This window comes from Macrotis lagotis, chromosome 4 (assembly GCF_037893015.1).
Source record: "Macrotis lagotis isolate mMagLag1 chromosome 4, bilby.v1.9.chrom.fasta, whole genome shotgun sequence".
NCBI lineage: Eukaryota > Metazoa > Chordata > Mammalia > Peramelemorphia > Peramelidae > Macrotis > Macrotis lagotis.
In genome coordinates, this window is record NC_133661.1 from 63,770,563 (window position 1) to 64,014,355 (window position 243,793).

Below are 243,793 nucleotides of genomic sequence, written 5' to 3' on the forward strand. Positions count from 1 at the left end.
AGATGTCAACTTAATAGACAAGATAACCACTGAGATGCCTTTGAAGAATCAAAATCTGTGATCCTCTGTAAGTGTACAAAGCACCTTACAGGTTTAATCTCATTTGAACTTCACAATCTGAGGTAAGTGACTCTATGTATAAATATCTCTAGGACTTACAGAGATCAAAAAGTTAGCCAGAGACTATTTGGAATCTGAACCTCCAGACTCTAAGGCTTCCTCTTATTTATTCCCCTATAATACTTCTCCCTTTTGTTTTGGAAAAAAAAATGTTTAATTAATGCTCTTTTTTGAAAATAATTGTCAAAAACAAAAAAAGGAAAGCAGTTATCAGTTTCCAGTCAGACTTTCCCCATTTTCATGCAAACCAATGGAACTTTCCTTTCAGGGCAAAAGAGTACAATTATGCAAAGCATATCGAAAGGTTGACCATTCGGTACTTATGGTTCAAATGAGATGATATTCATAAAGTGCTTAGCACAGTGTCTAGAATGTAGTGGACAATTTATAAATGTTTGTTTTCTTTCCCTTCCCCACTAAGGTCTACCATCACTCTACCAAGAGTCGGGATTCATTGTTAGTCTTCTAAAGTCAAGATTTAGCCACTGATCTTACCATAATTCTATTCTCCTTACCTTTAGAGAAGGGACCTTGCCTGGTTCATTGTTGTATTTTTCAATAGTCCCTGGTCCAGTGTCCTTGTATATAGTAGGAATTCAAGATGTGTTCTATCAGTGAAGGAAACATTTCCTTCCCAAGTCACTTAGCCAGGGACTTTTCTGTTGCTTGTGGTTTTAATTTCTGGGTAAAGAACTTTGTCCCGCACCCTACAAGATAATGGAGAAGCATAAAATAAAGAATAGAACTTTCCATAGGAAAACTGTCTTCAGGGGCATCTATCAAAAGGAAGGAAGAAGTGTGGGGGCAAAAAAGGAAATAGATGGAAGATATAGATTCCTCAGTAAAGTGAAAGATTTTTGAGAAGTCATTCATAAGGAATATCAATGGCATCAACAATTTACTATTCTTACTATTATACTAAAAGAAATGATGATTAGGCAGATTTCAGAAAAAACCTGGAAAGACTTAGCATGACCTCATGCTGAGTAAAATAAGCAGAACCAAAAGAACAGTGTAGACAGTAAGAGTAATCCTGTGCACTGATCAACAATGATTGGCTTAATGCTTCTCAATTATAAAATGATCCAAGAAAATTACAAAGGACTCACGATGGAAAATACTAACCATATCCAGAGAAGAAACTGATAGAGTCTGAATGCAGATCAAATCATACAATTTTCACCATTTTCCCCATAGTATTTTCCCCCTTTTGTTCTGTTTCTTCTTTCACAATGAGACTAATATGTAAATATCTTTTGCATAATAACACATGTATAGCCTTTATCAGATCACTTGCTATCTTGGGTATGGGGGAGAGGAGGAGGAAAGAAGAAAAATTTTAAACTAAAAATCTTACAATAATGAATATTGAAAATTGTTTTTACATGTAATCAGAAAAATATATAATTCTATTAAAAACTAAAAAAAAGAATTTAATATTATTTGGATACAGGAAGTCTTCTTAAGTATTCCAAGAATAGATTTTAACAGCTGCCTCCCCCAAAGAGAAAAAGTAAATGATAAAGTAAAATAATGGAAGCTCCAAAATGAATTGAAAGGGTGAGGTAGTAGAAAATCACCCTCTCCCTTTTTTCTTTATTCCCATTGTTACCACCCTAGTATAAGACTTCATTACCTCTCACTAGGATTATTTTTATAACCTCCAAATTGGTTGTCCCACTTACATTTTTCCATCTGCTTTTCTATGTCCAAACATCCTTAATGCCACTGCCAAAATAACCTTCCTCATGCCTGGATCTAGTTATGTCACTCCTTTCCTCAAAAATCATCAGTGACTCCCTATTGCCCACTGAAAAAATTTTAACATTCCAAGACTACCCTTTCCAGCCTTATCTCATGTTATTCACCTCAATGTGCCTATTCTCCAGTCAAATTGGACTACTCTGTATGGTATGTCCATATAAATGTGTCCATTTATATTCATTCTAGAATCTTCTACCCTATACTGTAACTCAAGTTCTTTCCAGAGCCTGAAATATTCTCCTTCCAGTTTATCTGCTGTTGAATTTCTGCCTACCCTTAAAAATCAACATAAATTCCCTCTTCTCCAAAAAGATTTTGCTGATTTCTCCTCTCCCCCTTTACACTCTCTTTTAATTTTGTTATATAGTATAGCTACTTTTGTTGGTATCTTAAGATCATTGAAGCTAAGAGCAACTACACATCCTCCAAAATAGTGTTCTAAAAAAGATAATTAATATTTCTTGGTTAAATGAAAGGTTATATCTTGCATATGATAACCTAAAATGGGGTAGCTAGGGGGCATAGTGGATAAAGTGCTCAGTCTGGTCTAGAGTTCAAATCTAGCCTCAGACATGCTTCCTAATTATGTGACCCTAAGTAAGTGACTGAGTCACTTAGTCCTGTTTGTCTCAGTTTTCTTATCTATAAAATGAATTGAAGAAGAAAATGCCAAACCACTTTGTATCTTTCCCAAGAAAACTGCACATAGAGTTAAGAAGAGTCTGAAAGAACTGAATGACAACTAACATGCAAATGGAACCCAACTTGCCTGATCTAAAGCTTATCCATTTTAGCCATGTTTTAGATATTCTTCAACTTGTCTGTAAAGCCCATTTTGGTCTTTTTTGATAACAAAGGACAAGAACCAACCAGATAATCTTCAATTTATCAGTAAAGGGCTAACTTAATTGGAGAGAATTAAAGATCCTCAGAGGGCAGCCTGAAACATAAATCAAATCAAATAAGGGATCAATAAAATTCTATTGTAGGTGGTACAGTGGATAGAGCACTGGCCCTGTAGTCAGGAGGACCTGAGTTCAAATGTGACCTCAGACACTTAATAATTACCTAGTTGTGTGGCCTTGGGCAAGCCACTTAACCCCATTTGCCTTGCAAAAACAAATAAAATTCTATTGTTTTGGGTCGGGCTTCCATGGAGTAATGTGAAGGTGGGAGGAGTCTGTTTTTTGCCCTCAGTTCTTCCCATTGTTCCTTTGTCAAGACTCCCTGGATCATCTAGATTACCTTTAACCTAGAAGCTAGTAAACTTGTTACAGCAGATGCTTTACTCACAATCCCCAAGGCAGAAAGAATCATAACCCAATCCCAGAAGGTAGGAGGTATATTAGCACCACCACCACCCCCCCTGCAAGTCCTAGCTCTTTGAAACTAGGAAATTTTAGTCCTGAAACAATTTGCCATTGAGATCTTACCAAGATTTCAGGCTCTCATTTGGTCTCTTAGTCATTATGACTCCCAAGCAAACTGTTTAACTGCTTTGAGTCTAATATTCTCAGCCTATGATGGGAGAATAATGCTAATGATGCCCACCTTGCCTGGGTGTAGTGATTTGAATGAGGACAGAACTGGGAGGATGTTAAGCATCTGAGAGAGGGAGTGGGATTGTTGTTCTAAAGTTCAATTTTCCCTAAGACTGGACCCACAGTAGTCAGTCAGGAAGGGTTAAGCTTCAGAGCATACCAACTGCTTCTTGAGGCCTGAAATTATTTTAACCATTTTGAAGTCACACTGGGAGAGAAAGTTTAAAATGAAAAGCATCTTGAGAGTCAGTGGGAATACAATGACATATTCACTTAGTATTGTTGTTCAGTCTTTTTAACCATTTCCGACTCTTTCCCACCCTATTTAGGGTTTTCTTGGCAAAGATACTAGAGTGGTTTGCCATTTCCTTTTCCAGTTCATTTTTGCAGATGAAGAAACTGAGGCAAAAGGGTTAAGTGACTAGCTAAGGGTCACACAACCTGTAAGTTCTCAAACTAGATTTTGTGCTAATAATTATGGAACTTTAGACCCAACACTCATCTGTTATCCACCTAGCTGCTATATTACTTCAGCAAGAATAGATAATAACATGCACAGCCTTGTCTGAGGGTTAGATAGGAATTAGAGGAAAAGAGAACAAGGATTCTGGGAACCTGAATTGAGACAGAAGCTTTTCCCCCAGCCCCAACCAGAGTCTAGGGAAAAACACCAAAAGGGAAAGTTAGGGGACTCAGAGGACTACCACCATCTTTAATCCCCATGCCTTTGTCCTAGGAAAAAATATAAACTTGTCAGTTTGACATCTAAAACTTTATCCCGTCTGGCTCCAACATGTCTTTGGGGATTGATTTTATTTTAGTCTTATACATGCTTTGTGCTCCAGACAAATTGACCTTTGCTGTTCACCAAAGGACACATTGCAACTCCTGCCTTTGCACTCTGTGTCTACTGTCTCTACTAGCTGGAATTTCACTCTCTTGCCCCTGCCTCTTGGAATATGTAGGTCCCCTGAGAGTTCAAATCAGGCAACACTTTCTAATGACATATATTCACCTGATCTGAATTCTGGGGTGCTACATTATGTCCCAAACTATTTTTGCTTGAGTTACACATAAGTTACATGTATCTGTTGTTAACAATAACCTTCCTACCTCTAGGACACATATTCTTTGCTATTAGGGACTGTTTCATTTTTGCCCTTGAATCTGCAGGGACTAGCCCATAGGAGTCACTTAGATGTTCATTGAACTTCCACCATTTTGCACAGTTTTCTGCTTAGTCATCAAAAGGTTGTTGTCTTTCTTTTTGCATATTGTCTCCCCCAATAGAATGTAAACTCCTTAAAGGTAGAGGCTTATATTTATCTTTGTATCCCAGGATCTACCTAGCAGTTTCTGGCACACAGTAGGCTCTTCAGAAATGCTTGTTAATTCATGAATGGCTTGACTGATCCTCTCCCAAATGGCTCACCTTGGTATTCTTCCCTTTTCGAGGACAGATGTGTACCTGACCACGGAAGAAGCATAGCATTAGAAGGCTATAGACAGGGGAGGAAAAACTCTAGCCATATCCACTAGGGTGGATGAGAGGAAGGGATGCAGAGCTTTTGAGTTTATTTGAAATGAATTATTGATGTACAAAGGCTGTCATCCAAATCTCAGAAATAAGGCATCAACTGGAAGTGAATTCTGCATTTACAAAGAACAGTCCACAAAATCAGTTAAGAAGGCAGGAATTCAGGGCAGCTAGGTGGCGCAGTGGATAAAGCACCAGCCCTAGAGTCAGGAGTACCTGGGTTCAAATCCAACCTCAGACACTTAGTAATTACCTAGCTGTGTGGCCTTGGGCAAATCGATTAACTCCATTTGCCTTGCAAAAACCTAAAAACAAAAAAATCAAGAAGGCAGGAATTCTGGGAATTCAGTCTGAACCTAGAGTCATGAAGACAGGTAAATGAATGATAATTATTGGAGAAATACAAAAGAGGTTTGAAATCAACACCAGCTGTATCCAGAAAACAATGATGAAGGGAGAGGTTTTCTTACCCCTCATCACCACTTCCACCCCCAGTTAGCCAGAGTTAACTTAATGTAGCAGGGCAAACAATGTCTCTTCAAAATAGTTACAACAGTTTGCCATCAAGTTGGGAATGTTAGCAGAAAGGAACATTGTTTACACTACAGCTAAGACATCAGGTTCAGAGAAAGTAAACTGTCCTCAGTCCTGTAAAAATGATCTGACCACTGAAAACTGTGACTTCATGAATTGGCATTTGTTAGGGTGCTTGCACCCCTGCCAAAGGAAACTTCTAATTCATGGGAAGGACTGCATTATTTTCCTTCTCCAAACCTTGCATTGCCTAACCACTGCCTGCTGACCAGGTCAGAGGCAAATCCCTTAGTTTGAAGCTTAAAGCCCTTAGCATTCTAGTTCCCATCTAACTATGCAGCCTTTTTCCACTGAGCTAGAAAGGACCTTGGAAATTATTCAGCTCAATCCTCTCATTTTACTAATGGGAAAACTAAGTTCCAGAAAGTTAAATTGATGTTCCCAAGATCATGCAGGTTATTAAGTATAGAATCAAAATTTTAATCCAGATCTACTGACTCCAGTGTCCCCCCTGGCTTCATCTCATCAAAATCATTCTGCCCTTCCCTGCTTCCATACTGTTTGGTATGCTATTCCCTTTATGCGGAGAGGATTTTCTCTTTGTCTTTGCTCTTCGATGCCATTTTTTCCTCCTTATAGTCCCCCTATACAGGTGTTTCCTCTACATCCAAGTGACCTTGCTTATGGTTTTGATTAATTTTTCACTTGGATCCCATATCTTTTAGCTTCTACATTATAAATTTCTTGAAGGAACTGTTGTTTTTCCATTTATATCCCTAGAACCTACATAGAATTGTGCTCTGCACAAAGGAATGGCTTAATCATTGTGACTTGATTGTAATTGTGTTTGAAGGACTGAACTCTTAAATTTAGTTGTAACTTGGAGCCAGGATATTTGTTGTTCCTCTTTGGTTCTTGAAGAGGACCATTGAGGTGAGCCAGACATTAGGCATTGTATCCAATATTGGTGAATGGAAAGACTTACACTTGGGTTCAAAAAATCAATTTCACAAGCTCAAGATGGAGGGAATGAGAGTGGGAAGAGAGCATGATTAAACATGAAAAACATCGGGGACTTACAATGTCTACAAGTTTAGTATTAGTCAACAGTTTGATGTGACTGTCAATCCTCCCCCTCCCCTCAAAAAAAATAACAATGAATTCTTGAATTCTTCTTGGGTTATATGAATAGAGGCATAGTCCTGAATAATGAAGAAATAATGATCCCCCCACTTTACCTCAAAAGACCCTAGAATACTATAAATATTATTTTCCCACAACTATCAACACTATTAATTTTAGCTTTTTTCTTTACCCTCCAGTTTTTCTCCTTCCTTACCTTGCCTTGATTTGCTACCCACTTTCTCCTTTTCCATCTTGAGTCTCTCTTTATTTTCAGGTTCTATTTCTTAATCCTCCATGACAAACTTTAATTTTATTTAATTCTTTTATATCTTTCTTAATTATCTTTGACCTTATTCACTTTAAACCTGGAAGTAGAATTTGGAACAACCTGGAGATTGTTGTCCATCAAGTTTTCCTCAGTGTCTCCTGAATTTCTCCCAAATCATTAGACTAATTCCTCCAAATCACCCACACTTTTCCCTTCTTTTTTTAGCTCATCTTTACTTCTCCCACTCTTCCTATGGAAGCACTATACATCTGCTATTATTATGAACATGTACAAAACTAGAATCTTACAGTTCAAAGAAAGTTAGAAATCAACAACACCAATCCCTCTCAGAAAAGTGAACTCTTAGAGCAGTCAAGTATATAATGAGAACCATAAGGGTGGTACAAAATACTATGATATTTTGGGTCCCAGAGAAAAATGTCCTTGCACTTGAGGTGATCCAGAAAGACTTTACAAAGGAGATAGCATTTGAACCAGTTCTTCAGAGATGGGCCAATTTTGGCAAGCTGGAAGAGTGCCAGGAAGGCAATGTAGGCAGAGCTAACAGCAAAAGCAAGTTTGAGAATTTGATTAAATCTAATCAAAATTTATTAAATATCATGTGCAGGTCATAATTTAAGTAATTGGATATATGAAGTCATATGCATTCATACACATATATGCACATCCCATTTTGCAACTATATATATGCCACATGAGTTTTTATATTAGGTTGCAACATGATAATAAATGTATAGAAAAATATGTATATGGGTATGCACATACAAATATGTATGCATACATATATATATATACATACAAACATACACATATAAACATACACACATACTCTCATAGATGCTTACAATTTCTTACAGAGTTAATAAAATCTACTTTAGTTATGTGAACTATTACTATTACTGTGTTCTATTTGGGGGAAAGACATAAACATAAATGTCAAAGATACAAAGACAAATGAAATATTTTTTTTTAATGTCCAGGAAAACACCTATGAGAAATCAAAAGAAGGAAATATCTCTTTTACTCTGTGATATGCAGGAGAGTGGAATGCACAAACCATCTTCTGAGTCCAATAATTAGTCTAATTCAGAATTGGTGGTCAATATGGAAAGCCTTAAATACCAGACTATATGGAATTTGACTTTTATAAAGTAGACAACTGAGAGTTACGGAAGGAGTCTGAGAAAGTAAATAGCACAAATGGGACAATATTTCAGGAATGCCAATACAATATGTCAGTTGTATTTAGAATTAAATGACTATCAAAGTCTGGAGTCAAGAAAATCATTTAGGAGACTACAACAATAGTTCAGATCAACTTCAGTGAATTTCTGTCACCTCTATGGCCAAATATAAAATCCTCTGAGTATTTCAGATCCCTTCATAATCTCCCCACTCCCCAACCTTTCCAGTTTTCTTATTCCTTATCCTGCCAAATACCCTTCAAGCCATTGACACAATAGTTATTTGACTGTTCTTCAAACAAAAGACTCCAACTCCAGACTCTAAGTATTTTCATTAACTGCCCCTATGCCTGGTATGATTCCCTACCCCGCCTCATTTCCACCTCTAAACTTCCCCAGCTTCCTTTAAAGCCCAGCTAAAATCCCATATGCTATGAGAAGCCTTTCCCAATCTTCCTAATTTCTAGTACCCTCCTTCTGCTGAATATTTTCAATTTTTCTGATCATACCTTGTTGGTACATTGTTTGCATTGTTGTCTTTCCCATTAGACCTTGATCCCCTTAAGAATAAGGACTGTCTTTTGTCATTTTTTTGTATCTTCAATATCAACCACAGTGACTGAAATATGTAGGCACTTAATAAATGTTTTTGCCTGATTAAATAATAACTTGTACAAGGCTGGTAAATGGAATAGAAAGGATGGAAGAGACATGAAAGATATAAAGATATATTTGTAGAATCAATAAGACCCTGATCCTAAAAATACTGAATGAGATTTGAGTCAAAAACCATAGAAAGACAGAATGAACTCTGAGATGTATGTGTAATCAAACTTAATTAGAAGCTTCATAGTTTATTACCAGGTTTCAATTCTGTTTCAAACATTTTGTATCTAGCATGGCAACAAAATACTGGACACATTCAAGAGACTCAATTGCTGTCAGGTGAATGGAGAAAAGATATAATAAGGTATGGTAGAATAGTGGAAAAGAATTGAAAGGAAAATGGATACCCACAGGGGACTGAATTAAGGGGACTGCTGTATAATAAAAAATTAATAGGAAACTTGGGAAAGCTTATATGAACTGATACAGAATAAAGCAAGCAGAACCAGGAGAACAATTTGTCCAAGTACCTTAATAATCAATATAAAGGAAAACAGCATCAACAGGCATCAGCATTGTTATTAGTATGGCAGCTATTGATGACTTCATGGTGCTAAGAGTGAAGCAAATGCTCCTTCATTTGGTTAAAGAAATACAAGTGCACTGTAGGTGTGGAATATATTATAAGACCAGGTCGATGAAATTACTTGTTTTGTTTAAAAACAAATACTTTGAATGTGAACAGTATCTATATGTCTCCTAGAACCAAAGTTATTGTGAGAGTGATAGGTCATACCCTAAATAATGGTAGGAAAGGGAACAATTCTCTCAGAATGTTTGGAGAAGAGATTCTGAGTTTATGAATTCAAATTTGTAACCTTAATTTTGATTTTTTAAGAGGGGAGGAGGGATTTAATCAGATCTATGATTAAATCCATGTGAAAATTCTTGGTGAAACTCCCTTTATGAGGCAGATCAGCAACTCTTTTGTAATTTGGTCTTTAGAGAATTGCCCTGTTACTTAAGAAGATGAGTAATTTGCCCCCATGTCTTAGGCAAGACTGAACATAAGTTCTTCCTACGTCACTAAGTCAAATATGCTACTAAACCATACTACCAGATGACAAATCATATTCTTTGCAAACTCAGTTTTGTACACAATCAAAACTCAGTACAACATACTAATTAACAATGTAGGTTTGGTGTTAGTTCTGTCTTATGGCAACAATATTAAAAAAATTACATTGCAGTACATTTAATTACCCTAAATTTTCTTTCAAATTTCAAGGGGAGCTCCTAATTCTGAGCTACATAGATTGTTGGATAAAGAAGGAACCATAAAACCATTTAGTGTATCCCATGTTTCAAGGCAGATGAGTAACTATTATATGTCTAGTTCAGATAAATTAACCTAGATACAGAGTCATGCTATTATTTAGTAACATGCAACCAGGGACTTCTCTATAAGAGAATGGGGATTTGGGCTGAGAGTGAAGGAGTCAATCAATGATACTCCTGAGGATGATACAATTCAGATTCAAAGGCAATTGGGAAACATTTATCAAAATAAAGATATAAAAATATATGTAATATTAATATGTGGTTTTCTAAGTTATGTGGCTCCCTTTTCTATATTAATCTGACACCACTGATTTGGTCTACCTTTCTCACCTTAGGTTTTAAATACAGATAATAATGGCTAGATTTGAACTCAGATTATGTGACATTAAGATTAATATCATGCTTTGGATTTTATATACCTTTCAGCAGATCTGTCTTACATAAAAGTGGTGAGAAAGAGAGTAATGAGAATCAGAGGAGAGTGTTGAGATATCAATTAAGGTTGGGAATGCAATGCACCTTCAGCACACAGGACATTGGGCTTTTCCCAGTCTTTCCTCCCATATCATTATTTTACTAATTGGAGTATGTCCATAGATGTCTATGTTTACCCTGTATCTTGCCCAGGGTCACACAGCTAATAAGTGTCTGATGATAGATTTGAACTTGTGTCTGATATCTGATTTTACTGCACCACCTAGCTGCCTTTTTTTTGTTATACTCTCAGTAATAACCTTTGTTATTCTCTATATTGAAAGAGATTTCACTATTGTTAACATAATGAGACCAAAAACATTCTGACTGGGTATGTGATTTTGATCACATAACTTTACCTTTCTAGTTTTAGTTTCCTTATTTCTGAAACGAAATGTTTAAATTAGATCCTTTTCTAAGGTCCCTTCCATCAGTAAAATTCTATCATTCCAAGTTGCTTTTCTTATAGTTGTAGTCAGCAATAAGAATCCTTACATCCTTAAAACAAAAAGAGTTTCTTTCACATTTTATTATCTAATTAAGATTCTATCATTTCCTCCTTGTAATATGAAATAAAATTCATATTCAGTAACTTCCATAACATTCATTGCACAGGGTTGGATATATTTATGCTCTTAAAGAGCCTCAGTAGAGAGCACCAAGTTTAGTAGAACATAACTTTTAAAATACATTTAAAGAAAAGTTTAGCTAGTTGTTCCTCCAAAAGAAAATGTGATCTCTACCTGGGGCTATACAAGAAACCTTTCCAACATAGCAGATGTTATTAGAGCTTGAGGTATTTAGAGGGCTTTGTAAAGTTTGCTTTCTATGGATTTTTGGAGTGAATCCTGGAAAAATATGTCACAAGTAGACTGACCAGCTCATTATTAAATATTTTGGCCATGGCAATTCATGCAAGGAAAAAAATAAATGGTCCCTTCTGTTTCTTCACTGATGGTAGCAGAGGCATGGAAAAGGGGACAAAAGGGGACAAAGGGGGACAAAATTTACCAACAGTCAATCTCTTAACGATGAAAAAATTTACATCATTCTAAATGCAAGAACCTTGTTGAAAGAGCACCAAGTAGACATGGTGCTGGAGGAGTGGAATCATAACAGTTCTCACAATTTTGCTGTAAAAGGTATCCAAAAGAAAGAAGAATGTTGCAAGGGGAAAAAATGGAAAAGATTTGCCCAGGCTCATTCAGATAATAAGTTACTGAAGTAGAATTCAAACCTACATCCTCTGACTCTGGAGCCAGTACTCTTCCTATTGTACTACATGATTGCAGGCCAGTGATCTCTTTACCTTCTATAAAATAAAGAGATTTTGGTAACGAATTTTCCAAATTTTATTATAATATTACTATTCTGAGAGGTAACATGGTGAATAGAGTTCTCACCTCCAGTCGGAAAGACTTTCATTCTAGTCTCAACTCTGATACATACTGTTTGAATGAATGACCCTGGGTAAACTAGCTAGAGTCTCAGAGGCCAGGTCAACTCTCTTAACAGTATAATTTAGTTTTTAAATTTCTCACTGAGAGTTCCCTGCATTATGAAAATCATCATTTCCAACAATCTGTTTATCTGGGACTAGTAGTCCAGAGAGACAATGAGTTAGGACTAGAGAACAAAAGGAAAAAAAATTACTACTCTCTCCATAACAGAGTTATAGAGTTCCAGGATCAGGAGTCTGGAAGGGACTTTGGCTATTATCCAGTCTAACCCTTTAGCTGAAACCCAGTGAGTGGAAGTGACACTACCAATGTTATAGAGGGTATTAATTAGTCACTTGTGGTTGTGGAACATTTGGGCAATTAGCACCTCTTCCTATATGCCTCCTGGTCATAGACTATTTTTGAATTATAAGAGACTTTAAAGATCATCTAGTGCAATTCTCTCATGATACAGAGGAAGAAATGCTGATCTAAGGAGGTTGAGTCAAGAGACATAGGCAGGGGTCTTCTGATTTTATTCTCTAAACTGGAAGGAATTACTCTAATGGAAAATGACTTACAAAAACAGGGATCTGGTGTATTGGGAGGGTGCTCAAGGGGTAGAGATGTCTCTTGCTGAAAGCAACACTCCATTCATAATATTTTTTAAAAGGCTAGGTAATCTAGCTCCCTTATTCTGTCTCCATCTCTGTCTGACTGTCTCTCTTTTTCTCTTCTTTGCCTTGTTGTTCCAAGGCTTTTAAGAGAGAGATACCATCACTTTTCTTGAACCAGTGTCTTCCATATGATAGGTACTTAATAAATGTTTGGTGAACAAACCTCATTTATTTAATGAAAGGAGTAGGTTAATTGACTAATTTATTTCCTGTAAATAGTGGTTCTAATTTAAATCTGAAAAAGAAATGTTTTTTTGGGGGGAGGGAAGTGTGGGAGAATTCTTTTTCAAACACATATTCAGTATCTATAATATACATTTCAGTGAAGTTTTGAGGAAGGAAAAAGCACACTCACACATGTTTATAAGTAAAAATCCAGGGAATAAGTAGTCTGGTATGGTGTCTTGCAGAGACCTCTGCTGGTTGAATTGGCTCCATGAATTCTCTTCATTTTGTGGAATTGAATCAATTTATTGAAAAGGAGTGAATATAGTATTGGAAAAACATAAAATCAGAAATGAAAGGGATTTTAGAAATCCTTTTAGTCCAAAGCCCTAATTTTACACTTGAATAAAATGAAATCAAGAAAGTGAAGTGACTTCTTGTCACCATATATTAATATTGAACTAAAAATTGCAACACAATCCCTACAAAAATCAAACAGCAACTTATCTATCTTATTCTAATAGGTGTTTCTGTTCCCAAAAGGTGGGGTGCTTCACTGTATAGAACTTTTACATATGATTTTCAGCTATCGTTCTTTTTTTTTAGGGGTTTTTTTTTTTGCAAGGCAAATGGGGTTAAGTGGCTTGCCCAAGGCCACACAGCTAGGTAATTATTAAGTGTCTGAGGTCGGATTTGAACCCAGGTACTCCTGACTCCAAGGCTGGTGCTTTATCCACTGTGCTACCTAGCCCCCTTACTTCAGACACTTACCGGATGTGTGTCCCCTTAAATTCTATCTTCCTCAGTTTCCTCTTCTGTAAAATGGTTAAAATAGTACCTATTTCAAAGAGTTGTTATAAAGTAAAATGAAATTATATTTGTAAAGCACCTTGCAAAGCTTAATGTGCCATATAATTGCTAGTGATTATTATTATTATTTAAATATGGAGGTTTACTAAATCATCCTGAAGACCTAATTTTGAATAGTAATGAGTGGAATATTCCCTCTTAAGAGTTAATATTCCTGCTGTGGCTAGGTGGCACAGTGGATAGAGTACCGGCCCTGGAGTCAGGAGTGGGTGAGTTCAAATCCGACCTCAGACACTCAATAATTACCTAGCTGTGTGGCTTTGGGCAAACCACTTAACCCCATTTGCCTTGCAAAATCCTAATAAATAAATAAATAGATAAATAAATAAATAAATAACAAGTTAATATTCCTAGTGAAGTCTTCTCAGGGTTAAAAATCATCAAAATAAAGACAGACTATTACTCTTGGACTATTCTAAGAAGAAAGAGGGAGAGAGACCTTGCATTCCAAGTCAGACACCCAGACACCCTCCCAGTTCTGTTAGGGAGGGGAAACAGTGGACTATTTCCAGAGAAGAGTCCTTGCATTCCTAGTTAGCCACTTATTTGATGATAGACCGAGAAAATAGTAGACTGCCTCCTCTTGTTTGATGATAAGAAGACCTTGCATACTCAGACATTAATTCATTTAGACAGACAACAAAAAGTCATTAGAAATCTTCTTCTGATAGCCTCACCATCTGGATCCAGATGGTGATGGTGAGGTAATATTCTATGAAAGCATTTTATTCTTCTCTTTGTTACCAGATAGATTTTTCACCTAAACTCTGTAACTCTGAAAACCTTAACCAATCAGGTTGGAAGAGAGGGGGCTAGGGTGGGGGAGGGGGAATCATGCTAGGCCATATAATCTTGCTTGACTGTCACCTTGGGGCAGCTCCTTGAACTTCACTATGTTTGTGAGACTTGGAATATGCCCTTTTCTTAAGAAAAGCCAAAAGTAAACTTTCCTTTTTGCTCATAGGAGTCTCTCTATATATTTTTTAAGTGGATTTTTATCCCACACAGTAATTTAATCACCTGCCAGAGGTAGAACTTCCCTCAAAGTGTATATCTCTTAGGGGGTGGGAGTGGGAGGAGGTTCTTGTTATACTGTTGTCAAATAGTAATCATATTCCCAGGGTGGATGATATGAGCAAATTTATGAAAGCTGTATTTCTTCTGACCATCAAGCCAGAATGACTTCAGAGGTCATCTAATTCAACTCATACTTGAAAGTCCCAAGTTCTAACTTTCTATGGTTACATGTTTCATTTTGTGTTGAATGGTAGCTTTATAGCAAAATCTTCAGAAAACAACATGTGCCATGGGTTTTGAAGTTCCTTTTAAAGCTAAGGAATTTTTCTACTTTGTGTAAATAGACAACAAATTCTTTTCCCTTCCCCTTTCCTTCCCATCCCCTCCCCCGGCACACCCAGCAACTGCCATTCTTCCCATGAGCCATTCTTGATGTTTCCTACTTTCCTACCTAATAGTCAAAATCATACTAGTTTGATTCATAAGTCTCACATATAAGACTCTACTTTTCTTAAGGAAAGAGTGCCTACCCTCTTCAAAACTGATTCCAAAACTGAAGTTGTGACTCAATCCAAACAGAAGAGAATCTAGGCAAGAATAAGACCTAGCATTACTGGGTTCCCAAGGCTTCCTGTCCATCCTCCTTCTAAGGGAGACATATCACATATTTTTTTTTTCTTTTACCATTATGTGCCATTCAACTCAGGGGAAATCCCCAGGTCTCTATAGATTTAATTTACTTTTCCTGAAAAAAAACCCCTGATGGTAATCCTAATGAATTTGGATTTTTTTTTCCCCTCATTGAAAAGCACTGCTACCAAGCATGAGTAGTATAAAAATGCTAAATTGCTTCTGGAGAGTTTGCAAGAAGAAAAGGAAAGAAAAGGGTAAATCAAAGAAGACTGTTAACATTTCAGCCATTTAGTATCATGATCAATTAATCTACAAAGATGTATTTAAACAGATCCATATGAAATATCTTTGTCCTCATGTAGCTTACAATTTCATTGAAGAGCTAAGAAAAGGGGAAGCTAGGTGTCTAGAGTGGCTAGAGCACTGGCCGTAAAGTCAGTCAGATCTGAGTTCAAATTTGACCCCAGACATTTAATACCTTCTTAGCTGTATAACCTTGGGCAAGTCACTTAACCCCTTTGCCTTGCAAAAAAAAAAAACCACAAAGAAGAGCTAAGAAATATTCGCATGAAATGATCATAAAACAACATGAGACTATATATAAATTAGTAGGAAAGTTTGGCAAACACAGTAATGATAATTGACATTTATTTAATAATCTAAGTTTTGGGGTGGCTAGGTGGCGCAGTGGATAAAGCACTGGCCCTGGAGTCAGGAGTACCTGGGTTCAAATCTGGTCTCAGACACTTAATAATTACCCAGCTGTGTGGCCTTGGGCAAGCCACTTAACCCCACTTGCCTTGCAAAAAAAAAATAATAAAAAATAAAAAAATAATCTAAGTTTTAAAAAGTCTTATATATGCATTATTTCACTGGAACTCCCAACAATTTTGTGAAAACTGATACCAAACATGTTATTATCTTGATTCTACTTAATGATAGGAAATTGAATCTCAGAAGTGAAGGGACTTGACCATTTGCATACAGTTAGTATCACAACTACAATTTGAGTTGGGATCTTCCAAATTCCTGGGCCCAATATTGTATTGTATGTGGTCCTACTATTAGCATTTTGAAAAAGGATGGAAAATGTTCAAGAAAAATTTCTTTGAAGAGTTGGGGCTTTTATAGGATAGGCTTTGGAAAGCTGAAGGAGAAAGGAGAAAGTATTCTGGTTGGAGATAACATCAAGGAAGATAATTCATTTCAATTCAATAAACATCTACTCTGAACCAGACACCATGCTTTGGGGAAACGAGGAAAAAAATCCCTGCCCTAAAAGAACTTACAATGTAATGGAAGAAGACACACACACACACACACACACACACACACACACACACACACACACACACATAAACGGGGGAAGGGTATCAGAAGGGTACCTCATTTCTATGGAATGAAACCAAACAAAGCCGCTGATGGAAAATAGAAAATTATTTGGAAAGTTAGACACAGAGTAAAGTCCAAAAAACATCTGAAAAGTAGCTGGTTTTCAGAGGTTACACTAATGTTAACATTGACTGTAAGTTCCTTGAGGGCAAGGATAATCTTGCTTCTTGTACTTGTATATTCAATGTCTAGCAGAGGGCGGGACAGTCAATGATTAATTAAATGCCACATCTATGTTGGGTCAGTGATAGAGGTTCTTGAAAGCTAAGTAAGGGAATGTAGAATTGATGCAATTTACAACAGGAGTACACTTTTGAAGAAGAGGCGAAATGATAATAAGATGAAAAATATGGAAGATGACTGTGGTTTTTCTACATGGAACAGATGGGAGGAAAGACAGAATGGAGTGAAGAAAACTGACCAGGAAGCAAAATCCAACAGAAATATACAGTATCATATGGACTTCTCATATCATTTATCTCCCTTTCTGAAGATTTGGAAAGCCTTTAGTGGTCCAAAGAAATACTCAGGCATCAGAAAGACTAATCTAGACTAATTCACCAAATTAATTTCAACAAACTGAGTCCAAGGACTCATGCTACTCCATGGAATTACAAAAATGAACGAAGGCACTTTTATAATAAACTGGAACTGGAGTAGGATATGCCGACAAAACACCTGTAGAACCAGGAAGAATGTGATAAATGCAACCAGCTATGGGACTTTTAACTAAGAAGTGGTCAGTAAGGATTTGGTATGAGAAATTATGCAGGATTTTCTTCATTTTCAGACTTGGAGTAATCATAATCTCTCAGAGGCCTAAAATAATCTTTATGGAAATGGCCTATTTTCATTTTGAGGTTCTCTGAAGAGAAAATTTCTAGGAAAATGTAATCATGTATAAGTCACAGTGACAGTCGGTAGATTAGGCTTTCTTTTCTAGAATTTTTTAAATCCAGAAATACCTCTAAACCATAACCCTACCATATTTCCTATGTGATGGCTTTTGGCACTCTTTGCCCAATGTATGCCAATCCCACAGTGCCTTGTTACTTCAGAAGTCAACTTCTAGATTTCTTTTTGGTTCTTTTCAGTTCAGTTCTGTTAAAACTGTGCCAGATTTAGAGTCAAAGGGTTAAAGCTCTGTTACTTACGAGCTGGTGGAATTCTGAAGGGGGTTGGGGTTGAAAAATTGATACTCAAAACTGAGTAGACTTTGGAAAGGTGAAGGAGAAGAAATATCTTCTATTGGAGTTCACTTTGTAGTTGCCAAAATAAATCTGCAACAATGCAGAAATTATAGAGGTAAGAAAACATCGGTATTATTATTATTGTGTTTATGTATAGATACAGGCCTTAGACAAAGGTATTAATAAATATAAATGCAAATTAGGATTCTAACAAAACCTTAATAGATAAAATTATGTTGGAGTATCAGAGAATTATTTTACATATTGTGATCTTGTATTTCTTCTTAAGCCTTAAAAGTTAAAGAAAAGACAGATACATAATCTGATTTTCCTTTATTACTATAAAAGTTGAACACAGTTAAGCAAAGTCAGAATCTCATAAATCCACTACTCTATAGGTAAACTAATTCAAAATAAAGATTAAACTCTATTTTAGAGGATTCACAAATGAACTCATTGAAAGAGGATTTTTACAAGTCCCCAAGGAGTCATGGACAGTTGAGATTCTTCCTCTGGTTCCTTTTCTAAAAAATTTTTAAGACTGGAAGTAAATTTTTTACATCTCATGAGATAAGTTTTGGTCAAGTGAGGTTAATATGAACAGAGAACAGGTTTTTGGTCGATCAAAAGTTGCAGAAGTTGGGGCAGGTAGGTGATTTATTGGATAGTGCACTGACCCTGCAGTCAGGAGAACCTGAGTTCAAATTTGACCTCGTACACTTAATCGTTACCATATTTCGCCATGTGTAAGACTTACCTTAATTGTGGGGCCTGAAATTTGAAAAATAAATGTATTACATAAAGTTTTTCTTCATGAAAGTCAAGGGCCTTCTGTTCATAGCTTTCAGGCACCTTTTGGGCAAGTATGGTGGGTGGATGCATGCTTAGTCCATTCCATTTTATGAACCTGAAGCACCAAGTGTATCCTCCTTTGAAATTAGTCACTTCTTTTTCAACAACAATTCTTCTTGCCTCATGCTGAACCATGTTTGTGGACACAGGAATTCCAATGGCCCTTTGCTGTTGAATCCATCTTCAGTTCTCTCTCTAAATCAGGTCATTTGGCTGACTTACCTCTCATGGCCTTCTTCTGCTGTGGTATATTCAGTAGGGTTTCTTCTTCCTGTAGCCAGTCTCAGATTGTTTTCTCAGTTGGAAGAGGATCAAACTGACATTCAACAACAAGATTTCCATTCATTTTTGTAAACTGGGTCACTTTGAACTTGAATTCAGCACTGTACAAAAATCTTTTCTGAGCCAACATTGTAATAAATGCGAAACAAGTGCAAAAAAGCAGGAAAGGCAAGTAAAATAGCTACAACAATGAGTGCAAAAAAGAGGTGTGAAAAATGGGAAATGCAAGTAAAAAAATCTCCAACCACTGTATAAGATCCCAGTTTTTAGACCCCAAATTTTTCAAAAGAGGTGCATCTTATACATGGGGGAATATGGTACCCAGCTGTGTGACCTTGGGCAAGTCACTTAACCCATTACCTTGCAAAAACAAACAAAAAAATTTCAGAAGTAATGAATCCCAAATAATAAAAGTTAATAAAAGGAAATAAAAATTGAAAAATTATCAGTACGGAAGAGAAGAAAGTATTGTAGGTGAATATAATGTATATTGTAATGTATATTGTAATATATTGTAGGTGAGTATAATGCACCCAAAACACAAGTGACAGCTAACTTGCACATTATAATGGAATCATAGGTTACTAGAGGAAATTTTGAAATCATCTAGTCTAACCCCTTCATTTTATAGATGAAAAAATTGAGACAGGAGTGATATGACTTGCCCAAGACCACACAGATGAATCTTATTTGTATGTGTGTGTGTATCTATATCTATCTATATGTATGTATGTAATATACATAAATACATACATACATGCATACATAAAGCATCTAGCAGATGAAAAAGTTCATTGTTTTATGACAGGATAATTTATAATGACTGATTCCATCATTTATGGAATGCAAATCCAGGTCCTTTGAGTCTAAAGCTAGTATTCTTTCCAGAGTACTACTGGTATTCAAACAAAGAAGAAAGATAAAAGCTATATATTGAGTTTACAATCTTCAAAAAGGAGCTATGGGTAAATAGTCCCAAGGCAGCCTGGCATGTTAATTTAGAGAAGCTGTGATTGGAACTATAACTCCAAAGCAACAAAATTACCCTTTTGTTGTTGAGTTCAAGGCCACACCCCTCGTTTATCCCACCAAATGCTGTTTATGAAGTCCTTAATTTACAAATCATCCAATTTACCAAAAGTCCTCCAGTTTACAAATGGCTATGCCACAGTCTCTGTGGTCACAGCCCATGTAAAGCACTTGGAACATTTAGAGAATGTATATGGACTTGAAAGCAGATGAAGAAAAGCAGTTGTTCAGTTAGGGACCTGATGATGAAAGACGTTTTTCTAGCAAAGACTGCTAACTTATTTTTATGTTGGTGTTTTTTCCCTGCTAGGCTGTTTGTAAAATTGTAAAATTATCCATTCTTTTAGGCTAATATATCATCTTAAAACAAAATAGTCCCCCAAAACAAACAAAATTCTGGAAGAGGCAAAGTATATATATATATATATATATGTATTGCATCATTGTTAGTCATTAAATATCATGAATTAACTTAACCTTATTGTTTACTTGGCACCACTGGGTGGCTCAGGGAATAGAGAGCCTGACCTGGAATCAGGAAAACTCATCTTATATAGTTCAAATCTGGCCTCCAATTTGTAAGTATGACCATGAGAAGTCATTTAATCTTGTTTGCCTCAGTTTCCTCAACTGTAAAATGAACCAGAGAAGACAAAAAAAGCAAACTGCTCTAGTATCTTTGCCACAAAACTCCAAATGGGGTCATGAAGAGTCAAACACAACTGATATCAATAAACAATGTTGTTTTCTTCTTTACTTCTGAGATTACTTGCCTTAAGGAAATAAGTTTTAATTTGAAGGAAGGATCATCAAGTCATAGATTTTGAGTCAGAAGGAGCCTCAAGAGACTTATCTCTGATCCCTCATTTTAAAGAGAAGGAAAGCATAGTCACAGGAGGTTAAATGACCTGTGGAAAATCACACAGGTTGTAAGTATCAGTCTTTGCACCCAACTGTGTGACTTCTTCTCTCTCTGTCTTCTCCCTCCCTCCCTCTGCCCCACCAGATACAGCATGTTCTCTATTGCTCAACAATGTCCCTTCTTCACTAGGGTCTTCTATTTTAAATTTCTGTCTTAGGCCAACTCTGAGGCCAAGAAATAAAAAAGAAAGGAATTTCTCTTCTTCTAGCCCCACAAACCCTAGCATTCAGAATTTTTAGTACCATCCTAACTAGAAAGTAGCAGGAAAGAATCTACTTTGACTTTTATAAGGTTTAACAGGTCATAAAGTAGGGTGGGAAGAGAACATAGATCCTTTGGTTGTAGGGGAAAGAACCCTGGATTTAGAGTAGGGAGAAATATTTATGGGTTGGACTGGGAAACTTACAACTAAGTATAACCAATTTATAAACTTGAACACACTATTTCATTTAGTAGGGGATAAAATCTGGACTAATTTATTTCTAAAAGAGAAATGGGAAATAAATATTTTTTGACCTTGTATTATAATTTTTTTTTAGAGTTTCCTTCTCCCTTCTCCCTTCCCCTTCAAAGTGAGTGCACTATTGTTGTTCATACTTCATTTTTTGAAGAGGGCCAATGATATCACAGGATGATGCCTTGACTGTTTGTGAATTGGATTTAAATGATACAGGGCCTAAAACTATACTATAAAGCAGCAGTTATCAAAACTGCCTGGTTCTCGTTAAAACATAGAGTAATGGAGCAGTGGATTAGGATGGGTTCAAAAGAAACCACACTAAATGACTATAGCAATCTGTTTCACAAAATCAGACATCAGCTTCTGGGATAAGAACTCACTATTTGATAAAAATTGATGGCAAAAGTATAAAATAGTGTGGCAGAAGCTTGACCTAGACCCATATCTTACACCCTATACCAAAATAAGGTCAAAAGGTACAGGATTTAGACATAAAGGGCAACACCATAGATAAATTAATAGATCAAGACATACTCTATCAGATCTATGGAAAGCGGACAAATTTATGACCAAGCAAGAATCAGTATACATTATAAACTGCAAAATGAATGATTTTTGACTACAATAAATTAAAAAAAGTTTTTGCACTAATAAAATCAATGCTGCCAAAATTAGAAGGAAAGCAGGAAACAAGGGAAACAATGTTCACACTAGGAGTTCTGAAATATATAGACAATTACATCAAATTTTTAAGGTTATAAGTCATTCCACAATTGATAAATGATCAAAGGATATAAATAGACTGTTTTCAAATGAAGAAATTAAAGCCATATATAATTATATGAAAAAATGCTCCAAATTATTATTGATTAGAAAAATGTAAATTGAAACAACTGTGAGGTATCACCCCAACAGATTGGCCAAGATAAGAAAAAAAGAAAATGATCAATGTTGGAGAGATTGTGGGAAGATTGATGCATTGCTAGTGGAGTTGTGATCGGATCCAACCAATCTGGAGAGTAATATGGACCTATATTCAAAGAGCAATAAAAATGTTCATTCCCTTTGACCAGCAATTCCAATTCTAGATCTATATCCAGGAAAAAAAATCACAAAAAAATGGGAAAAGTCCCACATGTTCTAAAATATTCATAGCAGCAATCCCTCTTTGTAGTGGCAAAGAATTAGAAATTGAAGGGTTGTCCATCAATTGGGGAATGGCTAAACAAGTTATGGTACATGAATACTATAGAATATTATTGTTCTATAAGAAATCATAAATGGTTGGACTCTAGAGAAGCATGGACGAAGTTACAGGATCTAATGCTGAATGAAGGGAGCATTACCAAGACAACGATGTCCACATTAACAATATCATTGTAAGATGATCAACCTAGATGGAAGCTGCTCCTCTTAGCAGTTCAGAAAGCTAGGGACAATATCATCCCCACTTGGAGGAAGAAAAACAAAACAAAATGAAAATACACAAAGAAAACACAACTCTCCAGAATATGATGAACAATTTATAAAAATTATTTCTTAAGTATCCCCTTCCATTAATCTTAATTCCTCATACCAAAAATAACTAATCTGTAAACATGTGTAGCAAAAATATTTATATACAATGTTAACCTGACTGTTCACAACTTGGGGGAAGGGAGTGTGGAAGAAAACTTTGTTACTTAAAAATATACATGTGTATATGGATGAAAAATTTAAAAAATGATACAGAGTTTCAAGAAATCATAGTCTTACTCTCTTACTGAGTTGTTAAAGTCCAGGTCACTGATTGTGACCTGAGATGCAGTGAATGATCTTGGCATCTTCATTGTCTGACCACCATAGTGAATTCTTCAGCTAGCTTCATGGCTTTTGGAATAAATTATTTTTATCCACCCATTCAGCTAGAGAAAATCTTCACATTCTTAGGGTGGATATCTTAACTCACCGATGGTTTGAGGTCTATCTATTACTGTCAATCTAGTTCAACCCATCTACCAAGACAATTTTACTGGAGTATGGTGTATGCTACAACTGCTTGGAGCCACAGGTGAGAGTTGGGTGATAGGTGGACATTAAAGGTGAATTAGCAGCCTTGAAAACAGCCTATCAATGCCTTACACCAGGGGTGCTAGTCCTCCTTGTCTAGTTTCATAGGCTCTATGAAGGCCCATGATCAGTGAATTAGAAGTACAATTTATTCAAAGCAGTTTGGAGTCAGAGGAGTTAGGTTCAAATTCTAACAGTCATATACTTCCTGTATGACCTTAGACCAGATAATTTATTTTTCTAGGCTTTGCTTCCCTCATCTATACAATGAAGCTGTTGGACTATCTCAGGGGTTCTTAGATTCTCTTGTATCATGGTCCCCTTTGGCAGTCTGATGAAGCTTGTGGATCTCTGCTTAGGGTATTTTTTTTTTGACAAATTAAACTACTAGAATTATAAGTCAAAAGAATTATACTGAAATAATATATTAGTGCGTGTGTGTGTGTGTGTGTGTGTGTGTATTTAAATCAAATTCCTAATTCTCAGGTTAAGAACCCTTGTATCAGATGATCTGTACTGTCCATTCTGCCTCTCAATGCATGATTCTATGATATGAGTGATAGGAAAGAATCTACCTTGACTTTTAAAAGGCTTAAGAGGTCCAAAGTGGGGTGGGAAGAGAACATAGATATTTTGTATAGGAAAGAACCCTGGATTTGGAGTAAGGAGAAACCTTGGTGTTAAATCTCAGCTCTGACACTTAATATCTGTGTGACTGTTTAGTTAAGTCACTTTTCTGAGTAATCCCCCTTACTCAAAATTCTTCAATGGTTCCCAGCTGCCTCTAGGGATAAGCTCCACCAGCTGGCATTAAATGAAACATTTCACAATCAGCCTCCCACCTACCTTTCCCCTCTTTCATTTCCCATTCTGTTCCAGTCAAACTGGCCTGCTAGCTCCCCCAGGAGGCAGTCCATCCCTAACTTTGGAGAATTATTGGCTTCCTTGAACTCACTCTTAGACTGTCACAGGCTTGCAGAAGACCCTTCCAGATTCCCTCAATCAGCACCCTAAACCACTTGAAATTACTTTGTATTAGCTGTGTAGATACTGGTGTATTGTTATGTTCTCCTAATAGGGCATAATCTGGGTAAAGGGACTGTTTTGTTTTTATACCCCAAGGCCTTCCTTGAACTCCAATGCGATGCTGCTTGTTGCATTAAATTGAATTGAATATCAAACTGAACTGGAAGCAGGAAAGAGGTTTTTCCTTCCTTCCTTCCTTCCTTCCTGCCTGCCTGCCTGCCTGCCTTCCTCCCTTCCCTTTTGGCCTTCTTTATTTTGGCAAAGTCTTGGTAGCTAACAGGCTGCTCTGATCAACTTTGAGCAATCATATAGTCTCATTGTACAAGTGAAGTGCAGCAGGTCTCCAGATATGCGACCAAGTCGGGGACCTTCTCGCCCCACTGCTTCAGGACAGTCACCACGAACGCCTGGCCTTCTCTCCGTTTGGATGTGCCCCCCAAATCCGGGCCCACATCTTGGTGGGCCCGTGTGCTAGCCAAAAAAGAGGTTTTATTTTTAGCATCAGGGGAGAAGTCGCCGCAAGAGGGGGTAAGTGTTGGCCTGCGTCTGGCTTCGGTATGGTTTGCATCCACACGGAAATCTGGGTTTGCGTGGACGCTTCGGTCTCCCCGGAGATAATGCTAGACCTCAGGGAACAGAGACCTCCTGCCCCCTCCCCCAGAAGGAGCAGTCCGGCCCAACTAACAGGCTGACTCTGGCTCTGCACCTTCGTTCCCCACCGCCTCCTCCGCCGGGTCCTCGGGGGTGTGGAGGGGGGCAGGAGAGCACACAGCCCATCGGGAACTGGTGAACAGCCTTAGAAGGGGTCACGGGGCAGGGTGGGTGCCAGGGATCCAGGCCCCCCTCCCCAGGGGCGCATCACACACACACACACACACACACACACACACACTTAATCATAGTCAGCCAGCATTTACTAATCCACCACGCGTGGGACACAGAGGTAAGCGCCGGGGATACAAAGAAAGGAAAAACCAAGCCCCAGTCCCGGGCCGGGGCTCCCAGGCCGCTGAAGGAGCCGGCGAACAAACTAGTGGGCACCCACAAGGCAGAGAGGGGGAAGGGAGCCGGCCGCTCCCTCCGGGGACACGCGTGGCACACAATGGAAGCCGGAGAAGAGGCGGCAAGGGGGCTGGCGGGCGCCCCCCAACGGGGCTGGGGAGGGGGCCCGAATTCGCGGGGGGGCGGGGGAGCTCGGGAGAAGCCCGGCGAGGAGGTGAGAGCAGGGCGGGGCCGGGGCTCCGGGCTGCCGGGTGGGCGCGGGTCCCCGCGCGGCGGGCCTGGGCTGGGCGCGGGGGCTGGGCGGGGCGCGGGGCGTGGCGGCCGCGGCCAGGGGCGGGCAGAGCAGCGGTGCAAGGAAGTTCCGCTCTTCTCCAATAACAACAAGGGGGTCAGACTTGGCGCTGGCAGCCTCCGGAGGTGCGAGCCAGCCGGCCGGCCGTCCGCCCGCCCGCCCATCCGTCCGTCCGTCCGCCCGCCCGCCCGCCCATCCGTCCGTCCGTCAGTCCGCCCGTCCATCCTTCCATCCACCCATCCGCCCATCCATCCATCCTTCCGAGGCCTCCCGCGCCGCCTCCCCCACGACGCTCCCCGCAGCGCCGGGCGCCGGCCGCCGATCGCCCCCCGCGCCCGGGCAGCCAGGCTGGCAGGCTCTGGGGCTCTGCTTTCTCCGCCAGCCCCGGGGCTCGGGCTCCGCTTCAGTGTCTCCGCCTCTCTCCCGCCCCCTTTTCGGCTGCTTGGGGCACCCGGATGGATTGAGTGAAGCCAGCCTTGGCCACCTCCTCCTCCCGGCTTAACTTGCTCAAACTTCCTCGGCCGGGCCCGAGCGCCGTCGCCCCCGCGGGTGAGTGGTGGGGAGCCCCCCGGGGGGCTTGTGCGGATCGGCCGCCCGGGGGAGGGGGGTTGTGCGCACCTCTCCTCCCCCCATTGTCTGCGGCCACCCCAGCGGCTCCCGGCCGCTCCAGCCTCCTCCCCTTTCGCTTTCAGTCCTGGGCCTCCAACTTGTTCTCACGCTCGGGGGGCATACGGCTGGCACACGGGGGGGGGGTTACTCCCAGGTCACCGATGCCCCGACTACTAACCCCCTCCCCCTCCCCCCCCCCGAGACTCCAGATTCATTCCCTTTCGTACCCCACGCAAGAACACGTTTTGTTGGGTGGCACTCCTAAGGTCGGAAAGTGGGGAGGACGAGGAAGAGCCATCGGACCCTGGTGAAGGCAAAGGGAAGACGAGGTCCTACAGACTTAATTCTGAAGGTCCTCCGGGATCAGAGTTGGGGGTGGGGTGGGGGAGAAAAAGCCGAGTATTTTTAAGGGAGTGGGTTTCCAAAATGCATTTAGAGAATCAGCAAGCTCTTCTCTGATCAATCAGTCAGCAAACTTTAGTGTGTGCCCCACACAGAAGTCCTAAAGGGCAGCTGCTAAGGGGAGTGAAAGAAGGCTTCCATATGGAAGTGGATTGGTGGAACAGGTTGGTTTTATCACAGGGAGAAACTCTAGGAGTGGGTTAGTCACTGTAGTGAGCTGTACGAGTTTCTTCAGTCTTACCCCACTTGGTAATGAGTGGGTAGTTGAAAACAGCAAGATCTTTCATTTTTTAAAAAGTAAACTGAAATGAGGCTGCCAGGGAAATGGGCTTCTGGGTAAAGACAACAGGTCTATTGACCCAGAGGAGATTTGAATTTAAAATCCTCACCCCACTTCCAAAGTCCTTTTCTTTCTTTGCAGATAGCCCTGTGAGGCCTGGCCATGGCCCTCTGAAACCGGTTCTCCATTATCCCAGTTTTTAAGTAGAGAAAAATGAGTTGAGAGAGGTCAAGTGATTTGGGCTGGTTAATATTTGACCTCTGGCTGATGAATGATGGTTGCTGTCAGTGGTTGCATGACTGGTTTTTTTTGTTTTGTTTTCTCTATCTCTTTGCCTCTGCTAGTGAGCTCTTGGAACCTAGGACCTCTCTCCAAGGATAAGATCCCCTTGCTTGAAATTTTTTCAAAGGGGTAAATGTGGACTCTCATTGTAACTAGGGGTCATTGAATCAATGGAACCCCATTCTGAAAATATCATGTCTCTGTTGCAATATAATTAATGTGTGTTTTGAGCAGCCATGTTTGAAGGAGACACTAACATCTTAATCAAATAGCCTTTGTAACTTCCTTCGTGAGCATTGGCTGGGACTGTGCAGTAAAATTTCAAGTTGTGTGTTTTCAGTGACTAAAGTTGCAATGATTATTTTAACTTATTTCTATGACAAACATTCATTATTTCTTTGATCCTCCCAATAACACAGTGAGGTATATGGATATTTATCTTCATTTTACAGATGAAGAAACTGAGACTCAGGAAAGTAAGTGACTTGCTCTTAGTCACAGAGCTAGAAAGTATGGGAATGAAGATTCCATGTTCCCTGTAATTCCCAAGTTCCTATAGCTTCAAGTTTTATTGTTTTCAGGTTGTGCTTTTGAGGTTTGGCCTTTCTTTAATGAAAGGTGTATGTGAATATAAATACAATTGAAGGACTTGTGCTGATTAGAAGTTCACCCACTAGTTGAGATTTTTTCAATTCCATTTTCCTAGGGCAGTTGTGTGGGTCCTCAGGGGTTATGAAGCCAACCTAGGGAGTTGGGCTATGCAGTTGATACACAGTGCATCATCACTGGGGCTAGGTGGGGCAGCTATTCCATGTGTAGAAGGAAGCAGAGAAATGTTGGGGGAAAAAATGGAGTGTGATTAACGTGAACTGGACATTGGAGACCATTGGGACCTATTGTTTCTAAAAGCCCAAGTTTATTTTTATGGGGAGAATAATAATCTTGACTTGAGAACATTTACACAAGTATCTAAAACAGATACATGTGTCGTTTCCTCGTTTTTCAAGAGAGTCATTTGTAAGTGTATTTATAGCATTTGATTCTGGCAATGGGGAAACTAGTGTTTGTGAAGATAATTGAATGTTAAGCCATCTGGGCTGTGTTTGGGGCACCAAATTGTACCTCCACTGTATTCCGCAGCTGAATACTTCCCTTCTACCTCAGCCATCTCTGGTGTGCCACACAGGCCCCAGAAAAAACTTGTATAATCCTAAAAAAGCAATTTGCCCCCCCCCCTTTGCCTTCTCCCTGTAATCTCTTTTTAAGAGGAAGTAAGAGTGATCACTAGATTCTCTCTTGTCTCCCAACCCCCTTCCTTTTGCATGATAGGGAATGCAAATCCAGCAATTTAGCTAGAGGAAAAGGAGATGCAGGTGTGTTTGTGTATTTTATACATTTTTTTTTCCTTGATGCTTGAGTCCAGAAGGGGAATAATTTTTTTTTTTTAAAGATTTCACACTGGAATATGTTAGAGATAGAGTTTTCAGTTACATTCTCAGACCCCCATCCTGGTAATAATACATTGAAGGTCCTAAAGTTCCCCTTTCTAAAGGGGAATCCAAAACTGGAGAGTCTTAAATTTTCAATTTCATGAAGTTTCTGGCATCAGGGTGACCTGCCCTTTAGGTGCTGAGTGGGTCATATGAGTAAATGTTCCATAATTTAGATTCATCTGGAGTTCTTAGAAATATTCCAAAAGATCTCACCATTTTGATTACTGTAAATGGAGGAAATGACCATCTTCAGAGGTCTCTCTGAATTCTAAAGCTTTATGATGGATTTGGTGATCCTGAGATTCTGAACTTTCAGAAAGACACAGACTTACATTTTTTACTGGGACATTGATTTAAATAGATATGAAAGCATCTTTTAAAATGCTGTATAGATACAGGAGGACAAAGAGAAATCCATTAGGATGCTTTTTTTCTTTGATCTTCCACTTCTTGAGACACACCCAGAATGATGTGGATGGGGCGATGGCCATTTCCTACTCTTCTCTCAAAATTGAACAGGCTCAAATCCAATTGGATTTCCTTGTCACTTGGAAGAATTTTCCTTAAATTATCCAAGATGTGTTCAGGTCTTTGAAGCAATTGTAGGGTAGTGAATAGAAAGGTGTCTTTTGCTGCTCCTGTGACTATATTCTGACACACTGGTATAGGACAAGTCATTTAACCTTTATGTGCTTGGGGCCAGAGATAGCAAATTTGCTTCGAATTTTGCTAGAACCAGATTGATGGGGAAAATTGGACAAAAGAAATAAAAATACAATAAAATAAAGATGATGTGAATATGTAGTTTTTTAAGTCATGCTATATCCAAGGGAATTCTTATACTTCCCTTTCTCCTGAGCAGATGGCTAAGAGAGGTTGAGACTCTTAAGTCAGTAGGTTGTGGTGGTTTGGTTTTTTTTTTTTGCCTGAGTTTCCATTATCCTAAAAGAGGGACCTTGGTTTTCTTGCCCACCTCTTCCTCTCTACAAACTACTTGAAGGCGGGTTCCTTGACTCTTAATTTCTCTTTCCTCACCACCCACTCTTTCCTCACCCCTTTATTAAGTTTGGCTTCCATCTCCATCACTGTGCTGACACTGTTTTTCTCAGAGCTCACTAGAGACCTCTTCATTAGTCTTTGTTATGTGGAAGTCAGTATCCTAGGTTGATGATAGAAAAATGAAAAAGGGCAGAAGGAGTTCATACCCCTAAAGGAACCTGCAGGGAGAGAGGAGGGAGAGAAGACACAAATAAGTATGATATTTTACTATAGAAAAAAGACTTTTAGATTTGGAGCCAGAATACTTATAATTGAATTTTAGTATCATGTGATCCTTTATTAGTCACAACTTTTTTTAGCGCTTCAGTTTCTTTATCTGTAAAATGGGAGAGTTAAACTTGATAACCTCTGACTTACCTTGCCAATCTAAATCTATGTTCTCTATGGCATTGTAGCTCTCTTATGCCAAATTTGAGGAGGGATTGACTTCTATTTGGGAGCTAGGAAGGGAGGGATAAGGAAGGGCTTCCTGAAGGGGGAGGGTGTTTTAGGCAGGAAAAAGCATAATGAAATTAAGGAACTGGTAGGGGGCCTAGTTTGATTAAAACATAGAGGGCCTGAATGTGGGAGTATGTAGTGAGAAGATAGGATTATAATTCTAGAATTCCAGGGACCTTGGATCCTTTTAAATGCCATGATGAACCCTTTCTCAGGATAATGTTTTTAAAGACATAAAGTATATAGAATTACAAAGGAAATTTCTAATGAGATGCAGTTATAAAAATTATAAAAAATAAAACCAACCAAGCTCATGGACTCCAGATTAGTTCAACCCCCCTCATTTTATAGATTAGGGAAATGAGTTCTAGGAAAGTTAAGTTGATTTATCTAAAGCACCATGTGGCAAGCTTTGAAGATAATTTTGAACCCAGAGCCTCTTGTGTGATACTATTGTGGAAAGCCTTAAATTTTAAGGTTTTTGAAGTTCTGTTTTACCCAGTAGGCAAGAGGAATCTTCTAGGTTTTTGAGTAGGGGGTGTATGTGACAAGGTCAGCCTTTTGTTAATGAAAAGATTATTTTGGTAGAGAGAAGGAGGATGACTTTGGATAAGGAAGAGATTATAAGCAGGAAAACTAGCAAGGAAGATGATTTAAGGAAGCTTTTAGATTGAGGCTTATCTTTTTTCATACCTTAGGCACAAAAATGCCTGTCTGAAGACTATAGATTCCTTAAATTATTATTTTTAAATACATTAAATAAAAATTCATAGGAAACCAAAGGTTAGTGAAAACGAGGTATATTTTTTCTCCTTAAATTCATAGATTTCCCAAGGAAATCTTTTCATAGACTCCAGGTTAGAATCCCTGCTTTTGATACTTTGAAGGTAGAATTATTAGTATTAGACAGTTAATTATGTTGTATAGGATTGGAGAGAGTGACTGAGAGGAAGAGTCAAAGATGACTAAGATTTGGAGCCTGAATGATTGAGGACATGATTGTTTCATCAATTAGGAATCTGTGGAGGGGGCAGATTTTTTTTTTTTAGGGGGCGGTGAGATGAGTAGTCTTGGATAGGAACACTGTCCCAAAGGCAGTTGGAGATTCTGGGCTTCTCAGGGTGAAGCTGGGTTAATTAATTTATCTTGGAATCCAGTGCTAGTGAGAGTATTGATTTAGAAGTAAGAAGAGACCCAGAGTCTAGGGGCATTGATGGCTTCACTTGGGAGCAAATTCACATGGTAGCTAAGGGGAAAAGGGACATAAAGGAACTGGTAGAAGGGTGGATCTGACTGCCTTCAGAGGCATGAGGGGCAGGTAGGTGGCATAGTGGACTGGCCTTGGAGTCAGGAGGACAGGAGTTTGAATCCTGCCTCCGACACTTGACCCTTATTAGCTGTGTGACCTTGGGCCAGTCACTTACCCCTGACTGCCTTGCATCCAGGGCCATCTCCAATCCTCCTGATTCATATCCACTGGACCCAGATGGCTCCAGAGGAGAAAATGAGGCCAGTGATTTAGAACAGTCCCCCCTCATTCAGTCAATTCATGGCATCACCTCCCTGATGTTATGGTCATCTTCAAGAATGAAGGACAAACATTATTATCATTATCATTATTATGTTATATTATATAGCCATTAATGTTTTATATTGACTTAGATTGGGGGTGAGGAGTTGGGGGGAAAGGGAGATATGGAAGGGTTTTTTTCCTCTTCCTTTAGAATGTGAATTCCTTAAGAAGGGTTTTCTTTGGTGGTGGTGGGGGGTTGCTTTTTGCCTTTCTTTGAATTTCCCCAGCACTTACTACACTTTGCCTGCTCAAAGTAAGCTCTAAATAAATGCTTTGTGATATTGATAAAATAGATCTCAACAATAATAATAATGATAGCTAACATTTTACTTAGTGTTTTAAGATTTACAAAGAAGTTTTATATGTTTATTTCATTTGATACTCAAGACAACCCTGTGAAGTAGGCATTTTTTTATACCAATTTTACATATGGGGCATCTCAAACTGAGAGATGGTAAATGGTAAGTGGCTTTTACCTAGTGTTGCTGTGTTGATACAGGATACAGCCCCAGGATTTTAACTCATTTAATTCTCACAACAACTGAATTAGTGTAGTACTGTTAGCACTATTTTCTCTACAAGGAAACTGGGGATTACAAGGGATTGAGTGACTTGCTCAAGGTCATCACACTTTATCTACCAAATCATTTAGTTGTTTCAGGACAAGATAGACTGTTGGATTGAAATGAGTAAGATAAAACTGAATTGGAACAATGGTCAGTCTTACCCTTGAAGAATCAATTCCACAAGAATGAGGTGGAGAAGTTATGGATAAATGATAGGATATTTTAGTGGATGGTAAGCTTATCAAAAGTCAACAGTGTTAAAAAAAAAAACAGTAAACAGTGTGACAGTGGATCCAAGAAGGCTAATTCAGGTTTAAGATGTATTAAAGAAGGCCTAGAGAGGTGAAGATTGTTCTCTTGTACTCTGATGATTCATATCAAGTCTGGAATAATGTGCTTAATTTTTGGCATCAAATTTTAGAGATAATGTTGCTAAGCTTGAGATATACAGAGGGCAACTGGATGGTTATGGGCTTGTCCTCATGCCATGTGAGGATTGATATAAACAATAATAATATTATCTCCTTTGTCCCCCCCCCCATAAGAGCCTTGTCCAATAGATGCCATTTTCTAGATATGGAAACTGAGGCACAGAGCAGTTAAATGACTTTTCTAGGGATACAACAGCTATTAAATGTTAAGAGAAACAACTTGGGTTGGTTAAACAGTTCATAGAACACTGGACCTGAGGTCTAAATATGACTTCAGATACTTAACTGATTGACCCTGGCTAAGTCACTTAAACTCTTATATGTTTCAGTTTTCTCAATTGTAAAACTGGAGTAATAATCAAATGTGAAAATATTTGTAAAATACTTAGCACAGAGTCTGTCACATAGCTGGAAATACATAAATGATACCTATTATTTTTCCTTCTTCTTCTTCTTCTTCTTCTTCTTCTGCTGCTGCTGCCTGAGGTTGGAGAAGGCTTGGGCGGGGGACATCATAGCTATCTTCTGTCATATGGGAGAAAGGTTAGATTTATTCTGCTTATCCTCAGAAGGCAGAACTAGTATCAGTGAGTAAAAGTTGCCAATTTATGAAAATCTTAAAAAACGGAACCTTCCAAAAATGGAATTGGTGGTTTGGAGAAGTAGTGGATTCCTTACTCACTAGAGGTCTTTAGGTAAAAGGTACATGGTCTCTGGTTCGGATGCTGTGGATAGAGCTTCCTGTTAAGGTAGGTTTTGGTCTGCATGACCTTTTATATCCAGTCTGACTGAGGTGTGAGATGATCTGATCTCAGAGTGCTCCTCTGGTGTTTGTTATTGGATGAACCACACAAACCAAGAGCTCATCTTGCCCATCAATCTGCTTCACTTTCTGTTCATGCTAGTGCCATTTACCCATGGGAAAGATCTTGGTAGTAATTTTGACTGTCCTATCTTCTTGACTTGAGCCTAGTATTAAATACTCTTCAGTTCTGCCTCCTCAGCATCTCTTGTCTCTGTCCACTCCCTTCTTGCTACCTATTATGCATGTGACTCCTGAGGCTCAAAAGGGGACTGGACTATAGTGTAGGATTTTAGATTTAAGAGATCATCTAGTCTGGACTACTCATGAAAGTGAAGGAAAGAAGGCCCAGAGAATGCAGTGTAGGTCACAGAGGTAGGTAATGAATGAGTGGCAGGGCTTTGAGCTCAGATCCTCTGATTGCAAAGCTGACCATTCTTTTCTATCTTACCACGCTAACTGCCCCCTTCCAGTTCAAAATTTTATGAAATCAAGTTCTGATCACTCAACTCTTTCCTTAGAATATTGCAAAAATGTCCTGAGTTTTAAAAAAAATGTTTAATGTAATTTTCTTTTTCTTACATCATAGCATCTCCCGCATCCTTCCTCAACACCCTTCCCAAGAACCATCCTATATGACAAATAGTATTTTGGGGTTTTTTGGAGAGGAAAAAGGAAGTCAGAACAACTGATGAATACATTTAGAAAGTCCAAAAACATGCACAATATGTAACATCTGTGAATCTCCCACTTGCCAAACAGGTTTTTCTAAACCCTAACTTGCTTTCCTCTTCAATCCATCTATAATGGCTGTGACAATAATTTTGTTCAGATATAGAGTTCTTCTTTTCATGCCTGTGGTCAACAATCTTCTACAGTTTCCTTTTCCATTTTGAATCTAGATTAGATGTCTTTGCTTGATTTTTCAGACCCTTGATCAGTTGAGACCCCTGTGTCTTTTGGACCTTATTTTAACCTATGTTCCACTTTTCTCTTACATAAAATAATCACTGCCTCAGCCAAGCTGGGTTATTCCAGGTAGGTAGCCCAGTAGATAAGAGATAGGTAGGGAAAGAACAAACAGGGAGTGGACAAATTCAAGAAATTCTGAGGAAGCATAATCGGCAGCATTTTATACCAGACTACAGTAAAGAAGATAGGACAATCAAAATTAGCACCAAGATTTGGAGTCTGGAAAAATGGGTAAATCTGGAATCTCGAAAACCTGAACTTGAATCCTGTCTTAGACAATTGCTAGTTTGGCATTAAGCAAGTTAATCACACTTTCTCTGAATCCATCACCCCATCCAAAAAATGGGGATAACAGTAGTGTCTATCTTAGAGTGTTATTGAGGAGTAGCAAAGGAGATAATATATGTAAAAGACCTTGCAAACTTTTTTGCATTAAATGAATACTATTTCCACCACCACCACCACCACCTCCTCCTTCTCTTTCCCCTCTACACCTTAAGAATTCAGGCTAGCCTTCTTTTGTGTCTTTGTACCATTTCTCCCCTTTCTTCTTGCTTCTTAAAATTTTTTTTTTATTTAAGGTAATGGGGTTAAGTGACTTGACCAAGGTCACACAGCTAGGCAATTATTAAGTGTCTGAGGTCGGATTTGAACTCTGGTCCTCCTCCTCCTGACTCCAGGACTAGTGCTGTATTCATTGTACCACCTAGCTGCCCCCCAAGTACTTGCTTCTTGAAGTCTTCTCTTCTTCAATCTTTAACCCCTTTCTGAGCTCATAGTAGCATTGCCCTTCTCCAATGTTTATTTATCTGTTAAAATTTATCATTTTTAATATAATATTTATTTGTAATACATAAATAGTTATAATCAAAATGCCATTATAATTTAATAAATATTATGATTAAATTTATTAAAAATTTAAATCAATATTTGTATTTCCCTACTCAGATTAAGTTATTATTAAATTTATTTAAAAATTTTTAAGCTATATATTGCCCTACTTAAACCAAGTTGTTTTTATTATTAAATTTATTTTAAAATTTTTAAACAGCACATTACCCTACTTAGATTAGGTTTTTCGGGACCAGAGTCTGAATCTTCTCTTAATTTTTTTTATCTTCTCCAGTGCCCATCATAGTACCCTGAACACGAGTTTCTTGGCTGCCTGCCCTGGCTGGGTTTTGTATATACATACAAGCCCTTGCTCTTATCTGTTGTTAGGAAAGAGGGAATGAGATTAGTGAAGAGGTGGGGTAGTTTAGGCCTGGCAAGAATGAGGTCAGTTGGAATTAGCCTGGAAGCAAAGAACTGTATTTATTCATCATAAGACTGGTTTCTTTTGGCCTCCTTCCCATGTGTGTCTTAGTTATATGCAAGTAACACGATGACCTGGTAAAATCATTTCCCCCTAGAAAGCAACCTTGCTCCGGTGGTGGTGTCCTCATTCCTGATCCCTGGCCAGATGTATGGTAGACCTTGATTCTCCTCTTCTCTGATCTCCGATTCATCTGAATAGGGCCCCTCCATGTTCAGTGGGTGGCTTGGATAAGGGGATGGTAGCCAGAGAGAGTGAAAAGAACACTGAACTAGATTTCAGGTGACCAGAGTTTTTTGACCTAGTTCTGCCAGTCCTTAGAAAGATTTGCTTAGGATTTGAAACTAGAGGACCTGGATCCTTCACCAGCAGTCCCTTCCTCTGATAGAATAGACTGTTTTCTCATGTCATCTCTGTTTTAAGGAAGTTGCCCCCCAGGTCAGCCATGGCAATTCTGTCCTTTATGCTTCTCTGTATTTTTTACTTCCCCCCCCCTGCCCCTTACAAGATCCCTCCCCTACCCCTTTCAGCTTCCTTTTATGTATTGTCTTCCCCATTAGAACAGCCAACTCCTCCAAGGCAGGGACTGTTTGCCTCCCTCCCCCTTCTGTAAGTACAATGCTTAGTATTGTATAAGTCCATTGTGACTTGTTCTATTACCAGCTAACTGTATGACCTTAGTCAAGTTACTTATCTCTCTGTGCTTCTGTTTCCTCTTCTGCAAAATGAAGGGTTGGGCATGATTGTTCTGAAGATCTTTGATCTTTGAAGTCCTTTCACATGAAAGAATCTATCTTTTGGAACTGACTCATAAAATTAAAAAAAAACACATTTCTACTTGAACTGGGGTTTGGATGTGTTCATAGCACTTTAATGTCAAGTGATCCCCCATAACAAAATGTAAATAGGATAGGGGGTGATATTTCAGAAAAGGAAAATGAGGTTTACTGTGATTGGTTTGTGCAACAACTCTCAGTGGCTGAGATAGACCTAAGCTCCCATGTCCTGGCTCCTTTATTCACTACTCTACCTTGGCTCTAATATTTATATAGAGAATAAGTGATTATGATTAAAATTCTTGGCTAGTTGAAGCCACTAGTCTCTGCCTGCCCACTCTTGTATTATCATTAGTGATAGCCATTTTTATGGGGCTCTACTCAGAGCTTGCTTTAGCACCTCTTGCATCCCATAAGTTTCTATTTCTCATCATTACTGGGTGGGGTAGGATGTGGGGTAGTGTTATTGTGGCTTCTTATCCCATGACTCAAATTAAGGTAGCACTCAAGAGAATAAGTAAAGATTGAACCAGAGAAATACCTTTCTAACTTATAACCTTATTGAACTGGGGAGAGATGTTGGATAAAAGAGGGAGTGCAGAAATCTCCTTTCCCTTCAAAGAATTGGCATTAGGCTGTAATGTGTCCCTAAATTGAATTTATCTTTTGTTGTGCTTGATTGGGTGTAGCTGTCTATGCAATCATGATTCAGAAATGAATATATTAGATACAACAGTATTTGTCTAGCCAACTTGATGACTGCTGGGTGAGTTATATGAGTAGGACAGTATAGTTTTGGTTTTTGTGGTTGCTCTTTGTTGCCAGAATTTGGGTGATGTATACTTTTCTGATAATCATTCTGAAACTGTTTTGAGTTTTATTAGTATTCAGTTCATTTTTTTTTTAATTTTAGAAGCTTTGGAGCAGAATTATTTAAAGTGTTTATTTTCAATTAGTGGAAATCTCCCTTACTCTCTTTTCCCTTCCTCCCACCCATTGAAGAATAAAGGAAAACAAAATTCTTCTTAACACATATACATGTAAGTAAACAAGTTCCCGCATTGACCTTATCCAGAAATAATTATATATTTCAATCTGCATGCTGAGTCTGTTGCCTCTCTTGTCAGGGGGTGGGTAACAGGAATTTTGGAGAATAAAAGGAATGTCTAAGATTCCAGCTCAACCTATGAGGAGTGCCTTTTGTCATCAGGTAGACAAAAATAAATATGATGTGAAAGCACTAGAGTCCATCTGTTGCTAAGGCTATAGTATAGATGTTATATATCCTAGGAATATAGAGAAAAGAGGTGTGTGGTTGGAGTCATTTGGGAAGGCTTCAGCTTGTAGGTTGTACTTGAGCTGGTTGGAGAAGACTAGTTTGAATCATAAAGCTAAAATTGGAAAGGAGGTTACGATGCTTTCTTGTCCAACCTTTTTAAGACAACTAGGTGACACAATACTGGACCCTGAGTCAGGAAAATTCATCTTCCTGAGTTCAAATATGACTTTGGACATTTACTAGCTATGTGACTCTGGTCAAGTCATTTAACCTTTTCTGTCTCAGTTTCTTCATCTGTAAGATAAGTTGGAGAAGGAAATGGCAAACCACAGCAGTATCTTTGCTGGGAAAACCCCCACAAGAATCATGAAGAGTCAGATATAACTGAAGATAATTGAACAAAATTTCAACCCTTTTATACCTGGGGAAACTGAGGCCCAAGGAGCTCAATAACTGAGAATCTTAACTGTAGATATGGCCTTAGAAGTCATCTATTCTAAATACCTGATTTTCAGATGAGGTAACTGAGACTCAGAGTAGCTCTATGATGATGTCTCCTAAGCGGTAAGGAGAAGAGATGGATTTTTGAATGTGGTGGTACTGAATCCAAACTTTTCATTTTTTGTAACTCCCCTCCCCTCAAAACAAAGGGAAAATAAATTTTTTTGGAGCTGCTGAGAAGAAAATCCTGTGTCTTCTGGTTCAATTTCCAATAAAGTGAAGACTAGATAAGATTGGATGGTGAATGGTGTGAGATCTGGGGCTTAGCCGAGTGGTGACCGAGACTTCCAAATTGACATAGACAAAGATCTTCCCCACCACCACCACCACCACCACCACCACCCACCCCCCCACCCACCCCCTCACCCCCCCACCCCCTCACCCCCTGTCAGATTTAACTGTTTCTATTTCCTTGTTCTCAGTTATTTCTCAAGACTGTTGTTTAAAGTCTGTGCTCATCATGTTCCAGGCCCTGAGGGGATGCACAGATAACATATGAAACATTCCTTTACCTGAATGAACTTGGGTTCTGTTAGGGGACAACACATGCAGGTATGAATATACATACAATGAATAAAAGGTAATTTGGGGAATAGGGAATCTGAAAAGGCTTCATGTAGAAAATGGCATTTTGAGTTCTCAAGGAAAAAGGGACCCTAAGTGGGAGGACATTCTGGATGTCTGGCCAACTAGTGAAGAGGTATGGAAACAAGAAACAAAGTACTGGGTGAGGAGGAAGGAGGATTATAGGTAGCCAGGTTGTCCCTTTGCCTCAAGGAAACCATGCTATTCTCTTTTCTGATGGATTGTTCTTCTTTGTTTCATTCACAGACTCTTCCCATCTCTCAAGGATCTTTTGTTAGTCCTCTAGTTTCCTCTCTTTATTGTTCAATATTCTCAAAATAATGTCCAAATTTTTATCTTCATCAATCCTATCTTCTTATTGCAGTTCTGGTTCCATTTGCCCAAATACCCAGGGAGCACAAATGACTGAGAATCCTAGATTTAGGGATGAAAGGGAACTTGGGAAGCTATCTTAGAAGTCACTCTTCCATTATAGCAAAAGTTCAGTAGGTAAACATTTATTCAGGGAAAGATTTATTAAATGCCTAAGAGGTAAAAGACAGTCCTGCTCTCAAAGAACTAGTAGTCTAATGGTAGCCTCTTGCCACAGCTATATTTCAGAAGCCAAGCTCATCTTACTCCTCTCCCTGCCATTATTTGTCATTGACACCACCATTGTCTACCATCCAAGTTTTGTTTTTGATTTTTTTATTTGATTTCATCCCTTAAATCATCTAATCACCATGTCAGGGAGTTATTCCTCTTTTTTGTCTCTCTCTGCCGAGACCATCCTTGATTGCCCAGGTTTTTATGACAGTAATCTCATGGGTTCAGGCAATACTTGGTCTAATATGACTAAATTTTGCTTGGTTGGTTGGTTTTTCTTACGTAACATTCTGGACTCAGCTCATCCTTCCCTGATTTTAAACTGCTCTAGCTGGTATCAACCTCTCTCATCTGAGAATTCATGTAGCATAATGGAGAATAAGCATGATAGAATGGACTGGAGCGTAGGTTTCTAGGCAGAACTTCTAAATACAAACTTGGCTATTGGTAGGTTGTTGCCTCTGCACTCTCTCCAACTCCATGAAGTTCAATATCCTCATCTGTAAAAATGAGACCTTAGAATATTAACCTTTGTCATTGGGCAAGATAGCTGATGTTCTCTATGTTTTCCTTACTGTGTAATCTAATTGGATACTTATTTTGAAATTCTGTGGATGGTATAGAACCCAAGCTCTGTATCCCTGTGGATTGCTTTCTAATTGTTTTTCTATAGTTTGGGTTTTCCTTTACAAGAACATTCAGACAATCAATGATGAACTCAATACACTATACTTTAATATTCAAAATATTCTTGATTTTATTAGATACTCCCTCCTGTAATCATGTGATGATATTTGTTCTTGGTTCTGGAAAAATACCATGACATCAGAGAGGTGATACCATGACAAGCACATGAATTGGATTTGAGTGAGGGGGGGTGCTCTGCTAAGTCACCAGCCACACTTTCTCCTCCAGAGTCATTTGGGTCCAGTGGATAGATATGAATCAGGATCACTAGAAATGACTCTGGATGTGAGGCAGTCAGGATTAAATGACTTGCCCAAGGTCACAACAGCTAGTAAGTGTCTGGAAGAACACAACCCACCTATACCTTAGGTATTGATGAAAAAATGCATCCTCTAATGGCCAAATATTTGGTGAGGAGTCTTCATTTATAGCTTTGGAGATCTAACACCTACACTTCACTGAGAAGGGAATTGGAGACAAAGAGTTGAAGGATTTTTTTCCAGGGTCCACAGAACCAGAATTTTCATTCCAAATTCAGGATTTTGACTCAAAATCTGGAACTCTGACTTTCTTCATTGTACCTTACTAGTCTACTCTGAAGCCATCCTATAGCATTCAAGGCTAGGCTGATGGAGGACACATACAGGCCATGGCAGCCCCTAATTAAACTAGAAAGTTTTTGGATACAGATTCAAGTCTTGCTCAGACACTTCCATGCTTTGTGACCCTGGGCAAATGAATTCCTCTGACTCAGTTTCTTCATTTATGAAATGGGATAACAATAGCACTTCCCTCTCAGGGTTGCTCTGATTGTTAATAGAAAGTATTTTGTAAACCTTAAATTACTATACAAATTCTTCTTTGTATGATTGATCTGGTTAAGAGTTTCACTTCTTCCTGGACAGGATTTTAAAGAGACTCAATACCAATAAATTGGCTATGAGATGATGCATTTTTTTCAGGGTAGTCTAAGGTATTGGGGAGGAGGGGAGGGTTGTGTTCTTCGTGTCTGATGGAATCAAGGATATTTTGAGGATATTGAAGTATCATTGTATTGAGTCTCATCATTGATTTCCATAATGGTTCTTGTAGAGGGAAGCAAAGCTATATTTCTTCCATATAATATTGATATCCCCAGTGTCTTAAGTCCCAGTTACTTTTTCAGGTTCCTACATCTATTGACCTGTTCCTTGTGGATATGTATACCTTCAGGAGATTCCATTATCTGTAATATCTTCAGCCACTTAGAGTTCTTTTGAACCTTAATAACCGAGATTTATAAGTTCCTTCAAAGTTAGCAAAGCACTTAGTACACATTATCTCTGAAAGTAGGGACTGGAGGCTATTATTATCCCCATTTTACAGGTGAGGAAACTGAGATCCAGAAGAGAGGAGGAACCTTGTGCATGGGTACATAAGTGGTATATAGTGGTATATTCAAAAACTGGTCTTCCTGCATTGAAATCCTCTTAGTGATAACCCACAGGGTTGTGCCCACACAGCTGTGGTGGGGTGTGGTTTGGGTAGGGGCAGAGAAAAGCTCTGCTGATTATATGCAGTATAACTCAGGAAGTAAACCAACCAGCTATATTATCTTTAGGTACAAAAGAAGACAATACAGATAACGTGAAACAGAGTTTGTATTTGGTGCTCCATTCTGTTTTGCACAGATGAATTTAAATTTCAGAGACAAAAGGAAATAAAATAACGTTGGATTTTGGATTATATCTTGTTTAAAAATTTTAAAAAAAGGTTTTGAAAGCACTCCCCATCCCCATTTGATAAATAGTCAAAGGATATGAACAGACAGTTTCCAAATGAAGAAATTAAAGCTATATATATTAAATTATTTATTTATGTATAATTATTATATGAAATATTAAATCTCTATATATTTCATATATAATCATATGAAAAAATGCTCCAAATCACTATTGATTAGAGAAATGCAAATTAAAACAACAATGAGGTATTATCTCACACCTATTAGATTAGCTAAAATGAGAAAAAAGGGAAGATGATCAATGTTGGAGAGGTTGTGGGAGGATTGGGACATTGATGATCCAATTTTTCTGGAGAGCAATATGAAGCTATGCCCAAAGAGCAATAAAACTGTTCATATCCTTTTACCCAGCAATTCCAATTCTAGGTCTATATCCAGGAGAAATTATAAATAATTGCGAAAATCCTACATGTTCCAAAATATTCATAGCAACTCTTTCGTTAGTGGCAAAGATTGGGGAATGGCTAAACGTAAACAAGTTATGGCACATAAATACTATAGGATACTATTGTTCTATAAGAAACCATAAATGATCGAACTCCAGAGAAATATGGAATGACTTATGGGATCTGATGCTGAGGGAAGGGAGTAGAACCAAGAGAACAATGTACACATCATCAACAACATTATGAGATGAACAACCTTGATGGAAGCAGCTCCTCTCAGCAATGCAGAGAGCTTGGACAACTGTATCTGACTGGTTATATTATCCCCAACCAGAGAAAGAAAAGCAAAACAAAATAAAACACACAGAAAAAAGAAATCCAACCCTTCCCGAATCTGATGAAGCTTTATAAAAAGTATGTCTTATGTATCTCTTTCCCTTAATCCTAATTCCTCTTGTCAAAAATTAATTTCTAAACATGTTTAACAAAATATATGTAAAATGTTAACCTGATTGTTCCCTGCTGAGGGGAGGGGGTGGAAGGAAATTTTGTAGCATGGAAATATGCATGTACATATATATGAAAATAAATAAATTAAAAAGAAAGAAAGAAAGCACTCCTTAGCTTTTGAGTGACCAGCGTGAAAATAAATGGCATGGTAGTTAGAAGATACAATTAGAAATAGATGATTTCACTTTAGCAAGAAATAAATATATAATCTCATTTAATAATTGCATTTTGGTGGCTATCACATTTCCTGAAAGGTATGCTGTGTGGGCTAGTGGTGGCTGGCCACAGGAGAAATGGGAGTTGGAATTTTGTAGGATCAGTCTTCTATTTGTAGCTGGAGGTGGGCCAGGCCAAGTGGGCCAAGTGCAATAGCTTCCCTTATCTCCTAAAGTGGAATGGGTGGGTAATAATACTGTAACTTTAAGCCCTAATTGATGCCTAGGAAAGGTTATATATAAACAACTTATATGATCAATCCTGGAAATTGCAACTCTCAAGTATTTTCACTGTGGTATGTTTCCATCAAAACTTGGGAATTTTAAATGAAATGGATTGAATAAGCAGCTGTTTCTTTTCTTGGAACAGTATCTTTTGAAGGGTCAATCTTTTATCCTTCTAGCTTATTTGTAAAACTTCTGTTGCCTTGAAAATGTGGGGCTTGATGTATCTTGGAGATGATGTCTAAATCTGGTTGCTTTATATAATTGTGTTAAAATATGCTCCTTTTGTTGTGTTTAGTTGTTTCAGTTGTGTCCAACTCTTTGTCACTCCTGTTTACAGTATTTTTGGTAAAGTTGTTGAAGTAGTTTTCCATTTCCTTTTCAAATCATTTTACAGATGAGTGAACTGAGACTGGTGGGGTTAAGTGACTTGTCCAGGATCATATAACTAGTATCTAAGGCCAGATTTGAATTCAAGAAGTTGAATCTTCTTTCTAACTCCGGAGCCCAGTATTGCATCTTCTGTGCTACCTACTTGTCCTTGTTCCCCTTCGCTAATCCCTTTATGGATTCCACATCTTTAAGGATGCCTTTTTAGGTGAATGACAACCTGGAAGGAGATTCATTCTCTCCAGATCTGTTTCTGAATTCAAGATGGCAACTCTCTCCATGTGGTTCATGTTGACTCTTCACTAGGAAAGAAATATGGTGGTTTAATTCAAGGAAGGGGAAAAAAAAATGAAGATGATTTGAAGCTATCCTCTCCATGGGGTTGGCTTGGGCTCTTAGCTGAAACAACGAAGCTTAGATATGGGAGTTTTGTTATTGCTATTGCTGTTGATATTTTTCTTCATTCTTGCCAAAGCCTGGTTTAAATTTACTTTAGAAGGAGCAGCTAGGTGGCATAGTGGATAAAGCACCAGCCCTGGAGTCAGGAGTACCTGGGTTCAAATGTGGTCTCAGACACTTAATAATTGCCTAGCTGTGTGGCCTTGGGCAAGCCACTTAACCCCGTTTGCCTTGCAAAAAAAAAAATAAATAAATACATTTACTTCAGCCCCCAACTATTTGTTTAACTTCTATAATACTTATGTATGGAGGATATAAAAATAAAAACCTTAAGTTTGAAAGCAATGGGGAGTTAAGACTAAGAAATGAAGAACAAAGCAAAGCAGCATAGATTGAGTCCTCAAATGAATTAAGCAATAATTCAGTTAACAAATATTTATTAAGCAATACTATGTGTCCTCCAAAAAAAAAGATAGTTCATGTTTTTATGGGAAATGTTCATTTGAGCCACAGTGAAAGATGAAGTTTTTTGGAGTAGGTAGAATTTGAGTTGGTGTCATGAAGGATGAGTGCAGTTTGGGTTTGAGGAAGGGAGAGGGAGTCCATGATGGGGTCTCAGGACAGTGGGTGGAGAATGTAGACAAATAAGGGCTCTGATGAAAATGTTCAGAATCAAGTTCTTAGAGTTCACAAAAGGAACTGGGTCTTCTGTTTTTGACCATCCTTTCCTACAAGCAGGTTTTAGTTGGATTAAGCCTGTTTGACCATTGGGAAGTCAGGGCTTCAGAAAACACATACCAGTGGAAAGAGCACTAGATTTAGAGTCACAGGACTTAATTCATAACCCAGCTCTTCTCCTGCCTATCTGTGTGACCTTGGCCAAGTCTCAACTTCCCTCAGTTTCCTTTTGTAAAAAAAAAGATATCCCAAGACCTTTTAAAATACTTGACAAGTCCTCAAATGAGATGTTCTGTTTCAGGTGTAGGAGAATTTGGGGCAAGTTTGCCTGGCACTCGATATCTTTTTGTCCGTCCACTAAAAGAGAAAAACCGTGTTTGCATTTTGATTGATTGTCCATCATGCCTACTCACCTCCACCAGGCCCCTTTAGAAGGCTCTGTTTGTTTTCTTAGGTATGAACGCTTTATTATTTGTCCATGGTTTAAAAAGCCTGTTTGAATGGCAATAACTCTAAATAATAGATGGGATTTTTAGTTCTAAATAGACGGCTTCCTTTCAAAGCAGAAGCAGGAAATAAAATGAAGGCCTTTTGGCTCTTCCTCTCAAAGCAAGTCCTGGCTGCAAAAAGGATGCAATGGGTGGGCCTGCCCCCTTTCTCTGAACATAGTACATTGGTAGAAACTTGCTGCTTCCTGCTTTTGCCTGTGAAGTTCAGAGGGGCATGACCTGGATGTGGGCTATGGGCTTTGGGGGAGGTGGTCCAGTGGAAATGGGACATTGATTGACTGCCTTCCACCAAGATCAGCAGGATGCTTTTGACTTCACGCTCTTTGTTGTAGCCTCCTCCAGGTTTGAGAAGCCATCAGACCGGATAACTGTAAACTCCATGAGGGTAAAACCTTGCTTTATTTCACTCTTTCTTGGTCTCCCACTGTCAACACTGGTGTCCCACACACATAAACTGGATATTTTGAAAGAGCCTTGATTTTACTGGTAGGGCTACCCCTCCCCATTTCATTGACTTCTGAAATTAAAAAAAAAATCATTACCTTTTAGGCAACTTTATGATTCCAAGGTTCTCTCTGCATTGAATTATAATGACCTTTTGACAGTAGATGAGAAGTTGGTTCTGTGTTACCTCTTGAAACCTTTCCAAGTTTATAGAGTATTTTAGAGTTTGCAAAATATTTTTCTCACAACTGTTCCGTAAGGTTCCATTTTATAGAAAAGGAAACAGGATCAAAGAGATCAGGCATCTTTGAACCTTTGGGCTGCAGTATTCTATATTTCTCTGTCCACTACAACATGTCTTCTGTAGACTTTCTGTACAGAAGTCAAATCACTTAAACTATCCCAGAATCAATTTGTTGACATTTGTAAATTAGGGATATTGTGGGGATCAAATGAGATGCCAAATATGAAATGTTTTGCAAACCTTCAAAATGCAATATAAATGCTAGCCCAGCCTGTGATGAGTCATACAAGTAAGAGTTTGACCCATAAATGCTCAATAAATGTTTATAGAATTCTCCTTCCTTGGAGGTAATGAAAAGGTGGCAAGGAAAGCAGGTTACCCATGTGGGTAGCAGACTATCCTTGGTCTTAAGATCTCCTCACAACCACCCTAGGAAAAGGCCAAAGTGCAGGCAATAGACCTTCATGGAAGAAATAACTGTATAGTTGATTGGGTTTAGACATTCCTCCAAACCCTATGTCCCTTGGATAGCCACTGTTCTTGGTGCTCCTGTTCTGGGGTGAGGATGGAAAGCCAAATATGAGAAATGTCTCCCTTGAGTATTCAAATGCACTGGTTAATGCAGTTGGCTAGACTTAGGCATTCTTCAGGATTAGGGAGCAGTATGTGAGTGAGTGAGTTTTCTGGCATTGACCCTTTCCTTTCAAAGCTGTTTAAGCTCTCAGAATGAGCTAGTTTGATTAGGTTTATGATCCAGGGTTTGGTGGGGGGTGGGGTGGGGTGGGGGGGGTAAAGTAAGGGTTTCATCCTTATGAAGTGAGTTGAAAACCTGTAAGGGAGTTGCAATTCTTTCACCTTTTTTCCTCAGCTCCTGGCATATCATAGATAATTAAAATGCACATATTGATCCAATTGATCCACAGGTTGTGATACTCTCTTATACATAAAGATTTTCAAAAGTGGATTTGCATAGAAGAAAAGGACTAAACTGAAAGAAAGGAATGTTCCTTCGATTTTAGGCTTCTTGGCTGACTTTTGGGCAGGATAAATTTCCTTCTGAGCTATATATAAAGGAAAACTTTGAACTAGATGGATTTTCTAAGGGCAATCTTAGCTCTAAGCTGGGGTGATGGAAAAAACAACGTTGGCATTTTTGACTGATTTGAATGGAGGCTTCCTCATGCTGTGTACTTTAGGAAAGTTGGAATCTCTGCACTTCAATGGTCTTATCAGTAAAATGGCAATGATAATGCTTGCATTACTTGGCAGGGTGGTTTTGAGGATACCATGAGATAATGCACAGTCTGAAGCATTTGTTTGATAAGTAGCCTGGCATTATTAGAATGGTGGATGGGGTAGAAGGCAGCAGATGGGGAATCACCTCTGGCTTCAATCCTAGCTCTACCAGCTTGGAAATGTTCGTGGGCCTCAGTTTCATCATCTTTAAAAGGAATCAACATGGGCTTCTTCTGAACCTGTGTCTCTGATTTCTTTGATAAGAGCAGGGTTCAGATCTAGAAGGATCTGGGATCTCATGATTCCTGGAATATATACTATGTGGGTAACCTTGAGCATAACTCACTTAAGCTCCCCAGGTCCCAGACAAATCAGTAAGACTATCAGTTACATGCAGCTGCTGGTATATCTCTGTTTCTGTGGAGGAATCTGGTTATACTTAGGATTTCTCACATGTAAGAAACCACCAGTCTAGACCCCCCCCTCCAAAAAAAAGAAAGCTTCATTTATAGAGGCTATTAGAAGTTTACACTTTAACTTGCTCCAAAGCAAACCTTCAGACTTTTACAGTATTTTGCCATTCCTGTTTGGTAGGTTATCTATTATTCTCATGGAAGAATTTCATTGGTCAGGGAAAATAGGAGAGCAGTTGTTTGATTCAGGAAATATTTAGTAACCGATTAACCTGTTTTGTGCCACTAAGAACGGTGAAAACTTGAGACTTGATACCCCTGGCCCTACTTGAGCTTATCCAGTCACCTAAGAAAGATCCTGCTTTTCCAAGAACCACCTGTTGAGACCTGCCATTCTGGTTGTCCTGGAATTTTACTGTATTCTAAGTCTATGGGGAGTCTGGGGCAGGGACTTGGGAACTTTTGTTAAGCTGAGATTTTTATTGTTGTGTTTGCCATCAAGGGATTTGACCTGTGGTTGCCTAACCAGCTGGATGGAGGAGTACCCCTGGCCTTAGTGGGTGGGTGTTATTCATCTGGTTTCTTTAGATCCTCTTTTACCTTAGTTGAGCTAATTAGTTTATCTAATTAATTACTTTGCATCATAAACTTTTTTATGCATTTATTTTTATTTTATTCCCTCATTATATATAGTTTTTCACATTCATATTTTGTATGATTTTGAGTTTCACATTTTTCTTCCTCTCTCTTCTTTCCCCCTCCCCAAGAAAAGTATAGGTTATATATGTACAATCAGTATCATAAACTTTTAAAGTGGCATTCCCCTTCCCCTTGAACAAATAATTCCTTATCATAAACACATTCATCAAAAACAGACATTTCAATTTACCAAGAACAAAGATTGCATATGAAACTGAACTTGCTAGGTAGGTACTGTTTCCTTCTTTTAAAAAAGCACATTAAATTTAAGAAGAAGCCTAATGGCCTTCTCTCCCCTCCCCCCCTCACTTTTTTACTTTCTCCTTTTTTGGCATTTAAATTTTAATTTAGAGCAAAAGGAAAAAAAGGTTAATATTGAAAATGAAATATTCTGTTTTCTCATCAAATAGGATTAAAATGATTCTTAAAATAGGAGCCTTTGTTCCTTATGACTAGCAGCAAAAGAAGTCTCAATTGATGAAATCAGGATATTTTCTGGTTTCTTACTCAGTGGGCTCCTTCCCCAGAGGGTACTAGGCTTAGTCTCAGCATCCCTCCCTTCCACTGCCCCCTCGCCACCCCCATCTCCCCACCAGGGAACCAAATTCCTCTTTATAGACAGTTGACAAAAGTTTCTCATGACCCTATTTACCAGCTGGGCAGGGGGAGGGGGAAGGCAAGAAATAACCACCACCTGCCCGCCATCTGCCTTCTTCAGCCTGGTTTTTGTTGGACTCCTTTCCCCTACAGAGTGAACACTGCCTCCCCACTTTCAACACCCCCCCCCAAAGGAAATCAGGCTTGTGAGGGCTTCCCCCTCTGCACCCCCCCATGTTCATATTTCATCTTCTGCTTCCCTTTCGGACTGAGACTGGTCTTTCCAACGGTCTGGCAAACAGCAGCTGGCATCTTGGCTATGGAGTGCCCAGCCGGGGCTCCAGGGCTCAGCTGCGGAGCTTGGGGCTGGGCCAAAAGTGTGCCCTTGCTTGGTCTCTTTTTCTTGCTTTGTGCTTAGGCGCCCAGCGAGCTGTGTCCCCCTTTTAAAAGCCACTCAAGTCCCCCTCTCTACCAGAAAAGGCTCGGCTGGCAGGCAGAACCTCGACAGCAGAGCTGTTGAGGCCAGCCTGGCCCAGCCTGTGGTCCAGGGAGAGAGCCATTTCTCTTTGTTACCAGATCTCTTGTGTTCTTGTGACCCCACCACAAAAAAGGCCTTCTCTTGGGTGTAGCTTGAATGAAGCTCTTGTGACATAAATCTTCTGGCTGATTGCAAAGGAATGCCAGCTCTGAATACGATAGAATCCTAACAAAACCACCTCCTCCTCCTCCTCTCCCCCTCCCCTTTACTCCCTCTGATTGCAGGGGGAACAGAGTTTTCTCTTTGTCTGAAAGTTTCTTTTGCTGGAGAACAAAAATTTTACTTGTTAATCTTATTTTTTCCCCTCCCGTTTTTATAATGGTATTTCATGGAGTTCTGGCCAGACAGAGGGAAAGGACCATAATAACACTCTCAGGTAGTAACTGATAAAGGTAGAAAAAAAATTGTTGCAGAAAGTAGATTTTGGTATGATTTGTTTTTGCTTTGATATTTTGGGCAGCTAGATGGTTCATCGTCATGAGTTCGAATCCCTTTCCTTTTTACTTACCAGTTGTGTGACCCTGGGCAAGTCACTTGACCCTGTTTGCCTCAGTTTTCTAATCTGAAAGATGAACTGGAGAAGAAATGGTAAACCAGTACCTCCAGTATTTTTGGTAAGAAAACATGAAGAGTAGGACACAAATGAAAAATAACTGAATAGAACTATTTCTGTTTACTTCAGGGTTAAATAAGAATATTACCTAATTCAGTCCAGTAAGTATTTTAAAAGCACCTTCTTTGTGTAAAATTGTTTGCTTTGAACACAGACTCAAAATAATTACTAATATTTAAATAATGTACCTTAAGGACTACAAAGCAAATAACTTAGGTACTTTGGTGGACATAGCAACCCTGTGAGATATTTGCTTTATTATTCCTATTTCACACATGAGGAAACTGAGGTAAGTAACTTTTAGAAGGTCACACAGTTTCTAAGAATCTGAAGTAGGCTTAGTACTCAGTTTTTCCTGAATTCCAAGTTTCACCAATACTTGTTCATATCGGAATGTAGCCATTGGTGATATTCCTTCATATTTTGGGAGAGTGGGAGTTGTTAGGGAAAGTTGTGCCTTATACTGCTATTTAATCTGCCTATTCCTTTTATAGGGTTTGCTTCTCACAATTTCCAGCATTCATTCTCTGTGTTTCCTCCTTTCTCTCCTTCCCTTTTGGCTGGATAGGTAGAATAAAGTTGTCTTATGGAAGATAGGTTCTTATTAAAATGTCATGTCATCCAGAAATGAACCTTCAGCGAAACCCTAATTTTCATTCCTATTTTCATGACTGGCAAGATGCCCCTTCCACTTTAATGGAATCATCTCCTTTGTTCTGATGGATACTCTAGAATTTGCAAGTATCTGTGTTTGAAATGTTGCTTGGAGTTGCCATCTGCCAGCATTCACAGGCAGAATTCACATCTACATTCAGGTTTCATTTTTTATTTTCATAGATTGACATATAACAATAACATAGAAATATTAGTGTCATTTGGATTAATCTGGTATCACCCAGGGGGCAATGGTTGACAGTACTTGGAGGCTATGACCAGGTTGCATCACAGAACTAATGAGGAACTGTGAAGTGGAAGTAAAAGATATCCTCAGAGAAACATGTATGATGGGAAGAGAAAATAGACTGATCATGCGGTGAGGGTGAGGGAAGAGAAGTAAATAGTTTTGTGTCCCACTGTCACTGCCTTGATGTTCCCGAGAAAAAGAGGAAGGCCTAGAGCATGTTACTTGGACCTCTTAAGGAGAACTAATGAAAAGAAGGACATGGACAAAAAAAGTTTAATGGGTGGATTTGGCATGAATGGGTAATGCTCTATCTCCATGGAAGGAATTTCCAAATAGTTAGGATTTCAGATCCACCTGAATATTTGCAATGGACTTGGCAGGAGTGATCTCTAGATTGGTGTAGTTAACCAGCCATTCCATTGTCAGGGATGATCTATACTTTTTTCCTTGAGATGTCACAAAATTTTAAAATATCCCAAGGCAGAGTTAATTTGAGTATACTTTGAGACGTCCTACATGTCACTTTTGAGGTGTTTGACCCCAGTTCCAAGACTGTAGGAAAAAAGTTGCCTACATCATAAGACAATCTTAGCAGTTCATGAGACCTTTCCCCAAGACCCTTAGGGAAGAAAGAACTGAGATAACCCAAGATACTTATCTTGCTGCCTTCCTCAGACAAGGACTCAATTTAAGACCCATATCTGAGTCTTTTGGGGTCACTGAATCATTCTATTGGGTTTTAGGTGAATGGATGAATAATATTCTGTGTCATTAGATGGAATTTCCAAATGGATAGGGTTTTAGATTCACTTGATTATTTGCACTGTTCATTTTAGAGTCCCTTTTGCAGGGATTATCTCTGGAGCCAGTTGTCTAGTCATTCCATTGCCTTTGGAAAAATCCACATTTAACTCTGGTAATGTTACAAAATTCTTTAGTCTCTAAAGACAAGAGTTAATTTGCATTTACTTTAAAAGTACAACATATTAAAAGAGTATATGAATTGGAGACCATGATTCTTTCTGGATGGGCAAGATGGATTTATTTGTTTTTTTGTTTTTTTTTGCCAGGCAATGGGGTTAAGTGGCTTGCCCAAGGTCACACAGCTAGGTAATTATTAAGTGTATGACTTGAACAAGGTTCCACAACTAGTTTTTGGCAGAGTTTTGAACTCATGTCTTCTGATATCCTTATTATGACTTTCTCTTCATGGCTGCACTAATGCCTTGGACTTCTGTTACTTTTGACCCTCTGTTAAATTGAAGTTGGTATGGGGTGGGGGGGGCAAGATCAAGGAAGAATTGACCTTTTGGTTTCTCCCAGTGCTAAACAGCAGGTTTTATTTCTCATCTGTAAACTCATGAAAATTAGAGAGAGAGATATTTATACATTCACAAGCCTTGTTCTTTTTTTCTTTTTTAAGGTTTTTGCAAAGCAAATGGGGTTAAGTGACTTGCCCAAGGCCACATAGCTAGGTAATTATTAAGTGTCTGAGTCCGGATCTGAACTTGGGTGCTGTGCCACCTAGCTGCCCTCTCTTTTTTTCCTAGGAGTTCTTGGATTAAATTGAATTGAATTGTTTACAAACAGATTAATTGGGCAAAACGAGTCTTTCCCTAGAACTCATTCCTACTCTGAATTTATCCCCTTCCTTCCTCCCACTACCAGAGGTCTTGTAATATTTTCTGTTGAAGTAACCTGTGGGTTACTACTCTAATGGAGACTTAGCATCCACTGTATCCCATTTCTACCCAGGGGGACCTGCAGAATTGATCTGCATTAATTAAAGGTCCTGGTGATTTTCAGAAGTAGGTCATGGATATAACTGCTCGAGTCAGAAGGACAAAAAACATCTCGCCTTCTAACCTAAGGGTTTCATTTGAGACTGTTCATTTGGTTCTGTTTAAACAAATAGATTCCCCGCCCCCCCCCCCCCCCCCACACACACACAAATTAAGTCACAGAGGATTAGAAATTCCAACTGGATCTTTGATTTCAAAGGTAGAAGAAACTCCTAGGTGAGGGACATCCTTTTCTCTAGCAAGGTAGATCTGAAGCTGTCCTGGGTCCTGAAGGAGATATGAGTGACTTGCCTTGAGTCATGTTTGAGAGACAGACCTTAGATAACCCCAGGGCTTGATTACTCTAAGGTCAACTCTCTTCACCATGTGATACCTCTTAAGATTATAACTTATATATTATTTTTGCAGCAGGGAAAAAAAAGGAAAGGATTAACCTGAGTCTCTCATTTCTTGCCTTATGTGCCACCTTACTTTTGCTCCTTTCTGGGGCATCTCTTTATGGCAAGGGTAAATCATTTTAACCTTTTAATCTAATTTTGGAATCTGGGCTTTTTACAACTCTGAGTTTTTGTTAACTGGGTTTGGTTTTCCTCTGGGTCTTGACTTTTTTTTCCCTTATCCCTATTATATCCTATAAGTGCTTGATTTTTTTTTATTTTTTAATTTATTTTATTTTTTCCCCTTGACAGTCTAAGCTTTTAATAGCTGGTGCTTCTTAAAGGCAACCTAAGTCCAAGAGGCATTTGTTAAGGGCCTCTTTCTGTGTTGCTTAAAAGTAGGCCAAAGAACAGTACACATTAGATAATTCTTCTTGAGAGTGTTGTGTCAGAGAGGCCCTGTCTTGAGATGGGCTGATAGACTCACCAGAGAGATGAGGCTGCAGTTTTTCTGCAGAGCTAGAGCTTCCTCTAAGGAAAAGAAGAAAAGCTGAAGCTTAAAAAAAAAAAGAAAAAGACACCATTGTTTAAAATTAATAATCCTTGTCATAATAATAGTTGCAGTAATAATAACTGACAAATAAGACTTTAAAGTTTGCAAAGAATCATGGATACATGATTTCACTGGATTAAAAAAAATTGTAGTAATTCAATGAAAACCATCCCTAAGGCTACTCCCAAAATTTATCTTGGGAGTGAAAGGTACTAAGGATGTTGGATTAACTCCAAATAGTCTGTGTTAAGTAGTTATAAAGGACATTAGGTATAAAGGTCTAATCCAGTTATAACAAAATCCTTATGGTGAAAAATCTTCACATGGTAAAAATGTTGCCAAGCCTTAGACTAGAGGTTCTGAACCCGGGGTTCATTTTTTTTTTTAACATTTTGATAACTGTATTTTCCTTATAATTGGTTTCATTTGTATAGTTCTATGTGTTTCCTCTTGTGCATTTGGAAGTGTTTTTAATAAGGGGTTCATAGTTTACTGACATTTTCAAAGGGGTCCATGGGGGGGGTAAACTGGACCAGATTAAAATGTAATTAGGAAATGTTCCACAAAATAAATGAAAATACAATGCAACATAGTTAATGTTGATTTGCTTTTCTAAATCAATATGGCACCTGAAGGAATCTTCTTTCTATTTTTATTTGGCATCATTGCTTGGAGCATTAGTTTCATGCTCTTCTTTGCTTCTTTTCTCAACATTTTACCATAAAGCCACCATCTCTAGGTTTCCTTTTTCTTTTGTATCTTGAGGTAATTGGCAGGCTATTTGGGTTATACAGGGATTCTTCTTTATTCCTAAAAATCACTTATTATTTAAATTTTCATGAGTATCTCCCTAGCTAGAATGAAAGCTCCTTGAGAGCAGGGACAATCATTGAGACTATTATTTCTTGAAACCAACACCGTGATGCCTAGTTGTGTGATTGGCATTTCATCTTCACATACTGTAGACTGCTTTTGGCAGATTGTTCAGAGCAGGATATAACGGAATTTGCAGCCTGTATAAAAAACATGCTGTGAAAATTACGTTATGTTCTTATGACAATCTGTGGCCCACTATCCTAATTAGACAAGAACTTTTAAAATCTGTTCATGGAATTTTTTCCCCTTCAACTGTATATTCTAAACCAGTCTGTTTTTTTTTCTTCTTTGATATTCTTAGACAGCAGAGACTCTCATCACTGGAAACCTTCCACTTTTTTCCTTTTCTTTTTTTTTTCTTGTTAATTTTTAATGTTATGAACATAACAGGCCCCAAATATAATGGGCATTTCCATATACATGGTAGAACAAGAAAAGAGTATTGTATATGAAACTGTAAATCTCTGTGTGTATGATAAATCTCTTTGTATGATAAATTCAACATATAACTTTAAAAGTTGACCTGCTTGTGATTCCTGTAATCCTCCATCTCTTGACCGTCTTCTTTCCTTCTTTTCATCTTGTCTTTCTCCTTCTCATCCCTCTTCTTCTCCCCCTTCCCACGATGCCTCCTCAGTTCTAGACCTTTACTACACATCCCCAATTTGAAAATAAACAAACTCTTTGTAACAAATATGTATAGTCAGGCAAAACAAATTCCCAACAGCACCCTACCTACTTTTTGAAGAATAACAAGCCTCGGTTTTCCCAAGGTTATTATTGGTCTTTCCCAAGGGCATTATGGTACCTGTGGAGAACCAGGTCTTGAATGTCCCAGTGGGACCATAAAGCCATGCACCTGATGAATAGCAATATGTAGGTTTATGCCATTTGAGTTACTTGGAATTTAGCCATATGAGATATAATTCATAGCACCTATTTCTGGTGGAATACCTTCTGTTGCAACCGGGGTTGGTAAACAGGATACACTAGTCACCCTTACTTATTCATCCCTTTACTGGTATTCTTATCAAACCAGAAGTTAGCATGCCACTGGAAACTAGGGCATTCTGATGGTAGATTGAGTTCTAGTTAAACAGGTTTCTGAAACTGTCGTTGGCAGCTTTTTTCCTAATTCAGGTTTTATTTCTACCCAAAGAAAGTAGGTATTAAAAACAAACAGTCATCCATTATTGTCAATGTTATGTGGGTAGTGAGAAACTTGTACTGGGAATCAAGACTTGACTCTTATGCTAATTAGCAGTATGATTTTAGGCAGGTCCCTTCAGTTTTTTGGGCCTCAGATGCCTCATCTGAAAAAAAAATGATAATAGACCAGATATTTTAATATTTTAAAAATCTGTTTCTGTGATTTCATATTCCAGTGAAATACTTTAAACTATTCCTTCTTGAATCTTTCCTTCCTCCTAACTGTCTAAGTTCAGTTGGCTGAAAGACAAGAAAATTGACTACTTGACCATTAAGTTGGTGGTGATGTCATTGGGTGATGGATTTGGATTTGTTGTTTGGTTGATTCCTTATCTGACTAATCAGGAGAGGTCTTGGGAGATGCTTTAGAGTTAGATGACATGATATGTTGGATCTCAGAATAACAGATTTAGTGCTTGAGGGGACCTTCCTCTGAAGCCATCTCTTTCAAATCCCTCATTTGATGATGATTTTTAACTTTAATCTCCATGCTGATGATTCTAAGAGCTGTATATCCAGTTGTAGACTCCTGAATTCTAGTCATTTGTCACCGTGATATAAAACCATGTTTTATCATTATTCTTGTGAGTTCAGTTTTTATAATTGCTTATCTGGATGGATTGCTGAAAATTCTTTATTATTTATAACTATGTTCTGAGAATTTTTAGCTAGTAGGTATTGTAGAGGTCCCAATAGTCCAATACCTATTTTTTCAGATAAGTGATGATAATGATTATGATCATGTTTGTCCTTCTTTCTGGAAGATGACCATGATATTAGGGAGGTAATGCCATGAGAAAGCAGATAATTTGGATTTGAGTGAGAGGGTGATATGTTAAGTCACTGGTCTCATTTTCTACTATGGAACTTTCTGGGTTTGGTGGCCAGATATGAATCAGGACAACTGGAGATGGCCCTGGATGTGAGGCAGTCAGGGTTAAGTGACTTGTCCAAGGTCAACACAGCTAGTAAGTGTCATGTGTCTGAATCCAAATTTGAACTCAGGTCCTCCCTAGCTGGGAAAAGGTGTGATATTATCTACACTGTTCCATTCCTATACTCTTTCTTCTCTGCAAAGAAGAGGTATCTAAGGCAATGATCATGTGAATGCATGGAGACAAAGGTCATGAAGTAGAATCACCAAGACTTGGCAAGTGAGGACTCCAAAATTGGAAATCTGGGAGAAAGGAAGGATCCAAGAAACTTTGGACAAGTGGCAGTTTGGGGAAGAAGAGTTCCCTTCATCTGGCCTGGATCCACTCTTGTCTATGTTTGTTGCCCATACCTAGAAATACCTGAAGGTCCTCATCCCTCAACCCACCATCAGGGTGGCAGAGAAATGCATTGGGTGAGCAGGTGGCTAATTTCAACTTTACCATTCACTGAAATTGCTATTGATCTCTTGGGCTTTTCTTTGTCCTCATCCTGTTTGACCTCCTTGCTGTATCTGTGATTTTGGTTACTTGGGTCCTCCTGGATAATCTTTTCATGGGATCATTGCCCACATCCTACCCCTAGCATTGTTTGAATGCCCACTCTGTGCTCAGTCCAAGATACCAATTAGTTACCTGTTCAGTCTTTCCAGTTGGATACCATAGGCGATTTGAGATTATCACATGAGTAAACTGAGACCTCAAAAGGAAAGTGTCTTCTGAGTTGAAAATATATTTTGAAAACAGTAGACTTTTTGAGGGCAAAGATTGTTTGTTGTTGCTTTGTTTGTTTTGTCTTTTCAGATTCTTTAACCTGGTTGAGTTAGATTGGATTAGAATTCATTTCTCCTGATAATCCAATTCAGGGCTTTCATCTTTACCTTTGAAGAGTAGATAGGGAAATGACTTGGGAAAGGATTCAGAATTCCTAATTCTTTGATGTACATTTTGGGGAAGTGTTGTATTTGATCTCTCTTCTTTCTTCTGGGTCTTGCTTCTAGCTTGACAAAGTCATGGGGCAGTAAATAGGTCAGTAACTGGGTTTGAAGACAGGTGCGTTCACACTGACTGTATGACCCTGAACAAGTCATTTAATCTCTTTGAAAGATTTTAGTTTCCTTATCTGTAAAATGAGAAATTTGGATTATGGCCTTTAGAGAGCTTGCTTCCAAAATGTAAATCAATGATTGTGTAAAGTAAAACAGACCCCCTAGGAGACCATTAGCTTGGGTGTGATTGGAACCTGCAAATGGTATTGCTGTCTTCTGTTGAGAAAGCCAGATCTTTTAGAGACAAGAGAAGCAGACCAGATATGTTAAACATTTTCATAATTCCTGTTATCCCTTTGGGGGAAAATAATGTTGACTCACATGACTCTGAATAGGTGAGGAAAAACTCTAGTGCCTTAGAAAGATCACCTTAGAAATCACAACAAGTATATGTGATTGGGTTACTAAATGTGTATTTCTTGGATCTTTGACATCCCAGTGAAATGACAGAAGTCTGTGTGTGAATATAGCCTGTCAGGTGCTCCAAAAGAGAAAGAGGAAAACCATAGATGTTGAGAAATCAAGTGCTAGGTAGACTGTCTACAGTGTTTTCTTAGATCTCATACTACTTCATTTAGTATTTCTGGAATGGTGGTCTTGCTCCCCTAATAAGACTCTCCACATCCCACTTTGAAGTATTTTTCCTGAATTCCCCTATGTCTGGAATTTTCTCCTTCATCTCCTGACTTCCCTGTTTTTTGTTTGTTTTTTTTAGGTTTTTGCAAGGCAAATGGGGTTAAGTGGCTTGCCCAAGGCCACACAGCTGGGTACTTATTAAGTGTCTGAGACCGGATTTGAACCCAGTTACTCCTGACTCCAAGGCTGGTGCTTTATCCACTACGCCACCTAGCCGCCCCCCCTATGCCACCTAGCCACCCCCACTTCCTGGTTTTTCTTCAAGATCCAACTAAAACCCTATCTTGTACCTTTCCCATTTCCATATATATATATATATATATATATATATATATATATATATATATATATATATATATTTCTCATCCATATGCACATGTATATTTTTAAGTTACAAAAATTTCTTTCCACCCTCCCTTCCCCCCCTCCCCCCTCCCCTCAGGGGTGAACAGTCAAGTTAGCATTATACTTACATATTTTTGATAAACAAGATCTGTAATAGGAATTAGGATTAAGGGAAGGAGATACATAAAAGATAATTTTTTTTATCAGATTCTGAAGGGTTGGTCTTTTCTCTCTCTCTCTCTCTCTCTCTCTCTCTCTCTCTCTCTCTCTGTGTGTGTGTGTGTGTGTGTGTTTTGTTTTGATTTTTTTCCTCTGGATGGGGATCACATTGTCCCATTCCCTCTTAATTATAGTGCCTTATCTCATGGTTATCTCCAATTCATTTTGTATAGATCTTGTTTGTATATCATTTTGTTATATATTCTCTCTTCCGTTAGATGTGAATTGTCTTCTGTCTTTGTTTTGATATTTCCAGTGCTTGGTACATAATAGGTGATTAATAAATATATATTGACTAGTCAGCTGTTATTATTGACAGGTGAGGATTCCCTAGTAATGGAATGATGTTACTGGCCCCTTCATAGGTTATATCTTGTCAAGAAATATTGTCAATTATAAAGAGTTGATAAGTCACAGGACTATTGATAATTACAAGAGAAAGGTGATTAGTATGCCTGTAATTAGGTATCTGTTTTGGTGTCTTTTATTGCCCTACTAAGTCATAATCTCTATGAGAACCAGGGTGAACTCTATGTTATTTAAATTTTATATCTTTCCCAATATCTATTGGGCATAGTAGGTGCCCAATAAATTTTTGTTGAATGATTGACCATGAATACTTTGAAAATAGTCATTGAATGGATAGTTAAATGGGTTGAATTTAAAAATATATGTTTTTCAAATTATATGTAATAACAATTTATTTCATCTAAGAAAAATTTTTAGTTCCACATTCTTTCCCTCCCTTCTTGGGAAGGCAAGTGATTTGATATAGATTCTTCAGTCATGAAGAACATTTCCATATTTGTCACATTGAGAAAGAAAACACCAAGAAAAATAAAGTAAAAATAAATTATGCTTTGATTTGTATTCAGGTGCCATCAGTTATTTCTCTGGAGATAGTATTTTTCAACATAAGTCTTTTGGAATTGACTTAGATCATTGTATTGCTGAGAATAGTTGTCATTTGCAGTTGATCATTGTACTATATTGCTACTACTGTGTACAATATTCTCCTGGTTCTGTTCTCTTCACTTTGTATCAGTTCATGCAAGTCTCACAGATTTTTCTGAAAGCAATCCCATAAGTTCACAACTCCATTAACAATCCTATTTTTCCACATCCCCTCCAATATTTGTCATTTTCCTTTTCTATCATATTAACCAACTGATAGATGTGAAAGGGTTCCTCAAAGTTGGATTTTTTCTGTTTTTTTTTTTTTTTCTGTTTTTGCAAGGCAATGAGGTTAAGTGGCTTGCTGAAGGCCACACAATTAGGTAATTAGAAAGTGTCTGAGGTCGGATTTGAACTCAGGTACTCCTGACTCCAGGGCTGGTGCTCCGTCCACTGTGCCACCTAGCTGCCCCCAAAGTTGTTTTAATTTGTATTTATCCAGCTAATAGTGACTATTAGAATTTTTTTATATGACTATTGATAATTTTGATTTCTTCTTCTGAAAACTTTCTGTTCATATCCTTTGACCATTTATCAGTTAGGGAATGACTTTTTATAAATTTGACTCACTTTTCTATAGACTTGAGAAATGAGAACTTTACTAAAGAAACATGCTGTAAATATTTTTTACCCAGTTTTGTGTTTTCCTTTTAATCTTGGCTGTATTGATTTTCTTTGTGGAAAACGTTTTAATTTCATGTTATCAAAATTATCCATTTTATTTTCCATAGTAATCTCTATCTCTTGTTTGGTCTAAACTCTTCCCTTTTCTATAGATCTGACACGCAAGCTATTCCATGCTTCCCTAATTTGTTAAAGGTTTCACCCTTGATGTCTAAATCATGTACCCATTTTATCTTATTGGTGTAAATGCTGGTTTTAAAAAGCGAACTGAATCATATAAAAGTTACAAAGAGAAGGGGAGAGGTAGAATGAGATAAGTTATTTCATATAAAAGAGGCAAGAAAAAACTTTTGCAGTAAAGTAGAAGGGGAGAGGAAGTGAGGGGGAGTGAGTGAACCTTACTTTTATCAGAATTGGCTCAGAGAGAAAATAACATATATACTTATAAGTAGGAGGGCAAGGGTATGTTGAGAAGGGGAAGGTGACCATAGGAGGTAGGGTAGATTGCAGGACGGAGTAGTCAGAAGCAAAATATTTTTGAGGGGGGAACAGGGTAAAAGAAGAGAGAAAAATAGAATAATTGGGGATGGGAGGGAATAGGATAGAAGAATATAGAGTTAGCAGTATAACTGTGCAGAAAAAAAGTATTGAAACAAGTTTCTCGGATTAAAGCCTAGTTTCACAAATAGAGAACTGAATCAAATTTATAAAACATAAGAGCCATTCCCCAATTGATAAATGATCAAAAGTAATAAGCAGTTTCTGGATGAGGCTATCAATGCTATTTAGGGAAATGCAAATTAGAACAATTTACTGGCTTATACCTAATAGACTGGCTAGTAGGACAGAGAGGGAAAATGACAAATGTTGGAGGAGATATAGGGAAAATGAGACAATAATACACTGTTGGAGGAGTTGTAAAATGATTCAACTATTCTGGAGAGCAATTTGAAACTATACCCAAGGGGCTATAAAACCATGTATACCCTTTAACCTAGCAATACCACTACTATGTCTGTATTTCAAAAGAGATAAAAAAAAAAAAAAATGGAAAGGATAGCAGTTCTATTCTGGTGGAACAAAAAAAAAAGTCAGGAGGATCTAGTCTGGTGCCAAGGAATTGGAAATTGATGGGATGTCCATCAATTGGGGAATGACTGAACAAATTATGGAATGTAATTATGATGGAATGCTATTCTGCCATAAGAAATGATGAACAGGATGCTCTCGGTAAAACTTGGAAAGGCTTACAAGAACAGATGTAATGTGAAATGTACTGTATACACATTAATAACAATATTTTAGGATGATCAGCTGTGAATGGCTTAGCTTTAGTCAGCTGTGCTGTGACTCAAGACAACTCTGAAGCATTCATGATAAAGAATACTATCCTTCCCCAGAGAGAGAACTGAATACATATTGAAGTATACATTTTTTTACTTAAAAAAATAGATGATCAGCTATGATGGATGGAGCTCCTCTCAACAATTCAGGGATCAAGGGTCATTCTAAAAGATTTGTGATGGAAAAGGCCAAATCAAAATTATGAAGTTTGAATGTAAATCAAATTATTATTTTCACTTTTTTAAAACTTGTTCTATTTTTTCCTTTTCTTCTTGGTTATTTTCCCTTTAGTTCTGATTCTTCTTTCACAGCCTATATTCACAAAATAGTAAACATGATTGTACATGTATAATTTATATCAGATTATTATGATTATTATTATAAAAGATGAATGTTGAAAATTATCTTTTCATGTAATTGAAAAAATAAAATAACATTGAAGTTAAAAAAAGAGTTGTCTTCAAATCCTTGAAGAGTCATCATATGGAAAAATGATTAGATTTACTTCCCATAGTATCAGCACCAAAATTAACCAATAGGTAAAAATGTTAGGAGGGAGGCTTGAGGCAGAGTACTAGTAAATAGGATCCTGGACTTGGAGTCAGGGAGACCCTATGATTTTATGGAAGAAATTAGACCTCCTAATGTCTCAGTAAACTGAAAAATGAGGAGAGCTGGATTTTGATCACTGTAAGAGCCTTTGCTAGATCTAAATATATGATGATGTAATCCTATCATGATTCTGCTTATTGGCTCAATACAAAGTAGAATTGAGTGGCTTTACTAGGGAGGAGGTAGTAAGTTCCCTGGCTAGAGATGGTCATTAATCAGAGATATTTTATAATCTACAACATCTTTCAGGTTTGTGAAGGAAGTTGAAGTTAGATGATTTCCAAAATCTGTTCTAGCACTGAAGCTCTAAATTTTTTAATCATATTGTCTAATTAAGGCCCTATGGGTGTCAATTAAAAAAACCTGCTAGTTTTTATAATCACACTTAATCTGTTTTGTCTCTGACATTCTCTCCTTTATATTCAGGATGTCCCAAAAGTCTTAATGCAGGTTTGAGTTTTGAACACTTTTATAAAGTTATTTATTGAAATAGGAATTTAAGCTTTCATATCTTAAAACTGCACTAAGACTTTTTTGGACCTCATACATACTTACGTGCCACTTTGACAAAATTGAGCACATAAAAATTAGGGCTAACATCGAAAGTGATTCTTTTTATAAAATATTGTCATGCATATTTCCAGAAGCATCTAGTTTGTTGAACAAATTTCCTGATTTCATAAGAATTTAAAGCTGGTAGGGATGAACCTTAGAGACCATTTGGCCAAAGTCACTTTATTATGTTGTACTAATAATGACCTGGAGGTGACTGGATTCCACTTTGACTTTTAATCCAATTCTCCTCTTCCTCCTGAAGTGATGCTTATCTGTGCTCTGGCTTGGCCTTGGAAACTTCTCCACAGTGATAGGAGAGAGGTCATTTATTGATTTGACATTTGGAAGGTTTGTCTGGAATTGAGGAAGATCCGAAGTAGGATGCCCTGCCCATCCTCACCCCATCTCCCCTGGGATTACTAATAAAACAAAAAAGAGGCAGAAACAGCAGCTAATTTTACTGGACCATGACTCATTGGGACTGCCTTGGGATTGTCCTGCTCCTGAATTGGAAGAGATTTCCTGGTGAATCATCTGCAGTGATTGGAGGCCAAGTGGGTGTGGGGTGGGGGAGGAAGGAAGGAATTGTGTAGAACTCAGAAACCTAAAAGCTTTGGCTTTAGCTATGAGACAACCATACTTGCCTTGCATTGGTAAAGACGATCCTCTAGCTAAGATACTGTCGTTTTAAAAGCAGATAGATTCTTTTTTGTGAGTGAATTCTGAGGACAGCTCAGCCCTGGGCAGACAGGAATAGATCATCAATTTTAATTTTTTGTTGGTTTTTTTTCCCCTTGGAAATTGCTTTTGGAAGCTGTGGGGTGAGGAGTTTCTCTTATAAATCAATTCAACAAGCATTTATTACCCATTACTGCATGCCGTAGATAGATGATGGAAACACAAGGCTAAAATAGCCCTTGCCCTCCAGAAACATACATTCTAATCTATTCCAGAAGATTTTAAAGTGTATCTACATTTTAAAGAACAGCTTGTCTGTGTTTGTTTGTTTGTTTTTTTTTAATAACTAACAAACTTTGTAAACTTCAGCCAAGCAGCCACTTTTATTTAGAAAAGGATAAAGACAAAATTCTGACTTTGGGGATCTTAATACCAGGTTGCCTACTACTTGTAACTGTTTTCTCTTTGAATTGGGCAAATGTCTGTGTGTGTGTGTGTGTGTGTGTGTGTGTGTGTGTGTGTGTGTGATATACATACATGCATATAATGCATATGTGTGTATATATATGATATATACATATATGCATATAATGCACACACACACACACACAACTTCTTTTTGGAACCATATTTACCAAAGGTCCATCACTCTCCTCCTCCTTCCCCTCTTCTGAGGTTTAGTGAACAGAATTAGAAAGACCACTATAAATTTGTAGATTTATCTAAAGGGGTGGGGAAGGGTGGGGCTCAATTAGAGAACCAACTGGTAGAGAAGGAGGAGGTGGCTGGACCAGTTAGTCCTGGAAAAAAACCTGAAATTCCAAAACATATAGTCAGAGCTAGGACTTTTAATATTCCTGCCAATGATCCTTCTTCCAGCCCACTTTTTTAAAAATTTTCTAACTATAGTCAAAAATAGTTTTCAACATTCATCATTTTGTAAACTTTTGAGTTCCACATTTTTTTTTACCACCTTCCCTTCCTTTCCCTTCTCCCTCCCGGGGACAGCAACCAATCTAAGTTGTACATGTATAATCATGTTTAACATATTTCCGTATTAGTCATGTTGTGAAAAAAAGAACTAGAGCTAAAGGGAAAAACCAGGAGAATGAAAGAAAAAAAATCATAAAAGAAGTTTTAAAAAGTGAATTTAGTAAGCTTTGCTTTATATTCAGATGTCATGGTTTTTCCTCTGGATGTTTATAGATGGCATTGTCCATAACAGTATCAGTATTGTCCTTGATTACTGAACTGTTGAGAGGAGCTTCATCCTTCATAGTTGATCATCTCATGATGCTGTTACTGTGTACAGTGTTCTCCTAGTTCTGCTTATTCACTCAGCTTCAGTTCATATGTCATTTCAGGTTTTTCTGAAGTCTGGCTGCTTATGATTTTTTTTTTTAGGTTTTTGCAAGGCAATGGGGTTAAGTGGCTTGCCCAAGGCCACACAGCTAGGTAATTATTAAGTGTCTGAGGCTGAATTTGAACTCAGGTACTCTTGACTCCAGGGCTGGTGCTCTATCCACTGTGCCACCTAGCCACCCCTGCTTATGATTTCTTACAGAACTATAGTACTTGATTACTTTCATAAATCATAACTTGTTCAGTCATTTCCCAATTGATAGGCATGCCCTCAATCACCAATTCTTTGCCACTACAAAAAAAAAGACCAGATCATTCTTAATGTAGTAAATTTCCTTTTTTTTTGTATGATTCCCCCCTTTCCCACTTGTTCATTTTAGCCTGATTAAAACCTGGATAAAAATGTGCCCCATTTCTAGAACAAGGCCTAGGGAGGGTTGCAAAGAGGAAGGTCAGGGAAAATGGGGAATATAAGTATGATTTTTTTTTTCTAGCCCATTCTTACCTTCCTGCTCATCTCATCTCTGCCTAGAAGAGATCATGGAGATCATGAGATCATTGGAGATCATGAGAAACCATTAAAGAAAAATGATAAACTGGGGCAGGTAGATAGAGTACCTGTCCTGGAGTCAGGAGGACCTGAGTTGAAATGCTTGAGATTTGATAATTATCTAACTGTGTGTCCTTGGGCAAGTCACTTAACCCCATTGTCTTGTTAAAAAAAAACCCAAAAACCCCAAAATAAATTGATAAACTGCAGTAATCATTTCTTTTTCTGTTCTTCCTCCAGTACAAATCTCTCCTTCCCCCCAGTTCTCTGTCATTCCAATTTGTCCTCCCTATTCCTTCCATCCTTCTTTCCTCCCTCCCTCCCTTATTCCTTCTCTCTTTCCTTTCCTCCCTCCCTTCCTTATTCCTTCTCTTTCCTTTCCTCCCTCCTTCCTTTCTCCTTCCAAATTGACCTTCAGTCTGAACAGGTGATATCTTGTACACCTGTGCAGCCAGTACTTCAAAGTTTCAATGATCCAGAATGTTCTTAATTGAGCAATAAGGAGATAACTATACTCTCTACTGTTTGGAATTGCCTCCTAGAATCTCCGGGGCTGGGGCATGCTTGCTTGTGTGTAACTATTTCATTTGTATGCAGTTCTGTGAAATAAAAAGTGGTGTTTCAGTAACTGGCCTCTCTTATTTTCCCTTAAGTGGGCACACCTCCTTGCAGCTAATAGGCCTCTTTCTAGGAGTAAATTGGCATTAATCTGGTAGAAAAGACCAGGAGGATTTTTGAGACTTTTTAAAAATCTGAATAGAACTCTCATATTCACCATGTTCCCTCTGAACCAATAATCTGTGTTCCACCACCAAGGCAGGGAAGCAGAATAGCTCTCTCTTCTAACTAGATGGGCTAATGGAGGGGAATGAGATGGCACATTTGACTCAGCCTTCTGGGAAAGAATGAATCCATGGGAGAATTGAACTGAGAAGAAAGGATGTCTGCCAGCATTCACCATCTCCTAGCTCAGAGAGGCTGATGTTCTCTTGTCCACTACTGGGGTGGTGGTGGTGCCTTGCTATTGAACAGCCATTTACTATGGAAGGGAATGGGAAGGCAATAAATATTATTAAGCTCTTTATATTCCATTATGTATTAGGCACTCTTGGTGATAAACTCTGGGGGTACAAAGACAAGCAAAAATAAAGCCCTGAACTTCAAGAAGTTTTCATTCTAAGATATCACTAGAGATGGAGACTAAAAGCTAGGGCCAGAAGGGGAAGAGAAGGTTCTTGAGTCAGGGCCATGGTGATGAAGTTCAAAGAGTTGGAAAGAGCAGGGAGGAGGATGAGGTCCGACTGGCTTAGGGGGCTGTCTCCCAAATGGGGGCCTCCAGAAGGAACTTGGCCAGTGAGAGAAGGGAGACAATATGGTGGGATTGTCTTGGAGATGCTTCAAGAGCTGAGGGGCTTGAGATCATTATACCTTCCTGACATCAAAGATGTATGCCCCATCATAGCCACTTGCCTCATTTCTTCCAGCCTCAGACCCTCCCAGCTCTGGTTTACTTTTTATTTCCTTTGAAGTTGTGTTGCCTATTTGCTTGAATGTCTTCCCATTGATTTTTGGTAAATCTCTGATTCAGAAGGTTGTCTGCCAATTTCCTGATGGTTTTCCCCAGGCTACTCTTGACCTTTCATTTCTATTCCTTGTGTTATTTCCTAAAGCAGATCATGACATCAGGTGAATAGGCTTCAGATTATGCTGGTGTCAAGCAATAAAATGAGACTTGATAGGAGAATAGAAAATAGTGTGTTATTAAGGATTTCACAGGAGTCATATAAATAGTAATAGCTAATATTTTATGTGTCAACTTGCAGTTTACAAAATACTTCATATATATCATCTTATTGATCTTCAATCATTCTGCAAGGGCTGCCCAATTATGATCCTCATTTAATAACTGAAGAAACTGAGGCTAACAGAGTTTAAGTGACAAGCCTAGGATCACACAGAAAGGAATTTTCTCAGACCTTCCTTGTTTCAAGTTATCTTAAAGAGTGGAAGAAGGAAAACCTGAAGTCACTATTGCAATAATCTAGGGGAAAATTGATTGCGGCCCACATAATTATGCTGGTGGGCTAGAAAAGGATTCCTTCTATGAAGGAAAAATCTACTTGAATTAGTAACTTGATAATAAAATAGATAAGGGAAAGAGAGTAAAGATGATTCAAAGAGTTCCAAGCTGAGGTTATTGAGAGCATGAAAAATTATCCTCCCCCAAACAGGAACCAGTTAAACCTGTTGGGTAGACTAGGAAGAAGACAGGGGACTTAGTGAGTCTTTAGGTGTTTGACAACAATTAGTCTTTAGGGGTTTGACTGCATTGATATTCATGTCTGGCACCCCTGGTTGACTCATAGCATAGATTTAATTGGAGCCAAGGCTAACAGGGCAGGAAATGCCAAAATTCTTGGTTAAATCTTTCTTGCTATTGAGTTAAATAAGATAATAATGTATGTAAAGTTCTTTGAAAACCTTAAAATACTTCGTCAATATATGTTGTTATTTTTAAATTATAATTTGCACCCTCTTTCGTTTTGGGCTTTAGTCTTGTGGTTTTCCTCTGAGAGAGTGAGCTTCCTCTTGCTGGAGGTTTAAGGCAATTGCTTAGATGAAGAAATTTCTCTATTGGTTAGAAAGTTGGTAGATATGATATCTTAGAGTCCTTCTATTGAAAGCTCTGGGAATTTCCATTGTATCTAATAAAATGATAAACAGAGTTATTTGGTAGTGGAGAATGACTGTTTCTCAACTATTTAGCAAGGCAGTGCAAATACTAGGTGACTCCATGAATATACTTTGGTGTTAAGGTGGGAAGTAGCACAGTGTACAGGAAAGGACCGCCCTTGAAATCTGGACTGTCCTGGGTTTGAATCTTGACCCCAACCCTTACTAGCTGTTTGACTATAATGGGCAAGACACTATACCTGTATAATGGGAATAATGAGATCAGTAGCACCTTCATTACAGGCCTATTGTGAGGATCAGAGAAAGCAATGTATAGCATGTAAATATAAATATTAACTATTATTCTTACTTGGTATGGCAGCTTACTTTAGGCAGTTAGGTACAGGGCCTGGAGTCCAAGAGACTCTTCTTTTTCAAATCTTGCTTTAGAGTCTTACTAGCCATGTGACCTTGGGCAAGTCACTTAACCCTGTTTGTTTACCTGTAAAATGAGTCAAAGAAGGATTATGGCAACCTACTCCAATCTCTTTACCAAGAAAACCACAAATGAGATCCCAGAGAATTGGACGTGACTGAAAAATGACTGAATAACATGGTCATCTTCAGAAAGCTGTATTAAAAACATTAGGGAACTGTCACTTATAGTGAAGTATGAACACAAACTAAATTGTATGTTTGGTTTTAAGCAGGATTACATTTGAGATCCCCATGATACAGTTGACTAATAATAGATTTAACTAAAGTCTTCCAAGGGTTCTCTCTAGGTTTCATTTATCCTTTTCTGATTTGAGTGTAGGTTTCAGGTTCAGCTCACTGTCTGTAAGATGACCAGACCTTTGACATCATTGATTTTGAGTTTATTTTAGGTGAGGAACTAGATAGAGTTATCACACCCAAAAGCAGAGAAATTTGTGGAATCCAGATTGGAGAGAATTAAGGAAAACAGCATGGCCAGGGTAGATAGAGGGATAGTTTGGAATCGGGAAGACCTGTCTAACACATTTTATCCTTATAACCTTGGGTAGCAAACTACTCAATGCTCTGGTCAACCAGTTCTCCAAAACTGTAAATTTTTGTTCTGCCTCAATAGCAAAGAGATAGTCTACATCAGGAGCCTTTCATTATACTCTGCACTAATGAGAGATGAGACTTATAAAGGAGAGCATGGTTATTTGATGAGGAAGGGGTAACCCATTCAACAAATCTAGCCAAGGTTGGAGGCAGAAATGCAGTGGCAAATGCCACAGAATCATAGCTCAAGGATTGGAAGGGACCTCTAAGTCTATCTAATCCAACCCCTTATTTTCCAGTTGGGGAAATGCAAGATCAGAGAAGATAAATGGGATTTACCCCTAACAGGAGCAAGGTCAGAATGGGGATTTGAACTCAGAGACCAAGACCACAAGTTTAGCATGTACCATTCTCTTTCATTGTTCCATGATCCCTCTGAGGAGGTTTGAAAATAGTTTGTGGCTTTGGTTACATTTTTCCCACACTTAACTGACCCTTGGGACTAGACAAAATGTGAGTTAGAGAGATAAGGCTCTACATTCTCTGGAATTGTGTAAAATTACAGGTTAATTTTTTTTTAATTTTTAAAAATTTCCTACCATCTGATTGCTTAGGGTATTATTGCAGCAGTGAGATAAATATCAAAATATCTTTGGGGTAGTTGCATCGTGGACTTGAGATAAAAGGGATGCTGGAAACACACTTTTACTTACTGACTGCAAAAGGAGTTCTGAGAAAGTACTTTTATCATGATTTGTATTAAATGGATGTCACAGTAGCAACCACTTAAATTCATTAACCTTCACGCATTTGCCAGCTTGCCTTCCTCAGAAATGTACTGGCTACAGAATGATTAGTTTTCAGGGCTAGATCAGTACCCTTATAAAACATTGCCAACTGAAAGGTGACCTTCCTTCTCTTCTCTTTACCACAGATATAAACTATTTTAAAAGATGAGGGGCAGTTGAGTACATGAGTAGCCAGGACAGGTCTTGCTGTCAAATAAAAATAAGTTTCATACCTTACAGTGCACTTTTTTTTATTCTTAAGGGGCATTTTCCATAGTGCTGACTTGTCCCCTCTTGGGATATGTCCTTGAATTTTAATTTGAGGGACTGATACTAAATAAATGGGCCAGAAAGGTAGCCCTCAGGGCTCATTTGAAAAATCTGTTTTCCTTTATATTTGACCTGTCATCATCCTGACAGATGTCAGTCTTTTGTATTTGACCAGCTCTTCCCACAATATTCCTTTGTTTTACAACATAACAAAACAACCACTTTAAAAAAAAATTTTTTTTTGGACTCTGTGGTTTCATTAAAGGTTCACTTTTTTGCTCTCAAAGGCTATTTTTGTATAAACCTTATTCTGAGAATAGAAGGAAGTTTGCTGACCTTTCTTTCCCTTCCTGCAAGCTATTTCAGACCTCAAGGATGCTACACAGATAATTCTGCCTATCCAGATTGTGGCTTCTTTTTGACTTAAGAGATAGTCATTGAGAATTACTGTGGTTGAAAAATTCATTAGCCAGCCTGGAAATGATCATCTTTGACCTTAGGGACCATCTCTGAGGCCTAATATAGTCCAAAACCCATCATTCAATTGGTGGGGAACTGATATCTTAGAGAGGTTAAAATATCTTACTTGCCCAAGGTTACACAAGGTCTTCAGAGTTAGAATTTAGATTCACTTCTTCTGAATTCAGGGCCACTATTCTTTTCTATTATATTTTGGATTCTTAGTTCTCAGATCAGAGATATATAATCTCTAAATAATCCAGACTCAAGAGTCTTTTTACTTTGTTAGGGCTTGTCAGAGCTTGCCTTATTGGGTCACCTCCTTGCTGAGATGAGGCATCAGAGTAGGACTTTGTGGAATGGTGCTATCTTTATTATTTTATAATAATAACTTGTGTTATATATAGCTCTTTATAGTTACAAGCAGCTCTTTACTCTGCATTGGACTTCTTTTGATGGTCATTTACAACAGTCCTGTAGAGGTGGGGAGAAGCTCCATTTAGTACAGGATCAGAAAGTAGGACCAACCTCTTGGTAAATTGCCTTTACAGATTTAGGTGTGCTTTCTGTTAATTCTGTCATCATGGAAACTATTGAAGTTTAGACTGCTTTTCTGAATGGCTGCACTGCTTTCCTTCTTTCATACTCATTTATATTATATTTCCCATATTTTTGATTTTCGGAGAGGGGGAATGATTGATTTGATCCTGAAACACAGGACTGAGGAATTACCTCTATAAATGAATGTCACTCCTTTATCCTCAAGTTCATTCAGGCCCATTGAACACCTGGGTAAGCAAAGGTCAAGTATTACCAACGGCTGATACACCTTTTCAAAAACTTGTATTGTAGACATATTTTATACTTAAAAGGTTTGTTAGGATGTTCATAGCAACCCTTGGAGAATGCCACCATGCCCATTTTGCAGCTGAATCAATAAACCTAAGAGAATTATAGTAGAATCCCAGTCTGGAATTTTTTCTCCTGTCTTTTTCTGTTGTCTATGACCTCTTGGGCATAGGGATATTCCTTAAGGTCTTTTTTTCAAAGCTTCAAATATCCCCTTCTGAGTCTTGGGGTTTAGGCACATGGTCCTCTTATAGGATGTGGCAAACACTTTGGAGGTTTTCATGGGACTTTTTGAACACTATGAGTTTTTGTTGAGACTTTCTTTTGGAGTGAGAGTACCATAAAGTATTAAAACCATTTGAGAGACCTGATAGCCCTAGTACCTACTGAGAGTGATAGTTTTGCTCAGGGTCACATGGATGATTAAATAGCTAAGGTAGGATTTGAATTTAGATCTTCCCAGCTGGGAAGCCAGGTCACTTTCTGCTTAGGCTATGCTGATTCTGCCACACATACATACATGTAGGCATTTTTTGCATCTTGTCAGGTATATTTGCTTGTGTTCTTGTTCTAGTTTCCCAGTTTCCCTGTTTTCCCTGACATCATAATAAATATATTTTTCCCTTTCTAATGCCTCCCTTTCTTTATCAAACAGTACCTTTTCTCTGTAAAAAGGTCCCTTATTCAGAGTGTTCTTGATGGTAAGTTCATTTAACTGTTCAATATATCCTAGGACCTTTACTGTTTATCTTAAATATTAGAAAGTCAGTTTTTTGCCCAGAGGATTTCTAAAGAACACTTTAGAGCTTATTGTGAGACAGAGAGGGACACTGGGGCAATTTTGGACTTGGTCCTTTCAGATCCTCTGAGCAGTCTGAGCTGACCTTGTATATTATTAAGGGCTTAATTCCTTATCTGTTTTTCTGTTTGTGTTTTTGACCCTGGGTAGAGTTTTGAATAGTTTATCTAACATCCCTCTATCATGTAGCCCCAACCAGATTAAAATGTATGACAAAAATAAATAAAAACACAGCATAAATAATGTTGATTTGTGGTTTACAAAGTCATTGTACCCTCTATTTGAATTTGACCTCACTGGTCTGGTATATTAGAATGCTCAATATTTTCCAAATGAAGAGAACTGAGACTTAAGTGAGGTCAAATAATTTATCCATCAGAGCCAAGTCTTGAATTCAAGTATCTTGGATACCAAGATTTCTGTTCTTTCTTCTGTTTTATCACATAATCTAACTTGGTCTTGGATACTCAGCCAATCCAGAAAATATTGGGAAGCTTATTTACTCTTTAAATTATTTTAATTAATGTTGCTAATTTTTATAGTTTCATTTCTGAATATATTCCTATATATATCTATATACATACATATATATATATATATATATGTTATGTGTATGTTTACACATCTATGCATATTCCATGCTACTCAGGTGAGTCTTGATAACTAAGTATAAAAAAAAGAGGGGAAGTAGATTGACAGAGCTGCCAACACATGAAGTTAAGCCTTCTGGACCCCTGCCTCTGCAAAGGAGTGGGGTGGGCTGGCGGGCTATATTTTCTCATCTTTTCTCTTGAGCCAACTTATTTGTTCATCAGCATTACACAGTATTCAAATTCTGTTGTTTTTGTTGTTTGTTTCATTGTATCTTAAGTTTTGGACAGATAGGTAATGTAGTAGACAGAAGAACACTAGGCTTGGAACCAGTTCAAAACCAGTTCAGACACTAGTAGTGTTACCCATGTAAACCTATTTGTTTTAGTTTATTCATCTGTAAAATGAGTTGGGGAAAAAATGACAAATCACTTAAGTATATTTGCCAAGAAAACCCCAAATGAGATGAAAGAGAGCAACAATATATTTTATTTTCTTGATTTTTTTTATTTTTGCATAATTTTATATAAAACTGCCTATATATCTTTGAATTTTTAATATCCATTATGTCTTATGGCACCATAATGGCCTCTTTCATTCACAAAACCATCATTTTAGTCATTCCACTGAGTTCAGGGTCATCTACTTTGTTTTTAGTTCTGCACTACCACAAAAAAGTGAGAAAATTATTTTCTCAGAGGGACTGTTTTCTTATTAATTTTTTTTCACAAGTCAGTATGTTATAGTGAAGAGAGTATATGGTTTGTCTGCAGGAAGACTTTCAGATTTTGCCTCTGACACTTTTTTTTGGTGTGTGAACAAGTAAGACATCCCAGGATATTAGCAGCTATCTAGGATTCCCATATTAGATCATAAGTATTAGTATGTTGTGATCTGCTTTGATGCTGAGTATTCCCAGATTGAACTCTCTTATGATGCAGACCATGTCCACTGAAGTACTGCTGTTGGGCCATCTTGATTTAGAAGTGATTCTGGATCAAAAAACATTGTATTGGGTGGCTAGGTGGCGCAATGAATAGAGCACCAGCCTTGAAGTCAGGAGGACCTGGGTTCAAATCTTACCTCAGACAGTTAATAATTACCTAGCCGTTTGGCCTTGGCCAAGCCACTTAACCCCATTGCCTTGAAAAAAATCTAAAAAACAAAATTGTATTTCTGAGCTTGGTATGGACTGTATATCTTCCTATGTTTGGGGAGAGTTTTGAGTTGTGGGTTGTCTGCATTCTTTGTCCATGGTGATTCAGAGCAATGAAATTTAAAGGACTGAAATAGATTTTTTGTTTTTTTGTTTTTTGCTTTTTTTGGTTCATCTTCATTGTTCTTCACTGTTGGGATGAAGAATCCACTATTTTTTATCTAGGAACACTTAAAATGCTCATCTTGAGAGATAATGTAAGGACTTGTACTAGGTATTTCTGGTTTTCTAAAGCATTACAAATATCCTGACCTGCCTTGGAATTCAGGAGGAATTTTTCTGTAGTTATCCCAAGGAATTTCTTCAGGCTGTAGGCCCAGGTTTTTGTGGTGATATGTTTTTGCTTGGTAGTGGCTATCTCCTGTTCAACCTAGATCCCACCCCCTCCCCTATTCTGTAAATGTTTACCTGAGGTGTCTTTTTGAACTTTTTTTTAATCTCTGGATGGTAGGTGGAAAATGAGTGAATGGAATTAATTATTTATAAGGAACCTGCCCTTGAAGGCTCATAAAGCTCTTTCATAGTTCTGATACAGAACTTGGCCCATATGGAAAATTGAGACACCTTCTTTGTTCTCTCCAAATTTAATCTAAGACACATTTATTAAACAATTGCATGTGAGAGATAGCTAGCATTGTCATAGTTAGAGGAAGGAATGTCCTTTAAGGATTCTGTTGAGAAAGAGGTAACATATACAATGCTCTGGAAGTGATAAAGAATAACTATGTGTCTCTGTCTATATATGTGTGTGTGTATAGTATATATATATGTATATTTATAAATATTCAATTTATACATACTTTTATTTGGTGGTTGTATCTCTGGATATAGATAGTGTCTTCCTTCAAAAAATTATCCCAAGTTTCTCCTCAGGCCACCCATTGCTGAGTAAAGAAACTGGTCCTAAACTCTGCTGAAGTTTAATGGTTGTATGACTAGTAAGTTGTATGACTACTAAGATATTTTAAAAAGAAATTGATCTTATTACAAAGCAAATAAATACTGTGCTTATTTTTTTTTTAAAAGGAAAAGACTATCTGTACAGGAGCAGCAGACAGACATCAAGTCTTATCATCATACTGAAAAAACACTGATAACTCATTGTGGTTGGATTTGTAATTGGTACCTTTGGTGGGATTACAAAAGAAATAGATAAGCTTCTAGACTCTTGAATTTCTCAATAAGACCTGTAGATAGTCCTGCTGAGGGAAGCACTATCATGGAATTCCATGAATGTTGTACTATGAGTCTGGAGACTTGGATTTTCATTTCAACTATTAAGATATCAAGATCCTGGGCAAGGCTCTTGGTCTCATTTTTCTCATCTGTAAAATGAAGTGCCTGGTCTACATTTTCTTTAAGATTCCCTTTAAGTGACCACATGTCGTGATCCTTAGTTCATGGTTAATATAATGCAGTGTGTTGAGTTATAAAGGTAATCCAGTGGATGCTCACTCTATAATCTGAGTTATTTTTTTTTCTTTTTGTATCTTTTTTAAAGAAATGAGTTCAAAGGCTGATAGATTCAGAGCTGTTTCCAGCTGATTCATTTTATAGATCAGAAAAATGAATTTATAGCAAGGAAAGTATGTGGGGAGAGGACTGGGGAGAGAAAGCATTCCAGATCATAGATCTAGATTTAAAAGGAAGCTTAGAGGCTATCTACTCTAGTCTCTCTCCCCCCCCCACTCTTATTTAACAGATGAAATTGAAGGTTAAGCCATTTTCCCCCAAGATCATACAAGTAAAATAGAGTGAGTTAGGACTTGAACCCAGGTCTACTAATTCTTCTACTAATTCTTACCACCAGTGCTCTTGACTTGGTCAGAGGCAGAGATGTAAAAATTAGCTAGTGACTTGTCTAAAGACATACAGGAAATATGTGGCTGAGTTGGGATGTGAACTCTGGTCCCCTGCAACAACTAGGAAGTTGAGTAGATAGAGTGTGTCTTCCCTAGAATCAGGAAGACTCATCTTCCTGAGCTCAAATCTGACCTCAAATACTTATTAGCTGAATGATCCTGGCAAATTATTTAACCCTCAGTTTACTCATCTGTAAAATGAGTTGAAGAAGTGAATGGCAAACAGTTCAGTATCACTGTCACAAAAACCCCAAAAGGGCTCTTGAAGAGTCAGGCAAGGCTGAAATGACTCAACAACCACTGTTCTGTTCCAGCTAATGAAGACAGTTAATTATTTCTTAATTCTTGTTCCTTTGGAAAGCCACCTTGGAATCTGTTTCCCCCCATGCTTGTGTCTGGTGTTGGGAGGGAGCCAGTGCTCATACTGGTCTATCTCCCCCCCTTCCTCAATCTGTTACCAACTGCAGTAAATTCACACAATTGAACCATTTCCTTCATTTTTATTTCATGGAATGACTCACTGGCTAGATGGTTGTGATTTTCTTTTTACTATTTTGGACTTATCTTTAGCACTATGGGAATTGGGGGAATGGGCTGGAAGTTTAGACGTTAGATGCTTTTAAATGTAATTTGTTCACTCATTTCTTTCTTTTTTATCTGTATAGGCCCTGTTTTCCAGAAGATGCACTATTACAGATATTCTAATGCTGAAGTCAGCTGTTGGTACAAGTATCTTCTGTTCAGCTACAACATTGTCTTCTGGGTGAGTAAAAGAGGAATGTAATACTTCATTTCTCTCTTCTGTGAGGTCCTCAACTTGAAGTTGAGTGACCTGGAGAAAGTGTTGATTAAATTGGGGGTTCAATTAGGAGTGTAGAGAATGCACAGTTTACTCCTGGAAAGGAAGGTTGAGAGAAGCTCTTTTTAAAGGTTCAGGAAATACCCCCAAGAGGCCCACACGTTGATATCTTTCTTTAGTATTCACTTTTCCCTTCTAGGCTAGAAAATGGGTGAAAGAAGAGAGAAACTCATTAAAGAATTGCTTCATTTTTCTGTCTCTATTTTTTGACTAATGGTTCTTGACAACCTTTGTTGATATTTCAGTGTTTTGAATAGTAAATACACAGGGAGGTGAGATAATAAAAATGGGGTGGGTTCAGAAGGAATCCGGACATTATATAGAATTGAATTTGGGCATCAAGGAGGGTATATTGTGAGCTGAAGAAGGCCTTTCACCCTGGGGTAATTGGAGTTTTAGTCTTTTCTATGCTGATCTCTGTCCCCAGAATTAGACTTAACCTTGCTATAGTTTCACCATATATGTGGATTCAATGTCAAGATGGTGGCAGTCAGAGAGCCCTTGTGGATCTAGAGAACCTGTGTTGGAATCATAGCTCTACCTTTTAACTTCCTTACATGACCTCATGAAAATGACCCAAGATCTGTTTTCCTCCAAGTTCTCATCTTTAATTGGACTAGATTAACCTGAACTGGTCTCTTCCAGTTCTATATTTTTAATCCTCTAAATTTCCTCAGCCACAAGACCCATCCTCCCTCCTGACATCAAAAATAGTATTTTTGGCCCTTAAACATGGACTACTCTTCTGGGAGTAGGAAATAATTTCACACTTGAGAACATAACTAGTCCACTGTTGAATGGGTGTAGCATGTAAAGAAAAATGTTTTCCCGGCAGTGCCTCCTGAGATGTTGAGACTGTAATCTCAAAATTACAGTGCTTTGACATCTCAGTGGTAATTAAAGAAACCACACCACCCACCACCATGTTTTAGTGTGATTTCCATGGGTGGTTGACACTTAGATCAGGCCAGGGAACCTTGGCCTTCTGATCTTTCTTATATACCAACAGCAGCATCTTCCTCCATTCATGCAGTTTTAAAAAATTCTATCTTCTTCAATTCTGGCTGCATACATATTCCTCCCCCCCCCCCTGCAGAATTCTAGTCATCTGTTTCGAGGGCTTTGAAGCTATTTTTCCTCCTTTTCCTTTCATGTAATCTCTTGTGCTGGGTTTACCAGTAACACATTTAAATCACCAAATTCAGATAGCAAAAATTCATTACTCTGAAATTAGAGCAGGTCCAGTTGGCGATTGAAGGTGGCTGCAATGTTATCAGTGTTCTGCAGAATTGGAAATGAATTTGACTGAGAGTTAATCATTTTTCAAGTTAGCATGCAATGTTAGGACTCAGAAATGAAAGAATAATGTAGTAGGGAGGTGGGCTTTGGAAATGACAGTATTAGGAGAGGTGACATTTTCTGAATAGAGACAATGAGAGTGACAGTCTTATTAGGTTCATAATGGTCTGTTGTTATAATCTGTGGGAATATAGAGTGGGAGGCTAAATGGATTTCCTGTATTGAGGTGGAATTAGTATTTAAAAGGAGTGAGACTGGCATTGCAAATACTGGGAAAACTGTATTGGATTTGGAGTCAGAGGTCTTGTCTTCAAATTCTATCTTATTTAGCTAAGTCTTATCTTTCTCCATAAAATGAGTGAGACTAGATGACTTCTGGGATCCTCCCACCTCTTGGTTCATGATCCAAAAATGTCCTCTGAGTTCTTAAATCCCATTCCTTAGGAAGAGAGCCAGAATTAGGAGTAAGAGAAAGAGTCATAGATCTGGACTCTTGAATTCAAGTCTTGAACTTGAGTTCTAAACTTGTTATGTGATCTTGGCTTACTTAGGCTTGCTCACCCTCTGTAGCCTCACATTCAAAATGGGGAAAATTTTCATTGACTTTGTTGGTAATTCCAAGGATCTGTTAACTGGAGAGCTAACTTAAATTTCCAGTATGAGCATTTATTTATCCTCTGGAAATCAGTAAAATACTACAAATCATGGTTTATTTGTTCTTTTATTGATTGCCTAGACTGAAGAAAATGATGGAAAAAATGCATGCCATGAACCTGCCTGTTGCAGAGGTGGGGTTATTAGGGACTGTTGTGTGTGGGATCACTGGTGTCTTCACCTGGTGTCCTTGAGCACCAGAGTCTTATCTTACTAAGTGCCACACAAGAGTGGGACTGGATTAGAGACTGGAAAGGTACTTAAGCATTGGTGTTTTGGTAAATAAATGGAGACCTTGGAGTACTTGGGGATCCTGGAGTACTTGTCATCCTTGTCTTCCATGTCTCCTGCCCCTCCAGTGCTCATCTGGGGAAGACTGAGGGAGTCCAGAAGTGGGACTCAACATAAAGAATCCAGGAAAGGGACTCTACATGAGGTAATTGTGAGAATAGATGAATAAAGAAGTTAATATGCTTTGGAACAAGATTTTTAAAGTAGCAAAGAGACTTTCAACTTTTACCTTAAGTAGATAGATAGGATCATAGATTCAAAGCCAGAAGAAGTGATCTAGTTCAATTCTCTCATTTTACCAAGGAAGAAACTGAGACGCAGAGAAATTAGGTGACCTCTCCATGATGAAACCAATAGTAAGTGGCATAACTGAGATTTGAACCCAGCTTTCTGATCCAAAATTCAGTACGTTTCCCCATTCTACTTACCTTGCCTTAATTTTTGTTATTTCTTACATTTCAATTCTACCTCACTTTCATCATCTGTGATTATAGGTATGGCTACTTCCTCCAGGGCAGGTAATCACAATTCCTCTCCCATTTCAGAGATAGCCCTTGAAGGGTGTAGTGACTGAAAAACAGCCTCCACACACACATTGTCTGTCTGTCTGTCTGTCTGTCTATCTCATACTCCATGTCCAGGTAGTGCTTATATTCTGCCAAGAAGTTAGAATTGACTCTCTGTTTCGATGAGGCATCAAATGAAGACTTGATTGTATGTTATTAGAAGGGATTTTCATTTGGTGTAATTGTAGACCATTGGTGCTAAGGGGTTTAGTTTCAACCAGATTGTTTTTTTTTTTTTAAAGGTGACGTCTTCCTTGGGCAGCGTATTATATCTGAAGGTTGTTAGACAATTGATAGTTTATATTCTGAATAGAGAGATGTTATGAAAAGAATCCTGGATTGGAGTTTCAGGGACCTGGGTTTTATTTCCAGGCTTGGTTACTTTGAGGTTGTGTACACTGGAGGAAGGTCAAGGGTCCTTTGGAGTAGCCATGTGATCTTGTTTTAATGTTACTAATGTTCTCTCTATACTTGAATTTCTTCAAGTTTAAAAATGAGGGTATTGAACTTGATTTCTGTTGTCCTTTCTACCTCTGAAGAATGTGATCCCATATATTTACCACCCTTTTGATACAGCAATAAGTTTTTATTTAGCCAGCAGTTAAATTTCACATGTAACCAGGGAATGAGTGAGAAAATGGATTGGAAAGAAAGAGAAGTCAGAGAGAGATGATAGGGAGAAGAAGGAGTTCTTTTAATTTTACTGTTTCTTTTAGGTGAACTGACTCTTCTTCAGTTCAGCCAGTGCCTTTGACTATATTGCTACTTCCTTCACCAGAGATTAGTTTAGCCTGAACCCTTTCTTGGACATATTTCAAAGATCTAAATAGTAGATAAAAGGAGGGAGACTTTCTTCAAGTCTACTAAATGAGAAGTAGTAAAAAAAATTAAATTGGTAGCATGACATAATTTGCTGGGTTGGTATTCAGGGTTTATAACTTGTGTTGCCATAAACATGCCAGACTAACACTATGCAAGTATCAGCTTGTTTCTCTTAGTAATGTCAGTAGATTACAAAAATATTCGTTTCGAATAAAGTATTTATTAACCTCCTATTATATGCTAGGGATTGTGCTAAAGACTAAGGGTTACAAAGAAAGGTAAAAACATTGTCCCTAGTCTAAAGGAGTTCATGAAAGTTTACTGAGGTAGACATTGTGTAAACAGTTATGGGGAAATATGAAATAGGCAGGATAAATTGGAGAAAATAATAATAGCTAAAGAAAGAGACACAGAGAGAGAGAGAGAGAAACGAAATGAGCATTTTATTGACCTGCAAGGTACCATCCATCTTACCTCATTGGGGGCTCAAAACAACTCTGTGAGACAGGTGAAATTATTATCCCCATTTTACAGATGAAGAAACTGGCTGAGGGAGGTTAAATGTCTTGTCCATGGTCATATAACTAGGAATGGTCTGAGGCAGGATTTGAACTTGGGTTTTGCTGACTCTCTTAATTAATATTCCTACCTACTGGGCAATTTGATTGCCTCAATTGATAATCTTAAAGGGAAGACACAGGCATTAGGGAAGATCAAGAAAGACATCTTGCAGAAAGTGAAATTTTAGTTGGGACCCAAAGGAATCCAGGAAAATCAGGAGGCAGATGAGGAGGAAGAGAATTCTAGGTGTGGGGGGATAGCCAGTAAAAATGATCAGTATTGAAAAGTAGTGTAGCTTTTGTGAGGAATACAAGGAAGCCAGTGCCACTCTATCACAGTGTTAGAAGATCAGAAAAGTATGAGGCTAAATGCCAAAATTTATTTATATATTTTTTAATCTGGTCATGATAGGGGTCCATTGGGGTTTATTGAATAGAGAGGCATGACGTGGTCGGAACTTCCATTTAGGAAGAGCATTTGGCAGTGGAGAGGAGGATGAACTGGATTGGGATGACACTGAGAGGAGGAAGACTGGCCAAGCAATGATTGTAATAGGTGGGAAGGGCTTGCTCCAGAGGAGTGTTGGTGAGAAAGACATAATGGGGAATTATCTGAGAAATGTTAAGAAGGTAGAAAAGACAGAATTTGATGATTACTGGATGGGGATTGGGAGAGAAAAATGAAGAGTCAAGAATGACTTTCAGGATTTGAAGCTGGGTGACTAGGAAAATGATGTTACTTCGGTGGTAATGAGAGTGAGAGGAAGAGGAGAGGATGAGTTCAATTTTGGATGTATTGAGTTTAAGATGTATATGAGATATCTAGTCAGATCTATCTCATAAACAGTTGGAGGTAAGGAATCAGGAGAGAAATTAGGACTGAACAAATAGAGCTGGGAACCATCTGAATAGAGAGAATTGAATCCAAGGGAGCTGATGAAATTATTTAATGAAATAATATAGAGAAAAGAAAATAAAAGGATCCAGAACAGAATCTTGGGGGACATCTCCTGTTAGTGGATGCACAAAGATCCAGCAAAGGAGACTAAACAATTTAAGCCACTTACATTTAAGTTCTTTGGACTAATTTCATGTTTTGGTTTTACAAGGGTTCTGGTATTATCTCTGTCACTAATTAGCTGTGTGACCTCAGTCACATCACTTTATTTCTCCTGGGTCTGCCTTTTTTTTTCATCTGTGAAATGAAATTTTGACTTAAATGGATCCTTAAAGGTCCTTTCCAGCTGTTCTGCTCTGATTCTAATCCCATTTGGAAGCTTCCTGATGCAGAGCAGAGATGAGAGTGATCAGGACACTGTTGATGTTCACATAGACCTTGGGGCATGGATGGCTGGAGATGTCATTGCTGAAGAGCTCCATAACCTCAGGGAGAAGGCCACACTGCATTTCCTAGACCTGGGTTCTTTGTGCATCTCAGCTTGCAGGTCTGCCTGCTTCCATCTGTTGGAGCTAAATGTGAGATGAAAGGAAATTAAAAAAATGCTTCAGGTTTTCCATCAGCCACTGACCAATTAAAAAAAAAAAGGATGCTGTATTTTTTTTGTCCCACATCCCAGTATTTCCACACCCAAACTGGCTCAGAGGCAGATGGTCCACATGCTTAATTGGAGGATCCATTAAAACTTGGAGAGGTAGAATTTTCTATCAGTCTCAGAGGGCTATCACCTCAGCCACTTGAATGTAAACCTCCATGAATGCAGCTCAGAGTCATCCATAGGCAATATTTTTTAAAAAGGCACGATGATTACTTTTGGGGACAGAAGAAACTAATTGCTTACTGATTAAGTATCTGAGTCCAATTGAGCTAGCTCTAATAAGGAAATATATGATAGGCAGCTCTTTGTATATTTAAGTAATTAGCATGTCCAAATCTAAAAAGGCAACCCAAAAAATGCTTGATAGGTTAAACATATTCCTAGCAGTCTTATTTGCATTCTTAATTTCCTTTTAAAATCCTTTCTTCATAAGTAGTATAAAAGTCAACTTTAGGGAATTCTTATTTCCATGAATGGGGCCCTGAATTAATGAGGTTTCACTGAGCTGTAGATTTAAAGGAGGAATTTATTTGCTTCTCATAGTTCAGACTTTTGAGTACTTGTAGTTTTTGTTTTGTTTTGTTTTGTTTTTTAGGTTTTTAGCAAGGCAAATGGGGTTAAGTGGCTTGCCCAAAGCCACACAGCTAGGTAATTATTAAGTGTCTGAGGCCTGATCTGAACTCAGGTACTCCTGATTCCAGGGCCGGTGCTCTATGCACTGTGCCACCTAGCCATCCCGTACTTGTGGTTTTGTAAAGACCACCTCTCACTTGTGTGTATTATCATATACTGGGACCTTCAAATAGTAGAGCAGTTTTTTCTTTCAGCAAATATTTAAGTGACTACTGAAAATGAGTCATCATAAGCTTGATATTTTTAGCCTGGCTAGAACTCACTAGTTTGTATTTTATGATTACTGTGAAATCTGAATAGCTGACTAGAATTTATATAGTCATACTTTTAAACTTTTACAAAAATTATCTCATTTGATCCTCACAATAACTCTGGGAGGTAAAACTGTTATTAACTTCCATTTTGCAGATGAGAAAACTGAAGCTGATGGACGTTAAGTAACTTGACCAGTGGCTCACAGCTAAGGTTAAATTTGAACTTGGCTCTTCCTGACTCTCGTCTACTACTATTAGGGCATAATAGGGCAGCTAGGAGGTAACTGGTGTTAGGAGGACCTGAGTTCAAATTTGATCTCAGACCCTTGACTCTTATAGCTGTGTGACCTTGGATAAGTCACTTAACTCTAATTTCCTCAAATCCAGGGCCATCTCCAGTCATCCTGATTCATATCTGACTTCAGGTGACTTTAGAGAAAGAATTTAGATTGGAGAACTAGTACAGCATCTCCTCACTCAAATCCAGTTCACTTGCTTGTCTTGGCATCACTTCCCTTTGAGAATGAAGGACAAATATCAGGGCATGGTGCTTCACCTAGCTGACAATGGTGAATTTGTATTCTCTCAGAAGTGGGAGAGCTCTGTTTCTTATCAGTCTTTCCTTTCCCAGGAATTAATTCAGAAATCATTCATTAAGTGTTTCTTCTAAGCAGAGTACCTCTCTACATGCTAGATAATTGTATGTCTAATCTTTCCTTGATGGCTGACTTTCAGAGATAGTAAAGTTATTCTCACCCTAGGCAACCTATTGCACTTTGGATATCTCTTTTTTCAGAAATTCTTCCTTATCAATGAGCTTAAATCTGCCTCTATAGCTTTACCCATTAATTCTAGTTCTGCCCTTTAGGGCAAAGAAATAAGAAACTTATAACCCTTCAGCTAGTTTAAGTCAGCTATCATTTCTGTGCTTTTTCTCTGCTCTGACTTCTCAGATCCTCCCAAACTCCTTGCTCTACATTAAATATCTTGTGGAATTGAAAAAAATTAAATTTTATTGCCACCTTTTGTTTTTCTATCATCTAAATTTCTTCCTGTATCCTTTCCCCTTCTTTAACCCATTCCAGAGACTTATTTTAGTAATGAAATTTTTATTAGATTGTAAGCATGTTGAGAGCAGGGATTGTGTTTTGCCTCTTTGTAGTGTCTCCAGTGCTTAATATGGTATGTTGACAGGTTTTTTAATTTAAATTTATTTAAAGCTAAGTGACTTGCCCAAGGTCACACAGCTAGTCAATCATTAAGTGTCTGAGGTCAGATTTGAACTCAGCAGGTCCTCCTGCCTCCAGGGCTAGTGCTCTATCCACTGAGCCTCCTAGCTGCCCTGGCAGTAGGTTTTTAATATTTATCAATTATTATAGAAGCAAGACAAAAAAATCATGAAATTCCAGTACTGCATTGAAAAAATATCATTAAATAGAGTATTTCATACCAGGGACCCCAAACTATTTAAGGAGTTGAGTGAGTTATCTTAGGAGCTCCTAAATTTGTGAACTGTGATCCTCCAACCACATCTCTTCTATGTGGTTTCCTATTCCATCATTCTCCTAGCTACCATTTTCTACCTTGTCATTGTCCTCTCAGTTAAATTGTGACATCCAGAATCATAGAAAACCTATTTATATTTACATAATATAGGTAGACTATAACCTCCCCGTTTTCTTCCTTTTATCTGTTAACAAGGCAGCAACACTCTAATTGAATGCTGTTGAGGAGATTTTAAACTTAAATTCCCAGTGCTGGTGAAGTTAGGGATTCACCTGTTTCCCCTTTCTCACCCCCTCCCCAACCCCCACTCATTAATAGAACGAGCAGGAGTAAGTTAAAGGGAGCTGGAATAGTGTTGCAGCTTGAAAAGTGGACTGACCCTGCTCACTGATAGCACCAAGTCACTTTTATTCTATTAGGAAAAAAAGCTTCAACAAAGCAAGATTCCTGGGCGAGGCTGACATGTGATCAGTTATCTGGTGTAACTTAGAGATTCTGCTGGCTTATCTTACTGGACCCAGCTTCTTCCCCCTTGAATCCTTTGATCTGACTTCAAAGTTCTACCAGTCCATGCCTTCCTGAGACCTCTCCCCCATTTTCTCTATAGATCTCTGTGAGTCTCCTTTGAGCTCTCTCACACACGCACACGCGTGCACACACACACACACACACACACAAACACATACACCCCTCCCCCACTGTTTCACAGTGTTTGGAGGAGAAAATCTACCCCAAATTTGATGGCATGGAAAACCTTAGATCAATGCCTTTGTTTCCCTGGATCTCAATAGCTGAGCTTCTTCATGATTTTTCCTTGCTTTAGAAGCCTGGATCAAAAGCAAGATATACCAGAAATGATCCATGATGGCATCTTCTCCCCCCTGGGTTCACTGTGGCTTTCTGCAACTCATTAAGGGAAGACAGTCTGTATCTTGTCCTTGTTTGCTACTTTTGCCCACCAGCCGTAGGAGTGGGCTCTCCAGTGTGAGCTGAATGAATGAATGGGGGGGTGTTTGACAGTTCTGAAGTTTCTTGAGGGTAGAGAACCAGAAAAACATATTTATCTTGTTACCAGAATTTTACTCTGAACCTGAGAGGTAAGGAAGGGCCTCTTAGGACTTTTAAAGAAGTGCCTGAATGCTTTTTTTATATAGACAATTAATTGGATTGTTAGATTCGATTAAGTCTGCCAAATCAAAGTGAGACAAACTCCTCTTGAGAGCAGTAGCTTAGTTATTATCCTCACTTAAACAATAACAACAACCAAAAAAACCCCAGATATTGAAACCAAGGTTTGATTGCTGCAAGGTCATCTGAGTTAGCAAGTACATTGAAAGGACCTGGGGGAAAGGGAATGAGATCAGGGAGAACTTGAATTCTGCTCATTTCTTCCATTGTCTCCTCTGGGATGAAAGTCTGGTTGCTTAGTTCCTTTGGGGAAGTTTCCTCAGCTTCCCCTTTTGTAAAATGACAGGCTCTTTAAAACCCTTGTAGCTTTCATTCTAAATCCTTAGGAGGTCAGCTCTGTAGAATCATCAACCCTATACCTGTAAGGGACCTCAGAAGCCATCTAGGGTCACCCCATTGATTTTACAGGAAATTGAGGCCCAGGGATATTGTGATTTGTTCAAGGCAGTGCAGAAGCCCTTTTCTGGCATCCCTTCCTGGCAGATATCCTTTCCTGGCAGGCTTCCAGTTTTTATCAGAACACTTCTGGTGGTCATTATGGGAGGCCAGACTGTCCTGGGGTAGAGGCTAGATCTGAAATTATTTCTTTTTTTTCCCCTAGATCCAGATAGGGAGATCTGATACCAAAATCTAGAGTGAATTTATGAACAAGTAAAAAAGTATTTGTTAAGTGATAATTATGTGCAAGACACTTTGCTAGTTGATGCAGATGTAGATATAAGATACAAAAAGTGAAATGGGCCCTGGTTCTGGGAGATTACATTTAAATGGAAGTACTGGATGGTAGAGTGGATACCATTGTACATCATAAAGACATTTTCCTGAGTTCAAATTCAGCTTCGGATACTTCTTAGCTGGGTCATCCTGGGCAAGTCACTTAATTCTGCCTCAGTTTCCTTATCTGTAATAAAGAATTAAGGCAAAGTTAACAAAACTAGCCAACGTATTGAAAATGTATATTTAGTTTTAAATGACCCTAGTCTCTCCACTCACCAAAAGAGTTCCTGCTCATATTGCTTCTTGGAGACCATGTTTTATCAGTTAAATGCAATCTGAAAAAGTCTAGTTGTACCAGATAAAGCTTTAGGGTTCCATTTAACTTCTTTGATGTGTTGAGAGGTTACTGAGGTAGGGGAGGTTGGACAGAGAAATATATTCTGCTTCAGGAACTAGCAACAAGGGGTCCCCATCCAGATCCAGTCAGGTAAAGTTTGTAAATTGGACCTCCGGTGTATTCATGAGAAGCTTTGATCCTTTACTGTTTTGTATACCATTTGACCTGTCACAAAATACACAGATTGTAGATTTAAATCAAGAAGATGTCAAAGGAAAACTCTTGATATTATATTTTGCATAGAGATACCCTCTGACAGAAACAATTTGATTTACCCCTTATTCCTTGATACAGATATTACTTAGTTATCCCCTATTTATACTGCATCTAGCTTATGTGTGTGTATATATATATATATATATTTGTTTGCTTGTCTGCCCCCATTGGATTGAAGACTCCTTGAGGGCAGGGACTGATTTTGCCTCTTTTCCCCCTCCCCACTTTGCATTTTGCCTGTCATAGTAGATGCTTTAATAAATACTAATTGATTGACAATTTAAGTCATCTAATTTTAATTCATTTCTGACTTAGAAGTGTCCAAAATGATAGTTTTCCTATGTTATCTTTATAAAATTTTTATTTACTTAAGGCAATGGGTTTAAGTGACTTGCCCAAGGTCACACAGCTAGGCAGTCATTGAATATCTGAAGTCACATTTGAATTCAGCTCTTCCTTGATTCCAGGGCTGAGGCTCTATCCACTACACCACCTAGCTGCCTCTCCTATGTTCTCTTGACATGACTCTGCTTCAAGACAATTTTATGTAACCTTTATAATAGTTATAATAATGATGATAATAAATAATAATAATAAACTATCATTTATTTAGTACCCGTTATGATTCAGACACTGGGTTGAAGGATTTACAAATATCATCTTACTTGATTCTCTCAACAACTTTGTTGACATTCTTATTCTCATTTTACAGATGAGGAAACTGAGGTTACATGACTTACCTAAGGTAACATGGCTAGTGTCTGAGTTCCTCTTTGAACTAAGGTCTTATTGATTCTGGCTCAGCACCTTATCCACTGTATCACCTCAGGGAATTATAGGAATCTAGTAATTGGCATATGCAGAGTAGTCCTATCTCCTCTTCCTTCCTGAACCCTCCCCTAATCAGTGGGGTTCCTTCTTCAGTTCTATTTGAAGAATCTGAATTGAATAAAAGAGTTACCTCTAATTGAGTGGAAAGATTTTTCTAGTAGACTCTAGTCTCTTCTGGGAATAGTGAGAAGAGACCTTTAATGGGTCAATATTCAGCTAACTCAACTGGAGGGTGGAGACCAAGATTATACAATATTATCCAGACTCATCCATTTGCTTAATGAAAGACATTTTTTCTATGTCCTAACCTATCCCAACCTTCAAACTTTTTAGGCAAGAGAAAATGTTGTTTAATTATCTTTTCATATCATTTCACAAATGATGTATTTTTTTTTAATTTCAACAAAAGGATCTTGAAGATCAATGAATCCATCTCTCATATATTGTAGAAGAGGAAAGTGAGTCACAGCAGAATAAGTGCTATTTGAACCCAAGTTGCCCACTTATATTTAAAAATTGTCTGTTACTAAAAAATATGCACATTTATTAAAAACAACCTCAAAAGGTCCTTGTTCTGGGCAGGCTGTTGCAGTTTCTCATCTTGTTTACCCTCTGGTCACTTGTACTCCCCATAGAACATTTGCCACAGAGTATCCATGGCAAAGTTGACAGGGAAATGTGGTATCAAAGTCCGGTCCCTGACCAGTCCCCATAAACCCTCATCCTGTTGTCAGTTTGATTCTGCCCTAAAAATAAAATAGAGTTTGGGAACATAGTGAATGGGTGGATTTATTTTGCTGGATGTCCTTATTTGTTTTAAAGATTCTGTTTTCCTTTTTTTTTTGTGGTGGAGAGGGAAGCCACTGATAATTTTACCAGAAAAAAAGTAAAGGAAAGAAAGGAAAGAATAACTTAACAGACAAAACAGAAGTAAACAATCAGCAGGACAGCAGGGATGTTGAATTTAATCATATTGTAAAAGAAAGCAGGATGTATGGAATAAAAATTAATTATTTTACATAATCCTTTTATCTTTGGTTCTACTTTGTTATTTTGGGATTTCTTATTTATTTATTTGAGGCAGTGGGGTTAAGTGACTTGTGCAAACTCAACTAGGCAATTATTAAGTGTCTGAGGTCGAATTTCAGCTCAACTCCTCCTGACTCCAATGCTGGTGCTCTATCCACTGTGCCACCTAGCTATCCAGGGTTTATTAAATTAAGAATAAAACAGTTACTGTTTGTTTAAAAGTTTTTCAGTTATGTCTGACTTTGTGACCTCAGTTAGGGTTTTCTTGGCAAGGAGACTGAAATTATTTGTCATTTCCTTCTCCTGCTCATTTTACAGATAGGGAAACCGAAGCAAACAGGATTAAATGACTTTCCCAGGATCACTCAGCTAGTGTCTCAGGTCAGCTTTGAGTTCAAGAAGCTATGTCTTCCTAATTCCAGACCAATGCTCTATCCCTCACCCCAATCTCTAAACAGGAAAATTTATATTAGTTTCTAGGCTCCTATCATCCAAAGAGAAATTGGGGAGGAGGTGGACTATGTAATTGGACAAAAAATGTTTTGGTATCTGGATTGGATCGCTGATGGTTTAAAAAACTGTCAACAGAGAATAAAACTAAAAAGGAAGGGGTAAAGGATATGAAATGAAATATGCTTTAAGGAGCAAGGCATTCCCTTTGGACACTCATTTACGTGAGCCAGAAGAAAGGAACAAAGGGAAAATTTCAATTAAAACAAAACAAACTGAAGAGCCTCTTTTGCACAATAGTTAAGTTTCAGTGCCTCTTACTTTTAGGTTTGTCATTTCCAGAATTACCTTTACTCCTTTCCATTTCTCTCCATTTGAAATCTTCCTTATTTCAATAACAATGATAATGATGATAACAGTAATAACTAACATTTATAAAATACATCCCGTGATGGCAGACACTGTGTTAAGCACTTTACCATTATTATCTCTTTATTTTCACAACAGCCCTGGGAGGTTGATGCCATTATCACCCTCATTTTATAGATTAGGAAACTTAGGCGAACTGAGGTTAAATGAGTTAAACTGAGGTTAAATTAGTAAATATTTGAAGCAGGATTTCAAGTCATGTCTTGCTGACTCTAGGCCTGGCCCTTTATATACCTAGTTACCTTTTATAACAAATTCCATTAAGGACAAATAGTTAAGTGATGGAAATCTGACAGTGTTGACTTCGCCTTCAGTCCCTCACCTCTGTTCTGTGTGTGGGAAGGCATATTTCATTGTCCTGTTCTCTGGACCAAGCTATTCCTGGGAATTCACTTTCTAATGAAGCTGATGCATTATTTGGTGATGGTAATACTCTCCCCATTTAAATTATTTAAAGGTTCAAATTATATATTGCATTGTTTTTGAAGTGTTCTCCACTCCCTACCTCCCAGGCTACAGCATTAATTCATGTCTTAAGTAATGGTAGAAGGAATAATATAGGAAAGGAGATACTTAGAGATAACTAACTGCTCTTCAGATACTTTCAGTTGATTTTATGGAATAGAAATAAGATAACCGTAATTGACTTAAAGTTCTTTGAGAAGTAAGACACAAGTGAATGATAAGATCAGGAAGACCTAGAATTTAAATTTTGCCCAAGATGCTTCCTGGGTGGTTACCTTGGGCAAGTCTCTTTATCTTCAAGTATCCTTAGTTCACTCTCTAAGATTTAAGAGAATGTTACTTATCTCAAAGAAAACAAAAACTGTATAGAGTTTACCTTTTTCATACATATTCTTCTGAATGGAGAGCCAAACCATAACCCCTTCCAAAGCCTCCACTTTTATAGAGGACTCTCTCTCTCTCTCTCTCTCTCTCTCTCTCTCTCTCTCTCTCTCTCTCTCTCTCCTCCTACTACCTCTTTTCCAGCTTCCTTTTGTATAGGGTCACCCGCCTCTCTTGCTTCCCCTTTAAATTGTAAAGCTCCATAAGGGCAGGGATTGGTTTCTTTGATGCCTGGCTCCTATTTCTGTTTCTTGGTGATTGACATTATTTTATTTGAACCTCTGGAAGGCCCTTTGACCTTGATATCCCTCCCCCATTGCTTATTGACACTGATTTCTTTGCTGTTCTGCACCCTAGACTTTCTATCTGACTCTTGACTTTTCCTGGTGTTCCATGCCTAAGGTACTAACCCTCCTTATCTCTACCTCCTGGCTTCCTTCCAGTCTAAACTGAAATCCTAAGGTCTGCAAGAAGCCTTTCCTGATCCCTCTTAATGGTAGTTTCTTTCCTCCATTGATTATATCCAGTTTATCCTGCTCCTATCTTGTTTGTGCAGTTGGTGTCTCCTTCACTGGATGGTGAGCTGACTTGGGGCAGGAAATGTAGATCCGTAGTATTGCAAAGCCCTGAGAGTGAGGGAGCCCATGGGAATACTATGATGGAATGGAAAAGGAGAAATTCACTCATCCTCACATTTTCTCCCACCCATGAGTTTAGTAGAAAGAACTAAGTAAGGAAGATCTAGGTTAGGTTCAAGTATATGACCTTGAGCAAATCACCTCTTCTATACAGTGGAAGGGCTGACTAGGTGACCTCTTCTCAAACATTGTGATGGAGATGATCCTTAGCGTTCTTTTCAGCTCTAAAACAATGATCCTGGATTACAAAGATTTAGATCTAGACAGAGACCATAGAGATCATTCTAGTCCATTCCCTTCATTTTACAAATGGAGAAACTGAGACCCAGAGAGGTCAGTTATCCAGCCAGTAAGCATCAGTGACACTCCTCAAAGAATGGCAAAAGACAATCCCTGTTCTCATGGAACTCATTGTCTAAAAGGGGAGATCATATGGTGTTGGGTTCCTGTTAGACTAGCTGCTCAGGAAGTGTTAGGTTCCTGCCAGCTAGTTTATCCTTACCCAGGCAAACATTGAAGGGGCAGGAGACAAGGATGGCAAGTTCTCCAAGATCTTCTAGTTCTACATTTATTAAACCAAATACAAGTACTTAAATATCCTCCCCAGCCTCTTGTCCACTCCCACTCCCACTCCCATGGCACTCTACAATCAACCAGTAAAACAAGGCTCTGATGCTAGAGGACACCAGGTGATGAAAGTTTACAGTTCTCTCACACCCAATAGTCCCTTATAATATCAGAGTGAATAAGATATAAAGGAGGTTAATTGAAGATAATCAGCAGGGAGAGGGCAGTACCAAGGTAGTATTAATGCATAGAGATACACAAATAAGTGGTAAAGAAATACAATTGTAAGGAGAAAAGAATAAGAGACCTGGCATGAAAAAGTGCCGGGAAAGTTAAGGCATTGTAGTTATTTGTGAGCAGAGGTATCTAGGGGAGACACGAGATTTGTACTTTTTTTAAAAAACAAAAACCCTGAACCTTTTTTTATAAATGCTTAGGTTAGGAATTTGTGTGGACTTTACTTTGTTTAGGATATAAAATGAGCTGGGAAGCTTTGCTGGGAGGGAGAGGGAAGCTGTTATTTTCTAGTTTAAGGTTATTGTATAGCCTCTAATCAGCTTAATGTTATATGACTATTGATAAGTTGTTTACATCTGGCTCAGTATGGAACCAGATCAGTTTTTGATGCTGTTCCAGTTCACTTGATTAGACTTTAGTTCTAATTGAGTCAGGTCAAATTAGTTTCATTACTTTCTTCAACCTGTAAGTAGTTGATCCTTTGACCTAGGTTGGTTTTCTGTGGGTTGGAGGAAAGAGATTGGGTGAATCAGTGTAAATTCATTGTCATTGTAGGAAAAATGCTTCAAAGTGTGTAACCTATTGATGGTGGGTAATATACTTTTGTATAATTCACCTCTGACTGTGTGCTTGATCTAAGTCAAGTCATTAAAGGAATTATTAAAAGGTTATATTTAATAGTAATATATAGTCATTATTATAAAGTACTAGGCACCTGCTAATCATTGGAAATACCAACACAGAAAGACTGGACCTGCCTTCCAGGAGCTTACTTTCTAGTGGAGGGGGAAGAGATTCCACACTAAAGAAAACTGAAAAGATGAGCTTGGTAGAGAATAGTCTGTGTTGTATGGAGCCTGAAGAGCAATGAAGATGTGACTTGTGGGAGGGATTTATTTATGATGGAGGTGGGAGGGGACAACTAATCTCAGGAAGGGATTCCTCCAATGTGAGAAGTCCTGCAGTAAAGTGACCTTAGAGGGTTAAGAGGCTACAGGAACATGGCAAAGAAATTCATGACAGGCAACTTCTCTGGACTTCTATTTCCTCACTTATAAAATGACATTATGTTTGCAGTAATTCATAGGATGATTGTGGGGAAAAAAAACTTGCTCCTTGGGAAGCCAAAAATTACTTAATGGTATAGTGGCACAGGATGACCCTGAAGTCAGGAAGACCTGAGTTCAAATCCAGCCTCAGACACTTATTATCTTTGTGACCTTGGGCAAGTCACTTAATCCTCATTGTCCCACTTCTAGGGTCCTCTCCAGTCCTCCTGCTTCATATCTAGTGGTCCAGCCGGACCCAGATGACTGGAGGAGAAAGTGAGGCTGGTGACTAAGCAAAGCACCCCCTCCTTCTCCCCTCTTCACTCAAATCCACTTCACATGTACATCATGGCATCACCTCCCTGATGTCATGATCTTCTTAAAGAATGAAGGACAATAAAAAAAAATTTTTAAATTAAAATAATTTTAAAAATTAATAAAAGAATGAAGGACAAACATCATCACCTTCATCACCGTCACTACTATAATTCTATCATTGATATATGTATATATATACAATAAAGTCATATATTAAAGAGAAAATACATGACTAGGATATAAAATTTTAGAGCTAGAAAAGAAATTAGCCCCTCTCTTGGAGAAATCTTTTTCAGCTCTAATGGAACCTAGGGGTTCTGAAATAGAGGTGAGAGCATACAGGCTATAGGAGTTTATTTGTGGAGGTGAAAGATGATAGAATGAGTGGAAAAGCAAGGTGGCCAGTTTGTCTAGAATGGAGAGTTTGTGGAGAATAATACAAAATAATTCTGATGAAGGGACGGTTAGGTGGTGCAGTGGATAAAGCACTGGCTCCGGCGTCAGGAGTACTTGGGTTCAAATCCGGTCTCAGACACTTAATAATTACCTGTGTGGCCTTGGGCAAGCCACTTAAGCCCATTTGCCTTGCAAAAACCTTAAAAAAAGTTCTGATGAAGTAAATGGGAGCCAAGTGGCAGAAAACCTTAAATGATAGGTTGTGGAATTTGTACTTTTTTTCCCTAGAAGCAGTAGGGAATCATGGGAGATTTCTGTGAGAGATTTAAGCAGTGAGACCTGTGAATTAGGAATGTCAGTCTGTGGGGCATCTAGGTGGTGCAGTGGATAGAGCACCAGCCCCGGAGTCAGGAGGACCTGAGTTCAAATCCAGCCTCGGACATTTAATAATTACCTAGCTGTGTGATCTTGGGCAAGTCACCTAACCCTGTTTGCTTGGCAAAAACAACAAAAAAAGGAATATCAATATAGCAGCTCTATAGAGAATGCATAGGAGAGAGAAGACACTGGAGGCAAGAAGACCAATTATTTTATTAGTCTAGAGTAGAAGTGATGAGGGTTGAGTTAAGTCAGAAACTGAAAGTCAAGAAACGAGTGGAATGGACAGGACTTGGTAACATTGCATGTGAGAGGGGAAAAGGGAGAGGAAATAGTCATAAATGACTAACTTCATATTTTCCTTTAATAGAATATAAGCTCCCTGAAGGCAGGAATTTTTGTTTTTTTCTTTGGATCTCTGTCAGCAATTCTTGAACTTTTTTTTTAGTGGGGAGGGATCTCTGATTCCATGAATTCAGACACAGATTAGCAACACTTAGTAATTTATAGCCTTAGTAATCTGTAATGCCCTTGAGATATTAATTCACTTACTCATTATTACACATAACCACTTATCCATCAGAAGCAGCAGATCTTGAACTCATGTTTTGACTGTCCTTTAGGCAAATAAGTACAAATCTCTAAGAACTAGGTCTCACATTTTGAGGAAACTTTTCTTAGTGTCTGACAGAGGTGTGACAATAACTTTAGTTGCTCGTTGATAACCAAATTAGAGGCATAATTTTATTAAATTCTTCTTCCAAAAAGTTCATCTGGAAATATTTTTTTTTAGGTTTTTTTTTTTTTGCAAGGCAAACGGGGTTAAGTGGCTTGCCCAAGGCCACACAGCTAGGTAATTATTAAGTGTCTGAGCCCGGATTTGAACCCAGGTACTCCTGACTCCAGGGCTTTATCCACTACGCCACCTAGCCGCCCCCATCTGGAAATATTTTTAGAAGGCTTGTTCCAAGTTTGTCCTAAAATGGTCCCATTCCCTCATGAAAGTCAAAGTCAACAAGACAACAGTTTCTTTGTGCTGAGGACTGAAAAATAGCTTAGTATGAAGAGTAGTTTGACAGATCTCTTTTAAAGACCCACTAATGGCACATATACTATATCCCTGGCACTTATGCCTGTGCTTAGAGTGGTTATGCTTCTTAGGTGGCTGTGTCTCTGAGTTTGATTTGGTTGCCTCTATATTACACTCAAAATGCTACTAAGATGGACTTAGTTGTTCATGACTTTGGATGAATTTTTTTCTCCTCTCTTTCTTCCTTCCAGTTAGCTGGAGTTGTTTTTCTTGCTGTTGGACTCTGGGCTTGGAGTGAGAAGGTAAGAGAACTCTTGAACTGTAGCTCTTTAAATATCTGAAGACAGAAAACATGTCATTCCCAACCCCCACGAATTCCCCCTTCCCCAAACCCTATACCTCTCAAGCCCTGAAGCAAGGCAGCCTTTGTCTCTGCTTTTGGCAGACTTCCAGAGATGCTATTGACTATAACAAATGCTAGTTCAGACTTGACTTTTCCCCTTAATTTTTTTTTTATTTGTTCTGGTGCTGAAAAATTTGAATTGATTAAAACCTAAACAAAGCAGTTATTTTTAAATAAATTTTTTGGCCTTTGAATCATGGGATCTTAGAGTTGGAAGAGTTACTAATGCTTGGATTGTCCAATCTCCTTCTCAATGCAGGAATATCTTTCATAGAATTTCTAGTAGATTGCCATCTAACTATTCTTTAAACTTTCCCAGTGATGGAGGGAGTCCACTGTCTCCCTAATCAGTCTATTCTATTTTGGGCTGATTCTACATGGAAGAAAATTCTTCCTTACATTGTGCACAAAAACTGCCTTGTATATATAACATAACTTGTTTAACATATATATATATATATTATATTACATACATACATACATATAGTTGTATATGTTATATAACATATAAAAGTGTAACATAAATTTGTATTCTTTCAAGTATTTATTTTTCTAGCATGCTACTTTCCTAAGTTTTTAGATCCTGGTTTCTGTTCCAGGAATCTCAACTGGTTATTCACCTTCCTCGCTGCTGAAGCTTCTAGATAATTCTGTTCATCATTAAAGAGTGACTGATAATGGAATTGGAACATCAGCTATCTCTATAGAATTAAAGCTTCAGCATGTGGGTCTTTTTGTCCTGAAAGCTCCTGGGAAAGTTCCTCATTAAATTGCCACATTGAGTGTTAGGATCTTGTGTGATCCAGAAGCAGAGGAAACATACTTAATAAGATCTCTACTGGGGTCCAGTTCTTGTAGAAGCATTATAGTTTTTATTAAAATTGCTTTTAAGGACTAGGTGCTGAAAGTTTAGCTCTATGGGGTATTGGTGAAAAGATCATAGAAATGTGAATTGAGATCTCTGCTCTGTTGTTATGTCCATGATCTTTTTATCCTCATGAAACTCAGTTTTCCAATTTTAAAACTGAAATTAAACTCAATAGATGGAGGATCCTTAAGGTTTTTTTTCTCTAGCTTTAATATTATTACATGATACTTGTGCATTCTTAGGATCCTTTTTACAAGGATCATGCAATGTTAAAAAGCTTGCTGTCTAAAGTGGTTGGTGGGAAATTTGGAAGTAGGCCACCCAGAAGTTTAAGGATGCCTAGGGTGTCAGAGTTCTCTTTAGTAGGTCACCTTTTGGGCTGTAGATGACAGCTTCAGGTTTAAATTCATAAACTTGACCTGCTGGGTTTGAAATGTGTGCTAACTTTGGGCTTACAGCACCATCTTGTGTTAGCTTCAGTTTATGCATGCACAAATTAGACTGAACTTGTTTAAGGAACTTAAGTGATTTCTGAATTGAACAGAAACATTGGTGTTATTTGCCAAGATACTTGGAAATGATGTTCATTCTCCCTATTCTCATTTTGTTCTTAAAGAAGAAGAGTCAATGATCGGATCTCACTTTCTCATGTGGTTTAAGCTGAGTTGGCTAAATACCAGTCAGGAAACATTTAATCCGTTGTCTCCCACCCCCCCTCCCCTTAACTCTTTCATTCCTTTCCTAAAAGGCAATGTAGCATCATTCTCTACTCTATAAATTGGGCTGAGTGTCATTGAAAGTCAGTTTGATGTAGTGGTTTGAGCATTGGTGTTGGAGTCAGACCCAGATCTGAATTCTTTTTCTATATTAGTATAGAATTTGTATGACCCTGAGCAAATCTCTCAAACCCCCAGGGCTTCATTTTCCTCATCTGTAAAATCAGGGTTTTGACTAAATGACCTCAAAGGAGTCTCTTCTAGCTCCAAATCTGTGGTTCTATAAATTATAATAATGATGGAGATGATAATAATATTTTCAATTCTATGATCCTATGAATGATTTTTAGTCTTTGTATGGTATAAAAATGTACATTCTTTATATTTCAATCCTCATCAAATTGTCTAAGTATTCAACCCTTTGAGGGTAATAGGAAAGAAGGGAAAGGTGAAATTCCTGTTTTCTTTGTAGTCTAGTGAGGCAGAAAAGCCTGCTACACAGAAAGTCAATAGAAGACAGATTAGTCTTGTATACACATTCTCTTTGGCATCATTCCCTTCCTCTTTATTTTATTTTAGGCCCCCATCTCAGCCTCCATACCCTCTTATCTCCACTCCCATGTTTCACACAATTTTGAAATGAAGTCCATAAGTTTCCCTTTCCAGTCTGTTTCCAAAAAATATTTTCAGCCTTATTTCATAATATCTCTCCTTCATGTAGTTTCCTCTCCAGCTAGTTGTTCTACTATAGGAAGGACTTATTCTAGATTCTAACTTCTTTCAAGGCCAAATTCATATGTCACTTTATATAGGAGACCTTTATATTTTTCTGGATTACTTTGTCTGGATTTCTTCATTTTTTTCCTCCCACACTTTTTTTTTCACATTTATATTCATGACCTCTTTTTGTGTCCCTTATCTCTCCCCCTTTTTCCCCTAATATCCCTCATGGGGATTACTAATTTCTTAAAAAAGGGGCGTAACTTTTTTTTTCCTTTTTAGCCCTAGCTCCTACCAAAATGGCTTGCATATGATGATATATATATATATATATATATATATATATATATATATATATATACACATATGAATCTCAAGCTTGGTGGGTTAGGGCTAGATGATAATTGTTATATGGATTGGAGTAATAGTAATAAGGCTTTATAAGGTGCTCTCTAAGGTAATGGTTTTCTTCTTGGTTAACCCAGTATGACTGTGATATTTCCTTTGAAAGGTTATGAGCCTCCTGAAGGCAGGGAATATATGCATTATTTAGCTTAATTTGTAGAACTTGCTAGTAGATCTCCTTTGCAGCTGCTTTTCACCTGCCTCTCCATTGGGGTTGATGCTCTCCTGTCTCCTTGAATCTCTTCAGGGTGTTCTCTCAGACTTGACCAAAGTGACTCGTCTCCATGGTGTGGATCCTGTTGTGCTGGTCCTGATGGTGGGGGTGGTGATGTTCACATTGGGATTTGCCGGCTGTGTGGGGGCCCTGAGGGAAAACATCTGCCTCCTGCAGTTTGTAAGTAATATTGGACTCAGGTATATGGGAACCAGATAGTGAGAGAAGGGGGGAGGGTTGGGAACAGATTTTCCTGCTCAGCTGGAAAACTAGGAAAAGGGGTTGGGTCTGAGGAGTCAGGTGCTTAGAACTGTCAGTCTCTAGTAGTTAATCACAGTCTATCAATGAATAGTTTTTGATTGATATTTCATTTTTCCAGTTACATGTTATGAATGTTTTTCAGCATTTATCCACTTGAATATTTATAAGTTAAACAATTTTCTTCCACCCTGTCCCCCCACCCTGTTTTGAATAATCTAGTGAACATTTCTTCCAATTAATATTGTTTTTGAAGACTTTACCTTGCTTAGCTAGTAATTATAGTTTCTCCTTGGCCCTCAGCACATCCACACCTGTAGCACACATGGAGGTTATCCAGTAGGAAAAGGAATATAGCCAGCAGCACCTGTCTCCTTATTCCTCAGTGTTAAGATCAATATGAAATGATTTCCTCCTATTAATTATATTCCACAAGCCATTCCTTCCTTCCTTCCCCCTTTAGCTCCATTAATTATGTAATATGAAAAAAAAAATCCAAACCATCCCTTTTAGTTAGAATTAAGTGAGAAATATTTCTGAAGTTTTGAGAATGCAGAGTTACATTTAGATAAATTCATTGAGATGCTTTCAGTTACAATTCAGGAAAATCTGGAGGGAAAACACTTGCTACATTGCTTTGCAATGTATTATTTTTATATTTCTAGAATCATTTTGTATTCCCTATTCTAATTTTAGATAGTGTACATTGAATGTTTTATGTGCTTCTGCCTTTCAACCCTAGCTGGTCTCTAAAGGTCTGCCAGTTCTAACATTTTCTAATTCTGTACAAATCTCCAATCTCCCAGTGACTCTTGCAGTGTCTGGAGGCTCAGTGAGTCAGTTAGCAAGCTTGGGGACATTTTCTAAGGGTGAAATATTGTAGTATATAAGTCACTGTAAAACTAACATGGAAAGTCTATTGAATTTGGGATCACGAGGATCTGCTTTTGAATTTGAGACTCAATGCTTTATCCACAAAAATGAGTGAGTTGGAAAAGTTATTTTCTCCCAATTAATGATAATAAATATTACCATTAAAATATCATTAATATAACAATATATTATAACACATCAATGGTATATATATATATATATATACTATCATGCATTTTATATTATATCTTGTATCATAAATATATTCATCTATTATTAATACATTTTTGTTGTTGTTCAGTTATTTCAGCCATGTTCAATTCTTGGCAAAGATACTAGATTGATTTGCTATTTCCATCTCCAGCTCATTTTACAGATGAGGAACTGAGGCAAAAAGGGTAAAGTGACTTGCCTAGGGTCACACAGCTAATAAATGTCTGAGGTGAGACTTGAACTCACTCAGTAAAATGAGTCTTCTTAATTTAAGACTCAATAATATTCACCGTGCCACCTAATTGCCCATTAATATATTATATAATAAAAATGTGCAAATAAATCTGATTGTATCCTGTATAATGGGCCTTGTCCTCAAAGAGATTTTGCCCTTATGGAGATTAAATATGAATCCTCAGATTTTAATAGACAAGTGCTTCATGAGGCCCTTAGAGAACATGGTTAGAGAGCCAGACTCAGAGCCAGGAAGACTGAGGTCCAAGTCCGTATGATCCTAGGCAAACTACTCTAGGCCATGCTCTAGGCCAGAGGTGTTAAACATTCAGGCCTGAAATGACTGTGGCTGGGTCCCAATCAGATTAAAATGTAATTTATTTAACCAAATAAATAAAAACCCAGTAGACATAGATAGTGTTAGAAAGTGGTTTTCTGAGTCAATATGAAGCCCACAAGGATTCGTTTGTGTGGTGTTCTCATTTCTGTTTAAATTGGACACCACTGCTCCAAACAGTTGTCTAAGATTCATAAACTGGACTATTACCTTCAATTTAGGGGGAAAAAACCATTATCTTATTATATAATTTTGCTATCTCTTATACTTTATTTTTCTTAAGGTTATGATTTCTCTCTCATCACATTCAACTTAGATCAATGTATACCAGGGAAACAATGTAAAGACTAACAGATTGTCTTCTGTGGCTGGTGGGTGGAGGGAAGCAAGATTAGGGGAAAAATTGTAAAACTCAAAAGAAATAAAATCTTTTCTTTAAAAAAAAGGTTCATAAATTGGAGAGAAGTTGCCTTCCTGCATGGGGGATGGCATTCCTGTTACAGGCAAGCATTATGGGAGCAGTCCTTATCCCTTCCCAGGGATAAGTGCTTAAGGAGTTCAGGGAAAAGAGTTCACTTATGACTAAGAACAGTTGGAAAATTTTCACAAAAGGGCCCACAGAATAGGATAACAATTTCCTGTTATTCTCCCTTTTTTCCCTTCCTCTTTTAGTTCTGTGGGGCTATTGTGCTGATATTTTTCCTGGAGCTGGCGGTTGCTGTGTTGGCTTTCCTGTTCCAGGACTGGGTGAGGGACAGGTTCAAGGAGTTCTTTGAGATCAATATCAGGTCTTACCGAGATGACATCGATTTGCAGAACCTCATTGACTCTCTGCAGAAAGCCGTAAGTCATTCTGTCCTTTGGTGGATGTCCCCCAACTTCTTTACTGTTTCATCTCTGCTTTTTGCTGACTCTGGATATTTCATCTTGGTGTAGCAATGGGGGCCTGGTGGTGAGAGAACCTTTAACTTAAGCTTGAAGGATTTGAAGAGTGGACCTCACAACACACTGATTGACTGACAATCAAGGACTAGACTAAGTGTGGAATGACTCTTTACCGGAAGACTGCTTTTCAGTTGATAAAAATTTTGTCCAACCACTCGTCAATAAAATAAAATTTTAAAAAGTACTTAATAAACTGGGTTAAGTGCTGGGGATACAAAAAGAGGCAAAAGACAGTTCCTGTCCTCAAGAAACAACCTAGTGAGAGCAACAGCAAGTAAACATCTATTCTAAGTAAAAAATATATGGGAGAAATAGAAAATAATTAACAAAGGGAAGGTGTTATAGTGAAGAAGGGTGGGGAAATACTTTTTGTAAGAGATAAGCTTTCAATTGAGATTAAAAGAAACCTGAGGAACCATTAGGAAGAGGTTAGAAGGAAGATCATGGCAGGAATGAAGGACAGTCAGAGAAAATGACTGGAGCCAAGAGTTGAAATGTTTTAAGGAACTGCACCTCACAGCATCCAAAAGCTTGGGGAGGAGAAAAAGGTGAAAGAAGACAAGAAAGATAAGAGGGGACTAAGTTTTAAAGGGCCTTGAATACCAGAGGATTTTTCATTTGATCCTGAAGGCAGTAGAGAGCTACTGGATTTTGCTAAATGGAATGTTTAGGAAAATCACTATAGTGTCTAAATAGAGGAAGGGTAGGAATAGGGAGAATCTAGAGGTGGGTGGAAGCTTGGATGAAGAGTGTATTCTTTTATTTATTTATTTATTTGCAAGGCAGATGGGGTTAAGTGGCTTGCCCGAGGCCACACAGCTAGGTAATTATTAAGTGTCTGAGACCGGATTTGAACCCAGGTACTCCTGACTCCAAGGCTGGTGCTTTATCCACTACGCCACCTAGCCGCCCCCGAGTGTATTCTTTTAGACAGATTTTCTAAATTCTAGTATCACTTGATTAAGTTAGCTGGTAACAGTTGGCGTAGTGGATAGAACACTGGCCTTGGATTCAGGAGGATGAGAGTGTGAATCTATTCTCAGACATTTGCCACCTACTAGCTGTGTGATCTTGGGCAAGTCACTTCACCCTGACTGCAGCCCAGCCAGGGTCATCTCCAGTCATCCTGATTCATATCTGGTCACAGGACCCAGATGGTTCAGGAGGAGAAAGTGAGGTTGGTGATATTTAGCACAGCATCACCCCACTCAAATCCAACTCACGTGCTTGTCATGCTATCATCTCCCTGATGTTGGGTTCTTCTTCAAAAACAAAGAACAAACAAATTAGGGTGGTCAGAGAAGGTTCCATAAACATTGATCAAAGTTACCCTTCAAATTTTAGAATGCTCTTTTTGAGAGCTCTTATGGCATCCATTCTCTTTGATTTTAAGAAGAAACACTCCTATTCATTGTCCCTTTGGATGATGGAAGAAACCCTATGGTCTGGTAAATACATCATTACTATTGGGGTTATGCCTTTCTGAGGGCAATGAAGACCTCTAGTATGACTCTAGCCAGATTCTGAATCTAAGGTGGCATCTTTTATTTCCTAAAGCAGTTTTGGGAAAGTGTTTAAGGGAGAAGCTGTTTTTTTTTTCAGAAAGTTTCTTCATATTATTGCCTTCCAAATAGATGAAAAACCCTGATTATCCAAGTGAGCTATTGAGTTCCTTTCTGACCTAATAGGAATGTTGATGAGATTAATGAATCCCTTCCCCTGCCTTGCTGAAATTCAACAGGATCCACAGGATATCCTCTTTTGGTTGGAGGCTATTCTTATCCTATCTCACTGAGGGACCCTTTTCCCCTTCCTGTTTAAGAAAGCTGACCTTGAAGGAAACCTGGTCAGACTAGTCTCTATAGGATATTACTTAGAACTCATGAACCCTTCTGACTAAAATTTCCAGTTCCCCATCTGCACCTGGAATGCTATAACCACCTCTAATAACTGAATACATTTTGTCATCATTGGGGGTGAGAGATGAGGATGGGGACCTAGCTCATGACCATGTTAAGGGCTTGGGCCCTGGTGGTCTCTCTACTCTTTCTCTTCAGAAATCTAACTTCCTTAGATATTTTGCTTTTTTGATTTGTTCTTATTCTTTAAAAAAAAAACAGACTGTAATCTATTTTGTATTACACAAAGGAGAATGGAAAAGAGATTACCACAAATACTGAAGCACACTAAGGAAATCTTAAACTGAACAAGATTGGCCCTCTTAGTTTTAAGTATTATTTGAACCAATAAAAGTCAATTATAATCTCCAACTTTTACTTGTTTCTGCCATGGGATTGTACTGTTTTGATGCCTAAAGTTGTAGAAACCCTTGTGTGATGCTCTTGTCAAATCATTTTGGAAACTGCCATACTGTCAGTTTTTTTTCTGTCATTTCTGTCAGTGTCTGGGTCTCTGTCTCTATTTCTTGTTCTGCCTTTCATTTGCCAGTAGTAACATGCTATGATATTTTTTCTATGTGTCTAGAGGTAAACAAAAGAAAACATTTTAGGTTGCCCATTCTTCTCATTTTTCTTAAAAGATGGAGTCTGTGTACCCTCTCTCCCATTGGTCATTTTTTTTTTGAGGGGAAGAGTTAGGATGAATTGCTAAACACAGATTTACTTATACTACTGTCTGATCTGTTTATGGGTGATACAGTATCAGTCATCCAGTAGATATTCATTCCCGATATGTGCCAAATAGCTAAGAGGAATACAAACTAAGTAAGATAAAAGTTCTTATCTTCCTGGAGCTTAATAGTCCAATTGGGAGATTACATACATGGATGTACAAAGTGAAATAACACCAATTAACATGTTGTGGAGATTCAGAAGAGAGTGATATTGAATTGATATGGTCATAGAAATAATTGCTGAACTGAGGAATCCAGAACGGTGTCAAATAGAGGTGAAATTTGATATACTTTGGGACAGTTATGGTGTGTTGGTCACTAAATGACAGTGCTGTGCTATGATGATGATGACTTCTGTTTGTTTGTTCTGCAGAACCAGTGCTGTGGAGCTTATGGTCCTGAAGACTGGGACCTCAATGTTTACTTTAATTGCAGTGGAGAAAGTTATAGCCGAGAGAAATGTGGTGTCCCGTTTTCTTGCTGTGTACCAGATCCTGCAGTAAGTTGTGGTCTTTTTCTCCTTCTCTAACCTTCTTTAGGTTAAAAAAAATTGGTGCCTGTTGTTTTTACATCATAGTCATATCTGGAAATAACAGTCTGAGAACTGAACCTTACTTTGTAAGATTAAAAAAAACAAAACAAACTCAAATGAAAACAATTAAGCACAGAGCCCCTGTAATAGAGATCACATCAGACATTATAACTAACATTTTACTTTAGTAGTACCCCACTTTCTTTTTTACCAAGGGAAGACTCTTACAAAGATGGGATCATTGCAGTTCCCATCTCTCTCCATGAAAAAGTACCAGGATCTGTGGCTCTACTTTCTCTGGTCAAACTCTGCTGTTATCTAAAACTTGGAAAAGTGCCTTTTGATGAAAAGGGGCTGTTGTGCAGAGAACGATCCATGGACAAATCACTTGGAACACTAAGGACTTTGTTGAGGTCCCCAAACCAGAAGATGGTAAGAATTTTGCATACCCAAACTAAGGAGTTTCTCTTTTTAAAACTGATATTTAGGTCATTATCTGGATGCTAATTTTTCTCAAATCAGGGCTTTGGATAAGGTTTGTTTGGATGTTAATTTGATAGATATTTTTGAATATATACACACATACACTCTATATGTAGTATTTTTTTTTTGCTTTTTTCTTGTTTTTTTTTTTGTCAAGGCAAATGGGGTTAAGTGACTTGCCCAAGGTCATACAGCTAGGTAATTATTAAGTGTCTGAGGCTGGGTTTGAACTCAAGTCCTCCTGAATCCAGGGCCAGTGCTCTATTCACTGCGCCACCTAGCTGCTCCACCTCTATAGTCTTTTTAAACGCAGTTTGAATTTATATGAACTGATGACTGACTGAAGTGAGCAGAACCAAGAGAATGTTGTACACGTAACAGTAACATTATGAGGGGCAGAGCCAAGATGGCAGCATGAAAGCTAGAAACTTGTTCCCCCCCCCCAAACTACAAAAGCCATCAAATTAGGACTCTAGCCAAAATCTAGAGGGGGAGAACCTGAGTGATACAATTTCCCAATCCAAGACAACTTAGAAGATCTCCAGGACAGGTCTGTTCCATTGGAACCAGGGGTTGGAAAAAGCCGCAGTGTAGCCACAGCGAAGCACAGCACAGCCGGGATGGATGCCTGGGTCTGTGGCAGAGGGGGTGGTTTAATTATCAGAAACAGCTGGAAGGGGTGGTAAGAGAATTCTGCTGCATCAGAGTGAGTATGGAGCAGAGTGCTGTCCTCAAGAGCAGCCCTGTGGTGAGAACCTGCAGCAGGAGTCACCCAGCAAGTCCAGATGTTCTTAGTCCATAGATTGTAAGGGAGTCAGGGGAGGCTGCAGACATCTCTCTGCTCTCCCTGGGGCAGGACTCACCTGTTTGCCCTCAGATCCAGGTTGCATTTGGGTTTCCATGCTACCATAGCCGACCAAGGACCCTCCTCACAGCTCCAGGGCAGAGGGGAGAGCCTGAATACAGGCAAGAGAACAGTCAGAGCCTCTTACAAGACCTTGGAGGAATTAAGATCCCTGTGGGTTGTCCCCAAAACCCCCCAAAGCCTTGGAAGTAGGGAAAATCAGAGGCTGAGGAAATGAGCAAGCAACAGAAAAAGAAGAATCAACCACAGAAAATTACTTTGGTCCCATGGAGGATCAAAATACACACTCGTAATATGACAAAGTCAAAGCTTCTGTATCTAAAACCTCCAAGAGAAATAGAAAATGTGTTCAGGCTATGGATGAGCTGAAAAAAGACTTTGAAAAGCAATTAAGGGAGGTAGAGGAAAAATTGGGAGGAGAAATGAGAGCAATGCAGATAAATCATGAAAACCAAATCAGCAACTTGGTAAAGAAATACAAAAAAAAAAAAATACTGAAGAAAATAATATGTTAAAAATCAGTTTAGGCCAATTGGAAAAAGTAACACAAAAGGTAAATGAGTAGAAGAATGCCTTCAAAACCAGAATTGGCCAGCTAGAAAAGGAGATAAAAAAACTCTCTGAAGAAAATAACTCCTTCAAATGCAGAATGGAACTAATGGAAGAGATGACTGTGAGAACTCAGAAAGAAATAAAACTACATCAGAAATTAGAAGAAAATATGAAATATCTCATTGGAAAAGCAACTGACATTGAAAACAGATCTAGAAGAGATAATTTAAAATTATTGGGCCACCTGAAAGTCATGACCAAGAAAAGAGCCTAAAATTCATTTTCAAGAAATAATACAGCAAAATTGTCCTGAGATTGTGGAAGCGGGGGTAAAATAGAAACTGAGGGAATCTACCAATCACCTCCTGAAAGAGATCCCAAAAGAAAAACTTCCAGGAATATTATAGCCAAACTCCAGAACTCCAAAGTTAAAGAGGAAATACTAAAAGCTGCCAGAAACAAGCAATTCAACTACTGTGGCTCTATAGTCAGTATTACATAGGATCTGGCAGCATCTACATTAAGGACTAGTAGGGTTTGGAATATGATATTCTGGGAGGCAAAAGATCTTGGTTTACAACCAAGAATCAACTACCCAGCAAAATTGGGGAAAAGATGGATTTTCAATGCAACAGAACTTTCAAATGTTCCTACTAAAACAACCAGAGCTGAACAGAAAGTTTGATCTCTCAAGAACAGGACTCAGGTGAACCATAGAGGGGGTAGACAAGAAGGATTATTTATGAGGAACTTAATGATGTTGAACTGTCTGAATTCCTGAATGGGAAGAAGATACTGATAACTCATAACTCATATGAACTTTCTCATTCATAAGAACAGTTCAAAGGAGTGTGTGTGTGTGTATATATATATATATATATATATATAGACAAGGCACAGGAAGGAACTGAATATGATGTTATAATATAGTAAAAAATGGTGTCAATGGGTGATAAAGGAAAGTACTGGGAGGAAGGGAAAGGACAGGAAGAAGGGCCTAAGACATTTCATGTAGGAGTCAAGAGGAAACTTTTACAATGTAGTGGAATGGGGGAAGGCAAGGGGAAATGAGCCTTCATTCTCATCAGAAGTGACTCAGAGAGGAAATAACATGCATACTTAATAGGATTTGGAAATCTGTCTTACCCTAGAGAAACATGAGACAAAAGGGATAGGATAAAAGGGAGCAGGGGGAGGGAAAGAAGGAATAAGTGATAGAAGAGAGGGAAGATTGTGGGAGAGGGTACTCAGATACAACACACTTATGAGCAGGAACAGGGTGAAAGGAGAGAGAGAATTGAAAAAAATGAGAGTGGAAAGGAATAGGGTAGAGGGAAATAAAGCTAGTAATAACAACTGTGGGAAAAATATTAAAGTAACTTCTTTGGTGGACTTATGATAAAGAAGGCAACTCATCCCAGAAACAGAGTCATTGGAATCTGAACACAAACTGAAGTACATTTTTTCTCTCTCACTATTCTTGAGGTTTCTCATCCTTTTGGGGGAGAGAGAGGGGGGTTTTTGATTACTCGCACAACAAGATTATTGTAATAATAGAAAATAAATTAAAAAGAATAGTTTTAAAAATATATAGTAACATTATGTGATGATGAACTATGATAGACTTAAACTCTCAGTAATACTAAGAAAATTCTATAAGACTTGTGATGGAAAAATGTCATCTATATTCAGAGTCTAAATGCAAATTAAAGCACACTATTTTTACTTTTAAGATTTATTTTTTCCTTCCTTCTTCCTTTATTCTGATTCTTTTCCCCCAGATTGACTAATATGAAATATGTGTAACATAACTGTGCATATAAAATCTATATCTAATTACTTGCTATCTTAGGATGGAAGGGAGAGAATGCTACAAAAATGAATGTTAAAAACTATCTTTACTTATAATTGGGAAAATAATAAAAGGTTTTTTTTAAGAAGGAGCAGAACAAAGGGCAATAAAAATGTGCATACCCTTTGATCCAGCAATACCACTACTGGATCTATACCCTGAAGATAACATGAAAAAGGGTATAAACATCACTTGTACAAAAATATTCATAGCAGCTCTATTTGTGGTAAGCAAAGAATTGGAAATTGAGTGAATGTCCATCAATTAGGGAATGGCTGGACAAATTGTGGTATATGTACATTTTGGAACACTATTGTTCTTTTAGAAACCAGGAGGGATGGGAATTCAGGGAAACTTGGAGGGATTTGCATGAACTGATGCTGAGTGAGATGAGCAGAACCAGAAGAACATTGGGTTGGTGATCAACCTTAATGGACTTGTTCATTTCATAAGTGCAATAATCAGGGACAATTTTGGGGTATCTGCAATTGAGAATACCATCTGTATCCAGGGAAAGAATTGTGGAATTTGAACAAAGACCAAATTTAAATTTAAAAAAAAGTTATATAATCTTGCTGTCTCTTACATATTTTTTTTCTTAAGGATATGATTTCTCTCTCGTGACATTCAATTTAGATCAATGTAAAGCATGGAAACAATGTAAAGACTAACAGACTGTCTTCTGTGGAGGGGGAGGGAAGGGATATTTGGGGAAAAATTGTAAAATTCAAAAATAAGGAAATGAATTTATTTTAAATAAAAAGGAGTGGGGGGCAGCTAGATGGTACAGTGGATAGAGCAGTGGCCCTGGAATAAGGAGGACCTGAGTTCAAATCCAACCTCAGGCATTTAATAATTGCCTAGCTGTGTGACCCTGGGCAAGTCACTTAATCCCATTGCCTAAAATGAATAAAATTTTTAAAAGAGCAGAGAGAAAAGTTTTTCTTACGGTTAAGAGACCTTAGTATAAACCTGATCTAGTGTTATTTTTGTTGCTACTCTATTGCTTGTGTTATTCTCATTAGTTTTGCTTCATTATTAATAAATAAAATCTGTTTCATTAAAAAAATTTGAGAAATCTTTCTAAAAGCATATATAGATATATTTATATTAAAATTATTATATTGTTCTAGTATCTCAGTTAACAGCTTACAAACTGCAAATGTAAGAATTACTGTGCTGTCTGCAGAACTTAAAGATCTCACATAACTTCTTTGTACAGATTCATTCATCTATAAAATAAGGTGATCATATAATGTTGATTTGAAAGCAGGTGGCTATTAAAGTCAACTACAAGTCTCTTGAATCCTAACAAGCCTGTGCTCATTCCAAGGCTTGACTTGAATATGAAGTCAAAGAAAGTAGGGGAGAACAAGAACAAACCATGCTCTTCTATCAATTAGACTACTGTTTAATTGTAATGTATTTCTCTCAGGGATATTGAACTTGGAATTCTTCTAGAGAAAGGGAAGATTAAAGTGGCAAGAAAAAGCCTAACAGTATTAGAAACATATATATTTATATTCTGCATGCATATATATATATATATCTATATACATATGAATTACTCATGTTTGTGCATATAGGAGCATCACACACACACCTATGTGCATGCAAGCATAGATTGATGCAGTCTCTCTCCTCATGGAGTTTTATAGTCTAATGGAGGAGATAGTATGTGTGTGTGTGTGTGTGTGTGTGTGTCTGTGTGTGTGTGTACACACACATATATACACACACAGATAAATAAAATGCAAATATACAAAACAGGCTGTGAAAATTCTTTGTAGTCTAAAGTGAAGAGTGGAGGGAGAGGCATATTTTAAGTTTCTCCTTAAAATTAAAACTTTAATGTTCTGGTCTGAAGCAGAGGCACCTCACTCTTACTCCTTACACTCTCCTCTACTTTATAATGTATTGTTAGTTTTGATTATTAATCCACAAAACCCTTTCCTTCCTTCTTTACTCTTGTCTTTTTCTTCTTAGCTCAATATCCCTGAGACAGGAAATTCAGGGTGTAGTATGTATTTGGTGGAAGAATCTATTTTGTTTTTCTCCAACTTTCTTTGACCCTATATTCAAGTCAAGCCTTTGAATGAATGCAGCCTTATTAAAATTCGGGAGACTAAAGTCTCCCTACCTTTAAATCAACAATACAGGATCACCTTCTTTTTCAAATAAATAAAAACAAGCTACAGCGAAGTTATGTGCTTTCTTTAGGTAATAGGGACAGTGTCATGATTCTTATTTTTTCAGTTTATAGTTTGTTCCTGAGCTATGAGAGCAATAGAATAATAATTAAATATTAATTCATTATTTAGACTTCTCAGCTTGGATTCTGTAGACTTTGAGTTCAGATTCTGCTTTTTGACATTTACAAATCGTGTGACACAAAGCTTGTTTTTCTGGGTCTTCCAGTTCCTTTATCTGTAAAATAGAGATCAGACCAGCCCCTATTTCACAGGGTTGGGAGAATAAAATGAAAGCATCGTATGCAAAGCATTTGGCCAACCTTTCAAGTACTCTCTAACTGTTGGTCTTCATTATTATGTCCCAAAGCATTTAACATGGCAGGTTAAAGGAGGGCAGTTAGGAGTAAGAAGCTTGCAAGTCCAATGACTTGCCCATAGTCCTTTGGCTAGTAAGAGGTAGAGATAGAAACTTATCCCACATGCAGGACATTTTTCTCTACTTTGACTGTGTCCCCAAATCACTCAGCATTGCATTTCCAAAATTTCACTTTTACCTCTCAATATTGGTAGCATGACTGAGTTGAGTGAATTAAAATGGGTCTTTGCTACCAAAGTGTGTGGTGATTTTTTTCCCAGAAGACCTCTTTCTTTCTCTCTTCTCTTTTTCTCCTTTCCTTTCCCTGATTCCTGCCAACCTTTTATGGTGCTAATCTGTTTGTATTTCTCTTGCAGCAAAAAGTTGTGAACACACAGTGTGGATATGATGTCAGAACTATGGTAAGAACCCAGTGCTTATGGCTATCCCCTTTGGTCCAACTTAATTTAGCATGCATGTGTAAATTAGAATGGGAAAACTCAGAACTAAGTGCAGAGGTGAGATTCCAAACTCAGTAGGGGTGAGCAGAGTGAGAACAAATAAGTAGCCTAAGAGGCCCCATCCCTTGGGCGGGTATAGAGGAAGAAGGAAATGGCGATCCATGTTAATTTCAAGCTTCATTAACTACAGGCCCCCAAACTAGCTTTTTTCCAAGTTAGTGGGAAAGAAAGAGGGGGAGAGTTTGGAAGTTGCAGAAACTCTCATTTTCACATTTTTAAGAAGACTTAATTTAGGTATTGAAAGAGTGTGTTTGGCTTTGTTTTGTTTTGTTTTGCTGTTCTTTCTAAAGGGTCCCTTTAATGTATTCATAATTTCGAAAAAGTGTCAGACTTGTTGAAAATAATTTTGGTTAGGTGTTTTTGTTAACATGCTATTGGAGTCAGTCAATTCCCCTTCATCACAAGTGTTCCCCAAATTAACTGATTTAGGGTTCAGTTATCTCAGGTATTCAGACCCCAGGAGGGAAGAGTGTCAAACTGGTTTTTATTACCTGGTATGTCATGAGGGAAAAACACCTAGGAAAAATATTTACCTTACTTCTTGCTGGTAATAATTGGTGATGGTTAATATGGTATTGATATTTCTTTCTTAATTCTTTTGACTGTGAATATAAACTGTGGAATCAATAGGCTTCTAGCTAAAGTGCATATGATCTCATGCCACCTAGGGGTGTGTGCCTCAGTTAATGGTTAATTGAAAAGAGTAAAAGTGCAGACAATTCAAATGTAATTCCATTTTCTTTGGGACATTATTGGTGTATATTACAGTTAGCGAAGTTTCCTAATAGGCAGTTGTTAGTCTGAGACAATGCAGTCTTCTGAAGGACAAAGATTATTTCATTTTTATCTTTGTATTTCTAGTGCCTAGCAGTGCCTTAAATGGTGTAGTTGGTACTTATGTTGATGAATTGATTTAGTTGTATCTTACATGCTATGAGGAAAACAGCTAATGCTGGAAAGGATCCTAGAATTATCATGATGAAACGTAGTTGGGCATTTCTGCTGGAGATACCAGTTGTAAATGATGTGGAAATAATTGAGGGAACTTTATTAAAGTGACACACCGTGGCCAAGGATGCACAAATACAAATAATAGCTTTCATAATAAAAAAAATATTTATAGGAGCCTGCTTTTAAAATGGTTGGAAAATTCATTCTTCTGTCAGAGGTAATTCTGGTTTTTACAGCTGTGTGTTACTTATGTACACTTCTGGCCTGTAATAAGGTATACCTGCATTTACTGTGTGTGTGTGTGTGTGTGTGTGTGTGTGTGTGTGTGTGTGTGTGTACACTAAGTGGCATAGTAGATAGAATGATGGACCTGGAGTCAGGAAGACTCATCTTCCTGAGTTTCAATGTAGCTTCAGATATTTTCTTGCTTGCTGTGTGACCCTGGGCAAGTCACTTAACCCTGTTTATCTTTATTTCCTCATCTGTAAAATGAACTAGAAAAGGAAATGGCGAACCATTTAAGTATCTTTTCCAAGAAAACTACTGTCACAAAGAGTCAGACACAACTAAATAACAACTCAACAATACCATATATACATTTATTTATATATATATACATATATATATAGAGAGAGAGACATTTGTATGCATGTATGTAGTTTTTCAATAGTCTTAAAATATGTCCCTTAGTTCAGTTTCCATCTTCATTCTCTGATTATCAAACTCTCAGAACTTCAGAAGACACCATAACTCTCAAAGTCACTCTACTTAGAGATCAGACAACCACTAGTGATCACTAGACTTCCATGAATCCCCTTTCTCATAATTGAGTCTTTTTGGGTCAGTTGAAAACTGTGTTGTCAATTGTCCATTGTGCTTGCAAAAGACCAGACAGGATCTCTCAGAATCATGTAAAATCATTTTAGAAGCATTTAATTGGCATCTTCTATTTATCAGGCACCAAACTATGTGTTGAGATCAAAACAATTCCTACTCAGCAAGACCTTACATGAAGAAGACAGCAGATACATATACTAGTTTATAAAGAGAATAAATATAAAAGAACAAAGTAGTTAACATCTAACATTTGGAGAGAGAGAGTGAGAGATCAGGAAATGCTTCATTTAGAAGGTTGAAGGAAGAGGGATTCCATGAGGTAGTGTTGAGGAGAGACATTTCTCGTGAGGGATGGCAGCTGTAAAAGGGGGAGAAAAGCAAAAAAAAAAGATGGAGAATTTGTGGGAGGGAAGGTAAGAAAGCCCATTTGCCTAGTTCATAGAATGTACTGAAGAGGAGTAATGTCCAGTGAGGCTAGATGGGGGTTGGCATCAGGATGTAAAAGAGTCTGAAAACCAGAGGAATTTATATTTCTTCTCTAGAAATATTAGGGAGCTTCTAGAGTTGATTTTTGGATAACTAGATTAGATCATTTCTGGAGGCCTTGTGGAGATCTAGATTTCTGTGACTTTACTTCCCCCGGACACCAGTTCTAGATAGGATCCCTTTCTTTGGTACTCAGGAAACCCTATAGGAATGTACATGTGGTGGTCCAGTAATGAAGTATGTATATGTGTGTATTATTTCCAATGTAGGCAAAGAACAAATGGGACGAATCCATCTTTACCAAAGGCTGTATCCCTGCTTTGGAAGCCTGGCTGCCTCGGAACATTTACATAGTGGCAGGTGTTTTCATTGCTGTCTCCTTACTACAGGTCAGTACAAGATGTCATTGACCATTATTTTATTTTTTTGGTTTTTGCAAGGCAATGGGGTTAAGTGGCTTGCCCAAGGCCACACAGCTAGGTCATTATTAAGTGTCTGAGGCCGGTGCTCTATCCACTGCGCCACCTAGCTGCCCCTATTCTCCTTTTTTATTAGGCATCTACTTGTACTTCAGGGTAGGACTAGTTGCCAAAGAAAATTATAGTATAATGATGATGATGATGAAGAAGAAAAAATATTCTTAGGTGTTTTATTTAATTTATAATAGTAAAAATAGATACAACATGAATATTGAGTGGAGAATGGCTGAGTAAATTATGTTGCATTAATGTAATAAAATATTATGATGCCATTAAAAATGATAACTATCCAACATCTCTACAAGAAATTTGGAAAGACCTAAGGGGATGTAGAATCATATCAATAGAAGCAAAAATGTTTGTACACTTATTGACTCTTTATATAGGGGCAGAAAGGGGAAAAATGATGGAAATAAAAAATGGCAGAAATTGAGGAAGAACTGGGTGGGAACAGAACAAAGGCATTTTCTTTGATTATTAATTTCTTTGATTCTATTTGTTAAGGGCTTGTGGATTTTTTTGTCATTTATTGTGCAAGTAATTACATTTATTAAAAATTAGGTAGAAAGGTACTTAGGGAAAAAGATGGGAAAATCCTCCAAATCTAATTGAAGTGGCTCAATCTGCTGTGGGACACTGGATATTTATAAATTTTTAGCTTGTCTTTTTTTGGGTGTCCTAGCAAAAAAAAAATAACTAAGATTGATGTGTATGCTTCTCAGTCTTTTCTTCAGACTTTCTCTGGTTAGTCTGTGATTTCTGCTTTATGAGTAGCCAAGAAGGTTGATGTGATTTATTTATTTTACCATCTGTCAGCTGGCAATTCTTTGCATAGGCCCTGAAGGCAGGAGTCTGTCTTGAGAGAGGCCTTTACCACCTCATTGCTACCCTTCCCCCCCTCCCCCTTTTCTCAATTTTTTCTTCCCTTTTCCCCAAACCGATCATGATCCTTTTGGTTTGGTTTCAGATATTTGGCATCTTCCTGGCCAGGACCTTGATTTCGGACATTGAGGCTGTGAAGGCTGGCCATCACTTCTGAAGATAAAAGTCCAAGCCCAGCTGTGAAAGTGAATCATTTCACTGTCATTAACTTTGCATTAAGATGGAAAGAAACTGAAATCTCTTAAGAAATTGAAATCTCTTGGCTGCTTCTCTACAACCACCTCCCTCCGAATCAAGCCTTCTTCAGCCATCGGGTTGGATAATAATTTTGTTTCTGCTTCATGTTGGTGCAGAAGAAGGGACACCAAGCAAAGCTCAGAAGGCCTGAATACCACCAGTGCTTCCTTCTGGTGGTGGTTGGGACCAGAGGAGGGAGGGCGCTGGGTATTGTGTCCTAGAAGCTGAGAACTGACCTGAAAGTGGCAAAGAATGATAGGAAATGTAAAGGGGAAGACCTAAGAGACTTTGACCCAAGTCAGGTCTCAGTGTCGATGTTTGCAGGATATCACTGTCTTAGAGCCTAGCTTTCTTGGCTCCCAGTTATTTGTAATCTGAATTCCTTCTTTGCTTCATTGGTGCTCATGTTGTTGGATAGAGAAATCCCAGCACTAAGAAGACAAAATTACATAGAGAAGTCTTTATTCTGTCTCAGTGACACCCATTGTGAAAAAAGTTAAATTGCTTCCTGGGTATTACCTTTTTTATATAGGAAAGTCCAGGGAATGAGAGAGACTATGTAATGTGTACTGTGTGTGTGTGTGTGTGTGTGTGTGTGTGTGTGTGTGTGTGTGTACATACACAGATGAATTTAACTGGGTGCCAAGATAATTTGAATCAAAGAGAGCATGGAACTTCAACTGTGCAGAAGTCATAGTGACCCTGAGCCAATGTAGATACTTTAGTTAAAAAGAACTTTCTCAGCCTGCTGAACCCCTGAGGGAAGCTTCTAAAAAGGCAGAGCCTCTTTGAATGTTCTCTCTAAGACTTTTCTGAGGGCAGAAGCCATCTTCTTTTGTTCCGATAGCATTATGTTCCAAAGGCATTTGTGGTAGGGGAGGGTGGGGAGAAGGCTGTGGTTTGGGGTTATCCTCTAATACGCTTCATTATTTTCTCCAAGTTTGTAAATAGTTTTATTTATCGGGGTAAATACATTCTCTCACAGAGTCCTTTCATGGTCCTTCCCATCCCTGAAAACTTGTATCCAGAAGACACATATTGACTAGGTGTCGCCCTAGTGATCCTGGCAACTCTCTAAAGACTATCAGTTGGAGAGAAGGTGCTTGCTGACTTGCGTTGCTAGAGGGACTTTCCTCACCTGGGAGTTCTCTATGTCAGTGAAACCACAGGTTTACTCTCTAGCCCTAGCCCTCATCAGTCTGACTTTAGCTAAACATGAGAACATTTTTAAGAGAGTTCAGCTGGGAATTATCTTTACTAATAACCATGATGATATTGGATAATTTGTCTTGAGAACCACATTCTCTTAATTTTCTCCATTCCCCCTAGCCCCAACCAATAGACTTGTTGCTTCAACTCCATATTTTTCATTGCTGCAGTAAAAGGCCATGGGGTCCTTGTTCTTTCTGTCCTGCAAGACCAGGTAACATTAATGACAATTGATAAATAAATTCATTAGGGGTTCATGAAGCCATACAGTATTCTCTTTTGTTGGGAAGCTATAGCTTGGGAGAGCATTCATTCCCATATTCCCTCTTTCCCTCCCCCCATTTTTTTTAAAATTTTGATTTCCACCCAGGCAGGGTCGCTTCAATGCTTGTATTGTCTTAACTTTAGTGCATTGTTTTACCTCAGCTCCATCTTGTCCCTTTTGCATTGCTTATTTTTGTTTATTGATATAGGTAATATTACATGGAATCTGTTTCCTCTACTAATTAATACCCCCCTTCCCTTTCTCATTAGTTGGGGCATAGTCAATTTTATGTTGGGCCAATTACTAATAGTCATTCCTTCTTATAATGGTGCCCTTACTTGTTCAGGGATTGCTATGTTCAGTGGACGTACCTAAGTTTTAGTGTGGTTTAGGCTGGTATTTTATTTTATTGTTTAGGCTCTGTATGTTTAAAGACTAGGGAAAGAATGATGCCTGTGATTTTGGAAGTGTGATGCTTTTCCTTGTCTGTCAAACTTGGGTTTTTTTGGTTGTTGTTTTTGAATTATATCTTTATATAAATGTTGACTTTTTCTTATTTCCCAAGTGGTGGTAAGTATCACAGTAGTAAATAAACATGACTACCATGGGAATCAGGGGCTATTCCGACCAGACAGCAATGATTGATGGCCACAGCAAATGGCCTGTGGCTCAATTTGGGATATATTTCATGGGCGGGTTTGTTTTTTTTCTGATTCTGAACACAATTTTCAATTTCTCTTTTTATGTGAAGGCTAAAACTAAAATAAGATTGTTCATGTCCCAACTTATCCTTGGCTAGCTTGTGCCAGAATTTCTGTATCCACAAGGGAGACCATGATCCTGCAATTTAGTCATTCAGGATAAAGGTTTAGTTTAACATTGTGGTTATTTTGAAGGTCCAAGAGGAGTGAGAACACCAGTACTGCCTTATGTCTGGGCCACAATCCTTCCCACATTGGACCTCATGCTAGGTTAGACCTGTATTTCTCTTCTGTAGGGGACATGGGAATATGGACATGACCCAAGTTCTTGAAGGCTATTTCTAAAGCAATTTAGGCTTACAAATAACTCTTTGAGGTAGATGGATGAATAGTAATCATGTTTTATGGATTCATTGTTGATGTACCTTTTGGTTTGGACCCAGAGATAAAACCAAAATGAACTCTACCCTCAAGGAACTTCTATGCTGATTTAAGAAACCAAGATTTCACAAAATATATATTGGAGCTGGGCCTGAAACTGAGGTCCCCTGACTCCTAAGGTCGATGTCCTTTGCGTTATTTTCATCATCACTGCCATTAAAAGGCTAACAGTCCATTCATTGATTAGGTCTACTCTGCAGCACTGGGTGCTCTGGGTGTGATACAAAAAGTAAAATAGATGATTTTCAGATGGACTTTGACCACCTGGATTATGTCCAGAAACAGGTGACTAGAAGGGTGTTTAGAATCAGGATGTATAAGGATCAGCTGAAGGAATTAGGGTTAGGAAAGAGAAGACTTATGTGTAGTCTTCTATAGTAGATGGTGGGGAGGTGGTAGACATCTCCAAGCATTTGAAGGGTTTCCAAGTCAAAGAAGTTTAGATAAATGTGTCCTACTTGACTCTAAAAGGGAAACTGGAAGTGCAAAAGGTAGATTTATTCAGGTTAATAACCTAATGGGCTTCATGGTGAAGTAATGAATTCCCTTTAACTGGAGTGCTTTGATGGGAGGCTGGATGATATATCTGACCAGAATGTACAATGTGAAAGGAAAAATACGAAACTACATTTATCCCTTCCACATTGTAGGGTTTAGTGCCTGGAAAAACTACATAAAATTTTTGACAGTAGCTAACACTTTTGTGTACTGTTTTCCAATAAAGGAAAAGGAGCAAGCATTTTTTTAAGGACCTACTCTGTTCCAAGCCCTGTGATGGTAGGTACATAGACTTTTTGAAGGGAGTCTTTGAAGGTATTTTTTTTTTCATTTAGCTACAAAGCTGGAGTAGATTTCTTTAATTGTAAAGAAAAACAAGTCTATTCCCATTTGAATTAAATAGAGCAGAGAGAATTCTACCTACATGTTTATTTCTGAATAGAAATAGAAGAAATGATCCAAGAGTCATCAATGTTACCAGTTGAGCAATGGAACCGAGCCAAGACCCTGTGTCAAACTTTGTCCCTGTGGGAAGGATCGATTGCTAAGACTCTTCTTTTGGTCCCATAGTGATATAACAGAAGGAGGCACATAGGATAGTGATTCATATTTTCAGATAGCCTAAAATGACAGACATAGCTAGGTGGCTCAGTGGATAAAGTGCAGGACCTGGAGTCAGGAAAACTCATCTTCCTAAATTTAAATCTGGTCTCAGACTCTGTAATCTTGGGCAAGTCAGCAGGTCAGTTCCCTGTTTACCTCAGTCTCCTCATCTGAAAAATGAACTGGAGAAGGAAATGGCAAACCTCTCCAGTATCTTTGACAAGAAAACCCCAAAATGGGATCACAGTCAGACACAACTGAGAATGACTCAAAAAATAGAACATTTGAGTTAGGAGGCAAAAGTTGTACATCATTCATTTAGTTTCTCTGAGCCTGAGTTATTCTATCTCTGAATGAAGATTGTCTTTACCTACTTCATAATGAGTATTTTTTGAGGATAAAATTAGATTAAAATTTCTTTGCAGAGGCTTTTATTTTTTTTAAGCAGTATACAAAAACAAGCTACTATACAGAGCCAAGGAATGGAGAGTCACTTTTTATGGAATTGAAGTTTATTCATTGAACAAATTATGAAGTTGAGATGTACAGAGTTGTCATTTCCACTTGATAACAGTGACAGAGATAGGATATAGGTTCAGTGTGATGTAACTGGACCCCCTCCCTACTTCCTTAGGGACTCCCAATTCCTATTGTCTGCCCTTGGCCTCTACCAAACAAATACTGTTTTCGGAGCCTACAGATCCCAGAAGGCAGTTTGCTGGGAGGGTTATTTCCTATAGATGAGGTTCCCATGTGGTTCAGTGGAAGGACAGAAGTGATTGCACCTGCCTGAGAAGTGTAATCTTTCCCAAAGTGTGAGCCTGTTTTATGTGACCTCCCTCAGGACCTTGTCAGAACAATGTTCTCAGTCTCCCCATACAGATCTAATTTTTCTCTTTCCTCTTGAGGAGGGGTTATTGCTACCAAGATATATTGGTTCTCCCTGCAGCTGGGAGCCTAGAGCCTGATGGGAAGATGACAGGATTATTTATTTATAGCTGGGAGAAAACTAGAGCTATCTAGTCTTAAGTAATTTACTTGTGATTTGCTAAACAGGTAATAAGGGCAGAGAGCTGGGATTTCAGCCCTCTAAGGACAAAAGTGACATTCTTTCCATTGCACCATGAGGATCGAGCAGACATAAGATTACTTAAATCCAGTGGAAGCTGGCAGTTCCTAGGCTTCTTATGTAGATCTCCACCCTTGATTGGACCTTAAGCTTTTAGGTAGGATTTTGCTTTGGAAGACCAGTCAACACTCCTGAGGAATGATTTTCTTTTTTTTTTTTAAGTGCTTTGGAGGTGAGTGGAGAAGGGATATAGTTCAACAGGTCCTAAGATGAGGAATGGTTGCTGGGGTGTCCATCAGACCAGAAATAATAAAGTGGAGATTCAACACTGGAGATCAGTTATTTTTGTATTTTCCTAGGGTTTGGCTAAAAAGATCTTAACTACTTGGTGAAAAGTGGAGTACTGGAAGCTGGCAAACATTGACTGAGGATTCCATAACTTGGGTTGCCAATGTAGCTTTGCTGCAATTCACAAATTAAGTCTGGAAGTGCCCAAACAATGTCACATTGCCACTGCTATGGGATAACAGTGCTTTGTGTTTAGGAGGCACTCAAATATTCATTGAATGATTGACCATCTAAGGCAAAGAGTTCTCCCCTAACCATTCTTTAAACACTACTTTTAAACTAGATCTTTTGTACTTTGTTCCCTGGAATCTCTAGTAATTCAAACCTATTTCAGAGAAGACACTATGGAAGGGACTTGTAAATGGTCCCTGAATGATGATGGTATATGAAACATAGTTCACACTGAATGAGGAATTCTTCTAGGGTGCCAGCTAGAGGGATTAATTGGATCACAGGGGAGGATAGGGTTGCACAAGGGTAGGTGACTAAAAACCCCCAAAGTTGGCATGAAAATCACAATGTTGTTGAGGACTACCACTTAGAATGTCAGTGTGTTGTGCTTGGGATCCAGGAATGTGGTTACTCTGAGTTCCCCCTTCAGGTGTGGGGAAGAGATGGCAAAAAAGAGTAGGTATATTATGTATTGCAAACAGCAACCTCCTAAGGAAGGCTGGTCAGGGTGAAGCAGGAATACCAGCACCTATGGGAAAAAGAGATCTGACTCATGGGTTTTGCTTTTCAGGATCTGGAGAGCAATGATGGCCTGTCTGACCACATTGGCATTGGTGTCATTGCAGAGGTTTTCCAGTGTGTCTTCGACATTGGCTTCCTCCACTTGCCTTTTCAGATCACCTAATGATATTAAAAGAATGGATGTCAATAAAATGGATTTTCAGTATTCCTTTGGGTGGCATCTGTGAACTAAGCTCTAGTTCACATTTCCTTTCTGATGTTAAATGCTGGTCAGAACTACCCTTCCTATAGGGTTAATGAGCCTTACTCTACATGTCAGAGAAATATGGCTTTCATCAAATTAACAAATACTTATCAAACACACATGATATGCAGGATGCATCCTCTACCCCCAGGTTTTATTCCTCCCATGTCCACTCTTGGGTTCTGAATTGTTTCATTATCTACTCAAGGGAATACAGCATACCAAGAGAATGTTTGGACCACTCATAAAACAAAGCTACCACAGTCTTCCTAGATAGAGTTTTTATTTTCAAACAAATTCTGCTAAATTTTTCCTCCTCACTATCCATACTGCTTTCACTCTTCACCATCCTAGTCTATTCTAAACTTTTTTTTTCCTTTCTTCCTCTTTGGACTAGTTCACTCTGAGCTTTATGTCTTCCCTGCTTCATCTCATTAGGTAAAGCCGGACAGAGCTTTCTCTCTTTCTCTTCCAGCTCCTCAGGTCATTGCTCTTACTAGCAAAATTGGATGCTAGGGGAGAGGTTGTGGAAAATAATTTTTGAAGAACAGATTTTTACAAATGTGAGATTTTTCAGTTTGGACATCTTAGTTTGGTTGGGGTGGAGACAAAGAGCAGAAAGGGAGAGAGATAAGGAAACAGATTGTAAGACTAGATTGTCTTCAGAAATGAAAAAGGGAGGATATCTGGATCTCTCTGATAAAGTTTCTAGTGAAAAGGTCTCTCTATAACTGAAAGACTAAACATGAGAGTACCAAAAACAGAAACAAGAAAATAGTGTAAAGGGATAATGAGGCACAGTTTTGGGGTTCAGTGCTGAAGGCCTTTTTCTACTAAGCACCAATGAGAAGAATGGGCAGAGGAATGACTTCAAAGTGGCCCTTTCTTTCAAGGATATTTGTCCTATACTTATTTCCCAAGACAAACTGTGGCACCCTTACTACGGTTACCAGATATTTGGGAGTCTAAAACTCTTCTTTTCCCTCTGTCTTAATCAAGGAAGGGTATGGGGATGAGTTATTTACCTGAACCCAGGAGGCTGCACAAGAGACCCAGGGACTTATACTTCACATCTGGGCTTGTCATTTCATCCTCAAGAACCTTTTGTAAATTTGAGATCAATTTGGACTCTTTAAATGCATCTTTGATGATTTCTGTAGAGAAAGAAGTGACATGCTGAAAGTTCTCTGTGAAATACTTCTCTTTGCTATGACTGGTTGAGTTGTCTTGGGCCCTGGGTACATTAGGGGAAAGCTTGGAATACAAAGGAATGCTCCCATTATCCCTTACTATCTGGCCTTGTAATGGGGTGCTTCTTCAAGGAATAGAGAGTCATTTCAAGGAGAAGGTTTCAGGGTAGAGATTAATGGAAGTCCCAGAAAACCAGAGGCCAAGAGAATTGGATGTCAGAGACTTCAGTTTTTGGACTGTGGGAGAGCTGGAAGGACATTGAGGGTCAATTGTATGTGGAACTGTATGTGATTTGGAATCAGATGATTTTTAGATTCAAGGTCTCTGACTTTGGGCAAGTCATATAACTTCTTTCCATGTTGCCTCATCTGTAAAAAAGACGACAGTGGCCTATGTGAAGTCAATTTATTCCATTATTGAAATAGCTCTAGTGGTTTGAAAACTCTCCTATACTAATTCCAAAGTTGCCCAGCATCTGCCCACCAGGCCCAGTTCAGAGAATAGAGGTAGAGTTGGAAAGAATCTTAAGAGACCATCTAGACCAATTCCTCACTTTTTTTTGGATAAATGACCTTTGTTGGTCATTTGTTGAACCAGTGACCTCAGTGATCCTTTCCAGTTCTAAAACAAGACACCTATGAGATTATCTCTTCCCAATCCCCTTATTTTACTGATAAAGTGCTGAGGCCTGGAGAGGTAAAGAGATTTGTCTAAAGTTACTGCTTAGGGAGTAATTGGCACAGGTCCTCTGAATCCAGATCCAAAATATTCTCTATCAGGTTGTCATACTGAAGAGGGGTAAAGGGAATCAATGTCAGACCAAAGCCTAGAGTGGTTTTTCAGAATCATAAATTGTTAAAAGATGGAAGAGGACTTAGGAGTTTACCAACAAAGAAATTGAGATTCATAGTTTCCATCACACACATGGTCAGATGTAGAACATTAAGTGTGTTAAGATTCACAAAGCCCTCTTTACTAGGTTATCTCATTTGAGTCTTACATCAACCCTGAAAAATTGCTGCTATTATTCTCATTTTACAGATGAGAGGACTGAAACAGAGAGTGACTTTCTCAGAGTCAGCTAATAAGTATTAGAGGTGGGATCCACCCCATATCCCCTACTTCCCTTAAAAGATGGGCTGAGCGTCAACTTACTATCCATGCACTGTCATCTTTAAGGAGAAAGATGTGCACTCTTAGGTCTGGGCTTGGGCAGAATTTTGTGGCAGGGGATGGAAGGATGACTTAATGATCCTTGAAGTCCTTGCCTTGGTGTGGCTAATATCGCCTTCTCTAAATAATATCAGTGATCCTTTACAGGTGCAAGAGGGCACAGATATTTCTAAAGTAAATCTTAAATAATGTGTTTGGAACAAAGTACGTGCCTAATAAAACTAGTTGAGTCTAAAGATACTAAATAAACTGTGTCTATGCTTCTGAGAAAAAAATCAAAGGCCTTTGAGGGTCTATAGACTTTTTGCTGTTTTTATCTGGGCAGCTGAATTAATTTCTCATCCTTTGCTACTTGTCTTTTTTTTTAATTTTAAAAACTTGCCTAATGATTGACAGAACACAGCTGGGATCTATCAACCCACATGCACATTGATGAGCTACCTAAGTTAATTGATGAAGCCATGGCCAGTGCTCTCAGAGCTTCATTCTGCATGATGGCATGCTCACTGGTTGTCATGGAAACGAGGTGCTTCAATCCCTGGGCTTCCTGAATGGCTTTAACCACATCCTGTTGGAGAAAGGACAGTGAGGGGTTTGCCTCAGAATGTGCAATAACCACAGCCTTCATGGGGAAAGTAGGGTTGGGACAAATGACAGAGGGAGAGGACCCGATAATAAAAAGAATACTTAATTTAGGTGCTCAGGAGCCAGGCACCTGTGGTGGCAGGGGAGGTAGAGCTGAGCCAGGTGTATTCATTCAACCCTTCATAATCAGAGGTGAGACTTAGCTCTGCTTCACCTACCGCCCTGCCCCTTCCCTTCCTCACCACACATCCCTGTCAGACCCATAGGAAGTTTCCAGGTTGGAAAGGGGTACTCCAAGGGCATCTGGTTTGGCACCCTTCCATATGTAGTATCTCTGACAATAGCCTATGTGGAGTCATTTTAGTCTATTACTGAACTAGCTCTAATGGTTTGAAAGGCTCTCTTATACTGATTCCAAAGCTGCCTAGTGCCTACCCACCAGTGCCAATTTAGAGGATCACAGTGGTCTTAGAGGTAAAGTTGGAAATAATCTTAAGAGACCATCTAGAACAATTCCGAACTTTAAAAAAAATAAATCAGCTTTGCCCAGGGAGGTGAACAAAGAACAAAGTCATAACTTTGTGAATGAATGGCAAGATCCAGTTCTGACTGAACCTATTTCCCTGATTTGAAATCCAGTATTCTAACTACACCAGAAGACACTTCAAATTTCAATGTAAGGTTATGGCTCCAAAGTTGAAAAGAATCTCAGAAACCTGGCCTAACTGCCTCCCTTTTAGTTGAGAAAATTGAGGTAGATTTTAAATGATATGCCCAAGGTCTCACAGTAAGTATCAGAGGCAGGATTTGAAGACTGGTCACTGATTCCAAGTCTCATAGTCTATTCACTTTGCCTCTCTGCTAAAATAGCAATGTAATTGAAAAAATATTCCCTGCTTTGAACAGGTTAAACAATGAGATGCTTAGGGTGGTAGAAATATCTTATTCAGTGGCCTTGGAACATGGTCTCATTGATCAGCTTTGAGTGGAGATGTCAGAACACCTGGTGAAGGATCCACTAAGCCTGATTCTTCTTCCATATAACATTCTTGAGGGTCTGAAGCAGCACTCATTCTTCATAGCTCACCTAATCTAACCTAGTATCCCTTTTCTAGAATAGACATGCCATGTTCCTCAGAGGAGATGGATATGTTCTAGATTGTCCATGTAAAAGGTCATACCCAGAACTGGACTCAACACTCTTGGTGTGGCTTGGCTTCCATTATCATGGCCCAGGATGTTCTTAGATCCGGGCTTCTAGATATCAGAGACTCCATGAATTAACTATTTAAATATTTCAATAAAACTTTTCATTTGGAATCTTCTATATTTTATTTAATTAGAAATACATTCCCCTGTTAGATGAACTCCTTAAGGGTAGGAAGTATCTTTTTCCTCTTTTTGGTATCTCCGATTTTTAGCTCAGTGACTGGAACGTAGTAAGGCTTTATGTTTGATGACTGGATGACTGTTATTCTGAGGAATCCTTAGGCTTCACCAGAGGTCCATGTCACAAAAATGGCTAAGAATCCTGGATTAAATGAAGATTAGAGAGCACTTTAAGGTTTGAAAAATGTTTTATAGGCATGCTATCATTTGATTCTTACAATAACTTTGTGAAGTAGTTTTGGCAAATATGATTATTCCCCTTTGACAGATGAGAAAAATGAGGCTTAGGGAGATTAAGTGACTTGCCCATGGCCACACAGTAATTATTGGATAAGGGATTTGATGCCAGATCTCTTTATCTCCAAGGCCAGAACTCAATCTATAATACTACCCTACCAAAGAAACATGGTATCAGAGATACACCTGATTAAGCCCCATCTCCAATTGAAGTAAAGGGGGCTCCCAGGGTCTGTGGTAAAAAAAAAATCACAATGAAAACCAATCTCTGAGCTCAAGTGTTTCAAAAGCAGAGTGATTTATATACCCAGGAGTCCACACATTCTGCAATGAAAGACAGTTGTGGCTTCCTGCCGATAGCTTGCTTTAATTAAACATTTCCCTAGTCTCAAGTATTTCCAGGATGCTTTGCAACAATTAATTAACTATTGACTTGAGCAGACCCAGCCTATATAACAATGATTAGCGCTTAACTTTCCTCCAACTTGGGTCATCAATCTTCAGAAATGTCCCTAAGAGAAAAGGTTGGCAAGGAAACTGACACTTTTACAGGTGGGGAAAACTGAGGCACAAAATGATGGTTTCCCCAGTAAGGAAGTGGTAGATATGAGAACCTGTGTGGTAGGGTGAATTGAAGACTGGATTTGAATCCTGCCTCTGATACTAGCCCAATGACTGAACAAGTTACTTAGGCTCTAAGGGCTTCAGTTCCTTATCTGTAAAATAGGGGTCTTAAACTGGATGATTTCTAAGGCCCCTTCCAGTTCTAAATTTATGATCCTTTGAGTCTATCTCCTCTGCCTCCTAATCCTTAACTTTATAATTGACTAGCAAACAAAAGCTATGGTGTAGAAAGGGTGATCTAGGTGAGGGATATAAGTGTATATTAAAGAGGAAGGTGAGATTTGAATAAATCTACAATTAGAAATTTTTTGACCTGAAGTAAAAATAAATTTTTGGGAGGGAGGGAGGGGAGCACAGAGAATCAATACTTTCCCTTTCAAGGGTTGGGAAAGAAAATGAACCTAGAACAGGATTCTCCAGTAGTGGGAGCTCAGGGTAGCAACTGAATCACACTAATTTACTAATTGAGGTTGGGGGGGTGGTTACCAAGGTTACTAAGGCAAAGGACCTATTTGGGGAAGTTGACCTCCCCATTCCATTATTGGCTTGGGGTGAAACCCTCTTGATGTCATGTTAATTATAGCTAGGATTATAGACTTGAGATGAGAAAGGTTTCTAGAGATCAGAAAGGTTTCTAGAGATCTAGTTCAATCTCTTCATTTGTCACATGAAGAGACTTCAAAGACAGGCTGAAGGAATGAGTGAGGAAAAAAAAATGAAAAGACTGCGGAGGAACATGACTGTTTTTAGGTATTGGAGGACTGTCATCAGAAAGAGGAATGGTTCTGGAACTTTGGAGCTAGAAGGACATCTAGTATAATACCCTAACTTTACAAATGAGGAAACTGAGGAGTCAAATGATTTGCCCAGAATCACTTAGATAATAAGTTTCAGAGGTAGACTTTGTTCTTTTTTTTTTTTTAAAGGTTTATTTGCAAAGCAATGGGGCTAAGTGGCCTTGCCCAAGGCCACACGGCTAGGTAATTATTAATCATCTGAGGCTGAATTTGAACTCAGGTACTCCTGACTCCAGGGCTAGAGTTCTATCCACTGTGCCAACTAGCTGCCCCCAGAGGTAGACTTTTTGAAGCCAGATCCTATAGTACCACAAAACCAAAACTCCTTCTGTGGTACCATATCATTCTGGATTAGATTTGTTTAGTTTGGTCTAAGAGTAAAGACCTAGGGGCTATAATGGGTGAAAATTGTAAAAGGTAAATTTAAACTTGTAAATAGGGTTGATTGGGGTAGGGAGAGGAGGGGAAGAATTTCCTAAAAATTAGAGGTATCTGAAAATGGAATGGTTAGTCTTGGAAGATAATGGGTTCCTCCTCATTCGAGGTCTTCAAGCAGAGGTTGAATGGCCACTTGTTATGGGATTGGTAGTGGAGATTGTTTTTCCATATATGATTGCTGAGGTCCTTTCCAAATTTGTAATTCTAAAGACCACTATATCACATGTCCTAAAGAAAATGATGGATCCAGCATCCAGATGGAACTTGGCAGAAAGTCTTGAAAACTCAAATGGAAGAATTGCTTTTGATTGGTCTCCTCTCCCCCCATCTCCCAGTTCCAACATTGTTCTGACTACTTCTCACCTGGGACTTGCTGTACCTCATCAGTGAGGCTAGCAGGCGGTTGGCTTCCCCTTGGACACCTACATTGTCTTTGTCTTCACACCACTGCACTAGACGATTCAGTAGAGCTGGGTCCTGCCCAAGCATTTCTGCAGTTTCTCCTGGTAAAGCAGAGTACAAATTGTAAGTGACTCAGGACACCTGAAACAGGCCAAGGATGGACTACCAAAAGCCACCCCGGGGATGTATCCCAGGTGTTTCCACATTCCAGACTACCGGTGACCTCAAACTTGGCAGGCAGGTTCTACTAATGCTGAATTTTCCCAGACCCAAAAGAAAGAGCCGAAAGTTGAAGTCAAAGCTTTATATTCCCATCCGTGTTTATGTTATTAAACAAAGGCCAAAAAAATCCCCTTGTCTTTTCCTCATTCTGCCCATCTTCCTTCACTATCTTCATTTTCACTCCCCTTACTCAACCCTACTGCTCATCTGCCAGACTAATGAATTTACACTAGATAATACAATTATCTAATTTAACAGGAACTTAAGAAGAACATGTTCAAGAAAATGTTAATGTTCCCCTGCTAAGCTAATTAAGGTCAATGGTTGCTCAGAGAAAGTAAAACATGAGGCAATTAAAGGTGGGAAGACTGTTTCTTGTTGGGGTTGGAGTAGTTGAGATAGAGTTTGGTGGCACCTGAGATTCTCTACTAAGAAGTGGGTGGTTTTGATATTTACTGGGAATCGTCCAATTTTAGGGTGATCTCGATGTAGAGTATATAATGCCTTCATTTTTCCAATTCCTCTGAGGGAGGGGTTGGCTGTCCTTAAGGACTGAAAGTACACTTAATCTCTTGCTGTAGGTCTATTAGTGCTACAAACCTCTGGCTGAATAGCAATTTTAATGCATTTAGAGACCTCTGCTTCATCAATACTTTCATATTCTCCATAAAAATTAACAAAAGAGAGCAAATGGGGACCTTATGGATGTACAAATTTCCTAGAAAGGATAACCAACCAGACTTAGATATTTTACCCATTTGTTTTGTTAGTCCTTTTGATGCCTCTTGAGTCTTATGGAATGGAGGGAGCACAAACTACACTCCCCTTCCCCTCTTTGTAGGAGAGATCAGGAGATTGTAGAGCCCAGTTGCTCCTTACCTTGGCCATCTATTAACATTCGGAGTGTTCCCAGGAGTTTAAACTGTACTGGAGGCATCTCTGACCTCAATAACATCTGTATTCGCTTGACTACACCTTCTTCCAGCATCTGTACTTTGTTGATTACTGGAAAAGAGAAGGCAAGGGAGATATTGCAACACATTTCTTTATTGCTTTTCTATTTTTTTCTCAGAGCATCTAAATTGAACTTTCTGGTTCCTATAATTATCATGGAAGCTCCCTTTGACTTGTAGGGCTTGATGCTATATAACATCTAGGTTGAGACCCTCCTGAGTGTAGTTATGGTGGGGAAGGATAGTTTTAATCTAAGAAACCCTTATTAAGCCTTTACTATATGCTAGGTGACTCTGTTGAGAGAGCTCTGGGCTGAAGTCAGGAAGACCTGTGTTCCAGTCTGACCTCAGAAACTTACCTATGGTGACCTGGGCAAGTCACTAAACCTCTGTTTGCCTAAAAACAGAAGGAAATGGAAAACTCCAGTATTCTTCACAGAAAACCCCATATAGGGTCATAAAGAGTCAAACATGCCTAAAAATGAATAAATAGCAATGTGCCAGGCACCTAAGACATATCCTGTGATTACTGTGATTCTGGGTAACTTCTCAGTGACTGACCCAGGCAACTCTGAGATTATAAGGGACTTTCTTAACTGTTAGAATCACAGATTTTTTTTCCCTTTAAAAAAAAGATGGGCTAGGCATTGGACTGGAACAAGAGCAAAATCAGTCCCTGCCCACAAGGGGCTTATATTCTACAGGAGGCAAGCAACCTATACAAATGCATAAATATGTATGTATGTGTACACATATGTACACATGCATACATATATACATGCATATATACACACACATATATGTAGTCATTGAGTCATTTCAATTGTGTATGGCTCTTTGTGATCCCATTTGGGATTTTCTTGGCAAGAATACTGGAGTGGTTGGTCATTTATTTCTCCGGCTCATTTTGCAGATCAGGAAACTGAGGAAAACGGGTTAAATGACTTGCTCAAGGTCACAAAGCTAATGCATGTCTGAGGCTATCTTTGAACTCAGGTCTTCTCGATTCCAGGCTAGTGCTTAATCCACTGCCCCCACCTAGCTGCCCCATATATACCTATAACATATATATATATATATATATATATATATATATATATATATATATATAAAATTATTTTTGGACTGGGAGAACACCAGAAGCTAGAAGGATCCAGAGCAGTCTCTTACAATAGGGTGTAGTACTTGAACTTTAAAAGGAGCTAGGTTTTCCAAGAAGCCCTAGTGAGGAGGGAAAGCATTCTGGGCACAGGAGACAGCTTGCAAATATTTTACATATATGAGCTCATTAGAACCTCATAACAACCCTTTGAGCTGAGTGCTATCATTACGAGCTTTGCCTCACAACTAGTAAGTGTTTGAAGGAGAATTTGAACTCAGGTCTTTTGACTCCAAATTTCTCACCTTATCTATTGTGTCACCTAGCTGCCACTCATAGAATGCTGAGATAGAAAGAGGGAAAAAAATCATCTCCCTCATTTTAGTAGAGGTATCAGAGAGCTGTAGAGAATTGACCAGGGTCACACAGAAAAGTCAGGGATGCGATGCTGTGAAAGTGTTCTCTCTTCCTGTTTATATTTCTGTCAACATTGTGAATTGTTGCCTATGTTCCCCCTCACCACCATAATGCTCAAGAGGGTGAAATGACCCATTCTTAGAGCCTCTGTTGTCCTGGGTCCAGGTGTTTCCTTCCCGACTGTCCCTGGTTTTGTTTTTGCCCATGTTCTTTTCCTGGGGAATCAGCATTAAATAGAATTTCTCTCCTATGGCTCCTAAGAACCCATGGCCAACTGAAGAGCAGAGACCTGCTACTAATGATCTTGTTTGCTATAGCTTTTGGTCCTTGGGGACCACAGCTGGAACTGGTTCTCTCTATGGAAGCCCAGCATTCCCTAGGTGGCTGCCCAGGAACTGCTCACAAGCCTTTTGATCAATTAAAAGCACTTCTTGTGGGCCTCTGTCAGTCTCCAAATGTATCTAATTGATTTAATTTTATTCTCAGCTCAATTCTCCCTCAGTGTTGAGCTTTTATCTCTTTCCCTTTCAAAGTGGGGTGGGCAAGTGGGAAGGCAATGGAAAGCCTAGGGCTGATTTTCAGGCTCAGCAGGGGCTCCCCTACTGACATTCTTCCTAGTTTTGATGTTTGCTATTGAGGTGAAGCTCAGGAAGGCACCCCAGTCTTCTGGGGGTGGTGGTGGTGGTGAGATAGCTTTTCTCTTCTCTTTTCCTCCTCCCTCCTTCCCTTCTCTTCTAAGGGAGTTATAACTGTTGTATTGGTCTGAAATTTCCAACTCTTATAATTTTGTGTGTGTGTGTGTGTGTGTGTGTGTGTTTGTGTGCTTTCTAGAGATCCTGTGGAAATGGAGAGATTCCTGTTCCCCTCCCTTCCTTTCCCTTTGGCCCTCTGCTTGCTGTCTTTCTGTGTCCTTTCTAGGAATGTTGGGGTGAGTGCGGAAAGGTGGAAAGGATGTGTGGATGGAACTCTCCTTCTAAGGTATCTCAGTTGTTTTCTGAACCCAGGATCCTCTCTGCTCGCCCATGTCCCTCTTGAGGACTGTGTGTGGCCATTTGCCAGGTCCTCAGAGCATCTGCCCAATATTCTTATTGCCACTCATTTCCCCCACTTCCACCTCCTACACTCAACTCTTTCTGATCCATCATTTACACTGCTGCCATTTTATTTTCTCCTCTGCACACCTGTCTCTCCATGGCTCCAAGACCTTCAAAGGCTTCCCACTGCCTACTGAATGAAGTTCAAAACCCCTGACATTCAAGATATTCGATGCCCTGTGCCAACTGGAACCTCTCATGTCCTCCCTGCTGGGTACACTCAACCTTTCTCATGCTGTTTGCTCTGCCCCCATCCCTCGTGTCAGGCTCTTGAAATCCTAACTTTCAACGATGACCCAGTAGCTACTTCCTCTGGGAAATTTTCCCTTTTCTACCCAATCCTGTTTCAGAATTTTTCATAGCATTACAAGGCAGACTCCTTTTGAATGATATGTACCCTCCTTTAGGTTGTAAGCTCCCCAAGGGTAAAGGTAGTTTCTTCCCTAAAATTTGCATCTCCCCCAGGTGCTGGCCCAGTGAACCTTAGGTATATATTACATTAGCTGAAATTAAAGAACTTTTACTGGTAGGAGAGAGTTGTATAAGAACTCCCTGCACCCTTATCCAATACAGGCAGGCAACCCTGGAATTCTAGGAGCTGAGATGCTTGGGTTCTAGTGCTGGACCTGCTTGTGCTGGGGAAGTCACTTAAATCTCTTTGGAAATAGCCTTTTTCTTTCTCATCTCTTAACAGAGACAATTGCAGCTGTCCAAACCAGCAACAGGCTTACAGTGAGGATCACAAGAGACAGTGGGTGGGGTATCACTTTGGAAACATCTAAAGAACGCTATGTATAAATGAGATAGCTACTTTCTTGTGTGTGGCCTATTAATGTAGAAGGATAATTCCAGGAGTCAATCAAATAGAAAGATATTTGTAAAATACTTAGTATGGTGCCTGGGCCATAGTGGGTCACTAATTGAGGCTTGTTCCCTCCCCTTCCTCCCCTCTATCACCTAGGAGGGGCAATTTGGCTAACAGGACTGGGAATGCAGAAGAACTCAGTTCTACTGACTTAGATACTTACATTTTTTGGGATCCTAGGCAAATCAATCAACCTCCCAGTCTTAATTTTCTCATCCCCTAAAATGGGGATGGATGATAATATTTGCCCTATCTCACAGAGATAGTAGGAAGATGTCACTATACAAATTTTGAATGACTATTTTAACAGTGTAGGTACTGGGTATATAACTTGAATCAATTGAGGATTCACATCTCAACCTTCCCCATTATGGTTCCAGATATCTTAGGTTGACACAAGAAATTACATGGGTATTTTTGAGAAGTTTTGTGAAAATCATAGATGACATAGAACCTCTGACCAAATAACCCAAATTTCATAATTAGCTATTATAAATACCCATTAAAAAACTCAGCCTTCTTTTCTGGTGCAAAGAAAGGGTCCAAAATTTTAACATAGATTTTCCAGATTGAAGGAGTGCTGTACCCCTAAACCTCCATGATATGGAACGAATAACTAAATTTATAATCACAGATGCATTCAAAGAGAGAATTTAGAGTGCAAACCCTTCATTTGATGGGGAAATTGAGGGAAGAGGCTCAAGGAGTCTATCTAAAGGAGGGGCATTTGAATCTAAAAGTCCAGAATCTGGTTCATATTTGGATATCCTCTAATTTATCTATCTCCTTGCTAAAATATGGAACACGATATACTTTAGATGTGGTCTGACCAAGAGACACTCCAGTAAGACTCCACTAAGAACCCTCCTGGTTCCTGGAGGCTACCCTCCTCCCCCAGCAACCTAAGATTTCATTAGTTTTCTTAGCTGTCACATCATGTTCTCATGTCTTCTCATGGGGAGTGGGGAGTAACTAGCTTTTCTGTCTAGACATAAGACTGATCTAGCATCAAGTGTTATAATAAAATTGTGATTCTCACTCTCGGCATTCCCTTTTAAAGGCAAGAGATCTAATTTCTGTTGTTTGGGTGAAGGAAAAAAAAATCAGAGGACCTGAGTTCAAATTATTTCTTTGACTTTATCATCCTGAGTGTCAGTATCTTCATCTGTAAAAAGGGGGATAGATACCCCCCAAGGTGCCTGCAGGTTTGAAATGCATGGTTTTAGATTTGCCACTTGCCTCTAGTGGGCTTAGTCTCCTTGCCGTCTCCTCTCCAAAGAACATAAACTCTTTGAAGTCAGAAAAAAGAAGTGATTTGTACTGCTTTACTGATATCTCCCCATCCTTCCCCACACCTTCTTGACAAAATATTTAATGGATAGGGAATGAAGTATACCCTTGAGGAGGAAGGAGGAAGGATGGGGGGAGTGAGGGACACAGAGAAGGGAAGCAAAAGAGATTAAGAGGTCTCAATATTCTTCCATTACAGATTCATTCCTTTGAGTTAAATAGAAAAAACACTCAGGGGAAGTAATATGCTAAACTTTTATCAATTTTTAGCTCTGAATTGTTCCACAAAGCTGAAATAAACTCAATGATGATGATGTCACTATTGTGTGGATAGAACCCAGGATTTAAGAGCTAGAAAGACCTACATTGAAGACCCACTTCAGTCACTGATTAGTTGAGTGACCCTGGATCTTGGACATACTCCATTCTCTTCTTAGGGATGCCAGGATTTTCTTCAGGGAACATAATTTTCTAGACACTTCTAGGATATTTTCTTACCTCAATTACCTAGCCTCAGTTTCTTCAACTGTAAAATGGGGGTAATTATAATATCTCCTTCACAGTTGTAAAAATCAAACGAGATGAACATCTGTGAAGTGATTTGCAAACCTTAGAGTCCTATATAAGTTTGAGGTGTTAATATCCCATTTGAGTCTCATAACACCCCTAGGAAAGTGGTTATTCTGATTTGCAATTCTGATTCCCAGTCTACTTGGACTCTGCCATGTGATGTAGGTGTATGTCTGATTCTAATGTCTGATCTCTAATGGCTCAAGTTTGGGGTATGGGGATGGATCCTTACCAGGTATGGCGAGGTTACGGAGGGCACTAAGGGCTGCATGTTGCACAGTCACATCACCATTGTCCACGTGCTTTTCCAAGAGATCCAGGAGCTGATGAACTATACCCAGTTGTACCATCTTCACACAGTTGCTATCTGCAAGAGAAGAAATAACAAGATTCAATCAATAAACATCAATTAAGGATCTACCGTGTTCCAGACACTGCTAATGGCCTAGAGTACCAAAAGAGGCAAAAGACAGGGCCTGTCCTCAAGGAGCTTACAGTCTAACAAAGAAGACAATCCGCAAACAAATATAAACAAGCAATCTAAATTGAGAAAAAATAGGAAATTATTAAGGGGGAGGACACTATAATTAAGAGGGGTTGGGAAAGATTTCCTTGCAGAAAATGATGATGAGTGACATCCTTTTCTTCTTCCCTGTCAGACTCAACAGTCTAATTCAACAAATATTCATTAACTTACTTTTCCTGTATACAGCAACTAAATGTGAGAGACTTATAAAAAATAAACTGTCTCTTCTTTCATGAAATTTATGGTTTAGAAGGTGATATTGTCAGGGTTCCATGACTAGGAACCAAAGTCCTTTTTCCTCAGACACACTCCATTCTCTTCTTAGGGATGCCTGAATTTTCTTCAGGGAGCATAATTCTCTAGACACCTCCTGGCTAGTTTCTTACCTCAGTAATTATGCTGTAACTTTATCCTCATCTCTTATCTCCTTACTTACCTTGGGCCTCAGTTTCTTCATTTGTATAATGGGAAAATTGATTCAGACTTCTAAGGTCTCTCCCAGCTCTGTCATCTTTTACTTACTCTGTCACATATCAGATAATTATTCCTAAAATGTAAGTCTGCCATATCAGTTTTCTGCTCAATAAATACCCCTGGTTAATGATTGCTTCTAGGATCACATATGAGCTTCTCTGTTTGGTTTAGTGTGAAGCCCTGAGTCCTAGAAACTTACTGACTGTCTGACCCTAGACAGTCTCTTTCCACCTCTTTACTGCTTTACTGATATAGACATAAGACTGGTCTAGAATCAAATGTTATAATAAGACTGTGATTCTTATTCTCAGCATTCCCTTTTGAAGATAAGAGATCTAATTTCTGTTGTTTTGGGTGAAGGAAAAAATTTTTATATATTGTTTTTTCAAGGCAATGGGGTTAAATGACTTGCCCAAGATCACACAGCTAAGTAGTTATTAAGTGTCTGAGGTCACATTTGAACTCAGGTTCAAACTGAGTGAAACTACTGACTCCAGGTACTCTATCCACCTAGCTGTCCCTTAAAAATATATCTTATTACTAATCTTTGAGCATATCTCTTTTACTAGAATGCGTGTTCCATGTCAGTAGGGATTGTTACACTTTTGTATTTATATTCCTAGTAACCAGCAAAGTTCTAGACACTTAGGAAGCCCTTGATGATGTATATAAGCTTAGGATCTCTTTTCCTTGGAACCCAGAGCTCAGCAATCTTTGAGGAACCTTACCATTCCTGGCAAAGTTGGCAACAGCCAGGGCTCCAGTCAACTGCATCTGGACATTCGAAGACATAAGCCAGTCACTGATCTTCTGGTAAATGAGGCCAGTTCCATTAGCAAATAGCTTCTGCATAGACTCATCTACAAGGTAAGAGGTGTCAGAGAGGAGGAGATGTAGGAGTTGCAACCAATAATGTCTGCTCATAGGAGCTGAAGAAGGGTTTGGCCTTACGGTCTAATATCCCGGACTGAGAGGGAGTGGCAAGGGAAGGAGGCACAGGTTTATTTCAAAGGATAGCCCTCTCTCATTGTACCCATAAACTGCCCACCAATACCACAACTTTCTATCTGATTGCTTTATTTTAAAAAAATCCATCATTTCATATTAAGTGATATATTATAAATTTACTATTAAACCATTGAATTAAGGCAATTGCTTAATAACTGTTTCTGATAATTTCAATCAACAAAATATGACAACTTTTAAAATACCAAAATCTTTATTAGGATTCCGAGTTATCTTCTGATTCTCATTCACTTCTTTTTAAAAATTAAATTTTATTTTCTGTTCCATATTTTCCTCCTTCCCTTTCTCTCTCCCTCAACATACTGATATATATATATATATATATATATATTTATATGTATTCATATAAAACAAATTACTATGTTTTCCTCACATTTAACAGCCCAGAAGAAGATTATCATTACCACACTGTGGACCCCAAAAGATTCTATTTCTCTATCGAGGATAGCTTTATCTTAGATGAGGAAAAAAAAATTCTGTTAAGACACTAATATAGGTCTATGTGTTTGGGAAATACTAATCTCTTGCAAAGAACTCTGACCAGAAACCTGGAGATGTGGGATTTAGTCCTAGTTCTCCCATAAACCTAGACAAATCATATTACTTCTCCAGTCTCTATTTCTGCATCTATCAAATGGACATAATATCTGCTCTTCTTCCATTACAGGTATATTGCCAAGACCAAAGAGATCATGGAAGCTTTCAAGAGTAGAAAGCACCATACAAACATGAGAGGACTTTATGACTGCTATTAAGATCACACTGAAAGGTGTGATGATTAAAAATTTCAGAGGAGCAGAGTTTCTGGAGAAGATTATGAATTTTATTAGCTATCCCTAGAAAGCAGTCAACAAAATAGGCTCATTGTCCCCTTTGGTGAATAAAGAGACAGAATCTATCAAACTTTGATATTCATAGTTTTTTGAAAAGAGGATGCATAGGGGTGGCTAGGTGGTGCAGTGGATAAACCACCAGCCCTGTAGTCAGGAGTACCTGAGTTCAAATCTGGCCTCAGACACAATAATTACCTAGCTGTGTGGCCTTGGGCAAGCCACTTAACCCCATTTGCCTTGCAAAAAAACCTTAAAAAAAAGAGAAAGAAAAGAGGCCACACCTAATGGTGGAAATCAACACTGGTTAACACAGAATGAGAGAATGAATATTATAATGAAGGGTGGGCTTATTCCAGTGAAGGTCTTAGGGTATATGACACTCAGTACCTAAGTCTTGAGTCTCGATCAAAGATATGATCAATATCCATATCATCCATCTGACAAAAGGGAGAATCCCTTTGATTAGATCTTTGCTTCCTGTCTGGGTGAGTCTTAGTTAAGATTTCCCACACGGGTAGATTTCTGGATGAAGAAGTGGAAAATCTGTTAGTCTTAATTCAATAATTGATTATTAATATAAAAAAGACATTTTACTTCATAAGAGAAAAAAGAAATAGCAAAAGTGAAAACATCACTGTGTGGAGTGATGTGAGACTGAATCCTATGTAGTTTAGAAATCAGCATCCTCCATCCCAGGATGAAGGGAATTGAAATGAAATCCAACCAATGAGACCTTAGATTTGGAATGTTGGGGGCCATGGGCAAGGAATATTAGAGAGTCATAGAATGTCAGAGCTAAAGAAATTCTTAGGGGTCCAATGCCCTCATTTCCAAAATGAGGAAGCCTAAACTCAGAGACATAAAGATCCTTGTCCAGAGTCACATAGTAAATTAATGGATGAAGTCAGGCCTAGAATCTAGGTTTCTAGTGCCCCCATGGTTCCTTCTACCACACTTCTTTTTTTTTAAATAATATTTTTTTAAAATAATATTTTTTCAAATAATATGTAAAGGCAACTTTAAACATTCATTTTAGATAAAATTTTGAGTTCTGAATTTTCTCCTTTTCTCCTTTTCTCCCTCCATATACTTCCCCCTAATATAGTAAGGAATTTGATACAGGCTATATATGTACTGTCATATACAATCTATTTCCATATTACTCATATTGTCCACTTTCTTTGGAAGTCAGATTGGTTTCTTTAGTAAGTAGACAGTAGCTAAATGGTTTAGCAATGTAAATGGGGGCAAGTTTTTTGTTTTTTTTTTTGCCACAGAGCTATAGACACAAACTCTTAAGTGGTTTATCACTTGCTGTTGTTTTTGGCCTGCCTATTCCAGACCTCATCCAGCTGGTACTTTCCCCATCCTAGAATACTCTCATGGAAGGAAGAAACATTAGATCCAAGGCTAATGATTAATTTTTCTCTCCTCCCCCATCCCTAGAGCAATGTTAGTCAGATCTATCCTCATTTTCCTCAGGCTGGAGAAAGATCAGGATTGGAGGAGGTGTCGGAGCTATCCAAGGCTTCTTTTGACAAAACTATGAAATCATAGAAGTTTTTGTTCAGCTTCTGCCCCCTTCACAAGGAGAATTCTTGGAATTCTCCTAGATCCCAGTCTCTCCTGTTAATCAAGTAATGGATCTAGTGAATTTGTTTCCACTGAAATATAAGGAATTATTATTTTTTCTTTGGTGGAAGCCAGGAGGAGGGTGTGGACCATGGAGAGAGAAGTATTAAACCCAAAGGAAGAAATATCTAATGGTAGAATTTCAGGTCTCTCCCTGAGTGAGGACAATGGGAGAGGGCAAGAGGCCATCCATAACTAAAGCATCTAACTTGCTTCAAACTTGAGAAGAGCCTGGAAATAAGAACTTTATGAGTGCTATTATGTTTGAATGTGTATAGAGGGAGAAAAAATGTGCAGATCTCCAGATTGGAATATGACTCAGAAGCAGAGCAGAGTTTACAAAGTGACATGTGGGCCATTAGTAGATAGCTTCTCCCAATTCCCTGGTTGGTGGTGGGAGGATATAGTGTGGAACCCTAGGCTCCAATGCCTCCAGAGCACTTCCAATCTGGGTCCATCCCTTACCTCCCAGGAGGAGAGAAATGACAAGGTCTGAGATGGTCTTCAGGATGCCTGCAGCCTCAACCTCTGAGCTGTCCTGGACCTGCTCCAGGATCTCCATGAGGGCACTCTGAACATCTGCTTCCACCAGCTGCACTTTCAGGGAATCTGCAGAGGTCATACAGATTTTATTTAGGAATGATGATGGGGGTAAGAAGAGAGAGTAGAGGGTGGAAGAAAAAGATATAGCTGGGAATATTCAGACAGCTAGAGGACTTTTTGGTTGGCTAGCAGGTCATGAAGGTAATTAGAACAAAGCCAGTGAAGGATCAGCATACTGGTTGTCTGAGAGATTTCTATTAAACTCCACTCTTGATGTAGATCCTCATCCTTCAAAACCCAGTCTCACTTCTTTCTTTCCTCATGAAAGTACTGCCTCAAAATCTAGTATGCTTAACATAATTTGACACTAGATCTTAAATTCTTAATCTGGCAACTGTGAACTTAAAATTGTATATTTTGATAAGTGTATTAAATGTATTTGTTTTCTTTTTAATCCTATGTATTTTATTTTATTAATTTAAAAACCTTATCCTGAGAAGTCATCCATAGGTTTCCCTAGATTGCTAATGAGGTCCATGGTCCCAGACAGGTTAAGGAGCCCTTTTCTAAGAAAATATGAAGTTCAAAAAATTAGGAACATATGAGTTGTGGACTAAGTTTAGGCAATTATTTGAACAGAACATTTTTTTTTATTTGTTTTTGTATCATACCATCTTAGTCTCTCATCAGTAATCTTCTTTCATGGATATTTCCGATTGACCTTAGAAACATTTATATTCCTGGGCTCCATAACCCTTCTTCATATCTGACTTCTGGACTCATATGACTCTGGAGGAGAAAGTGACTTTGCACAGACCCACCCCCCCTTTAAATCCAATTCACTTGCATGTCGTTGCATCACATCCCTGTGATCGTGGCATTCTTCAAGAATGAAGGACAAATAACAACAACGACAACAACTGATATTGGCAGTAATGGTCATTCATGTATGCTCTAGGCCTTACCATTCTCTGCTAGCAGTTGTAGGATCTCAATGATGATCTCCAGTCTTTCTTGGTTTTCAGCCCTTCTTAATTGCTTCACCAGTTCTTCTGCTGCTTTGGTCTTGCTGAGGGCCTCCTTAGCTGCATCTGGTGCATGAAAATTGAGAGATCCATAGGTAGAGGGCATATTTTCAAGGAACCATGGATAAGAAACATATCCTGAATATGCTACAACATCCAGAGATCAGAACTGATCTCCTGAGTCAACACCATGATTCTTCTAGCCAGAAGTCTTTTTCAGAAGAAGACCTTATGATGTATTCCAAAGGTTAACTAGTGGTAGGCAGTATGGGGAGCTGCCTAGAGCATGATATAGGACTGTGTAACAAGCGATTCACAGAATTCATCTTATTTTTGTCTTTTGTTTTGATGAGACATTTCCAGATATCTCTCTCTCCCTTTTCTCACACAGAGTCATACTATCAAAGAATACTTAGATATTGTGATTTATAAATTCACAAGAGAGGCAGTTGGTGTCATAGAAGCTAATGGACCTTGAAGCCAGGAAGATTTGCTCTGATACTACCTCTGACAAACACACACTGGATGTGTAACTAGAAAAGTCTCTTAACCTCTCAGTGTTCTAGGAATAACAATAACCAAAAAAACTTGTATTATCATAAGTACTTGAAGTTTTTCAAAGTGATTTGTAAACACTACCCCAGTTTATCTTTACAATAACCCTGGGAGTTTTGTGCTATTATTATCATCCTTATTTTACAGGTGAGGAAACAGAGGCAAACAGAGAAAATAGTTATCTCTTCCACATTGCAAGAGTTAGGTGTGCAGTGCCTCTGTGATCTGGAAAAGCTATGTAAAGTTTTTGGCTCTTGCTTCATATCAGAGAAGAAGTCTGAATACCTATGGTGTTAAAAGATAAGATATTTTTCTATTTAACAATATTGTAAATATATTTTATGCATTTCTGAATTTCTAAACTTTTTCTTTGTCATCTGTTGGCCTTCATATGTTGTGAAGTTTCTGCTTCTGCAGCTCCCCCCAAATTTACATTTAATTTCTTATGCTTCCTCCATATATTGATGAGAAAATAGTGATGTGGAAGGGATAAATGTAAATTAAATGACTTGACCATGGTCAAACAGCTAGCAAGTGTCTGAAGCTGGATCTGACTTATCTTCCTGATTCCATATCAATATTATTATCTATGGCTCTACTTTTAAGATTATAAAGCATGGCTTCAAAGTATAGCCTTTAAGACTATAAGTTGCAGAGAAGGTGCAAACCTGCATTGATAAAGTGAGTCTTTTCACTTGGAAGTTTTCTATATCATAAAAATGTAAATACTTCCCTCATTCCCCATTTTCCATAATGCACAAAATTTTAATGCCAGAACAATCCCACATAATATCAGATATTTGTTTGTTGATATTTAATGATAAATTTGATATTTGATGATAAATCAACTAGCATATATAACAAGGGAAGTTAGGTTCCATCAATAATCAATGACATAGAAAGCAAAAAATTCTTTTATCTGTTTGTTGCTTTTCCTGATGCCTGCTCATTAAGAAAAAGGAACTTTGTCGCCTTCCTTGGCAGCCATTCCATTGCATTTCTGGAAATCCTTGTTTAAACTCTGATACTTTTTCGTTTGATCACAATCTGTTGTCATTTCACTATCTTTTTTGTCTTGCATTTCCTGACCCTATTCTTTGTCCTCACCATGACTTCATCCTCAACCTCTCAATTCTCTTCTGTCTATGATGATTATATTGTCTTCCTTTTCTCATCTTGACTCCTTGGTGAACCAATTTAATTCTTCAATGTCTTCTCTAAAGTATCTTGAAATCTCCTTATTCTATCACTGATTGTGTCCTACACAAAACCTCAGATTTGGATTACTCCTACTGCCTTTGCTTCTGAAACCCATGCTTCTAAACAAAGCTTTACAAATTTGTTACATAATCTTAAATGGACCCTCACTGTGGCACGGTAATCCTTCTCCATCACTTTGATCAATTCAGTGTCCCACTTAATACAGCATCTTTTTCAAAACTTTTCATTCCTCTTCAGGTCTCCCATTATTTCCCCTCCTTCTTACCCTGTTTGCTCAGAACTTTGCTCATATTTTACTAGGAAAATTTGAGACTCATGCCATTCAGGTGCCTTCAGCAACTATTGCTTCTTTCACCCCTGTTTCACATGAAGAGGCCCTTCTCCTTTCCATAGCAAACTCTTCTATAAACATAAATGATGACATTCTTCTCCATCTTTTCCAAATGATTACACTCATTATTATTCCCACTTCCTTCATTAGTCATGTTTCTTTCTTTCTACTGGCTACTACTCAGCTGCCTTCACACATATTCATGTTTCTCCCATCCTCAAAAAATCCTTTACTGATTTATCTAAAACATGTCTTATATCCTTCCACCCTTCTGTAACTTATCTCCTTAAGAAGGTTATATAAAATTAAGATGTCCACTTCTTTTCCTCTCACTGTCTTAAGTCTCTGCAGTGTGGTCTGCAAATTCACAATTCAACCAAAACCTTATTCTCTAAAGTTACCAATTAGCTCTTAACTGATAAATCTAATGACCTTTTCTAGGTCATCATTCTTCTTGACCTCTTTGAAGCCTTAGACAATATCAATCACCCTCTTTCTGATACCTCACTCTAGGTTTTGGTGACATAACTTCCTTCTGATTCTCTTTCTACCAATCTGTTCCTTCTCAGTCTCCCTTATGGATCTTCATCCAGATTATGCTTATCCTCAAAGCTCTGTCCTGGACCCCCCTCCCTCTTTTCTCTCTCTCTGCACTGTTTTGCATAATGATTTCATCAACTTCCATGAATTCAATTATCATCTCTATGTATATGATTTTCAGATCTATTTATCCAACCTTAACCTCTCTCCTGATCCATCTCCACCTTCCTGTTGAACATATTCAACTGGATTCCTTTAGACTTCTTAAACTCCCATCCAAAATTGAATTCATTATCTTTCTCACTCAAACCCCTCTCTCTTCCCAACTTCCTTATTATTGCTGAGGGTACCATTATCTTCCCAGTCACTCAGACTTGAAGTTTAATTGTAATCTTTGACTTCTCATCCTCTCTCAACTTCCATATCTAATCAGTTGCCAAGTATTTCCATTTCTACCTTCCTAACATTCAACCACATTTCCCCTTATCTTCTCTGACACTGCCACCATTAGCTGGTATTACCCCATACTTTGACTATTACAATAATCTCACCGGTATTAATCTGTTTTATCTCTTTCCACCCCCATCCATCCTTTACTCATCTGCCAAAATGATCTTTCTAAAGCATAGGACTGATAATATTATCTCATTATTCAATAAATCTCACTAGTTCCTTATTGCCCCCAAAGATCAAATATAAAATGGTATGGAGGAAAGAGGGTTAGTGACTGATTCTGACCCTATTGTGGGAAGAGCCCTATACCTTACCCAAATCTGCCAAATTACACAGGGCCAAGAGGTCTACCCGCACAAGTGGTTCACTTTCTGGAAAGTCAGTTAGGATCTTGATCAACAAGGAAATCACTCCAGCCTCAATTAGTTCCTCTTGAAGTTCTTCTGGAAGACATAATTATAAAATAAAGATTTGTAAAGTGTTACTCATATTTACAGCAAAAATCCATATCACATTTACAGCAAAAATCCATAGTCTATCAAAACTCCATTTTTTCCTCCCCCAAGGCTCTGTTGACAGCTAATTATCAAGTCTTTATTAAGAGTTTACTATATTTTAGACTTTGTTCTAGATGCTGTAGATAGATCTACAAAGAATTAAACACTACCTAGTCTCAAGTAATATACGTGTTTGCTATGGATGAAGTCCATAGTTGGTCTATAGACACCAAAGAATAACTATTTATATATAGCCTCTTATAACTTCAATATTCTGTCTACATTCTACGGGAATTCTCATATTTGTAACCCTTGAACTGTGAAAATATTCCTCTGTTTTAGAATTCTGAGGATTAAGGAATTCAATGAGATGGACTTAGTAAAGCTTCTAAGATAAGACTCAATGGCATCAGGAGTCTTGTTTCCACTAAAAGGGAAAACAGATTTCCCCTGTTCTGAAAAAGGAACCAAGTCAAGAAAAGGAAAGGAGGATAGAATGGGGATAGACAAATATAATAAAGGCATCCTCTAGATTGTTGGTTTGGTTTTTTCAGAAATCAATATTTAGAACATCAAAATGTTAATTCTCACATCATAGTGCTAATTAACAAATATCAGTAGCATTGTGCCAGTCTCTGTGAGATATACATACTGTCTTTACTGGGGATGTAAAGACAATAGCAAAATAATCCCTGGCCCCAGTGAGTTTATATTCAAATGGGGACAACAGTATATCTATACAGTTATATATGAGACATACATAAACCAGATACAAAATAACTTTGGAGAAAAGGCACTAAAAACTGGTAGTAAGGGTAGGGAGATGGACCAGAAAAGATCTCATGGAGAATGTGGTCCTTAAGCTGATTCTAATGTCTGTAGAATGATGCGATGGAAGGTCATTCCTTTGACGAAAAATAGACATAGTACTCAAATAAGAAGGATTAAGGAAAAATCAAAATCAAACAGCAATATCTTTCAACCTGTTATATTTTAAGAGCTCAGATCAATACTTTTTCATGGATGGTATTTGTCTCTTATTTTAAGGGAGACATGCCGTTGGATATTAGCTAGTCAAGAATTTCAGGTTAGTCTCCAATCTGTGGACCAACTACCCAGAGACAACTCTGCTGATTGCTTATTGATTTAATGAATTTATCCCTAGCCCTAATGAATGTCTTTTCTGAAATGATCATGCCAGAGGTACTCACAATGGAGAAGTTGTGGCTATTAGACTTATAGAATCTTAGAGGCCATAGGGATCTTGAAAACTTGCTGATTTGAGAGTGGTCAGAGCCATCGTGTTTGGCCTGGAGAAGGGAAGACTTGGTGTGGAGTGGTGATGGGTTTGGAATATGACATGATGGATCTATTCAAGTCTTTGAAGGGCTGTTAAACATGGAAGAAAAACTGGATTTGTTCTGATGGGTCCTAGAGAAGAACTAGGAACAAGAGGAAAAGTTTATGCTCAATGAACAAGCTAAAAATGCCAAAAAGAATGGAAATGATCCCAAAGTGGAATGTGCTGCCTTAGAAGATGATAGGGTCCTGAGCTCTTCAATTAAAAACTGGTTACCCATTTGTCAGGAATACAAGAGAAGAGTTCTTATGTTTACTTCTTTACCAATACAAGAACTATTATAGTTTTATACATAGGGATCTTGTTCTTTTATCTTTGGAGAGGGCACAGGCTTAGCAAAAGACAGGCTAACTTTTTATAGTATAGTACCTTTTTATACCTAGCTCCATGCTTTCTTTTTTTGTTTGTTTTTAAGAAAGATTTTATTTATTTTGAATTTTACAATTTTCCCCCAATATTGCTTCCCCCCCACAGAAAGCAGTCTATTAGTCTTTGCATTGTTTCCATGGTATACATTGATCTAAGTTGAATATGATAAGAAAGAAATCATATCCTTAAGGAAGAAAAATACAGAATAAAAGATAGCGAAATTGCATAATAAGAAATTGTTTGGGGTCTTTTTCAAACTCCACAATTCTTTCTCTGGATACAGATGGCATTCTCCATTGCAGATACCCTCAAATTATGCCTGATTGTTGCACTGACGGAATGAGTAAGTCCATTAAGGTTGATCATCACCCCCATGTTGCTGTTAGGGTGTACAGTGTTCTTCTGGTTCTGTACATCTCACTCAGCATAAGTTCATGTAATTCCTTCCAGACTTCCCTGATTTCCCATCCCTCCTGGTTTCTAATAGAACAATAATGTTCCAACACATACATTTTCCACAGTTTGTTAAGCCATTCCCAATTGAAAGACATTCACTTAATTTCCATTTCTTTGCCACCACAAACAGGGCTGCTATGAATATTTTTGTACAAGTGATATTTTTACCCTTTTTTCATATAGATCAATACTTTCTTTCCAAAATGACTGGATCAGGTGGCAGCTCTACTTAGAGTATATCTATATAATTTTTTTTAGGTTTTTTGCAAGGCAAATGGGGTTAAGTGGCTTGCCCAAGGCCACACAGCTAGGTAATTATTCACCACCTAGTCGCCCCTACTTAGAGTATATCAATGTACCAGAGTATGTCTAATTTAAGAGTGACAAACAGGTACACAGGTAGACTCTTTTACAGTCCCCTTCAGTTGGCTAGAGCCCTCTCTTGAGTCCTTTCTTATTCTGATGTCAATGCTGATCAAGAACAAAAAAAAATTTCTTAGCCCCTTCTGTGATATGGAACTCCTACATTCTGAATTTTCTGCAAGTGCTCAGAAAAACAGTCCCCAAGGACAGACACTCTGCATTTATCATCTGATGTACAAATCCAGTCCATTTTGCCCAATGGTTCTATTTTTATTTAAAGTCAGAGGGCAATTTCTTACTGCCAACCACTCTTCTGTTGGCAATGTGAGAAAGCTCTTGGTAAATATCAAATGCTGTATAAATAAGAAGAAATGTTCACAAATAGCTCTCTTCCTTCCAAAGGACCAGCTGCTAAAAGGTAGGCCAGGTTTGGGAAACCAAAGTTAGGTCAGTGATTTGGATTCAATGGACCACATTCCCCAAGTGACCTGAGGCAATTGTTCTCCTTCTAGTCTGACATCCATCTGGCTGCTGTCAAATGCCACCTGTCGGGGGCTGAGCTCACTCCCAAGTGGCAGACAGTTCTCCACATGGCACTGGAGACTGAGGCCCAGCAGTAGCTTAGAGGGAAGGAGTTTTCCCTTGCCAAATTTTGTACTTACTGTTTCCATAACAGATGCGTCCAATGGCCCTCCCAGCATGGAGCAGTAGATCTTGGTCAGAGCTTTTCAGATGAGGCAGAAGAGCAGACACTAAGCCAGCATCAATGCAGGGCTGCTTTAGCTCCTCTGCAGACACAAGAAAATGGGGTTAAGGATAATGCATGGGAAATAACGTTACTGGTTATAAAATGGAATGATTAGAGAGGGACTTTATGAATTGGTAGGTTTTATGGACTGTGGGAAGAAGGAAAGGTAAAACCCATGACTTCAAAGTGAAACACTGAACAAAGAGAGCCCCAAACAATATTTTAAGGTGAAATCTGATTAAAAAGGAATGCCATGGATGGCTTTGTGTGTGTATGAGTGTTTGTATGTGTCTGTATGGTAAAGGAGGAAGGTTAGAGCTATGATTTGGGCTATGGGGTAAAGGAAAATATATGGAGAAATTATACCTTTGTATATTCAAGAGGGTAGTGAGGTTGTCTTCAGTAGTGATGTGACATTATGGGTCTACATAGTGGTTCTGGTTATTTTTCATCATGTCACTATTCTATTGATAGTCTGCCCAATGTCACAAGTCCCAAATCTTAAAGCACTCATAATATGTGAATAAAGATGATCAATCATTTTGGTTTACTGTACACTCTGAGGAACCCTCCTGTCCTCTTGACATCCCAAATACCCACTTTGTTGAGCAGGTGTTAATTGCTAGAAAGTTGGGGGGGGCAGGAAATTTGATGAGGCCACTTGAGTTGGGAAGGGGAATGAGGGATGGAGAGGATGCCACAAAAAGAGGGGGAAAAGACAGGGAATTCTATGATTCCAAGAGAAAAGAGAGGCTAAAGACATGAAAGACAAATTCCTTTGACATAAAATTTTGCCCAAACCAGTTGTAGAAATGGCAGAGGATCCAATGGTTTCATTATATATAGACAGATGGACAACTGCCACTGAGAACACTGGCAAAGTCTAGAAGGCTGAACTGTGAAGTGGTATCCAGTGGTCATAGGTTAGGTTCTATTCCTGGAAAATTGCTGAGAGGGTAGGATTTACAGATTGCTTTGGAATACTTTCCTGGCAGTCCTTAGAGGGAACCCCCACCCTGGAAAGGAAGAGAACTAGAAGCTCTGGGGAGAATTCTGGAAATGGTGAGAGATGGGAAAATCTCTGCCTAGGTTTTCATGGCTTTCCTTATTCTTTGACTATTATCTATCATGAAATGGTCTTTGACTATACATTTTGGTCCCTATTTTTTTACTTGCTAGGGCAAAACCTATATAGAATCCTGCCAGATGAGCCAGTATGACCCTGTCTTCAAGGAGTTTTTGCTCTTCTGGTACTAGAAGGATGGACGACAGCCTTCTCAGACAGCCTATTTTTCCCCACCCTAGATTAGCCTGTAAGGAAGGGTCAGTTTTCTCATTAGTCACTCAGGACTGTGTTTCTAGTGAGGGAAACCCTGCCTCTGAACTGCTTGGTGTCATTCTAGTGGGTAGTGTCCCCTCTCCCCCTTCCCCAAGAAAATCAGGTTCCATTCCCTCACATACTTGCCTCACCAGAGGGAATGTTCTGATTTAGGGGATGGGGAATAGACACTTACCATTCTTAGCTAGCTCTGCCAGAACTTGTGCAGCAGGCACTGCACATCGTGGATGACTTGTTAGAATTTGGCCTAATGATGTGAAAATCCCACTGGCTTGGAGAAGGTTCCCTGATAGTTGTTCTGCAAGAATGAAAAATAGTTAATGATTACAGACTTTGCAGGCTGCAAGGTACCACAGGAGACATTTAAGTTTTCCTTTTAACAGATGCGGAAACCAAGTCCCAGAGTGACTTGTTCAAGGTTACACAACTAGTTGGTGGTAGAATGTTCATTTGAAGGAACAATACAATCTTGCTGTTTGCATCATTTACATCATTGCTTTTAGGGTTTTTGGCAACTAGATATTGGAAAGAGGTTGGGATAGAGAAGTTCCAGACACTGTGATAAGCACTTAAATGTTATCTCATTTGATCTTCACAACAACCCTAAGGCATAGATGCTGTGATAACCCATATTTTCCAGTTGAGGAAAGACAGAATTAAGTGACTTACTCAGCCAGATGATGGTTAAATGACTTGCTCAAGGTCACACAACCGCGAATAACCTGACACTGAATTTGTACTGAAATCTTCCTGATTCTACTTCTAGCATTCTAATCACTGGACTGGGGGAGCAGAGGCATAGGTGGGAATATTATGCAAGGAGAGTTGTGTGGGAAGACTTTCCAAAAACCCAAACTTTCCATCCTGGAAATCTGTCAGATTTTCCTTTAGGTGACCAGGATCAAGGCTTTGCAGCTGGATATATCAGGAATACCTTTCAAATCAGCAGGAAAAAAAAGCAAAACAAAACAAATGATAAAAGAAATCTCTTCTTATCTGACTCTGAAGACTGCCTGCCTGGGGTTCTGTTATTTAAAAACCCAGTGTCAGACTAAGGCATCCACAGGTCAGTGTGGTGGGAGTTGCATATGCAACCTAAAAATAGATAGACTTTAAAAAAAAATCGCTTTCCTTTGTTAACTGTGACAACAAAGCAGCAGCCATAATTAGTTTTTCATTTGTAGACATGTAATGTCACAATTGGCTAGTGGGGATGATTATAGGGGTTCACCTCTGCTGGTATCAACACATTTTCTTTGTTGCTACAAAATATGGAGTGATTTTCCTGCTTGCTTTCATGACATCCCATAATTAGAATGTATTATCTTGACTTTTCAGCTGCCCCTGTGTTGTCAAAGGTTGCAATATGGTCGGATAAGGAATGGAACAGCATACTAGTGGAGGTCAGCTTACCGTTGTCAAACACTGCTTCAAAAGAATGATCTGCACTTTCGAAATTTTGGTATACAACCCTCTTTCTCTGCTTCTTCCAGAAGGTAAACCCAGTAGCATTCCCATGACGGATTGGGGAAGACATAGAAGGAGTGGTATGAAAGCTCTTTGAAGGCAGACAGTTCCCCTTTAGAACCCTAAGTGCCTGGCTTTTTTTGTTTTTTGTGGATTGTTTTTTATTTTATTTTGGACTTTTTTTTTTTTGGTGTAGTAAACTTCCAGTGAGGGGACTCTAGCAAGGTAGATTAATACCTCCTTAGCAATTTATGTAATTTATTACACTCTTGGACAGTACAAGAGAAACTGAGAAGTTAAATGACTTAGCCAGATCAGTATGAGGCAGGGGTGGAACTTGAAACCTTGTGTTTCTGACCCAGAGACTTCTTCTCTATCTATATTGTACTATTTGTATTTCAAAGAGAGAGTGCATTGAATTGTTTCAGTTGTTTCAGTTGTGATCCACTCTTTGTGTCCCCATATGAGGTTTTCTTGGCAAAAGATGCTGAAGTGGTTCATCATTTCCTTCTTCAACTCATTTTACAGATGAGTAACTGAGGCAAACAGGGTTAAGTGACTTACTTAGAGCCACATAGCTCAGAAATATCTGAGGCTGGATTTGAACTCAAGAAGATGATTCTTACTGACTCTGAATCCAATGCTCTATCCATTATACTCTCTAGCACTTAAATAAATGCTATAAGCAAGTACCACAAAATCTGATTGGGGTAAGTGGCAGGAGGGCCTCTTTCAAATGAGATGTAAGTGGGGGGAAAGGAAGCAGAGACTCTGGTGTCACTGAAGGAGAAACTTCCCCATGGAAGAGAAGAGTGGGGAGAAAGGAGGGTGACTGAAGATCTCATGGAATTTTTCTATTTTAGTAGCTAATTTAATTAATTAGCATTCCTGCCAACAATGCAACAAACTCTCTTGTATCTAGGTTTCTGAAGGATTGCAATTGGCTTCAGTACTGCTTAGTTTTGGTGCCCCCCCCAAATCAGTGTTTTTGGGGAAAAAAAAAAACTCTTATTGTCTTGTCCTGGTTAGAACCCTACCTGGGAGACTTGCAACATGAACCCAAAGCTATGAAAAATACTATGCAAAAGAGAGAAGCACTTTTAACTTCTTGTCTTTGTTCCTTCCATAACTGGGGAATATTCAACAAAAAAAACAAGAGTTAAGGACACTTTGAGTTGATTCAGTTGAGTGAAGCTCCCTTGCCTGAGTTACCCATCCTGATCCACCAGCTAAGCATCAGAGCATCCCTGGAGCCCCTAGGGGTCTGTTTCATATTCAAGTGAAGACAAAGAGATATCAGGAATCTGAGCCAAGAAAGTCTTGAGGAAACTTTACAGGACCTTTTATGAAAAAGCTAGTCTAACCTGCTTAGGAGGAGGGCTCCAATCACATTACTTACATTTGCATCATTATGTTAATTAATTAATTAGTTAATTTTAGGGGAATCAGAAGAGCATCATTTTTTGTATTATGACTCCAAAATATTTTACATATAGTATCTCATTTTATCCTTACAGTAGCAGTCCTATGAAGTAGCCAGGGCAGGTATCATTATCCTCATTTTATAAATGAGGAAACTGAAGTTCAGAATGATGAGGTGGCTTGACCAACAATAGTTTGTGAGTTGAACCCAGATCTTCAGTCCATTTTTTTTCATGATTAAAACTATCTCATCTTTTTTTTTAATTTTAGAAAGATTTTATTTATTTTCAGTTTCACAATTTTTGCCTGAATCTTGCTTTCCTCCCCTCACCCCCCCACAGAAGGTAGTTTGCTAGTCTTTACATCATTCCCATAATATGCATTGATCTAAGTTGAATGTGATAAGAGAAATCATAACCTAAAGAAGAACTATATAGTATGAGATATAGCAGAATTACACAGTAAGACAATTTTAAAAAAAAACTAAATTAAAGGTACATAGAAAGTGCTTGGTCTTTGTTCGAACTACACAATTCTTTCTCAGGATACAGATGGCAAAAAAACAAAAACAAAAACAATAACAAAACCCCCCAAAACTATCTCATCTAATTATGAACTCCTTGAATGTTGAATATTTGGAAATTTTAAAAGGCAGATCTTAAATTTCCTTTGTATCCTTAATGACATTTGAAAAGGGCTGTGAATCTGTGTTGAGTTAAATGAATGAAATGTTTATTAAGGACTACCCATATGCCAAACATATTGATAAATGATGGAGTTATAAATACCAAAGATAGTCCCTAACCTTAAGGAGCTTAACATTCTAAAAAGGGGAGACCACTCACTCATAGAGGGGGGTGGAGGATGAAATAGTCAAGGGGGTGTTGACTGAAATGCCCTTTATATTAATAATCTTAGGATTGAATAGAAGATTGATATCACAAGTCTTCAGTCCTTTTGTAATTCAACAGGAACACAGATGAAATTTCTTCCCTCATCCATGCCTAGAAAATTCTTTTCCTTCTACCAATCTAAATATTGCCTTGTCAACACTTCTACTACTGATGCAGAATTGGAAACTTGGAGAATTCATGCATACTCTCCTAGCTTGGCTAATCAATCACCCACCTGCATTTGCAGGAGAAATTACCTTCATTTCTGTAGCCCAAAATGTTTTAAGCTTCTGGGTTGGGGTGGGTTTCAGGATGACTTGGAAAGCCTTTCAGGATAGCTTTAGAGGAGAACTATCTCAGCCATGCACTTCTGGGAAGGGATGATAAAGATAAGCAAATGGAGCTCATCAAAAACTGGTTTTCACTTTTAGATATTGGGTCATCTCATTTCTGTGAGGTTTTATAGTTCTTAGGTAAGTTGTAGTCCTCAGTGGTAATGTCTAGTATATATGCAAGACTCATAAATTGCTTGCTTTACTTTGTCTTATGGGGAATCTTATCTCCTCTTGTCTAGGCATGTATTTTCTGTGCTTTACCTGGGTTTATCTGTGGTGTCTTGCTTGTGTTTTGTGTGTGTGTGTGTGTGTGTGTGTGTGTGTGTGTGTGTGTGTTTTCTTGTGTTAGCCAAGCCAACCAGCTGTTTAGTAGTCTGTGATGGATGGTGATTCACAAATTCTTGTCTGAATTTGAAATATGAGATGCCAATTTTATTTAAGAATAGTAGGAACAGAGGCAGTGCAGAGGCAATATCAAGAGATGATGTTGAATACCTTGCATTTTAGTCTTGCCTTTGATACCTACTGGCTAATTGGCTGTAGACTAATTGACTGGTGAATTGACTTAGGGTTCAAAATGCTTAAGCTCTGTGTCTGGCACATTTTTATCACTGGAAATATTTTTATTTTCTCACTCTACTTCCTCCCTTGGTAATTCTCAGAGGTGATAAAACAGCAGAATAGGTGCCAATTAGCACTGGTGGAGGGTTTCCTAATCAGGGAATTCCCTGTAGCAAGGAAATCAAAGATTCAGGCCTCTTGTCATCTTCCTCCTACCTGTTCATAAAGAAGAAAGAAAGGAAGGGAGGAAGAGAGAGACAGAGAAATAGAGAGAAGAAGAAGCAGAAGCAGAAGCAGCAGCAGCAGCAGCAGCAGAAGAAGAAGAAGAAGAAGAGAAGATGGAGGAGGAGGAGGAAATAGGAGATGGAAGCAGGGGGGAGAAAAAAAGTAAAAAGAAGAAGAAGAGGAGGAGGAAGAGGAGAAGAAGAAAAGAGAAGAAGAGAAGAAGAAAAGGAAGAAGAAGAAGAGGAGGAGGAGAGGAAGAAGAGAAGAGAAGAAGAAAAGGAAGAAGAAGAGGAGGAGGAGGAGGAGAGGAGGAGGAGAAGAAGAAGAAAAGGAAGAAGAAGAAGAAGAAGAGGAGGGGAGAGGAGGAGGAGGAGGGGAGGAGGAGGAGGAGGAGGAGGAGAAGAAGAAGAAGAAGAAGAAGAAGAAGAAGAAGGAAGAAGAAAGAAGGAAAGGATGGAATAGAAAATTTCAACTAGGTGACTAAAACCCTCCTACAAGGTCCATTTTGCATAGTGAATAAAGGCTATACTTGAAGTCAGGATGACAGTTACAGCCACCCACCCTTTCTGTATCTGTGTTTTATCAAATAAATTACAGTGGCAACTAGATGACTCAGGTTATAGAATGCTGGCCTTGGAGTCAGGAAGACCTGAGTTCAAATGTGACCTCAGAGACATGTTGGCTTTCTGACAATTTGGACAATTTACTTGCTTTAGTTTCCTTATTTATAAACTTGAGTTGGAGAAGGAAATGGCAAACCATTGTCAAGAAAACCCCAAATCAGCTCATGAAGAGTCAGACATGATTGAAATGACCATACAACAACATAAAATAAGGCACAAAATAGCTATAGTAATAAACTTACAGCAATTATTGTGAGACAAATTCCTATAAAGTAATTGGGAAGCTTTGAAGTCATCAACAAGAATTTATTAAATCTTTCCTTGTTCCTTGTTCCAGACAGTGTACTAAACCTAGGGATATGAAGAAAGTTAAAAAAAAAGAAAAAAATTGTACTGGCACCAGTATCTTGTATTTTAATGAAGGAGGCAAAAATTTAAATGAAGAGACACAGACAAAATTTATACAAAGTGGGCAGAAGGTAATCCAAGAGGGGAAGGAGCTACAAGCTAGGGGAAGTGGGAAAAATGTCCTGCAAAAGGTAGGATTTGATCCATGTCTCTAAGAAAGATAGGAAAACTAAGAGGTGGAGGGAAGAGAACAGATTACTCTAGGTAAGGGGAGTGGGATATCTATATCAAGTCATGGTGGTTGGAGATGGCATATATTGTTCTTCTGTATCTGGATAGCTGAGTACATGAAGGGGAGTAATCTGTAAAGAAGCTGCAAAGAAGAATGGGTAGGAAGAGCCTTATAAACCAAAAAGAGATTAGATCCAGGAGGTAACACATAGTTCCTGGAAATCATTGATTTGGGAGGGCAGTGACATAGTCACATCAATACTTTAGAAAAATTATGCTGTCAGCTTAGTAGAGGATGGATTGGAGTGGACAAAGACAGTTGGAAGACCACAAGATCAAGAGAAGATGATTATAAATAGTCTTCAAAAGAGAAGAGGTGAAGGTGACTTGAATTCCTTGGGATAGAGACTATGGGCATGTGGGAAAATGGATTTATATGAGAGAAATTATGAAGTTAGAAATGACAAGATTTGTCAGCAGATTGGATATTTGAGGTGAGTGTAAAGATTCAAAAATGACCTTGAGATTGTAGGCATGGGTGACTAGGAGGATGGTAGTAATAGAAAAACTGGGAGAAAGGGAGTATTTGAAAGGAAAGTTAATGAATTCTGATTTGGACATGTTGAGTTTGACACATGAGATAATTGATGATTTGTGACTATAGCTCAGGAAAGAGGCTAGGTTCAAATAGATATACCTGGAAATCATCTGCATTGAGAAATCATTGAACTCACAGGAGCTGATGAGACCTTCAAGTGAGAGAATATGGAGGGAAAAGAGAAGAGGGACCAGGAGAGAACTTTGGGGATACTTAAAGTTAGTGGGCATGACTTGGATGAAGAACCAGCAAAGCAGACAAAGGAGGACTAGTTGGACAGGTAGAAGGAGAACCTAGGGAGTGCAGTGTCATGAAAATCTAGAGAGAAGAGAGTATATGGGATGAGAAGTTAACCAACAGTATTAAATAGTGTCGAGATATTCAAAAGGAAGACATTAGATTGCACAAATGTATATATATATATATATATATATATATATATATATATATATATATATATAAAACTTTGGAAAGGAAAATTTTAACTGCACAATGTATTTGGAAGCCAGATTACAGACTTTTGAAGTTAATTAAAGGTGAGTAAGTGGAAGCATGGATCAATTATTTATAATTAGCTATTATTAATAGTAGGCATTATTAATATTTTCTCTGTGAAACCTTTCCTCAGCACTGATAACAAGACTACAGTTCAAATACAGCCTCTGCTGCTTGTATGACCTTGAATCACATAACCTTGATGGACCTCAGTTTTCTTATCTCTAAAATGAAGTTAGAACAAGACTCTTCTCACTTTATATACAATATTTATATGCTTCTGTCAAGTAAATCAGTCTAGTCCCTCATTATTTCTCTTTCCTCTATACTTTGTTGTCTGTAGTAGCCATTTGGTCCTCATTCTCCCTTACTATTTCCTTTAGATTATTGCTTTGTTTTATAACTTTTGCTATGTAAATATTATATACTCCTTATTACTATTATAACATACCAGTGAAACATATCTAAACCTCTTTTTATATGTTTAGTTCATTTTAGTTATTTCATTTTTGAAATTTGGATTCTGATATTCAATATCAAAAAAAGATATTCATCAAATCATGGGAAAATAACAGGAATACTATTCCTCGTGAAAATAAAGACTCAGGGGTGGCTAGGTGGAGCAGTAAATAAAAAAAATAAATAGATAAAGCGCCGGCCCTGGAGTCAGGAGTACCTGGGTTCAAATCTGGGCTCAGACACTTAATAATTACCTAGCTGTGTGGCCTTGGGCAAGCCGCTTAACCCCATTTGCCTTGCAAAATCCTAAAAAAAAAAATAAAGACTCAAATTGATGATATAGAAGAAATTTGACTGGGCCACAGCTCTCCACAGGGTGCTATACTCAGTATGTTTTCTTTAATATAATGCTCTTTCCTGACCTCAGAGTCAATATTGCATTTTGAGCATCATCAATATTTAATGCTGGTTGAAAAACTGAGATGATTTAATCCACACCAGCTTCTCCACCATTTTGCAAACAAGCCTTAGCAAATTTAGATGATTTTTTTTCAAGGTCACAAAAATTAGTGCAAACCCAACATTGAACTTGGGTTTTCTAAAACTTTTTTTCATTCTCTTTCCCATAATACTCTTATTTATAGAGATATACTCAAATACCCAGACTGCCTAGGCTTTTCATAGCTATCTTATAGGATTCTTAAAAAAACGTTTTCTTGACGATTTAAGTGAACTAGAGCTTAAAGGGGACCTTAAAATTTGATCATCGAATACCAGCCACTTATTTAACTGAAGTCCAGAACATGTGGAGGCAACTTGGGGGTTTAGGACATAGATTACTGGGTCTAGAATGAAGAAGACCTGAGTTCAGATCTTGCCTCACATTTACTAACTGTGTGACCCTGGGCAAATTACTTAACCTTTATCTCAGTTTCCTCATCTGTAAAATGAGTTGGAGAATGAAATGGCAAACCACTCCAGTGTCACTGTCAAGAAAACCCCTAATGGGGTCAAAAAGAATCAGATACAACTGAAACAACTGAACAAGAAGCAGGACACATAAATGATGCATGCGCAGTCATGCTTCTAGGTGAGAGAAGACCTAGTTCTGTAACATAGGTTTCCTAGTGCCCAGTCCAGGACTTTTCCTTCTGCAGTTGGTGGTGCAGTCAATAGGGTGTTTTACCTGCAGTCAGGAAGACCTGAGTTCAAATACCAGCTCTGTTTCCCTAGACAAATTACTTAACTTTTAGGATCCTCAGCTATAAAATGGGGCATAATGATATCATCTACTACCCTCAAGTTTGTGGAGAGCACAAAATGAGCACTTTGTAAATTTAAAGGACCATATCAATGTATATTTTTCTTATTTACATTGTTGTTTCCTACTGTATTATGCTACTAGCTATGGAAAATTCATTCTCTATACTTTCCACATAAGGAAAGACAATGTAAATAACAATCTAGATAGAGCACCTTCCTCAGTAAACTGATTGTGTGGGTTTTAAAAATTTCTACCAGGGAGTGCTGTGATCTCCCAGACTGAGGAAGAATGAGGAGCACATGCTAAGACTGTCTCTAATGATCCAGGGATTTGAGGAGTACTTGTAGAGGCACATGAAAAAGAATTTTGAAAATGCCTCAAAGCGATTAATCTCCAAGTCCACATTGGGAAGGATAAATGAAATGTGGCAGGAGGAAAAAGTTTGGAAAATATGATTAGTGGTTTTATTTAAAAGGCCTGTCAGTTGCTTCAGGATTTCACAAAGGAATTCTGGTACAACCTTCAAGTGGAGAGCCATTTCTATGGCAACCAGTTCCTGCCCCTTGTTTTGGAAGAAAAGAAGATGCAACTATCACCTCATAGAGCTGACAGGTAAAATAGCCCACTGTTTCCACTGATAAAACACTGGCAGAGTTGCAATTAGTACCAAGTAATTAGTCCTCAGACAAGACCTCTTTCTACAGGCTCTTCAAAGACATCTGGGTATTTGAGTTTCCTCTAATTGGAACCAGGAATTCCAGCCTAGGATCTGCTGCTGATCCACTCACTGGGTGACCCTGGGCAAGTCATTTAACTTCACAGGGTCTCAGTATCCTTATCTGTAAAATGAAGATCCTAGGATCTCTAAGACCCCTTTCAGTTCTGACATTCTATGGAGCTAAGCTAAGGAAAAGTTTCAGAATCAGAAGGCCCAGGAGGATAAAATGGATAGGTCTAGTCAGTCTTTGGAGATGGAGTCCTTGCTGATCCCCTTTGGGGACACAGATGAAAAATGAATACTATAATATGTATTATGTATATCATTATCACATGACTCATATAATATGTGGCATTTATATGATACTTTAAGATTTGCAAAACACTTTACAAAAAATATTGCATTTTATCCTCACCACGACTCTGAGAGGTGGTGCCAGTATTATTTGTGCCAGTATTATTTTGAGGCAGGCTCTCCTTGGAGTCAAATCACATAATATTCCAACTGATAGATTGGGACGAAAGGGAAATGGACTCTATTATTGGCTAGATCCCCTAAAGGCATTTTTAAAAATTCTTTAATTGTTCTTTATTTTTATTCTTTAATTATTTATTCTTTAGTTAATCTATAGACATGATATCTATATAATTGAAAGCATATATCCTATTTATCATGGTAATCCCAATATTATATTGCTCATTTATGTCCCTTTCAAAGTCCTTTTGATGTCTTCAGTATATTTTTAAGTGACTCATTGACTTTGTCTTTCTATTTCTTAAACTATATCTATGGTAATATCTATTTCTCAATATTTAAGAAAATAGTTTACTTCTATATGATATCTTTATCATCATGAATATCAGCAGATAATTTAACTCAAGATGTCCCATTCCAGGATTAATTTAGGATCAGAAACAAAGCTATTATTATCTTTGTATAGTCACTTCTTCATCACAACTCATCATGCCCTCAAGATCTATGTGCTTTTAAATTTTACATTTCCTTTTCAACACCTCCAGGATCCTTTTGAATGATCCTTAAAATATTTTCTTATTGATATGTGTTCCCAAGAATACCACCATTAGTGGCTCCATTCAGAATTAATGTTTAAAACTTCTTCAGAGCTCTTGTTTGTTCAGCATTGATCTTTTCCATAAATCCACTGAGAAGTCCAAACTATTAGAGCCACATAAAGTCAGAAAGAAATTGGATCCTCTGAAACCTGAATTTCATCAGAGCTGAATAATTTGTACATATAGATCCTCAAAGGAGACAAAAATCACATGAAATTAATACATTAGAATTACTATTTCAATTTTGTTTCCAAAGGAGGATGGAGTGTAAGCACAACTGTCAATACTCTTTCAAAGAAGAAACCAAGTATTCCTCTTGAGATTTATACATTTTGGAGGAGAGAACATTTTTACAGTCATTTTAAGAAGTTTTAAAGCACTTTTAACTGCAACCCAGGTTTATTCTTAACATTTATTCTCATTTTCTACAGAAAATTCCTAACCTTAACCCAGTAACTTAATTACTATTTAAGTGAACTTGTATCTTGGCCAGTGCCCCTTTATAGCTCAGTCTTAAGAGGAGAGGTTTCTGAAAGTCTCATTGGAAGGTGCTTGTCAGGATAATAGACATTTTATATTTTCTTTTTTAAATGAGTGGAAAACAGATTTCTCTCCCCCACACCTCAAATCTCTTAGGATTAGCTCTTTCTTGTTGTAAATTATCAGCCTGGTCCTTTCTATATTTTAGAGTGTTTCTTTTAGCTTGATGTGTTTCTTCAAGTGTTGTGACCTTATCCTTTAGAAAACAAGCCCAGTTTGGTGCCTCATTTTGAGTACCTCATTTGAAGCTGGAAGAACCATTAAGGACTTCTTTTCAGAAGAAATGTGACCTTTGGCAAATCACTTAACCTTCTCTAGGTCTCTATTTCCTCATTTATCAAATAAAGGGATTGGGCTACATGCCAATAAGACCCCTTCCAGCTCTGACATTCTTTGATGCTGAACCCATGAGCCTAACAATTTTCAGACTGCAACAGTTTTCAGACTGCATCACTTTGGTTAGTTATTACTCAGTTCCCTTTGGGAATACCCAAATGGAATCCACCAAAAAGAGGTCTCATAGGTTTTCCCTTTAAACCCGCCCTCCTTACCTCTAAGATACCTTACCTTATTCACCCAGATGTATTGGGACCTTCTTTCTGGAAAACACTAAATCTTGGAGGTTGGTGAATAAGAACACCTGGATTCAACTTCATTGGGATGAAATGTGTTCTTAATGTACATATTTGACAGATTTGTGTTCTCAGCAGCTATTGATTTTGTCTCAGGATGGTAAAATGGAAAGAAGAATGGATTTGGAGTCAAAAGATGTAGGTTTAAATCCCATCTCTGTCATTCTCTACCTGAATTACCTTGGAAAAGTCAACTGCTTTCTCTGAGCCTGAATTTCCTCATGTAATATGAGGACTAGTTGATCTCCAAGATCTTTTCTAGTTCAAAAATCTGATAACCATGATTTCTCTGGGTTTTGTGGGTTGCAGCAATAATCAGCTCTAAATGATCACCTTGATTTTCATTAGAGAAGAGTTAGAAAGAAAACTACAGAAATTTTTACTCAGAGGACTTCATAAAAGGCATTTTACTCTTGTAATTCTATGTAGTTCTGAACCCCTTTGTGGTGGAGGTAACTCATAAATGCTAACTAACTATAGAAAAAAGAAACAGTGTGAATTCAGTAAATTGGTTCCTTGGGGTTGAAAAGATATTGTTTCCTTGGAGTTGCTACTGTGGGATGAAAGGATTCTACTTGCCCTTACTATTCTCATTGTTAAAGTGAAGTGAAATAATTTCTATGAAGAGGTGGTAATGGGAGATTCCTGGGGTGGGAACTTCTCCAATTAGCATAGGTTGTAATAAATCTATAGCTTAGCAGATAAAGCTGAGGGAGTTAACCTGAGGCATTGAGATTTGAGGTGGCATTTGAACTCAGGACTTTTTAATTCAAACCTAACTTTAGGTCAGGTTGCCTCCCAGTGTATATAATTGCACTAGGAAAAGATATACAAATACATTATTTTTAAATAGCCAAAGTGTTTGTCTGCTTTAGAAAATAATCTCCAGAATTTCATTTCCACGATTCTCAGAATTCTCTAGGTGCTTTCTCTTTAGTAATCCATGCCCTAGGACTGCTTTGACCTTGCTTTGGCAGGAGGAGGCTATAGAGGCACATCACCCCTCTCCTTTATAAGATATCTGCAGTATTTTTTTTGGCAATGTGTAAAGAAATACCGACCTGACCAGAGATGGAAGGGGAAGGGATTTTAGGAACAAATTGATACAAAGAATAAAAAATCTCAAGATTTCCTTGCCTGTAGAAGGATCCTTCAGTGCAATGGACAGACAAGAGGGAGGAGAGGCAGAGAAAGAGAGAACTCTGGTAAGGTAATGGAGAAAAGTCTGAAGAGAAGGAGAGAACCATTTTCTCTAATGTAGTCCAAATCTGTTTGATGATCAACTTTATAGAATGATGACCTCCATGAGAAGTCCCTGCTCTTCCAGCCCCCATGAGAACAGCAGAGCTAGTCTTTAAAAAAGAAGGTATTTTGCATTTCTCAACCTTGAAAGCTTATATTATTTCACATCTTTGAGGGGTATCTTTTTGTCCTAATATTAATTGCTTTAAGATTGGAAAGCACTTTTGATACCTTTGATCCTTACTGCAACACTGTGAACTAGTTCCTAGTATTTTTTCCCATTTTACTCATGGTAATAATAGGGCTGACTTGTTTAGGGTCAAACTTTTAGTGATTATTTGAGGCTGAATTTGAATCCAGGTTTCCTTAACTCTGTATTTATCTATGCTGCCTTTCTCCTATTTCCTATTAGAAGGATTAAAAAATTAAGTTCATTTCTAGATTCTATCACCATGAAATAATTTTTTGAAAAAAATCCACATTTGCCTTTGGTTAATTAGAGGATGGAAAACCTTATGGGAATTGTTTCTTTATCCATCTTTTCCCCAGGTGAGGCAGCTTCTGTTATTGTTACTGGTCTTCTTTTGTCTCTGCCAATTATTGCTCCTTTCAATGAAAAATTAAAAAAATAAAAAACACATACACACAAACTCCATAACTCAACCCATGAGCCAGACTGATACGAAAGAACGAGCTTGTCAAGTTCTTTTACTACCAGATACTTCTCTCCTGTGCTTCTAGGTGGAAATGTTGAATACAAATGGACCAGTCAATCCTCTTTCTATATGACAGTGCCAGGGAAATGGTAACTGGATGAATTTTGAAATCTACTCTGTAACAACTCAGAATGAGAATAAAAGAGAACTTTGTGGAGCTTTTTTCCCCTCAAGCACTTGAAGTAAATGCACAAAAGCAAAATAGGAATAAATGGAGCTTCCACCTTACCCATCTCAAAAGGAAACAGGCTTTCTGAGATAATGTGCCAGACATTTATCAACAATGGCCTGGATTCCCTGGATTAAAACCATCCAGGTAGCATTTCTGTGTCAGACCCAGCAGGGATTTTTCTAAATGTGCATCTGAAAACCCTCTCCACCATATACAAAGAATATCAATCTAAAACCACAAAATCATACAAATTTAGAGTGGGAAGGGACTTCAGAGGTCATTGAATTTAATTCCCTTATTTTATCCATGATGAAAGAAACCCAGAGAAGCAATATGATCAGCTCACAGTCCATAATAATAATAAGTGACTTGGGCTACACTAAAATTACTATAAATGTATTTGTAAGAGTGTGTGAAGGACAATGGAAAAGTGATGACCCTGAGAGGACTTCACTGGGTGGGGGGAGGGCAATAGAGGCAGGAGCGATGAGAAGGGGCTTCTAGCAAAATTTTGAAAGGAAGGTGAGGTGAAAAGGAAGCATTGATATAGAGAAGAGAGAATGAATATTGTGCATGGCCAATGGCTAGCAAACCTGGTTAACCTGCCTGAGGGTGAGTGATGGGATAAAACTCTTGAGAGGGAAGGCGAGAGTCAGACTAAGAAAATAAAACCCAAGAAATGTTTTTACATATCTTAGGAAAAGGATTTGGTAAGAGAATAAACATTTATATAAAATGTGCTAGACATTGTGTGAAATGCTTTCCTTCTTTGCAACAGGACATGTGAGAAATGATAAGATTATTATAAGATGAACTATTAGAACATTGGGCTCCCGAGTGGAGAGGAAATATGTATTGTATAGAAGCGGCAGAACTCAGTAGATGATTGAATTTGAAGATGATTGAATTTGAGGGAAAGGGAAGAATCAGGGATGATTCTGAGATAGTGGACACAGATAACTGGAAGGTTAGTGATACTTCCGACAGATTAAAGTCTTATAGTTGAATTGAGAAAAAAATCAATTACATATTTACATGATTAGAGAGATGTGACTAGTTAAGACTTCATGGGAAAATGATCTGGGGTTTATAATTGATCATTCAATTTAGCTGATTTAGTTCAATATCAATCAGTAGTGAGACAAAACAGAATAAAATGTTAATAAATATTTAGATTTCATGAAAAAAAGCAAAGTGTTAAGAATAAGGGAAGTGATAGTTCTGCTCTTCTCTGCCTAGGTTAAGCCATGTCTGGGACATTGGAGTATGTTGTTGCTTTAAAGTACATAGACAAACTGGGCAGCATCTACAAGGTGGTGACCAGGATGGTGAAGGAGCTCATGATCCTGTCTATGGGGATTGGTTGCTGGAATTTTTAACCTGAAAAAGATAAGATACCAGGAAGGGCATGAAAGCTCTCTTTACATTTTTGGAGGGCTGTTTTATGAGAAAGGGATTATGTCTTTTTTTTTTTCAGTTTAGCAGTACTTGTTAAGTAATGGGGGTGAGGGTGGGGAGAGGGGAGAAGTTAGTTTGCTGTAGGAATATTGTATTTAAATTTAAAGCTTCCCAGAAGCAGAATGGGCTGCCTTGGAAGATGGCATCCCAGGCCTGGAGATCATCCTAAAGAGACTGGATAGCTCTTAACAAGATCATCCCTATTCAGGCATTACAGAGTCCCTGAGGTCCCTTGCAGGGCAACTAAATGGTTCAATGATTAAAGTTCTGTGACCCAAGTCAGGAAGACTCATCTTCCTGGGACTGAATCTGGCCCCAGACACTTACTTTCTATGCACCCTAAACTAAGTCCTTAACCCCTTCTGACTTAGTTTCATCATTTGTAAAATGAGCTGAAGAAGGAAATGGTAATCCATTCCAGTATTTTTGCAAAAACATAGACAAACAAACACGAAACTCAAATGAGATCACAAAGAATCAGACATGGCTGAACAACAAAAGGTGTTTGGTATAAAAACACTCTTGTAGTCCATTCTGACTCCAAGACTCCCAAATTCTGTCAATATGTGAATTATACTTAACGGTCTCCGGTTACAGCTTGAAGCACCATGTTTAGACTCTTGAGTATTTCCTCTTCAACTTCAACTTGATCTTTGTTTCCAACAAGTTTGAGACCCTCCAGGTGTTGACTAAGGGAATCTGGTATAAAAAATAAGAAAAGATCAGTTAAAATGCTCTGGAGGAGGCTTCTCTTGATTTTTTTCACTAGGACAGGCCATGACAAAATTGGGAAGTTGGCAGTATTTCTCCACCTTCCCACATCCCTTTCCCTTCTCTCAGATCCCCCCCAGTACTTTTTAAATCAGTTTTCTCTATTGTTTTTAGGTTTCCTGGCCATTTTGAGTCAATAAAATTATAGTATTAATTCAATATTAGCATTTGCAATATTAAACAGAACCCAAAGGGAGAAAGTCATATCAATGAAGGGAAGAATTGCTGCCACCATGTTATCTAACATGGGCAAACAATTGAGGTTACAGTTATTATCTTGGAAATCTTTAAATGATTCTGTGACTGCCTAAATATGTAAGATCAGATTCTACTCATTTATGGTATTTAGGCATAGAAAGGACCAAAGATACAACCCAATCTATCCCTTTCATTTCATAGAAGAAAGAAATGGGAGAGAATTTGAAATAGCTTGAAGAACTAGAGAATTTCAAGCAATATTTTGAAGGTCACAAAGTTAGTAAGTAGAAGAAACAGGATTTGAACCTATAGTAAGTAGGAGAGCTCTGGACCTGGAGTCAAGAAAAACGGAGTTTAAATCTGACTATGTGATATTCCTCAAGTCACTTAACCCTGTTGGCTTCAGTTTCCTCATCTGAAAGAGGAGGTGAAGAAGGTAATGGCAAACCACTCTGGTATCTTTGCCAAGAAAACCTTAAATGCGATTATGAAGAATTGGACATTACTGAAAATGACTGAACAACAGCCTTTAATAATAAACTCCATGATAGGGAACAATAAAGAAAGCTCTGAGAAACAGGATGTTAGTGATGCCTTAGCACAGAATAAATCTAAGGAGTCAAGATTTATTGAGTACCACTAACTGAATATGTGACCTTGGACAATTACTTCCCCTCTATAGGGCTGCATTGCCTCATCTTTTAAATGAAAAAGTTTCATGAAATGATCTATAAAGTGCCTTGTACCCATGACAGCCTGTAAAATACACTGGAGGTAGGAAGAGTAAGAATTGGGGTGAGCATCTGCAGTGGAAAATGTTCCTGGGAACAGGTCAGTCAGGGATCAGTAAGAAGGTATTCCATTTTAGTCTCAATATCCTTAGTGAGCCCAATTCATTATGACCCAGAAAATCACTTTACTCTTATATCTCATCAGACTATAACTGCATTAGGAGATTTTAAATGAAGTTTCTAAGGTTTGAAAGTGAGAAGGGGACAAATGGATGCTCCACGCTGTTTCTGTAAGTAGAGCATGGAGCCGGCATCAGACTGGTCAGAAAAAGGAATGGTACAATGATAATTAACCATCCAGATGTGGAGGATTTCTCCAGGGGCTGATCAGCAGAATTACACCATATGCATAATGACACTTCTAGTCCTTGAAAGGACTCCATATGGTGAGAGTCCGGCCCATTATCACATTACAACCTACACTCCCAGAGGAGGAGGGAAGTGTCTTTCTGCAGGAGAAAGTGACCTGAGTCCTAGATGGCAAAGGCCATTGGAAGAGGAAGTGGGGTGGGGAGAAATCTCTGCTATTGAAACCTGACTAATTCAAAATATCAGACCATTCTCTAGTATTGCTATATAACTTTTCACAACTGTCCTTAGTTAAAACATTGCTTTTGGGTTACATAAACTGGAGTTTCTGTTAGATTCAATCATTTAACAAACCTTTATTGAATGTGCAAGTATTGTGGGAGAGACAGACTCCAGGGAAGCAAACCATTCATTGGAGGCTAAATGAATGGACCTCAGGGAAAAGGGTCTGTCAAAAACACATTGTCCACTATTGCTTCCCCCACACTCCACCCCCTCTTCTCACCACCCTGTTTATCATTTATATCCAGGTGAAATTAGATTGAAATGAAGGTTAAGAACAAACTTAAGTGAAAAAAAGAATATGGAAGGAAGTTAGGTAGCTTGTTTGGGGTGGAGAAAAGTAGAAAGCAACACATTTTTTTTCTCTGATTTGCTTGTATAAGGAAGTTCAGGTTGATTTCAAGCACACACAAACATATGTATGTATGGATATACACAGAACCACATGTATATACTTTATAGATGATCTATTTCTTGTCTTTGAAGCACCAGCTATCAGCACACAGTTGTCCTCAGTGTAGAGCCTCCACAGTCACTGCCCTACTCCTAAAAAGGTGTTACCCCTTAAAGTATGGGAATGAAATTTGCTGTAATCTGGAGATGATTCTTCATGTAATATTTTATTTTTGTCCTTAGTATGTACAGTGTCCTGGAACAAGTCTGAAGCTGAAATTTGTAGATCTGGGTTCAATTCGGGTCTCTAGTGCTAAACAGTGACCGCACGTGGGCAACTTTTTTGAAGATGGACTTTTTTCATTTGTATAGTGGAGACATTAGAATTTGTTCAACATAATTCCTGAGGTTGTTGAGTTGCTTTCTTTCCAATGTTTTTTAATTTTTGAAGCCTTATAGAAATATGACTTGTCCTTGTTACTGCAGTCTCACTTGGGAGGAAAAGTCATGTACTACTCAAAAGATAATTAGCAAATCAAGGCAATATGTGTTAAGAACCAATTAGAGGTGAGGATTCTGGATGGTCAGAGGAGATCACTGAAAACTGGGGAAAGTAATAAGGCCTTCATGGAGAAGGTGAGATGAACTAGACTTTGGAGGTTATTAAAATTGTTTTAAGACTGAATGTAGGAAAAAGAATTCTGAAACATTAAAATCTTTGTAATAGCAAGGATGATTATTATACATAATCTGATGCTCTGGATGCAGCAAGGAGATGCAGCTGCAGTTGAGTCATTCCTTTTTTTCACTAGATCTCCAACTTGCTGGTTAATGGAATGGGGTCAGGAGAGGAGCTTATGACCATGGTACCAACACCTAACTGACCTGTATAAAGAATGAGCTCCTGCCCTGGGCCTCATTAGTTTTAAGGGGGATAGGAGAGATGTTGGTCATTATCCCTTTCTCTTTGACACTTGTGTTCCTGCTTCATTAAAAGTGCAGAGCAGAGTGTTCAGATCAGTGGACCTAAGTATGAATTTATTGTGCTCCTTATGGCTTCCACAGCCTCCTAAGTAAAATGAGGGATCCATTCTAGTTTGTGTCTCCTATGATCCTAGTCTCTTTTTTATCCTTCTACTTTCTTTCTTTTTTTTAATTTGTTTTTTATTCTCATTTTGTACAAATGTTTTTTTTACATTAATAAAATATTCTTGTTTACAAGTAAACAAAATACCCCTCCCCCCATGAATATAGATAGACTTGCTTGGGCGAAAAAGTAAAGGGGAGAGAAAAAATATCCTTCTACTTTCACTATAACTATGTAATGAAAGGATTTCCCTTGACATCTGAGAATGTTTCTGATTGACTCAGCAAGATGTGGTTTGCTCTGTTAACTTTTTTCTTATTTTTAAATTAAATTTTTTATTTTATTTTATTTTGTTCAATTGCAAAGATAATTTTCAACATTCATCTATCTGTAAACTTTTGAGTTCCACATTTTTCTGCCACCCTCCCTTCCTGCTTCCCTCCTCATGGAAGTAAATAAACTGATATAGGTTACTTGTACAGTTGTGTTGAGCATATTTCCATATAAGTCATATTGTAAAAGAAGATTTAGAAATAACCAGGGAAAATTTATGAGAAAGAAAGAAAAAAAGAAACAGAAGTTATAAAAAATGATTCTAGTATTCTTTACTCTGCATTCAAGCTCCATAGTTTTTTCTCTGGGTGTGGATGGCATTTTCCCTAATACGTCTCTCAAGATTGTCCTTGATTATTGGACTGCTGAGAGAACTGAGTCCATCACAGTTGATCATCTCACAATATAGCTGCTAATGTGTTTAATGTTTTTCTGGTTCTGCTCATTTCACTCAGCATCAGTTCATGCAAGTTTTTCCAAGCTTTTCTAAAGTCCAACTGCTCATACTTTCTTCCAGAACAATAACAATCACATTCAAATACAATAATTTGTTCAGCCATTTCCAAATGATGAGCATCCCTTCAATTCTCATGTTAACTTCTGACTACCCTTAATTTCCTTGTGTTTCATGAATTTGATTACCAAGGAGAAGAGATTTTGGGGGAAGGGATGATCAATATCTCCAAGTATTTGAAGTGAAGAGTGGTTAGCCTTAAGGAGCAGAACTAGAAACAATAAATGGGAGTTACAAATAGGCAGATTGCGGCTTGATAGAAGCAACTTCCTAACAAGTAGAGTAGCCCACAAATGAAATGGATCACCTCAGGAGCTAATGAATTTTATAAAATTGGAGACTGACTTTAAGGAAGATGATCACTTGTCAGGGGTGTTTATGATAGAGGGAATTAAGCCTTCAGGTTGGGGATGAACCAGATGCCCTCTCAAGTTCCTTCCAAACTCTCGAGTCATTGATTTTGTGATTAGAATTATGGACATTTCAGGACAAATAAAGCTATTTGGAGAGGGGAATAATCTGGATGTCTTTTGGCTCTTCATTACAATAATGATCACATTGTACTGAGCAGTTAAGATCCACATGCTCTTCATCCCAATTACTCCTATATTTCATGAGATGGTCATTTAGTTCCAGGCTCACTTTCATCTGACCTCTTGGAAACTCAGCTCCTTATTCTTTATGTCAGAGTCTGGAACTAATCCAGTCACTTCAAGAAAACAATATTTAGATATAATCAGGCATATGACCATATACTGCAACCTTCCCAATTCACAATTTCTTTATGTCCTCATACTACTCATAGGATTTGGGTCTAACCATTTATGTTGACATTTAAAGTCCTTCACAGTTTGCATCACTCAACTTTTCCAACGTCATAGCTTACTTCTTCTCTCTACAAATTTTCAATCTAGGGCAGCTAGGTGGCACAATGGATAAAGCACTGGCCCTGAAGTCAGGAGTACCTGGGTTCAAATCCGGTCTCAGACATTTAATAATTACCTAGCTATGTGGCCTTAGGCAAGCCACTTAACCCCATTTGCCTTGCAAAAACCTAAAAAAAAAGAATTTATTTAAAAAGAATTTATTCAAATTTTCAATCTAACCAGGTTGGAATACCTGCTTTATGCTGGACACACCATGATAATTCCTGCCTTTGCCTCCTCATACATATTATTCTCTGCCTGGAAAGCCCATCTTTAGAAAATCTACCCATCCTCTAGACACAGCTGAACTTCCATTTATCTCATGAAGCTTCATCCGACCATAGCAAGTGGAAGCATTCTTTCTTTCTGTACTATAGTATTCCAAGGGAACCTTAGAAGTACCTGAAGGGTCAATTGTGACTAAATGAACCTCAGCCAATGGGCAGGTGGGAAATTCATTGTTGACTCCAGCTCAGCAGTGCATAGCAGAGGGTCATTTAAGAGGATAAAGGGGGAGGCTAGGTGGCACAGTGCACAGAGCACTGGCCCTGGAGTCAGGAGGACCTGAGTTCAAATCTGGCCTCAGACACTTAATAATTACCTAGCTGTGTGGCCTTGGGCAAGCCACTTAACCCTATTTGGCTTACCAAAAAAAAAAAAACCCTAAAAAAAAAAGGATAAGGATTCCCAATTGGAGAAATTTCAGAAAATAGGGCATAGGAATGGGGGGGGGGGCATCAGTCTATCTACCAATAAGTAATTACTAAATATCAAGTATGCAGCAGGTACTATGATAAATTCTGGGATACAAACCAAAAATGAATTAATGGTTATCATTAAGGAGCTTATACCTTAGCTTTCAGAGAGAAACCTGGTTTCATTATTCAGAAGGGGCAAACATGATTGGAATATGGTTCCTTGATTGGCTGTAGGAAGTCAAGAAGTTTAATTAATGTGTGAAACTGCCAGATGCCAAATCCAAGGGCAAGAAGAAAAGACTGGAAGTGATCCAATAGTGATAGGTCATAATATTAACTATATTGTCCTTTAAGCCATTTACAATCCATTTACAAGACCACTACATGGACTTTGGTATGATTTCTTAACCTTAAGTATTTGTATAATCTAAATGATCACATTCATTGAACACTTAGCCATTCATTGTTTAATATTCCTTTTTCTGTGTTTCCAACTAGGTTGTAGTCTGGTTCAGATCAGGGATAACAATAACTCATTTAACTATTTAGATACATTATTTGATCTTCACAACACTCCTGTGAGAGAGAAATTTATCCTTTCCACAGCTCAGGCTTTATGAGTATGGAATCCTCTCAGTTTGGAAAAGCCACATAAAATTTTTTGGCCCTCCTTTCATATCAGAGAAGTGTGATGTTTTTCTTTTATGGAGTGGTTATAGCACTTATTATAAAATTTGGGTTGATATTATGCAAGACTATACTTATACCTTATACATTTCTGAGGTTCTAAATCTTTTTGCTGTCTCATTTTCTGACTTTTGTGTGTTGTTTGCAGCTTCTGCAAAACTACCCCCCCAAATTATCATTTAATTTCTTTTACCAATCTCCAATATTTTGAAACTGAGAAGAAAATTGCAATGGAGAAGGAATAACGGTGTTGAACTGTAATTATACCCATTTTGTAGATGAGGAAACAGATTCAGAATGCTTAAATGACTTGCCAAATGTCACACAGTTTGATCTACAGAATGCTATATTTGGCTAATTCTATCCTGGAGATTATCTAGCACAATCTGCTCATTTTACAGAAAAAAGAAACTGACCTCCAGAGATATGAAGAGCTTTGTTCTTCCCTCCAAAAAAACCCCAACAGCCTGTATGTAGGAGGTGACTTAACCTATTTTTTTCAAACAGGAAAAACCACACATCCTTAACACACATGTATATATATATATATATATATTATATATATATATATATATATATATGTATAAACACATACACACATGTTTATGTTTATGTATAACTCTTTTATTATACCAATTTTATAGATGAGGTAAATGACTTCAGATATTGTTATGGTAGTCATGTGATGAGACCTATTCTAAGTAGGCTCCTAATTTTCCTTCTATTTCCTCATGTCCTTTGCAATAAAAGTTTACCTTGCCACTAGTATACACATATGACTATATTACATATATATACATATATCTATAACTGATTGCTGCATTTATTATACATTGTGAAAATTAAATAAATATCAATGAAATGCTTAGCTTAGTTCTTCATACATGATACAGGGAGCTAATATCTTTCCCCCTTCCCCCCCTTCCTTACCCTCAGTTAGTCATGGTTCATAGTACATGACTGTTAAGATTCTGCCTTTGCTGGAATGAGATCAGAAGACAGTGTTAGGCCCGGTGACTATTGGATCCCAAGAACAACTTCAATATAGGGGAAAATCTTTCAGTGCTGTGAGGGAAAGAACCAAATTCCTCCCAGATGAAAAAAGTGACATCTTAGTGGAGAGAGAAACATGGCTGACACTGTAAAGTACCTTGGAGAATACCATATAGTATGAGGCTTGTTGTCAGGGGAATTCAGCTTTTGCAAAATTAAAGCTAAGTTGTTTGTGTGTCCCCTTACCCCTTATATTGCCAACTGTATCTACTGGTGATATTTAGAGAAGAGACCCTATTGGAGTGGAAGGAAATAAAACCCTGGCAAGGATGCCTACTAGATTTTTGATGTAAAAGAGCATTGCATTGGTAATCAGATAAGGTTTTAGATTTGTATTCTGCCATAGCTTTATTGTATGATGCTGGACACAAGTCATTTAATTTATCTGAACTCTGTTTTTTTTCTCTGTTAAATTAGGACAATAATATCTCCCCTGTTTGATTCACAGGCTTGTTGTAAATCCCAAGTGAATTAATGGTAATTAATTCATAAAGACTTCAGTAGAGACAATGCAAAAGTCTAAAACACCTGAGCTTTGCTCTGTCACAGAAGCATAGTAGCTGTGTAACTCAGGGCAAGTTATGTAGCCTTTGTGAGTTTCAGTTTCCCATCTGTAAAATGGGAATCATGCTAGAACTTAATCAGTTCACTGTTCAGCTTAATTCTTTAAAATCACTTAAACAACCACTGGTTGCACAGCACCCACTGGATGCATAGCACCCTCTCGGCAGACACTAGTTTTCTAAGTTCTCTTATCATTTCTCATCATATTTTTACAATTATCATATTTTATGAGATCACTGCTGGGTTTAATGATTAGAGTAAGAATAAATGATTTATTATGCTAGCCTCATGCTTGTGTCTATAAAGTATTTTCTTCAACTATTTTGCCTGACCATTATATTCTTTAGGGCAGACATGTTTTAAAATAATATATATAAGTAAAATAACATATATAAGTAAAATGTCTTGCAAACTCTAAAATGTTTTATAATTATCATATTTTATAAATATTGTCTTTATTATTGTATTATAAAGGGACATTATTGTTGTAGCCTGGGTATCATCCAATTGGGTCAGAATTCTTGCTGGGCTTTAGTCAAGGGCTGGCACTGGCATGAGGCAAAATATTCTTCTGTTCTTTTTCCCTATGCCTTTTAGATGCTGTTTCTGTCTTTTCCTGCTTCTTTTGCTCTTGGAACTCAGTCACAAAGAAACATAGTTTAATAAGCTTTTTCATACTAAGGTGGCAACAGCATTCTCCTTTCCCAGGGATATTTGAATTTTAAAGAGGTGCCCAGAGTGAATATTGCTCAAACCAAAGAGACAGCCCACAAATTATGGAATTTAGACCATGGTAAGTGAAATATCTTTTGGTTACAAATTTATTCCAATCACCTGTATAAAAGTTCTTGCTCTACTTTTCATTAAGGTCATCCCTGGTTCAGACTTTATATAGGAGAGTTCCAAATTGGATTGCAAGGGCAGGAGTCACATTGAAAGAGTCCAGAAAAAATTTTGTCATCTATATTGGAGTCTGAAGGAGGTGAGGTGGGGGGAGGGGATAGGTGGGAGGGGAGGGGAACCATTGGGAAATGTTTATTTTTAGAGCTCAATTGGACATGGGCCTTTTTTTATGACACCAGGGGCAGGAGGAAAGTGATGAGCCAAGGGAATATTCTCATAATTCTTCTCATCTTGTTTCTCATATCAGGGAAGGTGGTGATATTCCTTTGTAATTCTTTCTGCTACAGAAGCTGAGAGAGCAGTCTGCTCTTAGAGAAAGCCTACACTGTGCTTATTATTCTATGAATAGAATTCATGGAAGAGATGTTAGAGTTTGTCCAAGCCCTTCATTTTACAGATGAGTAAACAGAGACCTAGTCGAATAGACAACACAGTGGTAGAATATGAATTAGGACCCAGGTCTTTTAACTTCGAATCCAGTGTTCTTTTCACTATATCACATTTGAAGTATGATGAAATACAGTGGTTTTCACTCTATAAACAGCATCATTTTTTGTCTTTGCTATGAAGAATTCTGAGACATGATAGAGTTGGGGGACTCAGAAATGTACATGTAATTGCAAGTGAAAATTCCGTATAAACTGTAGTTGAAACTCATATGACACTTGGTTTGCCTTTAAGAAGTGATGTAATAGAAAAAGAAAACACTTTATTTGGGAGTCATTAGACTGGTTTGAACTCTACCTCTAACTAGCTGTGTATGATCTTGACTAAATCGATTACTATTCCCAGGTTTCTATTTTCTTATCTGTCAGAAGGGGGAATATGGGCAGGAACATGCTTTCTAATGATCTCCCACATTCTTCTATTCAATATTCTGTGATTTTATGAGATCACTGCTGGGTTTAATGATTAGAGTAAGAATAAATGATTTATTATGCTAGCCTCATGCTTGTATCTATACAGTATTTTCTCCCACTCTTTTTGCCTGACCATTATATTCTCTGGGGAAGACATGTTTTAAAATAAGTCATAAACCCTTTTCATTCTAACTGGATGGGCTTTAGGGGAGAAGTGTCGTCAGAGGTGCGTGATAGAGAAACCATGGATAATAAGGAGGACAAACGTCCATGTCCTCTGATCTATGAGAGACTGGGGGGTCTGAACTAGGTCTACTGATTGAATCAGTTGAAATATCCACCAGGCTTGTGAGACCTCCTCTAGATAGTCTTCTTGCTATCCCTTTCTATTTTTGTCCTTCTCAATGAAAGCTTATCCTCATGCTTGGTTTACTCTTCTCAGACTCGGTCCTCTCATTGATGGTTGTAAACTTACTCTACACTTATCTACTCATATTTCATTTATCACCTGAGGTACTGACCCTGGAAACCTTAGATAGAGGTAACCTTCCTTAAATTTAGGAAAGGCAAGAAATGAGTGGATTTGGCTCTCTATCTTGGTCCATTGTTTGCCTATATTCTTTTTTGGGCCTATTAGAAGCCTGAGGGCCCCTTCAGAGGGAGTGCAAAAAGCCTGTACCATTTGTGGGGTGTCACTAGGCCTGGCATGGATGCTTTGAAAATTGTACATTGGACAGTCCAACTAGAAAAGGTTTCACAGAACTGCTGTGAAAGGATGTAGCTACTTTAATGTTGCTTCTTAGGTTATTCCAATTCACTGTGAAACTTGGGCACTGGAATAAATGGCCTTACAGATCCCTATCATAGATGCCACATGCTGTAGACTGTAGTGCTAACTTTAGAATGGGAAGTGAGACAGACTAAAAAAGGAAATTGGAACATATGCAATTAGAGTCTTTGCTTTCAAAGTTTGGGCTTTGCTGGTACCTTGCAGAAATGATAAGAGGACTTAGAAAACTAGTGTCTGCTGAGGGGGTGCTATGCATCCAGTGGGTGCTGTGCATCCAGTGGTTATTTAAGTGATTTTAATGAATTAAACTGAACAGTGAACTAAACTCAGTGAAGGAAATAAATCTCATCCTTCCCATTCTGGCAGGGAGAAAACAAACACATGAAGAGAACAGGAAGAAAAAAAATAGACGGGACTGAAATTTCATCAGTTGTAGTCTTATGATGACAGAAATAATTTGGCCATGAAATGTCTTTTTTTGGGGGCTCTTCATAATTAGGAGTCCTCTGAGTATGGACAGAGGCATTCTTCAGAAACTCCTGAAGTCAGGAAGTTTGTTTTAACTGATTCTTTCTGGACCCTTTTCCCCTCATAGTAATTATCCCCCCCCCCCATTGACCCCACATTTCAGGCTCCCAGTGACTTCCTAACTTTATCTTCCTTTATTATTATTATTATTATTATTATTATTATTATTATTATTATTATTATTATTATTTTGGCAAGGCAATGGGGTTAAGTGGCACTTGGCCAAGGTCACACAGCTAGGTAATTATTAAGTGTCTAAGTTCAAATTTGAACTCAGGTCCTCCTGACTCCTCCTGGTGCACTATCCACTGTGACACCTAGCTGCCCCTAACTTCCTTTATTCTTTTGTTTTTGTTTTGTTTTTAGGATTTTTGCAAGGCAAATAGGGTTAAGTGGCTTGCCCAAGGCCACCAAGGCCACACAGCTAGGTAATTATTAAGTGTCTGAGACCGGATTTGAACCCAGGTCCTCCTGACTCCAGGGCGGGTGCTTTATCCACTATGCCACCTAGCTGCCCCACTTCCTTTATTCTTAACAAATAGCAGGTACTGTTCCTCCCCATCCCCACCCCTCCAATCTCACACTCTACCCAGTGCCTCCTTTGAGGGAATACAAGTTTCTTATCTTTGAAGCATTGACATTGTACTTCTGATTGCTTTCTGGTCTCTTCCAGCTTTAAATCTACAATCCCGAGATCCTTTGATAAAGACACTGATGAGGTAGCAGGGGAATTCATTGACCAACTTAGATTTAAAAGTGTTAGATCTTAATTAGATTTAATTCTATTTTTAAAAAGGGTTAATTTGATTAAAAAGATATATAGAAGTGATGAAACATTCCAAAGACATTTTGGCTCTAACAACATTCAAAAGAGAGTGAAATACAATATGATATTTAATTAAGTAACAAACATTTGAGAGAGGGGTTTTTTTTTTGGTAACCTTTCTTTGTTTCCTCTACACTCATCTTTTTTTTTCTTTAGGTTTTTGCAAGGCAAACGGGGTTAAGTGACTTGCCCAAGGCCACACAGCTAGGTAATTATTAAGTGTCTGTGACGGGATTTGAACCCAGATACTCCTAACTCCAAGGCTGGTGCTTTATCCACTGCACCACCTAGCCGCCCCTACACTCATCTTGATAATGTTTTTTGACTAGTGCCATGAATTTTCATAAACACATAGACACACACACACACACACACACACACACACACACACACACACAAAAGGGGAAAAAAGACTACTGATTTCAATGAGTCTACCTTCAAATGGAGGAGAAAGCACATATAAAGAGGTACATGGAGGATTCAATTATTCTACTACACTGATGGAGTTAGAGTGGTTGAAGGGAGGTGGAGAGTCCATGCTAAGAAACAATCTGGACTTGATTTTCATCAGCATAGAGAACTCCAAGTGAGGTGTTCCTCTCTATTCTCTTTGTTCTTTTACTGAATCTTTTTGATGATGATATGTTTGTCTTCATTCTCTTTTAAAAAAAATATTTAAGACAATGAGGTTAAGTGCAAGCAAGGAATAGTTAGGCAATTACTAAATGTCTGAAGTCTGATTTGAACTGATCTCCTCCTGACTCCAGGGCAGGTGCTCTATCCACTGCACCACCTAGCTGTCACTTATACTTCATTCTCAAAGAAGACCATGATATCAGGGAGGTGATGCCATGGCATGCATATGAATTGGATTTAGATGAAGGGGGTACTGAGCTAAGTCACCATTCCCTTTCTCCTCCAGAACCATCTGGGTCCAGTATACCAGATATGAATCAAGATGACTGGAAATAGTCCTGGATGTGAGGTAAACAGGGTTAAGTGATTTGCCCAAGGTGACAAAGTAAGTTTCTGAGGTTGGATTTGAACTCAGGTCCTTCTGACTTCAGGGCAGGCATTCTACTTACTGAGGAAGCTATAAGATTATTATAAGTAATTATATTTATATATTGATAATAATAATAATAGTTGTCTGGGGGTACTAAGAGGTCATTACACAAACAGCATATGAAAAGACATGATTGAATCCAACTCTTTATGTCTCTGAGGACACCTGTCTATTTACTATTCTATGCTGCTTCTCAACTATGAACTTAATTATTCATAAACATGTGTGAGAGCCTTGTTCAAATAACAGAAAGGGCATGGTTTTATAGGAACTGAACCATTTCATCCTTGACATTCCTTTTTTTAAGACAATGGGGTTAAGTGACTTGCCCAAGGTCACACAGTGAGGCAATTATTGTCTGAGGTTGAATTTGAACTCAAATCTTCCTGCCTCCAGGACCGGTGCTCTATCCTCTGTACCACCTAGCTGCCCCAATTCTTGCCATTCTTGCTAAAAATGAAGCCAGAAAAGAGAGAAGAAAGTTGCAGCTAAATGAGAGAATGACCCAGAGGTTGATGGATCTTGGATGGCCAAATAAAGATTGATTTTACTGCATGTACAAACATCTCAAAGCAAAAAGAAGCACCATTCCAAATGAGACTTGCTCACCTTGTCTTGAAGTGTTCATGACTAAAAGACCATAGGAAGATAGTTGCAAATTATGTTTCCACATGATTTCAGAGAATGAGAAGATAGATAAAGTTCACAGATGCGATCTCTTAATCACATCAGTGTCTATTTTAAAAAGCAGTAACTTCAGGGCAAAGATGAGTATGTAGATGGAGAGTGAAAAATGAATTAGAAAATATAACTCAGGATCAAGAAATGAAAAACACTGAAGGCTTATAGCCAATAAAGGAGTCTCATGTGCATATGTGCATTATTATTTTTATTTAATCAATTTTTTCTACCTATATGCAAAGATAGTTTTCAACATTCATTTTTTCGTAAGATTTTGAGTTCCATATTTTTTCTTTCTCCCTCTGTTTCTTTCCCACTCCCCTTGATAGCAAGTAATCTGATATAGGCTATATATGTATAATAATTATGTTAAAATATTTCCATTTTATTTTTGTGTATATATGTATTATAAACATTTTTTCATTAAAAAGGTTGGGTGGCAATGGATAATTTGAGTACACAAAGGTGTCACAGAAATACAATTGACTATAATTCAATATAAAGGAAATTATTACTGATGTATAAGTCACTTCTCAAAATAACTTTGTTTATGGTCAGCCCACATATTTGTTGGAGCAAAGATAAAAATTAATGCCAAACTAGAAAAGAATGATAATTAGAAAATGTTGAAAGTAGTTTAAAGCAACTCTCTTTTACCCAACAAATAATTTACATTGAAAGTCTGTGTGTGTGCCTTTGTATTTCTTTGCCTGTGTGTGTGTGTGTGTATGTGTGTGTGTGTGTGTCTAAGAGGAACAGATAACAACAAAGACATCCTATCTTTTAAAGACATTCAAGTACCACAAGAGATCAAAAGGGTTTACAAACTAATTAACCAAATAGTTCTTGATCTCCTTGTCATATAAATATGGCAGCCAAGGGCAAATATAAATTGTAATAAAAAGCAAATAATATAAAGCTTATACAAAACTTTATGGTGAAAGATTACATTATTGAGTCATTGGACAAGTGAAGGAGGGAAAAATGAGTTTGCAGAGCTTGGTTTGAAACTCAGTGGATTCAGATCAACCCAATAGAATTAAATTGGTAAGATTCTTTAGAAATTCAGCATTGGGGTGGCTAGGTAGCACAATGGATAGAGCACTGACCCTGGAGTCAGAAAAACCTGAGTTCAAATCTGGCCTCAGACACTTAATAATTATCTAGCTGGTTGACCTTGGGCAAGCCACTTAACCCCATTGCCTTGCAAAAATAAATAAATAAACAAACAAACAAATAAATAAAACTCAACATCTATAGAGACTCAGCCTCAGGTTGGAAATGGAGTGGATGAAATTTTGAAGCCATAATTCATATACAAAGGGATATAACACTAATATCTCCTATAGACAGTTGCTTGACGGTGAGAGTTCAAGAATTGGGGAAATGCATCTAAGAACTCCTAGAAACAATAAAACAAGAACTGAAAGGGGTCTCAGAGGCTAATGCAACTCATACTTGAACAGAAATTCCCTCTCTAGGAACTGAAGAGAAAGCATCTAGTGTATCTGAAGACCTCCTGTTATAAGAGAACCGACCCCCTTCCCTGAAAGCCTTAGGATGACTTTAATCATTACGCAGCTAGTTGATGCTGTGGATAGAGCATGGAACAGTCAGGAAGATGAATTCAAATTCTGCCTCAGATACTTATTACCTGTGTGATTCTGGGAAAGTCACTTCTGTCTGCCTCAGTTTTCTCATCTGCAAAATGGAGATAATACAGCCAACCTACCTTTCAGATTGATTGTAAAAATCAAATGAAATGATATTTGCAAAGTGATACATAAATCTAGCTATTATTAGAATTGTTTCATAATTGTGGTTTAAATATTTATCTTGGAAAATTTTACTAATTGGTGCCTAATTCTACATTCTGGGGCATGAAAAGCTAGTATAATCTTTCTTCTACACAGCTCTTTAAATGCACTTTTGCTTGATGAGGCTGTATGAGTGAGAATCATGGAAAAACAAGATTTAGGAAGAATCAGAATTGAGTATTACGCAAAGAAAGAGATGATACTATGGACAAGTAGACTGAATCACATTGTCAATGATCTTATACTACAAGAGGTGGTATAAAAGAAATCATCGCAGAGGCATATGATAGAGACAGGAAATCGTTTAGTTTGCAGGACAAGGGATAATTATACTGTGCTTGTAGTCTTCTGTAAGTCAAAAGACACAAAGGAAGGTCCTAGCTTGTTGGTTGGATCCCTAGGGAAAAAGGACATGAATGAGAGAGGTACAAATCTCAAGGCATGGATTAGATATTCTATCTGTACTCCCGGAAGGGATATCCACGTTGATGAGATCCTAAAGTTGGGAAAACTTTCTATAATACTTATATTTCAATGAATATCTGTTCTTTGAAACTATAAGGGAGGTAGATGGCTTCTGAGCTCCCTTCTAACTCTATTTGTATCTTCCCATGACTCAAACCTAGGCACCTTCTCCAGCCTAGGCAACAAAGGTTCTTGTAGTTCTAATATAATAGGTTCACATTTCATAAATGTTGGGGAGGGACCCTATGGTCTCTGGTGATATTTGGCTTAAGTTGGGATAGATACTTCCTTCTGTAATTTAAAAAAATAGTTAAGATTAGACATAAAAAGCCAAGCCTCAAGAGAGGAGGAAGCAGAAAGTTTAAAAGCAACTACTCCCTCCATTGTGTTGAAAATGGTCTTAAAGGTAAAACCCCTCTGGGAAGAAGGCCAAGATTCTTTTCCTTTTTATCCTCTCTAAGGGATGTTCTTTCCTAAGAGCCTAATACTTAGTCATATGATTAAGTGGAGGTCACCTTTTTGCCAAACTTTTTGCTAATAAAATCCTGCCAATTTAAGTTTAATTAGGGTTAGTAAAGCAAGCACCCCTGAGAGGGGTTAAGGTAGGAAGGGCAATACTATCAGTTATTCAGATGGAAAAAAAAAGGTTAATTAGGGTAAAAGACACATAAAAGAATAATGTAAGCAATGTGAGATGGGACTGAGATGCTTTAATAGGAAGATATGCTGAAATGAGGGAATCCAGAAAAGTCTCTGAAAAGTAGAAAGTTTTTGAGGGGATACCTTGGTGTAGCATTAATATTAATGCTTAGCTCCTGGCTTCTACTCTAAAGAAACTTCATATTTTTCTAAGGTTACTTCACCAAGTAAGAAAGATATTGATGGAAATTACTATTTTTTAAAAAATCTGTTATTGGATGGAAAATGTACATCATTAATTCTAGATATGAATTAATAAATTGATATTTTCTTAACTACTGATACTTTTTAATGCAGTAGTGGGGAATGGTAATATGAAGGAAAAAAGATTGTGAGAAATAGGAGGAAGGGGAGGTGGTTAGGAAGGGGAAAAATAAAGCTCTGTTGCTTTGTTTTTTAATTAAAATCTCCCCTTAAGCTTTTGTCATATAACACTTTTCGAGATTTGTCTTTGCTTGCTAAGGAGAAGAGTGATGAATTGTGGGAAGTGAAATAAATGTAAATTGTATAGGTAAAGGGTTTCCTGGGCAGTCCAGGTGAAGTCTTAAATAATTCTGATAAAAGACCTGGGCAGTTCCAGATTAAATCTGGAAAGAGAAATTTAGCCTTTTTTTTTGGCTGAACTTTTTAGAGTGTTCCTTCTCAAGGGCATATATGTGAATGAAGCACACTTCTCTGATCTTCACCAAAATTTGTTGGAAAAGACTTTTCACAGCCCTACCTCACTTAAATCCAATTTACTTGCAAGTCAAGACATCACCTTGCTGATGTCATTGGTTCTCTTCAAGAATGAAGAACAATCAACAAAAATTTATTATGACTAAAGATGACAATTCTAGGGGACTACTCCTTAGTGAAGCACATTCACCATTTGGGCTTTTATTCAAAGTTTATGTTCTGAAGATGAATTGTTCACATATCTTTTATGTTGATTATGTCCCTTAGCACATGAAAAAATATTTGCATTTCCATATTTCTCTAATTTTGCTTAATTAAGCCAAGTTCAACTAATATGTTTTGACTTAAAAGAGTCCTAATCAAAAGACAGAATTAATTGAACAAGCAATTTATTAAGCCCTCTTGCTATGTGCCATGATAGTTCCTGCCCTGAAGAAACTCTTAGAATGAAAGGATAAACAAAAGTATAACCCATTGTATTAGTTTGCTAATTGTTCTTTCCCTTAAAGACCTGAATTTGAGATGGTTAGTTAGACATCATATAAACACACACACACATAAACATGGGCTGGTTTCCAGTTATTTACATTTCACTTTTGCAGAGCATTGACTATTATATTCAATAGCCAACCTTTAAAGTACTAACCTGACCTCTGTTGTGGCAGTTGGTTCAATATCAAAGCACTTTATTTTGATTGGGGACTATTCTTTTCCCTACTGTTCTTTCCCTTTCCTTCTAGCTCAAATCTGCTAAAGTAATAATATTTGAGGAACAAATTTACTAAGTAATCAGCAATCCTTAAAGTGTTTATTTACTATATAAAAGTTGCATTAAAACACTATAAGAAAATTAGAAACGATTCAGAGACGGGCAACAAAAATGATTAAGAGCTGGAGGGACTGACGAGGAGGAAAGATAAAAGGAATTAACTAGGCAGAGATTTTCCAAATTATAACTAAGAGGGACTTGATGACAATCTATGAGCATTTGTGTACACCAGTGAAGGAGAAGAATTGTTTATGGCAGTCCAGAGGGGATAGGCAGGCATAATGAAATGCAATTATAAGGAGGCAAATGCATTTATTTATTTTACTCTTTTTGCTTATGAGCTAACCAAATGTGATTCACTTGACTGATTAATTTGGTGAGGGCTTTAGGCCCCTGGCATTTAAATAAACCAATGGGAACTCCAAGGAGATAAAATGCTACTTCAACTGTTGTAGGAACACTAGACTGGGTTCTTGTCTTATATCGACAACTCACTTGCTGTATGACCTTGGAGAAGTCAGTTCTATACCTCTGTGAGTCTTGGCTTTCTCATTTGTAAAATGACATCTTTGGACAAATATTCCTTCTAGATCTAAGGTGCTGTAAATTCATAGGGCAAGTCATGTAAAAATGAGGTTATCATTATCTCTACTAAGAATGATTATGATTATGATGATGACGATATTATTTTGTTGGTGTGCCAATTCCTCCCACCACAAAGATGGAACCTGTGTACTTGTGTACAGTTTAGCAGATGAGTCTTATGGAATTGTCTGAGTTTTGGGGAGGTCCACTGATTTTCCCATGGTCACAGGGCTGGTAAGTGTGAATGGCAGGACTTGAATCCTGTCCTTTCTAAGCATAGCTTTATTATACATATAGATATAGATATAGATATAGATATAGATATAGATATACATATACATATACATATACATATACACATACACATACACACATACATATACATCATATACATATGCATATATATCATATACATATACATATAGGCATACACATACACATACACATATACATACAGATATACACATACACATACATATATTTATTTATGTCTTCATGCTACTAATAGTTGACTGTAAGTCTCTTAGTTCAGTTACTTCATCCTCAAGAGATAAGACCTTTGAACTCTTCTGGCTGCCTTAATTTTTATTTTTGTATATAAGAGAGATAATATTCACAAAGCAGGATTCAGTCACAGTAGTCATGTACTCTACAAGCAAAAAAAAAGTAGAGAATTGAGGCAACTATTGGATTAAAAACTTTGTGGCAGACTGTAGCCACAGGACTTTGAGGCCTGATTGGTACTTGTGGGTTTTTAAGCTTGAATTGTACAGATAATCATCTCATTTCTCTACTTACTACTGTTTAGTAGGTGCTGAATTGAATTAAAATGATTGCCTTATTATGAATCCAACCTCAAATGATGGATTTTTAGATGCACCTTAGAAACCATCCAGTCCAGTGTTGGGTAGCCTGAACAAGGCTGTGGACCAGTCAGATACCTACATTTTCTATTTCTGTTTCCTCTACCCTTCATTGACTCAGTGAAACCAATTTTTCAGTAGTACTGAACAGAAAAGGAACTGGGAGCCAGAATTAGACAGGAGAAGGAAGGAAGAAGAATCAATGTAGGTGTTCCTTTGGAAATTTAAGGGCCAATATAAATTTGTCATAAATATTCAATGAATCCAACTTTTCAAAAGGATTGAAATAAAAGTAGTGATCATCTACCTACTAACACACAATATCATTACTGATTTGATGACTTGGCAAAATTTGAACAGGTAACTAGTTAAACAATTAGTTTGGTTTTTTTAACCCGACTAAATTTACTAGAAGGTTTTGTACCTCAATTTGTTAATTTCTTACTGAATGGTTGATTAGCTCAATTGGCTAGTTTTTTTTTTTTATCATTTACAATTATCAATAAAAGATCAAAACCCAAAGCAAATGAAATTTTTGAATGTATACTCCCACTATATTATTTGCTTATTTATAAATTATCTAAGGTCACTACTGTTATAATTGTATTTTATAAACTTGTATAAAAAGTAAATATTAAAAAAAGAGATAAAGATGGAATAATATTGATTTTAGTGTCAATAGCAGGCCATGACATTTATTATGGATGGAAGTGGGTTGATCTGACCTGAGATTTAGGAAAATCACTTTGGAAGCTATGTGGCAGATGATGAATAGGCAGGGTGACAATTAGAAACTTTTTGCAATAATCTAGGTGAGAGGTGATAGGCTTGAACTAGAGTGGTGACTGTGGAATGAGAGAAAGAAATGAATGTGAGACATGTTGTGGAGGTAGAAATGACAAAATTCATCAAGTATACGATAAAGGAAAGCAGGAATTCTAGGATAATTTCAAAGAGGAAAACCTGTGTGGTAAAGAGGATAACGAAGTGCTACATATACATATACATATACATATACATATACATATACATATACATATACATATACATATACATATACATATACATATACATATACATATACATATACATATACATATACATATACATATACATCATATACATATACATATACATATACATATACATATACATATACATATACATATACATATACATATGCATATACATATTGGGAAAAAAGATAAATTAGTTCTGTTAAGGAAGTGTTGAATTTAAGATGCTCAAAACCTTTACTAGGGAGCTGGAGTTGTGGGCTTAACTCCTGAGAAAGATTAGGTTTGGACATATAGATTTGTGAGTCTTCTTTGTAGAGTTGATAATGGAACCTTCAGGAATGGATGAATTTATTAAGGAAGAGGATGTCCAGAGAGAAAATAATAAGTCTCTGGACTGAGGGCTTTGAGCAATACTCATAGGCAATGGGATGGATGATATTCCAACAAAAAAATGAGAAATTATTTCTTAGTTTAAATAGATATTAAATAATGAAAAGAGAGCAGTGTCAAGCAAACCTGGGGAAGGGAAAGTAAGCATCCAGGAGGCATGGATCATCAATAGTATGAAATGCACAGGTAGGTCAATAAGGATGAAGACTGAGAAAAAGCCATCAAGTTTAGTAAGAGAACATTTATAACTCTGAACAAACCATTTCAGCTGTGTGAGAAGGTAAGGATAATGGGGAGGTTGATAGTCTGGGGGACTGGAAGGATAGTGATACTTTTGATGGAAATAGCAAAATTCAGAAGAGGGATGAGTTTTGGGGAGAAAGATGATGTCATTGAAACACACCTATCTCTTCTCACTTCTCACTTTTCTAAAAAAAATTGAAAAAAAGTAGGTACTGTCCTAAAGTACAGAGCCTGCTCCTTCTGGAACACCAGTAGTAGCCATGACGTACTCTAGAATAGCTGGGGATTAAGGAGGCTGAGAGAAAGGAGGGGCAATGAATTTTGCCTGCACAGATGCTGTGACTGCTTGGGTCTGAGTAGGATTTAACACTCCCAGAGTTCCACTAACCAAGGCAGTCACAGGGGAGATGAGCAGTGGGAAGAAGAAGAGTGGAAGACTTTGAAGGGGGTGGTATAGTTGTCCTGATTAACTTTGAGGTGGGGAGAATGAAATTTAATGTATTTTTCTCTTGACCTTGGGGCCAAATCAATTCCTTTTGGGAAAATTTTATGACCCCCCCCATTTTGCAGATCATCGTATTAGAGCAAACAGTTAATCAATCTACAACTATTTATTGGAAAAACCTTGTCTAGGAAGTCTTCCTTTAATACTCCATCCCATAGTGATTATTTTTCCTTTAATATCTTCTATTTCCAACCTATTAATTTTTTAAAAAATTCAACATTGTCTCTCTACAACTTGGACTATAAACCTCTTAAAGGCAGTAACTTTATATGATTCTTTTTCATCTGCTCATTACCTAGTGTACTTTATACATATATTCAATAATATTTTGAAAATGAATTCAAATAGCTTATTTGTACCATTTATTATAAAAGATTTAGCTGAGATATTAGGCTTTGCTGATGACACCAATTATGGAGGGCATAAGTTCTTTTTTGGATCAGGTGCAGAGCACCCTGGCTATGGTTCCAAGACTTTTTTCTTTCATAAACCCCCAACTTGAGGCACAGATCCCCCTTGGCTTTCTTGCTTCCTTGAACCTTCTTGGATCTCTATTTTGTTTAGAGCTTTAAATAGACTTGAAATTTAATGACCTCTCCCTAGTCTTTTTGCTTTATGAAAATGACTAAATGAGCTGTCCTATAAAATCCCCCTCCCCCAACACTGGCACTATCTTCAGATTAAGAATGCATATATATATATATATATATATATATATATATATATATATATATATTTATATAAAAAAGGTCCCCTTGGACCAGGCTGATTCACTCTTTTATAAATTCACTTACTCTTACCCAATAATACTTTTACCCTTATTGATGACAGATATTAGTGATCCACTCATATTCCTCGATATTATTACTCCCTTTTCCCCTTAAGAAGGAAAAGATAATAAGATAAAAATACAGATTAAAAAATCTATATATTTCAAAAATATACCACTACTCCAGAGTACACAATGACTAATCTATATAGAACAGATGAACATTACTTTAGATTGTTAATTGTCTTATCACCTCAGATAGTCTCAGCTTCTTGATGTCAGAGACTACTTTAAAATTTCTTTGTATTATTCTCTTTTCTTCACAAGGCCTAGTACAGATTGGTTATCTAGTAAATGGTTATTGATCTAATGGGTGATTGCTTGGAGATTTGGGGGTCTAGGCTAAGAGGAGATGATTTTATCTAGCATCACATACTAAGTAAGTGACCAAGGAGGTACCGAGATCAGAACTTAGATCTCTTACTTAGCATTTATCAGCCAGTAAAGAGAAAACAACAAAGAGAAATGTGGTTCTAGTTCTCATAGTAAGAGAGTAAATTAATTTCAGTCATTATCTGCTTACGCTCTGCAGACTTCAGTTTTCTTCTCCTCCTTCCCCTGGCTTAACTCACATGATCAATTTTGGAATGATTCAATGAAAAAAAAGAATCATAACAGTCAGAAACTGACTACCCAGCCCTCTAACAACTTAATATTTATCTACTTCTAATGAATGCCTGGGAACTTCAAAGACACTATTATTTTTGTTTCAGTGGGAAGGAGAGGCTAAGAGAACAAGAATAGAAAATTAGGCCTTAAGCTGTTATGTTTTAGAGCTGAAAGAGGTCTGGGCAACTTCAGTCCTAGTCTGTGAGGGACTTGCCTAAGGTCACCTTATAAGTTAATGATAGTCCTAGGTCTAGAAACCTGGTCTCCTGTCCACTCCCTTTTCCATTACATGATAATAAATTCCATTTATGTAACGTAGGGTTGTGGAAACCTTTTTCTGCCAAGGGCTATTTGGATATTTAGGATATCATTTATGAGCTAAATTTGGTTAAATATTTAACTAATTCATCCCTAAAAAGTTACTAGATTTATTGAGTTTTGAGACCTGCCTGTGGTTGCCTTGGCAAGACCAGACCAATATGACTTGCCTGTCTGAGAATCCCCGCTCCTGATGTAATGCTTTAAGGTTTGAAAAGCATTGTCCTAATAAGTCTAAGATGCTCATTTTACAGATGAGGAAACTGAGACTGATTTGCGACTTGCTCAGCATCATATAACTAGAAACTATCTAAATAATGATTCAAACCTAGGTCTCTTATCTCTAGTTCCAATACTTTTTCCATGAGGCCAAGATATCTTTTCCTTTTTTTCTGCAAATGCTACATCATGGTTGCCCTCTAGTTTACCTCTTACCTAGAAAGCCCACATTTCATAATAGTCAGAGGACCATACATGTAGAGCTGGAAGTGATTTTAGAGGTCCTCCAGTTTAACCCTTCTAGAAAGAAAAGAGAAGTACAGCGAGATGAATCAGTTTCCTTAAGGTAACACAGGTATAGTCAAAGCTAGGATTGGAGTCCACCTTCATTGACATCAAATTTCTACTTCCCCACCAAGTTTCATCCTTCCAATCACTCCTACTTCAAACACAAAAGGTATAGAGTCCTTTTAGAAATATCTTGGGTTGGAAACTTCCCAAATGTCTCTGAAAAAAAATTGTTTGGCTGGTAGAATTGTTGTGATTGATGACAAACACTTCATTACAGAGACTTTGTGAAATATAGTCCTGTCTCTTCCTCTCTCCTCATTCCAAAACAAGTGCTGGGAAAACTCCCATATATCATAAAGGTGCTTCGGAACTAAAGGTCCATTCCCTTATGTAACCTGGGGTCCCAATTTGCTAAAGAAAAAAGCGTTACCACACAGAGATTCGAATTGCGTAGCATTTTTTTCTCTTTGCTCAATAATCCAGGAAACTCTGGCATAGAATGCTTTTGAACTATGACTATGGATAATGGTGGATTTTCAGGAGAAACAACTGGAGGGGGGGAAGAAATGGTATGTAAAATTCTGTAGCCTGGAGATTATGATTTTCCCAGTATGAAGCTATGCTCCAAGACTATAGAGCTAGCTAGCAGGTAGTTTTGTTGATAGCCACATGTAATGTTCTTCTAATGCCTTTTCTTTTTTCTCTTTCCTAAATCCACAACAAAAGAAGCCTGGTACAGAATTGGGAAATTTTAGATTTCCCTATGGTATTGAACCCCATGTGTTATGAAAGATAAAAATTGTGTTACAAGAGCCAAGAGAATTAGTAATCAGGGAATTCTCTAACTCTTCCTCAGGGAATTTCAAATCTCCAGGAGCAAAAAGAGGATCTAGGTAAGGAGAAGGGGACTGGGATGAGATAGAGAGAGGGGATGAAAATGAGGAGCTAGGAAGATATGTGAGGTAAGTAGTATATTATAATTTCATTTTTATAGCGAGAGAAGCTGAGGTTGTTGGTGCTTATGAGACTTGTTCACCATCATACATCACAATTTTCCCACCTGGAAGGGACTTGCTAGAATTGGGAGGGAGCTTAGAATATAGAAATAAAACATCAAGTCAACAAACCTTTATTTATCATGAGCTAGATTAAGCACAAATACCAATTCCTGCTCTCAAAGAGCTTAAAGTCTAAAATGTCAAGAGGAGGAAGGAGCTGAGAACACAAAATATGCTATTGCCACTGCTGCTGTTCCTACAGCTCCTACTACTAATAGTATTAATTAAATGGGAAGGGGTAGTAGGTTTAGGGTTTGGACCTACAATTTCATCAGTGAGTTGAGTGTAGAAACTCTTTCCATTGAATGCATATCTCCTGTGACTTACAGTTTCAGATAGTGACCTGGGAGTATTGGGAAGTTTAATGGTTTTCCATAGTTTCTCAGAGAGATGGGAACAGGACAGGAACAGGAATTATGTCTTCCTAACTCCAACCCAGTTCTGTTGCCCTTAATAAAGACTAATAATGCCAATAAAAACAAGAGCTCATCCTTATATGACACTTTACAAAATTGTTCCTCACAACAATTTCTATCTGTAGGTCAGAATATCAAAGATCTCTAGGGCATAGAATACAGCCTGTCAGAACTAGAGAAAACCTTGGGAAACAAAATGTTAAGGTAGGGATAAAGAAAACCATTGGATAGACAGGAAATCTAATGGGAATGAATGTTATCCATTGTTACACAAATTCACCACAGAGCAAGGACTATGTGGCACAGTGGCTAGAACACTGGACCTGGAACTCATTTTCCTGAGTTCAAAGTTGTCCTTAACCCTATTTGCCTCAACTTCTCTTCTACAAAATGAACTGGAGAAGGAAATGACAAACATTCCAGTTTCTCTGTCAAGAAACCTCAAATGGGATCATGGAGAATCAGACCCCACTGAAAAATGACTTAACAACAGTAACAAAAGGAGTGAATATTCTCATCTCTTGCCTCTGAACTTATGAGGATTTGTTCCATCACTGCTCAAGCTGTCCTTGGTAGCTACTCCCATAATCAGGCAATTATCAGAAATCACCCAAATTTCCCGATTCCAGCACTCTTAAAACCATGTTACAGTCTTTCCCCATAAATCTATACCTTCTTTTGACTTAATTAGTTCTATTAGGGGAACTATCATCTATACATTCTCTATTGTTTGGGACCTTTACAAGATCTCTGGCTCCACCCTCTTCTTTACTTTTCATATCACATTTTCATTAACTAGGTAGATAGAATGTTGGACTGGAGTCATGAAGACCCAAGTTTGAATAGTCTTAGACTCCTAGTGTGTGACACTGAGCTAGTAACTTAACCTCTCAGTCTTAGTTTCTTCATCTATAAAATAATAAAGATAAATTGTTGTGAGAATCAAATGGAATGACATTTGGGAAAGTGCCTTGCTGATCTTAACATTCTATATAAATTTGGATAATATTATGATTACAGCCATCATTTATCAATTTCTCTAATTTTTCACATCTCATATCCATCATCTTTCTCTATGCTCCTTGCTATTGCCTTAGTACACGTTTACCATTATTCAGTACTATTGAAGTAGTCTCTTAATAGACCTTGCCTCCATTTACCACACTTCTAATCAATTTTTCCTTCCATCAGGAAAGGAAACTTCATGTTTAGATCTATTCAAGACTCTGATTTGCTTAGAAATCTTTATTTATTTCCTATTTCCATTTCAAGTTTAAGCTTTTAACTGACATTCAAGAAGTCTCCATGATGTGATTGGTAACTTTGCCTTTCCAAAGACACATTTGGCACAACTAGATGACTTTCTGACCCCTAAACATATCCAATACTTTCTACAGCTTTGCTGATGCTGTTCCCTACACTAGAATGACCTCCTTTCCCTTCTTTCCTGTTCCATTTCTACTCATCCTTTGCTTTCAGTCATTACCAATTTTATACTGGACAGCAACTTTTTAATATGATTCCCCATCCCATTATTGGGGCATTTTAAAAGCAGGCAAATAAACAAGAAATTCTTAATAACCTGATAAATGCCATAAATGCATTAATGTCATTAATGCCATTTCCTTCATGAAACCTGATTTCCCCTTAACAACTTTTTTCTCCCGTAGCTCACATCTGGTCTTGCACCTTTCTCACATAGGGCTTGTTTTTTTCCTCTCTCCAACATATTCATCTTGCAATATCCTGAATTAAGTGTATTTGAATTTGAATCTCTTCTACTAGATTGTAAGCTCTAAGAGGGTAGGAATAAAGTCTTATCTAACTTTATGCCAGCACAATGCATTCCCTCTTCTTCCTCTGACCTCTACAATGTACACAGGCTGAAAGAAGTTTATCATTCAGGACGAAATGGGGACAAATCAACATAGCTAGAAGAGGGAAGGAGGAAGGGAAGGAAGGAAGGAGTACTATTATTGTCCAACCATCTACCCTTAGCTATGATGTTACCCTCTCCCAGAAGTCTTATGGTAAAAAACATTCACTTCACCTTGCTTTCCCTACCCAGAAGGCTCTCCTAAGCTCTGGCCAAGGTCAGCCTGCTCACATACCAGGAGTCCGGGCGTATGTGATTGGTGACCCCAAGCCATCTTTTGCTTTAGGTGCAATGTGATTCTGAGAGTCAGTGAAGGTTAATCCTGCCTGCCACAAGGTTGTTGGGCCATTTATTTTTTAGCATGTGCAAACCATCATGGGAGAAGGGCTCTGCATTGGTGTAGCATTCCATTTTCTTCCTGAGGAAGGGGAGGTAGTATCTGGAGGAGCCCCAGAAATCCCTTCTCTCTGCCTTTTAGTCCTCAACTTTTGGATATTGTGTCCAGTCTGAATCTGCCAGGCTGCCTGCTGGCTGGCTGCTTGCTAAAAGCTGAGCATTCTTACCGAGAACTCGACTTATCACGTACAGGGAAGCTACAGTCAGTTATAATTGATTGGCACTATCCAAAGGCATGCATCCAATAGAGACAGCCCCCACCTTGAACCCTATTCTTATCCCCAGAGCCCCTCATCCTGGAGCTTTGTCCTGGGAAGGGGAAGGTAGAGGATGCCGGCATATACATTCAATAGCTAGACATCTTCCTATTTTTAGGAGGAGGTTTACTCACCCATCGCAGCTGATGATCTAAAAAATGAGATAGAATAGAGTAGCCGAGCTCTAAACGTGAGGTTCCGTCCCCTGGAGCTACCAAGCTGCGAAGAGGAGAATATTTTTATAGCTTGCCAAAGCCAGGCAGCTTACAGCTCCCTCTAACTCCCTTCTCTATCTCCTCTCCCCTCTCTGGCCCCCACCCCCACCCTTCCTTTCTTCCTTTCTCCCTCCTCCTCCTCCTCTCCTCTCTCCTCTCTCTCTCTCTCTCTCTCTCTCTCTCTCTCTCTCTCTCTCTCTCTCTCTCTCTCTCTCTCTCTCTCTCTCTCTCTCCCCCCCTTTTTTTTCTCTTTGTCTTTCTCTTGGTGACCCTGATCTCTGAACTAATTCAATCCCCTCTAATTACTTAATCCTTCCATTGCAGCTTATATTCCTCCTGTTCAGATGTCATTGGCAGAAATGCAAACACCATTTTTATCTTGGGCCAGGAGAGAATCTGAAACGAATTTGAACATAATATCCATCAGGTTTACAACTCTTCTCCATTGAGGCAAGACAACTGTGAAAGCTGTCTACATGTTTAACTATTCAGGTCAGCTTTTGCTTTGCCTGGGTGTCGCAGTCTTTTGGTAAATTTGTGAAGAATGTAGAGCGGCACTGTTGAAAGGGATGCTGACATTTCAGATTTTTTTCCCCCAGGAGCCAGAGATTCAGAGATATTCAGAAAACTCCCTGAATATGAGACTCCTGCTGGTCCATGTGGGAGACTCTTTTCAGTGATTCTTAGACAATTCACTTAAGCTCTGTGCCTCAGTTTTCTTGTGTGTAAAATGAAGGGGCTGTACAGACTCACTGCCTTCTGAGTTTCTTTCAGTCTTTAAGGTATGATTCTACATGGAGTGTAGCTGATGCTTCCTCTATAAAGAAGGCTGTGCTTGGTCACTTGGTTGTGGTTTCAGCTGGACTCACACTATGATAAATGGACACCAAAGAGTCCTATTTAGACAGGAGAGACTCCTTTTTCCAATCCCCAAGAGATTCCTAAGAATCAAGATTTGGGCAGGAAGAAAGGTCTTCTCCTTAAGCACCTACCAAATCAATTGACCAATCAAAGATATTTATTGAACTCCCAGTAGCTAGATAGAGATAAGTACTAGGGAGAAGACTGGCTAGTTTTGACTCTGCTTATACTAGCTATTTGACTTACCCAGATGTTATTTTTTTGGGGGAAATATATAAAATGGAGATAATCAAAATAGTAATACTAATAATATTTTACCTACACACATTGAGGTGTTGCTGAACAGTCATATTTGTTAATGAATATAAAGGGCTAAGGAGTTACAAAGGACTAGTTAAATGTAACCTATTATAATTATAGTTATAATGATTGTGACTATATACCCATTCAATAAACAGTGATAAAATTCAAAGATACTCTGCTAGGAGATGGAGAAAGAAAGACAAAAATGAAATAGTCTCTTCCCTCAAAGAGCTTATATCCTTCTATGCATGCGTAGATATGAAACAACCAAGGATACCTTGGCTAGCAGCCAATCTTCTTTCCTCCCAATCAGGATCTTTAAGATATCCATTGCCATTTCTTTGCTGACTCTAGTTGCCTGGAATTGGGTTAATTTGGACTCTCACATAGGTCAGAGGCATTCACCTGTCCACCAGTCAAATAGCTGAACTGTTCCTCTTGCCGAAAAGGCAAAGGTGGTTCAATGGATAGAGTTGTAGACATAAAGTCAAGATCCAAGTTAAAATCTGGTCTCAGATACTAATTAGCTGGGTCCCTCTGGGCAAGACATGAAACCCCAATGTTTCAGTTTCCTCATCTATAAAAAGAGTTGGAGAAGAAAATCATAAACAACAAGAACAACAAAAAAAAAAACAAATTAAAAAAAGTGAAAATAGTATGCTTTGATCTACATTCAGATTACACAGTTCTTTCTCTGGTTGTGGATGGCATTTTCCATCACAGGTCTTTTAGAATTCTCTTCGATTGCTAAATTGCTGAGAAGAGCTAAGACTATCATAGTTGATCATTGCACAATGTTGAGTAGCAATATTTTAATAAGGAGTTTAATTTGAAAAGTACACATTACTGAATGGAAGATACACTACATATTCCACCGATTCCAAAGGTAGAAATTGTTAACAGATTGCAGTCTACCTTTTATTCGGACCTGGGTTGAAAGTGAATCTAGAAGTTGTTTGTTGTTGTTAGCTAGTCCCTTTGAAAATGAGAATTTACAACTTTTAACCTGACTAGTTTACAAAATGCCATTGAATGCCATAGAAACTGCTTTGATTCTTAGGTTGTCAACTTCATGAGTAAATATAGTTTGTTTTAGAGTCCTGAGAGTGACTGACCCTCCCTAGGATCTAGAACTTCACTGTGCCATGGTCTCCAATCCCATCATCAAAATGTGATAGAGTTAAATCACTGCCCAGGCTAAACTGCATGGCACTCTGTGCAACTCTTAAAGTTCAGTTCCAGTGGGGTGGGGGGACAGATTCTAAGTGCTATGGGTCTCTGAAGAATTCTGCTTTCAAGACATGAGATCTCATTATCAGTGCTCAAGGTTCATAGTTCAACCCAACTGTTGGCCAAGGAAGTTTTATCAATTGCTTCATTCTACCACATTTCACTAGCTGGGGAAGTCAGCGTCACCTCCTGCCATATTACCAAAAAATTAAGGTTCTTCTTTTAGAAATCTCTATCTAGAAAGATAGGACCACCCTACAGATATCAATAAATAAGACAGTATTGTTTTTCCTGATTATATTCTGATTTTTAAAAGAAATTAGTGACTTAAACTCTAGAGACTTAAGAACAAGAAGCATGGTAAAGGTCAGGGGTGGGGAACTTCTAGCCCATGGGCTGTATACAGACTGAGAAATCATTTGTTCTGGCATTATCAAAGCCTTCACAGGTAGGACTGGAAACTCATAAATCTAGGAACTTTTTAAGGGTGAATTAATTATTTGAACAAACAATTTGGGCTAATTTTTAGGTTGATAATTTTGGATGGCTTGTGAATGATGTTATAAATATTCAAATGGCCCTTTGCAGGAACAAAAGGATTCCCCACCCCTCATGCAGGGGATTGGGAGTCTCCTTTGGCGTCAGGAAGACCAGTGTTCAAATCTTACCTTGGATGGTAATTGGTTATGTGAAATTTCTCCTTGCTCATGTAGCCCATCTAGGACTATGAAATTAGACTCCAAAAGGGATGATCATGTTATTCTTGATAAAATATTTTTAATGGGGGAAAAAGGATGTATTTGCAAATATTTTTACTTTTATCTCTTCATCTTATCCTTTTCCAAGTCTCACCATTAAATGATTTTGAGATGACTTTACTTAGTTAGGTCTACCATTATTGTACAGATATATTTTTGTCCAAATTGGGCAAAAGGTAAAAAAAGCCACAAAATTATAAGAAAAAGATTAAAAATGACCTATTTAGGTGGCACAGTGGATAGAGCACTGGCCCTGGAGTCAGGAGAACCTGAGTTCAAATCTGACCTCTGACACTTAATAATTGCCTAGCTGCGTGGCCTTTGGCAAGCCACTTAACCCCATTGCTTTGCAAAATGTAAAAAAAAAAAGGAGGAGAGAGAGAGAGAGACAATAATGGGGGGGGTTAAAGGAAGAAGCTTATTTAAATTTGGTGAGAGACACAACTTAAAAATGTGGTCTAATAACCTCATTTAACTGAGGAGGAGACTGAAGTCTTGAGAAATGAACTGATTTGCCCAAAGTCAAATAAACAAAAAAATGGAAGAATTAGGATTCATATACATGTCCATTGTAGCATTTTGGAAAGAAGTTCTAGCCTAACCTAACTTTCTATCCATTTTACATATTGCTCCCCACCACCCCTTTCTGTACTATACAACTCATCCAAACTGGTTTTTTTCACTGATCATCACATATGGCATTCCATTTATCTCTAAATTCTTTGTACTGACTGTTCCTCACACTTGAAATATACTCTGCTTTGTTCCCGTCAGATTATCTTGTTTCCTTTAAATCTCAAGACAGGCACCACTGTTTACATGAAGTTTTTCCTGAGCACCCAGTTCCTAGTTCCTCCTATCCTAAAGTACCTTGCATTTATTTTGAAATATTTTTGTTCTCAGTATTCAATCTTCAAACTGATTTGTAGTAATCCAATCAATTGGGGAACTTTCTTTAACAATGAAGATAACATTTCCTGCCCATGCTGTGTGAAACCAATTCAAATTTTCTCCAAAGTTTACCATGCTAAAAAGAAGCCAAACTAGGAAAGAGCAAGAAGTAAAATGTGCAGGGAAATCTGAAGTTTCAAATTTGAGTATTTATGGTTGAATTATTGTAATAATAACTTGTATTTGTCTTGTGCTTTCCAGTGGGCAAAAGCTTTCTTATTAGAATGCAAACTTCTTGAAGTCAGGGACTATTTCAATTTTGTCATTGAATGCTCAGTTGCTTGATAGCTGTGATTAGAGTAGAGAACATAGTAGTCTCTGATTAAATGTGTATTGATTGATTGATTTCCTTGAAACAGACTTGTGAGGAAGGCAGTAAAACTGTTATCTCCTTTTGACAGATGAGAAAATTGAGGATCTGAGATATTAAATGGATTGGCCATAGTCCCATAGCTAAGGAAATGTCTGATGTGGGATCTGAGCCTGGAGTCTCTTAACTCTTAAGAGTTCTCTCTAGAGTGATGAATAAGAAAATATTGCAAAGAGCTTATACAACAAAGAAGCACATGTAACTTGGTTTTTATGGACATTATGTCTTAATATGAAGGGATTTTTTAGCCCCATGCAAGGAGATATTCACTAGCTAAGCAAGCAAAGTAGAAATGCTGCAAAAATAAATGAGCAAAATATACACTAAAAATTATTGAGATTACCCAATTGCAGATGTAGAAGCAAGACCTTGCGACACAGTAAGAAATTATGAAATGTCATTTAGAGGTATAAAAGTATAGTGTCAAAGAATTACCAAGAGTGGAAAAGAAAGAAAATGAGCTACAAAATCAATACAGAGAGTAATGTGTTGCCTTGAAAAAGAGGCAAACTGAGCTATAAGACACAGGCAGTACTGGTTTCTCCTTGAAAGAAAGTCACAATATAGAAAAAACATCAAAGATAGACAGTTTTTTACTTTTTGGATGTATTCTTATATGCTATTTCTCTGAAAAGGATGTACATTCCTTGAGAACAGGAACCCTTTTATGTTTGTTCTTCTATCACTAATAGGGAAGCTAGATGGTACAGTGGATCAGGTCCTGATCTAGAGTCAGACTCATTTTCCTGAGTTCAAATCTGACTTCAGACACTTACTAGCTGGGTGACCCTGTGGCAAGTCACTTAAGCCTATTTGCCTCACTTTCTTCATCTCTAAAAGAAAATGTCAAGAAAACTCCAAATGGGATCACAGAGAGTCAGACTGAAATGACTTATAAACAAAAATAGCCCTAGTGTCTGGCTCAGAATATTACTTAATAAATGTTTACTGATTAATTGATTGATCTGCTTTGAAGATAGCAAAAGAGTTACCTATCATAGAACCAATCCTCCATTTTGTGACAGTGCAGTTAATTGACCTAACCCAATGTTCCTGAAACTTCCAACACCAGACAATAACTAAAGGGTCTTCTTATAGGTGGAACTATAGAAAATCCTTGTTTTAATACCAATTGTGAGATTCCAGCAAGAGGAATTAATAGGGAACAGGGGTAATAGCCCAGATAGCCTACTGGCAACACAAGTGGTAAGAAAGCTTAGAAATGTACAGACAGGAGTGTAGAGTCATGTGCCTTTCTCATGGAGGTGCCTCCATCACAAGAGAAGGAGCATACTAAGAAGGGACTTGAAGAATTCTAAAGGAGCTCATCTAGAATACAGAAGTCAAAGATAGCAAAGGAGAGAATATAAAAAAGATTGGAAGAGAAAGGTCAGTCAGCTCACAAAAAGAGGTAGAGGACCTCTTGTTCTGAAAACAATTGTCTAAAGGCTTATGTTTTTTAGTACTGACTACAGGTAAGTAGTTAAATAAATACAGTCAATATTTAGCGTTTTATATTACATTTAATATCTCTCTTGATCATCGCAACAATCCTATGAAGTAGGTGCTGTTATTATTTCTCTTTTTTATAGACAAAAAAACTGACACTGGCCATAGTTATGTGACGGGTTCAGTACCCAGTAAATAAGTGTCTGAAGCATAATTCAGGTCATTTAAAAAACATTTAAAACATTTTCTTTTCCATCAGATACATGTAAATACAATTTTTAGCATTTTTTTTTTAGTTTTGAGTTCCAAAATCTATCCTTCCTTTTCTTTCCCACTCCCTGAGATGGTGAGCAATCTGAAATTGGTTATGCATAATCAATCATGAAAAACATTTCCATATTAGTCATTTTTTAGAAGAAAATAAAAATAAAGTAAAAAATAGTATGATTTGACTATATTCAGATGACATCAGTTATTTTTCTAAAGGCAGATAACATTTTTCTTTATAAGTACTTTGGAATTGTCTTGCATCATTTCTTTAATGAGAATTACCTAAATCATTCAAGTTTTCCATTGTATAATATTGCTGTGATCGTATACAATGTTTTCCTGATTTCACTTGATTCACTTTGTATCAGTTCTCGTTGGTCTTTACAAGTTTTTTTTTTCTGAAATCATCCTGCTTCTTATTTCTTACAGCCAAAAATATTTTATTACAATAATGTACTTCATCTTGTTCAGGCATTCTCCAGTTGATGATGGTTTCCTCAATTTCCAATTCTTATCCATCACAAAAATAACTGCTATCAATATTTTTGAACAAGTAGGTTCTTTCTTCTCCCTTTTTTAAAAAACTCTCTTTAGGATACAGACTAGAAAAGATATTGCTGGATCAGAATGTAAGCACAGTTTGATTGGCCTTTTTGCATAGTTCTAAATTGATTTCCAGAATGGTTGGATCAATTGACAACTCCACCAACAGTGCATTTCTGTCCCAGTTTTTTCACATCACCTCCAACTTTTATCATTTTCCTCTTTAAAAAATCATATTAACAAATCTGATGGGTGTGAGAGGAGTGAGAAGACTCAGATCGTCTTGATTTCAAATTCATTTCCCTACCCCCTATTGCCTCAATGAAAGTGTCCAATGACATTTATCAAATGACTCTTAGAAAACTGTGGTTGTTTAAGACATTTAGAATGTGTGGGGGATTTTTAATCATTCTCAAGTTTAATTTTTATAGCTGTTGACTGGAGCACCAAATATTGGAATTTTATCTACCTTTCTCTATTGGAATTGTAATTCTCTGGGAAATGAGTAATTTGGTAATGGAAGTACCATTTTTGGATATGATCAATTTATGTTCTTTAGGAGACAAAAGATTCATGGGCTTCAAAATTATAACATAATGTTAAATGAATCACTGTCATTTAGTAGGATGAATAGAGGGCAAAACTGGGGGCCAGGAAGATCTGATTATAGATCTGCCTCTCATATGGATTGCATGACAGTAATTTCTCTGAGTCTCAGTTTTCTCATCTGTAAAATGTAAACATTCTTACCTGTAGGACTTATCTCAAAGGGTTTTTGTAGAGGTCAAATGAGAATCACACAGTCACAGAATCTGAGAATTAGAAGAGGTTTTAGTGACCATCTAGCTCAACCAACATACAAAAGGAATTTCTAATATATTAAAAAAGTGATGGTCCATCCTCTTCTTGAAGCCCTCCTCAAAGAACCTGGATTCACTTTCAAATTACTCTAATTATTAGGAAGATTTTTCTTTTTGACAGACGTATCACCCCACTGGCTCATGTTAAGGTAACAGTTTACTTAAAGCCTTCTGTGATTTTTTAAAAAAATTATTTTTATTTTTGTACAAATGTTTTTTTTTTTTAGGTTTTGCAAGGCAAACGGGGTTAAGTGGCTTTCCCAAGGCCATACATCTAGGTAATTATTAAGTGTCTGAGGACAGTTTTGAACTCAGGTACTCCTGACTCCATGGCCCATGCTCTATCCACTGTACCACCTAGCCTCCCTAAATGATTTTTTTAATAATTACTAAAATATTCTTGTTTAAGAGTAAACATAACACTCCCTCCCCTCAAAGAATATAGACCTTCATGAGGAATAAAGGAAAGGAAAAGAAATGAAAGGAAAGAGAAAAAATGTGCTTCAGTCTGTGCTCTAATACCACCAGCATCTCTGTCTCAGGTGGATCACATTGTTTGTAAGTCCATCAGAAAAGCTACTTCCATATTTTTCCACCATTGCCATTGCTGATCACAACTCCCTTCTTTCATACCTCTGTACTACCATATACTATATTTTCTCTCTTTTTTCACTCTGTCCCTCTCCTAAAATGTGCTGCAGGATAGCTGAGTGGCTCAGTAGACTGATCACTGGGCCTGGGGCCAAGAGGCCCTGAGACCACATACCACCTTAAGGCCCAGCAGCCCCATGGTCCTGGACAGGCCACCCAATCCCAGCCCCTTGCAAGAAGTTAAAAAGAAAATGTGTTATATCTGACTACTCTCCCCCATAATCCACCCTCTCCTCCGTTATTCACATCCTCACCCTTCCCCATCCCCATTCTCTCCTTTTTACTCTAGATGTTTATACCCCATTGAGTGTATATGCTGTTTCCTCTCCTAGGCACCTCTGATGAGAGCAAAGGTTCCCTCATGTCCCCTCACCTTTCCCACTTCCATATCATTGCAATAGCTTGTTGCAATAAAAGAAAACCTTATTGTATGTATTATCTTAGCCTATTCCACCTCTCCTTTCTCTTACTCCCATTACATTTCCCTTTTAGCCATTGACTCCATTTTTAAAATACATTTATCTTTTGAATTCAGCTCTCTCCTGTGTTTCATCTATAAAAACTCCTTTTACCTGTTCTATTAAATGAGAAGTTTTATATGAATATTATCAGTATCATTTTTCTATGCAGTAATATATGCAGTTCATCATCATCAAGTCCCTCATATTTTACTCCTCCACTCTCTATGCTTCACCTGAGTCCTGTATTTGAAGGCCAAACTTTCTGTTCATCTCTGGTTGTTTCAACAAGAAGAAATGAAATTCCCCTAGTTCATTGAAAGTCCATCTTTTCCCCAGAAGAGGATGCTCAGTTTTGCTGGGTAGTTGATTCTTGGTTGCACTCCAAGTTCTTTTGCCTTCTGGAATATTATATTCCAAGCCCTACGGAGATCTTAATGTAGTTGCTAAGTACTATGTGATCCTGACTGCAGCTCCACGATATTTGAATTGTGTTCTTTTGGCTGCTTATAATATTTTCTCTTTGACTTGGGAGTTCTGGAACTTGGCTATAATATTCCTGGGGGTTGTTTTTTTTTTGAATCTCTTTCTGGGGAAGATTGGTGGATTCTCTTAATTTCTATTTTGCCCTCTGCTTCTAGGATATCTGGGCAATTTTCCTGTAGGAATTATTTAAAAATGAGGTCAAGGCTCTTTTCCTGATCATAACCTTCAGGTATTCCAATAATTTTTAAAGTACCTTTCCTGAATTTGTTTTACAGATCACTTGTTTTTTCAATGAAATGTTTCACATTTTCTTCTAATTTTTCATGGTTTTGAAGTATTGTGTCTTGATTTCTCGTAAAGTCATCAGCTTCCTTTAGCTATATTCTACATTTGAAGGATTTGTTTTCCTCAGAGAGCTTTCTTATCTCCTTTTCCATCTGGCCAATTCTGCTTTCTTTTCCTCAGTAACTTTTTGAACTGTTTTATCCATTTGACCTATGCTGGTTTTAACATGCTATTTTCTTCAGCATTTTTTTGGATCTCCTTGACTAAGCTGTTGACTTCCTTTTAATGTTTTTCCTGCATTTCTCTCATTTCTTTTCCCTATTTTTCTTCTATCCCCCTTACTTGATTTTCAAAATCTTTTTTGAGCTCTATCATAGACTGAGCCCAATTTCCATTTTTCTTGGAGTCTTCAGATGCAGGAGCTTGTACTTCCTCATCTTCAGATTGAGTATTTTGATCTTTCTTGGAATCATAGGCAATGTATTTCTCATAGGCAATGTATTCCTCTTTTTTTCCTCTGTTTACTCATTTCTACAGATTGTGCCTGGTTTTGGGGTGCTTCCTGAGCTTTTAAGTATAATTGGGACACCCTACTCCCACAAGGATCTCAGTTTATGAAGCTCTGACTTCTGTCCTGGTCTGTGAATGACCACAAGTGCACCCCTCTGCCACGGGGCTGAGGTGGGGGGGCCTGTTCTACAGGGGGGCCTAGACTGTGATCAGCATCTGAATGTGGTCAGAGCCCCAGAGTCCTGTTCCAGGTACAGACGACAGACCTCTGAAGTCTCTCTCTCTACTTCCCTACCTTTGGTGGGCTGAATACTCAAGGTTCAGTTGCCTGGGGACTCCTGCTTGCCTGCTCAGCTCCTGCTTACTGGCTCCATGCCTGCTTCTGTTTCCTGGATCTGGGCTGCCCTGTGTCCCTACCTGCTGAGCTGACCACTCTGACCATCACAATTGCCCTAAGGGTCTGTGCACTCACTCTGGCAGAGGTCCCCTCTGCTGATCCTCTATTTAGTGCCTGGTGCTCCCCGGGGTGTAGATCAAGAAACTGCCCCTACTGCTGTGAGCCATGACTCCCAGGTGCCCTGGGGTTGCCTCCCAAGAGGCTGAAGTTTCTTCACTCTGTCAGGCTGCCCCTCTAACCCCATGGAGTGGAGCCTTTCCACTATTTTTCAGGTTACCTTGGTCTGCAGAATTGCCTCACTGGATCTTTCTGTGGGTTCTGTCTCTCACAAATTTAATTGGAGTCTTAACTTTAAGATCTTTTGAAATATGGAGAGAGCACCTAGGAAAGGCTCTTCTCCTGTCACCATCTTGGCTCTGCCCCTCTTTGGTGGTTTTTCAGACTCTTGTATTTTATTTTATTTTATCCCTCCCAATGCAAAAACAAATTTCAAAATTCACTTTTAAAATCATGAGTTCTGAAGTATCTCTCTTCCTCCTACTCCATTCCTCATCATTGAGAAAGTAGGAGTAGTCATGAAAAACATTACCGCAAATAGTCATATTGTAAAAGTAAACATAACCCCCACCAAAAAAGAGAAAATTCAATAAAAATAAAGTGAAAAAAGAATGCTTCAATTTATTTTCAGACATTATCAGTTCTGTGTTCTTTATCATGTCCTTCAGAGTTCTCTTGTATCACATTACTGAGAAAATTTGTTACCTCCAGTTGATCATCCTACAACATTGCTGTTACTTTGTATATAGTACATTTCCCTTTGCATTTGCTCATGTAAGTTTTTTATTGATAACATCCTGTTCATAATTTCTTATAATAGAATAGCATTTCTTCATAATCAGATACCACAACTGGTTCAGCCATTTCCCCAACTGATTAGTATACCCTTAATCTCCAGCTCCCTTTCCCTAGAAAAGAGTTGCTATAAATATCTTTATACATATATGTCCTTTTTCTTCATATTTTTCACCTCTCCTGCAATTTAGATCTAGTGTCGGCATTGTTAGATCAAAGAGTAGCTATGGTTCTTCTATAGCCCTTTGTGAATATCCCCAAATTGCTCTACAGAATTGTTGAATCATTTCACAACTCCTGTAACAGTGCATGAATGTGTCATTTTCCCTATATCCCTTCCAACAATTGTCATTTTCTCTTTCTGGCTATTAGCTAATCTAATAGGTTTAAGGTAGTACCTCAGAATTGTTCCAACCCACATTTCTTCTATAAATTGTGAATTGTGACAGTTAAAAATTATTTAAATAGATAGCATTGATAACTTCATCTGAAAACTGTTCATATCTTCTGATCATTTAGTAATTGGGAGATGACTCTTATTTTCTATGTATGAGAAAGGAGGTCTTTATCAGAGAAACTTGTTTCATATTTTACTATTACTGTTTTTCCCCCATCTTATCCCCTCACCCCTATTTATTCTATTCTGTCTCACCATTCATTCTGTCCCTCCACAAAAGTATTTTATGTTTGACTACCCCCTCCCACAATCTTCCTCCCCTTCTATCACCTTCCCCTTTGCCCATCCACTTCTCCCCTACTTTTCTCTAAGATAAGATATATATTTTATACCCAATTGATTGTGTATGTCATTCCCTCTCTGAGTCATTTCCAAGGAGAGGAAGATTCACTCACTCCCTCTCATCTCCTCTATTCCACTCCACTGCAAAAATTTTTCTTGCCTCTTTTTCTTGCTCACTGTATCCTTTTCTCTTTCTCTCAGTACCTCTATCACCCCTTAACTCCATCTTTTTACCATATCATCCCTTCTTATTCAAATCCCACCTGTGCCTTGTCTATAGATGCTCCTTCTAACTGCCCTAATAAAGGAGAAAGTTCATGAGTTATCAATATCATCTTCCCATGTAGGAATATAAGCAGTTCAATATCATTAAGTCCTTTATCATTTATTTGCTTTTCCTATTTACCTTTTTATGCTTCTCTTGAGTCTTGTATTTGAAGATCAAATTTTCTGTTCAGCTTTGGTTGTTTCTTCAGGAAAGTTTGAAAGTATCTATTTCATTGAATGTCCATCCCCCCCCCCCCAAAAAAAAAAGTATGTTCATTTATGCTGAGTAGTTGATACTTGGTTGTAATTAAAGTTCTTTTACCTTATGGAATATTTTATGCCAGTGCTATGATTCCTTAATAAAGAAGAAGCTAAATCTTGTGTTACCCTGATTGTGTCCCGTACTATTTGAATTGTTTCTTTGTGATTGCTTGTAATATTTTTTCCTTGACCTGGAAACTCTGAGACTTGACTTCAGTATTCCTGAAAGTTTTCATTTTAGATCTCTTTCAGGATGTGATTGATTAATCATTTCAATTTCTACTGTTTCTAGAATAACAGTGCAGTTTTCCTTGGTAATATCTTGAAAAAATGATGCCTAGGCTCTTTTTTTTTGGTTTTGACTTTCAGGTAGTCCAATAATTTTTAAATTCTCTCTTCTGTATCTGTTTGTCATGTCAGTCATTTTTCCAATGAGATAATTCATAATTTTTTCTAGTTTTTCATTCATTTGGTTTTTTGTTTCTTTTAAAAATTTATTTTTTTTCATCCATATGCACATGTATATTTTAAGTTACAAAATTTCCTTCAATCCTCCCCTGATCATTTCTTGATTTCTCACAAAGTCATCAGCTTCCCTTGGCTCCATTCTATATTTTTTCTATTTGGCCAGTTTTGAGGCATCTTTTCCCATTTGGCCCGTCTGGTTTTTAAGATATTATTTTCTTCAGTATTTTTGGGTGTCTCCTTCACCAAGCGTCTGACTCTGTTTTCATGATTTTCCTGCATCACACAGCCATTTCTCTTGCCAGTTTTTGCTCTCTTTTACTTGATTTTTTTAAAGAATTTTTAAAATTAATTAATTTATTTATTTTAGTTTTTGCAAGGCAATGGGGTTAAGTGGCTTGCCCAAGGCCACAAAGCTAGGTCATTATTAAGTGTCTGAGGTCATATTTGAACTCAGGTACTCCTGACTCCAGGGCCGGTGCTCTATCCACTGCGCCACCTAGCCGCCCCCCTTACATGATTTTTAAAATCCTTTCTGAACTCTTTCATTGGAGACTTTAGATATAGAAATTTTGACTTTGTTAGCTTCTTCTGAGTGTTTATTTTACTTTTCCATATGACCACAGTAATTCTTGAATTTTTCTTTCTTCTGTTATTCGCTCATTTTCCCAGTTTATGACTTGATTTTTAACTCTTTGCTAAGTTGGGACTCTGCTTCCAGGGTGAAGGACACACAGAGTTTTTGCTGTTATTTTCTGTGATAATTCTAGAGATCTGAAAGTTTTCAATTCTGCCAAGGTATTATGATCTAAGGAGAAGTTTTGACTGCTCTCCTGACTTGTGCTCTGGTCTGTAGATGACCACAAGTACTCATCTCTGCCCTGAAACTGTGAAGATGGTCCTTGATCCTCTGTGGCAGTAAGCTCTGTTGTGCTTCTGCTCCTCTTCCAGGGACTGGGGTCCCCAGACTGCACCAAAAATTTGAGTATAGCAAAGAGACCCCTGTATCTCCTTCTTACCCCCTCACCATTAATGAACTGAGAGCTCCCGAAGCAGCTATTGCTGTTGCTGATAAAGTGGTTCTGGAGACCTGTTCAGGTCTGTATTGCTGAGGCCTCCACTCTCACTCTGGTGCAGGAGAATTTTCCTACTGACTTTCCAAGTTGCTCTTGGAAATTTCCATTGCTGCCACCTTCCTGCTCTGAGATAGCTGGGACCACTTTGCTCCTGTGTAACCAGGGCTACCCTTTGCTCTTCTCTTACCCCAGAGCAATTGCTTCACTAAAAATTGTTTCACTAAATCTTTTTGTGGGTTCTGCCACCCTAGAATTTGTTGAGAGTCATTATTTAAATATTTTCAAAGTGGTTTAGGTAAGTCCCTGCCTTCACTCTACCATCTTGGTTCCACTACTTCATTCCTTAGTTGTTTTGAGGAACAATTGAGGTCTATCTACTTTCATATTAGGATTCATGAGGCTGAATTTTTGAACCCAAGCCTGAAATTTCATTTATCCTTACTGAATCTCATTTCATCTTTATGTTCCAGTCTGCTAAGATGCATTCTTATTCTTTGAATCTAACTATCCAAACAATTCAAAATTTGCCTATTATTGCCTGTTCCATGTCAATCCTCAGCACAAGAACAAAACATAGGATACTTTATCAAAATACTTGCTAAAGTCAATAGAAACTATATCCATTATCAAAATAATTGCTAAAGTCAATAGAAACTACATCCATAGCATTCCTGTACCTTCTACCATAGTCATTCTTTCAAAAAGAGAAATGAGTTTAGTCTAGTAACATCTGTTCTTGATGAAGCCATAGTGCTTTGGCAACAATCTCTCTGATAGTCCTTCCTAGACTTTTCTCTGTTATGGAAGACAAGCTTACTGACTTATATTATGTAAATTTTTCTCTATTTTCTTCTTTTGGAAATCATTATGAAATTCACTTTTTCCAGTCTTATAGTACCTTTCCAGTTTTCCATCATCTTTCAAATATCATTGATTGTGGTTCAGTAATCACATTTGTCAGTTCTTTCAGGATCCAAGAACATAGTTCCTTTGGGTCAGGTGACCTGCATTCTTCAGGGAGAGATGATTGCTCTCTTATTACATCTTATTTATCTTGGGCATCAATTCCTAGTTGGTTATGTAATTCGGTTATTTCTAGTTTACAATTTCAAGTTTCTTTTTGGATGAAGCAGAAGCACAATAAGAATTAATCAGTTCAACTTTTTCTCTGAAGTCATTTATCGTCATTCCATCAACTCATGAAAAAGTCCTATCACTTTTTTTGTTCCTCCTTTTTCTCCAAATGTAGCTGAAAACAAAACCAAAACAACAACCCCTTTTTGCTGTCCTTAAGTTTTGCTAAGTAGTCCTAGGTCCTTCTTTATGTGATTTCTATAGAACCATTTCATGGCTTTCACCTGGACTGGCTTGCATCTTCTATACATTTCTTTTTGCATCCTTTTCCAAAAAGTATTTGTTTCATTCTCTTCATGATAAATTTTCTCTGTTATAAACTTTAGATGGTTTAGAGATTAAACTCTGATTCATGACTCCTATAATTATCAGATCTCTCTCATTTCTATGTATTCTTCATACAATTAGGGTTTCCAAGGTTTTTCTCTAGGGAACATTTCACATCTAGGATAGTTCTTTCCCTATTTCCATGAATTCCCTTTTCTCATTGTACTTCATTCTCAGAACAATGACAATTATTATAAGTATGAGAGAGGACACTCCTCCATGATTCTTCCCCATTACATCGATGATTATGGAGCTCACTACTGGTCTATACTTTCCCCTGTTTACCTTTTCACCTTTATATTGACTTAAAAATCTTTCTTCTTTCTATGCTTTCCCATTCCCTACAGGTACCAGGATCCTCCAGGGGTTCCAACTACCCCTAAATCAATATAGATTGAATTGACTTTTCAAATACCAAATTCCTTAGGTTTTTTTCCCCAATGTAAGTTATACATCTCTCTTCCCAGATTATCTTCCCAGTCTTAACTCATGGTTGTATCCATTAATGAAGTTCCTTCCAATAACCCAAGGACAATCTCATTCCTTTCCTCCCTCTGACAAGCCCTACTATTTATGAAGCTACAGAAGGTCACGTTTCACTCATTGCTTTGATTTTATTCTCGCACATCACACACTTCTTTCTATCCCCTTTCTCTTCTTCCCATATATTTGCCCATGATGTACTGATGCATACACACACACACACACACACACACACACACACACACACACACACACTCATGCACACACACAGAACTTAGACAAGTTTATTTCCAGGTTCTGTCCATAATGCTACCTATCCTCCTATTCACTTTTGTTTCTACAAGATTTCAGTCTTCACCCCTGTTTCTTTGTGCACATTTAGAAAGGGAAGTCTTTCTGGTATCTCTTATCATTTTTCTACTATTACTGTTCTTTTCTGATACATTTTTTCATTCCTCCTGCATTTCTGCTTTTTGAAAAGCAAATAATCTCTCAAATTCTGGTTTTCTTTCTACAGATGTTTCAAACTCTTTATTGAATATTAAATTGTATTGAATATCCATCTTTTTTTGTTCATGTATTCTTAAACTCAGATTTTCATGGTAGATCCCAGTCCTGGGACCTGGGCTTTATCCTGATCTCTATTGCCCTTCAGAACACATTATTCTATTACCACCTATGTTTTCCAGTGGGTGAAGCATAATCTTGCAATATTTAAATGTCCTTGCCATTATATTTTAAGGTATTTCTATTGATTTCTTACAGAACTTGTTTCGTATTTGAATTATGCATCTTGGAGTTGGCAGCCTTTCTTTTTCTGAAGTCAATATGTGAATTCTTTCTATTGGAATTTCATTTTCTATGTTCATAAGTTTTGTGTAGTGATCTCTACTATTTCCTTCTTTATGGTCTTCAAGTTTTTTTTTTATGGAAGAGAAGTATTAGGCTGTGAAGAAGTATTAGACTGCCTATCAAACTGAAAGTCTGCTAAGTCATTGTGCTGTCATCATTGCTATATACCAGTGAAACCTGTATGGTCTTCCAGTACCACGCAGGAAAATTGAACTGCTTCCATTTGAATTGTGTCAGAAGATTCTGTAGATCACCTAGAAAGATAAGGTGCCAAACCATGAAGTCCTTTCTTGAGTTGAGCTATTAAACATTCAAACTATATTGCAGAGAACACAACTCCAATGGCCTGGTCATGTTACTTGAATGCCAGACATATATTTGCCTAAAAGACTAGTTTATAGAAAACTCACACAAGGTAGGCACTAACATGGTGGTTGGAAGAGGGAATACAAGGACCCTCTGAAGAATTTTGGTATTGATTCTGAGTGTTGATTGTGAGATATGAGGATTGTCCATCACTGCATGCCTGTACTCTGTGAGCACAGCAGAACTACAGTAGCTCAAAAGAAAAGTGAGATGCAAAAATTCAGAGACATGTTCTTCTCTAATGTTCATATGGACTAATTGTATCTGATCTCTGATACAGTCTTCTAAACTCATCTTGGTCTGATCAGATACAACCATATACACTGTATATTGACTTCAATATTGTCATGCCATTTTGGTCCTCTTTGAATTTAAAGAACAAAACAACTTCTTTGTTTTGTTTTGTCATGTTCTTCTGATGGACTTTTAATCCTTAGGTTGTTTCTATATATATTTGAGATCATTATTTTGCTTGCATAGTGAGCATATTTTCCCTTATTGTTTTTCACTTTTCTTCTAGGTTGTTCTGTACTTCTATTTGTTTTTTGATTTATTATTCTTTCTTGTTTCTTTGTGTAGGTTTAATAGTATAGATTACATTTTTTTTATTCTGTCCATTATTTTGTGCTATAGACTATAAATTCTTCTCTAAGGATTTTCATTTCTCTTTTGAACCACTCAGGAATGATATTCTGTAGTTCCATGTTCTCAAATTCCACAAAATTATCTTTCTCATTGGGTGTTATATGTTTTTCCTTTGTTTTGTAGTATTTGTTTACAGATGCCTGAAATATTTACCAAGTCTGGAGGTCATGCTTTTTTTCTGTTGTGAATGTGTTTCTTTTTGATATTCCTTTTATGTTCAGAGTCTGAGTTTTATTCCAAATAGTAATTTCAGTCTTTCTTCTTCTTTTCCTTATCTTTTTCTGATTCCCTTCTCTATGTGATTTATTTTTTTCTGGGGCTAGATTTTATAGTGTCCCAAGCTAGTTCTCTGTCCCAAGTGACTTTTTGATGATTAGAAGCGATCCTAGCTGGACGCTGTGTCCCTATCCCAAGTTCAATTCTCCAGTAGTCTCATTTACTGGTTTCCTAGCCTGCTCCCTTTGTTCTTTAATTCTTTGATCCTGGTGCTAACAGATATTTCTACCCTGGCACTGGTTCTGCCGGTGGTCTACTTGTTGCTCTACCTCTTGTTATGCTGGTGCTCCAGAGTGCCCATCCTGGCACTAATAGTTAAGAGGTTTGCAGCACTAGTGACCCCAGCCAGCTTATGCTTTTGAGGGGCTGTGGTTTCCATCTCTCTAAGCCAGGGCAAATTTCTACAGCTTAGATCTTAGGTCTCCATGTCACTGGAAAGAAAAAAGGGAGGGGACCAAAATGTGGGAATGGGTTTTGTTGTAAACTTGTGTTGTATTATTGAGTCTGTTAGTGAAGCCTTGCTATCAGTAGTGTGGGAGGGGAAGGAGGAAGACAGAGTGAACTAAAAGTTGGTGAGAATTAGTTCAGAGATTTAACAAAAAGAACTTTTAAATTATGGGTGTTCAAAACTATAGAGACAGCTTAAGTTACCTTTTCTTTGAAGTATGATTTCTATTTTAGAGAGGTTTGAAAGGTCAGTGGGTCAGAGAAAATGTTGAATCCTCTATCTTGTTTTCCATGTGTACAATCACATTGGTATTTTCAAATAAAGTCTATGTTCCTCTTCCTTAGAATGATATCTTTTTGTGTCTTCTTGATTTTTCTCTTGAACATTTCTTTTCTAGGATCACTTCCCCTGAAGGTTTTATTCTATAGGATCCTTCCTTTACTTTATTTGAAGTCTTTGAAATATTTTTTTCTTAAATCTAGAAGAGTATGTTAGACTACCCTCATTTTTCCCTCTTCACTCATCAGATCTAAGATGGAGTGTCCAAAGGTGGTTTGAGACATGCTAGGTAACTATGGGCAAGACATAACTTCTCAATGACTCAGGAAACTTAAGATTTTAGTTGTACTAGTATACTCTCACTGATTGTCCCTACTTGAATGAAATTAAGGGTCTTAACCAAGAAGAAAAAAAGAGATATTTAATATTTGTTTTTCGTTTGCATGATCTCTTATTATTAGTGATTTTAATTTTCAAATAAACAAAAATATCTAATTTATCTCTCATCTCTCCCAAATGGAAAAATGAAGAAAGAAAAAGAAAGTTACTGTAACAAATATGCAGAGGTCAAGCAAAACAAACATCTGAACTGGACATGCCCAAGTATGCATGTCTCAATCTGTACCTTGAGTCTATAGTTTCTCTTCTGGGGAGCTAGGTAACTTTTGTTGATCACTGGTCCTTTGGTATTGTAGTTTGTCACTTCCTTGTGATTAGGCTTCTTAAGGTTTTTTGTAACTTTCTTGTCTTTACAATGCTGTGGGATTGCAAAAACTTTTCTCCTGGTTTCATTTCCTTTCCTTTCCTTTGTGGAAATCCAAATAAACCTTTCTGGTTGTCTCTAAACCATTTTACTTTATTTAAAAAATGCAACTGAAATGGAATACCCATAGTGTATTTCATGCAAGGAGTACTTTATGTATAGTTAATATTTATTATTATTATTTTTTTAATTTTTGGTTAATCTTGACATGTACAATTTGTATTTTATATTTTAATTGTATGTTTTTAAATTTTTGTTTATCTTATGTTAATAAATTCTTAAACTTATGAATGCAATGTATTTTGGATAAAATTATTTGTTTTGGAGAAAACATGTTTTATAAAAATCAGAAAGGCTATTCTGTTAACAAGGAAAGCAACAGAACTTTTGGCACCTGAATGTCTTATTTTTTGGGGGGGGCATAGGATCTCATCTGAGGAACTGAGTGCTTTGATTGGTTTCTTAATTGGTATAACAAGACAGGTTTTGGATAACTTTATATCTGATATGGATCATGGAGAAACTTTTAGATCTTTCCTATTTTAATTTTGTTCTTCTGGGTCTAGAATATATATACATACGTGTGTGTGTGTGTGTGTGTGTGTGTGTGTGTATGTGTGTGTGTGTGTTTTGGTTCTGCAAGTCAATAGGGTTAATTGACTTGCCCAAAGTCACATAGCTAAGTAACTATGAAGTATCTGAGGTTGGATTTGAACTTGGGTCCTCTTGACTCCAGGATTGGTGCTCTGTCCACTACACCACTTGGCTGCCCCTGGTTCTAGTCAATATTAAGACAGTGAAGAATCTTTGGAAAACCAGAACTTTAGCTAAGGGAACATCTAGTGGGTAAACTGAACTGAAATCAATCCAATAAACATTTGTTGAGGACTTTTTATATGTAAAGCATTAGGGCAGCTAGTAAGCACAGTAATTAGAGTGCCAGGTCTGAAGTCAGGAAGACACATCTTTCTGAATTCAAATGTAGGCTGAGATACTAGCTGTGTTACCCTGAACAAGTCTCTTCATTCTTCTTGCTTCAGTTTTCTCATCTGTAAAATGAAATGGAGAAGGATATGGCAAACCATTCTGTTTCTGTCAAGAAAAATCCCCAAATGGGATCATGAAAAGTCAAATGTGGCTGAAAAGTGAGTGCAACAGCAAAAATGTGTAAGGCCCTATGCTATGCTCTAAAGTGAAAAATAATTATCAAACTCAAGGAGCTTACATTCTAATTAAGGAATATATATATATATATTAATATATATATATATATATTTATTGGTTTAATGAAAGCTCAATGCAGATTTGCCTTTGTTTTGTAGAACCATTTCTAGCTTATATTCCTTTCATGTAGATAAAATATTTTATATAGATACATATGCATGTATATAATGCTTTTATTTTCTTATGCTTTCCAAAATAATCTCTTGAAACATCAAGATTTTCTTAGAAGTACTGTACTTTTTTTTTTGCAAGGCAAATGGGGTTAAGTGGAATATTGTACTTTTTTAAAGAATAAAAATGATCACTTAAATTTATAGCCCCATTGTCTTTGAAGAAATAGGACACAGTGTAAATAAATTAGGAAACAAGGACAAAGACACATGATTTTTAAGATATTTTTGTTCTTGATTACTAGAATACACTGAAAATAAATAGTTACCAAAACTGCTATTTTAAATGTTCTGTTCATTGCATTAGTTCTTTTAAAGATAAAATCAACTTTTTTAAGACAATAAAAAATGCTCCTAGATTTCATTTAATTGAAAAATTCTTATGAACTTGTTTCCAGTCATATTTAATTCAACAATTATTTATTTAGCACCAACTGCATACAAGGAAATTAACCAGTAGTTGGATACAACATGAAAAGAGAAAAAAGACCAAAATTGTGTATTGTGTATAGTATGTAATAGATCTGGGTATGCTGTCATGATCCCTTTTATTCTAGCGTTTGTAGGCATATTTCTATCTGAGGTTATTTGGAATTAATTTAAGTCCCCTTGGATGTTGGAAAATGGAACAAAAGAAAATTAGTCATTGTTGCAGTTGGACATGACCTAGGATTCTGTACAGAAGCATTTTAATATGAACACTAGGGTTAGATATTCCCCTCCAAATTGTACTTGGAGGTGAGACAGCTTCTCACTTTGAATGTGACCCATAAGTCCTGAGAGTAACCATTTGTATCTTAGAGGGTTTTTAAGGCTCCTGTGACTAAAGGGAAAAAAAAACCAGACATTTTGCTGAAAGAGTGAGCCTTAGAAGTAAATAACTATATGTTTCATTGGGGTATCATCCCTTGGAAAATGTAGATGAGAGTTTTCATTAGCAAGAAATTTGAGAAAGAAATGAATGTAAAGATAGGAATTAGAGAAATTAACTTATTGATAAAACTAAAGCAGGTATTTATTTCAAAGGTGACAAAATTTTTAAAGTAACTCAAACTATATTCTTCAGTCACTTTATAGCAGTGAAAAGAATCCTTAAGTTTAAGTATAATGAGAAAGATTTTAGTATGAATGTGAAACAGTTGATTGAAGGTATACTGGTGTTAGTAAAGTTGGAATTTTGACATTTTTCTTTACAGAATATTGAGATTACAAAATAATGTTGGGTTTTTATTTTGATTGACCAGTGTTTTATAAGATAGCTATGGTAAGCTTTAGATTCAAGGTATCATTGACATCTGAATGTTTGCCTAGAAGTAAGGCTAACTAATGAAACAAGACATGTAAGATGTGGGATCTCGTACTGAAAGTACCCCCAAGTCCTGTTTTGGCAGATCTTCTAAATAGAAGCAACACAGGCATTTACCATTTATCTACTGTGTCTCTGAGTGTGTGTGTGTGTGTGTGTGTGTGTGTGGTGGGGTGGGGAAGGACATAATGACTTTGTCTTCTCTCACTTGGTTCTAGTCAAATCAAAATCATAGAATCTCAGAGATGGAAAGTATCCCAGAGGCCAAGAGATTCAATACATACCTGAAAAAAATTCTCTTTACAACATCCATGGAAGATCAGATGTTCTTTGCTTAAAAAGCTTCAAGGAGCATCCAGAGGCCACCCATTTCATTTTGGATCTCTTTAATTGCTAGGAAAATTTCCTTTCATCAAGGCTTTTTACTTTTTTTTTTTAATACAGCTTCTCATTTCCCCTTGTTCTATCCTTTGGGGCTAGGCAGATCAAGTCTGTATTCTCAACTCTGTCACAGTCTTTCAAATATTTTTGCATTTCCTGCATTTAATAAATGCTTTTTAATTGAATTGAAATTAAATACTTAAAGACAGCTGCCACACTACCCCTTAGTATCTCTTTTCCAGCTTAAGCACTCTCAGTTCCTTCAACCAATTTAATATGACATCGACTTAATACTTTTCATTATAGTTGACTCTGGGTAGTTTCCAGCTTATTAATGTCCTACCTAAAATGTGCCTCTTAAGTATACTTCATGGCTAGCATCCATATATCACTTTGAAGGGTCACAAAGCACTATCTCATTGTTCTTCACAATAACCCTATGGAAGTAGGTATTTTTATCATCTTCACTGTACAAGGTGAGAAAACTGAAACTGAAAGAGGTTAAGTGACTTGTCCAGGGTCACATAACTAGCAAGTCCAAGTTGGAATTTGAATTTAATTCTTCCTGATTTCAAGTTCTGAACTCTATCCACTATGCCACTTAACTCCTTCAGATATAGTCTTACTAGGGCAAAATACCATCATTTCCCTAGAGTTGGACATTATAGCTTTTTTAAGACATCCTAAGTTTACATTGAGTTGCTTGGCTGCCATATCATCCTGTTGATTCATATTGAGTTGGCAGATCACTAAAACCCCTGAGATCTTTTTCAGATTGCTTTCAAACTGTACCTATTCTATCTTATACTTGTGAAATTGATTTTTGAATCCAAATATGAAATTTTAGCTTTATCTCTATTGAATTTTACTCTTCTTATATTCAGCCCAATGGTTTAGACCAGTCATATTTAAAAATGAAAAAAAACAAACAAAAAAAACCCAGCAACCCACCATTCTTAGCTCCCAGGCTGTTTAAAAACAGACATTGGGCCACATTTAACTCAGGGGACACAGTTCACTAACCTCTGCATATAGACCATATAATGTTTTTGAGTGCATAAAATAATATACATAGGATTACAAAGAAATCTATTGCATTAAAAATATAATTGCCAAAATATTTTCATGGACCCCAGGTTCAGAACTTCTACTAGAAATCCTTTGAATATTATAAAGTGCAAAAAAATGTAATGAATGATTATATTAATCAGTTCATCCAGGTTCACTGATCACTTTTGATGTATTCAGATCTGTGCTCAGAAGTTAAGCCAGACCTAAGGGTCCTTATGCTGAACATCATATTCCATCATTGAGGATGGGCCAGAAAGTATTTCATGTGAAAAACAAAACAAAACAAAGAAAAACACCTGGTACTTTAGAACATAACAGTATGTGTCAGTAGTGTGAAATGTCAGTGCCAAAAAAGAACCTACTTTAATATTGGTCTTCATTAATAGAAGGGTAAGAGAAGGGTGGTCGGTAGGAGTTGACCCTGTAGGAGTACAAATCACAGTTGGTTTGAATAAATTATGTTACATCTAACACTGGGAAGCATATTTTGAAAAGATCATTTCATGATGACTGCATTACAAGGGTTGTTTTTCTATTCTTTTCTTTTTTTCAGTGGTGTTTGGGAGAGAAAGAAAATAAATTTTTGATAATCAAAACAAAAAGATAACAAATATGAAATGCATAAAGGTGAGCAATCAGATGAGGAAGAGACTGGGAAGAGCTTATATAAAGATTGGCAAGAGAATTTAGGATTTTTTTAGTTTGGATAAAAGAAAATGTGTATGTGTGATGAGGTCAGGTTAGATTGCCCAAAGGGCAGACATAGGATCAATGAATGGGTGAGAGTTACAGGGCAGTTAATTCTGGATTAATTTAAGAAATAAGTCCTATGAGTTAGATTTATCCATTAATGGAATGGATTGCCTGTGCTAGTCATTCATTTAAGTCACTTAGTCAAGATGAATTCATTAACCAGTTATTATATTTTTAGGTACTGTGTTAAAAATTGCTGATAAGAAAAAGAAAAGCAAAAGCACAGTCCAAAAATGTATATATAAGATATAAATAAACTATAGTAGATAATTTACACATGTTCTCATTTGATTCTCACAGTAATATAGACTTAAAGAGTGTGTTAATATTATCCTCATTTGATAGATGAAAAACTTGAGATTCACAAAGGTTAAATGGATCAGAGAACATCTCAATAGTTGATTTAACATTTGAATTTCTGGTTCAAAGTCCCAGCGCTTCATCCATTGTGATAATTTTCTTTCTCATTCCTAGAGGTCTTTGATGTTCATTCTTGAAGAAGACCTTGGCATCAGGGAGGTGATACTATGACATGCAAAGTTACATTAAGAGAAAGTTGAGGAAAAGAGAACGAGAATGACCACTTTAAAAAAAAGCAACCAAAATGAAGCTGGGAAGGGAAGACCTTTAAACAGAGGCTAGATATTTAAGTTTGATTCATGATCTCGATTGGACATAAGTTTTAGGTAGACATTTGCTCAGATGATCTATGAATTCCATTCCCACTTTGAGATTCTATGATTCTACTGGATAGAGAGAGTAGAATAGAGATGAATTTGAATTTGTGGGACTCTATTTTCTTATCACAATCTAGAATATCTAATATTTACTATTTTTTTGTTTTTGCAAGGCAATGGGGTTAAGTGACTTGCTTAAGATCACACAGCTAGATAATTATTAAGTGTCTGAGGCAGGATTTGAACCCAGGTCCTCCTGACTTCAGGGTTGGTACTCTATCCACTTGTCTCCTAGCTGCCCCCCAAATCTAGAGTATAAAAAACTTATTCCTTTAGATCAATTTACAGATTTTCTTGTTGGGCTTAGGGGTCTCTAAGCAATGTTCCATCTATCTTCAATGTTATTGAAAGGCCTGTTTTTGGATTTAGGGGCAAGAAGAGAGATTTCTGTGCAAATCTCACCCCATGATTCCTTGGGGAAGAAGGTACTACATAATAATCGATAGTTATTACCTATCATCCATCTCTGGGACTTGCTGCTCTGTATAGACAATGTAGGATGTTTCTGGGCTCACACATCAATGAGAAAATGTGATTTATCACTACATTGAGTAAATAACATACTGTTTATTTTGTCTTGTGTTACAGCTAGTAAAACATACACTTCTATCTTACTAACATTTCTGAGTTTTAACTGCTGACTGAGTGGGATCCCTTTTAGACTTCAGGAGAGACATGGATAGCTGTTTTCTTTAGGAGGCTAGCTACAATTAGCCAGAGTCCTTCAAAAGGAACTAAATGAGTCATTTTTACCCCCATGGTTAAATAAATGGTATCTCTAGTGGAAGTACATTTGAAAATCAAGTTGACATAGCACAAGCTTGGTAAGAGATATTAAGAAATCAAAAAATCAGTCCCTGGGAACTCTTGAGAAAAGTTTGTATTTTATTTGTGGGTTCCTTTTTTCTTTATTCTCAGAAACTGATGTCATTAGAAAATTTGCCATTACATTAGATTATTGGAATTTAACATCTAGAATCATTCTAGAAATCTTAAATGATTCAGCAAGTAAGTAACATATCCCCTTGTCACAGTCAGAATCTGCATAATGGTCCCATTCACACTCATTTACTAGGATAATATTCTCCTTGTCTTTCAATTGATTCTCAGAGAATAATATTAATAATAGCAATAATAGCAGTAATACTGTAGAATGATCATCAACTATCCTTGGAGAACTCCAAAGCATCAAAACTACTCAAAGTTCAGGGAACTTGAGAGTAAGTGAAATGATCTTCATCTTATGAGAAGGGCACAGAGAAGATGAATAAAACTATGAAAGACACACAGCAGTAAGAATCAGGAATAAGTCAAATGCGCTACAAATATGAGGAGGATTATTATTAGAAGGAAGACAGTGGGTTACTCTCTATGGAGAATGGAGCTAGGGAGTAAGAGACTAGGAAATGCTTCTAATAATATTTAGGTAAGAACTTTTTAAATTAATTAATTCATTTATTCATTCATTCCTTTGTTTTCATCCCTTTGCACATGCATTTTTCAAGTTACAAAATTTCCTTCCACCCTCCCTTTCCACTCCCTCCCCTCAGTGGTGAACAGTCAGGTTAGCATTGTACATACATATTTTGATAAACATGTTTAAAGATTAATATTAGTGATTTTTGGTATGAGGAATTAAGATTAAGGGAAAGAGATCCATAAGAGTTAATTTTTGTAAAGTGTTCATATTCTGAAAGGTTGGGTTTTTGTGTGTGTCTGTGTGTGTGTGTGTGTGTGTGTGTGTGTGTGTGTGTGTTGTTTTATTTTATTTTATTTTGTTTTGTTTTGTTATTCTTCCTCTGGATGGGGATAACATAGTCCATAGCTGATCTAATACAGTTGTCCTAGCTCTCTGAACTGCTACTTAGGTAAGAATTTCAAAAAGAATAAGAGATTAAGGGGCGGCTAGGTGGCATAGCGCAATAGTGCATAAAGCACCAGCCTTGGAGTCAGGAGTACCTGGGTTCAAATCAGGTCTCAGACACTTAATAATGACCTAGCTGTGTGGCCTTGGGCAAGTCACTTAACCCCATTTGCCTTGCAAAAACCTAAAAAAAAAAGAATAACAGATTATCTGGCATGGAGCAAAAGTTAGAAGTCTCCAGCAGGATCCCTGAGATCCTTTCAAAGGTCTGTGAGGTTAATACTATTTTCATATTAACATTAAGATTTTTTTAATATCTAGAGAGCTATCTTTTATATAATATTTATAGCTTAATATCAATAGATATAGCCCACATAAGCAAAAGCTCTTTGGCAGAGAGGGTGTGTGTGTGTGTGTGTGTGTGTGTGTGTGTGTGTGTGTGTGTGTGTGATTTTTTTTTTAGAGAATAAAAGGATCCTGAGAACAAAACATTTGAGAATTACTGGCAAAGGAAAAGGGATATTGGGTTTGTAGTACAGACACCCTGAGCTAAAATACTGACTATAATGCTTGGTACCTGTGGGATCTTGAGCATCTTAGAAATAATGGAGGATAGGATTGACCTTCCTATAAGTCTATAATACCTCCACAGTAGGAGCTTAATAAATACTTGACTTGGCTTCTGGATGTACATTAGAGGAAAGCAGATAGTGTATAGAGTGGTTTAGTCATTTAAAATTGGAGGCAGAGGGGGCAGACTGAATGACTGTGTCCCTTTCAATCCCTTTCCAAATAACAGGCACCTCTTGGTATAAATAGAAGAAATACCTACTTAGAAGGAAAATTCCTACTTAGAAGGAAAATGCCTGCCTTTCCTTTCTTTCCTTATTTTAGGGCTGACTTTCAATGTCATTTTGAGATAGGTTTGTCTTGAGCTCTCTGAGTCCTTATTCCCTCTTTGTTGAAACCTCAATTTCAGGATGCTCAAGATCTTCTCTTTCTCCTACCATGAAAGACAAACACCTCACAAAGAGGTGTATTCCAACAGGTTCAAAGTTAAGACCTGGCAGTACATTTTCATAGGATCATAAATTTAGAGCTACAAGGAACCTTAGAAGTTGACTAGTCCAAGCCTCTTATTTTTCAGATAAAGAAAGTAAGACTCAGAGAGGTTAAGGGATTTGCCTAGGTTTATCAGTTAGAAAATATGTCAGGAGGTATAGAAGCAAGGATGAAGTTGGATGAAGTCTATCTGTGGAGATATCTAGATGCCTTTCTTAAAGGATCCTAGAACTGGAAGGTAAGCCAGAGGAAGGCTAGGACAGATGAGGGAACTGAGATCTATCCAAAAGAATAAACTAGTGAAAAACCAGACCCAAATCCTCTGTCTCCATTTCCAGGGCTCTTCTACTGAACTGTGCTGAAGAGGGTAGAAGTCCATAAATGTGAGCAGTAATAGACTGGCAAAAGATTTCTTTATGTACTGGAACCAAAGATAAAAAATGACTGGTAATCAAGAAATTTCCTTAGACAGCCTTGTTCTCAGCTTTGTTCATGGGGTCGCAAGCAATATCCATGAAAGGAGTCAGTTAAAAGCTCTTGAGTGGGAAGACCAAGCTAACAACTGGACCATCAGAATAATTTCAAAAAGTAGAGTCCCTGAGGTCAAATAGTCTTCAGCTTTCATCTATTTCTTGCAAATGATCCTTTTGAGATTCTAGGAAGCACCTTAACCATATTTGTCTTCCATCCCAAATCACCCTCAATTCAACAAACAGCAATGGTTAATGTGAAAGGTGGCAAATTTCATCATAGATTAGAGAGGGGGAAGGGGTCATATGGCTAGCTACTCGATTTTATACTCAGAGGACTAGATACCTGAAAAAAAATTAGACTGGAATAAAAAGAGTTTGGGACAGAGCAGTCCTTCCCAACAAAAACATAAACTGAAGATCTTTAGAAGACATGAGTTTATATTTTGACTGTGATTCTAGATGTGTAAACATAGACAAATCATTTAACCTCTAAATGACTCAGTTTCCTCACCCTAAAATGGATAAAAACATGGATCTGGAATACACTTTGTAAATCTCAAAGCCCTATGCAGATGTTTGCTACTGTTGTTTTCAATATATTGTTACAATTATTATGAAAAATAAATTGCAGGGTGAGTTTCCAAAGGAAATCTAGGGTTTGTTTAAATAATATTATTTATACTTCAGTAATGAGGACTGGGCTGCAATCATTTTAGAGAAAATTGATCAGGAGAGGACAGGACAGAATAGGAGAAGAGAGGAAAGAGGAGGGGAAGAGAAAGAGTAGTTTTGGTAGCAACTAGGAATAAATAAAAGACAGTTATAAAGTTATAGTTTTTGATTTAGAAACAACCTTAGAAATTGTCCATTCTGATCCCCCTCATTTTTCAGATAAGTCCTAGAAATTTAGGGGACTTTTAAAAATTTACTTAAGAAATCAAGTCAGAATTTGAACCCAGACCCTCTGACTCAATCAAGTGCTCTTTCCATCTGATCACATTTCTTTTTCCTTTGATTTCCCTTTTCTATTGACTTAAGTCTGACTCTAAAAGTCAGTCAAATAGATTATTGAAAGGTCCTCATCAAAAAGACCCTTGGGATACCTTCTTTCAACTTAATGAGAAAATTATAGAATCTGTAGCCTTGAAAGGGGAGAGATCATTTATCCAGTCCCCTTTCTAGTAAGATATATAAATAAAATACTCCGGAGAATTGAGAATCTACATATTTTCAAAGATTTCCAAAGAAGGAAACATTCTCTCTTGCATCTTGCAGTGTTTACTGACCAATCCTCATTGGTAATATATTTTAAAAAGTTTGGGAGAGAGTTTCTTGGTAATTTAGCCACTTTTCTTAGACCAAAATCCCCTCATGGAACCCACTCAATGCTTATGTCTTTTAATTGATATTTTATTTTTCCAAATATGTGTTAGGAAAGTTTTTCAACATTTATCCATATATTTATATATATATTTTAAAGCTAAAAACATTTCCTTCCACTGTCCCTTCCCATCCCCCTCCCCTCAATGGCAAATAGATTAATATTGTGAATACACATTTGTGTTAAACATGTTTACACATCAGTTATTTTCAGTATGAGGAATTAGGATTAAGGGAAAGAAATACATAAGAGATATTTTTAAGTGAATGTAGGGAGGTTGGAAGGACATTTTGTAACTTAAAAATATTCACGTGCATATGGATGAAAATAAATAAAAAGACTAAAAAGTGAATATAGTATTCATCAGATTCTGAAGGGTTTTGTTTGTTTGTTTTGTTTTGTTTTGTTTTTCTTCCTCTGGATGGGGATAACCTTGTCCATAGCTTATCTAATAGGGTTGTCTTAGCTCCATAAGTCACTTGTTTGAGTAAAACAAACAGCTGTTTTGTTTTTCCCCAAAGTTGTTTGGGTAAAACAAAATGGGCCAGAATTCCTTAATTCACCTAACTTTTTCTTTGAACAGATCTATAGAGGTGGATTTCTTTTTTTTTTTTAGGTTTTTTTTTTAAGGCAATGGGGTTAAGTGGCTTGCCCAAGGCCACACAGCTAGGTAATTAAGTGTTTGAGGCTGGATTTGAACTCAGGTACTTCTGACTCCAGGGCCAGTGCTCTATCCACTGAGCCACCTAGCTGCCAGTAGAGGTTGATTTCTGAATAAGAAAGTAGAAAAGAGGGATATCCTTGGTCCTAATTCAATAATCAGTTATTAAATATGAGAGAAATAATCACTTGTCTCACTAGGAAGTAGTAATATGTCTAATCCATGCCTTGATTCATTTACTCAAGAGGTAGTGAGTTTTCACTACAAAACTCTGGATAGATTCCACAGCATTGAAAAAAAAAACCTGCTAGAAACCTTTATGAAGCAGCTGTGTAACCCAGAGCTCTAATCTCAGATGTCTTCCCTTTCCTTCATCTTGCTTGTATCTGGTTAAGCATATCTTTCCCCACTTGAGACTTGTCTTCTCCCTCTTCAGTATAGATTCTAAATCCTAGAGTGTTTTCCTCTCTCTCCCCTTCTTCCTTTCCTCTCTTCTCTTGTCCTGTCTTCCCCTGCCCAATTTTCCAATTCTCCTATATCGAGGTATAAACATTATTTAAACAAGGTAAACTAACCTTAAGCAAAGATTGGATGATCACTTGCCATTATTTTGAAGAGGGGATTCCTACTGGACTACTGGTTCTTTTAACCTCCTTTCCACTTTTGAGATTCTATCCTCTCTGCTGAAGGCAAAGAAATTACTAGCTTCTTGACAAGTGTCCAAACAAGCCCAACTGACTACAGAGATGACAGATAGAGGGATGCATGAATTCTTATTCTGTAATTAAGGTCTGATTGTTACTGGAGTGATAATTAATTGATTCAACATTTTATCTTGGGAGAAAAAAACCCAAAATGGAATTGTCTGCTTTTCAGAAGGAGATCAACTCTGGAATTCACTGGAGAGACTGTTGTTTGCCCAGAGAGAACAGGAAGAGTTTTGCACCGTTGCCTCTGTCAACATGTTTTTCAGTGTGTGAGACACATGACTTGTAAAGCTCTTCGAAAGTCAACAAAGGATGTGACCTAGGACTGAGAGGATTGTGGGGATGGCTCCAATCCTCTGGGAGATGAGATTAAATGCTTGCATTGGGGATTTAAGCAGCCCGAGAAAACTTTCCTGGCTTTCTTTAACAGAGAATACTCACACTTTGTACTTTACAACATCATTGTGGAGAAAGTCATTTGGAAACCTTAAGGTATCATTTGAGTCTGTGGTTTAAAAAATTTTACTTTAATCTTTTCAAACAATAAAATCTATTTTCTTCCTTTTCTCCACTCATATTAAAAATAAACTTTTATTGCATTCAAAATCAAGCAAAACAAATTCCCACTTTGGTCATGTTAAAAAAAATTCTCATTCTGTACTCTGAATCTATCTCTGTCAAGAGGTGCATAGTATGGTTTTTCTGTCCTCTGGAATCAAGACTGGTCATTATATTGATCAGAGTTGTTAAATCTTTCAGAGTCATTTGCCTTCTTAGTGTAATTATTACTTCCCTTCTCTGAATCTTATTTCTAAATATTATTAAATAGAAGTGGGAGAATTTGATAAATTACAATATTAGCTTTAATATTTGGCTAACAAATGTTCAGGTGTATAAAATTAATCCCATCTCTGTCCCTTACTACCTGTGTGATCTTGAGTACAAGCTCTCTAGGTATCAGTTTCCATAGCTAAAATATAAAGGGGGTTCAGGAACTCAGATTTGAGGGGCTCTTCTCTAAATTTGTGATTCTATAAACAGGACTACTTTTTGTTAATACTGCTAGATCAGGAGAGTTTGAGAAGCATCGATTTCTCTATAACCTGCAGCACTGGGGTCTGCTATTAACCTGGGATAATGACAGGATTCTCCTGCCTCGAAATGTTAATTCTATGGGCTTTTTCACTACTTAGGTCTTGGAATTTTTCTCTCTTTAAGTGTCTCCTTTGGCTTTAGGAGGAATTAATAAGAGCTGATATTTATAAATTATTTTAAGATTTGCAAAATGCTTTGCTGACATAATTTTATAAGTTTTTTCACTAATCATGTGAGGTAGGCATTGGATAGGTACTGTTATTCCTATTTTATAGTTGAGATTTAGAGAGATTAAGGGTCTTTTGTCCTGGTCACATACCTAGAGAATTTTAGAGGTGAAATTGTAACTTAGATCTTACAGGCACCCTCCACTATACTTCCATACTGACTTTCCATTCATTGATTCAACTCCATGACCACAAAGTCCTTCCAAAATTTTAGATTTGGCGATTTTCCAATTCTAATTTAAACAGCAGGTCAGATCTTAAGCTAGGAGCATCAAGATTGGTCAGTCAGTCAATATTAATAATATATAGTCATTGTGTTAAGCATGGGGGATATAAAGGAAAAATAAAAGTCCTGCTCTTAAGGAGCTCACAGTCTAATGATGGAGACAACTGTAAACAATTATGTATTAACAGACTGTGGACAGAATAAATTGGAAATAATCAAAAAGGACTTTAGTAAAAGTTTCCTATAGAACAGAGATTTTAACCAGGACTTATAGAAACTAGTGAGGCCAGGAATTGGATGTGAGGGAGAGAATTCCAGGGGCAGGGACCTGCCAGTGAATATGTCTGAAACTTGGAGGTGGAATATTTTGTTTGAGGAATAGATAAGAGATCTGTGTCAATGTGTTGTAGAGCATGGTGGGGATAATGTATCTTAAGCCTTAGTTATCAGTTAGGGACTTCAGAAAAGAGTAGATAACAGCCACCAGAAAGCTAGGCTAGAACCCAAATAGGTATTTTGGGGATGGGGGAGGGCACTTGGGTGGGAAGAACATGATCCTTATAGGTGATGTAGGAAATTTTTAATGACAAACTCATTCAACTGTATTACCTTAGATGTGTCACTCAAATAAGAGAATATTATAATTGGAAAGAACCTGAGAAGTCATCCAATCTAACTCTAAGGGTATTAGATAATCTAGTACAGAGGTTCAAATTTAGAGCAGCAAAATACTCTAGTGAGGTCTAAACCAGATTAAAATGTAATTGAAGAATATTTATCAAAATGAACCAAAGTGTAAAACAACATAGATTATTTTAACTTGTGGTCTTTGAAGTCAATATGATTCCTATGAAGATCTGTTTTCTATTTGAGTTTGACACCACTGATCTAAAATTTTTGTATTATGGATAATATATCTACTCCCAGATTAAATGCACCAGGAAGGTAGAAATCATGATTCAGTGATTCCTGAATCTCTTTGCTACACCTAACACACCATTTTGCAATTAATAATAACTCATCTTTATGACTTTTAAGAAAGGCTTGTAAAGTATTTTACCTTATCAGATAGTATCTTAGACAGGAGTTGAACCCAAATCTTCCTGATGCTCTGTGTACTATAACATGATGCCTCGCTAATAAATGAGTGTTTTCTAATGAATATATCTTGTAGTACAACTAGAAACATTTACAAATTAGAAAACTGAGAAATAAACTTTCCTAATGCTGAGCCAGTTAAACACAGAGCCAAGATTTTGTGTCTTCTACACCAGTGTCCTCTCTATCACAGTTATTCTCCTTGAATGTAAATCTTCTCAATCCAACCAACCTACTTTCCTTTTGCTTTATAACATTCAAAATCTAAATCTTCCACGGAGAGGTGGCTTTTTAGGATGAGTTATATTCAGTAAATGACTCAAAATTGGGTATTGGGGATTTCTCAACCAGGATGATTCTTGAACTAAACCATAGACATTCACAGAGTTGAGAGTTTTGACACCACTTATCTCTTGTTCACTGGTGTGAGCCTTCTGGTTGATATAAACAACAGCTTTTTATTTAGATTTCTATCTTCAAGTTTCTTCTCTTGCTACACAGTTCTGAAACAATCTTCCTATAGCCCAAGTTTGATAGTGTTACTTCCCTACTTAAGAACTTTCAGTGAATCCATATTTCCTTTAGGATAAAAGACAAACTGTTTAATCAGGGATCAACCAGACTTTCCAGGTTTATTGAATATTCCTTTCATTCATATTTCTCTCTCCATTTCCCAGATCCATGCTTTGGTACTAATTTTGTATTTCAGTCTCTTAGAATCCTTAACTTCCTTAAATTCTGTTTATGCTCCCCCTCCCATTGGAAACCATTTCCAATCAACTTGGTTGCATTTACTTACCTCCCTTTTCAAATGATCATATATATGCATTTCTGTTTGCTTTCCCTAGTAGAATATAGATTTCTTGAAGGCAGGGACTATTTTTTTTTTTGGTTTTTCTGTAACCAATGCTTAGCACAGAGCCCTGCAGGTTATTGGTGTATAATAAGTATATATATATATTGGATTGCATCAGACCAACCCAGATGCTTTGTTTTTTCATATTTAACTATTTCTCTCTTGGCTGCTGGTTTTATATGCTGTTCATTCCAATTGTTGTTAGCCAACATTGGAGAACCATTATTCTGATCATCCTCGTTGGGAGACGAACAATATGGCAACCTTGGATCTTGGAAATCTATCAAAGTCGTGGGAAAATGGCATCTGTTTGGAGAGATTTCTGTCGTTGTTGTAGAAATTTGGCTTGGAGCCGACAATTGAAAAGGAAGAACAAATGTCTGTACTTCTGAGTCCCTAGAGACCCAGGTTTACATCAGGGCTACAAAACCTGCAAGAGGCTCAGTGACTGGCTTACCTTTGGGGAAGAGAAACAAGAGCCAGTTTTCAAGCTGCCCGGCAGATGGAACATGAGAGCTAGGCTGACTTGATTGTTCAAGCATGAGCCGTGTCTAAGTCTGGAGGAATATCCCCAGAGGTTTGAAGTGGAAATGCAGACTTGATCCAGGATTGCACTATAGATTGAGTCAGAATGTTTTCAATCTTGGCTGGATATGAATTTACTGACATTTTCATTGTTGAACTGGTGTTTCTGTAGTGATTCAGTGTGAGGTGTGGAGAAAAATCAATAGGATCCAGGTTTTAACTCTCTCTTTTCTCTCTGTTTATCTGTCTCTGTCTCTGTCTGACTCTGTCTCTCTTTCCTTCTTGACTTCAGAGAGGAAAAATGACGTACAGAGAGAGGACAGGAGACACAACCAAGAGACTTGATTATTTGGGATCTGAATGAATTTTTAAAACTGGCTTTGGATCCTGTCTCAGATATTTACTAGCTGTGAGACCTTGAGCAAGGCACTTCATCTTAAAGCCTCAACTTCCTCATCTGTAAAATGGGGATGATAGCATGTGTACCATGTGTACCAAAATTTGGAGAATTTTACAAAGCTGGAAGCCTCTAAGAGTTATTGCAGAACTGTTTTCCTCCTTCTCCATTTACTATTGTTGTGATTCTTTGGTTTCACTTTCATGATCTTTCTCTTCCTGTCCTGCATGTGAGGCAGAGTTCTTCTGTCCTTGAGACCTGACTTGGGGGCAACTCGTGGATAGAGCACCAGCCCTGGATTCAGGAGGACCTGAGTTAAATCCCATCTCAGACACAATAATTACCTAGCTGTGTAACCTTGGACAAGTCATTTGCCTACACTGTGTTGCCAAAAAGAGAGAGGGAGGGAGAGAGAGAGAGAGATTGATTTCTGCCTTAAGGACAAAAGGTGAATTCAGAGTCATTTTTGAGGAATTATTTAGGTGACTAGACAGAAAAAAGGTCCAGTTATCGTTGCAGATTCAGAATGGAAATCCCATTAGAAAACTAAGAAAGGAGAGTAAAAGAACTGATAAGCTTGGTATCCATTTTCAGAGAAAGAGAAAAAAAATAATCCATAAATTCACAAGCAAGCCCAGAAAACTGAATAGTGAGGTGGAAGGTTATAGACAAGTTTGTTATATTTTTCACTGCTTTAAAAATATTTGTGTCTGATGGATTGTGTGAAATGTTAATGTTTGTGAAGGAGGGAACTAAGGAAGTCAAGACCACAGCCGTCTAACACAGTGTCAATCTACCTCTCTTAGGTGGGAGGTGGAGGATTGGGGAAGAATGCTGATTTCTGTACTTTGCTCAGATATATTTCCAAATGGGACACTGTTGATACATTTTTTTTTCTTATTTTTTGGTAGGAAGGGGTGGTATTTTCTGGAGGCAAATTTTAACAAATTCCCCCCCAGTCTACACTGAAACTTATCTAATCAAGAGTTTGCAAAGCCTTTTCTTTCTTATCTGGGCCCCATGGTCCCTCACTGCGCCCCATTTACCAGAAGCTCATTATTTGCTTTTGGAAAGAAGTGAAAAAAGGGGCTTTATTATGCAAGGATCATCTCCCTGGAGATCAAAGGTTCTAAAGAAAACCAGAGTTGGTGCTCTGTGTGTCTGATGGTATAAAATTTAAAAACACAATCTTGTTTTGTTTTCTATATAGAGAAAAATTCAATGAAAACATGAGGCTTATTTGATATTTATTTGGTTGATATTTTAGTAGGAAAATAGAGAATCTGGTGATCCTGGGAAAATACTACTTGTATTCAGATTATTTTAACTATCATGTTTAAAGCACATTCTATATTCTAGGTACTGTGTTGAGTAAGCAGGGATGAGAAGACAAAAATTAAACAGATCTTGCCCTCAAGGAGAAGGACATAGGAAAATAAATAAATACAATTTTTTGAGATGTTGTTTCTGAAGAAGACAAATGATAATATATAGACAAAGAAGCAAATACAATTTTTTTTTGGTGATTCTGCTTCCTAGAAAACTAATGACATCATGACTTAGGTTTAAGTGAAGCAGAGTGCCACACTTTCTCTTCCAGAGTCATTGAAGGGCAGTGGCAAGACAAAAGTCAGAATGACTGGTGATGTCCCTGAATGCAGTGCCTTAGGTCTAAGTTTTAGTCTCCTTCATGGCTATTTGAATAATTTGTTCTCATTCCCTTATTCTGTTAGGGCAGTCTTCACATTTGCTCACCTACTGGTTTGAGATTCATCTACAGAGACAGTTTTACTATGGTGTTTTTGATTTGCTTCCCATAGATACTTGGAGCCACATGTGAGAGCTGGGTGAAAAAGTGGAGATTTTCTATTTTGTTCTAGAGGCAATAGGCAGTCACTGAAGCTTCTTGAGCAGGGAGTAAGATGGAGAGACTAATCCTTTAGGAATATCCATTTGGCAGCTTTTTAGAGGATGACTCTGCCTTGGGAGAGATTGGATGTAAAGAAGCTATCAATCACATAACAGTAGAAGGGGTGAGACAGATCCTGAATTGAAGTAGTGACCCTAAGAGGGAAGGGGAAAACAATATAGATTTGTTTTAGAGGGGTTTTTTAAGCCTGGCAGAAGGAAGAATCATGATGTTTTAGCTGTCTCTAAGTAGTTGAAGGGGCTGTCACTTAGAAGGGGTGTTATAAATGTACTCTTATCTTAATGGAGTCTTAAACTGACAAAATGACCCGCTGGTTATGTGATTCTTAAGGTAATTTAGCAAAAGTATTTCCATTTTTTTCAGATTCAGGGAGGGGGAACTTAGACCTTTTTTACATTTGAATATAAGCTTCCTTCAAGAAAGGATTATTTTATTGATTACTTTTGTAGCCCATGGTCTAGTCTAGGGACTATCACATAGTAGTCATCTAATTACCTGCTTGTTGATAGGGGATGGATTGTTAGGAATGATTTACTTAGAATTGACCCCCCAAAACCCAAACTTCTGTTCTAGAGACCTCAGTTTCCTCACCTGTAAATGACACTATCCAGTGTCATTAACATTCTTTGAATCTATCAATTCATGAGTGGTATTCACCAAATTGTGTGGGAAGTTGTATGCAGGAACCTAGTCCAATGTGTTGGTCCTGGTCATGCCCAGAATCTTGTCCAGACTAAATTGGAGCTGAAAACCAGAGTAAACATGATTCTTTGGGCCCAAAAGATCATTCCTTGGTCCTTTGGAAACTGAGGTCTGCTTGTCACCCTTTAGCTAGTACTTCCACTGAGCTATGCTTTGAAGCAGCTTCATAACTCCTAGAAACCAAGGAAGCTGCCTGAAAAGTCACTCTTCCCTGAACACAATTTATTTTCTCCTCTGAATTAAATTCTTTACTCTTGACTTGGGGCCACTATCTGTCGAATAAGTTGCACTTTGGGCCTGTTGGATCTTCTTTAAAATGGGGGTGCCTCTCCAGGGGGTGATTGAATATGCTAACTACAGAATCACATCTCCTCAGACTACAAATCCTCTATCTAACATCTCTGTCAAGGCTTCAAGTGAGGGGGAACCTGTTACCTCTGGCAGCGCTCCATGTTACTTTTGGAAAGTGCTAATTATTAGGATTTTTTTTTCAGCTGTGTTGCTCTAATTCTCCTTTATCCTGGAGTAGGTCATGTGAATTTGTAGGAGAAATGCATAATGAATTTGCAGTCCTGCTCTGGAACCCAGAGCAGAGAGGTAGCGTTTGCAGATGGTGATGCTCCATTGTTTAGCCAAACAGTATCATCACTTTCATTCCACAAATCTTCCCGACATCCTTAGTTCTATTCAGGTCACCACTATCCTTCCAAATCGACATAATCCTCAGCCTGAATCATCATTGACTCCACCTCTGCCCCTCTATCTAATCAGTTCCCAAATGTTGTCTTCTCTATTTCCACACCACCCTATGCATGCATGCCCTTTCTATGACTCTTGCAACCTCTGTTTTATCATAGGGCCTCCTCACCTCTCACCTGGCTGACTGCAAAGGCTCCTAATTGGTTTCTCAGTTTTCAGTCTTTCTACATAGCTGTCAAACCGGTATTGTTAAAAGATATACTTGACCGTGTCCCTCTCCTATTCAAAAATCTTTAGTGCCTTCTAATGACATTATGAGAAAATGCCAACTCCTTATGCTGGCATTTGAAGCCCTCTAAAATATTATTCTTATCAATCTTTCCATTCTTGAATATTATTCTGTGTCAAACACTCTGTGTTTCAATCAAACTATTCTACTCACTATTCTCTGTGCATAACTTCCACTTCTGGGCCTTTGTACAGGTTATCCCTCTTGTCTGGTTACACATACCTTCCTCACCTCCACCTCCTAGGGAACCCATCATCTAGGGACTTTGAAGTAAGCTACTTCAAAGCATAGCTCGGATGTTCCCTTCCACCTCTCTCTCTCTCTCTCTCTCTCTCTCTCTTCTTCCTCTTTCTTTCTATCCTATCACTTCACCTTCTTTATGTTCCCCTTCTCCTCCCTCCTTCCCTCTCTCCCTTTCAATTATTTTGTATTTCCTAGCATGCTTTGCATTTATCTGTGCAATGTTTTGTTACACATACATGTCTTTGTTGTCTCTGCCATTATATTAACTTTTTGAAAGTAAAGATCCTTCCTCCCTGCTTCCTTCCCTCTCTCCCCCCCTTTCTTCTTCCTTCCTTCCTTCCTTCCTTCCTTCCTTCCTTCCTTCCTTCCTTCCTTCCTTCCTTCCTTCCTTCCTTCTTGTAATCTCACTGTCTGACACAGTATTTAATAATGCTTGTTGTTTTATTGAAAACAAAGTATTTTATTTTATTAGCAATAGGGAGATGTTGAGGATTTTAGGTTGGATGTTAAGGTCTTTGAGGGATGAAGGCTATCATTTTTGCATGTTTTATTGATATTCTTTTCTTATTTTTTCCCCATTTCCAGTACTATTCATTTGCCTCTCCCCTTCTCCCTTCCAGTCCAGTCCCTCTTTGTTATGATAACAAATATAGTCAGGTACAATAAAATCACACACCAGCCATGTCTCAGTCTCCCACACATAGAAGTTCCTTCTACCCTGCTAGTCCATCATCTTGTGGGAGAGAGAAGGGAGGCCTGTCTTTTTAATTCCTCTCTGAACGCATGAGAGGTCACTTCATTGAACATAGTTCTGTAGTCTGTCAATGTTGCTTTTGTTTGTACTATTGTGGTCACAGAACACTGGAATAGAGAGACACCTTTCTCTGCCACAGGAAATCCCCCTTGTGTGTCTGGGTGACTGCTACCTACAATGCTTCTGAGGGTGAAACACAGAGGAAGCTAAAGAAAATAAAACACTAGTTGGTTTTGCCTTGCTGAAGTTCAGAAGAGGTACTAACTGATAAGAGTCCCTGGTAAAGAATGATGTGTAAAAACAAGTTTCCTTGAGCTGAGCCTAGGGTTTTATTTTGCTGAGCCATCTTGGGACCAAGAGGAAGACCATGGCAAAGCAGCCTCTCAGAGGCCTTGTCCAAACTTGGGACCCAAAACATGAGTCATTTATCAGCAATTCTAAATTAACAAATTTCACATTAGGGACCTCTATTCATATCAGTCACTGAGTCCCCACAGTGAGTAATGAGATAACATTGTTGAATGACTGCTGTATAGAACCTTGTGCTGCAAAATGAAGGGGGAGATAGTGAAGATTATGATTTACTCAAGTCCAGACTATCGATTTACAGGGACTGACTTTGGGAGCGTTTCATTTCATAGCTCATATTTTGCAAATAATGTTTCTTCCAGAAAGCTCATTAACATGTGATTATTGCTTATTTGGTCCTTCTTACAGTCCTATGAGGGAATCAAGGCAGGGATTTTAATTTCCACATTAAAGATGAGAAAAGAAGGCCACTGAGGTGTTATGTAGATTATCCAAAGTAGACAGCTAGGGTCAGCACCTAGGTCTCTTAATTCTAAATCTGGTGCATCATCATCGTCATCTTCAAATTGATATCTTTTATATCACCATTTTTTCAAATATCATTCCCATTCCCAGTCCCAGAGAGTCATACATCACAACAAACAATAAAGAGAGTGGAGAAGATGTTACTTCAAAGTTTTCCTGGCCATTGTAATACTAATAGCTAATATTTATATAGCATTTTAAGGTTTACAAACTACTTTGAATATATATATATATATATATATATAATTTGATCTTCATGATGATTCTAGGGGATTATTGTCCCCATTTTATGATTGAGGAAACTGAGGCTGGATAAGATTGAGTGACATATTTAGGGTTACACAATTAATAAAATGTTGTGGATTAGATCTTAGAATTTCCTGATAAATCAGAGAAAGAATAAAAGTTCTTTTTAGGGTGGTGGCTGGAGAAAAAGGTAAGGTGCAGGAGAAGTAAGGATTCTGGAATGAGAAGCTGGAGAAGAAGTACTCCAGAAGGTGTGCGAGGAGCTCTAGAAGTGGGAACTTCTGGCAATGTCCTAATATTTACCTTTTATTCCCATTTCCCTCCCCTCATATATGTAACCCAAGGGTTTTTCTGCTTACTTTCTCCAGTCCCCACATGCTTTGTTGACCAGGCTTTCTTTTCCTTCCTTGCTCATTGCAGCACAGACCACAGTCTCATATCATTTAGGGGATTTTTGAGGCGATTGGTTTGCTAGTAGAAAACAGGCAGGGGACAGAATACACTTAATGGGCTTACCTTCCTTTTTTTTTTTTAATTTAGACACTAAGAAGAGAGTTTTTACATGTTTATACTAATGAAGTCCTAAAGATGGCAGGAGGATTCTCCTGTATTTCCCAAGAATAGCAGACCCTTGACTTTTGCAAGCCCCTATAAGAGTTAGTGGTACAAAAGTTTTCTGGGAGTGGTCTGGGTGGGGTGATAGCCTAGATATTGAAAGTCCAAACTCCCTTTAAAGTCTCTTGCCTGAATCCTCCAATTACTATTCTCTCCCTTCCATATTCTCACTGATATTTATTTCATACATTTCTGTATTTACTTATAGCCCTCTCAAGACTTGCCCAATGAGATTGGGGTTAAAATTTGTGACACTAGTTTGGCAGGTTAGTCTCTTTGACAAGTCTCTCTTGTCCCTGTGAGATTCACTCTTGACCCTTTGGATATAATCAGAAAATCACTGCTCTGACAACATGTCTAATGCCTTTAGCAGGATTCCAGTTCTTGGAGGGCAGAGACATCTCACTTTGGCACATATATCCCCATTACATAGCCCACTGACTGGTACATAGTGACGCTTAAGTGTTTATTGATGTCTTACTTCAGATACCTATATGGCTTAAGGTCCCTGTCTTTCAAGAGGGCAACAGTTGGCAAATGGAGTTCCATGCTCCACTGAATCAGTGAAGGTCATTATTTCAGCTAATATTCTCTCCTCTCTGTAAGGACTAGTTTAACTGGAAAGAATCTAAAAAAATATTTTTTCCTTTGGAAAGCTACCATATCGTTGGATTGGGGAATCATTTGAATTTTTATTTTTGGTGGTTTATTTTGGAAGGGCAATGTGAAATAGTGAAAAAGACCTGAACTTGTATTTAGAGAACAGAACATAATAGAACAGAACAGAACAGAACAGAGCAGAGCAGAGCAGAGCAGAGCAGAACAGAGCAGAACAGAACAGAACAGAACAGTGCAGAGCAGAGCAGAGCAGAGCAGAACAGAACAGAACAGAACAGAACAGAACAGAACAGAACAGAACAGAAGGATCTGGGTCTGGTTCTCAATTACCTTTCTGATCTTGGGCAACTCATTTAAATGTCACTGAACTACCCTTCATCTATAAAACCAATGGGATCTAAGATCCTTTCTTCCCTATGACTCTATTAAATTGAACCCCTTTATAGAGGGGTTACCTGGGATCATAGACTAAGTGTCAGAAGTCTCCATAGAGATTATTTATTCCAACCCCCTCCCAAAAAATTACCATACTTCCCCATGTATAAGTCACACCCTTTTTCAAAAAATGTGGGGTCTAAAAACTGGGAATGTCTTATAAATGGTTGTAGAATTTTTTTACTTGCATTTCCCACTTTTTTGTGCTTGTTGTCTTTGAGCTCATTGTTTCACATTAATTACAAGTACATTAAGTTACATTTTGCCATGTTCTACCAAGAAATGACTCAGGAAAGATTTTTGTCCAGTGCCGAATTAAAGTTCAAAGTGATCCAGTTTGCAAAAGTGAATAGAAGTCGTGCCGCTGAATGTCAGTCTGGTCCTTCTCCAACTGAGAAAACAATCTGAGACTGACTCCAGGAAGAATAAACGCTACTGAAAATACCATGACAGAAGAAGGCAAGCAAGTCAGCCAAATGGCCTGAGTTAGAGAGGGAATTGAAGAGATGGATTGAAGAGCAAAGGAACATTGGAATTCCTGTGTCCACAAAGATGGTTCAGCAGGAGGCCAGAAGAATTCTGATGAGAAAGAAGTGACTGATTTCCAAGGAGGACACAACTGGTGCTTCAGGTTCATGAAACAGAATGCACTAAGCATGCATCAATGCACCAGAATTGCCCAGGGTTTGTTTGTGGTCAACCCCAGACCAGAGCCCAGGCAGGAAAACTGTCAGAGTCTCTCCTAATACAGTGATTTATCATCAAACTGATGAGGTATTAATTTTATGATGAATAACATTTGAGTTCAATAACTTTATGTGATATGTATATTTTTTTCAGATTTTGTGCCCCAATATTAATGTGTATCTTCATGAACTAGAAAATCAGTAATAAACTCAAATATTTCCATGTATAAAATAAACGAGAAACTTGTAATTTCTTTTAAATTGCAGTGGTTCTTGGGACCCCTTTTACTCTCTTAAAAAATATTGAGAACACTTCCAAGAGTTTTTGTTTATATCTCAATATTTACTTCATTAGAATTTAAAATGTTTCATTCTTATGAAAAAAAAAGTTTTTATATCTTGGACCCAGTGAAAGGTCTTCACAATATTTTAAGAATCATTATGGTTCTATTATATATCATATATATTTACATATGTAATTACATACATAATTTGCATGCTCATATATATATATATATATATATATATATTCTACACAGATATAATTCAATGTGATAGCATTATCAGAACAAATGCTTCACTGGGCCTGGTATCAGGAAGACTTGAATGTAAATCTTCCCCCACATATTTGCTAGTTGTTAACTCCTGTCTGCCTCAGTTTCCTCAACTATAAAATGGGGATAATATCACATATCTTCTAGGGTTGTTGTTAGAATCAAATGGTATAATATTTGTAAAAGACTTAGCATAGTATCTAATACATAGTAGGACTTAATAAAGGCTAATTCTCTTCCCCTTCACTTCCCTCCCTTTCTGAACTTTTTTTCTTTTCTGTGTTTTTCAAATACTTCATTGACCATTTTCTACTCTTTTTCAGTAGTGCAACATCACTATCACTCTCTGAATGTCCTCTTAACTCTCCTTCCCATTAATCAAAGCCCCCTCAAAGTCCAACAAAATAAATTTGTGTTATATGTCTGAAAATATCTCATTTTGCTCCGGCAGAATCACTTTTCCAGTAAAAGGTGGTCAACATGTTTCAAGGAATCTTCTGGAGTCAGGACTGGTTACTTGCATTGATCAGAATTCTTAAGACTTTCAACAGTGTTTTCCTTTATGACTCTGGAGTTATTTATATAATAGCTTTTTCTAGTTCTACTCATTTCATTATGTATCTGTTCAGAGAATTTATCACAGATTTCTTTGAAACAATCCCTTTTGACATTTTCTATGAACCAATAAAATTTCATTTCAATCATATATCATGATTTGTTCAGTTGTTCACCAGTTGATGAATACGTCCCCTTTCCGGTTTTTGCTGCAATGCAGTCTTGTGATACATATTTCCCTTATATGACTCCATTTATTCTGTCTTTGATCTCTTTTGAGTATATGCTACTTAATAATATTGCTGCATTCAAAGAGTATGTTACAAATTGTTTTCTAGAATGGATGGACCAATTCCAACTCTATCAACAATGCCTTCCATAAATTCACCAATCTGACATCTAGGAGTTGAAACTTCAGAATTGTTTAATTTTTAATTTTTCTTATTATATGTGATTTGAAACATTTTTTTCCTATCAGTGGTGATTGTTGTTGTTCAGACATTTCAGCTTTGTCTGACTCTTCATGACTCCATTTGGGGTTTTCTTGGCAAAGATACTGGAGTATTTTACCATTTCCTTTTCTAGCTCATTTAACAGATGATGAAACTGAGACAAACAGGGGTATGTGACTTGCCAAGGGTCATATAGTTAGTGTCTGAGGTCCAGGATTATGGGTATGCTCTTCCTCCTTTCTTTTTTTTTCCTCCTTTCTTATAAAGCCCAATTTAAACTACACTTCTTTTTCTTATTCTAACATCTTTAATGTCACAGTAAATCACACAGGTTACTCAAGTCCAATCATTTTTTTTGATAGCATCCTCTATTCTATTTTTTGTTATCATGTGTTTTAGTCTGCTCATACACACCGGATTTGGCATAGCAGATAAGTGTTCTAGACTTGGAGAACCTGATTTTGAATTCTAGCTCTGACATTTAATAATTAATTTTAAGCATTAGTGCTTAAATATTTATATCCTTCCTTCTTTGCTTCCTTTTGTTCTCCAATGGAAGTCACATCATCTCTCTGTATTTCAGGTAGCTCTTTATGACTTAAATTATTTAGCCATAAACAGTTTGCAATTTGTATTAGGGGAACACAGTTTAGACACTGGGAGTAAACCTTTCTCCTTTCTGGGGAAATCCATAAATCCTTTCTTGAACAAAATGTGGCTAATGATACTTGGCTTATTTAGAGTTGCTAATTGTGGGGAAAGTTACTCAAAAACTGATGTGTTACCCAAATCTAAGCTTTTTTGGTTTTGTCCTGTATGAACTTGGGTAAATTACTTAACCTTCCTAGGCCCATTTGCTTATTTGTAAAATGAGTTAAGATTAAATGACCTATGATGTTTCTTGTAGTTCTAAATCTTTAACTCTATGACCCCATTACTTAATTTTTCTGGGTCTCTGTTTCCTTATCAGCAAAATAAGGGAGTTGGATTGGAAGCTTTTCCATGTCTCTTTAGCTCTAAATGTATGATCTTGTCTTCGTCACTCCTTGGGACTCAGTTTTCTCATCTTTAAAGTGAAGGTATTGGATTAAATGACCTCTGCTGCTCCTTACAATTCTAAGATTAGAATTTCTCAGATACTGCACTCTTACATTTTCATTTATCTTTTGATATGTACTATTGGTTGAAATGGAGATCACTCTAAAATTAAAACAAACAAACAAACAAGTCCATAGATAAAAAAAGAGAAAAATAAGACTAATTATAATCTGCATTTTAGTTGTATAGAAAAATGTCCCTTGTAGCTGGACCAACAGGCTGCATGTCCTTTCTTCCTAATTAGGACATGTCATCCTCTAAGGTTGAGATCTCTCTCCCCGAGAGCCTAGCCCTATAGTATATATTTAATAAATACTTTTTCTAATGGAATGAAAAAATCCACAAAGTCCTAATTCCTATTCAGTGTCCTTGCATGACCACCAGCTGCTCCCTTCTGGCCCATAAGAACATGAAGGAAAAGAAGCTGCATCCTTTTAGACCCCCCCCCCCACCCCCCGCCTTCCAGACCTCCTCTTTTGTGCATCAGGATCAGAAAGGTTCTTTCATCTCAACTGAAATCACAGGAAGCCAAGCAACAGACCCCATGAAGAGGAGCCGTTTCCCCTGCTTGGATGGTCTCCAGGTAGAATTGTGCTGGGAGCAGAATTTTTTCCTGCCCTAAGAGGGAGCCCCAGCCTCATCTATGGCTTAACAGAGTTATGCTGCAGAAGAGAGAAATCCCCCAGCCTAGAGATTGATTACATGTGTATTTCTCCACTTCTTTTCTTCCGTGTCTATAACTAGCAATAATCCTTTACAGGACCTGCTCTACCAGCACCATCTGTCCTGGGAATCTTCTGGACCTTTCCTACCTCCTTCTCTGACAGCCTGGGCAGAGAGCCTACAGGCAGCAACCCTCCCCCTCCCCATACATCCCTTTCCTATCCTTCTATCTAGGGAATAGTTTATTTGAAATTTGATTCTTCATTTCAGCTAGCCTGACAGAGGGCCCTCGCTTTATAGCTCTGATCTATAATTTACCTGAGGATTTGGCTGCTTCATTTGCCCTTCCCACAGCTGTCCTCCAAAAAGTAGACTGGGGACTCTGGCTAGCTGCTGACATTTATCATATGCTTATAGATAATAGAGCTGAAAGGGACCTTTGAGATCACCTTATCCAGTCTCCCCTTCTTCAGGCAGGTAAGGTATTATTATCTCAGTTTCAGAGATAAGGTGACCCAGGCCCAAAGAGGTTAAATAAATTACCCAGGGTCACAAGCTAATGAATGTTAAAGGACTAGCTTCCAGTCTCTAGCTTCACAGGGAGAGCAAATAATGGAACCAATTTTATAATATATATAAGAAATCTAGGAAGACAAAAAGACTATGGAGGAAAATTTCTCCCCTTCTCACTACCATTTGCCTCCTTCCCTTGCCTCTCCTTCTCCCCCCCCCATCTCTGTATCCTTCCCCTCTTCAAAAATCAATTAAAGGATAATAGAAAAGACTGACTCAAGCAGATGACCAAGACAAGCTAGGCTAAGATTTCATTTCCATCATGGAAAAAGATGTGTTTTTCCCCCCCTTTTTGGAAACATCACATTTAGAGGACCTTGCCTTGAAGAAGGCCTTCTCCCAGTAAAATCATCAGAACTGACTAAAGAGAGATTTCTCTAAATATAAATTTTAAAATCTAAAACAAAGAGATTTCTCTAAAGATAAATTTTAAAATCTAAAAGTACCTTAGTCATCATCTTGTCCAACATTTGAATGAGAGCAGAAATTCCTTCAACAATATCATGGAAAAATCATCCATCCTTCTACTTTTACTTTACTTACAGCAAGGAAACTATAATATCTATGGGCCATTTTAGGCAGGTAGGTGATGAAGTGGATAAAACACCAACCCCGGAGTCAGATGGACTGACTTCAAATCCATCTTTCAGAGAGACCTTTATGATGCCAGGCAAGTCACTTAACCCTGATTGGCTCAACTCCAGGCCCATCCTCAGTCATCCTGATTCAAATCTGGCAAATGGAGTCAGATGATTCTGGAGGAGAAAGTGAGGCTGGTGATTTAGCACAGCAACCCCTCAAATCCAATTTGCAAGCTTGTCATGACATGACATCACTTCACTGATGTCCTGGTCTTCTTTGAGAATGAAGGGCAAATAATATCATCATCATCATCATCATCATCATCATCATCATCAGACTTCATTGGGAACCTCTTTGAGTGATTTTGAATCTTAGTTCTGTTATTGCCACTGACTTAAAATACTTCTCTAGGCTAGTAAAACATCCTTTCCAAGCCTTAGTTTCTCTTTCTGTCAAGTTGGAAATCTCTATCTCCATTCCAAGAGCAGAGGGGTTTGGTGAGGATAAAATGCTTGCATAGTCCAATGTTTTCAAAGAGTTTGTAACTAGTATCCATTAGCCATTTATTGAACTGGAATAACCAGAAAGAATTGTTGAAAGTCAAGGTTGAAAGTTAGAGGCTATGTTTCACCCTCTTATTTTGGCACCATTTACTTTTTTCCAGAGTTGATTATATAGCCAGCTAGATTTCTACTCCTTTGGGGTTCCTTCAAATATCTTGAAAATTAGAAGCTGTACTTATGGCTTTGACTACTGCTATGATTAACAATGTGGTTTGAAACTAGGTTCAGAAAACTATGATCAGTGGGTGTGGTTCCGGTCAAAACAGGTTTGATGAGATGGTCCCTTAGAGTGGACATCTATCTGCCATGATTCTTGCCTAGGATAGAGGGGAAGGCAGATTGGTATCCAAGTCAGAGAAGTAAGCTACCTCTGACTTCTTTCCAGGAAAAGGCATCAAAAATAGCCCTCTACTGGTTTGGGCAGCATTCCCCATTGCCTAGGTTTGCCCACAGACTGTTGGTTCCTCTCTTCTCAGCTCCTCTGTTCTTTCCCTTGTTACAATTTACCCCTATTATTATGTAAATAAAGGACTTCTAACCCTTGTTGTGTGGTTGCTGTTGTTTGTGATGAAGAGAAATGGGAGGAAGTATGTGAAAACTGGAGGACACAGAGTCAAGTATGAGTGATGACAAAATGATGAAGGAATCATAAGTCTGATATTTTTGTTCTTCCATAGCTTTAGCCAGATCAAGGTTATAAGCAGAAGTGTTA

General features: G+C 37.8%; 2 protein-coding genes across 8 annotated transcripts; one reads left to right on the top strand and one right to left on the bottom strand.

Moving 5' to 3' along the window:
- The first annotated feature begins 26,190 nt into the window (after window positions 1-26,190).
- TSPAN14 (tetraspanin 14) lies at window positions 26,191-116,817 on the top strand. Its single transcript, XM_074233022.1, has 9 exons — window positions 26,191-26,361; window positions 77,112-77,209; window positions 96,414-96,464; window positions 99,522-99,668; window positions 102,076-102,246; window positions 105,354-105,479; window positions 112,189-112,233; window positions 114,876-114,995; window positions 116,053-116,817. Exons 2-9 carry the CDS (start codon window positions 77,129-77,131, stop codon window positions 116,122-116,124), a joined length of 813 nt encoding a protein of 270 aa, XP_074089123.1. The 5' UTR covers window positions 26,191-26,361; window positions 77,112-77,128; the 3' UTR covers window positions 116,125-116,817.
- A 3,659-nt stretch (window positions 116,818-120,476) lies between these two features.
- On the bottom strand, window positions 120,477-242,538 carry LOC141520986 (rap1 GTPase-GDP dissociation stimulator 1-like). Of its 7 annotated transcripts, none has more exons than XM_074233017.1 (17): window positions 242,383-242,538; window positions 201,647-201,708; window positions 194,468-194,557; window positions 194,081-194,165; window positions 165,967-166,083; window positions 150,088-150,210; window positions 148,488-148,613; window positions 145,095-145,223; window positions 141,621-141,746; window positions 140,578-140,721; window positions 137,350-137,481; window positions 135,854-135,988; window positions 130,213-130,338; window positions 129,073-129,212; window positions 125,081-125,207; window positions 123,301-123,429; window positions 120,477-122,190 (listed from the first exon to the last, which is right to left on the bottom strand). In XM_074233017.1, exons 4-17 carry the CDS (start codon window positions 194,082-194,084, stop codon window positions 122,039-122,041), a joined length of 1,710 nt encoding a protein of 569 aa, XP_074089118.1. In that variant the 5' UTR covers window positions 194,085-194,165; window positions 194,468-194,557; window positions 201,647-201,708; window positions 242,383-242,538; the 3' UTR covers window positions 120,477-122,038. The 7 variants fall into 7 exon arrangements, with proteins under 7 accessions (XP_074089118.1, XP_074089120.1, XP_074089119.1 ...); XM_074233019.1 differs by lacking the exon at window positions 201,647-201,708 and adding an exon at window positions 236,047-236,158; XM_074233018.1 differs by lacking the exon at window positions 201,647-201,708 and adding an exon at window positions 240,754-240,802.
- Window positions 242,539-243,793: the final 1,255 nt, after the last annotated feature.

What these genes read in the sequence shown, in the direction of transcription:
- TSPAN14 (XM_074233022.1), top strand. Translation starts at nt 77,129, where the DNA reads ATGCACTATTACAGATATTCTAATGCTGAAGTCAGCTGTTGGTACAAG. An exon ending in TTGACTCTCTGCAGAAAGCC is followed by an intron (nt 102,247 to 105,353) that starts GTAAGTCATTCT and finishes TTTGTTCTGCAG; the next exon opens with AACCAGTGCTGTGGAGCTTA. An exon ending in TTGCTGTCTCCTTACTACAG is followed by an intron (nt 114,996 to 116,052) that starts GTCAGTACAAGA and finishes GTTTGGTTTCAG; the next exon opens with ATATTTGGCATCTTCCTGGC.
- LOC141520986 (XM_074233014.1), bottom strand. Translation starts at nt 171,278, where the DNA reads ATGGGTAGATTTTCTAAAGATGGGCTTTCCAGGCAGAGAATAATATGT. An exon ending in GGCAGAGCTAGCTAAGAATG is followed by an intron (nt 148,614 to 150,087) that starts GTAAGTGTCTAT and finishes TTGTGTCTGCAG; the next exon opens with AGGAGCTAAAGCAGCCCTGC. An exon ending in CATTTCTCTCCTCCTGGGAG is followed by an intron (nt 137,482 to 140,577) that starts GTAAGGGATGGA and finishes CTTACCTTGTAG; the next exon opens with ATGAGTCTATGCAGAAGCTA.